We start from the raw sequence: 286694 nt of genomic DNA on the forward strand, positions 1-286694 counted from the left end.
TGTAAACTACAATTACGACCTTATTGTAAGAAAAAAAAGAAATAAATTCTTTTTTGAAATAATAAACTTGGCGAATCTTACAAATGGTGGCAGCGGTGCGGGATAATTAGTGCGAAATAGTGAAGTATAAAAGCACTTTTACTTCGAGGACGATATACTAGTTGTGCTAGTTACCTTCCAGAAGGGCTCGAAGATTATCCTGCTCTACCGAACTCAACAGAAGCAGACTGGCGTGGACAAATTATAGAGGGGTAAGAGACATTATCACCTCCGAAACATCTACCGAAAGTACGGATAGTAACATTTTAGAGTCGAGAATTTTTGTCACTGCTCCGATGTCGCGTGCACAAAGTCCCAGTCGCGAGCAGGCGCTCACTCTAAATTTATTAGCAGATAAAATTATTCAATTGTCCGACGCAATAAAAGATATGAGGAACCAAATGATGGAATTAAAAATCAACGGACAAGCAAATCAAGTCCATTTTCAACCAATAAATGAAGAAATTTCTGAAAACGAAGGCCTCGGAACGCCTATAAAAAACTATAATAAAGTAATGCAGCTAATCCCGGAATTCGATGGCTCTAACGTTGAAACGTTTATAAATCATATCCAAACGGCAGCGAAACGATTAGCCGTGGATCAACACGAGTTACTTCTTTGCGGAATAGTGGCACAGAAACTTACAGGAAGAGCAAAAAATTCAATAAGAACGGATACCACTCCAAATTTCCCGCAATTTTACGAGAAATTAAGATACCTTTACGGAAAAGCTCAGAATATTTCGGCTCTAGAAGTCCAGAGAGACACCTGCATTCAACGGCAGAACGAGTCCATCGATGAGTTTATAAACCGCTTTCTTCGCATCCACGATGAGATCATCCATGCAGTAAATTCGCAAGGTACTGGCATTGCAACTATTTGTGTACAAGAACAGCTATATCAACAGAAGGCAGTGGAAGTATTTCGCCGAAATGTAAAACCTGAAATTGGCGATCATCTTTATTCGTTCGAATTTAATCTACTCAACGAGGCATTCTCCAAGGCAAGAGCCTTTGAAGCAGAGCTCCAGTTAAGAAAATTGAGAATGCAACGCTATGAATCTAAGAGACCGTTTCAACAAAATTCGCGGTTTCAACCAAAGGAGTGCAACTACTGCAAAAAACGCGGACACGAAGAAAAGGAGTGCAGAACGAAAGCCTTCCATCAACAACGAGGACAACAAAATTTTCGAGAACGTCAGCCCATCGTCAAACCGCCGGACCGAGCATCGCATCATTTACGTGCAACCGATCAGGAGCCGGACCAGTACGACAACGAGAGATACACCGAGGACCCGGAGGAACGTACGTCAGAGCTCCCAGAATTAAACTGAAGATACCAGGTTTTAAAGACACTATATTTTTAATAGATACGGGCTCAGATATATCACTAATTCATGAAATGTTTATCGAAAATCTTAAGTTACCGAGAATAGATCCGATAATTATATCTGGCGTAACAACGCATTCAATAAAGACTAAATACGGGGTTATAGTAGAAATGTTCGGAAAAAAACAAACATTTCATGTGTTAGATGATCATTCACCGGTACAACATCAGGGAATATTAGGGATCGATTTTCTTACGAAAAATAATTTCGTTTTCTCGAACGAGCATCTAGTTTTAAACGGAAAAGAATTTAAGCGATGCGATAAACCTCACCCTAACGACGTCAATATAAAGAAAGATGTATTAGTTATATTTAAAGATGATACTGGAGCAGTCACAAAAATGAACGATTCTAATAAACCGATATTACCGAAGCATTTATATTCCGAAATAAAAAGCATTGAAGATTTTCACGAAACATCGATCTACTCGACTTCAAAATTGACACTAGATAACGCGCGTTTAAATTTATTGAAAGAAAATACCCGCCTTTCACATATCTCAGAACACTCTAACGATATCTGGGATATAATATTAGAATTTCATGACATTTTTACCCTACCAGGAGATCCTCTCCCTCTCACCAATTTAATCCAACACGAAATTAAAACAACGGACGAAAATCCCATAAATGTAAAACAATATCGCTATCCTCCAATACATCAGGAAGAAATTAAAAATCAAATTAGAGACATGCTCGCAAAAGGAATTATACAAGAATCAGATTCACCTTATAATTCCCCTCTCTGGATAGTGCCTAAAAAGCAGGATGCTTCAGGCAAACTTAAATGGAGATTAGTGATCGACTATAGAAAATTAAACGAAAAGACCATCCAAGATGCCTATCCTCTTCCAAATACTAACGAAATCTTCGACCAGCTGGGCAATGCCCGTTACTTTTCCGCTTTCGATTTAGCATCGGGTTTCCATCAGATCGGCATGAGTCAGAAAGATATTCAAAAAACTGCATTTTCCACTCCGGACGGGCACTATGAGTATACTCGCATGCCCTTCGGTTTAAAGAACGCACCTCCGACATTCCAACGGATGATGAACAAAGGTTTAAAGGGGCTGATCGGAAATAACTGCTTTGTTTATATTGACGACATTATAGTATATGGTAAAACTATCGAAGAGCACAATAAGAATTTAAGAATATTATTCGAGAGACTAAGACAAGTCGGATTGAAATTGCAACCGGACAAATGCGAATATCTCAGACCGGAATTAGAATATTTAGGACATGTTATATCGGAACGCGGAATACAGCCTAATCCTAACAGAATAGAAAAGGTTAAGAATTATCCAGTGCCAAGAAATCCGAAAGAAATTAAGCAGTTTCTCGGACTAGTCGGTTATTATCGCAAATTCATTAAAGACTTCTCAAGAATAGCCAAGTCTTTAACATATTTACTCCAAAAATCCACTAATTTTCAATGGACAAACGAACAGCAGCACTCTTTTGAAACTCTCAAATCTAAATTATTGTCGCAACCGGTACTTACTTATCCCGATTGGAATAAACCTTTTATCTTGACCACAGACGCGTCAAACGAAGCGATAGGAGCCATTCTTTCACAGGGAATAATAGGCAAAGATAAGCCATTGGCTTTTGCCTCTCGTACTTTAAATAAAGCCGAAACACGATATAGTACAACAGAAAAGGAACTGCTTGCGATTGTATGGGCGACCAAACATTTTAGACAATATTTGTATGGAAAAAAATTCACAATTATAACAGATCATAAACCTTTAGTCTGGTTAATGAATGTAAAAGATCCAAATTCGAGATTAATGAGATGGAGGTTAAAACTAGAAGAATTTGACTATGAAATAATCTATAAATCAGGAAAAACGAACACTAACGCCGATGCTTTATCCCGAATTCCCGTAAACGCAATTGACTCTTTCATGACAGATAAAGAAATCGAACAAGTATTTTCAGAGATAATAAAGAAACGTGAAATTAAAATTGCTTTTAACAAAAACACAGTCCCAGGATGGTCAAACATTGATCCGAAAACCATCTCCATAGAAAACCTTTTAGACATAATCCAACCAATCTTACAAGATTCACATGCCGACCCTGATAACTGGACTTTACATTTTGTCGGACCGATCGATACAAAAATTCAAAATATAATCGACACCTTAATCGAGACCTATAATCTGCAATCTAAAACGAAAGTTATAATAGAGGGACAACCATCTGAAAAATCTGAAAAAGATATTCCTAAACCATCATCCTCTAAACCAAACATTAATAAACAAATAATAACAAAGAATCAAGTTGGGAGACAAAGTAACAAAACAATACTTTTCATTGAAAATCCTCCTGAGATCACTAGAGAGAACGAAATTTACGTCTCACCTCACGCTACACATAGACAATTAAGTATTAAACTACATGATTTTCTAAATGAAAACGATCATCACATCAATATAATACATGACCAAAAAGAAATCAATAAATTAATTTCCGTTATTGATGAATACTATCTTGGAGATAAACTATATATATACATTTCTAAATATTTGTCGGAAATTACAAATAAGAATGAAATAATATCAGATGCTCATTCGGGTATATTAGGTGGTCATTATTCAGTAGAAAAAACATTACAAAAAATTAGACAAAAATATAATTGGCCTAATATAACTGTAGACGTTAAAGAATTTATCAGCAAATGCGAGACATGTCAATTTAATAAGCCAGGTACCCAAAAACCTTACATTTATTCCACACCAGATATCCCTCAAGCTCCTAACGAGAAGATATCCATTGACATTATGGGTCCATTTGAAATAACGAGCAGAGGAAACCGATACATCCTTGTCACCCAAGATTATCTAACTCGATATATTCTAGTAGAACCCTTGATAGATAAATCGACAGCCGCGATTATCAGGGCATTATGGTATTCATGGCTCCGATATTTCGGTAAGCCAAAAGAACTTCTCTCCGACAACGCTCAAGAATTTATCTCAAATGAATTTAACACTTTATGCGATAAATTGCACATTAAACACGTACTTACGTCGGTTTATCACCCGCAATCGAACGGGAAAAACGAGAGATCGCACTTAATACTAACGGAATATATAAGACATTACATTAACGAAGATGAGCAATGGGATATGATACTACCCCAAGCGATGCTCACGTATAATTACACGATTAATAAAAATACAGGTTACACACCCTACGAATTACAGTTTGGTAGAGAGCCTAATCACATCTTCAGTGAAGAAGATGAAAGATTGACTCTCCAACAACAAATTGAAAATTTACGTACTCAACACGAAAATAAATTAGAGGAAGCGCGTAGGAGCATACGCGAATATCAAGACGATAATCTTCCTGCAAAAACTTACGCACCAATTGAAAACAATGATTTGGTGCTAGTGAAAAACTTCAATGCTAAGTCGTTCGAACCACAATGGAAAGGTCCATTTCCTGTTGTTCGACACGACAAATTCATAACTTATCACATTAGAGAAAAGGGAGAAATTAAACAATATCATAGAAGTGATATCAAACCCTTTATTTCAGGCGATCGAAATGGATCTGATACGGATCATTCCGATCTTTCTCCTCCTGACTCTCCAGGGTCATCATGTTAGCAGCACAGAAAAATACTCGATCAAACAATTAAACAACGACGAAGTCATATATCTCGAAACGCTAGGCAAAGTTAAATTATATCACGAACAATGGAAAATTGTAATAGGATACAACTTATTTGAACTAGAGCAAAACTACCAAATGCTCAAAAATACATATATAGAATTATCCAACAAATGTCTTTATAAACAGAGTTGGACTTGCTCCTCCAAAAGCCGTATTAATAAAAGATTAGACTATTTAAAAGAAATTGCGAATGATCTAGAAAACGTCTTTTATCTCGCAGGACTTCGAACGATGTCGAGAACTAAACGCGGATTATTTGATTTTGTAGGAGAAATAAGCAAAACATTATTCGGAACTTTATCCGATGCTGACGCAAGTTATTATAATAAAGAATTAGATAGTTTATATAAGGATCAGAAAAACATTATACAATATGTAAGAAATCAAACTAGCATAATACTTAAGTCCCTAGATAGCAATGAAAAAATTATTGACGTTACATCACAGTCAATAGGTCGAATAAATGAACGATTTAATCATCTTAGGAATTTGACTTTAATTAATGAAATGAATATTTGGATAGATGAGTCGCTATTAGACGTAGACGAAGAGTTAAGAAAATTTGCTAACGAACTAAGAAAAGCCGAAGAATTAATTGTGGACGGAAGACATGGAACGATTAAACCGTACATTTTATCACCCAAGGAATTATTTAACATTTTAAGGCAACATAAACATGTAGATAATTTTCCAGTGCCTTTGGAAGAAATACATTATACAACCCTTATTGATATAAGCGAAATATCGATAGCACTAACAGAGAAACGACTAATTATTCAACTGGTAATCCCGCTAATAGAAGACAAGATCTTAGATTTAACTAAAGTAATATCTCTTCCTAGACACGGTTGGTTAAGACAATCAATAATAGATACAACCCAGAGACTTATTCTATTAGATCCATTTAGAACTACCTTTATGCCAATTAACGAATTAGAATTAAGTTTAGCAAAGAAACTCGGAAAGTATCAGTTACTAAAACGAACGTATCCGGATTACAAATTAGGAATAAAGGATAATTGTCTAACAGAAATAATCACTAAGCGTGAAACAGAAAAATGTACAACAAAGTACATGCAAATTCAAAACACGTTATGGATCCAACTTCATACAAATCAGGATTGGATAGGAATTGCACCTAGAGAAGAAAATTTGCATATACTTTGCTCCGATAAAATCCCTCGTAACGTGCGAGTATATCAAAATTTTATAATTCATCTAGAACCAGACTGTACAGCAATTTCCGACACAGCAACTTTAAAACCAGAAAACTTAATAAAAGACAAAATTGAGGTTCATAAAACAATTCATGTAATTAATCTAAAATCAATTAATGAAACCTTAATGAAATACAACTTGACTGACATACCAATGGATCTAATAAAAGAGATTCACGTTAACCCAGAACATTTGCAAACTCTAGGTAAAACCTTAGACGAACTGGACAATATAGCAGAACGAATATCGGAACATAAAAGAACTGTTACTTGGAAAGAAACATTTATGTACTATTTGCATTTAACAGGATATATAGCCCTTGGCTCTGTCCTCTTTGTATTTCTCTATAAAATTGGACTATTTTCCAGTATTATCAATCTATTCAAACAACTGCTTGGAAATTGCTATAATCAATGCAGCTTCGGGAATCGTGCACCTACACAACACGCCCATTTCACCGCTTACGCCCAAAATGAAGGAATAAATTCAGAAGTATTAAGACGACTGCTTACCAATAAAATTTGACTATACGCCAAATTTTTCCATAAGGGCGGAGGTGTGGGCAGCGGCCACGTATCCCTTTTTGGAATGTACATTACTAATGATTAGATACCATTTTCCTTTTTCGATTAGATAGATACTAAGAGCATTCTTCGTTATATGACTAATGATCGGATTTTCCATTACTAAGGAAACTTCCATTTAGATAATCGAACCTTTCAGTTTCAAAGTTTTGTTTTTGATAAAAGATGATATCATTCGAAAGAATGCAACGAAAGAGGGAAATGCGTATTAGCTTCACCATATAAATATAGGCATCAGGAACCGCAGCGGCAGTTCCTCGTTATTCGTCAAAGTGAAAACTCTGTATCTTTAATTGTAAACTACAATTACGACCTTATTGTAAAAAAAAAAAGAAATAAATTCTTTTTTGAAATAATAAACTTGGCGAATCTTACAAGATAAAGCTAAAATTAAAAAATTTAAAACTTGCATACTTTAAATGAAAGAGATAATAATGTTAGTAGAGCTGCAATTAAACGTTGTCCATTCTATGATGAAATGGAAATATTATATGGCTGCAGACCAAATACAGCAGCAAGCTCATGTCATTCAGGAATCGATAATTGCATTCCATAATTGCATTCTTTCCATCATTGCCATCCAATGAGATGGCCTACTTTTCATCTTTTCCATCATTGTCATTATTGCCATCGTTGCCATCATTGTCATCCCATTTTCATCATTGCCATTATTATTACGCCATTGCCGCCACTGCCGACATTGCCACCATTTTTATTATTGCCATCATCGCCATCTTTTTGATAACATTTCCATCATTGCATTCATTCCATTATGCGATTCTATTTCCATATTGCCATTCCATTGCCATCATTAACATCGAGAACATTGTCATAATTGCCATCCTTTCCACCATTGCCGTCATTGCCGTCGGGCTATATATATTGTCATTGTCATTATTTCCAAATTGTCATTATTGCCATTCCATTAACATCATTGCATTCATTCCAATATTTCCATCCCATTGCCATCCCATTTCCATCATTTCCACAATTGCCATCGATTAATATCGAGAATAATTTGATTAAAATCCGTTACTTTACTGATTAACACTTTAATATCTTATATCATATATTATTATATAATTCTTTGTTAATTTTTTTTTGTAAAGTTTTGATTAATCTTTACGTAATATTTCGTAAAAGCTGTTGAAAGGTTGTATTAAAATCAGATCAATAATCTTCACGTTTGTAAGTTAGAGAATAAAAATAATACTCAAGTATCCATATATTTCATTGATTTTTATTACATTATTATTATTATTATTATTATTATTATTATTATTTATTGTGCCATATTAATCGCGCGTATTGTCATTTGTAAATCATGCGTATGCATGTATATGCCATTGTAACATAATAAAAAAAGAGTGGGCGCTTTCTAGTCTCTCTACGTCCCTGCGCAGAAATCGTCCGAAATCCTCTTTCTAAATTTTACAGCCTAAACGTAGCACGGAAAACGTAACGGGTCGAGAGGGGAGTGAAGAGGAGGGTATCCATAGAGATAACATCGCCGCTTGCTCCATGTCTATCACCGCGATGCTTTCTCTCTCTAACTGAAGGCCTAAACAATTAAAGGACAATCACGTTAAAAGAGAAAGAGAGAAAGAGTGAGAGAGAGAGAGAGAGTTGCGTCAAGATTTAAAAAAATTAAAAAAGCTAATTTTTTCAAAAGCATAATTTGAAGACATTTAAATAATAAAGAATTATGTAAAAATAAAAAGATGGTATATTTATTTGTGGAAAGACATTTATTTCTTCTTCATCATATGATGCGATGTTAATTACAATTATTTTTTAAGTACTGCGTAAAATGAATGTTTCTTTATTAAAGAACCAAATTCTCTGTTACTATTAAACATCTTTTTTAAGTAAAAATATGAATGTGCAAAATATGGGCATAAACGTATTGATATGTATTAATATCAATGTTAATGTAAATTATTCAGACTATAATAAATAAAAAATTACACGAAAGTAGACGTAATTAATCATTTGTGCACATTCTCGACCCCTGTTCTGGACGCAACACACGCGATACGCGTCATATTTTATTTACAGCAAAATGGATGTTAGCACGGACAACAACCTACATCCATTTCTCGAGAGATGGATGTGGGTTGTTGTGCGTGCTAACATCCACACTGTTTTTAACGGCGGGTTGCAAAATAGATGTGACACGTAGCAAGGTCCGTGGATTGGCGTTGGAGGGGAAGGAAGGTCGTTGCATAGCCGCCATTTTCGAGACAGCGAGTCAGTGTTAGTGTATGTACGTAGATAGTAAGGTACTACAGCTATTAGTTGTGTGAGTGAGCGAGTGTGCAGTAAAAGTATGGCCGCCGCCATTTTCGTTCCACATCGTTGAAGTGGATGCAACGACCTTCCTTCCCCTCCAACGCTAATCCACGGACCTTGACACGTAGTTCCCATTCTGGCCAGAATAGATGTGCGTCACTAGTACGGGAGTTTCGAAGCGTTATAGGAAAAAGGCCGCTGTGGCCGCTCTCAGGGTGTTTACGATAACTAATCGGATCTCGGATTGGATTGAACAATGGTACTCAACGTAAGTATAGAAAATTTCCCTAGGCTAATCGGATTGACGATTGCTGTCTCAAATGTAATCCGATTGATGACGAAAGCGTGGAGACCGAGAAGCATGCTTGAAAAGTAAGTCTCTTTATTTTTTTAAATAATAACACAAAAAATCAAAGATTAAGTTAAAAAGAATGATTTGAATTTAGATTTATTGTAATTTTTTTTGTCTAAACACTGGATTTCGTTTAAATTTCTGTTTGTAAAAATTAATTAATCTATTCTAAAGTTTGTGGTTATATCGGAAACAAATCAAAATTAATAAAACAATTATTAATTATTAGGTACATATTAAAGCATATAATATTTCAAGCATATCATATAGAATTCCTGTTTATTATAAACTTAGTAAACATAACTTTGAAATTATTCAACTACATTATACATTAATCAATATTAATTTATATGTTAAAAATCAATAATGTTTCTAAAAATGTTCTTTTTATTCTTTTCCAGATCGTAAATAAACTTCAATTCTATGAATAAATAAAAATTACTGGAAAATGGATTTATATGAAGAGGGCATTATTGAACAATATACAATTTGTGCTAACTTAAAATTTGTAAAATCTACTTTTCTTTATTAGTTGTTTATTAGAGAGTAATAATATAAAAATGTAATATACGCATCATATATGCATACAATTATTTTAATTTTATTTATGTATATTCCGTTCTTATATTATTACTCTCTAATGAACAACTAACAAAGAATAGCAGATTTTACAAATTTTAAGTTAGCACAAATTGATAATGTTCAATAATGCCCTTTCAATCCATTTTCCAGTAATTTTTATTTATTCTTGGAGTTGAAGTTTATTTACGATCTGGAAAAGAATAAAAAAAACATTTTCAGATACATTATTGATTTTTAACATATAAATTAATATTGATTAATGTATAATGTAATTGAATAATTTCAAAGTTATTTTTACTGAGTTTATAATAAACAGGAATTCTATATGATATGCTTGAAATATTATATGCTTTAATATGTACCTAATAATTAATAATTGTTTTATTAATTTTGATTTGTTTCCGATATAACCACAAACTTTAGAATAGATTAATTAATTTTTATAAACAGAAATTTAAACGAAATCCAGTGTTTAGACAAAAAAATTACAATAAATCTAAATTCAAATCATTCTTTTTAACTTTATCTTTGATTTTTTGTGTTATTATTTAAAAAAATAAAGAGACTTTTCAAGCATGCTTCTCGGTCTTCACGCTTTCGTCATCAATCGGATTACATTTGAGACAGCAATCGTCAATCCGATTAGCCTAGGGAAATTTTCTATACCTACGTTGAGTACCATTGTTCAATCCAATCCGAGATCCGATTAGTTATCGTAAACACCCATCGTTACGTCGAATCCAATTTCCTGCGTAAGAAACGCTGTGTATACATGCATTGGTAACCAACGACATACAGAATGGACTGCTGATGACCGTGGTGGGGGTAGAAAGACACATAGAGTGAGAAGCAGACGATACGAAGAACGTTCGTTCTCTGTCTACTAAGTTTGATTGGTTGTTGTGGCCCCAGCAACCAATCAGACTTAGTAGAGAACAAACGTTCTTCGTATTGTCTGCCTCTCACTCTATGTGTCTTTCTACCCCCACCACGGTCATCAGCAGTCCATTCTGTATGTCGATGTTGGTAACACATGTATTACTTAAATAAGCAGAACAAAATTGAAAGATAGATAATGATATCAGCGTAAATTAAGAAACAGTTTTATATCAAATTTATTATTTATAATAACTATTCTGTAATAATATTCTATCATACTCAACTTTCTTGCGATATGTTGATACAAAATTTTAAGGTTATACCATAGTTGTACATTAATAGATATGTCCGTGTTGCTTGAATTTCTTGCATGTAAAATGCTTTTTTTTTCTTAAATGCCTAACATTTATTTTGTTTTAAATATATAAATTTTTGAAAATTACAAGAAACAGGAATACATGCCCGCACAGGTTAGATTCGCACATAGATGATTCACACATACTAGTGTGCAGAGTATCAGTTCCACGTGAGGCGTATTTTCCGAGTCGCGTAAATTACAAAAACCAATCGTAAATTTGTTTAGCATTTTTGTTAGAGAGTACAAGAGAAACCCTAATCAGCAATTGGTTGCATTAGATACGCATTTCTTGAAAATCCGCGAAATACGCTTCATGTAAAAGAAGGCTTTTAAATGGCGTAACATATTTTAGTGAGTTACTAGAATATGCAAATTACGCTACGCAAGTTACGCCCCATGTGACGGCACCCTCAAAATTATTATATCTGATATGCTCAATGCACACAACACGCGTCAACGCGTTACGCGTGGCGATGTAGCCAATCATTTTTTCGCTTTTATGGAAAAAAAATAAGAAAGCAAAAGAATGATTGGCTATCCGCCACGCGTAACGCGTTGACGCGTCCTGTGTGCATTGACCCTTAGGCCGGTATTCATAGGGCCGTATTCATAGTCCAAGCTCAAGGCAGCGCTTAAGATCGTCTTGGCCAAGACCATCTTATTCAATCAAGATCGTCTTAAGTCATAAGAATTCATAGTCGCCAAATAAGGTGACCTTCGCGAAGAAGATTTTGCTCAAGTAATTCTTATTTGATTTGACATCGACTTGACGAAGACGATCTTAAGATTGTACTTATTTGCCGTTTGGCTATTTTCGTAATATTCCCTAGGACTCCTCCAATAGAAACGTTGCATTTAAGTAATTTGTATATTGTAATACTATCTTATATATTATTAAGCTATGATTTTAATTTCATTTGAACTGAAGAGTTAACGGAATCGGCAGGTAATTGTTAAGTATTATTAATTAATATTAAATATTGCAAATATACCAGGGATGGCCTAGAGTATTTCGCTCGAGCACAAAGAAATCCTTATGATAAGCATATTTACATTCGTCTTTCACCGTGATGTCTCTCAGTTTTTACGAGTGATCCACATTTTACACTGCCTGATAAAATTGCCAATAAAATAGCCTCCAGCACAATTCGTTTCTAGTTAGCCGATATTATTTTTGCATGAGTAGGCGCTCAAGATAAACCAAGGTGATGATGACAATTCAGCGACTAGCTGACTAGCTGAGCTGTATAAATATATATATATATCTGCTTATGTTCACACCGTCCTTCTGAAAAATAAATTTATTGTTGTAATGCAATGTACCACATGCAGAACAGTTTTTTCTGATTTGTGTCATTATTGATATTAATAGTTTAAAATTTAATACTACACTTAAGGTTTATAATAGCCGTAACCGTAAGAAATTGGTTAATCGTCGATTATTTTCTTATAAATTAACTATGATTGGTCAATTTCTTACGGTTACGGCTATTATAAACCCACTTTAAGTAATTATAAACCAGCCTTAAGAATGCAGAACTTTTTTATTATCACTACAGATTTTACTTCAGATCAATTAAAAGTATGACCTTGGCCTAGTTTACACCGAGTACTTGATACACGTACTAACTAGTAATTTTCTATTAAATTGTTTTGATTTCGGCAATAAATTTAAAAAATAGTATATTAAGTTGGTATGATATGAATCAAGATAATTAAATATATGTATTATGTATACACGTATTGTCGACAGTAAGATAAATTAATAGAAAGTTACGAGTTAGTACGCGTATCAAGTGCTCGATGTAAACTAGGCCTATGACCGGAGCACGCGAACCACTTAACCTTCAAAAGCCTTGCTTAATACGTCCTCGGACACGTCTTCGCGAAGATCGTCTTATTTATAAATGTGTGCGTGAAATAAGACAGTCTTAAATGACTATGAATTAATGACTAACAAGGTAGCCTTAAGAACATGCTTAGATGTGTTTATGAATCACATTAAGACATTCTCAAATAAAATCATCTTGAACAAGGCAAGCCTTGAGCATTTGCTTAAATCCTACCTTGTTTTTCGACTATGAATCTAGAGGGCACCTTAAGATTAAACTTAAGGTGATCTTAAGAATAAGTTCCGACTATGAATACGGGCCATAGTCGATTCTTATTTCAAGATCGTCTTAAGTAACGTCTTAAGATGCTAATACGGTTCTTTGATTTGTTGATGACATCTTAAGGTGATACTTAAGATGATCTTAAATATCTGAATCGACTATGAATACCGGCCTTAGTCCGACAGCTGGCGGCAGGCGGCGCGGAGGTCAGAAACACACTCACGAGTGGTGTTTTCGAACGCAGCCCAGCAGTGCCGTGTAGTGATGGACAGGTGGAGTCGTGGTGTCGACGTATTCAAGATGGCGAACACGGTGAACGAAGTTATGGCACAGGCGAACGAAAACTTAACGGAATACCAAAATGTAAATGCAACGAGAACGCCGTCGACGCCCGAAGGAATGGCGATTGCGTACGGTAGCCTCATTATTATGGCGATTCTGCCAATTTTCCTTGGTAGCTATCGTGCAGTCAAACACCATAAGGAACAGCAGGTTAGCCACGCGTTTTGACATATGTTGTTCCGCGTACGTTCTTACGAAATCTTTTCGATTCCTATATATCGCTTTGACGATAAGTAGCATTTTTTGCGCGACTACCAAATAATTCTCGCGACGTAGTCTTCGATGTTCATTTTTTTCTATGTGCATTGGTGCTCGTAAAATTCAAATCACTGTAACGCAACGAGTCAGAGCTGTATAGAAACAGCGGCGATAATTTCAAAGTTATGTATTTAAATACCTTTTTGTCGAATTTTTTTTGTTTGACTATTTTACCTTCTATTTTGTAGCAATTGTATAAAACTAGTGGCGAGCAACCTGACACGATGTCTCGCAGAGAAGCTGCCATGTTTCCTCTCATCTCCAGTATTACTTTAGTTGGATTGTATATACTATATAAGGTAATCGAATGTTTTTACATATACATACGTAAAATACTTAGCGAAATATTATTTGAAATGGTTTTTAACAGGTATTTGCGAAAGAGTACGTTAATCTGATATTGGCTGGATATTTCTTCTTTCTCGGTATTCTAGCTTTGTGTCATCTTACGAGGTAATTTAGCTTTTCGTACGATTGTAAATATATCGTTAAAACTCTAACATTTTCAATGAAATATTTATTTTGATTATCGACTAGTCTTTGTTTATTTCCGACTACGAGTAAATTCTCGCGTTATCGAATTTTAGCCCATTGATTTCGTCGTTGGTACCTGCTGCGATTCCAAAAACGCAGTATCATATTTTATTTACGCAAGGAAAGGACGATAAAGAGGAACATATAATTAACTACAAGTTTAATCTTCATGACATTGTGTGTCTCGTGTGCTGCTCGCTCGTGGGTGCCTGGTATCTTCTGAAAAAAGTAAATGAAAGTTCCGTGCAAATTTATATGTAGACTATTTGAGATTTTTCAGATTTTTGTTGTATCTTTACATTTTTGTTCTTTTTTTCAGCACTGGATAGCCAACAATCTGTTTGGCATAGCGTTTGCTATTAACGGAGTCGAATTGTTACATCTCACCAATGTTGTGACTGGATGCATATTACTTTGCGGTCTTCTGTTTTATGATGCATTTTGGGTGTTTGGAACGGATGTAATGGTGACGGTCGCAAAGTCTTTCGAAGTACCCATTAAGCTCGTATTTCCACAAGATCTTTTGGAAAAGGGCTTGAACGCTGGTAATTTTGCCATGTTGGGATTAGGTGACATCGTATTGCCTGGTATCTTTATCGCGTTGCTTTTGCGATTCGACAATAGTTTGAGCAGGAAAACCAACGTCTACTTCTATTCGACATTTTTTGCATACTTTATGGGATTACTCGCCACCATAACGATCATGCACTTATTTAATCACGCACAACCTGCTCTGCTATATTTAGTACCTGCGTGTATAGGTACGCCATTGCTCTTGGCGTTAGTCAAGGGAGACCTCAAAGCACTGTTTTCGTAAGTATTTTCTAAATTTTCATCGTCACATCTGTTTCTTCGCGTTTTCGATATATACGCAGGTGCGTAAAAAGCTGTTTTTTTTTTTAATTATATTTCAGGTACGAGGATCATCCGTCACCACCTGCGAATGTGGCGCAACATTCGGAACAAACGCAAGTAGAAGCGAAAAAAGAAAAATAATATCTTGATTTACTATAAAGAGCATACCGATTTGCGAAATTATCTTGTAATTATCTTTCGAATTTATTGTGCGTATGTGGTAAAAGAAAAACGAGTAATAGTCGATGGTTCGAGCTCAAAACATACAATCGTGCATTGTCAAGTATAATATCTTGTAATTATATGTTGCATATACGTGAATCGCAAGATATATCGGGGTATGAAACGATTCGCAATGAACAACGTTCGCGAATATCGCTTCGATCTGAACGGGAAGAATCCAGAACGTAAGATTTAGGAATGTGATAACCAAGAGCGCCGTTTCATTTGCATGCGAAAGAAACGGTCTTTGTATCACTCGTGTATGATATCGACGATCGACGTTTCGGGATAGTGTTGGAAAAAAAGCACTGTTGTCCGGAAAAATGTTAAATGATGAAACAGAATTTCATTGTGTCGTTACTTCACAGGCTTGAGACGGAAAGAGAGTATGAAAAAGAGAAAATGGAATAAAAATACTTCCAATTGCTGATTTATATTTCGTACGCAGTACGTATGAGACTGCTTTAAGACGAGTTTACCTAAGTTTTGCGATATGTTACAATTTGCGGTGCGTTGTATAATTCTAAAATTTAATTTGATACAAGTTTCAATTCCAGTTCCAGTTATCTATAAGTTTTTATAAATATTCCAGAATTTTTGACAACTTTTTTACCATGTGTGAATGGTAATCGTGAATTATGAATGTAAAAGTAATTTTGTTTCCTTGTGACGCATTAAACGAATTAATATTAAGTATATTAGTAAGAAATTATTTCCTATGATAAAATTATTATAACGAGATATTAAACATGTACCTTTGTAGTACACAAACACTATATATGTATATCCGATAATTATCCATTTCTCACAAAAATTTTATATATATGTATATAGTATAATATATATGTATAAAATTTGTGAGATGGATATTTATCGAATTTATTAAAATGAATATAAATGTTTTGTCCAGAGAAATATAATGTATATACAAATTAAAAATCTGTTAAAGTTGCACAATTCTTTTTTATTCGCGAAAAAATTTGAAGGAAAATTGTAACTCTAATAAGAATAAAAGAGGTATTCTCGCTTTTTATTCACTGTTAGAAATTGCTTATAAACAATATTATTACAATGTTCTAAAATTTTTGTATTCCGACATTCTCCTGTTTGACACAATTTTTCCTGTTTGTATAAATGTTTCACTATTAAAATCCTAGGCAAAAAATGAAGATAAAAAATATATATATACATATATATATATATATATATACACACACACACACACACATATATCAACATATATATATATATATATATATATATATATATATATATATATACATATATATATATATATATATATATAACTTTTTTTTCTCTCCCATTCTTGCTTTTATTCTTAAGTGTCGTACACATGTACGTGCGTATAATAGGAAAGAAGCGTTAAAACACATCGATGTGTTTTCATAACTGGATGAAAAAATGTAAATGGTTACAGACATTGATAATTTTATCATCAAATTACATTTACGTCTTTTATTTTTAATAATGGAAATATTTTTCCTACAAAATAAAATATAAAATAATCGTTTCTTTTATGCTTTAGCAGCACTTTCCACAGCCAAGTTTTCAGCAGTTATTGGTTGCATATCTTTAATTCCATCCTTGGATATCTTTTGAACTTTGAAATTTGGCAAATTAACGATTAACCGTTTCTGAATTTCTCGAACACATTTCTTCAATAACACATATGCTTCTTCTTCGGTACAATCTGCAAAAAAATATTTCTATTCGTTGATACCTTTCGAAATTTATACTTCTAGCAATAAAATGTAGTCGTGCGCTGTGTAACACAGTTACGCAATGTCTTGTAGGCAAAACGCTCCTTAACTTTTCTATTATAATTTTTTAATTTCAACGGTACATCTCACTGCCAAAATATAATGTTGGTATCCATGGACACCAACATTATATTTTGGCAGTGATAGAACACAAAAGTCATAATAATATAAGGATATCGTGTGTCATACTTGATGATATTGTATCATAAGAGAATCTAATATGTACTTGTATGTGACGAAATGAAGTCCTTGTGATTATGACTATTCTGCCGCGGGAATAAAACGTAATTCATGTCACAGCATTTTAGCTATCTACAATCGTATCAACTTGTATCATAGTTGGAAAACGCAGGTCTCGCGTCGTGTTACACAGTATCGTCTGTGTACATTGCTAGAAAGCATCCATTAATTTGTCCGCCGTTTTATAGCGAATTCAGTTAAACGCAATGTATCAGTACACTACTGATACATAGGTTAAAGCCATGATACAGATTGATGTGCGTAACGTGTGTTCGGTATATATGTATAGATACATAATTGGATTAAACTGCAAAATTATTCGTATACTTAACCGTGTTTAGCAAAATATATTTTGAACAATGTATTTTTATCGCTCGAGATATTTGCATTTCGTTTTTACATTCATCGTCAGATTAGATCGATGTACGATGACTTTAATGCGCGTTGGCGTACGTTAGTACGTCCAATTACAAGTTTGCTACTATTTCTCGATGCGTCTTACCATATTTATAATATCTGTCTAAAACAGACATAGAAAACATTCCACCATATCCATGAGTGGCGTAAGGGACTCGTACGCAGGATGCCAAATAATCGATAAAATATAATTCTGGTCCCGAATCGTCGTCGTATCCAGCCAAAAGCATATTGACAAAGTATGGAGTCCTGCTTCTAAGATAATCGGCTAGATTTCTTCTTGTGAAACAAGCTGCAGCTTTGGGGGATAGTTCGTACCCATTTCGCATCTTGTACAGCTGAATATTCTTCCCAATGTATTCCGAAAACTGTGTAGTGTCGCCCGATTCTCCAGATATCGCCATAACAAGCTTGTCGGAGATCTTGTGAATTTTGTGTTCATCTGTAAAATATTTATTAATAGATGTAATAATTTATAACATAGCGATAAATAATTTCAAATCTGTATAATTTACAACATTTTTTGCAACAATAATTGTTAGCGTAACAATGCGACGTACATACAGCTAATTTCATCAAAATCGGAGGTGAAAAGTTAATCTGAACAATTATCGATTTTTATTATGATTTACATACGCGCATCATCAATGAGACGAGAATTACATAGGAATATAAAAACATCTTACCGCTTTTCATAACTATAATAGACTGTGCGGTTGTCATATCCGCGGCAACTAACACGAAATCTTTGCACTGAATACCGATTAAGCATTCCATTTTCGTGCGCACGCTTTTGTATCCGCTATCTTGATAGTAAGCGTTAAGTTAAACGTTAAACGACACAACAAAACTGCCTGTCACGACCGAACCAGCAAACGACGAGTTAACCTCTCGATATTACGGAATGACTCTCGCACCACAGTGCTCGTGCACATGAAAATGCATGAAAATGCATGTCAGCGATGCTAACCAATCAACGCTTCCCATGACTCGCGTTGTCCACATTTGCCGTATCGAATTTGAACACATTTGAGCTGCGGTCAATCGGGCGCTACAAGTCGCTATCTTTCTACATACTTACAGTTTGTGATTAACGTAACAACGACTAGCGCCATGGATAAAGAAACTTTCGTGATTGCCAATTCGCGATTGTTATTAACACAAATATTTGAGTAATACATGTTATTAAAATCTTCATTTTTTATTATACAAACACTTGATCATAAACAAGTACGCATATTTATAATGCAGTAACATTATATATGATATATTGCTTTAAAATTTCAATCTGTTTGATTATTTGACATCTCTGTAAATAATCAAACTTAAATGCAGAGATAACATTAAAATTGCAGTTTATAATAAAAATAAAAAAATTTTGAGTTATAAATACATAAACATATCTACGAAACATCGATGATGATAGATGTGTTTATTAGAATAATAAAATAAATCATAAAATCAATACTTAACAGCAAACGAGAACAGCAGCGGCGGTTTATCGAAATAAAAGTTTTTGAATAATATATTTGTCAAAAGTTAGATCGAAATTTGAAATATAAATATTTTACAATTATTTCAAAAACCGTTTGATTAATTCTTTATTTAAAACGTTACCATGCTGAATACGTGATAATATTTCATACTTTAGAAATAATTGTTCATTTTTGTAAGCATCATATTATGTGTACTTGAATTAAATTTCTAAATATTTAACACTTAACGTGCAGCTACAAATGCTTTTCTTAATTATTGAACAATTTCTTTCCAAATTATTAATTTTATTTGAAAGACTAGTAGCAGAATGAAATGAATAAACAGATAACGTTCTATTCTATTCCAACAGAATCCGTCGAGATCTGCTGCAAAGAGATTTATAGCAATCTTGCGGCAGATTTCTGCGTAATCATGTACTTATTATTTAATTATATCTTGTATGAATGAGGGCAATAAAAAATGACAAATTAAGATATTTTCGTGAAAAATGTATCTCGTAAAATATCGTAAAATTATACCTAAAATTGACTTTACTGTGTGTGTGTGTGTATGTGTGTGTGTATGTGTGTATTTGATTTTTAATGCAAAAGTTTGTCAGCTTTTTGACATTTAAAACTCTCAACAATAGTTTCAACATTACTGTAATTTGAAACCTATTGTATCCTTGACGATTTTCATTTATCTTACAAAATCTTTACAAATTTACAAGTTTGAAATATTATTTATTTAAAAATAATATTCGATAATTGTACCATCATATATTCATAATAGCGCCGCGTAGCAACGTTATTGAATATCCGAAAGATACACGTATATTGATGATTATACACGTAATCCTTGCATTCCTTGTATTCCGAAGCGAGCAAGATATTTAATTCCCTCGCATACCAAAGCACGTCGTCGAAGATAGACGATAAATAGACTCTCGCGACGGAGAGTCGTGGTTATCTGCGAACGTATACATACGTGCATGCGAATATTTACGTGAGCGTGAATCCGCCCGCCACGTGCCGTGATACCGCTACATAGCTAAGGTTATCTGTGTCGAATAGCTGTAGTGGCCGCATCGGCCGCTGCTGTTCACGTCTACTCTGCTGCTCTTTACCGCGCGCGCGGAAACGCCTACAGAAAATCATTATTTATTATATATATACACACACACACACACACACACACACACACATATATATGCGGACTCTATCAACCTCCGATTCTTATTACACCTAGCTATCATCGATCGATCGATCTGTCGGTCTATTTTCTGCCTATTTTTACGAATGCTTTATATATACGTAGGTACTGAAAATCTATATAGTATGAACATAGACGTGGAAAATCTTTATTGACGCGACCATAATTGAAATCCCAATATAAGTTTTCAGTACTTTGGCAGTAAATTTAGGAAGGCAAGGTGAAAGATAAAAAGAGATAGAAAGACCTTTATTTCTTAAAAAAAAAAAAAAAAAAAAAAAGTTTGCAAAGCGGTGCCTTTAGAATAAGAAAAAAAAAATTAAGATTACTCAAATATTATACACAATATTTTATTGATTTACGTACGTAAATCAATTGAGAGTCTGATGCACTCGTCGTCAGTAACTCTCTATTAATAGCTGGGATTGCTTTATGGAAAAATTGTTCAATGAAAAGATTTAACCACAATAAAGTACGTTGTATACGTACAACGTGAAAGATTGATTCGTTATGAGCGTTCGTTGTATCGTACGTAGAACCGTGTTGCCCATCTGAATTTTCCGAATTCAGACGGTAGTCAAAGAATGCGATATCGCGCGCGTGCGCGCATGACACATCGCGTGACGCATTCAACCGCGAAGACGGATACGCGTTTTCGGAAAGTAGTAAGGCGCTTAACCTGGAAACCATACTCGAGAAGTCAAAACGAGGATAGCCCATGGCACCGCGCATGTAAACAGAGCGTGTTGAGCGACGCGATCGTCGATAAAGGATCGCTATGTGGACACGCGTGCTCTTTCGTCTCTGTGATTCCCCGCTCCCAATTATGCCCTCGCGCATATAACGACACGTCGCGCCGTCGCGCCACATTTTCAAACGCTAGTGATTCCACGATGAGGTTCCAATCGCCGATTGGTGCCACGCGCCAACGTGATGCACGCGCAATTTATTTCCAAGAAAGAAACAATCGACGTATCGACTACTTAAATTAATTAAACGAACAAAATAACTGAGAGCTGATTCTACAAGTCGAATATTAGGTATCTACAGAGACACAAATGCACACGTTTAAGAGAGTGAGAAATCGAGGTGAGAGAATGAGGAAGAAGCGAATAAATCCAACAATTTAGTGACATTGAGTGACACCTCTTTTCTGATGGCAGCGTAATTGTAAGCGCCTGTAATCTGTAATACTTTAGGACTTGTGGACTCGCTCAAAGGTGAGTCACGCATGTAAAAGCTGTTAGGCTGATTTAATTAAAAATTATATTTGATCGCATCAAAGCGCACTCTGATGCAGAAACTCGGCGGTCGAACTGGGAAACTCGCCGCGAAACTTGTCGCGCATCCGCGAAGGTCGTTCGACGCCGCGTCGGGCGTCGAGCGCCGTTCCGTTACGCTCAGCTTGAATACATTCGCGACTCGTAATACGTTCACTGAACTCGCCACGATCAACCATGCCAACGAGTGCCCCAGAGGGAGGAGGTATTCCGTCGCCGCCCGATCGATCCGCGGACTGCGATTAGCGAGATCCTCCTAATAAGAAGATCCAACGCAGCATCCCGCTACTGAAACAGTTATGATGGATCGCCAATTCTTTTTCCGTCAACATTAGCCGTCGATATGCACCCGTTTACATTACATTATATTATACGGCATACGCTGCAGCGTTCCCGATTATGAACGAAAAGAAAACGCACGTTACAATGAATGCGCAAAAGTTATTAGAGCTGAAAAGAAAGAATAGAGCACGATTATGCTTGATAATGAAATCGAAAAATTGACAAGACGCTTCTCGTTTCACTATGCGCATCATCATCACCATCCATCGCACCTATTAAGAGACGCGATCGCGACGAATTTGGACACTCGGAACACTCGGAGCGAGCGATTTATAAGGGAGAGAAAGAATCTTTGTTTAATTTGAGATTGCATATGTACCAATTGCACATGCCTACGTAAACGCGTTTAAACCAAATTTAAAGGAGTTTTAAGAAATAATTTGAAATTGTAAAAAAGTTATATACAGAGTTATACATAGAATTTTTTTTAAGAAAACTGCTCTGCGCGCGCGTATATGCACGCACATTTTTCTTTTTCAGCTAATTGCACATCTAATTGCACTTATTTATTTAATAAACATCTACAAATTTTAGTACGGTTAAATTTTTTTATTTTTATTTTTTTATGTAAATTAAAAGAAAAAAGAAATTTTTTCACAGGTCGACTGACACACGATTTCGTAGAAACAATTCTGACAATAGCCAGTACTATAATACGAATGAAAAATATTGCAAATTATTCAGATAGAGTAGTTTAAAAAAAATATCATTTTTTTTACAAACGCGACAAAATTTATCGACTCATTTAACATATGCAAAGAAAAAAAAAAATAATTGTCTCGCGTCCGAAAGAGAATTCTTTCGATACATACACATGTAACGCGTTGCTCTACACATCTTATTCTTGAAATATTAAAAGTTGAGCCATGAAATGTGTTTTAATCAACCGAGGCACTAGCGTCAACTCGTCAATTTTGGTCATCCTCTAATAAATGTATAAGTATCATTTTTGCGACTCTTGCATTTTTAATCGACCATGGGCGAAATAATTAGGAGAGAGGCAAGACTCGAGGCAAGCATTGAATAGGCGACGTGACACGATTCGCTACGATTCGCTATGCAACCATGTTCCATAATGGATATACCGTTGTAAAGAAAGAAAGAAAGAAAGAAAGAACTCGCGAGATAAAACGTGTGAAAAGCTGCTGAAACGCGAGTTAGAGCGATTTTGGATACACGTGTTAATCCAAAGGCGCAGCGATCGAACTCGTCGAGAAACGTTTCTTCTCTTCGTTGCAAAGCGAAAATGACTGTGAAAAATGCTCTTGATCCTGCGAGTAGTCGACCTTTCAGAATTTTCAAGTCAATTGCTTCGGTGCGATTGGATAGTTCCATTGAAAATGGCAACAAAGATGAGTGGTCATTGGCCGAACGGTTTACCCCCACGTGTGTGTACTCGCAGGCTATATAGAAGACCCCGCGAGGAATTTCATCTTCAGAACTGAGAGTCAGTGTCACGGATCACGGAAATCCACCGGGAAGTAACTACACAAGTGAGTAACATAGTTTTTCATTACTCTCTCGCGGGTCCGACCGAATCGCTCTCGTGTACGAATATACATTCGTATTTGCTTTCATTTACTTGGTTCTCTTCGTTTTCGCTGCAACGAGGAGCAGTATTACATTACAAGAGACTACTTTTTTTTCAATCTCCTAAAATTTGCCATTTTTATTTATTATTGATGAAAAAGTATACAGCGGATGAGAACCAAATGCTCTTACCAAATACTTTGTTAAATTTCATATAACAAATTAAAAAAGACAATTAATTGCATTGTATTGTTTGACATATTGATCACTCGATACATATATTCACATTTTAGTTATTTATTATAAATTTTTTACAAAGAAAGATAAAATTTATGAAAACACTTTTATTATATAATTCAAAGCCTACTCGGAACTCGATTGATTCAGTCGGTTCGATCGAGATACGTAAATATACAAGTGCTCGCGACTCACCGACTCGTGGTCGTTCTCACGACGCTTTCCGTTTATAAGCGTATTCGCGGTCGGCAGCAATAATACGTTTATCTTAGTACGTTTATTAAACTTGTCACGAGACTTGTCACAATTTGACTTTGTCATCTGCTTTGAATTAAATTTAATTTGCTGCTAATTTGCCGCAACATTTTCAGAGTATCTATACATCTTATGTATATATATATATATATATATATATATATATATGTGTGTGTGTGTGTGTGTGTGTGTGTGTGTGTGTGTCTTGTCACTGCTTTGTTGAGTATAATCTAATTGTCGTCATTTAATATGGGTCATTTATTATAGGTTTACTTGTGCGTTTTTACTTATTATATAGAGTTGTAGAGGATAATTATTAAGTTTTGCGCTTTGGCCGTTGTCGAGAGACAGAGTTCTGAAAAAGTTAAAAGATAATTCTGTCGGCGTTGCGCACACAAACGTAAAATATAAGTATTTATGTAAAATATTTAATAACGTGAATGTTTTTCATCATACACTAATCTTTTAAAATAATTTTTATTCGTCACTCACGATGACCCGGTGACAAGTTCTTTACTACGTCGCGTCGGATCTATCGCGCGCAGCCAAGTAGAAAATGTTTGTCGTCAGGTGTAAGGATACAGTTAGAAACTCGTTTTATAATTTTTTCGTCGTGACGTGTACCGTTTTCCAAAGGCGCGCCGCGCTGCTCGTTTCTCGTTGTTGTTAGCGAGAGCAATCTCTCTCGTTGCTTTCACGAACGACGAATGTCATTTCTCCTCGTTACCAATATTAACATTATTTAATTCTGATTACGTCATTTTGTTGACGAATTAAATTTGCAAAAAAGTTATCACAAGAGAGAGTCCTATGAGAGAGACTTATTAAGACTCGATAAGCCGCGGCGACGATAAGACAGAAACAAGAGACATTTTGCGCAAAAGAGGAGGCAAAATGTTTAAAAATTGTAAGCAAACACTTACAATTAGTAAAAAAAAGAGGGGGGGGGGTTTAATAAAACGCGAAAATAGTACGCATTAGAAATCGATCATTACGAAAATACATCATTTTATTTTCCATACGAGTACATCTTTAATACTTTTCTGTTAGTTTCAAGTTGACACGCGAAGCGTAATTGAGCTGAAGCTTTCGAAAAAAGTAGTCGTATAACAATAATATAAATTCAATAATAATTCAATAATGCCACAGTAACACAGGACAAATTTTTGCTATACAATGTAATACAATATAAAATTTTATATAGATACGTTAGATAATTTTTTAATAATGTTATTATTTATATAGAGTGAAAATTGTGCGAGAGAGATTTCGTTTCCAAAGACAGACGCTGTCGATTTTATAAACTTTTACCAATTTTCCTCGATCTCTCCTAGCTCTCGCATCATCACGCGTGGCTTCCTTTCTTCCATTTTTTTATTTTCTATTTTTATTTATTTATATTTCTTTTACGACTAACACAAAAACCGGTCGTCGCTGCGATCAGCAGTAGGTCGTGACCGCCTTTTGGAGTAACGGTACCTGTCGAGTTCAACAAACCAGCGGCGCGCCATCGGGAAGTGGGCTAACGAGCGATCGGCATGCTTGCCATCGAGGCGACCTTAACCACCGTGGCATACTTTCAGCAACATCGCGCACAGACATTCTCGGCTTACGCTTTGTCCGCGATATGTATTTGCGATATGTGATCTTGTTCGCTTTCGTTTCTTATTCTTAATTAAAATAATTCAAATCACGATGAAAATCATGCTCATTTATCCTATAAATCCCATTTTTGGCCATCTATATTCTATATTCTTAGGCAATTAAATTCGAGATTTAATCATGTATTAAACTGTAAATATTATTACGTATCCGTTATCACGCAACTCACATATATACATATATATAATGTAAGAGGTCGAATATTAATTAAATTAGATACGTTGGCAATAATTTTTAGTAATCGTTCGTTTCCAACTTGATCCACATCAATTTTTAATTATATAAAAAATATAATTATTTTTACTATTGGAATATTATTTCTATTTACTTCTAGTTACGTATGTGTTAATATAATATTACTATTCTTCGTATTCTTTCTTTTCTTTTTTTTTAAAGGAAAACGCCGCGCCGCGGTCATTTTTCTTCTTCTTTTTTTTATTTTAAATTTGCACATTTATATTATTTAGAAGAAAGTAATAAGTACAATTAATAATGATATCAATATTACAAAACATTCGTTATATTAAATATCACAGTTGCAAATTGTATCGACCGCATAAGTAGGAGGCAATATTGGAACTCTGTTGTCTCGAGATATACGATATAGATCCGTAGTAAATGGTAATGGTTTTCGTGGTACAAAAATGATTTTTTAATTTCTATCTCTTATTTATTAATAAGAGATTTTTCTATAAATATCGACAAGTTAGTTGTGTCAACTGATAGCCCGCAAATGGGGAACTTACTATGTTATTGCCAATTCTGTTAACATCAATATGCAATAATCAATGTGCAATTAACTCTGTCTCGCAAAAATGCAACGGCATTTGATAATAAAAATCCAATTTTTTGTTCTCACTGTATATTATACGTATAATTCAGGATGTAAATCAAATACGTTAAAAGTTGATTGAAAAAGTTTACTTAAATTCTTCTAAATGATATACGCGTTGACGATATAAGATATAAATAAGAGATAAAATGGTTTCTTTTTACAGTTTTTACAGAATGCAGTACAATCAGTACGCAGCGCTGTGCTTGATCGCGCTTGTCTTGGGACAAGTCGCGGCATTACCACAGCATTCTCAGTACACACAGCAATACCCGCAGTTATATCAATCACAGCAGGTCAGAGAGGAGAGAAAATTTGCCGAGAAACCGAACGCGATGAAGAAAGTAGCGATCGATGACCTCGAGGATATTAGCACTAATCAGATTCAGGTATGTTGCGCGGTCACACGCATATATTACAATATTAATGTTGCGTTAGTTAATGTTGCGTCTCGGGAAGAGCGCCAACGCCAGCGTCTCAACGCCAGCGAAGAATCATTATTATGTTATCCGATCGTCCGTTATACTCGTGTATCCTTTGAAGAAAAATGTTTGCGTAGGAGGGTGGCAGTAGCGGTTTCTCATGGTCCAATATGCTAGGAATGCTGATGCAAATACTGCTTCCTCAAACCGGAGGTGCAACCGGACCAAGTAAAAACGAAGTGGACGAAGGCGCGACCGTGAGCCCCTGGACTAACTTGCTTTCCATGGGTCTGAGGATCCTCACCGCCCTGCTGGGCGGATCCCAACAACCGGTGGACGGTATTGATAAGGTGGACAATCAAAGTAGTCCCATGCAGGTAAGTGGAAATGAATTGTGATCGAACCTAAATGTCGTGTGTCATACGGCATATCCAAGCTTGATACGGGGATTGTGTACATACGTACATCGAGTCAATTGCTCCCGTTAAACGCGCGCGTCCACTCATCTGGACGAGAGAATTATAGTCTGCTAATAGCACGCGTAGACGCGTGGATCTTTCCTCTTGGAAATCTCGTTACCGAGTGTGTAACGCGTGTGTGAAACGCGTCGAATGCCTCTATCGCGCCTTCGTCCTTGCAGAATTTTGTGCTTGTACTCTTGTGACGAGAGAAACCAACTAGGACTAGATACACGTGTGCACACGTGTAATGGCTCATGTTGGATTGTATTGTAAACGCCATTCGGTATTTTACGTTGCATAAAAAGATGTTTTGCGCGATACGAATGATTAATTTCCCCTACGATTAAAGTGTGTTACGTACATATACAAGTATACTATAGTGTATAACACAATGGTTGATGATACTTTTAGTCTCTTACACTCGTGTATTCTATTTTATATGCTTCTTAACTCTTCGCAGATCCACCTTTTGTTTTATTTACTTTATTCACCGCTTATAAGGCCTCTGCAACTCGGAAAAATTGAAAAGATTATAAAACTTGGACAATATTATACCTAGAGGATATCCTGGCATGTAACAAAAAATTTCTTTTGCCCAAATTCACCCCAAAATTAGCCCATTGGTCGAAAAAAGATACACATTTTGCATTTATGTTAAAACTGGCCGCATTGTTCATTTTATTTTATTAAAAGAATGTTGTCATAACGTGAATGAATTACATTCGCTGGATTAACATTTTATACACATAAACAAAATATCGAAATAGGAATGAAGAATAAACCTCTGTACAATGTATTGTAACATTTACAGAAGGTGGTAACAATAGCTTCTCGCTTGAAGTAAGCTACATTCCAATTTTTAATATACAGGGTGTCCGGGAACTAGGGAACTTACCGCTTTGACAATATAGAGAAGATAATATAGAGAAAAGGGACAAAAAATCTCATACCATTTTACGATATTTGCTATAATTATCGAATTATAAAATAAAACGTATGAGCCAATGTGCGGTGACGGCGCGCCATCGCGCCTAGCTTGTAGGCAAGAGCGCGCGGCGGGTGACGCGTCGTTGTTTGAATTTGCACTGCGCGATGGTCTGAATTCGCCTCACCGCATGTACATACACTGCAAAAATCAAACGTGTTATTTTAGCTAAAGCGTCTTCTTACACATTTGATAAATAACACATTTGACTTTTGCATCGTATGTACACGCGCTGCGGCGAATTCAGATCGTCGCGCCGTGCAAATTCAAACAACGACGCTTTACCTGTCCCACCGCGCGCCGTTGCCTACGAGCTAGGCGCGATGGCGCGGTGTCATCGCATATTGGCTTAGACGTTTTATTTTATAACTCGGTAATTATTGCGAATATCGCAAAATGGTATAAGACTTTTTTGTTCCTTTCCATCTCCTTTATATTCTCAAAGCGGTAGGTTTCCTAGTTCCCGGACACCCTGTATATAACGTATTTTATATTGTATATAGAATATCAGAAGCAGCCAACTTGAATTATAATTGTAAATAAGATTAAGTAAAACACATATTAATTATAAAAAAAGTTAAGAATTAATTATATAACATTATAAAGAAGTAGAAAAAATAGTATAATAAGTAGAAAGAAACCTCTTGATTGTATCAGAATATTAAGATATTGCTTTTGTTTTTATTAATATATTTTTTATAATTTTTTAAATTAACATGTTTCTTAAGAGATAAATTCTCTCTCTCTCTTCTCTCTCTCTCTCTCTCTCTCTCTCTCTCTCTCTCTCTCTCTCTCTCATTCCATCTCTTTTTGTAAATTGGTAAATAACAAAAAATAACAATTAAAAATAGCCTAAAAAATTAAAAAAGCCCTTCAGAGATTAATTTTATTTCTTCAGAGTAATTAAATCTGGGCAGCAAAACAATTGTTTATTACGTATCAGGCTACCCTCCAAGTACTACCGACTTTCATAATTTTTTGAATTTCCGAATTGGTGAACACTTTCCTCGTGTAATATAATTACACCAAAACTGGATCACTGATAAACGGTTGTATTTTTCAAAGAATTTTTGCAAATAGAATCTACGCGATCTAAAAGATCTGAAAAAATTCTAGTATACTCTTTTAACATTTAAGAATACGATTGTACAATCGTATGACAATTGAAGCAACAGTAACGCTGCTGGTGCCTTATCTCTCGTGTATTTGCGTAACTGTAAATATTCTTACCATACGGTGTTTGGTAACTCAGCTGTATTTCGCAATACACATAAAATGAAATGAAATTAAATAAAGTTAAATGTCCGAAGGTGACACAATCGGCAAAATTGGAAAATTGTCTGGGGGAAAATGGGTTTCACGATTTCAGTCAGTTGATCTGCGGAAGGTTAATAATGAAATTTTAATGTGAAAAGATAGGGCAATGCCGTTTACGTTACAGTCACAATTTAAATCCGATCGCACGGCTGCTTATTAGTCACGAGCCACAAAACGAGCGACAAGCATGTGGCGCGACCACTGTAGGAAAGGCTGCGTCAACTAATTGTCCTAATTACGACGAACAATACCATTATTTTCGCGACTTGCGTCACACACTATCTTTACGTTTTCTACACAATTTAATTTGTCTCACGGCCGGAAATTCAACAGCGTTTCACTTGGTTTCGATCTTTGTGCGTTGACGATCATCATCACGTAGCGTGAAAAAATAATCGAAATAGAGATGGTAGTTTGCTACTTTGGTAGGTGAAAACTTAATATTGGCATAGCTAATGGTCTTGTAGTTATCTTTCCGTCGATTAAATGTATAAAGTAGTTAGTGGATATATATATATATATATATTTTTTTTTTGTGTATATATACAGGGTGACCCAATATAAGTGGCCACCCCCTTTATCTCGTAAACTAGCAGAGACAGACCCAATAAATATAATATTAAATTAAATGGCTTAAACTAAACTTTATTTTAAGCACAGTGGTTACTTAAAGAAATTATGCATGTTAAAGAACAAAGAGACATGCATAACTTTTGCATGCTAAAAAGTGAATATTTTTCTATGATAAAAGTCGTAGCGTTTTTTTCTAATGAATACAATGAGGTATAATTTATCAAAATTATATTTTACAAATTATACGAGTTATGTCGGTTTAAAATTTTGCGGGCGACTAATACGATTTCAGTTTCGCCCCTACGGTGTAGCTAGCTTCCGACTCCCGCTTTGGCGATTGACTTGTAACATGTTGATATGTATGTACATACATACATACATACACTCAGAGGAAGGTTTCTTTGAATTAAAAAATATTTATTGTTGACGTGACCTGGCAATGCCTGCCAATCAATTGTAACATTGCCTTTGGTATGTAGATTGTCAACACACTTTCCTTTTCCTTCTCAGAGTCAAAAATAACGTTCTTGCTTATGCAATTTGCTTAATTCTCCTCTAATTGTCCTCCTCTGTACAGCCGCGCGTCAATATAGAGAGTAAAAAAGAAAAGTAAACAACCACCCGTGCGTATATTTGCATCAACGTGACGAAAGATGAAAACGGACGAACACTTTCGATTCTTTCAATTCTTTCTTTGTAAATAATTGTCAAACTTGAAACTTAGCTAAGCACACATGGCTGGTGTCGGTTGTTTAGGCAATTTTGGCTACGGTGCTGGCCGCGTTTCTAGGACAGGGCAGAGTCTCCGATGAACGGGTTGCTGTAATAGCGACAAATGCTTCTGAGGTTAGTACGAGTCTGTAACTAAATAGATTGGACAATTAGACTAAATCAAAATCGAAAGCGACACCGCAACACCGATGAGGCGGTGTGCAATGAAGGGAGCGGGGCTCGTTAGCGAATTGACATTATCTTCCGTTTATATACTAGTATTTTATGGAGAAAGTAACAATGGAAAATACATTTCTTTATAGCATGAAAGATTCTCCTCGTGGGAATCAATCGTTCGGAAGGTTCTTGACATTCGTACCGAAAAGAAAATTGTATCGAAATTATAGCCCGCACGCTGCCGCGCCGCAGCGCGCTATGCAATTTTATCATATTAATACAATTTAATCACAATAATTAATCAAAATTAATGTCAAAAACGTTAAATGCCAAAATTGTAAAAACTATGCCAACGAGTCCCGGTTTCCCCTGCTTTTACATATGCCTGTTGGTACATACTATATATTATATGTACATATTATAACCTTCTCCGATGTTCTCGTTGCAACACGCTAATCAACTTGCACAATTAATAATTAATATTTAAATTGTTTTAACACACACACACACACACACACATATTTTTCTCGTACATACGAAATACAAATACAATGGGATTTTTTTTTTATGTCTGTGCAGATTTTAGATGCGAGATTTGAGATTTAAGCAATTTTTTACGAAAAATAACACATGGCTATGATTTAACGAAGAAAAGTAATTTTTATTGCAGTCGTAATCTCAATCGAGAATCGTTTGCGCTTTAATAATAATTTCATTAACCCCAACTATAATTGTATAATATAATATGGTGAGGCTATACTACTGTACATACTAGTGTGCAGACATTAATTTCCTTGTACTACTGTGCGTGCTACACTGCGTGCGGAATATATACTTTTTTCAAACTCTCTTTCTCTCTCTTTCTCTAAATAAATAAATAAATAAATTCGCTTATATCTTTGTTTCTCCGTGTTATTAAGCAGTTCATCAGTATAGTCATCAACCTGCTGGATGCTCTAAAAACATCCTTTTCTCATCGTTCGAATGAGGCCCGCACGCTCGGAAGACGCGACACCGTTTCCGAAGCTGCGATAGCATCGATTTCTATGCTGAAGGTAAATTTAATAAATATAATTATCAAGTAATAATATTCATATTGTTTATCAGAACGACGATTGAAATGATATCCATACCGTGATAACGACATAATAATTATTAAAAGTAATTTTTTGATCAATCACAATTTATTTTTCTGTCAAATCTGTTTTTTCACATCATTTGTTCCATTTAAGTATACGTATAGCTTGTCATAATACAATGAAAAAAATATTTTTTTAAAATTTCTTTTAAAATAACTTTTCGATAATACTTGAGAAAGGTTGTCCGACTTTTTTCAGTCGGACCTTTCTATAATAATGTTAATCTTTTCTATAAGATTTCCAGATACAAGAATCGTAAAATGTTGCACTTTTATCAAAATATTTCTTAGATATCTCCGTTCGAGATTGATAAACATCATAAATACCGTGTAGAAAATGGCCAGTCGCGTGTATAAATCACAATAATAAAAATAATTGTTAAATGCAACGCTCGTAAAATACAATAAAATACAATATCGTAACTCTAGTTGTGACACAATTACTCGATCCGCTAGGGCTACATGAGATCCGTCAAGTCCTTCAGCTACGTAGGTCGCGCGGAGGAGGAGGGACAGCGTGGATGCGCCGAGAGGGCTCTTTGCGAGGCCAGCGCGGAGTGTATCGCTGATACGAAAGGTCCATCGTCGATCTTCTGCCAACTTGGCTCGTACGTATCCATTTTCCAGATTTTAATTATTCGAGTAAATTCAGCGTACTTGTACCGCGTGTGGCGCTAATTAAAATTATCTTTTTACGACGATTCGAGCACGCTACGAATAGCGAATAATTTCATCGAGTTACGAGTTTCGGTCCATAGTAGGAAACGAGTAGTCAATCCATATAGTGAATCCAAAGATAAAATTCCTTCCTTCCTTCCTTCCTCAGGTACGCGACGAGCTATCTCCTGCAGAGGCAGAGCGGCGTTGGCTTCGAGGCCTTGTACGAGGCGGGACGACGCGGTCGTACGGGAGGACTGCAAGACTGCAGGACTCTCTTTATGGATTGCAACGCTGTATGAGCAAATTCGCCCTTTACAGCTGTTCCGTCGAACGTGACTTGGATTCCGCGGGATTTCGGAATCGTACGTTTTACTGATCTCTTTACCAAAGCCTTTACCATCCTACGAGACATACCGTATCTTTGTAACAGAGGTCTAACTCGTATAAATTACCGGCAATTCGATAACATAAAGACTCAACGTTTTTCAAGTTAAATTTTATAGACTTTTCCAACGTTTCAACGTTATTAATCGTCATATGGTGACGTTCAAGGTTCAATACAATTTCCGATGTCCCACAGTCTAGGTCATGTTTTAAAACAAAAATATAGTTTTAATCGATGTATCCACGACACGAGCGTGCATCGAGCCGAGATTCGCATCGAATCTCGTTAGCTCACCGATTTGGCTCCAACTTATGATTGATCGTTCTTCCAACGGAGAATTCGATACATGTGTGTGTGTGTGTGTGTGTGTGTGTGTGTGTGTGCTCATTAAATAATACATGAAATAATCATTTTGATATCAATCCACGATTCCAATCGTGTCACGAATAAACAATCGCAATTCTAATCCTACTTGTCTCGCGAAAAAAATTAGTTTTTAAGCTGTGAATCAGACAAGTTTTTATGATTAATCCCTCTTTATCAATTGATTTCTAACAATACACTTTGATGAAATTTCATCTAATAAAGTTTACATTTTTATTCATCCCGTTGAGAAATATATATGTATGTTTTTGTATCGATTAACTGAATTTCGCCACGTCGATTACATAATTACACAATAATATTTATTTCTATTTATTGAACGTGTTAAATGTAGATGTAGTATTTTGTAGTTGGGACTCGGCGCGAGTTCTGGTGTTTTTCATCTTTCGACAATGGTGATTGTTATGTGCAACAAGCAGGCAACGAAGGTTTGTTGATGGGGCAACACTTGCTCCCAACGAATGAAAATAAATTCAAGTGGATAAAAATAAATTTATTTTGACATTTTCAAATTCGCGCTTCGGGATTTTGCGAATCCATTCGAATCCATTTGAAGCTTTGGCTATTTCTGAATATTCAAAGACTTTAGAACGCAAACTCGGATAAATAAAAAGAAATTGCAATTTTTAATTTATTTGCATTTATTTTCGTTTGCTGGGATATTTCATGTTTATGATAAATAAAATTTTTTCAACTCTCAAAAGCATTGAAAAGCAGTGGCATTCACATCGATAAAAAGTCATCATTATTGTTATATAAACTCGATCCTGCAATCGTAACTTATATTTTAATGGATTAAAATTCTTCTAATTTTGTCCAATTCAATTTTCAATATTTCATTTCCGTACATACAATGAAACATACGAAAAATGATATTTATTTAATTACAATTTTCACATATTTACTGCAACATAGAGGAGTGAATTTTTTAATTATACATATAACAATCGCTACACTTAACGCCCGAGTTATTTATGTATACGCATCGCGCATTAATCATTAAATGTACGGTATGTATACGGAATATTAGCGATAATACTACATTCGTAGGGAGGAAGATGCGCTTAGAGCTGTTGGAGAAAGAGGATCGGCAAATTTTGATGTGTTCGATGAACTACGTTCAAGTATCGCTATTGTCCTTTTAAGAACATAAATTGTAATTTAATTAATCATAAATTCACTTTCTACATGGCAAATTTAATTTGTATTTTAATTTTGCAACTGTAAATTCTAACTCTACGATTTAATATTAACATTGCAAAAATTACGTGTGTAATTTTCGAAAAATTCAATAGGAACCTTTCAATTTCGATAATTCAATTTCACGATGATAGTAATTGAACGAGTTTCATTGCCGAATGACCTTCCCTGTTTAATATTTGCGTTAATGTCTCAGGATATAATATGTTCTTTCTTTAGTTACTGTTCTTTTTCTAGCTACTGTATATAAGTATTTTAAATATATTTACAGTATATTGTAGGTATATAGACGTACTTATACATATACAGATATATCGTATATCCACACGTGCGTACGCGCGCACGCGCGCACCTCAACACGTGTGCTATACCGTATATGTATATGTATATTGACATATGCATATGGGTGGAGTTAACTTTCCGTTGTTTCTTCTTTTTGTAATATTGTAGTTCAATAATCTATATTCACGTAAATTGTATATGTATATGCGATTATTATATCTTAATAAACGTAATCGATAAAAATGGTCTTATTAATTTACAAATATTTCTAATAAGGAAAATTCGCCAAATTCGCCTCCTTTTTTGCATTATATATGTATTTTTTAAACAAAAACTAAAAATAAAACTTTGCAACATACAATATAAATACAAACTAATAAATGTCTCCTATCAGAGAAAGATGTGAATAATTTTTACAATATCGTTTTGAATTTAGCAATAATTAAGTATTTCGTAAGATAAGCAAAAATAAACATCTAACAAAATCGTCATACAAAAACCTTATGCCATTTCTCACAAGATGCACATATTGCGTGACAACTTTAAAGATTAATAGAAAGATAACAGAAAGATCTCAGCGTACTTTGTACCTTTTCTTTATCATATCTCATATGATTTTTTAATTTATCTAATGTTTACACTGTTGTACCGATTTTTACGCTGCACCGCTAATTTTATGTTTAAAACTGCATTGTAAAAAAAACATAAGAAAGAGAAAAATCTAAATAAAACGGTTTTAGTAAAATCATCTAATATTACCAATAATACGCTAATTATACTCACTATTGTTTCACCTATGCAATTTACAAAAGAATATCGTGCAAATTTTAATCTCACTTTTTAAGAATTTATTCGTCATTAGCAGATCTTGTTTTCTCTCCTTCTATTTAAAAAGTGCATTGCTCGATCGTGTTCGATAAGTACTCAAATTCTCAAAGTTTATTAAATTGTCGTTTTTCCGATGTGCTGATTGGTTGTCATTCGGTGCTTGCTTCGCGAACGACTATCATGGCGGAGATCGCGTATCTTGACTATTGAAAGGACTTGGATATTGAGAGGTTAACAGTGTAATATTACTAATATTAATTTGTAATTTGTATAAAATTATGTAATATCAAAAATTTTGTAGCTCGCACTTGTTTTGTCTAGTATAGAAAAAAACCATGTTACAAGAATTACAAGTTTTTTCAATTTTCAATTAAAATCTAAACAAATCATGTTTTTAATTAAGTGCATGTTTAGTTTCCGAGAAATAAAACGATGTCAGTTTAAGAGATCTAACATATATAATATTTGTGATTTTTCTCTTATATTTTCCACTTGTTCACCAAAAAATTTGCTTGCTCTAAACTCTCTCTCTCTCTCTCTCTCTCTCTCTCTCTCTCTCTCTCTCTTTCTCTCTCTCTTCTTGTTTTACAATAGCATTTGTAAAAATATATGGTACTACCTGTATGTTTGAAAAGACCAAGTTCAGCATTACCGTTTAACGAGCGTGAAGACTCGAAAAACCGTGACCGTATCTTCCTGTCGAGTGACAAGATTTGTTTCTTATGACGGAACAGTTTCGTGCCACATCTCCTTGAAGAAAGAAGGTTTGAACTGTGTTTGAATTGTTTTAGTGTTGCGCAATTTAGCAATCTCTTTTATTGTCGCATATTTTCTGTCAAAGTTGTGTCAAAGGTAAAAGTAGCAATAGAAAGTATAATTTGTCAATTTGTATAAACTCATTAACACTGTTTTTATATAATTATTAATATAAGAATTTATATATAAATGTAAAAAAAATTACAAAAGGAAAAAGTACATTAATTTTATATTTATTCTAAAAAAATATATATTGTTTATACGATTTAATATATTTTAACTGAAAGTTAGTTGTTTTGTTCACGCAACTTTCAACGTAAATAAATTAATTTTACATTAACTTTGACTTAACTTATTGGGAACTTTTCGGCAAGATCGACATACTTGTGTCTTTATCTTTCACTGAATATCAAAGACAGAAGTAATGAATCATCCTGTGTCAATTTGTATAGCTTACTCACTTACTGGAACCTCACTTACCCCCTTAGTTTAGGAAAAATATTGCACTCACGATCAAACTTGCATTCAAAATTTTGAGATAATAGAGAATACATGCTTTTGTTTATCAAATAGATGACGTTCACGTCTCTAATAAATTTTGGTGGCTTTGGGAAAAATCCTTGGGATACATCTATCGAACGTTATAACGATGGAAGTTATCATCACGGATACCGCGGGTATGATAGATGAATTACAGCATACCTTATAAAGTTCATTAGCGTTAAAATTTGCATATTTTGCAAGAAAGTTTATTTTTTTTTTCTTTTAATACTTTTCCGAGTTTCAGAAGCTCGAAGGGAAAAGGTGGAAGTAATGCTGCACTGAGTGCGTTGACCTTGCTTGCTTTTCTGTTTCTCTTGAACGTCATGCAGGTAATTATAATACGTTATTACGTTGTGTATTTTTTAAGTTTGTTTACTTCCAAAAATGTTTCCTAATCAATTTTGCTGTATTTGCTAAATATTTACATTTATAACATTAACGATTAACAATTAACTATACTGCTTTATACAGAATCACTGAATCATTAAACGCATAAAACTCAATTTTACTTCTATACAAAAATATATAATACATATGTATAATTGAAATTTGTTGTTTTTTTCGTGATCAAGTATTTTAATCTTTTCAAAGTAACATTTCTACACTTTTTCTACGAAACTAATTAAAATTAATTTTAAGAACGTCAAAAAGATCTTGTTGAAATGTATTAAAGAAAATCACACACACGTATATACATATATACATAATATATATATATATATATATATATATATATATATATATATATATATATGTATATATATGTATATATATATATATATATATATATATATATACGGCATACACTTTACAAGAATATTGAGAAATAACGTGTCACTTGTTTTTCTGTGTTTATCTACTGTTACCTAACGATAACAGTAATAATAATTTAGTCGTTATATAAAAAAGTAATTATACTGTCATTACTTTTATCGTAACTAATGTAATACTAACGCACAATCCATGTTGCAATTATATAACCAAACCCACTATTGATAGTTTTCGGCTGCCACTCTAAAAAAGGCTCATCAAAGTTTCGTGTTAAAAATAACTTAATTTCACGAATCCTCATTTTTTAAGTAAAACTTTTAAGTAAAATAATAATTTATTAAGTAACATTCCTAAATCTAATATATAAATTATTCATATAACAATGCTATTTTATATCTTCGCGCAATAATTACATTGATTCGCATTATGATCTATAAGACGTATCATAAAAAATTTAAGAACAAGGGTTTAAAAATGCTGAAAATGCAAATAAACTTTTGTTTTCATTAAATGTATACAGCGAAATTTATACTTTTTGCATCTTTAATTTCATATGTTTACAAACTTTTAACACAATAATTTTCAACTCAAAATTGTTCTCAAAATGTATGGGGCGATACAATTGGTTTGTAAACTTTACAACATCTTGTGTTTAAAACAATCTATACTTAATTACGATGGTTAAATTAACACAGTTATTACAAAAAGTTTTGAAATGTAAAAAGTAACTGTTGTATATTTTGTCAGCGTTACGATTATAAAAAAAGAAAAAAAGAAACGTAATGTTGTTATCAAACCATTACTAAAAAAAAGTATCTTTAACGATAACGACGTTACACAAAAGTCACTTACCTGATAATTATTCTCACTTCTAGCAATCCTTACAAGAAAACAACTCGACGCTTGTTCCTACGACGACCACGCTATTGTTGCGAGAGACCGAATTACCAATCGTGTTGGACAATGGAGAAGAAAAAAAGGCTGAAACCAAAAACAACTTTGCACATACAGCAAGCCCATATGCCTCAAAAGCAACAGCAAAGGATTATACGTCACACAAAGACTAATTATCGTCAGATGACAGCTTTACATTTTTTGCAAAACTTTTGTTTAACGTCACAAATTATATTTGAAAATATTTATCCTCAGGTCCATAGTAAATTTTCCTTTTGTAATTTTTAATATTAAATTTAAATATTTTTTTTATACAGATATGCAATAAATTTATCAAACAAAATTCATTATCCCTTTCTTTTTTTTTTATATATTATAATATTCAATAGCAAGAGAGACGTAATCAGTAACTTACATTAATCAAGGATTCGAGAAGCTAAATAATAAATAAATGTAGTAATAGTTAAAATAATATAGTCATTCATCGAAACACACACGTATAAACAGTTTATTTTAATTTATTTTCTTTCTTTCTGAACATGAGATCTTCAAACGTATCGTTATCGTAGTCATGATCGTTCAAACATTATTTACTAGTATTTAAAAATGTATTTCCGTTCCTATAATGCTATTTACATAACATTAGAAACATTTAAATATCTATTTTTATTTCATTTTTGCTGCAATCTTCTTATACATTGCATAAAAAATAATAACGAACAGTCATGTATTGCTAGAATAAATGGGCAATGCATATTCTCTTTCCCCTCCCTCTCTTCCTCCTCTTCTCTCATTATCTATCTATCTAGATAAAAATTCAACAATTTCTCAAAATTTACCAAAGTGTAATACGTTTTTTATACATTTCTTTTTTTCAACAAATTATCTATTCGAAATACAATTGTATTCCAAAAAAAAATCTTGCAAACTACTATTTTGGATTTATAAATTCACTTTTAGGTGAAAAAAAGTTAAATTTTTTTCAAATCAAAATGATTCGAAATTTTGTAAAAATTCTAAATAAAATTTTTTTATGATAGAGAGTCGGTGAATACTTTTAGTAACAAAAAATATTCTAAATAAAAGATATTGATTTATATTATACATGTGTTTATGCGCGCGCGCAAATACATGCATACACACGCGCGCGCGCGCGCGCGCACGCACACACACACACACACACACACACACACACACACACACACACACACACACGTAAATATATAGATAGATAGATAATCCTATCACATATTTAAAGTTTAGATATAACTTTTCAGTGGTACTAACCAGCAAAAAATATTGAAATAATTTGAATAGAATAAATAAAATTAAAAAATAATAAAGCATAAAAATTGAAACGACAAATAAAACATTTTCATAATAACTTTTCACAAAAAGTTTCATAAATAATTAAAACAAAAATTTTAAGAAAGATAACGTTATATAGCATTACATATTTATATAATTTTAAATATCAGAAAATTCTTTTTTAATTATGTGTAATTTTTACAGTTAGCTTCTCGGAAGTTTGCGATCTGATTCTGATTTGATTTTTTACTTTTGTGTTATTCGTGAAAAATATATATTTACACTATCTGGCATGTTTATACGATCATGCCGTGTAAATAATCTCTATCTGTTCATAATGTATGTATATAACGTAAATTATACAAAGAGAAAAGAAAAAATAATTTCAAGTTAAAGATTCGAATTAACGCAAAAATACATCCATTTAAAACGTAAAATGTGATTCTTGCTATCAGTCGCAAAATTATTATATTTTTTTTGTCGCGCATAAACGCAACTGATCGATCGCTGTGCGGGAAGTCTTGTTCTACAAGAATCGAACCCGATATAATTTCAATCGATCTCACATTCCAATGCTTTGATACGCGAAAATGGTTTTTGTTCGTGATGATAAAAATGCTGTCATCATTGTGCGATAATTATAATTGAAATAATTCCCAATATATTTTCTAAAATAATAATTGCAATTTTGTACAACTTTACAATGCTGAACAAATTATCAACATGCACTTTGTATGTTTAACTTGATAATTATTACTACGTTTAATTACTGTTCGGCGGTTATTTTGTTGAAAAAATGTTTTATTATCGCAAACATACGTCGTAATTGTCTCGATTATATTCATTTCCATTTTCCCGTATTTTCAGCATAGAAATTGAACTTGTTCAATTTACATTACAATCTCTGCTTAATTATATGTAAATATACGTGTATATTTATAAATATGCGCGCGCGCGCGCACGCACGCAAGCACGCACGCACACACACACGCACGCACGCACACACGCGCGCACGCACACACACACACACACACACACACACACAATATGCACGCACGAACGTACACGCGCGTGAGGGCATTTATATATAATTCTGAAAATTCGTTTAGCTAAACATCAAAATCTAAAAAAAGAGGAAATCATCTTGCACAAAATATCTTGACCCAACATCGGTCAAAAAATCGGCGCCGTCTAACTTCGTCCACTGTACGGATTTACTCGTTCTTTTTCTTTTGCTGATAAAAGAAGAAAAGAAGGAAAAAGAAACGAGTACATCCGATCAATGCGCCAATTATTATTTAATCGCTTACAAATCTATTAATTAATTAATTTCTCGACTTAGTTGCTACACGTCCAGGTGGAGGTGAAAAAGGAGGATAAAGGACGGAGAGGAATAAAGAATGAAATGGAAGCGGAATGGAAAGTCGATTTAATTTCAACATACGCGATATCAGTATCTGCCATGTCTAACATGTAACTTAATGTAAATGACAGAGAAGCATTTTACAAGAAATTGTCAATCGCTATATATATTTTTTTTTAATATATCCGATTATGAGAAACGCAAGCATAAATTGATCAAGGTCTTCCCTATTAAAATTTTGATAAATAAAAGAAATGCATAGTTTCAAAGAAAAAAAACTTTAGTCATTCGGTAGCTGTCGAATGCTAATTACAACGTTGTCGCTCGGCGTGACAGACGAGTTGTCAAATTATTTCTGTTGCTTAAAAATTCTCATCTTTTCATTGCGAACACGGCACGTAATTTTCTGTCTCATCTTTTTTCGTATCACTAGAAGGATAACAACGCAAAAAAATCTAATCATTGAGCAGAACTCATGCAAGTACTCAAGTATCCGTCAGATAAATTAAAAGAAAAAAAAACAAAAGAAACGATACTACAAGGTATAAGGAAAAAATACCAGTTTAATCATAAACATTAATTTTAGTTTGACCCCTTGTAGAGCTTACCGTCTCGCTACACGCACAAATAAAGCAATGGCACAGCTAGTTATATGATGAAACTTTCGGTGACAAATAAAATACGATTATTGTTGTTCAATTAGAGAGAGTGACAATCGTCAACGTAACTATTATATTAGATTCAATATCGATTTTCCTCGATAATGCCAATTAATTTGCAATGTCGTTAATTTAGTTTCATTTATTTACATAGTTTTTGTCGTCAGGTTAGGTACACACGTGTAAATAGAAAAAACGAGATATTTTTTAACCACTGTTGAATTTGCTCCTTTTTTTCAAGTAATCTTTAAATTGTATGTAAAACGTTTTTTTCATACCTATATACATGTACATTGTTATATGCATTGTTATGCTCTTATACATCCGCACACGACGGTGTCGGCTAGATTTTGGCCCGGAAAAGGACGGTAAGAAGAGAAGATCGATGCAACATTGTTATTGTTGTTGTTATTGTTGTTGTTGTTGTTGTTGTTGTTGTTGTTGTTGTTGTTGTTGTTGTTGTTGTTGTTGTTGTTGTTGTTGTTGTTGTTGTGATAATGGTAGTGGTGGTGGTGGTGGTGGTGGTGGTGGTGGTGGTGGTGGTGGTGGTGGTGGTGGTGGTGGTGAACATTTCTCAAGAATTGACTGCGCTCGTGTTTGACAAGAGAAATTCTTCTGTATTTTCTTGAGAATAAATAGTCATGTTACTTTTTCAAAAGCGAAAGTGTCTTTCAATGTCTTTTCTTTTCCTCTGTGCACATTCCGGAGAACATCCGCCGATATACGCGTGCGAGTGTATTAATATACATAAATATAATATGTAAAAATATTTTTTTCATAAATTATAAATTAATCAGTTGCAATGATCGAATGTAAAATATAGAATATAATATGATAAAACAATAATCTTTTACAGCACATGCCCTTTTTTAAAATACAGATCTAGCTAATCTAATAAGAACTTATTCCGAGCGTCTTTATTAATATAATATATACAGTACAAAAAATAAAAAAGAAAGAAGATTGAGAAATTAAACAATTAAGATTAATTTTTTTCAAATCTTGACTCTTAAAAATAAATTTACGCTTTCTGTCCTTCGATGCACCGTTTGCTCAAACTCGACGTCGTTTCAACATATCGAAAAATTTGGAAAATGCACAAATATATTGTTTAACTGACTTTGCCTGACGTACATACACATAACTATACTTAAAAATTATTACAGATGTAAACAAGTTGTATCTTGTGAATTCGTGTAAATGTTAATCCATTAATGTTAATGTATTAATGAGACAATGAGACCTAATCCACAGACAAATATTAAACGATATACTATTAAAAAGTTAACACTTTCAAATTTTACTTTATCATGTGAATTTTCGACAGCCCATTGGCCTATTGAGAAATATGGTTGCGTTTTTTTTTTCTTTTTTTACCAATATCACAATTATTCTGTTATAATCTATATACATTCTAATATTTATTTGATAAAACTTGTATAATACTAGACGTACGCCATTTTCTTTCCATTCTTCTCCGAAAAATGGCACTTATTGCGAGAAAAGGGGTCAAACCGAGATGATCGTGTTGATCTCGAGCTAATTTTCTGATGACGCGGATGAAACAAATCCTCCACAGACATTCGATTATCTTTGGTACATTTTTTTCAGTTTTTCATTTTTTTTTTTTTTCAAGGAGGTAGATAATATAGAATTGTCTTTTTCTCTCTATCGTACGAGAACTCGATTTATGGAACGATTACGCGCGCACGATTACAATATTGAGTGCATTTCGTCTCGGCATTCTGAAATTCCCAATCAGGGAAGAATGACAAAGAATCGCTCCATTTGAAATTACATGTTCGCACGATTGATGGCTCGCCACGCCAGATCTAAAAACGAAGATGCAAAAAGAGATCACGCTGAGTAGAAAAGTTGCTGGCAATGAAGAGCGTTCTACAAGATAGAGCAATAGAGTTTGAAAAATTCGTGCGTGTGAGTGCCGCATTTACCCTTTCGCTCCGAAAGGTCACTATAGTGGCCACTCGCGATTTTACCAATGTAATATAAGAAATATTGTACATTTATAATAAAATGTCAATACTATTATATTCCCATTTATATTGAAAATATTTTATCTTGTTTCTTTTTTTTTGTGACGACACCCCCCTTTTTCCCGCCCCCTTTTTCCCGCCCCCCCTCTCTCTCTCTCTCTCTCTCTCTCTCTCTCGTAGCCGATTGCGAATCGTGTCTTACGCGTTGTGTAATGCGCGGACCCACCTAAAACCACGTACCACAACGATAGTACAACGTAGTGGCAGTCAATGCTATTGAGCTCTATTACTATACTGGAATGAGCTTTCCTATATTAAACTATAGAAAATTACGCAGATGGAGAAAAGGACATAAAAAATGTGTCTCTCTGTCTCCTTTGTACAAGTACTATCTCATCACGTCGAATCCAATCAAATACCGATCGGTAAATCCTTGAAAAGGATAGCAGTACCATTGCATGACTATACTTGTTTAGAATATCCTTGGGATACCCCCATTACTCGAAAGCTCACTCCAAGTATATCATTAAGCTCGATGGTCGCAATGCTGCCATCGCGAAAGGATCAATTTGCGCGCGATAGTGTAACGTTAGATCGATTCGATCGCGTGCATTCCAACGAATATTCTGATAATTATATTAATCACCAGAAACTATAAACAGCGGCGGCGGTGGTGGTGGCGGAGGCGGTGGTGGTGGTGGTGGTGGCGATGGCGATGGCGATGGCGGCGGCGGCGGCGGCAGCGACGCTGGCGACGACAGCGAGAACTTGCCTAACGTTACGGTCACCACAGGATTATTTATGTAAATATTATCGTACAAGTTTGAAAAACAATTGATCAATATATGATCGTACCGGTTCCTCCGGCTCAACATTGAATAAACTTCTTAACTTTGGTACAAGATCAACGTGCCCACGGAAATATACGTGTCTATAAATCTACGCTTATCTACATGATATGAAGCTTCGAAAGCTCGCTCGAACACCGCGAGTTCTCGTTTCATCGTCCGTGTGTATATAATAGTAATAATTGGTTGATAAAATAATGTGTGTATGCGTGTATTGTACAACTTTTACAACTTTCTTAGTTCCAGGACTTGGTCACGGGAAGAGAGCGCGAGATACGAGCGACGCCCGAGCGTTTCACCGCGACAGATCTCGCGCGGCGGTGCGATTCTCCGTAGTCTGAAAAGAACTAGAGACTAATTTGTAGAGATTAGTAGAAACATTAGCGAATCGCCGGGGCGAGGGCGGTGTCCTTTTGTAGAGTTATGCTCCGAAAATTCACTGTGACTATTGAAAATCTATAGTTTACGTTACATATGTATATGTAATATAGATTTTCAGTACTCTTTGTGAGTGAATAACGTGCAATGTACCTTAGGTCTGACAACGCTTTCTGATAATGTATGCGTGTGAGAGAAATTTTTAAATTCGGTACGAAAAACGCTTTTTGCTGTCGCGTTTAAAAACTGAAATTTATATTTGGAATAAAGTTCGTTACGCAACACTTAATTTCTTTCTCTCACATACGGATAAATAAAAATTAAGTAATAAGCTCTTCGATTAGAAAGTCGCGCATTTAATGAGCCAAGGAAAGGTGAATCACACAGCCCGACGAAGAAAAAAAAGAATCACAGCGATATATAACAATGCTAACGCAAACTTTGTATACTTGTAAAATGCGAAAGTGTATAAATCCGACGCGCGATGCGATTATGCGAAAATGGTTCGATAGAGAGTGTAGAGCATCGTGTCGATGAAAGGTATCTCAAAATCCGATTTTGCGCGATGTGCTTTCGCCTACCGGAAGTTCCGTGCGCGTTACGACTTGCGCACGACCTACCGAAAAGCGCGCTGCGTAGAACCGAGATTCCGTCATCTTGAATCCATTCGAGATGATCCTTCTGGAAACTCCTTTTCTTGTAGAAAAAAAAGGACCTTCTCCTCTTATATCTTTCGTGGAATCAAGTCGCTCGCCATTGTATCTCTCGACTTGTGTCTCTCGGATTCATCTTTCCGCTCGAAGAAAAGGAAAGTTCAAAGATCCTAAGGCGTGGGTGCGCTACGCGGGTATTATTATTACGATTATTATTATTGGTGCTGATTCTCGTCGTTTTCGTCCTGCGATATGATGCTCGACCTGTTGGAATGCACGTCGAGATCCATTGCGAAGGGTTTCGTCGAATTGCCGAGAAGCACCTGCGTGCTCTGGCCGTCGTCGATACTTAGCGAACACTCCAACGAGCTGTCACTGAAAGTACAGAAACAAATTTCTACTCGTCACTAGCGCCTTCGCGGATCGTCCCGGGTTGGACACGTGGTTAACTCGCTTTGACAATCGGTAGCCGATTGGTTTACCTGACGATACTGGCGCGGTCGACCGAGTTACCGCTGCCGCCGCCGCCGCCGCCGCCTCCGGTCGTCGACGCCGTACAATTTTCGCCGTTGCACGCTCGTTCGCCATTGCTGCTGCAAGAGGAGGTTCTGGTACTGGTGCCAGTTGTGGCGGCAGTGACAGTGGTAGTGGCAGTGGCAGTAGCAGTGGCGGCGACAGCCGCTGCCATCGCCGCTGCCGCCGCTGCCTCCCGCATGGACGCCCGTCTAGACTCCTCGTGGCACTCGCACTTGCACTCTTCCGGTTGCACGTAATTGTAACCGCCGCTGATAGTCTTCGCGATCTCCTCCTCTGGCCGCGGTATCGTCTGTATCCGTTTTGGTGCTTTTCGCTTTTCAGGTATCTCTTCAAAGTTGATCCAGTTGCTTGGTCTTGTTGCTGATGTTGCTGATGCTGCCGCTGCTGTTGCTGTTGCTGTCACTGCTGCTGATATTGACGATGACGATGACGATGAAGCTGTTGCTGCTGCTGTTGCTGCTGCTGCTGCTGCTGCTGCTGATGCTCTCGGTGGCAGTGGAGGTGGACTAGGTGATTTTCCTTGATTAACGGTTTTGCGGCCACCGTCCGGCGGCACCTTGCCCGCAAATTCTGTGAATGTATTCGCTGTACTGGCGTGTTGCCGACGCGGGCTTTTGAGCTTGAAACTATCCTCTCGCGGCAGAGAAATCTTCATCCGTTCCACGCGCCGCTCATCTAACGATGTCTGCATCACAAATTCATCCAGCAGAGTCGGGTTTATCGGCGTGGTTGAACGCGGTCTCTCAATAGGGATCGTTCTGTTAATTAAAATATTAATCACAAATTATTAAATACCCTTAAATAGTTCCATGTGCAATTTTTTACATTACTATAACTTTTTACACTATATAATGTAATTATAATTACAATAATTTTATAATATAATTTGAAGATTTGGACTGACATTTAAAAAAAAAGAGGATGCTATACTGACAGGAATTACCAACACATTACGGTGTTCATTAATTTTCAAATTAGCTCTACAGGTCACAAAACCCTTTTGCAGAATAAAAGTACGTACCAAAACAAAGTGCGGGCTGATAAATTTTACGAGAAAATCGAACAAAAAGTTTAAAATTTAGTTAATTTCGACTCATGAATCTGTCAACCAAGGTTAACTTTTGTCATTTACTAACATTTTATAGCTCGTATGTATGAAATGAGATCAGGCCGCGAACAACACTGACTGTGTGTCCTTCCAGTCAGAAGCCTACCAAAAAAAATTTAACAAATGTAAACAATTGTACGTGTACAAATTTCGCTTAGCGCACGTAAACAACGACAAGCAGAGCAGTAACTGTAGTTGATAGGTCTTTTCACAGATGGCGAAATAATCGAAAAATACACGTCTATGCGTTGGACAAAGAGCGATAACCTGATCTTCCTCGAAAAATAATCTGCAGTGCCAACGTCGAGGAACTTCTTCGGTCACTATAACATCCTCTTAACTATCCATGTAGATACGATTTACAGGTTTACAGAGATATTCTTTTTTGCATTATTCTCAACATGAGAGTGCACGAAAGTTTTGAAAGAGTACCTGCTACCCATGGGTCGTAAATTTTCAACGTCCCGAATATCTTTATACTTTTAATTAAATTACTTAAAGTATCGAAAATCGACATTTTGGAAAAAATCAGCAAATCATGATTTTACAACTGATTTGCTGATTTTTCAAAAATGTTGATTTTCGATATTTTAAGTTATTCAACTTTTTAAAGCGATTTATATCGTACTTTTTTCCGTTCGTCTTTGGACTCTTTAGAGTCAACTAAAAGACTCTTCTGGTTTTTGTTTTAAGTTAAAATTAAAAATTTTGAAATTTTTTAATTCAAAGTACTCATTTTTTGCACATTTTTATAACACAATTTCTTTAAACAATTTTATAATTACTTGAGAATGAAATATTTTTTATTCGGGTCTCGTTTTATATCGTCTTTCAGTGTGACAAAGTTACAGAGTTCCATAGACTCGTGAGTAGCGAGGAAGGTAACCAAAAACAAGGGTAGCAAGCTAGAGTTAATATCGTGTATCGTGACATGAAAGGTTTCATTTGAATTACCTTACTTCCTGAAGTCGCTGTTTAACCGGTAGAATAGGTACAGCGACACTTTTTTCCATTGGCAGCGTCGTCGGTACGTAGGGAAGATCTTCCTCAAAGCTCTCCTCATAGAAGAGACCCTTTCGTTCGTCCGGCAGCTCTTCAGCCAGTTTTTCGACCTTATTGCGAATAAACTCAATCTCCGAATCTCTCTCGGATTCAGAGCTGTTGTGATCCAAATCGGATATAACACTAGGCGTTTTTACCAAATTTTCCTGTTCCAGCTTGCTGATCTTGTCATCGAGAAGATCAAGTCTTTTAGTTTCTTGGACAAGTCGGCAAGATTCTCCCGAGCTTATCTTTTTCTGCTGCATCACTACATCGTCGGATAATTCTGATAGCTGTTGTTGTTGCTGCTGCTGCTGCTGCTGCTGCTGCTGCTGCTGCTGCTGCTGCTGCTGCTGCTGCTGCTGCTGCTGCTGCTGCTGCTGCTGCTGCTGCTGCTGCTGCTGATGATGATGATGATGAGTCTCTTTGCTTTTTCTTTTCGGCTTCGTTATGTCCGGCCTTTTGCCATCAGATTCTTTCGATGAGCCACCGGATGACGTTCGCGAGTCTGTCGATTTAATTTCTACTTTAATATCTGGTTTTGTCGTAGTCGATGACTTGACCGGTGGCGGCGGAGTTTCCATTTTGTTAGCTTGCGCGCTAATCTTCGAGTCCCTCGTTGAACTTTTTAGTACATGCGAATCTTTCGACACGCTCTGCGGAAGCTGATTATCCTTGGTTGAGCTTCCGAACGCAGTCTGCGTCGCCATAATTGTCTCTATCTGCGCTTCGGCCCTAATTTTAGCGACGTTTATCGAAGACGATGGTGTCGGATGGTGCTCGATCGAAACCTCTGTGATTATGCTGCCGGTATGCGGCCCCTCGGAATCGTACTCGTCCAACAGTTTCGTTGGCGTTTCCAATGGTATCGAAACGCTCTCCGACGGCAATGCTTCCTCGTAATTTCTGTCATCGGCGTGCAAACTAATAAAGATGGAATCTTCTTGACGATTCCTCTCTTTCTCCGTGTTGAATGTAAATTCTACATGACCGATGCTCTCCAGAGATGGCTGTTCGTCCCCACTGGCAACTTCGAAGTCGCACGAGGCTGCAATCGCCTCATCGTAGCTCTTCTTCCTCTCACGTTTTTTAAACAAGCTCAACGTAGATGAAAACATTCCCTTAGCTTTCGAGTCCTTCTTCATCGAACCCTTGTCGACGGAAACCCTCTCGCGTGACTTTGAACGACTTCTCAGGCTTTCCGTAGTGTCCTTCAATTTCGATGTTAAACTCCGTCGTGGCTTTGTGCTGGGCGATGGTGATTCCGGACTTAATACGCTGCCATCGGTTCTAGCCTATTTAATCGCAAATTAACGATATAATCATCAACGTAAGATTATAGTTTTTCCATCAAATTTTCTTAAATAATCTTAATTTTCTGAAACTTCTTACAAACAATTACAAAAATTACCTCTGAAAATAAAAAATATATACTGCATACTGAACAAATTAATCATATACTTTTCAACAAATTCAACTTGTTAGTGTATTATTTTTTAACAAGCAAACAGATTGTTAGATATAGAAAGATCAAAGCATTTTAAATCAAGAAAAAAAAAGCATTTTTAAGGAGGGAACCTAGTGTAAATAATGGTTTTTCTCGATTAAAAAAAAATATAGTAAAATTTATCGAATGTAGACAAACTATACAATAATATTCAATATTTAAACTAATTAAAAAAATTTTTTTGTTGTTGAAAAATTTCAAAATGGCGGCAAAGCAATTGCTTGAAGTTGGCTTCTTGAATTTGCGTCAGCCTACCTACGCCGAAGTCACAAAATTAATGTGAAACAAAAATTTCAAGAAAATTTTGTTAATTTATGTAAAAACGCACAGCATATACTTATATATAATTTTAAAAAATTCATAAAATTGCAAAAACGGCGATATAAACAAAAAAAGCACTTTGAACAATTGTTCATAATTATTGTTTAAAGCAAAATATTAATAATCTAATAGGTATATGCTAAGGCCAGATAGTTGAAAAATAAGCATGTAAAATTTGAAGATAATCGGTCAAGTAGTTTTTGAGTTACATAGGCCGGCGCGCAAAATTTAGCGTTTTAAGAAAAAGGCAATTAAAAGTTGTACTATATACCTACGTGCTCTGGCCGCTAAGACCAATTCACCTTTCTTTGAAATTAACACAAAAGAAAGTTTCTTATAACTTTCTAATGTTTTTTTTTGTATTTTTTAGATAATTTCCTAACAATTTCAGCAAAAAACAGAAAAAGTGAAAAAAATCGAATTTACACTAGGTTCTCCTCTTAAAAAAAAAAATTATAAAATTATACTCTAATGTTTTGAAAAATTTATTCAATATTATTCAATATCGTTACATTTTACACTGGACAAAATAAATCAGATACTTTTAAAAGTAATAGCACAGGTCTACGAAACAGATCCTGACATGTCAAAGCTGTTACAATTAGTCCATGTGAGATTTTTTTCAATAAGGAACAATTAAAATTCCCAACAACCATAATTATGGTAGATAAACGTAATATTATTATAATACCGAGCGCGCAGTGTCCCCTTTTTTCTCGCTGTCGAAAACGAAAAATCAAATCGAAATGAAACACTATACATGTATTACAACGTCCTGAAAAACCTAGAAATCATTGTGTTTGACCTTAATAAATTTATTTTTCTTAAAATTGTGATATGATACTGTGATAGCCAACTGAACGACAAATTCGTCTTCGTTCACGCAAAAATACATTAGAAACGACTCATAGTCACACTCTGATAACAAACCTGTTCGTAAACCTGTGCTGTTACTTCTAATAATGTATTATCTTTAGAACAACAAATTCTAATACAAAATGTAACAATGTCGAGTAATTTTTACAAAGAACCTTAGCACTTTTTTTATTATTTCTTGTTTTCTTTAATTAAATACTTTGTAATGCTGTGATTTTCTTGTATCTAATAACCTGTTTGCTTGTTAAAAAAATATTCACACCAATAAATTTATCTATTGAAAGGTGTATAATTTATTATATATCCGTGTTTCGCATTCAACTGAATATAAACTCTTTAACTAATGTAAAAAGAAATAATTAGATTAGACTTCTTGTAACTCCCACAAAATAGAACTTGTGAATTTCTTACGATCGCGCAATTGCCATGAGAGTAGTAGTCTCAACGAATACGAAACAAGGAATTAAATAAAAGCGAATGAAATAATTATGTATACCGAGGGATTAAATTTCGTTGAAGATGGCCTGAAAGAGGCTCAAACGTACAAAAATGTAATTCAATCAAATCAATGTAATAATTAAAAGATTAATTGAATTGTTAAAGATTTACGCAAAAATAACAGCGTTTGCCATTGAATTTAATTAATGTTTATAATTTATTTTATCCCCTAGTACACTGTATGTATTGAGGATTACGCTATTTTCACATAATTAATAAGAATTGTCAAAATTATCTAATATATCTCAAATTTTTTTTTAGACTAACGAATATAATTAATCTTTCTTCTTTTCTTTTTTAAAAACCGCAAAATTTTTCGTAGCTTAAATTGTTATTATTCATATACCTTAAACAACGAAGTAAAGCTACTTTTTCTAGAGACAGACGACGGACTGGGCGTTCGCGAACCTTCAAGATCACGAACTTTTTGATGTCTCGGTAACTTGGGACTTCCGGTGAGACTACTCGTCGTAGGTGTTGTCTGTACAATTTCCTTAAAGTTTTGAGATTTCTTCCTTTTGTCATTAAAATCAAGTGTCGCGGGTTTCTGAACTTCCTGGTTTTGAATCTTTGTTGATTGGCATTGCTGCTGCTGTTGCTTACGTTGTTGATGCTGTTGTGCTTGCAACGTTGATCCTTGTTGTTCACCGAATTTTTTGATAATTGGTACCTGTATCCGGAATACAATAAGATAAATGATACAATATATTTATCCTGCATTAATCTCATACCATAGTCTCACATTTGAAAGCAAATATTCACATGCACCTCTTATTAAAAAAATTTTAACGATATTTTAACGATAATTAAATGCCTCGCATGATGCACTTGAGAAAAAACGTCATTTTATTTAAATTTGTAATATGTTGTAATTCTCTTATCTCTGATAAAAAGATTCTTCATCAATCTTAATTTACAAAACATTTCTTTGTCTAATTTCTGAGTTAAATGCATTGAATGCGATGTGTTTTATGAGATCCATTTGTATACAAATACGTACCTACATGAATTTGCACTCGTGTGCCTACTTATGCGTGTACAGATGCATACACGCACGCACGTGGGTGAGATTGAGTGTGGTGGGGGGAGAGGGAGGAGGTGGAGAAGAGGGTGGAGGTAAATGCGAGTGCGAGCGCGAGCGCAAGTGTGTGTGTGTGTGTGTGTGTGTGTGTGTGTGTGTGTGTGTGTGTGTGTGTGTGTGTGTGTGTGTGTGTGAGTGGGTGGGTGAATGAGTTGGTGGATGAGTGTAGATTTGAGAGAGAAAAGGTGGAAGAGAAGAAACATGTATATGTATATGGAGTAAATAGAAAGCTTCACAAAAAGAAGTAGAAAACTGGTCACATGTTTGGTTTCTCGTCTCATTGAGTCCAACAATAGTTTCATATAGTCTATATCGATATGCATCTGTAACAGGCTCTATTCTCCATGGAGCTTTGGTCCCAAAAACCAATTGGAAGAGTGAGTCATGTGACCAGTTTGCCACTCTTTTCGAGTATTGAACGATATTAAATTTAAAATCCAGTTGTATTGAATTTATCTGAGAGAGATATCTGATATGAAAAATAATATTATGTTATACATGTATAACAAAAATACAAACTTAACAAGCAAAACCAACCTCTATGTTAACTTTTTCCAAAAATCTTTTAGTGATTTCCACTTCTCGTTTAAAGATTTCTTTCCTTTCCTCACGACCGCGTCTTCTAGGCTTGTCCAACGGATCCGGCTTGAGATTACCACCTACTATAGGCACTTTAATACTCTCAGGAATCAATGCTTTTGTGGTATCGGCTTCCCGCTTCAGGAGTATCTTCTCGAGATCGTCAGTCTCCGGCTTCGACGGCTCTATCAGATTGTCAACTAGCGTCGGCTTGCTTCCGCAGAACGACGTCTCTAGTAAACACTTGTGAGGACTGGGGGATCTAAAAAAATCACAATGCACACGATCTTTCGTCAACAATTAAATCGTACATACGTACATTTGAGTTACTCTTTTTCATATACATATGTATGTATATCAAAATATACTTTTTCATATACATATGTATGTATATATATATATATATATATATATATATATATATAAAATTCTAGTTGTATAATTTTCCTCAAAGTCCTTCTCCTTTTTTATTAACAAACCTTTAAGGAAATTCAAAGAAAATAATCAGAAAATTAAGCATCATGACGCTAGTTTTATTTGTTGATTAATTTGTAACGTCGATGTAACAATTATAACACTTGAATTTGTGTCATATGACTTGTGCGTAGGCAGAATCACGGGCGGAAACATAACGCTTGCGACGCGGTACAGTCAATCAAAGTTGGATCGAGTTTAACTTTTTCAGCGCGGTAAAATGCGACAAAGATTTGTATTGGGTTTAGCGCCAATTTCCACCGCGCGCACGCGCGACGAAAGCGTTATGCCTGTATACGGCTGTATCAGACTAAAGATCGAGATTAAGATTAGATTGAAATTTAGCCAATTTGAAGAAAGAAAATCAATCTCAAGTTTAGCGAAGTATGCTTTAATTAATGAAATTCCAATCCAATCTTAATCTAGTCTAATACAAGGAAGGAAATTTTTCAAGGTGTTAAATAATGCGTATATTAGCGTCAATATTAGCTTAATATTTTGCATTTTGCATTCCTTGCCTGGAAGAAGTCGCTGACATGACCGAGAGCTTTCCAGAGACGCCAGAGCCTTGACTACCGACCGACGACAGCCTAGACGTTCTACCGCTGATGTTGAGCAAACATATCTCCGAGCAATTACTGTCCTTGCGTTCACGATCCTGTCCCGGCTGCTTGCCGCTGTAATCCGATTGGGATCCGTCGACCTCCTTCCGTTTCCGTCTTTTGGACTCTCGTTTGCGGTCCTGTTCGTGAACTGGATCCTGTAAATCTAGCTCCTCCGTAGAAGATCTGAGATCTTGGGCATCCTCCTTGTAGCCCAACGTCAGCTTGCAACCGGCCGGAGGTTCCGTACCTAAAAATTTACATCACCATTTTTAGATTTTTCCTTTCTTCAAAGTGTATAGCATACCCTCCACTTTTTAAATTTACCTACATGTAAAATAATAAAAAGGTAACGAAACATTTCTCTTTTTTCGTACATTTGACTTTTGTCCAAATACTTAACGTCCGCGCGTAATAACCATCTCTAACGTTCGAACAATTTCACAAATCTATTATGCGTCGCGTCCTCTCGCGCTTTTTATCAAATGTGTAACAAATTCAACTATATTGCAATTATCAATAAAAATAATAGAATGACAGAACTATCTAAGACTACTATCAATTGACAAATTCGAATAAAAAATATTTATAACGCTCGTTTATCTAAGTTAGCTCATTAATTACAAAAAAAATACATAATTATCTAATGTTATCTAAACCTATTACACTAATTAAAAATCGTGTATTCAAAAATTAAAATATAATTACACATAGAGTTGATATTAAATTTGTTCATCTGGCATATTTGCTCTCTCTCTCTCTCTCTCTCTCTCTCTCTCTCTCTCTCTCTCTCTCATGCTTAACAAACAACTATGAAAATGCTAAGTAGCTATGTAAATAAAATGCGAATATTCTTCTAAATTACTTAGTAACCCAATTTACCTGGAAAAAATTTGAGTCGATTCCTATGTTTTCTTTGAGAAATTATTATGTCTTATTAATCCAATCTATATATATATAATAAACATGCCGTTACTGGCAGGACGGCAAGACTCACGTTTTGTCAGTAATTATACAGACATTAACTAAATCATTATTAACTCTGAAATCGGTGATTATTTCCCAACTTGATTTATATCCAAAAATATGTATACTCTCAGATAGCACAAGACATCCTATGGACATCCGTTTTAGGTCCACACGTCCATGGACATAAAATGGACATTTATCGTATGTCCAATTTTGGACGTCTGTTAATGGCCAATTTTTGGACGTCCATAGAATATTCGTATTTGGATGTCAATCGGGAAGCGCACTATTACCGCGCAGGTATAATGTTTCATGCGTCTTTTGTCGCAAATACAAAATATGTTTACATTTGGACATTTTTTAAATGTCCATCTTATTTAAAAAATTTTCTAAGTCTGCTCGCGATGTGTTGATTTCGCTGCAAACTTAACAATTTTTTTACGAAAAATTTATTGATAAATTTTTTGATAAATATTTATTTTAATATTGTAAAAAAGCGTTTTCATAACGTTAAATAAAATAACAATGTTTTCTAAAGTGATAAAAATCGAGAATTTTTCTTAAGAATTTTTTCCGGAAAATTCCAAGCAGTCATCCATCCAAGTCGTAATTGTAAAAAAAATATAATTTTATATGTCCTTATATAAATAATATGCTTTAATTATATATGTTTCATTTTTTCAATAACATATATTCACTCGATATACATGTGTTAACACAAAGTGTTCACAGATCACCATCAGGCATCAGTTCATAGCGGACTTACAGGTCAAGCAACGTTCAGCGAGATTACGACTTGGATAAGTGGCTGCTTGAAAATTTTTGAAAAAAAATTCTTGAGAAAAATTTCAAACTTTTTTTTACTTTAAGTAACATTTTTATTTTAGTTAACATTAAGAAAACGGTTTTTTACAATATTAAAATAAATTTTTATAAATACATTTTTTTTGGAAGGGTACTAAAAATTATATCCATTTTAGGTCCTTTTGAATGTCTAATGGACGTCCCGCTGAACGTTCTATGGACGTCCAACAGATTTACAAACGTTCCTTGAATGGACGTCCATCGGGCCATTAATTGAGCATCCATTGGACGTCCCAATGTCCACGGACGGGCGTTCGATGGATGTTCGATGGACGTCCATGTGCTATCTGGGCTGTATACATTAACTCATTTGATACTATCAATTTTAATTCTGTGCTTCAATTTTCTACCGTTATATTATCAATATGACCCAAAAAGACGGAATCGATCTAAAGTTAAATATCTTTTAGAAATATATTCAGTTGTTTTTTTCGAAGGTTGATATTTCTATAATTTTGAAGATTAAGCAATTTACTTGACAGATTTGAGTGTGTTAAGATAATCTGTTCGTTTCGTACATATAAAGAATAACGTTAATCAGCAAATAATTTTTAAATAATAATGATCAAAAGTTCGAGAAGTGTGTCGTTAGGTTTTTTTTTTTACATGACTGTGGCATATTTTTTCTTTAAATTAAAATTTTCTAATTCTCAGTATGTTATTTAAGAAGCTTATTTTATCTCAATTTTTCCAACAAATACATATATTTTTTTTTTAATGATGTTCCTAAATTTTTTTTCTTTTTTTTAAGTATCTCTTTTATTGGTACAAGGATATATATATATATATATATATATATATATATATATACATATATGTAGGTACATTTATTTGTTACCATTGTATTTCTTAACGTGAGTAATTCCTTAATGTCGTTTCGATTGACAAAAAATTGCTACAATATGTTCAGTTGAATGAGTTTAACTGAATAATTACAAGCAATTAAAGTTGGATTCCATAACAAAATGGAGTAGTATAATATTCTAGAGATAATACTTCTCAAAAGAATTACCGTTTGATCATCTTTACCGTAAATATCACAATTGTAATTATCGCGCATAGCGCTTGATCATTTCATTCCGATTAAAGTTGTCAAACTAACATGATAGAAAGTTACGTGAATATCGCATTACTTAAATTTTACACGATATAATACAATCGGTGTCTATTGAGCAAAATACAAAGAGAATTGAAATGGAAATGGAAAAACAATCGTTGAATAATTAACAAAAAAGAAAAACAAAGTAATCACCTGCGAGAAGCTCTCGTTCGGGCGATGAATCTCTGGAATTGCTGTCCTCATGATGAGACGAACTGCTGGCCCTACTGATATCAATTCGCGGCGTGCTAGGCGTCTTGAGCGAACTACCAGGCGTTGCCGGTGTGGTGACTTCGACGATACCCGGCATTCGCCCTGTCGTTACCGCCGCCGCTGTCGCCGCCGCCGCAGCTGCCGCCGCTGATTCTCCCTGCATTCAAATTCGTTTCCTGGTTTGTCGTAGATCGTAGCACACTCACACGGGGTTGATTGGTTGATTGGTGGGCTCGAGTCGTGGGCCGGCTTCTCGTAGTGACTCGCAAAACTCACGGACGATCGAGAAAATTAATCCTCAAGATCGGGACACGTACATGATCGGGATTCAAGAGGATCAAGAGAGAGAGAGAGAGAGAGAGAGAGAAAACCGATTTCGAATTAGAGTATTTAGAGGGAGAGCCGAGGGTAGGACTCACGTTTTCCACATCCTCGGATAAGTCTTCAAAGGATGCTATCGGCGCTGGTCCAAGCTTCTTTTGATGAACATTCGGTAATCCTGACGCCATTTTTGAGCGCTCAGACCACGGTGATACTGAAAAAATATATAAAAAGAAATTAATAAACTCGGACGATACTCGTAATAGCACGAAACTTTTAGCAAAGCGTCATCTTGCCCCGCACGCGAGCGATCTTGATTGATTGGTATATGGAAAAAAGGGAAAAAAGGAAAAAAAGAAAAAAGCACGTGTCGTAATCGTCGCCTTGGTTGTTATATGTACATGCTCTCATTCTTGCCATCGTGATAACGGATACGAACGGTTCTCTCAAGTCTTTACGTAATAATACTAACAGGTGTATATCGCGTGACCCTTCTCGCCGCAATTTTTCGCTTGAAACTTGAAATTATTCAAAATAGTTACTTAAAATGATGTTTAATTAAAAAATAATAATAATAATAACAAAAGCATTTGTTATGTTTTTGCCGCTATCTTTAGCTTAATTTTATTTTAAAAAATGAAATTTGTCATAAATACATGCAAATGTTTATTTCTTCTCTTGCTTCACCATTAACAGATATTTCACACTAACATATAATCACACACATATACATGTATTTTATTAAAAATTCTATTAAAAATTATTTATTATACAAGTTATAAAAAAACAAGACAACATCATATACCATACTTGTTTCATTGACTAATTAAAACGCGAGATACATTTTCTTATTTTTATGAAATCTATCGATTCTTCTTTAACACTTATAATTACGTTACATTATCATCATATCATAAAATGAACAAATCCATATTTAAGCGAAGCATTTTAATACATTGATTAAAACATGTACTATTCCCGATATATTCCCGTGCTCTATCTTTATAGTATACATTCATCTTTCATCTAAATAGTATACATTACACTCGCCGGTTTTAAGTATCTAGTCGACTGAAGCGCGCTATCTAAAAGGTATCATCATCGTGTAGAATCACGCAGAATCGTGTAGAAACAAAGTATAAACGTAAATAATTGCAATTGTTAAATATATCAATCTAAAATATAAATGAAAAGTTTAAGCGGCAATCGCATTTTCGCACAATTTATCCGATATTCTCCCTCCACAATGTAATTTTTATTATACAACGTAAAATTTAAAACGTAAGAAAATTGACCGAACCTTACTAACGGTAGAAAAAAAAATTAGATTGAGACATTCTTTAATTTCGTAATGGACAATAATGAAAGCTTAAGTCAAGTTCCTTCGAGTCAATGCTCAACCTAATATCAAACAACTTATTTTATCCATTTGTAGCATAGGCTGACTTTTTCTATCCAGGTTAAGTCAAATACATTCTTCTCTGCCAAAGCACGTTCGAACTTGAGATTAACGCTATTTGCGTTAGCAAACTTGTCAAATTCGAATTAAATGGTTCACATTTATCTTACGCATCCTAGTTACATAAGAAGGAAAATCATTTATAAAATTACTTAAATAAATCTCATAATAATGAATATTTACAATATTTGTAAAAAAATGTTAAAAATGTATTTGTTTAAAACTCAAAGATGCATAATAAAGAGTAAATGCACGACAAACACAAATAAATAAAAATAAATTGATCTAAACTTTTATATATACTTTTGAAAGCTTTGAAGCTTTTTAGAAAGACATGTCAAAAGGTCACCAATACCGACGTACTATTATTTTTTTTATTATATATTTTTTTAGTATAATATCTAAAACTATTATAAAAGCAAAACTTTAGAAACATACGTATTTATACAAACTAGAAAGTTTTCCATAAGATGATACAACACAGTTTTATATCATTTTAAATTTTGTAATTAATCATCAACGAAGAAATGTGATTCGATAAGCGATTTCCTTAAAGCATTAAGTTCTATAAATCGATCAACTGGCTGAAAAACTCGACAAACACAACCTGTCGTTAAAAAGGTCGATCGTTACAACTTGCCGAATTGTCGTACACGTTGACGTATACGTGCACGTGCATGATCGTTGACTGACTGACTGACTGTCCCGAAATCAAACCAAGGGCGAAATTGCACAACCAATCGGGTGAACAACGAGATTTACGCGTCGCATATTTAATACAAATGACAATACTGACAATGAGTACGAGTAGTAGGATAGTCGATACTAGTTATCGTTTGTTCATTCGTTCTAAAACCATTTAAAATTAAAGTGTGTCTATTCAGAGAGAATATACCGGTAACATCGAGAGCCGTCGTGGAGAATCGGATGATTATATCTACTAATCGCTCGATTATCGTACACACTCACTAATAATATATATTATTAAAAGGTTGAGATTAAGTCTAGGGCCGGTATTCATAGACGATTCTTATTTGAAGACCGTCTTAAATAACGTCTTAAAATGCCAACACAACTCTCTGATTGATTGATGACATCTTAAGATGATACTTGAGACAATCATTTTAAATATAAGAATCGACTATAAGTATCGTGTGTAAGCGGACACGTTGTTTCGCTGCAACTGTTAACGAGATTATTCTTCAACATTTGTTAATCTTTGAAAACGGAGATTTACACAAAAAGAAGAAATACAAGCATATATATATATATATATATATATATATATATATATATATATATATATATACACAGAGTGATTATTAATGAATGTCCCTACTTTTTACCATAGGAGCATGATTTACCGATGGATTCGTATTTCTAACATATTATTATATTAGAAATTACAAATGCATGCTTCTATGATAAAAAGTGGGGACATTCATTAATAATCTCCCTGTGTGTGTGTGTGTGTGTGTGTAGGAGAAGAGAGATATAAATGGCACCCACATATTTTTATTTTATTGAATAACTTTGTTTATAATTAATATTTTCTATTAAAACTTGAATGATTACATTCGTCAGAGTGTTATATGACAGATTCTAGACTCAAAGTAATGAAATATTTATTATTTAGGACGTAATTTATAAAAATTTAATGCACTGCATAATCGGTGAAAAAAAAAAGTGGTTGTAATTGTAGTGGTGGCTATCGATAAAAATAATTTTAAAAAATTAGTTTAGTTTAAAAGAAACACAGTACTTTGTTAGAAAATTATATATTTTTAATTTTCCATTGTTTAGAATTTTCCTGATTTAGAATTTTCCTGCGTTCAAAAACTTTAGAAATATCATTAAAAACATTAGAAATTTCATTAAAAATCTTATTTTATCTCTGTTTAACATTAAACAACAAGCAAGCAAAATGATGTCTCTAATGTTTCTAAACATCGCTCTTTAGAATGACAATCGATTTATCGAAGAAATATTTCGAAATAAAAAATTCGCTTACAAAACCATATTAACAAAATTCTATGTTATTGTTTCAACTTTGTATAACTCGAAATGTATATGGCCGAATAAAAAGTTAAATAAGAAAAAAACACTCGAGTGTATGTACCTTCGTGTGATAATACACTCAAGTTTAAGAATAATGAGAAAGTGTATGTAATTAAAGGTTAAAAGTGTAGTTTGAAAAAGTTTACGAGTGCTCAAAAGTAAAAATGCCTTGTAACAATAGTCAGTGATTACGTATTAACATATTAGCACTAAAAAACAGCGGGTTACTAACGAATAACTCTATAAGCAATTGTTAGATTACGTCACCTAATAACGGAAATAATAGGGGTAGCCATATTGTCGACAATAGCCATAATACCCCCCCTCTCCTCTCTCTCTCTCTCTCTCTCTCTGTGTGTGTGTGTGTGTGTGTGTGTGTGTGTGTGTGTGTGTGTGTGTGTGTGTGTGTGTGTGTGTGTGTGTGCGCGCGCGCGCGCGCGCGCGTGTGTGTGTAAAACAATGTAAGCAATTTGTTTTGTTGCAATAATGTCAAAATTTTGTCAATTTTAAAATAAAGCACAAGATTATGTAAAAAAGAGGTCGCGGTTAAATGCGGGCGAATCCGCGCGGTGAATCCAAACAGCTCACGAATATATATATGCATATACACATATGTATATGTATATATTTGCAAATCGAATAATATCTTATAATGTGACGTAGCTGTTATACCTGATGCATCTGGTACAGCGGAACAGGTCGCGTACGTTGTGCAGCCGCTAACAAGGCTCTTCTATTTATAGCGCATCACCTTCAAAGCGCAAATGCGAGTCTACGCATCAAGACGTCTTTCCTCAGGACATCTTCCCGAGAAAGATGTATCATGTCACACGAATCACAAAGTTGTAGACTGTGCATCCAAAATATTAATACAATAATTACCACTTTCCATGATATTTATGTAACATGTAAATTGTTACATCCTACATAATCGAGCTTGAGATATTACGCGTTTATGATTTTTATTTTATTTTGTGGAAAAAATAAAATACCAATAAAATCTAATAAAAGAGAATAATAATCTCAAAATATAATAAAAAGTAATCCTACAACTCGTCAAGTATTCTGTGGACCTCGATTAATAATTATTGTCAATGTATTATTGGTCGCGTCACGTAAGCACAGACAAGATTTATCGCAATATCTAAATAAGGTAAAGATATATTGCGAGAGATTAATTTTTTCCTCGTGTATCGGTATATCGTACAGCGAATTTGGCACAAGAAAAAAATCGTATATGATACGATAAACGCAGAGAAGAAAAGTACATAATTTCCAAAACTTAATTATCCAATGTTGTATAGTCTGCGAGCAACGATATGAATCTCTATCTAGGATGTATCCACGCGATTATAAAAGAATAGAGAAGGTAGAAACGCAACGTGGCAAAATTACCACAAGATTTATCTTTTCGTGGCAGAGACTGATTAGTAAGTAAATTATTATTACGCGAATATGCCAGGTTCAATTCATCAGTAAATGCTGTGAAAAACGACGCTCCTTACGCGATCACGCCTATGTCTCGCTGATGATCGATTGTACGAAGTGGTTCGATGTTAGAATGCTTCAAGATATATCTTTCCGAATGAAGGAAGAGAAATAGAGCGTATTCATGTATGTACATCGTCATTGTGAGCGTGTATGTGAGCAGCGATCATAGAATTGTTGCGTTAGAGCACTTCCTGTGGGAATTGCTTTAATTCTCATTGACTCACATTGACTTGTCATTATTCGTTCCATCAACTTGACCCATCTACATATAAATTATTTAGCGTTCCGGCAACCGCTAAATAATTATTCTACTCTCTTTCCTTGCTTTCGCATAAAATTTTTTCATATTCAAATATAATTAATCTTTTAGAGAGGAGGAATTGACGAAACGATCGCCTCGTCTCGCTGCCGTTTGAGAGCCAAGGCTTTGCGCCTTTGTATAATATAAAAGAGAAATGGAAGAATCACGCGTACGTGTCACAGGATTTCGAATAGTACGCGAGAGATGTCGATTTAGCGAGAAACTTGCCCTATTGTTCCAATGAATAATTCCTTGATGAAAAATCAAGCCTTGACCGCGAGCCTTGACCGAGTCGCGAGAATGGCGAGTATTCCACCCCAGTAGAAAACGATCGAAATCACTGTACATATCGAGTCTAATTTTGGTAAGGTCAAATGCCGCGGACAAACGCGAAAATGATTTTTGCGTTTATCGCGAAAGTGACAAGAGGCTGCGAAAAAGAGAAGGGAGAGAGAGAGAGAGAGAGAGAGAGAGAGAGAGACTTGTAAAATCGTTTATCGCGTGGCGGCAGCAACGACAACGTAGTAATTAATATCGCCAACAGCTAATCGACTTGTCAAAATTCACTTTGGTTTCTCACGAGAGAGAACGATATAAATCACACTCACTGAAAAAAGCTTATGAGGGTATGCGTACAGATGTCATCTCATCGTCATCACTAGCGACTTATCGAATTAAGCATCAGTCCCAGTACCAGCACCCCCGTATCAGCATCAGTACTAGCACCAACACCAGCACTAACACTGTAAACACCAGCACCAGCACCAGAATCTCCGCAGCCGCAGCCCCAGCTCCAGAACTCGTGACAGATCTTCACCGCCTGTTTCCACGTCCTCTTCGTCTATCTTTCGCTACATCACTCGCCGACACGCGTGCCACGCTGTCGAGATCGAGCTCTCGTCGAGCCATCGCCGAATCGTTCTCGCCCCCGTCTCTTCGCACAAAGAAAAAAAGCTCGTACTCCTCTCGCGTAGACGGCGTGGACGGCGAGATCGAGACGGCGAAAAAGCGAGACACCCCACGATTCGTGCGCGCGCGCGCGCGCGCACGCTCCAACCAACCACCCCTGACGCCCTACTTTCCTCTCCCAGACTCGACTTGAGCGAGCGCGCTCGCCCTCCTCTTCCTCCTCCTCCTCCACCCTCCTCTTTCTCTTCAAACGTGCACACGCACTATACGTAAGTAACGTACGTACTCGATCGTCCGCGGCGACTCTCGACAAAACCGGAAACGATACGGTACTTACCCTAGTCTGATGTCCTTCATTGTCGCATCTATCGGCCAACCGATCGATCCCCTTTTTCTAGGAGCTACTCCATTTCTGTATTCTACCCTCATGTGTGCCAGGCCCGATCCTCGTTCCGTTTCCTCTCTCACTCTCGCTTTTACTTTTGTCCGTTTGTTCTCTCCACCTACTTACCTTCACACGAACACACACTCCCTCTGTATATATATATATATATATATATATATATATATATATATTTTTTTATATATATTTTTTTTTTTATATATATATATATGTGTGTGTGTGTGTATATATATTAGTGTACATATATGTTATCTTTCCTGTTCTATCTATTCTGTTCCTCTCTTTGTGCCTTTACTCCCGGTCTTGCGCTCTCGCTCTCGCTCTCTCTCTCTCTCTCTCTCTCTCTCTCTCTCTCTCTCTCTCTCTCTCTCTCTCTCTCTCTCTCTCTCTCTCTCGGCCTGGGCCCGCTCTGCTCTAGCGCGACATCCCCGCGCTTCAACAGCTCACATCTTGACCCGTGATCCGCGCCAGCTGTGCTCCTGTAAGGAGACGCGCCTCTCCGTCTACGGCAAGCACCACGACGCCGCGACGCGACGACTCGCGACTCGCCGTGCTCGCGTCCTACTTGTGCTCGAGCAACGTGCAACGTGTCGCGCACGCTCCCTGCAGGGGTGTACTTAGGGGTCGGTCTCTCCAACTCCGATTAAATTTAACAGTAGCCAACTGCGAAACTTAAAACCGATATATAATATCTCCATTCTAATTTTTTTATGATTTCAATTAAAAAATTACTTACTAAATTATTATACTTACCATATACGTACATCAGCGTAAAATTCACGAAAATTCGAGAACTGCAGGATTCTATATGCGGAGAATCAAAAAGATTCTCACGTGATTTCTCGCGTCTCTATATATGTATATTTCTTATATATTTTCTCTACTCAGATTGATCGATATAATTCGTTCGATAAACTCGAAAAAGTTACAATTAAATATGTAAGACGCATGGTCTACCATATATAGTTCGGACGTATTTTATCCTTAATAAACTTTTTAAAAATTGCCAATGCAATAACATATCTAATTTCATTTTCACACGTATCGTACATACATAAAATCGATTTTGTTTTTGCAAATTTTATTTTTTTTATATATTTTTTTTTATTCCTATAATCGAATCAAAACAAGGCCAGTAGAAGCCATAATTTTAAGAAGAATGGAAAAAATTGTGTCGCGTCGCGTCGCGTCGCGCGCCTTTATTCGTTATCGCTTAATTCGATGATAAAAACGATTATTTTGTTAAAAATATGACGATTCAATTTATTTTCATGTTATGTCAAGATAATATAATGTACATAGCGCCCGTCTATATAATATGATGAGAGAATATGCCTTAAATTAGAATTTCATTAAAACGAGACATATATCTCTTTTCTTTTCTCGCTTCCTGTTGCTTCCATCAGCACTGTGTTCGCGCACCGCTCACCGCTCGCTTCTCTAGGGTGCGTAATCTAGAGCTCTAGAGTGCTTCTACGCCTTCTACCTTCCTTCTGCTTCCTTCTACCCACTTTTACCAGTTGTATCGAAATGAAGATAGTTGCGCTCTCTGGTAGGACCGACCCGTACCCCGTACCCCCCGTCGATGACAGTAGTAGGTAGTAGGTAGTAGATAGTAGGTAGTAGTACCAAGTAGTACAACCAGTACAACGACACGTACACGTTTCTCCTTCCTATCGATCGGTCCTGACGATTTGTCGATCGATAGCGCGCCGCGCGTGATAGATTTCTGGATTTCTAAATACCGTCAAGTTGTTAATACGTTGATGAAGAAGAAATACTCATCGCCCCGTGTATTGTACGTACACGGCACAGGGTGTACATACATGTACGGTTGTGTGTAAATGTTTCCCGTTGATCCGCTGCCGCCAGCAGCTCGCAGCAGCTACCGTGCCACCTGCCACGCTGCTAATGTGCTAAACTCAATCTCGATCTCGACCTATCGAGATCGAGAGTTCGCGGGTTCGACGATTCCGCGCGGCGCGGCCGGAGTCGGGGGACCGGCGACCTGCGGCGGCTGCGGCGACGATCCGCGGCGACCGCCCGCGCCCACGTCCGCGCCACGCGCTCCCGTCGCTCCCGTCGCTCCCGTCGCTCCCGAGAGAAATAGCTGAGAGCGCCTAATGTCGTATGCCTAATTTTTTCTAATACTCCAAGATGCAGTGGCCCTCGCTCAGTGTTATTCTCTCCGAGGTATTTCTCGGATACATCGTATATTCGATATACACGCTGTCGCAGCTGTTCGTGTCGCCAGTCTGCGAGGATGGCAATCCGTGCCTCGAGTCATACCTGATCGAACGGCCACGGTTGGATCTGTACATGTACAGCTCCGTTAGGCGAAATCCCGCCAATAGAGATGCCGATCTCGTCCACTCGGCGCAAAGCTTCGATTACTATCGAACGCAAACCATGTGAGCATCTCTACACAGTCGAATTTCACTCAGATTTCCCTTTAGTTACTTTAGTCTAGCAAACTCCGTCAACTCTCTTCAACCTTGTCCCTTGCCACTTTTTACCTATATGTATTCTCTGCTCACTCGCTTTTTCCACTTGTCTTCCCTGTGGAGTGGGACGCCACTCCAAAGAGAAAATGATTTGATTTATTATGTAAATCCAAGTCTAATTTATACATTTATACACAATAATCCACGCGAGACTTTTGCTCTTGCAAATATGTAACGAATATGTACTTTCTTTCTTGCAGTCCAATGATACTGACGGTACCACGCGAGACACGACGGAATGGAACATTATTTTTACATATATTATTAACGCCTCCTTCTGTAAAACAGGACAGGACGTTTGTTGATTTGCAAAAAGTAATGTGATGTATAATGTTACATATATATATATATATATATTTATAAATGCTTACTTTTTCATATTTCCAACATTCTTCAGACTATAAAGCATTGTATCTTTACAGGACAGGTTTACTTCGTATACAGCTATTAAAATGACACAATACATAGTACCTGAAGCAGAAGCATTCAAGTTATTGGGTGATAAAAATCATAAGGCAAAGAAAGCTGACAACCAGATTGTTATACATCCAGTCTCGCACATAAAAAGTCGTGTGACTTTTACAATAATGACAGACAACGTTACGCTTCCTGTATACGGCATGCCTGCCGAGCTTGTAAATCATATTAAGTATATCAATTTTTTCCAAAGTTTAACCATCCTCTAATAGCGTTGAGTAACAGGCTTAAAAGACACGTGCTCGTTTGTTGCAGCATAATTGGTAAACGGGCATTCTTGCCGATTGTAAACTATGATTTCTTACAAACGCGCCATCGGGATCTTAAGAGGATTACTCCACAAAATAATACAATCAACGTCACGATAGAGTATTCTCCTGTGTCTCTAGGAAAATTAAGATTAGTGCTACACGTGCAGGCAACTGTGGAGAATTTGAAGAATCTTGGCTTCTCCGACAAAGACGTTGATGAAGTAAAGGGCATCTTTGCCGATACTAACGTCTATTTACTAGGTGGTACATTCTTCATCGCAGCCGTACACGTAAGTTCGATAAGTATAGATATGTACATAAAAAAAAAGGAAAGGAAAAGAAAGGAGAAAGGACTGTGCTAATCTTCTATGTTACAGTTGTTATTTGATTTCCTCGCTATTAAAAATGATGTAAGCTTTTGGCGGAAGAAGAGTAATCTCATAGGCCTCAGCAAATGGACTGTGATATGGCGTGCGTTCAGTCAAACTGTCATTTTCCTTTACCTTTGTGATGAAGGTTCTTCCTTGCTCATTCTTGTTCCGACTGGTATCAGCACTTTAATTGAGGTATGTATCGAGAAGTGTAGGTGACACGTTCGTTCGGTTTGTATCAACATGATATCAACATTATCGCAGCAATACTGTTGATCACATTGTTAATTCTACATCATAGTTGATGCAATGTAGTTTATTTGTAATCCTCCATTTGAATACACGAGGATCTGTAGCATCCAACACAAAGTAATATACGCTCATGATTGTAAAACCGGCAAACTTGTTTGCCTGGCTAGTCATCTTAAAAAAAAAAAAGAAAAGAAAAAGAAAGAAAGAAAAGTTGTAGAGGGAACTCCCAGAGAGGCCTCAGAGCCATTATAAAAGATTAAGTTAGCACTGAATAATGCATGTAAAATTTCGTATGGACATGTCAGATCATATATATGACTTTCTAAAAGTACCAATTTTGCTAATTATTTGTGAAAAATGTTGTTTGTCAAAGCGTCTCTTTAAAAGATTTTGACAAATCGACACTTCCCTATTAAATTATTGCCGGGCGATGGACCAAGCTCGTTGTTTGCTTCCAAGTTTATTAGATTAAAATATTCAGTAGAATGTTTATCAACATCTTCAACTACAATGTTGGCAGATGTTGACAGACGTTTCATGTATGTTTTCATTTTTTTTTTTTTTTTTTTTTTTTTTTTTAAATACTTTAAAGCTCCCGATTAATCGACCGAGAATTTCGCATTGACGGTGGCGATGTAGTGTCGCGGGAAAAATTGCAACTAATAAGCGTGAAATGTGACACGTTGACCATGAAATTTTATCTTGCACGTCATTTCATTGTTATGTATTTTATTGTGAAAATATGACTTGTCTTATATTTGCTAAATTCATAAAAATGGACCGCAAGTAAAGTTATCTTTGAATTTTATACGTAAGAGCATATTTTTCACTCTTTTCAACAGCTAGCTGTCCGTTCTACCTGTCTGTTTTCCTATTTGAACAGGCTTCTCGTAGCTTTTACGACTACTTACCGACTGCAGGGGAGAAAAGGATAGTCGAGACCCATTTTTTTTTTTTACAAATGTTTTAAGGACATCTCATTAGTCTGTTTTATTCTCTTTATTTACAAATGCCACAGATCAAACTTTTACAGGTAATTTCTAATCGTTTACATCGCCGACGTCACTATTTCAATATCACCGTCGCGGTCGCGACTACTCAGGACTCTCAGGAGCCTTAAAAATTCTAGTATAACAGATTTTTTTTGCGTTTTTCCGATCGCAATAAAGTCAAAATCGTCGAAACCTTTACGTTTTGAAAGAGCCTACTCTAAAAATACAACCTTCCAAAGATCCAAAATGGTTACACGAATCTTTGTCGCGAAATATGCCTACCGAGACAATTGTACATACTATTGTGCACATCGTCCTTTCCGTTCGGCGAACGCGCCGTAAATCTATCTCCCTTTCAGCCTTTCATCTAAATCTATAAACTCTACAAGTTTTACGAATGTGGGAGTAAATTCTTTTTCATACATATTTTTCGTTATATATGTTAATTATATCTACAGAAAATGCAAAACAAATTGGATTTTTTTGAAGCGTTACACTAAAATATCCCTTTATAAAGAAAGTAGAAAAAAAGGAGTATCAGATACAACAGATTCTCCAAATTTCTCCAACGAAAAAAACGTATTTAGTCGGAAGATTAATATATTATGTATGTACACATATTTATATGTTTCGTAGCTGTGGAAATTAAAAAAAATGTCGAGAGTAGAATTGATCAAGAGCGGAAGCATTTTACCAAGAATACGATTAAAAACTGATGGCATTGATGCAGCAGAGGTGAAAACTAGAGAATTCGATGCCGAGAGTATGCGTTATCTTAGTTATTTGTTATATCCATTAGTTATCATTGGTGCAATCTACTCGTTACTTTATCAGCCGCATAAAAGGTAAACGATCCGACATGTATCTTTTAGAGACAAATGTGACATATGTGCGAAATAATTGTCTTGTATGTCTTATTAAATAATTAAATTGTTTTGAATTACAGCTGGTATTCTTGGAGTATAAATTCCTTAGTGAATGGAGTTTACGCATTTGGATTTCTCTTTATGCTGCCGCAATTGTTCGTTAACTATAAATTGAAATCCGTGGCACACTTGCCGTGGAGATCGTTCATGTACAAAGCATTCAACACGTTCATCGACGATGTGTTCGCTTTCATAATAACAATGCCGACAGCTCACAGAATAGCGTGTTTCAGAGACGACGCCGTCTTTCTCATTTATTTATATCAAAGATGGTAAGAAAGTTTGTTCGACTCAAAATTCTCAAAATTCAGTTGAGTACCACTGAACTTTGCGACTTACGTTGCTACGACGCAGCACGGAGAGAGTAGATTGCAAATAGATTGTAATGGAGCAATATTTTTATTTCCACTAGTATGTCCTTTTCGACCGATGCGCGATGCTTTGATCGTTTGTTTTGCTTCGGCAACAAAATATAAACAATTTTCATGAATTCATGTTCAATTGCAAATATTTACGTAATTTTATTCAAAATTAATTTAAAAATAGATTTCACAAACTCTCTCTCTCTCTCTCTCTCTCTCTCTCTCTCTCTCTCTCTCTCAAACGATTTCTTCTAACGAAATTTTATCTGAAGGAACTAGTCGAAATTAAAAATATGTTTTACTACTGTGTCCAAAAAGTAAGGCGAAACGGTGTCCCCGGAGCGGCCGCTTGAGTTTGCTGAATAGCCAGAAGTCGCATGGAGCCAAATCAGGTGAATACGGTGGTTGTGGAACGATATTAGTCGAGTTTTTGGTTAAAAAATCACGAATCATCGTTTCGAGTCGATAGAAGAGATTCAAGCCGCTGCGAAGAAGGAGCTAAAGGCCATTCCTGAAATCGATTATTACAACTGTTTCGAAGATTGGAAAGTCCGTTGGAATAAGTGTATTATATCAGGGGGGGATTACTTTGAAGGGGACGAAATTGATTTGCAAGAATAAATAAAGAATTTTCGAAATAAATGCAATGTCACCTTACTTTTTGGACACAGTAGTATATCTCTTTCGAGTTTTTATTTCTTTTTATCTGACTGTTGTGGCTTAAACCAGAAATGGTTACGTCATCAATTCTTGAAAGGAACTACCTGCGCTTGCGAGAAACTGTTTTACTATTCGCAAAGCTGCTACCTGTTCTTGTTCAGTGGTATTCAGCGCGAACAGTACATCGCGTTACTGTCTTTCCATCGAAAGCGTCCGTCGCGTATCCATCAATATTTTATAACGCAAAAAAAAAACGTTTGATAACACTGCCCGCAGGTTATACCCGGTGGATAAATCACGTAAGGATACTGACACGATTACAGAGGAAGCTATTGATTTCGACAACAAAAAAACAAATTAACGATTTCTATTGTTTACTGTTATGGCTTTTGTCTTCGTTACTTAGAACTCGAAACTTTCGTAATATCATGTTGAAGCGTTATTATGTGCTGACAAACAGTATTTATATCGCTAATGTAAAAATTTAACTAATATACGCACAATTGTTACAAAAAACATATTTATACAAGTTTCTTTTCATTCTCCTCTCCCTCACACTGTCATAATTTTTCACTTTCTTTTGTTTTAATAAATAATCTAATCTTACAATCAACTTAAAATTAATATGATAATATTATCTGTAACCGTTCTTGGCGCTACGCGTTCAGTGATCAGTGTGACAAAGGACTCGTAGAAGGAAATTACACAGTAACAACGTCATACACGGCAAGAAAAAGTGAATAACGGCACATTCATAGTTCGGACGAGTCACTTAGCAAGTGTTCACACGTCATCAAACTACTTCCAAGTATGATTATATTTGATACGTATGTAAGAAAATACTTTGTTTAGCCCGATAACGAGGGACCTTGAATCATTTCAATCTAACGCGATAACGTCGTCAATGTTACGATAGTCACTGATATATAATAGGAGAGAGAAAGAGTCTGAGAAGTCTTCTCTCTGCTAGATGGTAGCATTCACATACGTACATATATGTTCTGTGTATGTTACATGCATGCTTGCTTTTGTTATAGGAGTGTATGTGTGTATGTGTATTTTATATTTATATTTATATATTATGTATATATGTAACTGTGTGTGCGTATGTGTATGTCATATATACATATTTATGTATTCTTTATAGCGTAAGCGGACATTCATTGCAAACTATAAATTTGTGCCACGTTAGAAAATAAATAAATGGTATGCATTATGTGTGCCATACAAATAATGATTCTAATCATTTGTTCCATATGGATTTATCTTTGGTTCTTGAAAAAGCAGCTCTCGCATTATCTGGGTTTAGGTAAGATACTCCAGGCAAATAAGTTACATAACTTAATCTTTCTTTGTATATAAAAATGATACATGAATAAAACTATCAGGCTCTTGCTCTGTTAGTTTTGTGATGAAATAATGATAATCGATTGAATGAAATAATGTGTTTACATAGAAATTAATTCGAATATGTCTGCTAGATATACAATTTATCCTAAAACGATGGTGGGCTCTTTGGTGCATCTCAAAGGGAACAAAGAAAACAAAGAGAAGCAAGCTTAAAAACAGCGATGTGATATCCAATATAAAGAAGATGTTGAAAGCATCCTTTGACGATCCAAAAATTATTATGGATGAAAACGTAAATAATATCCATAATATTCCTCAATACATTGGTCGTATGCGAAATAAATGTCCAAACTCATTTGTATTGCAGAGTTGCGATAGTATATCCTTTTATGGTGCCGATCAAAAGGGCAATTGGTTATTTGTTAAAATGATTCATAAAGGATATCATACAACAGAATTGATGTTGCAAGTCACCCTATCGGATGGTCGAGTCTACGTGCTACCTGGTAAAATTCATTTGACACAATCGAAAATACAACATGCAACATACTCTAACGTAAAAATATAAAACTCGTTTTAAATGAGGCAGATTATCCCGATACAACGACGATAGAAGGCACAGGCCAAAAATGGTCGGCGCCAGATCTAAAGATCGAGTCGTTAGAACCACGACAACGTTGGAGAATTACGTACAATGGTTTCCTCCGAAACCAATGTCGAGGAGACATATCCAATAACGACAATGTAGAATATATTCGTCTAAATTTTATGTGCGTATAAAGGCAGAATTGTAAAAGATATTAAAAAAAAAAAAAAAAAACACCGAACAATAAACATTCACATTCGCGAATCGGTCGAATAAACATTCTCTGTTTTATACAAGTTTCTTTTTTCTAGATTTATTGGCAAGCCGCGATCGTTAGAGTGGCCAGGTGACTGGAGTACTTATTTGCACGCGGACGCTTTAGCACGTGAACCATGGAAGAGTCCCGATTGGATGCACAAAATGTAAAACTTAATAACATTAGAGTAGATGTCTCATGTCGGTATAACGGTACAGATACCTAAACGCTTTTTTTTTTTTTTTGATGTTGCAGTAAATTAATAGATTATACCGGTTTCGACCTATGGGGATCCATTATCGGACAAGTAACGTTCAAAGATTCAAATGCGAGTGCGTTTTATTTACGAGGACTCTGCCAACGACGCTGGGGTAAACGTGAATCTTATCAATTTCGTCGAACCGTCACATTTTTTGGCGTGACGCGACATGGAGCGATGTATTATCTTGGCGTGAGCAAAACCAAACGTAGCTTTTCACAGTAAGACATCAATCTCAATAATGCATCGTGACGAGATATCATCAAAGTGTTGCTATGTTGTAAAGAAAATTTATTTTTATTTTATTTCATTGTAACATTAAAATATTATCACTTTTACGATTATGTACCTCACATGGGGAGTTTTAAACAATTAATAATGAATAATTTTCAAACAATTTTTAAATTGAAATACATTAATTACATTTGTGAAATGAAAATGAAAGGAAATTCATTGCAGTATGCAATTTGGACATCTCGTGGAGGCCGGAGGAACGATAATCAAAATTGATTGGACTGATCTAAAACTGAGCGATTTTGAAAAAGAAGATACAATTCCCATGAATTACAAGATTGCATTTACAGGTTTTTATTCCGATTTATCTAATTGTACCGTTAGAAACGCTAGTCATCGCATATCCCGTACAAGATGTACAAAAACGCGTTGAGACGTAACGTTGCATCGACACTGACGCACCATTCTCTTTTCTCTTTTCTCTTTTCCAGCGGCTGGGAAACGATACAGCTCCGTTATCAATTATTCGGTGGGCAACGCGATAACCTGCTATAACGGCCAGCCATGGTGTTGGACTTGTACAACTCGAAATTTGCGCGTACAACTAAACGGCAGTACAGGTAGTAATTCGTAATAATAAAATGCACAAGAAGCCATTTTCAAATCTTTCAAGATCGATTACTTTATGTCGACCGCGATATTAATGATGCGAATTGAATGTATTGTATTTAATTTTTTAAATATCAATAACATGCAGGTGTCGGACTGATGATTACATGCTACCCATACGCTGGACCGATGAGACAAGCCAAAACTTGGATCGCGAAAATTCAATATAGGATATCGCGGCCCGACGCGTTTACGCAAAAAGATAAATACATTCTACATTTTAGCGATAAACAATGTCAGAATGAAAATGTCGTTGGAGGGAAGGGATATTCTCTCGCGGTTCTGACATCTGTGGCTGCGGATGACCATGTATGTACATTATACTACACTTCGGGATATTAGCGAGCTCGATACTCGTCAATCGTCAAGATTGTCTTCTTGTTCTTAATATTCTTGAGGAAAACTCATTTCCGTTTGTTTTACAGTTGACAGCGTTCACGGTACCTCGGGGCTTTTGCGTAACGAACATCGCTCTGGAACGGCAATTGCAACATTACGAACAACTGCAAAACTTAATCGCTGATATAGTAGATATTAGTCGTTGCAAAAGAGAAGAGGACCTCGAAAGTTACTGTCAAAAGTACAAGTGTCGTAAACATTTCGTAAAAATAGCTTCGTGAGCTATCGTAGCTGTGGCTTTGACCCTACATTACCCCCCTACATTATACCTGTGACTGTAAAGCGTAGCTATCTATTTTTCAGGGCGGTGTCCATTATTCAGAGTACTCCTGTCGAAGAAGAAATTGCAAAAGCGATATTACAAGGTTTGAGGGAATTGGAATCGTCCGCGAGTAAAGAACACACACACAGCGTGTGTGTCCGGCGTAGGATCGAGTGCTACGCCGTAAGATCGAGCGCGATTGGAGAAGACAGCGAGGAAACTTCGGCCGCTGGTCAAAACTCGACGTATTTAGGAGTGAAAGATGCGAATGACGTTGTGAGACACGTCGCTAGATGTTGGGCAAGCCTGTTCTCGTATCAAAGCGTCAAGTACAGGTAATTATTACAAAATATTACAATGTTGCCTCGTTGCAACGTTGCCTATACCTAATCATTATTATAGGCATGATATTCCTCGAATTCCGCTTCATCGCTCATATATTCATCGCTCAATATGTTTCTTTGAATCGATCGCAGGCAACAGAACGGACTATCGATAAAAGCATCTATGGGTGTTTGCGTTCAGAGAATGGTCGACGCGGAAGCGGCTGGCGTCATGTTTACCAGACATCCTACGACCGGAGATCCGTCCAACATTATTATTACAGCCAATTACGGCTTAGGAGAGGTCATGATCAATTAATTACCATTTCAAATAAATATCGTCATTTCACATTATTATTGCACGGTTCACCTTTGCAGAAAAATATTTCATTCGCGTCGATACGCGATATTATAAATTAATGAATAATATATTTAGTCGCTTAATGCTTCATAATCGTCGCAATCGTCACTTGGCAATCAAATTGGCCTTTCACTAAATACCTTTCACTAAATATTGTAGTACAAGTAACATAAGTGTAATAACGTTTTTGTTTCACAGTCGGTGGTGTCGGGAAAATTCGAGACTGATACTTTGACGATTCATAGAAAGTGGGACGACACTCTGACTATGGGTACCTCGGTGCTGGGAAATAAGGAGCGGAAGATCTCGCTCCTTACTAACGATGACGAGCACTCTGGTGTAACTACGAGCGCTCTAAGTGAAGAGGAAATTAATAAAATCTCGATATCCGATAGAATCGCTCTGCGATTAGCTGAAATAGGATTGCGCTTAGAATCACTTTTTGGATCTGCTCGAGATGTGGAATGGGCGATTGTCGACGAGCGGATCTATCTGTTGCAAGCGCGACCTGTCACAACTGTTAACGCATGGACGGATTTCGAGATAATGCACGAGTTAGACTCGGGAGTACCTTGCGACGTCGATCTCATGACTTTTGCCAATGTAGAGGAAGTGCTTCCTTATCCCGTTGCCCCTCTCACGATTTCGACAGTTATAAAAGTTTTGAATCTGTCGCTTTGCGAGAAATTCAACAAGTTTGATTCCACTTATCTTCATATGATTGGTATGAGGTGCACGATAAATTACTCGGAAGTAAGTTTACGGAATGAATACTCATCTACAGAATTACTTTTTCTATCATTTATGTTTTATGTCATCTTTCTAATCTTTCGATGAAAGATTTGAAATTGATCTCTCTCTCTCTCTCTCTCTCTCTCTCTCTTTCAGTCAACTTTACAAAATGTTAGTAAGGAAATAACGATGATGAACAAAATGATAGACTTGGCCGTATGCGGACGTGTAATAACGACACCCGAAGTGCACGAGGCAGCGATAGAGAAATACGGTATCGCGAGCACATGGCGTGGCGTGTATGCGTTATACGATTTGTTTAAAGCAACATGGACGAATAATACGACGGTAAAAAGAACGATCGATACGTTTCACAAGTATGCTCTAGACGCTAATGAATTCGATACACCTCACGATTTGTACAATATGCTAAATGAGAAATACGGGGAAATCTTTCTAGTAAGTTTTTCTACACGCTATCATCAACGTAGACTGAATCAACATAGGCATCTTAAATTCTATTTCTTAATATGTCTAACTCCAATTCACATCCTGTATATTTCAGATAGGAAGAGGTCATAATATGGCGTCCCTAGTGAGCGTATCTTACCAAATGATAGCAATGTCACTTTTAACAAGGGGAAACGATTTTACATCCGATCATCTTGCGGACATTGCCGTTCTGTTAAGTTCGTGCACCAATGTTATCAGTACCGAAGTACCAATAGCCCTCGGTAAAATAGCAGCGTGTATCAGAAAGAGCGGTAAAGCGGATGAATTTAGCAAGATTGAGATTGCGAAAGTTATGGACTGGTTGGAATTAAATTGCCCCCCGGCCTTGGAAAAATTACTAACTTTTTTCGAAATGCACGGTCACAGATGTGTTCACGAATTAGATTTAGAAACGAAACCTTGGGTACTTGAACCCGACGCTATCATCAATACGATTCAGGTATGACGATTTTAATTATTTACAAAGAGAATTAAAGGCTGAGATCGGAACGGTAACGACGAGTGCGTGCATATACGTGCGTGTATTGCGTACTATTCTCAGATACTGACAACGTCCATCGAGGATAACTATGTGAGTAAAACGCTTAGCGTGCAGGAAACCATCGCATCTTTGAAGACGCCTATGTCACCGTTCGTCAAGTTTATTCTACGGAAACTGATACCCTTCTGTCGAAAAGCTGTCACGCTTAGAGAAATGACAAAGAACGTGATTGTATCTGCTGTGCACACGTTAAGATTAGCCTACAGACGACTTGGTGCTTTGATGGTTGCGAAGAATTATATACCCGATGAAGATCTGATATTTTTCTTAACGCATCAAGAGATCGGCCATCTTTTGAATAACCATAATCCATTACTCGTGCGAAAGTAAATCTGAATTTATCCTGCTTTCTTTTGTTATTATATTGTTATTATATTGCATTATTTTTTATTCACTGCTTTTTTTAATCGTAATATTTGCTACGTCTATAATCTTATTTGAAATCTCTTTCAGAGCACTACATAGAAAAAAGATTCATCGACAAGTAGCAAAACTTGAGTATCCGGAATTTAGTACCGGCATGCCTGTACCGATACAGGTTCGTAAATATAGGGAGTCAAGTCAAACCAAGTCACTTGTATCGTACTATCCAGAAAACTTTTTTTTGCCATTTTTTTCGTCATATGTCGTCAAGATTTTATTGTGTATTAACAGAAGACCCTCGACGTCTCGACGGCCTACGAAGGATGCGTAAAAATCGAAGGTACTTCAGTTTACGGCGGCTCTGCGCTAGGCAGAGCCTGCGTGATAACTGATCTATCCGAAGCAAAAAATATACATCATGGAGATATTTTGATCACACACTGCACCGATGTCGGTTGGAGTCCATATTTTCCGTTATTAGCTGGAATCGTAACAGAGTTGGGCGGTCTTATAAGTCATGGCGCTGTTATAGCAAGAGAGTATCGTCTTCCTTGCATTGTTGGTGCTAAAAGAGCGACCCAAGTTTTCCAAACCGGTAAAGTTTGTTACATCGCGATGTATAAAAACAATCTACGTATTATAAAAAAAAAATTCTTTTTATTAATGCTTTATTTCGTTCATATGTGTATATATTTCTGTTTCAGGTGACACTGTATTATTAGCTGGAAACAATGGAATATTACAACTGATTGAAAAAGCCTAGTTACTCAACTTGTTGTATATTGAAATATAGATGGTGAAAACAGATTTCCATCTATTTATTACTTTACACTTGCGCAATTATATTGAAAAAAAAAAAAAAAAAAATACAAAGTTTTATATGAATGTCACTTGATGAATGGTAAATATATTCTTTGAAAATTATTAAATTTGTATTTTAAAAATATAAGAAATAGAAAATAAAACAGTTTACATTAGGTTGTTTTCCAACAAGGTACACAGATAACACAATGTAACTGTGTCCAACGCAATGCGTTCCAACTGTGACACAATGTTACACCGTTCGACGCTGTAAAAATAGATCAGTGTCATCAATTTTCTTAAGTGTTTTAAGTATGACGTGCATTAATTATGTTCATTTATAATATGAACATAATCCAAGAATAGAGGAAGTAAATATAGAAGAAGTAAATTGTTTAGTCATTAGTGTTATCAGAAATTAAGTCTAGAGTTCTAATTGTGTTCCAACAAAAACCTTACACAGAGAAACGTAGTGTAACATCAGTGTGTAGTATCTCAGCTGAAAAACAGCCACAGTGAATGAAAGGCATTTTACAGTGGCCGTGATTAAACACGAATCGAAAGTTTTTATCGCGATTTATTCGCTATTCCACCTACTGTATAATACACTGCATTTAATAGGGACTTTACACGGTTAATAATTCTGGATATGTTGGTGTGTTATGGAATTGTTTAAAATACATTCCGATAGGAAAATTAAAAATTAAAATATCTTTGTTTTTCTTGGAAGATACACTTACAATAGAAATGTAGGAAATAATTGAATAATTCCGATCGAAATCCATTCCGAATAATTTTCATAATACATACCCAAATCGGTAATATATTGAATCTGCACAGTAATACTGTGTGCAATATGCTGTCAATATTTTTACAATCTAAAATTTCTGGGACTTTTGCATCATCCACAATTGTGGAACTATATTGACCCTCTTTACATAAATTTCATTATCACTGTTAATATCCCTATCACGCACAGTGATGCTGGAGAATAAAAAAATGTATTATTGACACCGTCAATACTTCAATCCACACGATCAATAATATTGTCATATGTTGATACAGTATTGTTGACTGTGTCAAGTCCCTACAATATGCACGCACAAATACAATATAATAGAATTTTTAATAATTTAATAATTACAACACCCCTGGAGAGTGAATTACATACTGCTATGATCATTATAAATTACACAGTGGTAACGCGTTCGGGGTCCGCCATTAAATAACGAACATCCGTTACCTCACTGGCAAGACACGATAGTTGTAATCGCATGCATGTTACGACTTTTGACAAAAGAGCATCTATTCTCATGCGATCTTCCTTGTTCGCGGGCTGAGGTATCGCCTCCAGAGCTTCCTCGAAAAAGCTTCTATTTACAAAAAAAAAAAAGAGATGGACTTAAATTTTAACAGGTTCAACGTACACAAGGCAATATTCAATAGTCAATTTTTACCTCGCTCTGCTTGTGCTATAAGTTTGCAAAGCGTTTCTCAAGAGTATTATATCCGTTCGAGCTTGAATGATTCCGGCCGGACGAAATTGCGTCACACACGACATGAGTCGCGCGAGTTCCTCCGCTATGGTTTCTATAATATGGGACAAGATCCGTTGTAACAGAGCCGGTGCAACTCTACGCACCTGCGAGAAAATATGACAAATATAGATATGACAAATAATATCCCTAATTTACTCGATCGCCTCAATTACCTCCGCGTGTACTGCGATTAGATTCGCCAATATTTCTTGAGCATATGGCTTCAGATGAGTCGGTTCTGTATCAAAATCCCATTCCAAACCTCCTAGATACATGCTAGGTTCTATCGTACCGACGAGAGGATCACAACGACGTTCGAGATACGCATCCAGAACGGCGCTATCCAATGTCTCCAATTGCGTCCAATCCGAGTTCCATCCAACCGCGGTAGATAATTCCGGATAGCCTTGCGCTTTCAGGGCATCTCCAATTCTTGGTAAAACGATATTAAGGGTGTACCGTATATTGCTCAACGAAATTAAGAGGCACTGCTCCCACGTCTGATAAGAAATTTTTAGATATTTTGTAATATATAAAAGTAAAAAGACTATTATTACTATTAGAGTGTTTCTGTATCCTATTATGCTACGTCTGTGTGAGTCAGTCGGTAAGTAAAGTGATGTGATCTGTGAACAAAACGAATTACTTTGAGGATTGGACAGTAATTGAGTAATCAAATAAATATTTATGCCCTATTTACGAGGAAAATCCAATCGAGGAAAAATCCAATCACGATTCATTGCGGCTAACACCGTCGTCGAAATGTTTGAAAATAAATGGAAAAAATATATATCTGTCCGCTCAGTCTTTGAACAATAAAATCGGTTTCTACACATTCCGATGATATCATTCTCAATAAATCCTATGGATTTTTGTCCGATTTAAATAATCGTAAAAAAGTTCGTTTGTTACGCTTTTGAAAGGACAATCTCAATCGGACATTTTTCTCAGTGTATTTATATCTTGTCTATTTATTGAGAAAAGGTACAATTTATTTATCTAATCCTCAAAGTACAATAATCAGCTGGTTCGCAGATTATACCACTTTTGCGGCAACTTACTTGACTGATTTATGTACAAGCGCCAAGTGTTAAATATATTGCTTACCGGTCCTTGATGCTTATTGGTTTTGTGCTTATAACCAGAAGGCGAACCGATTAATTGCGAAACCGACGTTTCATCGTTATCCATAGCTTCCTCGCAGCCACTAAATGCCAATTGTTGTAAGCATCGCGCGAATGATACGAATAATGTCTTAATAGTATTGTGATAGAGGATCTGATGAGCCGGATTATTGAATAGTGGCCCTTCTCTTGGACCGCAAGCAACTACCGTTTCTCGCGCGTATCTCGATATTGTCAAAACTATTTCTTCAAACAGATACGGCTGTTTGCACGAAATGACAATATGCATAATTAACATGTGTTAAATTCGCAATAAAAACAACAAATTCAGTAAAATATTTTAAAAAATCAAAACTTTTATGTACCAGTCTTGTAACACCACCGTCCTCGTTCAAGTATTCTATCTGCCACGTTTCTCTTTGACTCAGAGCTGTTATATTGTCCGTTCCTTGCTTGAAGAGAGCACCCAAACATTGTATCCTATAATATACAAAAACTGCCTGGTATATATATATATATATATATATATATATATATATATATATATATATATATATATATATACATACATACACATACATACACACACACGCGCGCGCGCGTACGCAGATATAATATATTTAATTGATTAATTATGAAGCTCAAATGTACCTTAAATCCAGTATAAACGATCCAAAAATATCGAGAGCTTCGCTAGGCAAATCCAGGTGTATTAAAGATGCGTACATTTGTCTAACGCAACGTAAGATATGCAAAAGCCATCTTGCCTCTATATCGTGACTGCACATATTCTTCATAGCTCCCATAGCATGTTGCATATTCGATAAAACTAAATTCTATCATGAATATATCATAAATATGTATATATGTGTGTGTGTATGTGTGTGTGTATGCGTAGACATGCATATGTATCTTAGATAAAAGAATATTATCATTTATAAAATAAAAATCGAGCGATATTCATTTGTATAATTAATCATTCTTTTTTTCTATTTATCCTATTATAGTAAAAAAAAAAAAAACAAGTGTAAAACGCGTAAAGTACACACTTTAAAGTGACTTTGCTTTTCCACGTCTACTGCTACATGTAACTGCCCAGTGAAATAACTCTGTCCCAATCTCCACAGATCAGGTAACTGTTCGACCACGATATCGCAAATAGCTTCAACACACGAGATTTGCGGAGGTGAATTATCTCCGTTATTCTTCTGTGAGCGCAAATGCTTAATACTTATCGGCGTGGACTTGGACATTTTGCTTGTGTCTTCGCAATTAATTTTAATTCCGTCTAAATTCTCGTATACAGCATTGGCAACGCTTTTTTCTAAATAATTTGCTTGTGAAACTGAAATATAAGATTTGAAATTATCTTTTCTAAAACGCAATGTGTAAATAAATAATGCGTGATCATAATAAACATACAAGTGATTTCCATTCAAAATGTACAACATTCACTTTGAATAATATAAGAGTGAAAAAACAAAGCTTTATATTCGTTTAGATAAATATACACACGCACACACATACCTATCGCATCCCATGCTGGATCTCCTTCGGCATCAAGATTGACAAGATTTCTAATAATCTTTTTACGCTCCTCTAAACTAAATGGCATCTCTTGTAATTTCGTTCGCAACAACATTTTAAAATTACAGATTCTACTGTCAATTTCCTCCAATACCTTTTTAAAAACATCTATCTCTGTATTTTTAAACAGATTCTTAACTCTGGCATAATCGTTAATTACGAGATCATAATTGCCACGTTTGATGTTTCTCTCGATGTTTATTGGCATACAAAAGAGAAATTTGTAACGTTGCATAACAGCCAACGCATTACGAGTGGCATCAGCCCTGTCTCTCCTTGCTAATACATCATCGAACAATTTATTGGCCTCGGACATGGACTGCTTAATGGCTGTTTCCAATTTCTCTGTGGGATCGCTTCCGTAACTCTTCACGTCTGCTTCAAATTGATCCTTCAACGACATTATTGTGTCAAGTTGTTCCATTACCGCTCCTACATTGGCCTGTTTTATAATTGAGAATAAATTTTAATTTGATTTTGCACGCAACGACATGATTCTAGTAAAATTGTACGAGTATATATGTATAGAAAAGTCCCTTAATTCTAAGTAAATCAATGTAACTTGTTCACCTTTAAAAATGACAGTTGCCCCTCCTTTTGGGAGTTGACTTTTCTTCGAAGGTAAGCTAAACCAGCCTTTAAATCTTCCAAAGTTGTGGCATGATGATGCTGCAATAAAAACCATCCTGGATGAAATTTTTCGCTCGTAAGATCTCCACTTCCATCTCCAAAAAGTTCAATCAGCTCATCCTCGGGAAACTTTTTGCTTTAAAACACGAGATGAAATTAATTGTTGAAAGTAAAATATTACTTTCTATATAGAGCTTTGTATGGTGAAAACTGAGAGATTTACTCATTGCCTTCCACACTGAGTCCTAAAGGATCTTCCTGTTGATAATTTGTAGGTGACAATGCCCTTCTACCCCAGCCTAAACTCTGCATAGGTGCTTCCTCTACCCACACTGCCGATTCCTTCATAGGGCCTATAGTTTCGTGGTAACCGCGAAATTGTACCGTCGAGGTCCCCTGTCCTCCACTTCGAGTCGTCACTATTATATCTCCGCGACCTTTGCAAGGTCCCGATCTCGCTATAATTTTGTTCGACGACTTCCATTCGGCCGAAAGCAAACAGTCGCATCCACATATTGTCAGCCCTGTGAAGCGACAGACATGTAAGAAATTAGAGTAATGATACATAAAATCATTTTGCGCGCACGCACACGCACACACACACGTATGTATGTGCATCCGTACAGTACGCGAACGAGTGACACTAACCTACGAGATCCTGAGCTTTAGTTCCTAAAAATTCGCCACGCACTATTACCCGAGTGCCAGGTGGGCCTTCCTTGGGCGAAATTCCGGTAACTACGGGTGGAGGTCCCATTCCATCAACGATACCGCCGAAATTAGAGATCTGTTTACTAGGGTCTTACAGCTCAACCAGCTCAACCAGCTCAACCAGCTCAACCAGCTCAACTAGGATCAACCGTGACACAACTTGAACTGTAGTATATGCGTACATACACACTCATCTGTCATTTGGTCACTATCGATATTATCGCTAATGTGCCACTCAGCAGTCGAGATCGGAGGGACCAGAGTGCTCACTTGTTCAGTAGCATCAGCCAACCATCAGCAGTGCGCTCAGCTCCACTCAGCTCAGTCAGCTGAATGTGACGTGACGCGTCAGTCGCGTGGCGTCTGATGGCGTCGTCGCTGGTCGTCGCGTCGTTGTGGCGTCGCGCTTGGTCGCGCTGCGCCGTCGCAGCTGAGCCCACGAGCCGCCGTGCCGGTCATCGTTGCAACGATCGCATGCCAAAGCTCTGTATCATCGGTTTCTTCTCTATTCGACGTAATCTAGCCTCGGTTTATTAATCTAATCATTTTATAGTCTCTGTTTGACGTTTGACCACCGTTTGACTAGTAATCGACGAGTGCCAACAAGTGCCAATTAAAAGTTTTCTTCTATCCTGATGTATTATACTCTGTTTAATGTCGATGTAGAAGATTTATTATATATGATATACGATTGAAAAGAAGAGATTCCTCGATAATGTAATAAGAAATGACGATCGGCTTATTAGATGTCGAGATATTGTTACGTATGTACATGAGCGTACGATAACAAAACTTACCTTATTCCTTCCCTTCCTATATACATGTGTGTGTGTGTATACATATATAATATGATAATATTCCGGTAATAAATATCTTGCGTAAAACAGCAGTCGCTCTAAAGGGAGAGGTCGATTATTAATTGGTATGTGCATTTTGCACAATTCTACAACTCTCTAAAACTACTGTAATCTCTAATAAAAATGAAAACGTAAATTGCAACAGAATTTTTATTTACAGATGAACGTGCAGTGAACCGCTTGAATAAAAAATGCCAAGCTCGTATCTGTATGCCATTAACAATGAAGGGCGGGTGTTTGGATTGTCGACGTCGGGAAATATGTGGCGTGAATTTATGTATTTAGGACTTGAATTTAAACAATTGTCAGCTGTACCACATTTTATGTGGGCCATTGGTGGCGATCGCCAAGTTTATGTTCATGTTCACGGTTTGGATGTACCAATAAGGATCAAGGAAGAGACTTATGAAAATGAAGTATGTATCTGTACATTTGTACCATCCTGACTATTAAATTAAAATATTTTCTCTTCTCTCTTTCTTTTAAGAACAACAGTTTAGCAAATAAATCATAACCAATTGAATAATAATTACCAATAATATATTGTAGCGATGGTTGCCTTTGGAAGGTTTTTCCGGAAGACTGCTTCCAACCGACAGATATAATTTTTCTAATCAAGATGGAACGGTTGATCGCAGTAGAGACAAAGTAAAACTACCATCAATGGCATGGCAATGGGAGGGTGACTGGCAAATAGAAACGACATTGGATGGTCAACCGTTAGATCATGATGTAAATATAATTTTCCTAAAGGGTATACGCCATCGTGTATACCCTCTATTGTTGTATTGTATGTTTTTCCACATTTTTCATCTTATTCTAGAATTCTACGCGTTTAAATATTTTCTTATCACTTTCAAAAGAGAGGTAACTTTGGACTACCCCTACTTGAACTTGAGTAAAATTTCCAAAATATTTTTAATAGTTGCGCGACAACTTAATTTTTTCTCTTTTACTTTTACATGAATTTATATAAAATTATATACTAAATAAATTGTGCTTTCCGTAAGTGTTATATTTTTCATAAGATTTTGTTTATGTATAGATTTGTTATCGGTTGTGCCCATGACCAAAGAGAATCTTATGATCACAGAGAATCTGATATTTTGATAGGGATGGACATACGCAATTGATTTTCCAGCTACGTACACTACAAAAAAGCAGTGGAAGTCTTGTGTAAGAAGACGCAAATGGGTTCGTTATCGGAGATATAGCGCTATGAATTCTTGGTGCGCTATTGCCCCTCTACATAAAGATCCAACCAAGGTAACGTAATGCTATAGCGTCTTTTTATACATTTTTGATAACGCGATTAATCCGCACATATGTTTTCACTCAGGAACCTTTTATTGACGTAGCAGTGGGTGGAAATCAAATGCCCGGAAGTAGTTCTGGTAGTTTAGTAGTCTGGGCGGTGACGGCTCACGGAAGGGTACTATAACTTTTACCACAGTTTTCTTAAAAATTTCATAATTTTTTATATTAAAATGTGTTGAAAAAAGAAACAAAAAATTAAATTATCAACTTAGGTCATGTTCCGCGTTGGAACAAGCACAACTTGTCCCGAAGGACAAAGATGGAGCTCCATCAAGTTGGCAAACGGTTACGAAGTATGTCAAATTAATATTGGAGTAACTGGTCTTGTTTGGGCTGTACTTACGATAGGCAAAGCATTAGTTCGTACGGGCGTGACGAGAGACAATCCAATGGGTAAGTCAATAAGAGACGCGTGTATTGTATTTCAATTACGAGTTAGAAATATTCTAGCACTTTGATAATTGTATATAAATTGTATGTTAAAGGTGAAGATTGGTCAGAAGTGGAACCGCCGCAGAAAGACTTGAGATTGGTACAAGTTAGCGTCGGTACTGATGCTGTATGGGCTATAACGCACGACGGCGGAGTGTGGTTTCGAAAGGGTATTCAAGGTGAAATAAGCGGTGTTTGTGAACAATTGGCCACTGGAACCGGTTGGGTTGAAATGTTAAGCAAAATGGCATTAGTATCCGTTGCTCCGAATGATCAAGTAATGATGTCTAATTTAATTCTTAATTTATTTTTAACCTTAATTTACATCCCAAAGAGACTAAAGAATTATCTATCGAACATGACTCGACATGACACTTTTATCGCTAACTTGTTATACGTGTGTTATAAAGGTTTGGGCTATTGGCTATGACGATCGGTGTTTGCATTATCGTACTGGTATCACGCGTTCCGAATTGACGGGGAAACGGTGGAAATTAATAAACGCGCCCTTGCAACTAAGTAGAGCAAGTAGCAACGCTAGTTTGTCATCCAGCAACAGACACAGTACTTGCGGCACACCGCAACAACAACGTCATCAGAGTTGGAGTTCCTTGGTAGGAATATATATTAATGATCCGCCCATCATTTGATATCCATCGGTTCTTACTCGTGGAGCCAAACAATCGTGTTCAATTCGAACTCGGCGGCCCAATGACAGGTGCATCCAGATCGCTCACTGAGCGGCTAAATAGCAATTAAAGATGATTGATACTTATCTTTGGATCCAATCAATCATCGTCAATTGCTACTCTGTGAGTAGTTGCGCGTCTGAATGCACCAAATATCCTCATTCGCATAATAAAATAATTAAGTCTCATAAATTTAATGATTCGTTAATTTATTTGAATTTCAAATCTGCCTTTTGTCTCGTTGTTGTTTGTAGAATCGCCCTCATAGTACAGGTGAAGGTACAATGTTGATTAGAGAATGGGAAGAGCAATCACGTTCAGCGCCAACACCCACATCTTTAAAATTATGGCAACGTACTAATGATGGCGCATCTGCAAAAAATATTCAAACATCTTTTCAAGATATGTATCTAAATGAAGAGAGAAAGAGGTATAATAGTTGACGTTTACATTTACAAAAATTATGTTAACAAAGTGATACACGATAACAACAATGTAAATGTAATTGTTTTGTATTACAGATCTACAAATTCTGTAGACACGAGTGATTTAAACGAAGCGAGTGTTGCTAGTATAACTATATCTAATGAATCTTTGGCAAAAAGTGGAGAATCGATAGTCGTCTCGGGTAAAGGAATGGGCAGTACTGTTAAGGTTAAAACATTTTTATATTTAGACTTAAGATTAAAAGAGAAAAAGAAATTAATTAATGTAAAATGTTACGATAATTGTGATAAATGATTTAATCCTACTAGATTAATCCTGCTGCTTGGAGTCCCGTCCATTCTGTCGGTTCCATGGTAGGTGTCGAAGCACATCCAGAAACAGATGGAAGTATATTTGATCCAGATTTAACTGGAGACTCTGGTGTATACGGTGAAGATGAAAGTACAGGGATAATATATTGGGCCGAGTGTGATGTGTTGTGGTATAAAGTAGAAGCTGGAGCATGCTTTGTCGATCCAACAAATCCACCCAAATGGTAAAATGTCGAATTCTATTTAAACAATATAGTTGTTCACAACAGGGTTGTATAATTAAGGGTGGGAATCTCATGTAAATGGCTGTTTTTCTCGATTTAAAAAAGAATGACAAAATTTATTGAATCTAGACAAAATACATGATGATATTCACTATTTAAGCTAATTAAAAAAATTTTTTTGGTTTTGAACAATTTTAAAATGGTGGCACAGCAGCTACTTGAAGTTGGTTCCTTGAATTTACGCCGGGCAACGCCGAGATCCCAAAATTAATGTGAAACAAAAATTTCAAGAAATTTTCATTAGTTTATATAAAAACGTACAACATATACCTACATAATTAATAAAATTTATAAAATTGCAAAAACGACGACATAAACAAAAAAACTACTATTTTTTTTACAATTATTGTTTAAAGCAAAATATTAATGATCGAATAGATATGTGCTAGGGCCAGATAGTTGAAGAATGAGCATGTAAAATTTGAAAATGATCGGTCAAGTAGTTTTTGAGTTACATTGTCCAGCGCGCGAAATTTAGGGCGCGTTTTGAGGAAAAGACGTTTTAAAGTTTTTGTAAAGAAAAAATCGTGAACAATTGTAATTGATTTAAAACCTCGATTTTTGATCAATCAGTAATTCCAGAGTCGTATAGCGGGTTTTCCTCTTCCTGAAATTTCTGGAATTGTGCTATTTTTTCTTATTTACGAACAGTACGGGCTTCTTTTGTCGACAGATGTTTGTATAAGTATCTACGCGCTCCGGCCGCTGAGGCCGACTCACCTTCCTTAGAAATTAACACAAAAGGAAATCTCTTATAACTTTCTAATATTCTTTTTCATATTTTTGAGATAATTTCCTAACAATTTAAGCAAGAAATAGAAAACGTGAAAAAAATTAATTTTACATAAGGTTTCCCCCTTAACATTGAAATTTAACAAATTTAGAATTATATTAAAACTATAAATTTGTAATGCTATTGATTGGACAGGATTGCTGATGGCAATGGTACCACCCAAGGAGAAATTGGAGAATTATGGAGAATAAACATTTTAGATGAATTAAAAGCAAGATTAAAGAAAATGTCATTTGATTCTTCAATAGTGTATGAAAAAGCAGTTGAAAAGTAAGTAAAAGAATATTGATAAGGTACAAAATTTTGAAACCTGCTTTCTCCCCTCCCTTCTCTCTTTCTGTCTATCTATCATCTGTCTCTGTTTCTTATAGGTCATCTTGGGTGAAGAGTGGTGATGCTAAATGTAAAATAAAAAATGGCAGCCTTTACGAAGATTGCAAGATTGAATTGGAATGGATAAGCAGCGATACTGGATCATTAGATTCTGGAACCTTAATAATATTAAATTCAGATGGTGTAACAAGCATAGTACGTTGATTATAGAAATTAAAAATATTTTTAAATTTGTAATTTAACGTAACACGATTCTAACACAATAATAATAATAATGCAGATACAATTTCCTGTCTCGGAAATTACGTGTGTCGTTTGCTGTAGTGAACCAGGTAATCCAAGAATAGCAGTTCACACTCCCAAATTAAATCGTTCAAAAGTAATTAGATTACAATTTGCAAGTGATACGGAAATGGAAGACTGGTTGGCGCACTTAACTTCAGGTAATGACGTTCGTAAGGACATAGGGATACATATCAAAGTCATATACGAAAAGGCAATGTTTAAAGGTACCCTTTTATTTTTAAGTATCTTGCCAGATGAATAATATATATGGTAGACCTGGTCCAAATTCTATTTGGACCACAACTGTGTTAGGTGATGTATATGTGTTTGATCCTGCAATTGCAGAGGTAAAATAAACAAGCTTATATTATATGTGTGCGTGCGTGCGTGCGTGTGCGTGTATGTGTGTGTGTGTGTGTGTGTGTGTGTGTATTAATCACACAAAGAATCCTATGTTACTTTAGTTTTACTATGCGTAGGAATGTCAATTATCTGAAGAGGGATATATACAAGAAATGGATATTGCTGGTAAAGATTTGCCGTTTGAAAGTATATTACAAAATGGTTTTGGATACGGCAGTACTCTAAAAATTACAGTATGCGTTCATGATGATGCTGACAGGTGAATTAAAACAAATTTAATAGCTGTATATTTTGTCCAATTTCAAGAGAAAGGGAGATAGAAAGAGAGAGAGAGAGGCACTCATTCAAACTGTGAGTTAACTACAGTTGTCTATTTCAGGTTATCTTTTAATCTGGTTTGTTATACTACAACATTCGTAAAACAAAAGACTGTGACAGAAAGCCATGATATTGCTTTGCATTTTAATCCGAGACTCAAAGAAAATATCATTGTACGGAATACATATCAAAATAGTCAATGGGGAGATGAGGAAAGAAATGGAGATAGTCCATTGAAAGCAGGCTGTGACTTCACATTGTATATCGTTTGCGAAGAACGTGGTTATAAAATTTATATTAACGATAGCGAATATACTTTTTATAGCCACCGAATACCTCCGACCAGTATTACTCATTTACGCATCAAAGGATTGCTGACTTTATGTAGTATTACGTATAAGTCTACATCTGTAAGTGAAACATTGTATTATTTGAGTGGCATTTCAGCTTCTTATATGCGATATTAATTATTTTCACATATTATTTCTATTTATATTTATTATATCTATTTATTATAATACATACCTCATTTTTATATTTTGTACAGGTGATTATTGAACCCAGCACAATGTTTTGGAGACAAATTGGTGGACATTTAAAAAAGGTTGAGACATGTTCCGTGGATGTTACTTGGGGCATCGGCTACGATAGTACTGCTTGGGTATACACAGGTGGTTGGGGAGGCACATTTCTCAAAGGTGTTTAACATAATTTTTATAAGAATATAAATCTATAATGTCCGCACAAAACAAAAGAAAAATAAAAGAGAGAAGGAAGAAGAGAGAATTATTATATTTATTACAAGATTTTTGGCATAATATTTAAATCGAATTAATTTATTTCTGATACATAGGCTTGGGAACTAGTAATACTGGAATAAATACGATGGTAGACACTCATAATTATTACGTATACGAAAATCAACGTTGGAATCCAGTAACTGGATATACCGCGCATGGACTTCCAACGGACCGATACATGTGGAGCGATGCAACTGGACGGCACAAACGTACGCGAGAACATTCGAAATTATTGTCGATGCATTGGCATTGGGTAAGTGGAAGCAAAAAGGACTTTTTTTTAACTTGAAACTCACTTGAATTTTCTGATAGAAAATTATTAAAAAATAATGTTTATTATTACAACGTATATTCTTTGGGTTGAGATAAAAATATTTTAATATTTTGAAGGTGTCAGATTGGATCGTCGATTTTCACACACCCGGTGGCGTTGATAGAGATGGATGGCAATATGCCACTGATTTTCCATCGCAATATCATGGCAAGAAACAATTTACCGATTATGTTCGAAGAAGACGATGGTTTAGAAGATGTCAACTAACGACCAGCGGACCTTGGCAAGAATTGGGAAATACAAAACTCGTTGATGTCTCTTTATATGTATGTTTTTTTTACCGTTATCTTTAAACATTTCAGAAGGAATATATAATAAATTTGACATCTCTTTTATTAATTGTAATAGGTGACAGGAAAACCTGGCACAGATAGTCCTGTTCATGTCTGGGCGGTTGCTGCAAACGGTGAGGCTTTATTCAGACGAGGTGTTTCGGAATCTTGTCCAATGGTACGTCTGTTTAAATTGTATTTGCATTTTTTTATGTATAACACAATATAGACGTGCGCGCATATTAATGAAAAGATACGTGCGTACATATATTAATTTTCAATGAGCAAAGTAGCTGTTATGATACTTGTAGCGATATTTTGCACACAAACGACTTAATATTTTAATATATTTTATACATTAAACAGGGAGTGTCATGGGAACATATACCAAGTGATCAGCCTTTAATTAGCATATCGTGCGGTCCATGTGGACAAGTCTGGGCTATTGGAAAGAACGGTTCCTCCTGTTGGAGGCTAGGCATCAGTGCTACAAAACCAACTGGTATAAAATTTACAAAATTTATCATGAAAATAAATAACAACAATTACCCAGTTTTAACTAATAATTTAATAAATTCAGCAAAAATTAATATAATACTGTTTTATAATTTACGATAATATGTATTTGATTAATAATTCATAGGTATACAATGGCAAAATGTCGAGCCACCTTCAGGTGCTCAGTTGAAGCAAATTTCAGTAGGACACGATGTAATATGGGCTTTAGATACAATGGGTCGACTGTCAGTACGCCGAGAAGTACAATCCAATGTTTTTCCTGAGGGAACTCATTGGCAAACATTACCCGCTATGCCAAATGATCCTATTCATATAGGTATCAGAGTCTGCCCCCCCCCCTCTCTCTCTCTCTCTCTCTCTCTCTCTCTCTCTCTCTCTCTCTCTCTCTCTCTCTCATTTCCCTCCCTCTCTCTCTTTCCTCCCGTTTTTCTTCCTTTTCTCCATTATTTCATATTAAAACACCTTGTTAACATTTGTAGACATGTCAGTGACAAACGCTAAGCAAGGATTCCGACATGTATCCGTTTCGAGAGAGCAAGGACAAGTTTGGTCAATTTCAGGAGCAGGCATTATTTGTCGAAGAATTGGTGTTACTCACGAAAATCCAGCTGGAACCGGATGGGTAACTGGCATAGGGGTAAGTAACGAAAATAAATTCTAATAAATTGAAGATTGGTAAAACTTTATCAATGGCAACTTTGGTAACTAAGATATAGTAAAACTTTGGAACAACCATTAAGTCCACAACTCATCCTGTGTACACACACACGCGCACGCGCACACACACACACACACACACACACACACACATACACGAGTAAATGTGTAAAAGCCCAACAAATATATGCAATAGTTTCCTTTAAAAAAAAAATTTTCAAAACTAGACAATTCTTTTCGCACTCTGGACTAGAATACCATAAAATAATCGCACAAATTCAACACAATTACGTTACTTTAAAAAATAATACAGAATTGTCTTATTCTCTTTCATATGTATTATGTAGTCTCATAAGTCACAATGTAATACAAAATATTTGAAATTCAATAGCAATGCTAAAAGGATTAACGAGCGCAAGATGGTTGTTGCTGATATAAACAAACGAAATTTTAATTTGCAAAAACAAAGTTATAATTTTTAAATCTACTGAGCCTACATATCTGTAATTGTGTGATATTGCTAATATTTAATATTTAATAATTAATAAAATTTTGATTTTTATTCCTAACAGGCAAACTGGCAAAATGTAAGTCTTGGAGGACTTGTAAATAAAACGAAATAATCTTTATTGCAATCGTATTAAAATACAAGTTTTAGTAATATGAAATAATTAACAATTTTGTGATTTCCTTGTAAAGTGTAACATTACGTGTATACATACATGTGTGAACACAGAGACATCTATACTAATACAACATTGGTAATTTGTAGTCAATAATCATACGTATAAAGCAAATTACTTAGCACTATTATATTGTAAATTATTCTTCGGTATAATGGGTATACATATGTTAAACAAATTGAGATGGTACAATTAACTCTCCGCAGACGACTCGAACAATTTTTCGATCTTGTATCATTCAGCAAATTCTGTCTCAAATTCGGACATTTGGACAAAAAAATAAAATGCATTTTGGGTCAATGTTACACAATTATGTCGTAATTCATTAATATTGAAAGAGTATATTAGAATTTTTTTACATTTTTTTAGAGCCTTAAAAAATCCTTAGAAAAAAACAACCGTCTTTTAGCGACCTAGATGGTCTTTCATAGCGGAGGGTTAAGTATAGTATTCATTAAATAAGATATACATAAAAATACATATATATCATTTAAATTATTTCCTGAATTACTTAAGATTTGGATCAATTTATTATATTTACACAATAAAATAATAATATCATTGTGTAAACGTTTTGTTATTTTTCTAGTACATTTAAAATATATGGCAAATAATAGATAAATATAATAGCATTTATGACTAGCTAAAAAGCACAAAATGCTTACAAATATATGATAAAATTATAAGTACTGTTCTGTGATTGTGTAAACATTCCAATGAGCGTAACACAATGTTTATTGGGTAATGCTTGATAATACTTAAAATTAGCTACTTTCGCTAATTTGTGTGAACGAAAATATATAAAATATATAAAAACATAAATTCTTATTATAATCCATGCGCTCGATGTTATTAATAAAATCTCTGTGACAATAGTTGTAACTTTTTTCTTACATATAATTAATGTTTAATTAAATTGTAAAGATAAAAAGCATGTAGTAAAACGATTTTAGTAAGTCAAGACTGTAGGAGAGCCATTAACTATGTACATTACCAATATATTAAAAATATCATTGTATACCTTAAAATACTTTGTTTATTTATTTATCGATGTAAAGAGCGCAAGTTATTTGTATTTTATAAGCAAATAACTATCACAATAAACTTTGCTTTTGTTTCGTAATCTACCGCTGTTGCTATTATTATTATTATTATTATTATTATTATTATTATTATTATTATTGCTATTACACTATATTATATTATCATTATTGTCACGATTATTGATACGTACAAGTGTACTAAAAATGTAACTGAAAAATTGTAAAAGAGTAATATTCAATTACACTCTTGTTAAAAAAGAATTATAACTAGAAATTCATAAAAAAAAAATAACTAAAATAAAAAAGTTGAATTGTCTCCCTATATTGATATGTAATATTAAAGCATTCGTGCGCGCGCGCGCGCGCGCGTGTGCGTATGTGTGTACACACGTACATATTATGTTCTTATAAAATGATGAAAAGTTTATGATGGAAAAACATTTTTCAATTATATATTAATTAGATAATATTAATTACCGTCAGACGGTTATACGATTTATCATTCTTGCTGCTCTTACGTTACGAATATAGTAAAATGAATTTTACGGAAAACTTGTCTTTTTTCACAAAAGAAAAAGGATTTTATCAAAACGATGTCACTATCCTAAATTTCTCTACATATTTTTGTTGTAGCTCTTCATTTTTTGCTTTATTTCTCTTCCCTTGTTCACTGTGAACAATTCCGTAAAATCCATAAATGCAGAAACCTATAGAAATATAAAAAATTGACATGTACAATAATATTTGATCCAAGTGTTTAGAGATTAGTTTTATCTTTATATTAATTAATTATATGGTTTTGCACGCCTCTTTCACTCTTACTTTGACAGACTTGACTTACCGATCAGCAACCAAGTGGCGAATCTGATCCATGTAAAGATGTCTAATTGGAACATTAAGTATACATTCATAAAAATACTGAGACACGGAATGAGCGGAACGAAAGGTACCTATAGCAGAGCATTAGAGAAATATTGTATATTAAATAGATAGCAACCTTTCTGCGATATCATTGTATCATAAATACAATATGGAACAGTCTCTTGGTGCATTTGCATATTTACGCGCATCATCGCTTACCTTAAAAGACAATTTAGTGCTCCGTACTGGTTGTCTACCAATTGCTGCTAAATTCAAGAAAAGAACAATCGTGAGTACAAGTAGTATCACGAGTATCACCACATTCCCTGCGACTAAGTGCGCGCCCATGTTACTAATCAAAAACGTGATAACACATATAACGATACCTGAAACGAGATTGAGCAATTAACAATTGGAATAATTCTGAATATGAATCACTAGTACTGGTGCATATCTATAATATCATGTATAAACATATTTATCACCTGAATGCAATATTTTATTTTAATATTAATTTGTGCAGACTTACAAAGTAAGACAATGCCGACATTTGCAATCCTGCTAGAAAGCTTCGTTGGTTCCTTTCGATTGTGCAAATTGAATATATCCTTGAATATATTTACAAGTGTAAATTGGTAATTGTTCGTTGGTAATATCGTAGAAACGTCGCTAGATGAGTTTTCTTCCTTTTGATATCTACAGTAAAAATGTATACGCATAGAAAAAGCATCGGCATAGAAAAATTGTATTAACTTGATCAACACGACGCGTTTATAAACGAATCGCATTACCTTAATATCAAAACGCATATCGCTACAATCGTGTACGCGAGTAGAGTCCCAATAGACATCATGTCGATCAATTGTTGCAGATTGAAGACGAGTGTCATGAGACCTAGAAGAGAGCGCATTGCAGGGTTTATTAAAGTAATCGAATGTTGCTCGAAATCGCTACCCCCCCCCCTCTCTCCCTCTCAAGACCGCCAAGTTGAGCGATAAATATAAATACCGATAAGTAAACCAGAGAGCACCGTGCCGTAAAGAGGCGTCATAGTTTTGGGATGCACCGTGGAGAGAGTCTTGAATATCACACCATCGCTAGCCATGGCGTATAGGACGCGCGGCAAAGGGAACATGGCGCCCAAGAGACTAGTGCAGAGAGCGAATATCGCACCTACGTTGACGATCCATTTGACGATGGGCCAGCCGATCTTGTCAAAGACGTGTGGAAAGGGCGCGTCCGCGCTCTAAAAAGACGCGATTTTATAGTTAAGTATGGTTAAAGAGCCTTAATTTGATCTGTGTAGAGGTCACCTCTCTCTCTCTCTCTCTCTCTCTCTCTCTCTCTCTCTCTCTCTCTCACCTGAGCGTAATAAGGCAGCATCATCGTTAGGACCGTGGAAACACCAAAGTACGCTATGAATATGATAACGAGGGACAAGATGATCGCCAGAGGAATGTGACGTTGAGGATTTTTCGCTTCCTCGCCGGTGGTAGCGACCGTGTCGAATCCCACGAATCCGTAAAAACACTTGGCCGCTCCAGCCATCACTCCGCTCACGCCGAACGGCATGAATCCACCGACGCCGGCGACGTTTTTCACGGAATTTGGAATATCCTCGGATGCGATCGACCAGTTTGACGGATCCGCTAGAATGACACGGCTTCTCGAGCTCTACTCGCAAGCATATAGATTTCGAATCGTATTATCGTCTTATTAATCACTTACCTCTCATCGAGCCCGCAACAATGACGATCGTGATAGTTAGCAAGTTTATCACGGTAAAAACGTTATTTAGGATGGTCGATTCTCTCACTCCCACGCAAAGTAGCACCATTAGCAACATGACCATCGCGAAAGCGAAGAAATCAGGATATTCGGACAAAAAAGAAATGTCGATGGGCATAAGGGAGCGTAGAGCGTTACCCATAACGTTTCCTATCAATGCGTCGATATAATTGCTGAGACCTCGAGCAACGCTCGCTGTACCTAGAAAACACAATTATAATATATGTATATGTATATGTATATATACATAAGGCAAATCTTCCTCTCCCTCTGCATTTCTCATTTTATTGTTCGCTTGCCGTGCAGCTGCTCACCGATCACATATTCCAGAATCAAGTTCCATCCTATGACAAAGGCGATAAACTCTCCTACCGTTACGTAACTATAAACGTACGCTGATCCGGCTTTCGGCACTCTTGACGCGAATTCCGCGTAGCACATGCCTACGAATATATAAATGCAGAGATTCAAATATATGTACATATAATTTTACATAATAAATATTAAAAATACAGACGCGGATAGACGCGCGACGACTCTCCGTGTCTCGCGACAATACATGTATAAATCTCGAATCGTAACGATCGAGTTACGAATTGTTTAATACTAACAATAAGTATTTAAATACTCACGTAAAGGACATCGCGGCGACTCTTCGCGTCGCATCGTGCGCGCAGTGATAATAATTTCGAAAACTCGACACTTGACAATTGACCGCAAGTGTACAAACGATTGCAATTTCATTGGCTATATTTATGACAAATGACAAACTGGATTTGATTTTACCCGCGAAAGCAGACGCGACAGCGGCTATGAGGAAAGAGATGGAAACGGCGGGTCCAGCCGTCTCTTTGGCCACGCTTCCAGCAAGGACGTAGACGCCTAAGCCGAGAGTCGCACCCACGCCGAGTGCAGTCAGATCGAACAGACCGAGGACCCGCGCCAATCGTTCGTCCTTCGCGACATCGTCTTTATTCTCTTCCTCTACGCGCCTTCGCGACAACGCTTTCCACAAACGGCTATATTTGCTCGCCATATCGTCGTCGCCGCACGCCACGCCACGCCGCGCCGCGCCACGCCACGCCACGCCGCGCCACGCCGCCGCCGCCGCCTCGATAATGCGCAGTGATCCTCTTCAAAACTAAAATCAAACTTGTGTAAATTAAATTGTCATTCATTTTACAGATCTCGCGTGTATTAATCGACAATTTACCTTTGTAGCTCTCTTTAGGAAAGAATTAAGAGTATTCGCCATCGCGCGCGCGCGCGCGCGCGTTATAAAATATTGCAGCTACATTTATATAATATAATTAATCAAATCGCCATCACGCGACTAGCGATCCAGATGCAGCAATTGTTTGTCGACGGCAATTTAAACTCTCTGAGAATCGTGAGAATACTTTATTCGCACCTCGAGATAACTTAATTGCACGTATATATAATTCAAGGAAACTTACTTAATTAATTCTCTAGCGGGAATTGTTATAGCGCAAAAACGCGTTCGCGCCATGTCGAGGTAAAATGGCGCGATTGTGCAACGGTACCAAACTCTGACTAAAAGGATAAGAATCGAGATAATAGGTAATAAAGATAAATATACCAAGTTTACAAGAAAAAAAAAAAAAAACGTTTGTTTCTCGCATTCGTTTTTAATATCCATCCGTCAGGATGAATCTCGAAGCTCGAATCCATTTATTCGAGCGAGCCTTCGATTACCATTGCTAATAAAATACGTGGTCTCTATAATACATGTGTATATATATATATATATATATATATATATATATATATATACATATATGTATTATACAAACCCCTCGTTTTTCCGATCATAATTTCCGTCCAGGCGGAATTTTATCGTAAAGGCAGAAACGGCAATTAAATTTCTAGTCGATTTTTATATACAATAGAAACAGGGCAAAACCCCGTACAAATGGAACGTTAGCGCGACGCGATGCGGTAAGTATCGAGTATGTATGTCAATGTGCAATGTACGATTATTGTATGTACGGCAACTAGCGATGTATACGCGTACTGCGCGGCTCGCGACCTTGATGGCGCACACTTTCTCTCCGTTCACTTATTTTCCCCCGGGTTTACGTACGTTATTCGCGATCTTATTCAATTTGTAAAATTTCGTAGGTTGCACATTAGTATAAAACTTAATTAATTATGGCATGCGCGTAAGGAACATACGTGTGTGCTGCATAGCTAGCGACGAAGCGACGATTGAAATTCGCAGGCATTCCAATTTGCTCGCTAGTAATGGCTAGTTGGAGCTACTAACGATAACAGCGATATGCATAAACATTATTAGTATAAACAGACAATACACATACATGACCTCTACCTCTCAAGGAATATGACTTAGACGACTTGAACCAATATACAATATACAATAAACAATATACAATATACAATATTATGCGACGCGAGCGCGGAACGCCTGAAAACTCGTCCTTTCAGCTTTCAGCGCGCGCGCGCGCGCGCACACGCGCGCGACGCCTGATGAGAATTAATTAAGGGTCTTATCTTTCAATAAAGCCTGTACGAATGATGCAAAATGTAGTCTCAGTCGTTATACGACCTAGTCATTATCAGATTTTAGATTGTAAAAACGCTGGGTAAAAGATTGTAAATGTTTATTAAGAATAAACGCGCTCTTAATTCTACGTTATAAAACGTACGTAACGCGTATACGCATTTATACAAGCGACTTAGACAAGCGAGTAAAGCTGTATATACGCAATAAGTATTGATGTAATGATAAAAAATCGGATAATAGTCGGAATGACTGGCAACCACATTCTTACGCGTTATTTCTTCATACATCGTAAAGAATTAAGTCAAACCGCGAATCCAAAGTCATCCAGATATACTCGTGTATTCAAATGATCATTTTCAGAGGCATATATATATATATATATATATATATATATATATATATATATATATATATATAGTATATCACAGGCGCGAGATACGCATGTATCATAGATAGAATATATCTATATTTTCAATTAAAGCCCGACCCAATAAATCTTACCGCCAATTATCATATATGTATATACTATATAATCAAGGTACGTTTTCGCTTTTACTCCCCGTTACTCCCGTTACTCGCTTGCCGCGTACATACGTAAAACGCATTCGCCTTGAAATCAAAGGCGTTTAAGTTAAGAGAGCAAATATTTACGGACCGTCTCTTACACTTGACTTCACATCAGGAATCGCATGTGCTCGTATTACTCTATTCAACTTAAAGACTACTAGATTGCACTTAAATACCCTCATCTTATACTGCAGTTATTTGTCATTAAAATGTTACGTATAAATTTTATTTAGATTTTTCCAAGCAGATGTCGTATGAAACAAAATTTATTTCGTTAGAAAATTAAACACTGATTCGTCGAAATAGATTGTATACTCATATATATATATATTAAAATTATAATGACAAAAAATTAATCATTTTTATTATTTTTGTATACAAATTAATTTGGCGTTTTTTTTCTTTTTCACAAGATTTTAAGTTTCACAAAATCTCAGAGACAGAGATTTTATGCGTTTGAAATATTTTTTCCATTGTTTTCTATGACTTTGTTCCATCTATCGAGCAGCTAAGGAATATCTTGCAAAAAAATTGGCAATTTTGAATTTTAATTAAGTTTTCAAGACTTTTTTATTATCTTAAAACGTATAAGTGTGTACGCTGAGCTGATATGATACTGAAGAGATCGGAACGAGTGGTAATCCAACAGGATTGGGAGAAAAATCTGCATAAAGGAGAATTTTCCAGACACATATCTTTCATTTCCGTTGGGAATGTGTCGTGCTGCAAAATAAAATCTCCTTGGAAAGTTTTGATATCACTTTTTGCACGTTTTAAAAGTCATCGCATCAGCATCACCTTCATCCAGAGCAGAACGAATCATTCCCGTGCAGGCTTGGTGGCAACATCATTTATTTTATAATAAAATGTATCTCAAAAATACATCTCAAGTGCTGCGCTTCTCGTGTCTGCAGACGCTCATCGTGTGTTCACTGTTATTTTGCACGTTACATCACCAAGATATATTGCATTGTACATTGAAAACATAAACATCTACACTTGCAAACGGCAAAAGGGTGAAAGATATTTAATTGTGAAATGTCATATCGAAAGACATCGAATTAATGTAATATATTACGCATTATTTACATTTTACCTTTACCAGGTTTTTAAAATATCTACCGAGACATATTAGCCCCTACAAGAAGGACCCGGACATTTTTCTTAGCTTTTCTTCGACGATATATTTACTTGGAATTATCATTTGCTATCTATAATTTTTAATACACTCGTGTATGATATAACCTCTTGATTAAACTAATAGAAACCTTGACGAAATAAATTCCGCGAGATTTTTTATTATACTGCAATTATATATAAGCTTTTCAAAGAAAAATAATGTAAATCATTCAGATTTACTTAATCAAATTCAAATATTTTCTCCAAGTCATTAATCCGAGTTTGTGTATATAGCTTTCCTATGAATTAAATGGAGTCGTCTAACATCACCGATGATAAATACTAATAATAATAATTACGTTCCTACGTTCGTAAAGATGCTATTAGTTTTGCTATTATATTTAAAATACTAAAACGTATCTTATAAATTTTCAAAATTACATATCAAATTATTTCTATGTATAATATAATTAACACGTATAATTACTTATACCCTTTTACTCACTTGACTTGTTAATGTGAAAAAGCAGCGAGTTTAAATGCAACTTTAGATTCCTGTGCACCAGCTCGACACTCTTGTCATATGTAATGGCATTTTACATTTTCATATTTATTAAATATTATATTGTTCCTTCAATATAAGAAAAAGAAAAGAAAAAGCTTAAATACATTCACGTGTTATCAATTTGGATTGAATTTAACATAAAGCATTTGTTATTTTGTTAATATTAGACAACTTTTTATGTGAAATGCAACATTTCATATAATATAAAAGATGTTAATAAAATATAAGCAATGAATATGAAATTAGCAAAATCGGCAATTTTGATAAAAAATTTCATATACAATAAAGTATAACTACTTATTATCGGTTGCTAACTTTTGGCGATAAAACTTTAATACATTTACTGTTATTTGGATCCGATATAAAAATGGGAGTTGATGGTATAAATTAAATAAATTCTAAAAGCCTTTAAAAAAAAGGCTTTCTTATCTCATAGGCGACTTTACCCTATACAATACATAATACGGTACATATAGAGGAGAAGAGGCCGGGTAATATGGCACCTATTTTCATTTTATTAAATAACTTTGTTTATAATTAATATTTTCTATTAAAACTTGAACGATTACATTCGTCAGCGTGTTGTATGACAGATTCTAGACTCAAAGTAATGAAATATTTATTATTTAAGACATAATTTATAAAAATCTTATGCACTGCATAATCGGTGGAAGAAAAAAAGTGGTTGTAATTGTAGTGGTGGCTATCGATAAAAATAATTTTAAAAAATTAGTTTAGTTTAAAAGAAACACAGAACCTTGTTAGAAAATTATATATTTTTAATTTTCCATTGTTTAGAATTTTCCTGATTAAGAATTTCCCTGCGTTCAAAAGCTTTAGAAATACCATTAAAAATTTCGTTAAAAATATCATTTTATCTCTGTTTAACATTAAACAACAAGCAAGCAAAATGATGTCTCTAATGTTTCTAATCACCGCTCTTTAGAATGACAATCGATTTATCGAAGAAATATTTCGAAATAAAAATTTCGCTTAAAAAACCATATTAACAAAATTGCATGTTATTGTTTCAACTTTGTATAACTCGAAATGTATACGGCCGAATAAAAAGTTAAATAAAAAAAAAACACTCGAGTGTATGTACCTTCGTGTGATAATACACTCAAGTTTAAGAATAATGAGGAAGTATATGTAATTAAAGGTTAAAAGTGTAGCTTGAAAAAGTTTACGAGTGCTCAAAAGTAAAAATGCCTTGTATTAACAATTGTCAGTCATCATTATGTATTGGCATAATAGCGTCACTAAAAAACGGCGGGCTACTAAACGAATAACTCCATAAGCAATTGTTAGAATATACGTTACCTAATAACGGAAATAATAGAGCCATATTGTCGACAGTAGCCCCACAATATCCTCTTCTCCTCTACTCGTACATCTACTCCTCCTATCATAAGGTTTGACGCATTGCTCGCATTTTTTCTATTCAGCATCTTTGTTTTCTACTTCTCCAACGCCCAAATATTTTAAGTGTAAAATTTTTTAAAATTTCAAGCAACACGAACAAACCAATAGTTTATCTGTTATAGAACATATTTTATGCAACTGTGTTTTGATAATCCCAGGATGGCTTTTAAACCGAAACTTTATTCCTATATTTAGAGCATTTGAACAGCAAGAATTCCGTATGTACGTTTAACTTTGTATGACTTTAATCTACATCCAATTGAAAAGAAACCTATAACTATCGTGCACTTGTTATTTTACAAAAGACACATTTGATCTTGTGTAGTTATGTCGACACATTCTGTTCTTCAACAGATACACAATTATCCTCCATTACTGCTATACACATGTATGTATGTATGTATGTATGTATGTATGTATGTATGTATGTATGTATGTATGTATGTATGTATGTATGTATGTATGTATGTATGTATGTATGTATGTATACATGACATGTACTATATATATATATATATATACACATTCATGCATAGAATGCGTGACATGTGTTCATATTCTATTGAAATTCTCTTCCCAATTACAAAGATTTCCACGACACACAACACATTTTCACACGTATAATAACAAATAATTAATAATAAAACAGATTTGCTCTCCGATATTAAACTAATTAAATATTTGTCACGATGTGACTAACTGAAGCACCTTACCTTAGTTTGAAGATATGTATCAAAAGGGAACATTAATATGTGCACGACACTAAATTTGATCGACGTAAAATGAATAATTTGAATGAAATTGTTGGAGCGTCAATCATGTTCGAGCAGAACCGATCGCTTCAACAGGCGACCGCAAATTAATAACGTACTGTAATTTCACTCGTGCTCACCTGTCTATGTAACAATAAGCTTCAATGTTCCCCCACTATACTGTTGAAGTAGGACATTTGCGTTGCGTTAGGAGTCGCCGCGCTATACTTGTCGCGAACTTCCAGTCACACGTCGGACCTCGGACATTTTGCATTCTTGGATATAATGTCAATTACATATGTATACGATACGCTGAAATAATTTTCTCAAATGATATTTTTCATCATTTTTACAAGATATATATTTTAATGTCGTTATCCCCGTCCCTTTTTTTTACTAAAATTGTTTTACCTGAAATCTTTAAAACATTGGCAATTCTTGCTATCCTTTTTATTATGTATGTTATACATACGTCACATGCATAAATCTAATAATCGGCCATTAGTATCGTGTACTCTGCGATTGTAAACGTAGGCCTGAAAAGACCTACGTCTAACATAAATTAAATAACATGGCTTTTTCTTTCATTCATGTTCAAAGTTCTCTCTCTCATTAAAACGAAAAAAAAAACATAAATGTATTTAATATATGTATATATATATATATATATATATATATATATATATTGTAATGTATTTTTTTTTAATATTGCTTGTCTAGAAATCCGTGCGGATTGCTCAATAATGGCGTTCAAGAGCAAATTCAAGCAAGTTATTTCAATGCAATGTGTCAGATGCGTATGTATTTTAATAAGTGACATTTCAGCGCATATTCAGTGATATTAGTTATCACAATCAAATAAAGACATTCCTCTTGGCATCAATTTGAAGATAGAAGGAAATAACGTGTTTTATCGGTGCGTTATACTTTTTTATTTTCGTAAAGGCAAAAATGAGACACAAACTCGAAAAAAAGATGTGTCGTATACTGTGAGCAAACGCATGTACCAGAAGCAGTTTGCTAAATTTCGTTTAGAAAAAATAAATATTGAAGATGGTCCTAGTATAAAAAAAAAAAAAAAGTAACAAAGGTAACAAGGTCGTGGAGCAAGCGAGGTAAACTGGCATTAACCACTTCGAAACCCGGTTTACATCCGAAGAAAGTTATGCTCTATACATTTGGTGGCATTGGAAGGGAATCGTAAACTACCAGACAATCAAACGAACAATTTGAAAAAGTACGGTTTGCAGTTGGATCAATTAAAGATAGAAACCGGCAAAAAGTGTCCGGAATTAATCAATAGAAAGAGCGTCGTTTTCCATCGTGATAACATTAGACCTCATACAAATTTCCAAACTCGGCAAAAATTATTGGAGTTTGAGATGTTTTGTCTCATCCACCGTATTCTCCCGATATTGCACCCTCCGATTGTCATTTATTTCGGTCGCTGCAAAACTCTTTTAATGATTTGAACTTTGCTTTTTTGGAACGCTTCATAAACCACTTGGACAGCTTCTTCGCCAAAAAAAGTCAGGACTTTTACGAGAGAGGAATTAAAAAAGTATTGTAAAAAATAATAGTGCATATATTACAGATTAAAATTATTTTTAACTAAAAAAATTTTTCATACAAATTTTGTTTGAAAATCCGCACGGACTTACCGCGGACACAATCCAATATATTTGATAAACAATCGTCATCAAAATAACTATGAAATCATCGACTACAAAATTGACAGATGTTCCGTATATTTTTTCAGATTTGTATAAATACTTCAAAGTAGAAAAAATAGCGTGCGATACGACAGATCCATATGTACAGACTATGAATGTCAAAAAAACGAATATAGATGGAAAATTAAAATTACAGGTCGCCCGTGCAAAGAAAAAAAATATGTTTCTCTTTTTCTACGAGTTCTTAAAAAATATTCTTAATGTTTTTGATATATAATAGAATACATATTCCCCCCCCCCTCCCACACATACACACACACACACACATACAAACCTGTTATTTGATACAGATGTTTATATAAATATATATTTATTACAATTTTCTTGTGCAGGATGTTCGATAGTATACAATAAACATCAATAGTAAGAGATCTATGTGTGGGAGGGCGATATGTGTAGATAATACACAATCTCTCGTATATAGATAGAGCAGATTAAACTAACAAGGGGAGTCGCATCGCAACCAGTGCATCACCGATTATTTTAATAAAATTTTATGGGTTTGTAGTATGCACTCACACATTTGCTACAGTAAAGCCGTAAGGTGCCAAAATTAGGCATTCTCGAGAAAATGACGATTAAATATTTCCAGCATCTATATAATACCGTTACAGAAAAACCTTATAGACCTTATAAAAAAACTAAAAGTTGTAACAAAAAAAGAGTGCATACATACCCTTAAAATTTTATTAAAATAATCGATGATGCACTGGTCGCGGCTTTTTCTTGTGAACGAAAAGGTCCTCTGCCATTTTATAAACTTCAAAAGAATCAAGAGATATTAAATAATTAAATAATAAAAATCTGCAAAACATATGCCCGCCACTTATCATTACTGGCAGAAAGATGTCCGATGGTGTGCTCTACGGACGACACAATTATTACGCGTTGCTTCTGTATGGTCAATGCAGAAGCAGCGCGTAATTTATAAACAATCAGATAGCCAAGCGTGCAGAATCAAACTTCGCGCACGGCGTACTATCAACTTTTAACGACAGAGTGACAACAAATTGCATACAATGTCTGTATTACCCGGTGTTGTCGACAAACTACCGTCAAAAATAAAACAAAGCCTGTTGGCCATGCTTTGTCGGCAGATTGGCCGCAGAAATCGAGCACGAAATGCAACTCATACTTGTTTTTTGCCATTAGTCTGCCGTCACATTGCCCGCACGCCTGTATACATCAGTGCAGATCCTGCTCGATTTTTGCCACCAATCTGCTGACATAACGTGTCAACACACGCTTTGCCGACAGATGCCAAGCTTATTGCGGACACGATGACTATGAATCTGCTGCCACCGTGGGCGCATTTTGCTATCGAGGAATTCTCGATCGTATCTCGCCCGCGATGCTTGCTTGCGTATCTGTGAGCCGAGACCTTTGAGCGAACTATTTGATATTTTTTAATATCTCATTCAATATTTCAAAGTTTGCAAAGTAGCAGACAACTTTTCTACTCATTGTCAGTTTAACCCGCTCTATTTATGAGAGATAGTATGGTTACCGAACATATCCTGTATATATAAGTGTGTACTTGTGCACACTTTAATATATTATAATTTTATTATAATTTTTATTTATCCAATAAACAGGTTGGTATCAATTATCGTAATCTCTTTTTTTAACTTGAGTTAATTACTTGAAATTATTCTTTTATGAAAAATAATGTTTCTAGTTTGTCTATTCTGTTCCAATTGTGTATAAATAATTTAATAATTATTATATTCTTATTGTTTGTATTTATGGAAAATGTCAGTATTACAACAGCAATTCACTACGGTGAATCTTCCATGCAAAATTCTTTGGAAATGATTATAAAGAAGAAGATTGAAATTGTAATAGCTTTACGCCAGTAAAAAATATAGCACAGAAAGAGAAAGAGAGAGAGAGAGATTCATCCAATATTCGCAAATTTGCTTCAAAAACATTCTATCTTAGAATTTGTTTGAAAATTCTAATATCAAATAGTAGGGTTGCTGAATTGTCCGTCTGTAAACAAATGATGAATGCAGTTTGCAAACTTGCAACTAAATTAACACTTTACGATCCGCTATCGGCATAATACTGTCGCGATATAAGAATATTAATCTTATTTAAAAACAAAATATTTTAACTTTCATAATAATAGTGCTTTTATAACGCCAAGTGTTTACGATAAAAAGTCGGATCAATTCGTATCATAGCGGTATCATAATTTGTATCAGTCAGATAATGCAACGATTATTAATATATACGTGGACTGTAAAATGTTAATTATGTTAATACAAAACCAATAAAATTATCATAAAATTAATTTAATTATTATAATATATTATGTAACACAATTTTGGTTGCTCTATAACAGTTTTTGATTTATGGCAGAATTTACTCTAAATAGATTATTTTAAGATCTATCTGTAGACTTTTTGTATGTTTCAGGATTTATCGCACAACCAGGACACGTATGCAATATCTCGTGAATAAATATTTCACAGTCTAAACAAAATGTTTGATTACACTTTCCGCATGTATATACCTAGAAAAAAATACACATGATATTCTTGACGTAATATCTAAAATGTTCAAACATTAGCTAAATTGATCTCTTCTGTGATTGGAAACTGCCCAATATTATTTATTTCAATTGTATTATATCATGTTATATGTTGGAAAATTTAAAACATGTTATTCTTTGCTAAACATTTGTCCAATTTTTCACAAGCTTTGATACAAATTTTCTATAAATTTTATAATAGTGTATAGAAGGAATTACATTACCTTTTTATCTTTTTGAGCAAGAGCTTTTTGACAGCCAAAGCAAAAAGAATGATCGCTCTCAGATGCAATTTCTTTAAAAGGATCAACAGGAAATAGATAATGATACGATCGTGCTAAATGTGGAGCAGATACCAAAGTAAGACCACAAGCTCTACATTCCACGGGAAGCTCACAATGTTTACTGAGACATTGAGGACAAAGATAGCCAGTAGTCATAAGTTTAACCGGCTCATCGGAATTTTGTGCATGGCTGTAAAAAAAATAGAAAATACATGCAAACATAGTAAAAATAAAATAATCAAAATACCAGTCAAACATGAATCTGATAAAACATGTTATTCTGATTCGTACACTTACCACATACACACTGTCATAGATGTATCTGGTGCACTAGAATGTAAAGCATGATGAGGAAACCCCATTTTTACAAGCGCTGCATCTAATCGTGTTGCAGCAGGCGGAGGATCTATATGTGCATTCAATTGCTCCTTGTAATGCTTATCATCGAGCGCAACGCTGTGTTCGCCACCGGTGAGATTCGCCATTCGTTTACAGATGTACAATTCAGCGGCCAATCCTATTACGCTACACCTAATACCATCCAATTTCATATTCTAAAACAAACGCAAAATATTGAGAAAGATATATATATTTTCTACATTACCACACACGCACACAGTTTACTGAGTGAATGAGTGAGTGAGTGAATGAGTGAGTGAGTGAATGAGTGAGTGAGTGAGTGAGTGTGAGTGTGAGTGTGTGTGTGTGTGTGTGTGTGTGTGTGTGTGTGTGTGTGTGTGTGTGTGTGTGTGTGTGTGAGAGAGAGAGAGAGGGGGGCATACTCGAATCGTTTCATTAATGTCTCCAGGATCACATGTAGTCAAGGCTCCTATGATTACCAATATTTCTTTACTAGCGTGAGACGGTAATAATTTTAATAACTTTGTAGCTAATTCTAAAGAATTTTGCAAAGAAGGTTCGCCGCCTACTGTAGTTTGTTGTAACACTTGCAATTCCTATAAAATAGATGGTAAGATTAAGATATAAAGGGATGCAAAATATTCAGGATATGGGAATAAAGTAACAAAATTAATTACCTTAATATGCTTCTTTGAGTTACCAGCCAAATCACTAACTTTCTCAGCTCTTTTGTTTCTAGTTATAATTACACCTAATTGACTTATGGGATTTTGATAGAAAAATTCTTCGATAAAGTCTTCCAAAAGCTTAAGAGAAATATAATAATTAAATATTAATTATTTAATAATTAAATAATTTATAATTTAATAATTAAATATTAATTATTTAATAAATATATACTCTAGTTAAGATTATATAAATTATATACTTAATGCATCACACCTACAGGAAAATCATTATGGTGTTGTACATGTATTCTTTAGCCATACCTTTAGAGAGCATAGAAAGCGGGTTGGCTTCAAATCTTGACTGGACATGGATTCGGAAGCATCTAAGATAACATAGAGATGCCTCATCATTCCTAGCCTGGCACCTTGTTTTCTTTCCAACTGACGTTTTCTCTTAGCATTGTGAATAATATCTGCGACGGAAGCTTCCAACAAGCCATGGTCATCTTCCTTGATCGCTTCCCTACAAATCCCAAACAATAAGTAATACAATTGTATTACGGATCGTTACGTTACATCGATAAAAGAGAGATATAAAAGTTTTATTTAGATATTTTAATTTGCTATTAAATGTGTACAGATATGTAAGGGATAAAAAAATACATACCACGTCTTTTCATAACCAGTCTCCCAACGGTACTCTTTTTCCTCGGACTCTTCCTCCGCCATTTATTTTTCGAGACGAACTATTTAACATACGAGTGAAAGAGGAAACGATCATTACAAGGATAAAAAATAAAAAATGAGTATACGAATTAATTTTATGCGCGTCTGCGTACACGTAATTGCGTGACTTGTTGCAAAAGAATATTTGTTTATACCGCGATAAATGTTAACATTTTAAAGCGAATCTTCGAAGATTATCGCTGAATCTTGGATGATAAAAAAAAGAAGACGATAAGATTCATGTGGTTTGTAAGTCGTAACCGCACGCGCTACGTTACAACGGCCGATCCAGCATTCCTGTAGCGGAAGCATCGTAGAATGGATCGAAGAAGAGTTAAAAGATTAAAGCTTGATGACTGGTTCTCGCGTCAGAGGTTGAAAGCAAAGAGATTTGTAAAAACTCGATTCAATTGCGAATAGAAGGTAAGCTCAGGCACGAAATAAAATTCAGTATATCGCAACCAATCGATATATCGAATAGTTTTTGCAAATATTTCCGCGTTTCGCGGTATATCGCGTGGATTTTAATAAGTTACCCGCGAAAATCCGTGCTCCGGATAGGTTGACGCGAGAGTCGTGGCAAGCGGCGGGAAAATGCTCTCCGATGCTCTCCACCGCGGAGAGCAGAGAGACAGCAGCGTCGTTCTCACCTGACGAGACTCTCTTGTGCACAGTGCGAGCCCGAATGTCCCGAAGTAGTTGCCGAATGTCGGAGTGTTCCTGGTGGCCTGGGTGGCGGGTGGCCTGGTGCCACACCACGGAGCGAGTCTGATCGAACTATCGGAGTCGAAACTATCGGAACACGTCGAAACATAGCATACCGGTGCATACCGGAACCGGGCACTGATGCACTGAGGCAGCCGGGAGCCGGGAGCCGGGAGTCAGGGTGGCAAGGCAAGATTGCATGCCGGGCACGGGTAGAGGGCAGCCAGTGTATGTGACCGGGGGCAGAGACGTGAGACGGCGGTGGACGGCGGGCCTGGGACGGGTGATCTGGGGAGACCGGGGAGACGGGAGCAGACGGGAGGCCGCCGCTACCTACTACCGCCGCCGCCGCCGCCGCCGCCATGGCGCCACTGTCGGCCGACGCGATCGCTCACGGTCGCTGTGCTGTTTTCGTTCCGTCTTGCGCGACGACCAGCAATTTTCCAGGCTGAGAACAATCTAGCCGTTCGCCAGTTTCGTTGCATGTAAGTCAATATCGCCGATTCGCTTTCGCGACCGTAACGTTAATCGCGTTCACGCGTGCTCCCACGAGGTGTTCAGAAAGCGTTCACGTAAAGACAGGAAGTGAGTAGCTCGTAGAGAAGTCGCTCGGCGACGAGAGCCATCTTTGACGAGCATCGGCTTGCTCGCGAGAGACAGAGGAGTCGTCGAGCTTACCTCGACGACAGCACCGCGCGCGCGGTACCGCTGGTGACGACGATGACGATGACTACTACGACTACGACCACGACCACCGCTACCACGACAGCGACGACACTAATAATGATAACGATAATTATAATTACGACTTCTATAGTAACGATGATAAAGAGAACGGCGCCAGTGCAGCCGGCAACCGGATACCGGTCTTGAATCTTTCGATTGAAAAATATTCTCGCTCGTTAGTAACGTGAGATTTGAGAAGATGCCGCCGCTCGATGGGACGATGGCGGGAACAAGTGCGCGCGAGTGTTGACTCTTCGTCGTCCATAACTCACGCGTCTTCGCCTGACTCTCTTTCTCTCTCTCTCTCTCTCTCTCTCTCTCTGGTCCCGTTTACAATCGCGCATCGTGTCGTACGTCCTACGCCCAGTCGTCTCGACACTCTCGACTTATGCTTTGCCACTGTGCGGGAATACGTTTAATTTAAATGTTATTAACGACGGACAATCTTGAACGTAACTCTGGTTAGACTACACTTCTATCGCGCGTGATACGCGAGAGCGAGGTGCGTGTACGAATCGCCGTGTTTGCCCTGGTAGAAGCAAATACCTCTTTCTTAGAAAGAAAAAAAAGGGGGAGAAAATGCATCGCCTTGCGCTTTAGAGTGCGCTTCGCTTTTCTCGTCACGGAGCGCGAAATTTGGCTCTTTTGGCCACTTCCCGCGTGACAGATTTATTTTTTTTTTTAATTTTTTCGTTTTTTTCTGCCTTCTCTCGCTTTATCTATCTATCTATCTCATACCTCTCCTTCTTGTTCTTTTTGTCATTGATAGTACGTGCATTCCATGCAGAAGCTTCTTATTTCTTGAAATTGTCTATTAACGATGCTGTTATTTAATTTTTAGAAGAGAGATTGTTAAACAAGTTTATACAAAATGGAAGGAGACGATGGCCCTTCAGCCATCGGTAACAAACCCACTGTCATTAAAGGTAATTGTTATTCAAATCGTTACATTTTCAGATTTTACATTATTCAGACATCAATTTAAAGATTTTTGTTTGATGAAAGACCATATACAAAAGATGAAATAATAAATATTTTATCCTCTTTTATATTTTGTTAAAATCTTGAATCGTTCCCATGTCATTTTCAATTTCTTTTCTGCTTTATCAGCGGCACAAGAGGAGATGGGACGGTTAGATGTACTGGTATGTGGACAGTGTCATTCTGTCTTTCATTTTATGGAAGAGTTTCAAGAGCATCGTACAAAGGAAGGAGTCTGCTCCAAAGCATCACATTTTCGTGAACTTAATGACGTTTGTATCTATATCTTGAATTTTTCAACTCTTTACACAAACAACATCTGTAACATGGTAAATGATTACTGTCAGTGTGCTATAAAGTTTGATTTATTTGTAGAATGGACAAAAAGCACAGGTATGGGCATTTTTGTTATGGAAAAATACACAAGTTCAACAAGAAGGTTCGGACAAGGATACGCCTAGTCCATGGAAATTATATCAGAAGTGGTGCGAGATGGATACTCATGTGAAGGAAACGTGGGTCACTGCAGGGAAAACTATACAAACTTTTACAAAAATTAGTAACGCAAAGATGCAGGATACTCCGATACAAATTCAATCGAGTACCAACGCCGAAGGTAAGATTGAGAAATAAGAATTCTGCACATGGAGAAAGAAAAAAAGGATGCGTATGTATTTATAAATAAGAATAAACTTTGCATCATCTATACTTTTTCCCCATTACTTTGCAGGTACCAAACCGATAATAGTTCGTAAAGTCATCAGAAATGGGCAACCAGAGGAAACGAGAGAAACTAAAAAGGATACTGTGAAATCACCGGAAATAAAAATAAACAAGAGTGAATCGATGGAAATTGAAGTGGATAAGAAAGAAAAACCGAAACCACGACTGAAGCCATCGATCAAGCCCAAAGTATTACATGTTATTTTATGTTATCTGTTTGTAAAGTTTGGCAAAATATAATTTTAATATTGTTGTTTCATTTACTTAAATATTTTTGCAGAGTAAAACTGGCAAGGCAGCTACTGAGGAAGACGCAGATTTGAGCACCGAAGAATATGTCGTCGAAAAAATTTTAGCCAAACGTTTTAATCCAAAAAAGAGGTGTTCGGAATATTTAATTAAATGGGATGGCTATTCGCAGTGGGTATATTTTCCATTGATCGCACGTACCTTTCTTTTTCAAGAGTTTGAAAAAAACGTCTTATTAAATATATATAATTTGTAGGGAAAACAATACATGGGAGTCTGCAGAGGCTGTAGCAACTTGCAAAAATATGTTGGAAGAATTTGAGCGGAATCTCGCTAAGCAAAAGGAGCTTAAAGCAGCGCAACAGCAGTCTAACACGAGAGTCGTCGGGCGTGCTAGTTTGCCGGCGCAAAAATCAGTGATAAAAGTCGAGGCTAGTAAGCCTGGACCAAGCACGGCGGCTCAAGCGGGGTGAGCGATTTTACATGTTTCAATCAGCCATTTTACAAATGTCATTACGAATGCAGTCAATTTGATGTTGCAAGATTTGTTCGTGTCACATGCTCCAACATGCTCCTCACTCCAACGCGCTTCGATACGTTTGCGGCAAACGTATTAGAGTGCTCTAGACTGAGATAAGAATATTTGAGCATTGGAGCATGCAAACGAACCTACAAATGCTTTCGACATTTGCCTAACCAATTAAAACAAAAAGTTTTTACAAATCGGTCGACGAAAAAGCATTTCTGTAGCGTCAGCTGTGCCTTGATCGCACTCTACATAATATAATTTTATTCACCATCTATAATTTATTGCAAATTATACTCAATGCAACTCAATTATGTTGCATATACGCAGACGTCCGATGCGGTCTAGTAAATCAAAAGCGATGGATCAAGTGAAGCAATGGTGTGGCTCAATGAAAGACGAGGATAACGAACGTATGTATTAATCCATTTAAACAATGTACATATTTAATACACCACAATGACATATCGCAATCGACATTAATTAATATTTCTGCAACTAATTGATGTATCTCAATTAATACTCTTGTGTGGAAATGTAGTATTGGGTAAAAGGAGAATCGACGATTCGGAAAGTGATTCGGAAGAAGGTGGAAGCAGCGCAGCGAAGAGAACGAAAGGTGACACGGGTAGCGACGACGAATGGACTGGGGAATCTGAAGATGAGAGACTGATCGGCCGTAGCGACATGATTCAACGTGCATTCAATCGCGCTAACGCGCAATCCAATGGATCCAACAGAGCCTCGATTTCATCCAGCGATCTGGCAACGTCATTGGGCTTACAATCTCCAGATGGAACGAAATCTAGCCAGCCGCCCGTTTTAGTGGCTAGCGCTAAGGGAGTTGTTAAAGTCGATCCCAAACAAATGCCGAATTTGGCTTCCGGTTTGTACGTTATGTCACGAAAAGATGGTATCATCAAATTGAACTCGTCCCCCAGTGGAAAACTAGCGGTCAAAGGATCTCCGACGACGCAAAATGTTGTAATGGTTCCAAATCGAGATAATTCCAACGTAATAAGGAAACAAGTAATCTCGACGTCGCAATCCAATTCGATGACCCCTGTAAAAGTCGTCTCGAAGATAGACGGGAGTCAAGTGGTAACGCAAATGAAAGTGGTCACCTCTAAGGCCGTTACACCAAAGGTGGGGGGCAGCGTGCAAAAGAACGAACCTATAAAGATACAACCGAAACCGGATCCGTCGCAATTGCAACAGATACATGTCGTGACTGCAGTGCCGACACCGATAACCTTGCAGCCGCGAATAACTACGGGCACGAGACCTGCTTCTGTCACGCCTCAGCGAACGGTAGACGGTCGTCCCTTGCTACCTAGACCGACATTGCGCCCGACGACGGCAACTAGCGTTCTTGGTACGATTCGCTCACCCGTCAGGGCACCGGCACCGAGACAGATTCAGACGCAAGTGACGACGCGTCCGATGTTGCAGAAGCGTACAACGACGGTTGTCGCTGGCACGCAGCACCAGCAGCAGGCTGTTTCGCCGGTTGCCGCTGGCACGGTAACGCAAATTAGGCCAAAATTTACAATGCTAGCGACATCTCCGCAATCGAAACAAGTGATCAAAACTGGTACTAGCCCAGTGCAGCAACAACAATCGCAACAGCAACAAACAAAACCGTCTCCGAAGACGTCAGTGGCTAAGACACAGTCGTTGTTATCTCCACAGCAAAAGTTATTAATGGCAAAGAGAAAAGCTCAAGAGGCAGCAGGCATAATTAAACCGGGTGGTCGTGGACTTTTGGCAGGTGCTCGTGCCGTTGCGGGACGAGGCAAGGCGAAAGTAGGTACCGAGACACCTTCGACGATAGCTCAGGCAGGAACCAAACCTCCTAAGGAAAGCAAATTAGCGGAAGGTGATGGACTTCACATGGAATTCCACGAAGTTGGCTCGGAGGAGAGCAGTAGCGAAGGCGAGCCGGATCTTCCCCCTCCTTCCGAGGCAGATGTTATCACTGCTCCAGAGCCCGACAGCCCACCGCGTCCGTTTACGTTATGCCCTCTGACGGGACGCATAATTGGGCCGGACGGTGAACCGATCGAGCAACCAGGCGAATCTGAAACACCTGGTGAAGCAACGGCAACAGCAAACTCGAGTGTGGCCAAAACAGCTACTAACGCGTCCGAAACTGTGACAGCGGACGCTACGGCTACGACTGTCGTCGCGGCCAACGCCCATACCGGTACTATTACTACCACCACCACCGCCGCCGCCGCCGCCACCGCCACCGCCACCGCTGCCGCCGCCGTCGTCGTCGTCACCGCCACCGCCGCAAACAGCACCATTACTACAGCTGCGACTACCACGATCGCTACGACTGCTGCTGCCGAATTGGTTTTACCCTCCCTTGACTCGCTCACCGAAAGCGGTGGAATTATGAGAGTCGAGATGAGTCCCGGCGGAACAACCGGCACTATCGTCCAAGCCAGCGAAACGGCACAGATTAATCTGTCGAATGTAACGATACCTGCACCCGATTTACCTTGTTTGGACGATACCGCTTCTACAGTAGCGGCGACCGTATCCACAGCAACACCTTTGACAGAAACCGTTGCTCCTAGCTCTGCTGAAACATCGATTACTACGGCATTGTCGACAGTTCCGACAACGTCTACCGTTACTATGTCTGTGACATCGACAGACGTTAAAAACGATGAAAAGATCTCGGAAGAGAGAAAAGCAACGACGGACGACGCGTCCAATCTGGTTACTATAGCCGACCACGCCGGCGTCGTCTATCAAGTCGCGGGCCAAGGCGAGGATGGACAGACTCTCCTCGTGACACATGCCGATGGTGAGCAACAATGTGTATACGTCACCACCGAGCAGCAAGGAGACGATGGCTCGGTCTTAACGTTGGACCATGCAGTCGCCGAAGCTGTAGCACAACTGATCCCTGATCAAGTTAATCTCACGCCCCAGTTTTACGTAAAGGAGGATGGAACAGAACCGACTGAAAATTCAATGGTCATGTCTATAATGGATAACGCGAATGCGACCGATGTAACTGGGACTCAAGAGGATAACGATGGACAGGCACAAGTTATAGCTCAAGTTGTACAAGCCGAAGAACCCACTCCAGGTAACAATCTCTCTCTCTCTCTCTCTCTCTCTCTCTCTCTCTTGCATTTAAGATAAATCAAATTTATCTTGTAGATCGATTAAATTTTACAATTCTTATTTCACGCAGCACTTTTAACATTTACGAAAACGACTTTTTTTTAATATGAAATTAATGCATGTGCGACTATAGAGTACTGATTTTTATTGATCAGAATATATCGATAAATCGAATAACAATACCGAATTATTTGTTTCGATATAATAATGATTACTTCAACCGGACGAACTGTTTCCGTGTAACGATTATACTTGAACCGATTTCCAAATCGAATACTTTCACGCACAGCCCTAATATTTAATATATCCTATTCCAATTGCCATCTGATATCTCTCCTTTTTATAGGTGGAACCAGGAGGGTAGTTCTCCTCTTACCAGATGGAAATTTAATGATGACCGAAGTGGATGAAGAGCAATACGCTGCTCTGGAACTTGATAAGTGAACACAGATATCATTTTGCGCATATGCTAATAAAATCCAATGGCAATGCATCGAATTGCATGTTACGCGCATATTGTACGTTTAAAATGTGATCGTAAATTGTATATATGTAAGAACGTTCACTTCGTACAATTGCACATTGATAACATCTTAATATTCAGTGACTAAAATAGATATTGTAAGGCGAAGAGATAGCTGATATAATGTAAAAAAAGATCAGCACCAAGAAAAATCTAAATTTTAGATTAAATAAAAAAAAAGAAATGTGTTTATACATACATACGTTTATACATATATATGTGTATGTACATATGTATGTATGTATGTGTGCGTGTTTTGTGTGGAGGGGAGGGGAGAGTGCATGTGTATATGTACACACATACATATATATGTATAAATGTCTTACTGTAAAACAATTTGCAGACATCTCCATTTTTGTGTTGAACTCTTATAACATCGGATAGCACAGCGAAACACAAAGATATAAAATCAATACTTTTAATGCAGTGATATCATTATAGTATGTGCGGCAACGTAAGCATTGTATTTGTAGAATAGTAAAGTATAATATGGGATTTTATATTTTCCAATCAATAATAAGCTTTGGTAAACAAAAATTTTATTCCATACATACAAAGTCCAAGGTGATGATACGATACGGTCATGTCAGATGCACCTGTGACATAAATTGGATTCATTCAATTAATATAAATATAAAGCAAATATAAAGAATACTGCATTACTATTTATCAAAACGCAAATTTCTTTTTCTTCATTTTATCTCAAAGGTGCACGAGTATGACTAAAATGATGTATTTTCTATATGAATTATGCTGTCTGATAGTTTATGTATGCCATATTTGTTTCGTGATCGTAACGTATGGTTTTATAACAAATTTGATTGGATGCATTAATGTGCGTTGCAAAGGTTTGAAAGTGGCATAACGTTAAATCATTTGAAAATATAATATAAGCATTTTTATTGACGACGAAAAATTTGAAGGAACGGAGTTGCAATGTATAAAATCTATTAAATGCAATAAATGATTTTGATAATGAGCATCTCTCGCGCAGATCGAATGCACTCTGCGTAATGTATATAAATTTATGTTGGGACACCCTTAAATATTAGCTAGGTCTCTCTCACACACACACATACATACACACACTAATGCATCCAGCCAATTTTGCTATTGCATTACATGGACTGTGTGTGCTTATCTATAGAATAAATAAGTGCACTCTAATGAAATACACTTATAATTTCTGAACCTATAAAGCTTATAAAATACAATGTTGTTGAACGGAGTATCTCGATTTGCGTTCCATCATTAAACCCGTTCTTATTTGAGTAGTTGCAGGTAATCCTGTAAGATATGCAAAATAGTTATGACGCTGTCACGCACGGAATAACTGATAATAAAAATTTAATCCCGACATACTATTTATATGATATATATTGTACGAAATAAATAATTGTAATTCTCTCATGCGAAATCTATTTGCGATTCCTGCAATGAAAATGAACGTGGTTCTAATATTTTCCTTCTATTCCTTTCTCTTTTCTGGTTTTTTTTTGTTTTTTTTTTTTTTTTTTTTTTTGTTTTATAAACAATTTTAACCAAAAAAGATGGGAAATGACGTCCTACATGCCGACAATGTTTTATTTTTACTTCGTGTGTTTAGAATATTTAGAATACGCTGGAATATGTCATATGTTTAATTATCAAGTCCATCACGCGTATAATCCCATTGATATCGTTTTTAACATGTAATAAACGTAAAATTGTAACTTTTTAAAAAATTAGTCTATTTTCAAAACGTTACCCTACAACAAACCCTATTATCAAAAACCTCTACCTTATCTATAATCCTCATGACATGACAAATTTTCATGCCAGGTATATTAAAAAATTTCTATTTTTTTGTTATATTTCTCTCAATGACTTTTGAATATTAATAGCTCAAACTAATTATATGTTACGTATCACATTTATTATCTTTATCGTCCTCAGAAAAGTCGACTCGCACACAATTCCGTCGTCAGTTAGACGACCAAAGAAAAGTAGAAGCTCAAAAACAAAATTACAAAAAACGGTCTTAATTGCAATCCCTAACTCCGTGGAATTTCGCAACTATGAGTCGAATAAATTATACCAGGTATGCATTATGGAAAGTAATTTTTTAAATAATGTTCGATTCCTCCCTTCCCCCTCTTTCTCTCTTCCCTTTCCCGATCTCCCATTATAGAAAGTTGTGATGCTACAAAACGCGAGCAATTCTTCAACCAGATTCCAATTGACGGCAAGACCCAATTATTCTCAATTTACTATCATGGTTGACCCTAAAACACAAACGGGGAGTATCATTCCAGGGATGTACGTAAAATTAATTATTTTCTTTCGTTGCAATATCTTGGATGAACCCGAAGAAACCTTAGTAATAAATGTACAACAAGGACGTCCGGTAATTATTAAATTACGTGGATATCGAGATCCGCCATTATTCAGAGGTAATTAAATTTAATTTTATTACGATAAACTCTTTGGAACACGTACATGTTGCCTATACGAAAAGTATGCTATACATATAAATATACATGTAAAGTATAGAGGATAAAATTAATACGATATCGTAAAAAAAAAATATTGTTACATTTTCACAGTGATTAATATCCCCTATTTCCAACATCCACCAAAAGAATTGCCAACAGTTGTGAGAAACACCAAATGGATTATAGAAATTCCACATCGACAAACGAATTCTTGTGAGGAAGTACAGCCCAATTTTCTAATTTTTAATTTAACATTCTTGAAATAATATTTGTGTGATAACACAAATGCTTCTTTTAATTAAAAAGGTAATTGAAGAAAGCTTACAGTCTAGCGATACATATAGGAGCGCATTAAACACATCTACAGAAAGTATGACGCGATATAGGAAGTCGAAGAGCCTTGATTGTGGTGAGTGTCTCGTAGGCGAACAAGTTACTTTACTCTTGATGATTAAAAATGTCGGTGGTGAGGGAAGATTCTTCATTATGAGCGAAATAGATTGGTGTTCGATGCACATCGAGGTAAAATTACTTTGTTACTATAGTACAAGAATAGTAGCCATCGTCAATAATAATTAAATAAAAATATGTTTCTATTTCACATTAGGACGTTACTAAAAATAATATGCTGATTTTACCATCTTTCGCCATATGGCCAGTGTATTTTACACTCAAACCACAAGAGCACATATATTTGTATCTCTACTTCTTTCCTGATGCTCACGGAATGCATGTAAATTTATAATCTTGATGAAAAAGGAAAAAAACTTGATAACTTTATCTTTATCAGATAACTCCCCCTGCTTTTCTTTTATACCTCTTTTCTTTTTTTCTCTAAAATTAGATAGAAACATTGTATGCGATTTGCAACAATTGTTCCGTGGTAACGACAGAGATCATTGGAGATGGAGTTATGTATAAATGAATAGAAATAGAATGAGAGATGTACTCATTCGCTGCGCTTACAGAAATACCGTCAAGTACCATTAAATACCACTAATTATCGTTTTACTGTATCTATATGTAATTAGAAACAAAAAGAGTTAGAAACACGATGTTAGAAATACAAAAAAAGGGCACGTAGAAAAGTTCGATTTCCAAAAAAAGAAATTTCTCGCGAGAAGGCTTTTTTCTCTTTTTCTTCAATCACGTTCGTTTTTTTTTTTCCTTTTTACAACTCCATATACTACTTTCAAACTTCTTTTCTTTACTATTGAATTACTTGCGAAGAAAATGACAATAATTGGTTTTAGATTTCAGATCTCAACCCAGAATATTATAGAAATTTGTCGTCTTTCTCAATGAAGACACTTTATTAAAGTAAAGTATAATACAGGAATGGTATACAGTCTCTTGATGAATTGCATTACCTCAGGAATATTTTTTCAAGCATGCAATAAAAAATCCAACAAAATCACTTTCAGGACCAAATCTACATACTTTCTTTGCATCCTCATTCGTTAAACCATCTATGACATATCCCTGAATGCCATATTTGTCTGTTTTTATTTCATCTTTAACAGATTCTAATTTCAACTTTGGAAATTGCTTCAATGCCCAAGCGATAATTCCTTCGTTCTCTGCTATTGTGACAGTACAGGTACTATACACCAATGTCCCCCCTGGTTTCAAAAGACGAACGGCCTGTAGAAAAATATGTACTTGAAACTTGTAATAATATACGTACATGTATAGGGGAAGGTAGGACGAGACGGGATAATTAAGGTTTAATGATGAATAAAAGCCCAATTTTCATAATCAACAAATCATTTTGTTAATTTCTTTGGATATCAATCTTTCAATATAACTCTATAATCATTAAATTAAATCTTCCAAGATTATAAACTTTATTTTAAAAAAATAAAAAAATAAAAAAAAGCATTTCTCCCCATCTTGTCCCACAGGTGAGGTAAGACGGGGTATCTCCATGGGATACACTTTAAAAGTGAAAAAATAAGATAAAATCATAAGAAAATTGTATAAAAAAAAAGAATATTATAAATTATGATCTAACTCAATAACGCAGCTGTCTACTCTTCGCTCGTGGGTAACTTTCAACGATCAAAGGATCACATCTAACGCGTATATGCTCGATCGTGTTAATTCCTGCATTCCTGGAATCGCACGATCCCCAAGGAATTCCCATTAGGGATATAGGCGATGCAGCGGCGCGTATCGATACTTTTACCGTACCGCCAATCTCTGCGAGATGCGGAAGAAACGCCGTCGAATCAGGAAGTACGTGAAAGTATCGATGCTTTCCGCTGTATCGTCCATTCTTTTGTACCCCGTCTTGCCCCCCATCTTTTCCTAATATATCGCAAATGCTTTTATATGACAATTTGTTTACTTACAACAGAAAAGAGACTTCGCTGCAGGGGAATATAAGAACGAAGTTGCGCCGATGTGATTGTATTGTACAATTGCGGTCTTTGACCTAACGCGCTGCATGGGGTATCTAAGAGAATACGATCGAAATAATTTTCTTCGAATGGAGGTCCGTCATCGGTATGGACGAAACTGTGCTCGCGTGCAATGACAGCCTTTGTAGCATCGTAACAAAATATTTTTATGTTTCTATCATTGCATTTTTCCTTAAATCGTCTTACTTTACCTGGATTTTTCTCCAGAGCTATTATTGTACCCTGGAAATTATATCACACAACGATAATTAAAAATCAATGAATAAATTATCTATTATGTTTTTTTACATACATTCATTGGTTTTTTTTTCTCCAATCATTCCATGAAACATACGAGAGTATGGACGCGCTTACTCCCCAATATTTAAATCGAAAAGTTAATATAATAGTAGAGTGACGTTATACGCGAATTGTCGCGCATAATTGTGTAACAAAGACCCCCCTTTTTTCTTTTTTAAACCACTTACCTGTCCTTTCATAAGTAGGGAAATATGCGTGGTTTTGTTACCAGGTGCAGCACACATGTCCAAAACCGTTTCATCAGGTTGAGGATTTAAAACTAGGCTACATATAATAGATGGCAAATTTTGCAACAGTGCATGTGGTCGCAAAGATTCATCATTTATATTAAATTGCGGAATTCGTGAGATTACATCAGTCATAATTATTGCAACACCACTGAAAGATAAAATTTAAAATGTAAAAGGTTTAGCTTAAAGTTTTAACTTTTACGAGATATCTACAAATTAGACGTAAGAGTTTTTTCAACGATCGTGATGTAAATAATTAAGCCAGCCTCCAAATTCGTGCATACTGGAAATTATTGCGTACCATGGATTTCTTGATACTTTGCAAAATAACTCTTTTCTTGTTTGTCGAAGAATGCCATTACCTAAATATGCCTTGTTGCTATTTGCATATGGTTTGATCAAACCTTTCTTACATTGCCCAGTGACATCAGCGAAAACGCTGACTTTAGTATTAATGATTAAACCTATAAATAATTTAACAAATTTAATTTAATACGAGATACTCTCATGGATAATTATAGAAAGAATTCTACGTGTAGAAAGACCATTTTACCATTTGGCATTCCAATAATGCCAGGAGCATAAACGTGAGATCCTCTTAGCACAGCTGCACCACAAATAGCGTCAACGATAATTTCATCTGGATATCTCCTCAAATCAAGAGATACCAATGAATCCCAACTGTCGACTGCAACTATTCCATTTGGAAGATCAGGTAAGACGTGAATAGATGGATCTGGTTTGTCATCCTAACATAATACGTCGTATATGTAAGATTCTCTTGTAAAAAAAATACCCACCTAAATTAATAGAAATGTTCAAGTATACCCAGGACGAAAGGGGCAAATCACGCGTTTCTTTTGAAATTAAAAAGTTTGGAGAATAATTAGCAATATGTTTTGAAATTACAAGAAATATTATATTTAAGTACCTAGACTGTGATTTAACTAAAAAGAAAAAAAAACAAATAACTAATGGATCGATAACTTAATTTTTATTAGAGCAAAAGAATAAATATTGAAAATATTTAAATTATTAAAATATCATCATTATTGTTATAGTATATAAGAAATTTTGTCTCTTCAATGTACCTGCTTCAATGCTTTGCGTAAATTATCCAAATCGTTCGTATAATAATCCGTAAAACGATCTAATCTATAAATGCTTTTCTTAGGTGCTGTGCACATCCATTTACAAAGAGCGTCGATTTTTTCCTACAATTTTTTTTCATTTTCTTAATAGAAAAATATTTGATTTCGTATGATAATCAATGATAGCAAAATCAAATTTCTATTGATTATCAAATACCTGAATTTCAGACTGTTGTAAATATTCACCGTGAGTCGTCGCTTTTTTCAAGTCTGCTATCAATTCATCACGTATTGCAGATTTATGTTTAAAGGGTGTTTCCGGAAAACCATGTGATAACTCCTGTAATGACATGACCTCTTTTCTTTTCCTTTTCTTTATTTGGCTTAAAGCAAAATCTTAATAAATCTTGGTAATTTCTTTGTCCTCTGTTACCGAGCAGTAGTTGAGCATCCAATAGGGTATAATCGTCACAGTATGTATGTCGCTACCTACAATTTATTTAATATAGCGTGTATTCTTTAGATCCAATACATGGAGAATTCTGAATTCTAAACATGTTCTTAATCTTTGTATCATTTGTCTTTAACATATAGTATAGGAATATGTAATTAACTAGGAACTTTCTATTTGGTTATTATGTTTGAAAGAAACGAAGAATTTGAAGACTAATTAGATTATATATGTAAACGGTTGACATTTGTAAAATTTTACAAATGTCAACCGCTTACGTATATATAAATGTTATAAAAGTTCAAATACCTATACAGCAACTAAGTCAGTTACTTATAATTGAGAAACAAAGACTCACAGTTCATACACACGTTTGTATAGGTAGAATATGACATCATCCTTTGTGAGTAACTTCCAACTAAATAAAAGTTCGTATAAACTACTTGCTTTTCACATATTTGTCATTGAATGGTGCTTTAAAATTAAAAGAAACTACTTTTACAATTATCAAAGGTATATAATTAAATTTATTCCAACACAAGTCACTACATTATAATTTATTACAGTTGTTCTTTGTACTCCATACTCGATAATGATATACTCGTTTTCAATAGTTTTGACTAATGTGCCACAAATGAAATGCCTATCTTTGCAAAAGTATCGACAACTTTGTTTAGATTTAGATCGAGTTCGCCGAGAAACTGCAAATCTCCATTAGAAATTATGTCATGCCAGAAGAAATTTGGAGGAAGAAAAACGCAAACGTCGAACGATTGAGTATCATAAAAATTTATTGGTACGTTAATGTCCCTTAATTTTTTATACACTTGTAGAAAAATGAGTGAGAAAAAAAATGTGTGTGTGTGTGTGTGTGTGTGTGTGTGTGTGTGTGTGTGTGTGTGTGTGTGTGTAGACGAATAAAACGTAGGTCAGTCAGTTATGAATCCAGTGTTTGTGTTTAAAAGGAAAGGCAAATTAATATGGTTAGAGAGGTGTTGTTTCGTGATGAAGAAACAAACATGAATGAAGATATGAAAGAAAAACTACAATTTCTTAATAAACCCAAAATCAAATTTAAATATGATCTAAACGTTCGAGCAAACAGTAAGTATAAATTCAGCATGTAAAATATTCAGTTAACATTCAGTAATTTAACTAATAAATTTTGTAGTCTGACTACAATAGTGGAAACAGATTCTACAGGTTATCACAAAATTAAGTGATTTAAATTGTTTATCCAAATCAGAAGATAATTTGGATACCGACGCTATTGTAAAAACTCAAAGAGAAAAAATGGAAAGAGTATAGACCTGGTGGCAAATATTTTATGAATAAGCAGTATATCATGTTAAATAAAATTACAGAATTTAACTTGTCCAATGAGGTAACGGGAATAATTAAGCTGAAAGACAAGGTACATTCTGAACATGTTGATAAAATCCAAATTGCATCTGATAAAAAAAATGATTCCAAATTGTCAAATGTTGAAACGTCTGTGAAACAGCTTTATATCAAAGATAGTAATTAAATTGGAAACATGTACTCCATGTGGCAAGAGGTAATAATAAATTGTTGAAATAACAAATCGATATATTGATAAAGGTAAACAAATGATATTATATCATTTTCCTTCCATTTGATCCATCAGAATCTGATTTGGAAAGATAGCAATGAAACGTAGAGATTGTCCAATGACATGTTACACAGAATGCAGGATTCAAGTTAATTCCATATGTACAAAGAAAAGAAAGCAATACAAATGATAAGTCTGCATTATTACCACATAAAATAATAACATAACTTTTTATATAACTGTCTCTAGTATTTCAGGTTATCATAAAGTAAAAAAGGACTAATTTGGAAATATAGTAGCAATCTCAAACTTAATTAAATCTTTCAAGATTACTTTGTTATTTTATAAGCATAAGGATATTGAAACATTTGTTAATATATATACTAATTATTTGTGATATACCGTTATGTTAGAGATATCAAATTTATAGCATGGTCGTACATAGTTGTTACTTTCTCTCTCTTTACGCTCTATACAGTTACGTGAGATCGACCAAAAAGAATTTAATAACAAAACTCTACTTCACTTTGTATACACACATAACTCGCACAATTCTTTATCTATTGTTCTACTGCGAAAAAAATTAAAAAGAGTAGAAGATTCTATTTGCGAGGTGCTAAAGATATTATCTTCTAGCTCCACACACACACACACACACACACACACACACACACACACACACACACACAAGAGCCTAGCTGACTAGCTGTTAAACCAGGATGACCAGGATACGTTACAGAAGACGCTTATAAACACGTGTGCACGCCGGTGAGACTATGAGAATGTGAGAGAAACTGAAAGAAACTCGATCTAATCTATCGAATCAAGTGTCTAATGTAAAAAAAGGCGCGACAACTGCTAATTTCGAATTAAATTCCAAAGTATCGAGACGTCTCGACCAGTCTCGACAAGGACGATTGCCGAGTTGCTGATGACAGTTGATGACAGTGACGGCTGCTCTGGGCTGCTCTTTCATTTTCCCTGATATGTTCTTCTTCTCAACGTTAATGGTACCCGTCCCCAGTGTAACAACGTGGCGGGGACGATTTGACCATAGTAACCAAGGTATTTCTTATCTTGCTTTCAATAGTTATATGGGAAACAAAAAGACTTAAATAGGAATACAGGATATGCTTGCACAAGGAATAAGGAGGATTGCATCAGCAATCCTGACCGCGCTTTTTCACTCTATTACAAACACGCTTACTGGTACACGGCCAACCAGCGACTCACTTCCCTGATATGTAAATGTAATCGGTATCTCGCGGAGCTCACGGACTACACGAAGAATAGGTGGACTGGACAAAAAAAAACATATGCACCTCTGAAATGAGAGCCTGGAGCGGCTGAGCATCGAATCGAGAACGTGGGTCCGTTCCGTGGATCAGTGTGGCATGGTGGCAGCACTGACAGCGCATCCAAATGACGTTTAACAACGGCGTCAACTGTTTCCGTTTGTTTTCTGTTCTCCTGGGGGTCGATCATGAAACTTTTTCTCTAGGGCGGAAACATGAAAAGTGAAAAATTTCTCCATTAACTTCAATGGTAAAGATTTTCACTTTTCACGTTTCCGCCCTAGAGAAAAAGTTTCATGATCGACCCTCAGGAGGTCGATCATGAAACTTTATCCCTAAGGCGGAAACGTGAAAAGTGAAAAATTTCTCCATTAACTTCAATGGTAAAGATTTTCACTTTTCACGTTTCCGCACTAGGGAAAAAGTTTCATGATCGACTCCCTGAACTCCCTGAATTAGAGTGTGCGCACTTAAAATGAAATAGATATATATTTGAAAGTAGAGTCCTATACAGGGTGATTCAGAACGACCCATGTGTCCCGATAAAGACATATTCTTGAATAAATTCTGAGACGATTTTTCCTGTACGAAAATTTTGTCCGACGCTTACTTTTTGAATAATAAAAGGATAAAGTTAGCGAATCACGGGCCGTGTACACATGGTAGACAAAGGCGCCGCAACTCACCGTCCGACGCGGGCGCTTACTCGTGTCGGACGGTGAGTTGCGGCGCCTTTGTCTACCATGTGTACACGGCCCGTGATTCGCTAACTTTATCCTTTTATTATTCAAAAAGTAAGCGTCGGACAAAATTTTCGTACAGGAAAAATCATCTCAGAATTTATTCAAGAATATGTCTTTACCGGGACACATGGGTCGTTCTGAATCACCCTGTATAAAGAGAGAAGCGACATTGAACCCCCACCACAACCTTCAGTATCCAATTGAGTCCTCCACCGCCATTTTGGGACCGCTCTAACGTCATCAAACACCATTCGTATCATTCTACAAACAGCTGTGGTCACAATACGGCTGCTCGCATAGCCAATCAAGTATCAATCAGATTACCAATCAGAGCTTTGGACATCAATGTCGCTTCTCTCTTTATATAGGACTCTATTTGAAAGTTAAGCCAGGGGGTCGATCATGAAACTTTTTCCCTAAGGCGGAAACGTGAAAAGTGAAAAATTTCTTCATTAACTTTAATGCTAAAGATTTTCACTTTTCACGTTTCCGCCCTAGGGAAAAAGTTTCATGATCGACCCCCTGACGATACGTTTTTTTCTTACTGGATTTCTAACTGGATTTTCTTACTTGCTACCGTACGGGCAAGTATTACATGGTGTGTGCAAAATCCGCAAACCACGCCCCTTTTTCGCTTCGGATACCGCTCAGACCCCAGGTGTACCAACTTCGAAAAATTAAATGTTTAATAATATCAGGTTACTACAACTGTTATGATTGCATCTTTATCGCACTCTGCTATATGTTTGTTGTGTCCTTTTCTCTGAAAGAATTGCAGTTTGTACAGTTTGTAGCACGCGTGATTTCGAGAGAAGTACGTAATTCGAGAGATTTTATGTGAAATTTAGTGAAGATGGTGCGTCGGTGTATCGTAAAATCTTGTGCAAATGGAGAAAAATGCGGTAAAACCGATGTAAGTTTCTTTAGTTTACCGAAGAACAAAATCATGCGTGAGGGCTGGCTTCGGAAAATGGGAGAGGTTACATTACCTTCAAACATAGAATATGGTAAGTAATTGTAGTAAGTAAATAATTAATTTCTAAAATATTTAAAGTATTTAAAATTTAATGAATAAGTGTAATTGTTGCTCTCTTAAGTCCCGGTTTACAATAGATGTAGTAAACATTAAGAAATTGACCAATCATAGTCAATTATCCTTCTCACATTTGTCTGTGATTGGTCAATTTTTTAGCGTAAGGCTTACTACACCTATTGCAAACTGGGACTAATTTGAATCGGTGAATACAATGAATACTCAGTATCTCAATTTTCAACTGCGATTTGAATATTTTTCAGCAAGGGTATGTTCAGACCATTTTACTGAAGAGTCATTTCACGTAGGAAGGAGGCAGAAGTCGGGAAAATGTATAAATTCAAGACGCCTGCTTTTGCCAAATGCATTTCCCACCTTAAAGTTACTTCCAACACAGAATAAGTAAATATATTAATAAGTAATGTAAAATATTAGACCTGTTCTTTTCCACATTTCAGAACTGAACTTCTTGCACGGCTAATCTTTATTTTTTTTCATGTAAAAGAAAAAAAATTTGTTGTAAATTCAGTCCTGAGATGTGGAAAAAAGTAGACTATGTTTATTTTATTGCTTGCATTTTTGTCACATTTTCAAGATAATAAAACTTAATTATTATTTTATTTTTCAGAACTGTTAATATGGACTTTAAAGTTATTCGTAGAGAATTCTTACTTCCTACGAACACTCATAGAAGTACAGATGGACCGAGCAATAATGAGGAAGCTGCCAGCACTTCCCAAATTGTTCAAGTTGATAGCTCGCCAGCATTAGGCAAGTAATAAATCGAAGTCAACCGAAATTAACAAATATATAGGATGTATAGACAAATGTGGAATTATTGCAGATTCATTAGATGCCACTCGTGATCCATTAATATCGGAGAGTGTTATCGAAACACCGAAGAGTCATATTCAAAAGTAAAAACCGCTAACTGATGCTAATATTTGAAAATCATATTAATTAATGCAAATGACAGATATAAGTAATATCTTTTTATGTATTTGTAGAAAATCACGGTTGGATAGGAAAAGAATGTTTGGAACGCCACAACACACATCTGATATTTTTGATGGTGTATGCACCAAAACTTTTCCAAGAAGGTATGCTTATATTTTGTACAATTTCAATTCTTTGTTATATTGCATTGAATACAGTTATTCGAAATTACTAATACCTTTAATATTTGTTAACAGATCGCAAAGAATTAAATATTCTGTATCAGGCAATTTCAAAATACGAGCAAGAAATTTACTGAGGGAATACCACAGCGAGGAAAACACTCCTTCATGCATTCGCAAACAACGGTACTTATATTAATTCTTTACGTATATTTTATCATAAAAATGTATGATAATTATTCTATATTTTTTTGTTAATCTTACATCATTTTTTTAAAGCCACTGAAAAATAACAAAAGAACAAAAATTAGTGCATTTTGTCAATAAAAATTAAAATATTTTAACAATTATAATTGTTAAAATATTTTAATTTTTAGTGACAGAACAGTTATTTCACAAATTTTACAATTATACTTACACATGCAGTATGCGAGTACAGATACAGTGACAAGACATGTTTTAGTATTTGAAAGAAAATATGTTCTTTCAGATTTGTAATGGAGAATTACAACATTAGCGAAACTACCCATATATCGAAACAAAAAGAGGACACGTACCATCAGTCAATGGAGTTACTGAAAGTTCAATTGGAACATTATAGATCACTAAACGATTTTCATTTACAATCTAGATGCAATAAATGGGATGAAATGGAAAATATTGAAAAAGAATGCCAAGCATTGCGAATGCAGTTAAAACAAAGCAATGAAGAAAATCAAAGATTAAGAGAAAAAGAAAAGAAAATGGAAGTTTTGATCAAAAATCTTCAGGCGAAACTGGCGACAAGTAATCTCGACAAAGTGAACTTTGATCAAGCAGTTGAGAACGAAATGACACAAATATTGAAGCGTTACTTTACAGAAGGACAAATTAGATGCATCCTACAAAATCAAAAATATGTTCACTGGTCGATAGAAGATTATGCTTGGGCAATATCATTTCGTAGTATTAGCCCAAAAGCATACAGATATTTCCAGTTGAAACTCAATTACCCATTACCGTCGCTTTCTTCATTGAGAAGATGGGCTTTGAAGACCTTTGATATTCGAGAAGGATTTTTATCAGATGTCCTTGCAATAATGCGAGAAAAAGGGAAAACCTTCACATTGTTCCAAAAAATAACAGTTATCACTTTTGATGAAATGGCTGTAAGTTCCGAGGTTCAGTTCGACTCAAAACTTGAAAAATTGGTTGGTCCTTGTGGAAAAGTTCAAGTAATTATGGCACGTGGTTTATTCGAGAAATGGAAACAGCCAATTTACTACAAATTCGATCAACAAATGACGAAAGATATTTTAATGGAAGCTGTTTCTCGTTTGTATAATGCTGGATATGAAGTGGTAGCGACTACCTGTGACATGGGGAATAAAGGAGTGTGGACAGAGTTAAAAATCACTCCGGACAATCATTATTTCGAACATCCTGTACTGAAAAATGGCAAAATATTTGTTTTTGCTGATATTCCGCATCTACTAAAACTACTGCGAAATTGGTTTATTGACGATGGTTTTGTACTTCAACAATGCAGTAAACCATTCAAAGCTGAGGTTATGCAAGCCATTATTGACATTGGTAAATCAGGCGATCTTCGTGTTGCACACCGTTTAACACAGCGGATATTGGATGCTCGTCATACATTGAGGCAGGCTGTTAAACCAGCGGCGCAAATTTGGTCTCATACAGTGGCAAAGGCGATTAAATGGGCCGGTGATAATGGACTTATAAATGTGCCTGATTACAAAAAATTTTCAGATTTCGTATCGATTGTTAATAAGTGGTTTGATGTGCACAATTCGCACCAGAAATATGGTGCACATCCAGGAGTGAACGGCTATGGAGTGAGCATCGATAATCAAGAAATGGTTTTACAATTAATGAATTCATATATTCAAAACCTGAGAGTTGGTTCCAGAAAATCTCTAATGCCTTTTCAAAAAGGCATTTTAATTAGTAATGCTTCGCTTCGAACATTGTACGATTACCTCCAAAGTAAATTTCCACAGGAGTTCCAATATATTTTGACAAGACGTCTTCAGCAGGATGTACTAGAAAATTTTTTTGCCTACATAAGAGCCATGGGTTCTTGCAAAGATAATCCGTCAGGATATGATTTCAGATATCGTCTAAGATGGTATATTCTAGGCAAACACAGTCATGCAGTGTTTTCCGTAAATCGCAATGCTGAAGAAGATGTTGAAACAAGCTGTATTTCATCCATCAGTTGCGAAACACCCTCAACTTCAGAAACTCCGACAACAGCAGTGACTTCGACCCCATTAGCATTTTCTCCAGTTGCATCTACGTCATCTGTCAAATCATCACAGCAAATATCAACATCTCCAAACATTTCGGAAGTTGATCATTTACAGGACGAAATAATTCTAACAAAAGAATTATTTTCTAATATTATAAATATTTCACCGGAAGAGCTACAAGAGGATTCTGCACATAATTTGGAAGAGAACATGGATGACATGGATTATCATGATAATGATCTGTTTCTATTTAATGAAACATCAGATACAACGGATTTATGCAGATTATATTCTGAAAGCACGACAAGTGATATTGTGCAAGGAGCAGGATTGGAATATGTCGCTGGATACGTGGCTCATCGATATAAAACAAAATATCCCAATTTACAAAAATCGACCACAAATGATGACAGCGGAAATTGGATTCAAAGTGTCTCCAAAGGCTACCTCAGTCATCCGTCGGAGGAACTCATAAATATAAGTAAAATTGCTGAAAAGTGCTTTAATAATTTTCACGGAGAATATTTTAGTAAAGAAGATTATGTCATTCAAAAAGTCATAAATCTTATTAAAAAAGATAACGAATATTTAGATTGCATCCCAGAAGAAGTATTGCAGTGTTTAGTGCGGACTCGTACTTACATACGAGTTCGCGAAATAAATAAGAAGCAATACTTACAAAATGATGAAAGGAGAAAAAATAAAAAAATGAAAAAAATTATTTCCGCAACAAAACAATAATTTCCGCAATAAAAAATCAATATGGACCAACTTTTGGCGACTTAGTCAACGAATTGCGGAAACTTTTAAAGAAACTAATGTTGCTATGCTTCTCTTAGAATGTCATTATCTTAACAAGACTGCATCGACTTCTGTGGTAGGTTACCACGTACCAGTCAACCCATGCCAGTCTAACTGTCACATAAATTAATCAGACCCTGTGAAATAATAATTTTTCATTAACTCGCGGCACTTTGTGCCGATCGAATACAAAGATCGCGGCTTTCGAGCGGAACGATCTTAAAGATTTTATACATTTACTCGCGGCATTTTCTGCCGAACGAGTGCAAAGATCGCGGCTTTCGAGCGGAACGATCTTAAAGATTTTATACAATTACTCGCGGCATTTTCTGCCGAACGAGTGCAAAGATCGCGGCTTTCGAGCGGAACGATCTTAAAGATTTTATACATTTACTCGCGGCATTTTCTGCCGAACGAGTGCAAAGATCGCGGCTTTCGAGCGGAACGATCTTAAAGATTTTATACATTTACTCGCGGCATTTTCTGCCGAACGAGTGCAAAGATCGCGGCTTTCGAGCGGAACGATCTTAAAGATTTTATACATTTACTCGCGGCATTTTCTGCCGAACGAGTGCAAAGATCGCGGCTTTCGAGCGGAACGGTCTTAAAAATGTTATATATTTACTCTCTCAAATTAATCTCTAATTTAATTTTTGTTTAATCACAGATCTGTCCCCTCTTAGCTAAAAGATAATATGATACTGTGTGAATAAAATGTAGACAAATATAAATATATATATATATTTTTAATTTAATAATAATAATTGTAATAGTTATTAACTGGATTTCCTCGTCTTATCTCCCCCCCTCTTCCTCTTCCTTCTTTTCCTCCTCTCCCTCCTCTCCATCCTCTTCCTCCTCTCCATCCTCTCCCTCCTCTCCATCCTCTTCCTCCTCTCCATCCTCTTCCTCTTCTTCCTCCTTCGTCTCTGCGAGAAATAAGCTTTCTCCTTGCCGACCACTTATATCTATAAGACAAAATAAATCATACATACATAACTAAATTTATCTTAATATTTGGAAAAACATTGTCTCCTGATTGGGGTATAATATAATATATTACATATGATACACACACACACACACACACACACACACACACACACACACACACACACATACAAAGTTACAAAGTATACTCATAAAATATGTATATATTCTTACTTCTCGTCTCGTTCGGCACGCTTTACGCCACCCCTGGTGCGTTCTATTTCTATCTTCTTCTCTTCTTCATTTGATCTAAAACAGTTGTAACTAAGAATTAAGAAAAGATGTGGAAGATTTGCAAAATAATCAGGAGGCATATTTTTGAAAAAAAAGCGTTTACGAAATTACTAGGGAACTCTATAATATGTGTAATGTGTACTATAGTATTATCGTACATTTTCGTATGCGCTTTTTTTCAAAAATACGGCCCCTGATGTTTTATAATTAATGTGTGCGTGCGTACACTTATGCACATTATAACATACAATATATACAATACCTTTCTACGGTATTACAATCAATCTCCTGCTCCTTATTTTCTTTTTCTTCATTTGATCTGAAAAAGTTAAGAATTTAAAAAAGTTATTTAATAATTGCAAAATAATTATATATTTTGGAATGTGCGTGCGCGCACTTAATATGTACATTACTGCATACAATATATTGTATATATATACAATACCTTTCTTCGGCGTTCGGCAATTCCTCCTCAGCTTTTATTATATTATTTTCTTGTGATTCCTCCACAGATTCCTTCTTTATTTGTCGGTTACCCATTCTGCAAAAAATAATTTTTGTTATACATTTTCTCTCTGTTTCTATCCCCCCCCCCCCTTTGTTTCTTTGCTAACTTCTGCGAGAGAAAGAAAGAGAAAATGAGAGAAGGGGGAGAGCAGCTGAAGAAAATAAAATAGAAAGTGTGTAAATCAAGTATTTAAAGAATATCAGGGCCTCTTTCATCAATTTAACCGATCGGTTAGTCCATTGGAATTGACCATTCGTATTTGTTATTTCACACAACACGTAATGCAATTGGTCTATTCCAATGCTCTAACCTCTCGGTTAGCCTTAACCGAGATTGGTGAAAGAGACCCTCAGAAAATCATTTTATTGAATTTCATGTAACTTTATTTGCTTGTGTTATTGTTCAGCTTTTTAATTTAATATTTAATGTTAATATACTTGTTTCATTGTTATAAAATATTAAAAAATATCACTTACATGCAAATCACACTCTTTCTTCTGCTTGAGGCTCTCATACGATATTCACGTATGCGATAAAAAAAGACCGAGAGAATACAACATGATGTGCGTGCAACGAAGACAACTACATTCAGTTGTAACAACTTCGTGGAGTTAAATAAGATTGGTACACCTGGGGTCTGAACGGTCAGAAAACAAGCGAGAGGGCAAAGAATTCGAGAGAGATGCTTGCAAACTGCACACACCATGTTACTTCCATCATGCTGCTTGCTTGCTACCGTACGGGCAATGGTACTGGCAGTGCTACTGGCCGTGGCTTCACACGGTGTGAGTTTTCGTACGGGCTGAGCAACTGAAATTTGTTTCATAGAAGCGGCACGCTTAAATATGGATGAGATAGATGAGATGGATGAAATTATTGCAACAGTTGTACATTGTCGTAAAATTGCTATTGCATTATTTTTAATTATTGAAAAATTGCGACAACAAAATAAATATCGCCGACGTTTATGGAGTCGACAGTCAATACATTCTTTAATGCCTTACTTTTACTGTGCTTATTATGGTAATTTGGTGTGTTTATCGCATATAAACATGGTTCCTATTAGTAGGCCTCTATTAAACATAAAATACTTTTTTTGGACTATTTTGAAGTCTTTTCATTTTTGCACGACGTCATGTTTGCGAAGTGAATTCACGTTTGAACTTTGACAACACTTCGACAGTATAATCTGGTATAACCCAGTATAACCTATACAGACTGCGTCCTGATTGGCTTTCACAATAAACCAGTACAGAATCACGTAAGAAAAATAGGACATGATCTATTACGAAAATCCAGGGGGTCAATCATGAAACTTTTCCCCTAAGGCGGAAACGTAAAAAGTGAAAAATTTCTCCATTAACTTCAATGGTAAAGATTTTCACTTTTCACGTTTCTGCCCTAGGGAAAAAGTTTCATGATCGACCCCCTGTACGCGAGCCAGTAGTGTAGCCCGTAAGCTACCCATTTCCAGTACGGGAGCACGTAAGACTGCCAGTATAGGAGCACGTAAGCAATCCCGTAAGAAGAAACGTATCGTCTGCGGCAGGCTTTAGTGAAAGCAAGAAGAAACGTTCCAGTGCAGTCTAGTGCAGGAATAGAAAACAAGTCTATAATAATGATATAACTCTCTTGCAACTCTTCTCTTCTTCCATTTTTAATTACTATGAGTGTTTCGCAAGTTTTTCTATTTAAAAAAATTTATTTTCTTTTATTATTTTAATTTAATTATCAAAAAATATATATTTTATCGATAAAGAAAAATGCAGCAATTGTTTGAAAGCCTATGATGTTTTTTTTCCCTCCTAGATATTTCTGGTACGTACAGTCGTGAGCTGAAAGGTTGCAACACATTTTCTTCGATGGTTTTTGGAATGTAGACTTGCTCATTGATCGGCAAACGTAATTGGTTGGATCTACAGGTAAGAACCAATTATGTTCGCCGTTCAATGAGCAAGTCTACATTCCAAAAAGCATTAAAGAAAATAGGTTGCAACCTTTCAGCTCACGACTGTATATACATACGTAGGCTGTGTTCCGATATTAACTGCCAGTACTGAAAATGTATAGTATATGTGACGTGAACTATAAATTTTCAGTACTGCCAGTAAAAACGGAACACAGCCGTAGATTGGTGCCATTGGCAACATTGGCACAGTAATCGCGCCAATGAAAGGAGCCTCTCTCCTTCTCTCTCTCTCTCTCTCTCTCTCTCTCTCTCTCTCTCTCTCTCGGGATCAGGACTGTGGCAAGAGAGGAAATTGTAGAAAGTCAGCGTTGTTGAAAAACGCCAGCTCGCGGAATAGTCGCGCGTAGCGCTGTTAATTTTCCACGTCACGTGACTGGTGGCGGACCAATGGCGGCGGGCCGGTGACCCTATACGTGGCATGGCAAGGTACGAATCCTTTCCACGTCCGCCATTTTGACATACGGTACTTTTCGAGAGTGTTGGTTTTATGTTTTCTCGTTTCTCGTGAAAATAATCTTTTTTACTGAAACGTAAGTAACGCAAGTGGCGTACATGTGCAACGTGGCGTCAGCAGAGAACTCGATAGTAAGAACGAGCCTCTGGCTGATGGATCTTTGAGCGGCGAACCTTTGACGATTCGCTGGGGAGTAGGTCGAAGGTGACAGGCAACCGGTGTACGCGGTGTACGCAGTGGCTTCGCACGAACCGCACGATATCCTCCACCTCGTTCGCGCTCCATCACGCTCCACTGGCCTTTTAAATAGTACCAACACCCTTTAAAACCGCATAGATCGTCGGCAAAGCAGTAGCTGTAGCGATCCCCGAGGGTATGCTGCTCCGATAATCATAGCGATTTTATTGAGAATGAGAATCGATAGAGCGTGAGCGTCTCGTGCATCTCTCGCGTGTGCATCCAACACCTTTTTTTCCCCTCTGTCTTGCCGAAAGGTATCTCGAGCTATCGAACCTACGATCGACGACGATCTCCCGCCGTCTTGACATTCTTTCGCTCGATTCTTTCGTCTCGCGGCCGTCGCGACTGCTTTTTAACGCGATCAGGTTAGTTCGCGAGACTTTGCGGAGACGTAGCACCATCGATCACCTCGCTGGGATGTATACGTGCTATTGTATACGCGAAGATCCCGCCGCGACAGAAGACCGAATTCCGAAAAAGGACTTGAGAAAAATTGTATCTTGAACCCTCTGAGCGAGTCTCTTCCTCCCCTCTCCTTTCCCCCTCCTTCCCCTCCGCCCACATGCGAGTCGCTCTTCTATCGTTCACAATGTTTCCCCGTTAATTAGATTCGCTTCTTCCTCGATTTTATGCACGAGAGATGAATCAACATCTTTACGTGTGACATGTGTTTCATAATCGCAAATGTTGGATGAATAACATCTTGTGCTACTCGTGCATTTGGCAATCAAATAATCTTACGTTTGTTCAAACATATAAATCCATTTTCTTACTTTGTGAAATATTTCATTCTGCACTTTAAGCCTTGCACATACATCGTATCATACGTTGCAAAATGTAACACATAGAGAGATGTTATATACTTTTTACTGTATTTTATATCGCCTAATCTTAAATGTGTCAACATATAATAATTTGAGTACCAAATTATAAGAGACACAGGAGTGATACTTTGTCTTTGTCACATAAGTTGACAATGTGTTTCTAAAAGACAAAATCCACTTACATGTATTTTTCAAGAATATTACATTTTTGTATTATATTGCAATGATAATGATTATATAATAATGTACACATGTATGTTACACACACGCACACACACATATACATATATATATATATATGTATGTATGTATGTATGTATGTATGTATGTTTGTATATATATGTGTGTGTGTATATGGGTATGTTCAGGTCCTAACATATAAGTACCAACCATGGGGAATATGTTTGCAACGTTATTCAAGGGTCTCTTTGGTAAAAAGGAAATGAGGATTTTGATGGTGGGTCTTGATGCAGCGGGTAAAACCACAATTCTGTACAAATTAAAATTAGGGGAAATTGTTACCACAATTCCCACTATAGGTAAGTATGTGTCTGTTTCTTTTTCAAGTACATATAATTTAAGAAAGCTAATATAAAATATTAAATTTTATTATATTTTATTCATATAAACAATTACAATTGTATCAATTTATTCAACTATAAGGAATATATTTTGATACATAGCCAATTTATACAAACATTGTCATAATTTATAAATATGTCAGAGATAGTAATGTTAACACACATATAAATATAATTTTTAGGTTTCAATGTAGAAACAGTCGAGTATAAAAATATAAGTTTCACTGTATGGGATGTGGGTGGCCAAGACAAAATAAGACCTCTATGGCGGCATTATTTTCAGAATACACAAGTATGTATTTTATTATTAATAAATGGTATTTTGTTATAAAATTTTAATTATATATATAATAAATAAAGACACGTCTGTGTCTATTTCCTTGACACACAACAGATGGTAAAGTTATCAAAGTGGGATACCATGGTTCTCTTTTTTTAAGCACTTTTATTGAATAATTTAGTTACACTTGGATATTATGTTTCCATTGTTACATCTATATTTTGTTTACAGGGATTGATATTCGTCGTCGATAGTAATGATAGGGAACGTATCGGTGAAGCACGCGAAGAGTTGATGAGAATGCTAGCGGAAGATGAACTCAGAGATGCGGTACTTCTCATATTTGCAAACAAGCAAGTAAGTGAAATCTTTCGTCATCGTTCGTGATTGAAGCAAGGGACGATATTAAGAACGAGTACGTTTCAGGATCTGCCAAATGCAATGAACGCAGCAGAGATCACTGACAAGTTGGGATTACATTCTCTACGTAATCGCAATTGGTATATACAGGCGACGTGTGCCACGAGTGGAGACGGACTTTACGAGGGCCTCGATTGGCTTTCCAATCAGCTGAAAAATGCCAACCGCTAATTGGAAGAATTACTCTGTCAACATTCAGTTGCTATTAACATCATACAACAAAAACAGCTGCACACCTCCTCCCCCCCTTTGCTGCGAACATAAGAAACAAACGATACAAACGTCGCAAGGTCTCTGATCTTGAGTGAAAAATATAGAAGAGGAATTATTCCTGGGAGTTGTCTCTGTGTCGGTAGGTTTTTTTTTCGAGGGGGGGAGAGGAGCGAGAGAGCGGCCGCAGGCACACGATCGAACGGCCACATCGGACTATTGCCTTGCGCAACTTATTATTATAATTATTATTATTATATTAGCATTATATAGTTACACTTTTTACACAGAGAGATGCCACGGGAACGTGGAAAACTTGGAAGTAATTATATTAAAGTACCTAACTCTGAAACATACGATACACATTGAGTAATTTAAACGATACCTCTTCGATGAGAAAATTTGAGAACACACACGAGAAAAGAAAAGAAGGTCGAGTACCCATGATGTTGCCAGTTTTGAATGCGTTGGACATAATGCGATTATCATAATGTAGCTGCATATTGTACATTACATTATATAAATATGATAAAAATGTGATCAATAGACGAGAGAATGTTGCTCTGTCCACTACATTTTCAAAAATTGCTCTCGCTTCGGCCCAGCGCGATTTACACGAAAATGCAAACGGTGATTGCAGCAGACGGTGCAATGACTTATCATTTCCTAGTTACTAAAGTTTCTACTTTTTTTTTTTTTTTTTTTTAAGTTCTCGGCGCGATAGAAAACTTGGGAAAAAAACGGAAGCTATGAAAAATTATCTCGCTAGCTGGTGTTGCGAGCAGATGCGCGCGTACCTTCTTCCCTCATCTGCCCGCTCGCCCGCCTTCAAACTTACAGTTATCCAAACACACGTATGTCTCGCTATAAAGGAGAAGCGATTTATTTATTACACCTCGATAAGGTACAGTAGAATTATATCCTTGACATTCCGAAATTGTGCAGAGAACGTGATGGAAAATTCAAAGATTCAAGAAAGAAATTTATATAAGAGTTCAGACCTCGCGTAGCTGTTAAATTGGTCAACTTTTGCTACTGTGGCGTTATATACGTCAGCGGTTTTGCGACCGTTTTTTGACGTCCCAACGTTTTTCCTGTCTTTGAAATACATTGTTTTTATGATATACTCCTTCCCTTAACTTTTCATTCAATCGCCTTTTCGTCATATGCGAAAATTCGTATAATTATGTATGAATGTTTAAACAATTTGTGAAATATATTGTAATTGTGCTTTATATACGTAGTCTATACATTATTCGCCATCGGGACATAAATCTTTTTATCTTTATTTATCGTGATTGGTCGATAGATTCGTTTTCAACATCTTTCGTGTGTTTATCGTGTTAAAAAGATAAATCGCGTGTAACGTAGAAAAACAAGCTTTAGTACATGACGAAAATAACGGCAATTGATATTTTTACGATAAGCGATTCTTCATCATCGATTACTCTCGTTTTATTCTAAAGTGCGGACATATGTGCCATTCAGATGATGCGCGCGCGCGCGCGCGTGTGTGTGTGTGTGTGTGTGTGTGCGCGTGCGTGCGTGTGCGCGCGCGCGTGAAATGAATACATCCACTTGATCTTAAATATTTATTATTTCTTCTTTATCTCTGATTGTAGCTTAATCGGAAAAAATATTCTCAACATGCGTTTGTTCGATATAAAATTAGATGAATATTTTAAATCGATAATTACAATTTTCGTGATCGATAGATTTCTTTCTTGAAAGAAAATCAAAAATCTTAAAGAATTAAAGAATTTATTTATTACACATACATATTATATACATATTCGCCAAGAAGCTTAAGAGGATACGAGGCATTTAACATTTCGAAAGGATAATAAAACGTTTTAACTTACGCTAGCTTACATTCAATAATCATCTCTTTTTTGCTTGGTATACAGAATGTTTCAAAAGTGAAGAACTTATTACTCGGGACGTGAATGGAATCCATAAACAAGAAAATAATTATGGATTTAAATGGGTTTAGAAACATTGTTTCGGAGTTATCGTCATTTTTACGTTAAAATTTGAAATGTTTGACTTTTGAATTTTTTGTCAAAATTGCAAAAAAAACATTTAAAATTTCAACATAAAAATGGCGATAATTAAAAAATAATGCATTTCTTACTTACATCATACCAACTTTTTTTTTTTCATGTGAAATACAAGGATTATTTTAATTTGTCGCATCAATATCGCATTTTACTTTTTAATATTAATCTTCGCACGCGTGAGCGTATGTTACATACCCTAGATATAAATAATTAGCGTCTGAAATCTGTTGATATATTCTTGACATTTAGACATTACCGATCAACTTAGAATTGAGAATTTGACAAATTGACAAGTGAATGAAAAACAAAGCACAAGCTTAAAAGGTATACACAACAGTATTGAATTAGTTTTTGTACAAATACATTTAAATAAGACATATTTCTTTTAAACATAAGATTAGCAGATCGACGAGTTCCAGATGATAGAGCGCGGTTCTAGTGCTGAATAATAATATTTATTTTTATATAATCTCCAGATTACAAGTTCTGTTCCAAAAGTATCCGACTCGCTATATCATATAAGAATCAAAAAGAGCTACTCCGGAGCGAGTGATACGAATGATAGATCGCCTTGAAAGTAGTCTCTCCTTTCGAAGTAAAATGACCTTTCAGTTTTCACAAAGCAAAGTTGCATCTGTGCGTAATACGATTGATCTATTGATGAATTAAAAACTTGCCCTACCGATCTGCTTCGACGATAGCGTCGTAAGCGATGGCAATTTGAACTGGAAGCGAAACGTTACGCGACGTAAGCAGTAAGCTGAGCGCTGAAATACTTTGAAGCGCTTGATTAATCGCACTCGAAATGCTTCACAGCATTTATAGTGAGACCGTAATTATAATATGATGAAAAAGGCAATATATTAATGCTTGAGAAGAATTAATAAAATTCTCCCTCCCTGGAAGAATTAGAAATGCTTTTGAAACATTAATATTATAGCGAATTCAGCAGAATTCAGCTATTTCATAAATGTGCACCATATTTCATAAGTGCGCACTGATGCGCCACACATATTAAAGCCGCTGTATACTCGTCTAATCTTGTTTAAAAATAAATATCTTAAATGATCAAATGTATATTTTACTAAATAGTATAATAAAATATCGATTGAGGCTTTTCACAATTTAATCTATTTATATATTTATATTAAATACATATCTTTACATATCTTTGTGTACGCGTCGACGCCGACGCAACGGTTTTAACGTGCGCACCAGTGCGCACTAGTACATCCAATCAAATTTGCTATTACATATTCCGATTGTATTTCAAGTCCGACAAATATGTGGCGCGCAAGTCCAATTATGCTGATGGAGATTGTAAAAATTAAAAATTACTATTCAGTACGTTATATAAATGTAAGAAGCGCTATGACTGACAAAAGCCTGCTAGCCTTGTATAATTGACATTGAAATTTCGTCAATTGGAATTTAACTTATTATATTTTTTAATATAAATAATTTTTACCAACAGTCATGACGACGAAATATGTATATCTAGATTGACGACAATGCATATCCGATTCGAAAATATCTAACAATAAGCTAAAATATGTAAGCTATAAAAGAGTGAAAAACGGAAATTAATAACACGCGTCTTGTTTATTGTGCGTTTGTTTGTTGTGGCTGTAACACACAAGCCCGCGCGTGCATTTAAGGATTAAGAAATATAATATATCGTACGCATATTATAAATAATTAATTTTGTAACAAAATTTCTTATATCGTACATATCTTGACAAAAATATATTAAAAATTCCCAGGCAGTATATATGAAACATTGCACAGGAACGTTGTTGCAATATTGTTGCAATTAATGTTTCATGCGCTATGTATAATATATCTGGGTTGCTTTAGTTTTCTGCCAATATTTTCGCACACGAGCTGCACACTCAAATAAAAGTATATATTTTTTTTCCAAATAAATATATGTATATCGACATTCATAATCGCGGCATTAAGCAAGTCTGTAATAAAAAGATGAAAATCGATCAACTGCGATAAAACTGTATTTCCAAAGAAAATTACGTTAGTCGTATGAATTGAGCGCATGCCGTGCGCTATATTGTTGAACGTGTATCACAGAGTTGCCGCAGTCTAAAATCTCAAGTTGTCTCATCGTGAACGAATGTGCAGAAAAACGAGAAGAAGGAAAAGAGAGAAGACTGTTGAAAAAAATGTGATCGTTTGGCAAGTTATCTCGAATCAAGGTCATTTGGTTCGCTGCTCTTTCACACTCGTTCGCGCCGCGCGCCGCGCGCCGTCTTGTCGACGAATCGCAGCGAATTGCCCGAATGGCCGAACGCGCGACTTCTTGCACCGGATATCGGAGCTAAATGGCCCAGATGGGCCGGAAGCCGGAAGAAGGCCGCCTGGACTGCCTTCAGTGGCCTGGAGTCGCCTTGCTTGGTCGCCTTGGCCTTGATCTCGACTCTCAGGATGCAGGAGTCTCAGGTGCTTTCGGGTCGCTGAAAGGTCGCCATACGATTTAGAATTTGCATCAAGTCTTGTTTGTATATGTACATGCTTAATTGACACAAGACTGCTAATGCCGCTGCTTAAATATGTGTCGCGAGGCATCGAATAAACAAAAGGTGACGCGCACGCGTCCTGGGTGACACCCGACATCCACGCTTTTTGCCACCAGCCAGCCACCCCAACCACCAGCTGTATGCGACCTGATGCGACCATACGCGACACTGCGCGACACACGGCACACAGCCATCTCTTTTATCTTCGGTATTTGTCTACCCGGTGAGCGCCGCCAAGCGCCGCACCTGGGCCGGGCCTGCCACAGCCCACGGCCACTGGGCCACAGACAGCCTGTGTGTGTGCGGGGTGTGCCACGCGGCGCAGATGACCAGTTAGATGGAAAAAAAGGTTATCTCTGTCAATATCGTCGTGGAAGAAATAACTTGATTTCGCGACAACTCGGCAACTCGTTGTATAAACTGTCGCGAGATATGGTGGCAAAGAATGCAAGGAAGATTATACGCGCGAAGAAGGTAGGTCGAGCGGGAGGGGTCGATAAGAGAAATCGAGCCGGTAGCGGCGGCGGCGGCGGCGGCGACGGCGGACGTGCTACGTGGAATCGTGAAAGTGAAGGTGAAGGTATGCTGCCGCTGCTACTATCTCTGCCGCTACTACCTGCGGGAGAGACCGATCGAATCCGATGAATACCTGTTGGCTGCTTATGTGTGCGCTGCCTGTTATTCCCGTTCCTTCTCTCGCGTTCGCGTTCCTTCATGTGTCTCTCTCTCGAGTCGCTGGCTAAGCGATCACCGAGACGAACGCGTGTGTGACGATATCGCGACACGCGATAAGGAAATACCAATACCAAACCAGAGTGTTTGCAAGTGTCAAACGCTGATTGTTGACAAGTATGGAGCGCCTGAGAGACAAGTTGAGCGCGTACGATCAGGAACATCTGCTAAGATTTTGGGAGGAGCTGATGGACGAGGACAAGAACCAGTTGGAGAATGACATAGCGGAGCTTGATTTCCACGAAATTATAGGATATTTTAAAAGAGCTGTGGAATCTTCCCAGTATGTTGGCCAGAATATGCTGGATGACAAGATACAGCCGATTGACGAGAGCAAGATTGCTTCTGCCAAGACGTCTACAGAGGAAGAATTGAATATGTACGAGGAACGTGGTTTGAAGGAAATAGCGGAAGGTTGCGTCGCTGTATTATTGATGGCGGGTGGTCAAGGCACGCGTCTGGGAGTTACCTATCCTAAAGGAATGTACGACGTTGCGTTGCCTTCGCGTAAAACTCTCTTCCAATTGCAGGCGGAAAGAATAATCTCTCTACAAAATATGGCACAACAACGGTATGAAAAACATGGAGAAATAACTTGGTATGTAATTAACAATTGTTGGTGTACGAGTATAACGCGTGATAAGATTAAGAGATATCCAATTGAATAATTTTATTTTCCAGGTATATTCTTACTAGCGAAGCTACTCACGATGCCACTGTCGAATATCTAAGCAAGCGCAACTATTTTGGTTTAAAAGAGAAAAATGTGAAAACTTTCAAACAGGGTATGCTACCATGTTTTACCTTTGATGGAAAAATTATTTTGGATGCAAAGCATCGTATTTCCAAAGCTCCCGATGGTAATGGAGGATTGTATCGTGCTTTGAAAAATCAAGGAATATTGGACGATATGGCAAAACGCGGTATTCGGAGCATTCATGCACATTCCGTGGATAACATCTTGGTGAAAGTAGCGGATCCTATATTTATAGGATATTGTTTACTGTCTGATACTGACTGTGGAGTTAAAGTTATCGAAAAGTCATCTCCCTCTGAACCAGTTGGCATAGTTTGCAAGGCATGTCTTTTTATATAATATATAAATTTATATTTATGAATTTATGATTTTTATATTATACTCTAAAAATATGTTTTCTGTAATCTTTCTCGCACGCGACAAGCACACGCGTACACACACACACGCACGCACGCACTCACCAATCATTAATTATTTTGGTATTTAATATAGATGTATATTTAATATAGGTAGAGAATCACTATCAAGTGGTTGAATACAGCGAAATGACGAAAAAGACTGCGGAACTTCGACACGCCAATGGACAACTGATGTATAATGCTGCCAATATATGCAATCATTATTTCACTCTTAACTTTTTAAAGGACGTCGGATATTTTTACGAAAAAAATTTGCTTTTACATGTAGCGAAAAAAAAAATTCCATACGTTAATAACGATGGAGAAAGAATCATTCCAAAAATTCCTAATGGCATCAAGATAGAGAAGTTTGTGTTTGACGTGTTTCCCTTTGCAAAAAATTTCGCAGTATGGCAAGGAACACGTGAGGAGGAATTCAGCCCGGTGAAAAATTCAAGTTCCGCTGGTGAAGATTGTCCAAGCACCGCTCGCACCGATTTGCTCAATTTACATAAAAAATGGTTACTGAAGGCAGGTGCAAAAGATGTCGAGGACAATGTCGAGATCTCTCCTTTGCTTTCGTACGCGGGAGAAAATTTGTGTCAAATCGCAAGCAACCAATCTTTTGTGGGACCACAAGTTCTCGAATAACAAGAATATACCATTTTTTTATTAATCTATAATAATGAGATATCTTGAATGACATATGTTTCTAAATGATTAAGTATGCATTTTTTTAATATTGTTTAATAACGCGATTTTCAATATTATAATATCCATCAATATTATAATATCCATTTTAATTAAAATTCCATGATAAAATTAAAGCTGTCCTCAAATGAAAAAAATTGAGAACAATGTAATTAATTATATAGATTCAAGTGTAATTTGGTAATATTATTGTTTAATCCATAAGTAATGTGGTCATTATATTTTTATATACTGTTATACGAAATATATATATATATATATATATATATATATATATATATATATATATGTATATATATATATATATATAAAATAAAAAGTAATGAGTATGCAAAGATTTTTATTATATATTATAAAATTAATCGTCTTTTATTATTAACACGCACGTTCAAGTTTATAAAAACATCTAAAATTATTTGTGACTAAATTTATTTTTAATTGTAGATAATTGTATAAAACTATTTTTAAATTTAGCGCTCTTTTTTAATCACGAGTAAAGTTGATGAAAAAAAATGGGTGCATTTAGGAATACCTATATCTTTAGTGCTCTAATCTAGAGTCCTATATAAAGAGAGAAGCGACATTGATGTCCGAAGCTCTGATTGGTAATCTGATTGATACTTGATTGGCTAAGCGAGCAGCCATATTGTGACCACAGCTGTTTGTAGAATGATACGAATGGTGTTTGATGACGTTAAAGCGGTCTTATGACTCTGGCAGACCAGTGCGATTTGCGACACGCGACGCGCGATTATCCAATAGGCGTTTACAATTTTTTGAAAAGACGTACGCCTGTTGGATAATCGCGTGTCGCAAATCGCGCTGGCTGCCAGAGCCATTAAAATGACGGTGGAGGACTCAATTGGATACTGAAGGTTGTGGTGGGTAGAGTCCTATATAAAGAGAGAAGCGACATCAAACCCCCACCACAACCTTCAGTATCCAATTGAGTCCTCCACCACCATTTTGGGACCGCTTTAACGTCATCAAACACCATTCGTATCATTCTGAAAACAGCTGTGGTCACAATATGGCTGCTCGCTTAGCCAATCAAGTATCAATTAGATTACCAATCAGAACTTCGGACATCAATGTCGCTTCTCTCTTTAGATAGGACTCTAGTGGTGGGGGTTCGATGTCGCTTCTCTCTTTATATAGGATTCTACTCTAATCACGTGTGATATCGAGAGACTGCAGCCGATAATTGCCGCTAGATGTCACTAGCAAATTTACGCATGTGTCGTAACGTAACTGCTGATTTTAACTCAAAATTGAAATTTACAAAGTTTATACAAAAATCTCGTAATTAATTGAAGATATCTTATTTATATTAATTTAAAACATTGTTTAACATAATATCAAACTACAGAGTGTATATATAATGGAATTTGATATAGTTAAGTAGAACTATTTAAGGCCACTGCAGAATTGCAAAAGTGATCGTTACGAGTACTTCGTAATTGTTTATCTCACAAAAAAACAAACACATGAATTTCATGATATACATCTTCGTTTTTTTTGTGAATTTTTCTCTGGTCAGTGCTCTCTCTGTCTCTCTCTCCCTCTATTTCATCCAATAATGATAAATTTATTATTGTCATTGTAAACAAAGTCTTCTCTATATACGTGAGAGTAAAGTAATAACCATGGCTCATATTACTGATAAAATTATGCGAATCCTGCACGAATGTCACCCTAATAAAGATGATTTTAAGGATAAGACAAAAGGCTCGAGTGACTCAAAAGAGAGAGAAAAAGCAAGAAAGAACATTGAGAGAGCAAATTTAGAGAAAATCAAGTGTAATACGGAGAAATTATTCGCAGATGCACAATGTAACTATGTAGGAAGTATTGAATATGCTAGTTTGAATAAAATGCTAGCTCTTTGTAATTTAGAGGTATCATTTAATCTTTAATCTGTAGTTTAAGGAATAGAAATTCAACTAGAGATGTGCATGTACATTGCGACAACTGCTAAAAGATGCATGAAATAATTTATTCTGATATTAAAGATTAATAAAATAATATTTGTATATATATATATATTTTTTTTTTTTTCTTAGATTGGCAATGATATCACAGCTATTCATCATTTGGTTGAAGCTCATGCAGTAATACTTCGACAGCACATCTTGCATAGATATCAAAAGACTCAAATGCGCGAATCTATATGGAATGAACCTCAAACATATGGACTGAAGCCATCATATGTTAAATTTGAAACAAAATTTACAGATAATGAATCGTTAAAAACAAAATTGTTAGACTTACCAAAAGGTAAATCACATATCTTTTGTCTTTTTATATAAATTCATCAAGTTTTAATTATGTTTACAGAATGGTACACAATTCAAGTTACTGCTCAATATGAATCTCCAACTATATTAAGGTACGAAAAACAAATATCTAGTGTAATGCATGCTGTACATATTGCGATACTTCCTACGGGTACATCTGACATGGAACCGTTATGTATAACTGTGCCAAAACCTATGACACAAGTTTCCTATGATATCTGCAAAGAGATTCAGAAATTATTGGATGGTTACACATCTGCGCTAAAGACCACTTACACGAAACATAAGCAATATTGGATGATGCGTGCAAATGAAAACCATAAAATGAAGGTATGAAAAGGTTTGAAATGGATCAATGTAGATTATAATAAAGAAAAACTGATTAATTATAGATGGCTATAAAAGGATTGGAGAATATATGGTTGAGAGAATGGAGAGTATTATTTATGGCTGATCCTATTGAAAACTTGGAAATGGTAGATGAGATTCATCAAATGATCGACAAATTAATATCAGATTTCGAGTCTCCGTGAGTGATATTTATCAAAATTTGTGATTGTTATGTTATTTATGCATATTAAATTTTTATATTACACTTTTAGCAATGACATATCGAAAAGGTGTACATGGCTTTTAAAAAAGGTATCTACAGGTGCATGTTTCCTTACCCGTGAAGAAATAGCGCGTGCAATCAAATTTCTACTTCCCAAACATGAAAAACTTGCAAACAACATCATTTTATCTATTTATGGAATGTTATCATATATAAGGAAACTAAAGAACACAAAACGAAAAACGTTAGTTTTAATTATTGATGAGGTAAATACAAAATATATAAAAACGTATAAAATTATATACAAGTGCAAATTTGTATAAATTTGTTTTATATTTTTTCTTTTAAGCATATGGATTACATAGCATTTGAAGCCATGGAAGTTATTAAGAACCATCCCGTTACCCGTTTCCCATCTCTACATATAGCATATGCATTATTCAAAGAACACGAAGCAACTATAGTGGATGGTTGTAAAGTAATTAAAACCATAGAAGATATGGGAATTTGCGTAGTCAATCCTTCCGGTGATCTTGAACAAATGGAAAAACGTATGAAGCTTTTTATGGACTTCTGGTTACCACAGTGGAAAAGTTGTTATAATGTGAAACCCACCGAAGAAATGTTTGAAGACGCGTTAATAAATCATGATATTTTAATGTAAAAAGAAATTTATTTCTCTATTAATATTTAATTGATTTACATGTCGTTAGACTGATTGCAAATGTTTTTTCTCTTCTTCTCTTTTATAGGTATAATGGTCATGGAAATGGCATAGAATATTTATCTGGAGAGAATATTGAAAGAATGAGAGTAAAATCTACCGTTTTATTATTTGGATGTAGCAGTGTAAAACTACTTACGATAGGTGGAAGATATCCACCTTATGGCCTTTCAAATCAATATTTAATAGCGTGCAGGTAAGAAGAATATATTACATTTATGTTGATGCCATATACACACACACACACACACACACACACACACACACACACACACACACACACACACATATAAGAATTTCTTTCCGAAAAAATTAAAGATCTACAAGAGAAATCACCCGCGAAATACTCATTTTCTTTCACCTTTTCCCAATCCCGATCTATACATACATAAATATATAAAAAACATATATATTCACATTAATTTATAATTCTCAGTCCTTGCCTCTTGGGTATGCTATGGACGGTAACGGATGCCGATATCGATAAAATGACCGCAAACTTTATGAGTAATTGGATTCCTTCTTCTTCAGAGAAATCGTGGGCTGAGGTAGATGTGGATAGTTGGAGTTCTGGTACTCTAAGTTAGTATTATATTTATTATTAGCATATGTTGCTATTATAGTGATATTATAGAAATATTTTTGCTTTCTCATTGTTATATATTGTACTTGCGATAGCTCTCTTTACAACGAATTTTTTTCAGAATTTACGAAAAACGGAGCAAAGGCCAAAACAAAAAGGGAATCAGAAATGTTAAGAGCGGTAGCACAATCTAAGAATAGTTGTTCGCATTACATGACAGCAGCTGCGATAGTAGTACGAGGTTTACCAATAAAAATAGTTTAAATGATATTATTGATTGTATTTTTGCAACGTTAAATTTTGAAGTCTTATATAAAGCAATTGTTTGTCGAAAGACAAGACTACAGTAATCATTTATGGAGCAAAATTATTATCTTTTAATTTTAATATTTTAATACAAAGATATCTCGAAGATGCATTTTATATAAAAACAATAAAGATGAGTAAAAAAAAATATATATATTGTTTCAGTCGATTGTCGTCGATTCACTAACTCAGATTATGATTTTTGGTCACATAATAATCTGTGGTTCCGGTACAGAAGTGGAGATGCTCTTGTGTGGCAAAACCTGTCCGCCATTGATATATAATTCATCTTTGACGATAACGTCTTCTCCTAATACAGTTGTACCTTCCATTCGCACCCATCGTCCTACAACGCTTCTCCATCCAACGATACATCTGTTTACATATTCAATTGTCTTGATATAGAACATGACATATTCCAAGACTTTACATATTTGCGATACAACTAGTACTTGCCCATCTAACCAAGCATGTTCCTTTATCACAGCTGCCTTAAGAATAGTGCTTCGTTTAATACAACATCCATCAGCTAAAGTGGCACCAGGACCAATTGTGACATTGGGTCCGATTCTACAATCCTTGCCAATTGTAGCCGTTGGATCTATTAAGACGTTGCCCACTATACCAGGCCCAGAATGAAGCTGCTCAGGATGTTTTTGCCTTAATGAGGCAAGATACATAGACATTCCTGCATAAAATTATGAAGGATATACCAAGTATGAATGAACAATCAATGAGTACTAGTACATGTTGCAGTTTGAAAAAAGAAGAAACTAGTATATATAAAATGTACTTGCCTGTAAGAAAATCTTTAGGTTGTCCCACATCCATCCAGAAACCTGGCAATTCCATAGCGTACAATTCTCCATCTTGAGCCATATTTGGAAAAACTTCTTTTTCGATACTCGTAGGTTTCAATTCTATTCTGTTTAATACACTTGGATTAAGAATGTACATACCTATATTTTGCAAAAAAATATACATATATCTATTTTGTGTGTGTATGTGTGCATGTGTGTGTGTGTGTGTGTATTAATGAAGTATTTCAAAGCAGTATTTCTAAAGTAGTTTGTGTTTCTGTTTTCTAATCATACCTGCATTAATTTTATTAGATATAAATTCTTGTGGTTTTTCAACAAAGCTCTCAATCTTTCCATCTTCTTTATATACAACCACACCATATTTTGAAGGCTCTTCTACTTTAGTGACAACTATAGTTCCTTCTTTACCATGATTCTCATGGAATTCGAGGAGTTGTTTAAAAGGAAAATCGCAAATGATATCAGAGTTCAAAACAAAGAATGGATCATCACTGGCACATAGATATTCACGCGCGAGCGCAAGTGGTCCAGCAGTACCCAATGGTTCTGGTTCATGAGAAAAGATAAGTTGTACTCCCAGTTTCTTTGCTTCATGAACCAACTCTTCTTCCATCTGTTGCGCCCGATAAGAAACAGCCAATATAACTTGAGTTACATTTGTCTGTACCTAAAAAAATAAAAAATAAAAATAAAAAACAGTTTTGAAAGTATATTTAGAAATGTAAAGAAAGTTATATGAAACTTTGGTAAATTTATATCATATGTATATATGCAAATACCAATGCTTCGATCTGATGTAGGAGCATTGGTTTATTTGCAAATTCGACAAGTGGCTTAGGCCGACTTAAAGTAAGAGGTCGCAATCTTGTTCCATAACCACCCACAAGTATTAAAGCACGCATGGTTTGTAATTTCTTTTTTTTTTCGTGCATTCCTATAAGTTCTGTAAAAAAAAGGTATTCTCTATTATTAAAAATTGACTAATTAATTTGTAAATTAATTTACAGTACAAATAGATAAGTATTAATTTTACACGTTCACATTATTAAATCACAATTTACAATTGGCAAAATAAACTCAATCCAATTCGCAAAAAAACAATTACATTTTACTTGATACTCTGACTTCACCTTCTTTACTTGAATGATTTTATTTATAATTAAATTTATTTTTAGTGTATTGTGTTATTCGAGTCCCCTAAACATTAATCTAATTGATAATAATTGCTATTATACAGGAGAGGAGACAACATATGAAGTATTCCTTGACTGAAATACGTGATATTACTTACGTTAACTACTTATCATCTTGTTGACCACGACAATTGAATATCTCGGTGACAATTATTGCCACGTAAGTGACGAGTGCTACGTGTTCACTGACATATTCGTATCTATGATAAGAATAATTCTTCCTCGCAAGATGACACGATCGATGCGGGTCAGTGGATAAGTGCAAACTAAATTGTATTTTTTTTGTGTGTTTTTTTACGTGGTACTCATTCAGTTTTTGTTTCACTGTGATTCTTTTTCTCTCGCAGATGATTAATATTTGCCAGCAGTATCACTGGGCGCCATACTACTTGTCAATGGGTGCGTTCAGCATGCAGCAGACTCAATAATTGAGTGAGCGCTCGCTGTTATTGGTGTATTCTTCTAGATTCTAAGATCTGATTGGATGATCTAAAAGAAGAATACCTCCTCAACGTGTTAAGTACGCCGAACGTGCCCAATACATCTACTATCTACTTGTCTACTAGTGTCTGTTCTGCTGCCTTTGATATATAATCACACCCAGTCAAACGTCAAACCCGGTCAAACCGTTTGGGGTCGTTACTTATATTTTTGTATCTGTTGATTGCATCACGATCGGCCGCCGGGCCGACTATCGTCGTTCTGAGCCCGAAAAGCTCGAATAATTGCTTAGGTTTAATGACCAAATCGTCCCCGCCTTGACTAGTTCCAAGGGACGCGTACTAAATCAAAGGAAGAAGATATATATATATAGTCAGAGGTGTCTGCCACTTGCCAGTATTGCCAGTAGCGGCAGTCAGCGGCAGTAATAGACCTCTGTGAAGTTGGCACCCGACTTTTACGAAATCAGATTTCAAAGTGTGTTTCTGGTAGGATTTTGTCTGCAGATGATTGTAGTAAACATTATTTTGTTTGTAGTTGAAAAATAAATATGTTATCGTTTTTTTAAAAAACAGTAAGGAATTATTTAATAGTTATCAAATGGCATTAGATTTCAATCTGAAATCGTTTGTAATTTAAAAATTTTTGTTTATAGTTTAAAAATAAGTATGTTATCGATTAAAAAAATAGTTAGGAATTATTTTATAACTGTAACACAAATGGCGTCACACTTCTATCTAAAATTGTTTGCAATACCAAAATTTTTGTTTGTAGTTAAAAAATGTGCTTATTATTGACTTTTAAATAACAACTAGACATTAATTTATAATAAAAATAAAAAAATTACATCATATTCTCATTAAAAATCATTTGTAGTTGTTGGTAATTTACGAGTTTTGTTCGTAGCTGTTTGCAGTTTAAGAATTTTTGCTTATAGTTTAAAGAAAGTATGCTATCAATTTTTAAAAGACAGGAATTATTTTATATCTACAACTCAAATGACATCATACTTTTTTATAAAATCGTTTGTGGTCGTTTGCAGTTTAAGAATTTTTGTTTGTAGTTAAGAAATATGTTCATAATCTATTTTTAAAACGATTTTATATAGAAGTGTAATGCTACTTGAGTTATAGTTATAAAATAAATCTTAAAAGTTTTTTAAAAATTGGTAATATTTATTTGTAAACAACAAAAATTCTTTAACTACAAACAATTTTATAAAGAAACATGACGCCATTTGAATCGTAGATATAAAATGGTTCCTGTCTTTAAAAATTGATTTAGCATACTTTCTTTAAACCGCAAACAAAGATTCATAAACTGTGAACAACTACAAACGATTTCAGATTGAAATCTAATGCCATTTCACTGGTGATCATTGTAGGATTATGTGGGGTTGCATCCAGAGACATCACCGAGTGCCTTCATATCTCATTTTATCTTTAACATTCGATGAACAATAAGAATAAAATGATTCACGAGAGCACTCGCAGATTGAAAAAAATGTACGATATAATACGTACATATATGTAAAAGACTTTATTGTACATTGCACGAGAGCAAAATGTGTTAATTAACCAAGTAAGATACAAGAAAGTTGCGTAAAGCAGTATTTGATGAAAATTACACAATCATTTCGAGTTCTCGGGCATAGTCTATCGCGAGCGTTGCCAATTCGGAACTCGGGATAGGCTCCTCAGATTTTTTCTCGCTAGTCGTGGTAAAATAAAAATAGCCGTCTTTGGAAAGATTCCAATTCTTCTTGGTAGCAAACATTTTTATGTCTTTCTCCGTGCTCAAATTGAGCATCCTTGCGGCATCTTGAATGGAAATCTTATCGTATGCACTTTCCATGCATGCACCGATCTCATCACGAACAGTATTTAATAAAATGTCTATGAAGAAATTATAGGATGCGGCAGGTACATTACCCTTTGCTAGGAAAATCTTATTGTACGAACCCTCCATCAAATACTGCTCCAAGCTTAAAGGATGCCTTATGTAAACATTTGACTGTATCTGATCAGATGGCAAAAGTTCCAGTTCTGTGTGAAACTCAGCGACTCGATTTTGCGACAGCAGAAACAAGAGATTGAGACCGAGAAGTTGATACTTGTAAGCCGACTCCATCAAACCGGATTTATAATCGAAATAGTAACACTTTAGTTGCGCCATATATCTCTCGAATGAAGGTATATCCTCGCTGGCAATGCTCCATTGTGCTCCAATTTCCAATATATCTCCTGCAATTGAAAAGAAGAAAATGTTTATTGTGGTCGCGTGACATTCGACATATTATTATTTACGTACTAGCAATTAATAATTCATTTTGACTGGCCGTGCTATTTGACGTTGGAAGGAACATGAGGTGAGTGAGACTGATCTGCGTATAATAATAATAATATTATTATTTACAATTGTTGATATTTCACATTATAACATTGCTACCCAAGGGCTACATATCTAAACATTTACGTGAAAGCTGAAAGAAAAATGATTAAATTCGAAAATAAAATCGATAGCAAATGATGACAATCCATTTCGACAAGTCACTTAAACGCTACGAGGTTATGATATCTTTTATCAGCGATTAATTCGCTTGGCACTGCGAATAAAATATATAAATTACCTTCAATTGGTTGAGCAATTCACCACATTTCTTCAAATTACACGGCGTTTTTGTCCATTCGCGTTTTAAATTCTGATACAGAGCAACAACATCCTCGAGGGCTGCCATTTTTTTATCTCACCACCACGAAACAACGAAATATCTCAGATGCGAGATGCGATCCACTAGTTCCACTAAGGTACTATATTAAGAGGGAATGTGCATTCGCCATTTTGGCTCCTAGCAGCTGGCGCGCCTTTCAAAGCCAATGATGTTGAATACGTAATGCTGCCAATTCAAAAATATATTATATGACATAACAATTTAAATGTATCAAAGTTTTATTTGCAAGTGAATAAAACAACTTAAAAAAAATATATATAATACGTATATAAAAATGTTTTTTTCGCAATACATTATAAAATTAAATATTGTGATACCGACAAATTTTAAGCCTCCCATATTCGAATAGTCTGAAAAGCAACGAAGTTCATCAGGAATTCCAGTTGTATCTTGACATGTTAAAAATTGTTTGCAGATATCACAAATCTTAAGTTTCAAGATTGCATTTATGGTACTTCCGGCAATGTAGTATAATATGGCTGCATCGAGATTGGTATATTGATTAAAATTGACCAAATCTACAGATTCTACTGAAGTGTTACTAATTTGCGAAACATTGTTGATACTTTCAGTGTAACTATCTATAAGATTATCGAGTAAAATATAATCTGAATCTTCCGTATAATTCGAGTTATTCACACTGCCAATATATTGCGAAACTATAATATTTTGTAGAGCTCTGCGTACTCCAAGTGCGTTTGGCATAGCACTAGCCCTTCTTCGAATCTGAGAAAATAAATTTTCTAAGGCATCTTGTGTGGTACGACTTGTTAAAAAAAAGTCATATTTTTGCTGAAAAACATATTTCGTTAAATTTATTATTGAAATTGAAGTTAATATTAAACCTGTATTGAGAGGTTTCCAGCCACTTTTTTCAATTTGCATGTCCTGAACTATATCAATAAAATCATTTAAAAACTGTATTTTTTTATTTTGTTTCTTTTTGTTATAGATGTTTTCCTAACGCGTGATGTGCACATTTTAATCCAGTTACAAATTAGTCGTACAAACCAAGCAGTAGTTAATGCTTCAGATGGTAATAATTTTAACTGTACTGCTGTTTCTAAGCTTGCAACTGTTCTAATATCAAAATATCTAATAGCAGACCCTACATGCATTTTGGAAAAATTAGTTGGAAAGATGTCTATATAATTTAGATGTTGTAACAATCTCAGACTTACTGCAGATTCTACTTCTTTTTTCCATAAAAAAGTAATATAATTTCCGTTAACAACATTAGTTGGTAATTGCTGAGCTTTTTGAATATTTTCTGATAAAAAAATACAATGTGTTTGTGTTGCTTGTTTCAAATTTTTCACTAAATGACACGCGTCTGCAAGAACGTGAATAACTTGATCATGAAAAGAAAATGATGTCACACGATTATTTCTTGAAGCCTCTATTCCTAAACACGTCCACATCGCGCGATTATTAGAGCCCATATCAGAAACGATGCCTTTAACGTTAAGACCTGCATTACTGAGAGATTCTATGACGTTTAGAACGAATTCACGCATATCAGAGCCTTCCGTTCTTGACCCTGTTATTTCAGCAGCTACAGCTTGTTTCCAAGTTGCAGAAAGTTCTCTTGCTAAAACAAGTGTTACATGATTACTTTCACCGCTTGCAGTTGAAGGTAATGTGATTTTACCGTACATTTTTTTTCACATTTGTCATAACTTAATTTTCCACTTATTTTTAGTTCGTCTATTGAAACTATACAATCTTTAGCATTAGGATGTAACCCATCAATTTTAGATTTCAAAGGATCTAACAAATCATAAAAAATTCCGAAGTCGATCTTAATATTTGCAATTCTTCGCGTCACAGTAGAATAATGAGGAAGTGGATATTTGCAATTTAATCTTAAATAATTATATCCATGAAGTCCGAGAGCAAAACGCATTCTTAAAGCTTGTGATATAGCCTCATTACTCCATTTTATTTTTGTACCGCTTTGCAGTGCTTTAACTTGTTCTTCAGAGAAACATATTTTTTAAATTTCTTTGGCCTTATTTAGTTCCTGTTTTAATTGCATATTTTCTTGCTGAAACATATTGCAATTACAGTTGAACTGTGGCTTAACTGATGTTTTAACATTTTCTTTTTCAGGTACTCCAATAGTATGTGAATTTGATGAACTACTCACTTCAAGAAGAGTGGATCTAAAAAATAAAAAATAAATTTAATAAAATTCATATTTTATAGAACAAAATTATTTAAAGTATTAAATTAGTACTACCGATGAAAACGATAAAAAATACAAAAGTAGATATGAACTTTTAGAAGTAACTAATAAAAATAGAAATTTAAGAGATGGTATCAAAAGTCTTCAACAACATTCGTACCTTGATTTATACTTTATTCCGTAATTTTTTCTAGAATGAATTTATATTTATTATTATTATTATTAATTTACGAATAAAGATACGGACTGCAAATGAATTTTGTTTGATGCTTATAATTCTTAAAAAAGAAAAAAGGAATATTTCTTACGAGATATTAGGACCATTTGAATTATTTGTAGAAATAGAATTGGAGTGAGCACCATTTTCGTCAGAGCAAGAAATACTTGAATTGTATTGTAGTATCAAAGGAAATTTCATGCAAATAGGATCGGCACTCCTGAAAGAATAGAAAAAATTTATTAATTATTTTTATTTTTATTTAACTATTACATAATTAAATTATTTTTTAAATTTAAATTTATAACCATATGTTTTAGTGTTAATTAACAATGTTAACAAACTTTAATAACCTATTTTAAATATATATTATATATACGTGTGTAAACTTATTACAGTAATTATTATATAATTAATTTTATGCAAATCAATTAAAAAAATTTTAATTTAAAAGACAAAAATAAAGAAAACCTTTTTTGTTTTATATTGTTAATCATTTTTGGCGGATTTGGTACATTAAATAATATTGGTATAGCATTCGGTTTTAATTTTTTTATCCCATCTTGCCTATTCTGTTCAAATTGAAAGCTTTCAAAGTGAATCTGCAAAAGAAATAAAATTAGAACTTAGAAGAAACAATTAAACAATATCTTATAAATGTTTGTTCAGTATTCATAGAAAGCAAATATTTGCTTTCTATGTTTAGTATTCATACAGCAAAAATATTTCATAAAGAATTCACAATCATAAATAATTATAAAAATTTCAGAAAAATTTTAATTTTTCAGAAAAGCTCTGAAACGTCATCTTTAAAACAATTGTGCCTATTTCCACCAACGCAGATTAACTTTGACCTCAGTTCAATTTACTTCTTATCTTTCCAATTCTTAGAATTAAAAAATTAAAGAAAGAAAAAGTTAATCTATATAGCTAGATATTGGTAGAAATGGGCATTACTGAAGAATGAAAAAGTTTCTAACTTCAACTTTCATTTCTTATGTATTTTAAATGATTGAAGTAAATAAACATTTATTGATAAATATAAGTGTTAAATATTTAGTGATAAATAAATACAACATATACCTCGCATAATCTTGAATTTGAGGAAGGTATCCATTTGTTACGCCGACAGTTTATAAGCCATTTCTTTCTTCTTTCGCCTTCTTTTGGAAAGCGAAACGTTTGATACCCGGCTTCACTCCTATTTTTACAATTTATTGCACTGCAACCGCCCATTTTATTTACTTAAGTCTATGTAAAACACAAAATTTTATGTAAAACAAAATTAGATGCCTTTACTTTGCTTGAATTCCCGGCACTGACTAGGAGCCAATATGGCGGATGCATATTCCTTCTTAATATAGTACCCTAGTTCCACTGATTCCACTGGTTCTACTTTCCACTTAAGCCCGTATCAGACTACGCATTGAAGATTGAGATTGAAGATTAAAGATTGAAATTTGACCAATCAAAACAAGGAAATTTTAACTTTTTTTATTTTGATTGGCCAAAGCTCAATTTTTAATCTTCAATCTTCATTTTTCAATGCGTAGTCTGATACGGGCTTTAGAGTCCTATGATATACGAATATATAGATGCGCATACGACACATTTGATCTAAAAGTGGCCAACTTCAGGCATGAGGGCGTAACCACTTGCTACGCACTTCGCGATGCGCGTTTGTTCAAGTAGGGCGATCTTTACCGGCCTTTTACTTCCTCTTCTCGTGACTTGATACAATGGCGTCTGGAGTAAGTAGCTTTCACGCGGTTTTTCACCGATCGGCATCCACGCCGTGGCGCGCCAACGCCGGCGTCGGATTGTCGGAAAGCGAAGTCTACATAAAGCCTCACTCGCCATTCTGTGAATTTCTTTTAGATCCTTTACACGTACCCGGAAAATTTCCGAGCCTACAAGGCCTTGATAGCGGCTCAGTTCTCCGGAACTCAGATCAAAGTTGCCGATGACTTTGTCTTTGGCGAGAGTAACAAAAGCGCAACGTTTTTGAAGAAATTTCCATTGGGGAAGGTAAGTTCACTTATTCTCAAACTATTACTTTTGCTCGAGGTACTTCCGCACGAATCTTTTTTTTTTTTCCCTTCCTATATACAGTGTAATTTACCCTGCCTTTACTCTCGTCATATGATGACAAAGGCTATAAAGATGCTCTGTCACTGATACTTTTTATTCACTATATACTATTGTAAAACATACAAACAACGTTCTTTTATTATATTTCCGTTGTTTTTCAAAATTTTAAATAATTTATATATTTTTAGTATTCTGAAGTACAAAAATATAACTGTTCATATGGTATCGTTAGAACAAAAATGTTTGCTAATATTCTTTAAGAATTTTTTTATTAAATTATATATAATAGATTGTGTAATATATCGAGTAGCAAAAAATATAGATAATTAATATTTTATATTGGAAATGTGAACAAGAAAGAATAAAAAAACAAGAAAAGGTGGAAGATGGAAGATGGTGAGAAAGGAGGGAGGGAGGGAGAGAGAGAAAGAGTTGTATAAAATATTTATGTCAAAGTAATATAGAGTACAAGTATTTTTCTCAGTTGCTATATTTATACATGTTACAGTAAATGTTGTAATAATAAAAAATATTTCAATATGTAAAATTTTTAAGGTACCAGCTTTTGAAACGTGCGATGGAAAATATATCACGGAAAGCAATGCAATTGCTTATTATGGTAAGACTTTTCTTAAAAAAAATTATTTTTCCCTTATCTATTTATTTAAACATGTAAGTATATGTATCATTTTTATAGTGGCTAATGAACAACTGAGAGGAAAAACTGACATTGAACGTGCATTGATTATTCAATGGCTAGGCTTTGCCGATTCTGAAATTCTTCCTGCCAGCTGTGCTTGGGTATTTCCTTTACTGGGACTAATGGCATATCATAAACAGGTGTGATTGTACATTTTTTTCATATATATTAATTGCATCCTGCATATATGATTACACGTATCCTCCCTCAAAGGCAAAATTGGCACCTTACATAGCCATCTTTGTAACTCGGAGAGGTAGATCAAACTTGTATGCACGTATTATATTTACGTGCATATGCGTGGTTAATGCATATGTGCTTTTATGTAATACTACATGTACATTTATTTTTGTACAATTATACTAATTATACATTAGCACTGGTTAATACAATTTTTTTCCAGACTGTGGAGAATGCTAAGGAGGACATAAATAAAGCACTCGCTGCTTTGAATTCTCATTTGCTTACACGGACTTATTTGGTAGGAGAACGATTGACTCTAGCAGATATCTGTGTAGCTATGACATTGCTGCACTTGTATCAATATATTCTTGAACCGGAACTACGTAAGCCTTACCAGAATGTAAATCGATGGTTCCAAACGGTCATCTATCAACCCGAATCCATTGCTGTAATTGGTGCCTTTAAACTGGCGGATAAAACTATTGAGTATGATCCTAAGAAATTTGCAGAAACTCAGGGAAAGGTTAATATATCAGTAAAAATGTAAATATGTTAAGAAAAAAAGAGGTAGTATAAATTATTATTATCTCATGTAGAGTTCGAAAAAGGAAAAGAAAGAGAAGGAGTCTAAGAAGGAGGCTAAGGAGCCAAAAGAAGCGAAGGAGTCGAAGAAAGAATCCAAAGTTGCAGTAGAGAAGATCCCAGCGGTAGAAGATGAAACTGACGCGACGGAGGAAGCTTTAGCTGCCGAGCCGAAGAAAAAGAATCCCTTTGCTTCAATGCCTAAAAGCTCCTTTGACCTTGATGATTTTAAACGGTTTTACTCCAATGAGGATGAATCTAAATCGATTCCTTACTTCTGGCAAAAGTTTGACCCAGAAAATTATAGTATTTGGCTTAGCGAATACAAATACAATAATGAATTAACTAAGGTATATGAATGCTTGTTTGAGAAATATTGAAAAAATTGATAAGTATTGTATATTTGATCTCGTAACACACATGCTCTTTGTGGTTTTGGATAGGTTTTCATGTCCTGCAATTTAATCAGTGGTATGTACCAACGATTAGATTCGTTGAGAAAAGGTGCATTTGCCAGTGCCTGTATATTCGGGGAAGATAACAACAATACGATCAGTGGCATTTGGGTCTGGCGAGGACAAGATCTTGTTTTTACAGTAAGTTTTATATGCAACCACAGTTTGCATGGATACATACATATACAATATATGTATTTGTGAATAAAATATAAATACATATGTTTCTTTTTCTGTAGCTAAGTCCAGATTGGCAAGTGGATTACGAATCTTACAGTTGGACAAAACTTGATTCATCTAAGGAAGAAACGAAGGAATTGGTCAAGCAATATTTTAGTTGGACTGGCACGGACAAAGAGGGACGTAAATTTAATCAAGGAAAAGTTTTCAAGTAAACTTTGCATCAAATTACAAAATAAAATAAAAACTCTATTCAAATGAAATAAATCTAAAGAAATGATGAAATATCTGAAAAATTTGCATACCTTCAAAAATCCTATATGTTTTTAAGAGGATAAGAATCAGCATCTGGGATCTCTTTCGATCTTTATTCGATATAAAATCTTTCGTAGATATCTACATTACTTTATTGCTTTATGATGTATATTTTTAGTTTTCAAGGCTCAATAATTCTATCATACATATGTAGTGCACACACGCATGCATACGATATGTATATATAATTATATTAAAATATATATTTTAACATATATATTGAATATATAAAGATAAATGTTTAGAATTCATATCATTCGCGCAAAGTTATTTTTAATTATTTATTTTCCTTACAATTTTATTTATTTTTTTTTTTTTTTTTAACATTCTCGATTGTCATTCTTTATCGTCAGTCAGTATAAATTGTCAATTCAAGTTGAATTCAAAAATAAATCTCCAATAGAAAAAGATATATGTATGAGTAGAGAAAGAAATTGATGTTTTGCGCTCTATGTTCGGTTTATGAGAAGTGTAACGATTTTACTACAAAAAAAAAGTTTTATATATTTGTTGAAATCAACGATTACTTGAATTGACATTTGCATGAAAATATTTTTATTATATCTATATCTATAAAATATTTACATCATAAATTAAGAATCGTTATAGACATATATATGTACTTAACACATGTTTGAAACTACATTAAAAAAAAATGTATGGATAAATTTTTTTGATGTCGATATAGACGTATATTTTTCCAGAAATAAATTGAATATTGTTAAAGCCCCGAGAAACGCCTTTTATCTTCTCAACAGACAAAATTTTAAATTTCATGTAGTCAAAGAGTATGAAGAATTAACTTTTTATTTAAACAAGAGCTGTAAATCATTTTATGCGACTTATTAGAATAATTTTGCAAGTCTATTAAATACATGTTTTGTAACAAAGATTCAATGTTTATTGTATATTTATAATGTACAGCTTATTATGAAGACATTTTTAAATTTTTAGAAACCTTTCATGTCCATCCACTCTTTAACACGATTAACACAGTCACCTTTAAATTTAATTACACCTGCAAATTCATGTATTTGACTAGCAATTTTCTTTTTCATACATTCCTCTACATATTGTTTCATATCACGTTCCAATGCCCATATATCTCCTTGAATTTTAGCAATTTTTGTAATCTTTTTGTATCCCCTAGGATTTCTAGTCAAATATACAGGTTGCATGTAATTTTTTGTACGTTCTATGAAATAGGGATAATTTGTAGGAGCAGCTGTTAAATGAAAAAAACAAGAAAATACATTACTTTGAGATAAAAACTTAAATACATGTATATTTTGTTGTAAAATATGAAAACATATGAATGAATGAGATATATTCAATAGTCATTTACCAGATGCTAATTTATAGCCAGATGGGAGTTTGACATTTCCAGTGGGAGGTTTGGGTATAATTTTGTATCCAAGTACACGCTCTACATATTTCCATTCGTTTGGATCTTTTGTAATGTCGTAATCTGTATAATCTTCCGGCGTTGTATATTTGGAGGAGGATTTGTAGCTACTCCATCTCTGTTGAATCTGAAAGATGAAAATAATTTTGTAAGAAGTTTCACATTACAGTAATTTTAACAATTAACTTAGTCGTCAAGTTAACACAACTTATTCCTATTAAGTGATAAAAAATTTGATTTTTATTTGTAAAATTAAAATTTTTGTATATATGTGTGTAAAAGAAAGCAAACTAGGATATAATATAGCACGGTTGTGATCATTTTAAGATTCACACATACACACACACACACACATATGTATATATATATATATATATGACTCATATAATTGTAACATACAGTAAGTTTGATTTTTCATTACACAAACCATCAAAGGACTCCACATCCGTAGACATTGACAGTTTGGTGCATAAGTAATAATTGATTTTAATATTTATATCAATGGAATATCGATACGATTTGTTTGCCTATTGTCTTAAAATTTGCAAATTCAACTAAACGGAACGCATGGTTCGAACACTAACCAAGTCACGTTCCGATATCTTTTGTCACAATCGCATTCGATCGTTGACGAATATTTTATTTGACGTGTTTTTAGTTCAGTGGAATCAATGAACATTCGTTAACCGGCACAGAAACCGAAGAGTGGATACCGAGAGAAAGACCCTTCGTCCACCGCAAAGTAACGATCAAGATCCGTTACGAGTCGCATTGCGAAAAGTCATTGTGCAAAATGTGAAAAAATCTAGGGACACGTACCTGAGGGATCAAGGGTGCTAAACGATTCAGTGGTCGTCGGGCTACGGGAATCGAGAGCGCGGCGAGGTTACCGCGTGCGAAAATCTGACGAAGGGCGGCCATTTTGGGGACTTTGGTAAACAAGGGTCGGCACAGCCGCCATTGATGCGCACCGTTCGACGACAGGCGACGGGCGCGTCCTCCCTCTCGGCGCTCTCTCCTGCTCTCTCCTCGCAACCGCGTGTGCCAATTCGCGTCGCTATCGCGACACTCGTTTTTCTCGCCCGGGTATCGGGTTCCCGTGGCCACCGTTGCTGCTGTCGTCGTCGACGACGACAATGACGGCGACGACGACGTCAACGCAACGACGACGCAGACAACGAGGCCGATTCCGATAGGTAGATAAACGTGCGCGAGTTATGCTAATTGTAAAGATCAGTTAGCACGCACGTACCGTAGGGTGTTTCGAGAGTGTGCGTGCGTACGTGCGCGCGGTGCGCGAGCGACGGACCACGACGGACCGAGCTCGAGGCGGGGCGCGGTAGTAGGAGTAGTAGTAGTAGTAGTGGTAGTGGTGGTGGCAGCGGCGGCGGCGGTGCCGGCGACGGCGGTGGCGGCGGCGTCGGATTGCGGAGGAGGAATTAAGTCAAGTCGAGTGTAGCGAGGAGGTAAAGTGCGAACGTTATCGTTCGCTATTCTCCCAATAGCCGCTGGAGTGTTTCGTGCCTTTTGAAATTCGCACCGATTCGCGGGAGCCAGTGCGGCGGCGGCGGCGGCGCCGCCGAATGCCGAGTGCCGAGTGCCGAGTTCAGTGAGCGGGGGTGCAATCGGCGACCGCGAGGCGCAGGCAACGCGCCGAACGCGCGTTGCGCACCTTGTTATCGCGAACGGACTATGCTCCTGACGGACGAGTCGCCTCCGCGGCCGCTAGGTGGCGGTAGCCGAGAACCAGTGGGACGGCGCATAGACACCCTGCAACGGGACTGTCCTTTCCACGGGGGATCGTCGTCCGCATTTTCTCGCCATCATCACGGACCTACGGCAGGATTTTCGGTCCCCGAGGTGAGTACCGTCGACGAGGTCGCGAGAGAAGCCGCGGTCGGTCGCCGCCGCCGGCCCGTCGCCTCGCGCTACCATCTCCAAAGTCCGAGTCGAGCTCCGACCTTTTGTTTATTCGTGGCGATTTTTTCGTCAACATTTGTCGCGACGATTTCGTGGCTTTCCCGGAGTATCTCGAACCGATTTCTCAACTAGGTAGTTAACGTGTGCCACCCGCTTTCTCACGAGCGTGAAATTGTCGCGATCGGCTTGACGCGAGCGGAGATATCGCGCGAAATATTTCAGCCGCAACGACCGAGTGTGCGGAGTGTCGAGAGCGCAGCGAGCGAGGCGCAGCGAGGCGCTCCGTGCGACCCATCCGTGTGTTAACGTAAAGTTTGTCACGTAATTTTTCTGCTCGCCAGGGCCGCATTTATCGAATCACCCCGCCGTCGCCGCCGCCGTCGTCGTCGTCGTCGTCGTCGTCGTCGTCGTCGACGTCGTCGTCGTCGTCGTCGTCGACGTCGTCGTCGACGTCGTCGTCGTCGTCGTCGTCGTCGTCGTCGTCGTCGTCGTCGTCGTCGTCGTCGTTCGTCGTTGTCGTCGTCGTCTTCGTCGTCGTCGACGTTGTCGTCGTCGTCTTCTTCGTCGTCGACGTTGTCGTCGTCGTTTTCTGTCGTCGTCGACGTTGTCGTCGTCGTCGTTCGCTCTCCCCGCTGCCGCCACCGCCGCCGCTACCACCACTGCCGCAGCCGCAGCCGCAGCCGCAGCAACGGCGGCGGCAAATGTGCGATGGCCAACGTGCCGCAAACTTTCCTCGCTCACTCGCTCCCTCTCGCCCTCTCGCCCTCTCGCCCTTCCGCGCTCGTTCGTTCGTTCGTTCATTCGCTCGCTCGTTCGTTCATTCGCTCGCTCGCTCGCTCGCTCGCTCGCTCGCGATGCCTCGCTAAATCTCGTGCGTTTCACACCGCAAAATGGTATCGCGCGCGCAGGCGAACGCGCGCGCGCTCGCGTGCTACTACTACTTGCTGTTGCAAAACGTGCATTTTGACTCGCCATTTTACTTTTGCACGCTAGTCCAAAATCTTTTCATCAATATTTATATACTTGTTTCTTTTTGTAATTCGTCCGTTATGCGCGTTGTCGAGTTTTTTTTTTTCTTCTCGAGTTGTTTACTCCAAAATTTTTCAATCAAATTTGCGTTTCCGAGATTGATGTCGTTTCCTTTCCTACGCAATAATTGCAGTTAGCGACACTCACACGTGTAATTTTGTACAAGAGCGGTTGTAACATTTTGCAAATTTGTTTCATCAAATGAGTTTCGAGGACTAGTTGTTGAGAAAAATATATAATATAAATGTAAATGATATTACAGGAGCCCAATGTGGGTGGAAGTGAGATGGCATCCAGGGAAAAGAAACCCTTAGCGCCTTCCAAATCGAAACAGAAGGCGAGTAACGATTCCGTCTTGCCATCCAATGAGGTCAGGAATAAGAAAGGCAAGTCATTGCCGAATATAAAGCAGCAGCAACTTGCGCAAGAGATTTTTGATACGGTAGCGACAGGTAGTCAACTTTCTGTTAAACTAGAGGCGAGCTTGCCACGTAGGAATGCCCTTAAAAATCTGAAACGCAAACAGAACCTAAGAGCAGCCAAGGCAAATCTCGTCAAGTCCAAGGTTACCAAAAAAGTGACCAGCAAGGACATTCACAGGATAACTCCTGACGTTAAAAAGGGGGTTGCCAAGGGGGGTGCGAAGAGAGTTAGACAGACGGAGGAATCGACAGCCGACGTCACAGCCCTGAAATTTTCCGAAAATCAGGCTAACAACGGTGGAGAGGACGAAGGTAAAGGAACTGAAACACCAAGTAAAAGTGCCAAGAGTAATCTCAGGACCAAAAAAACCAAATCTGACGTTCAAAATAAGGAAGAGGCCGGTCTGGTTATTACGTCTGCTGCTGCTGCTGCTGCTGCTGCTGCTGCTGCTGCTGCTGCTGCTGCTACTACTACTACTGCTATTGCTACCGTTACTACTGCTACTGCTACTGCTACTAAAGTCAGCCCAAAACTTGGTAGAAAAGGAAAAACGACGGAAAGTCCCGACTCTCTGTCCAAGAGTGCCAAAACAACCAAATTAACAGGAAACTTGAAAAAGAGCGGTACCAGTCCTGTAAAGATTACAGAGGCTGCTGATAACAAGAGTGGGAAAAACCGAAAGAGCACTGGCAAGGAAGTAGATTGCGGCGGTACCACGATTGGTGCGAGAAGCACGACGAACGTTGACAAATTTTCAAGAGCCCTTTTAGATAACAAGAATTCTATCGATCTTACTATAGACGAAGTCATTGCATCTTCAATGTTGAGCGATTGCGAAGTCGAAGGCCAACAAAGCGTTACGGACAAGACTGAAGGCAAAGTGACGAGGAGTAAGAAAATGTTGGTCGATGAAAGTATCGTTTTCGACGTTGAGACTACGATAAAGAAAGAGCCCGATGGAACCGTCGACGATTCCAAAGTTACGTCGGACGCAGAGTCCGTAGAGACGGATCAAGGATTCCACTTTCAGAATCCTATTCAATTGAGAAAGAGAGCTGTATCGAAAGTTGGCTATAACGATCAAACGTCTCAAAGAAGTTTGCGAAATGGAAAGCAGCGTCAATTGTCGGAAAGTCATTTGGGAAATTCCACGGATTTGACCAACGAGCCGAAGAAACGGCACAGATTAAATTCGGATGGAACCGTCGTCTCGGACAATTCGATGGAACATATCTCGGATTGTAACGTAAATGTCGACTCTTGCTTTTCAGATTTTACTTGTAACGAATCTCCAAGTATCGTAGCATCGAGCAAAGAAGAGATTTGCTCCAAGAACGAAGCGACGTCGAATTTTGACGAGAACGTTGAGATTGGATCGGAAATAGAGAATAACAATAACAGCGATCGCGCAGATAGGACAGCCGGCGATTCTGGGCCGACCCTGCGTTCGAAAACTAAAGCTAAAACTACGGAGAGCGAAGCAACGAGAGACGACGATTCGTCGGTTAAAACCGAAGACGCACGAATCACTGCACCCAGGTGCGCCGAAATACAAGAGGATTCCAAAAAACTCAATAATCTCGAACAAGCGAAGAAAGACATTTTAGCTAAGCTGACAGACAAATCTAAAGGTCGCAGAAGTAGTTTAAACATAGACATGAAGAAACACGTCTATTACACCTCGGATAAATCGGACGGTAACTCGAAACAGCTAGACGAAATGATTGAAACCATTAAATTGAGTATTGTAAAATCCATTGAAAGCAAGATCTTTGGTCAAGAAAAAAGTCTTGGATTAAGTAAAAACTTTGAGATACCCAAGACCGAAGAGATTGTCGCCCCACTTAGCACAGAGTCTCAAATGGGACTGGAGGACAATGCCGATGAGGATAAGTCCACCATTACGAGGAACGAAATCACGTCGGATAATTCAGAAAATTCAGTACCAAAAGTGGCCGATACTGCCAAAGAGATCGAGGAGAAACTAGTCAAGTTTGATATTGGGGAAGCAGAGACACATTCGCAGAACGTCCAAGAGAACAAGGCCTCCGATAACGACAGAGTTAGTGATGTACATAGCACTTGCGAACCTTCGTGTAATATAAATAATAATAATAATAGTAATAGTAATAATAATAATAATAATAATGCTGGGCAACAGGCTTACAAGAACGTGGATCAATCTGAAGACGAGAGCGTTGGTTGTAGTACAGCCAACGATTGTAATACAGCCTCCTCAGTCAATGTCGGTGGTAACGAGTCCAAGATTACATTGGATGAAAATAAGAAGATTACGAGGAAGTCATTGAGAATCAGCGATAAAAGTTCGGACAGCGTCAGCAGTAACGAAATGAGAAAATCGAATAGGACACCAAATAAAATGGTCCCGAGATCGAATAGCGTGGAGAATGTTTTAGCGGATGTACAGGCGCAAAAATCTACGGACGAGGAAATTTCTACAATTTCGGAGGAACAGCGTTTGGATGATAAAGAAGCTCCGTCAGTATCCGCATCGATCTCGTCTGAGCAAGCGGAGGAGAGACTCGCGGAAGAACATACACAAGCGAAATGTCAAACAGATGAGTCAGACATTGAAATCTCTTTGAACGTAACGGACAATTCGGAGGAGTCGGAAACCTTGGAAAGTATATCGCGCGAGGTAGAAAGATTAGTCTGCCAAACGGAAGATCAATCTGCCAAATCATTAGCAAGTACTATAAACGACGTGCGAAGCAAAGATACAATTTCTGATACAAAGCAGGAAATTGAAAGCGTAAATAATCAGGAGGCGTCCACCTGCTGCAACGACAGTTCTACGACATCATCGGGATCAGCTGTCGATGACACGAACGAGACACCGTCGATCAAAAGTTGCGAGGACGAAAAGTCTACCGACACAATCGACGTGTTACGGGAAAACGATGCGTCTTGTAAGCCAGCGCAAAGCGCGAGACGTTCAAGGGTTAACAGTAACTTAATGAATGTACCAACCACCGCAAACTGTGATTCAAATAGTGAACGTAGCCCTGTAACGTCTCCTTCTGTACGTTGCACCTTCGATCGACTGAACGATCACGAAATCAAAGAACTCGATCACTGTAGCAATAGTAAAGAATTAAACAAATCGAGCTCGGACGAGAATGATTCGACGGAGCAAATTCAAGGGAAAGTAAATTCAGGACAGCACAACGAGGTTGCTCTAACGGCGGATCAAAGCGACAGATCCTCCTCGGATGATAGAGGCATCGACGAGCGGAAACTTCTTAACGAGGAAAATAAAAGAGTATTACGAACTCGTGACAAGCAGAAGAAAATGGAAAACAGACAGATCGCATCTCGCAATCGAGAACACGCCGACAATATAAAAATCAAGATAGGGGAAACTGGAGCGATTCAAAAAATGCAAATTTCCAGTCTACAAAGCCTCAAAGAAGCCTCCGATGAAGCAGCGATACAGGGCTCGGTGGATGGTACCTCCGCTAGCGAAAGCAACGCCTCTCGGAAGACGGACGATGGTAATGACTCGGTAAACAGCAACGAATTGGACGTCGGGTTGGAACTCGAGCCCCAAGCTCGTAGAGAGCGACGCGGTAGAGAGATGAAAAAGCGCAAAGAGGAGTCGCCGCAATTGTTCAACAGCGCCAAGACGAAGCGCGTCAAGCGAGATCGGCGAAACGATAAGTCCGATCAGCAAAACAAAGAAGAGACCCTGTTGGACAACGAGGTTGCGAAAATCAACGAGAACAATCGATCGTTCTTGAGTAAATACGGCAGCGCCAGCTCCGTCCGCACGGACAGCTTTCGTGGATTCTTCGAGCAGGGCGGGCAAGGATTGGACAAGGATCCTAATTTGCGCAGCAAATCGGAAAACGATATAACGATCGTCGGCGCGAAGGCTGGCAAGGCTGGCGAGGAACGACATCTCTCACGTAATCTCTCCGAGAATCATGTGTCGCAACAGGCAGCTGACAATAGAGATATGCTAGAGAACGAACGCAAGACTCTCAAGACACCGGAACTCACTCACAAGGATTCCGACGAGACTTCCACGTCCGGCGAATCGTTCAACAGCGGCACACCCAAGATTCTCGAAACGCCTGAAGACAAGGAGAGGAAAGAATCGATTTTGCGATTATTGGGCCTCGAGTCGCTGGAGGAGGCCGCGAAGAGACAAAATCAGCAAAAAACAAAGAAGGAGCAGTCATCGTCGACAGGTACTTTGAAGACAATTATCAGAGTTTCTCAAAAGGATAAGGACAAAGACAAGGATAAAAGAGGATCGCGATCTCCGTTAAAAATGGTTCTTAAGCAGCAGGGTCGTGGGGACGGAGAGGGTGATTCACCCGAATTCTACACCATTCAAAAGGAGGTAAGAGAGAGAGAGAGAGAGAGATTCAAAATTCGAAATTATCGTTCGCTCGATAAAAAATGTAACTCATTCGCTTACCACACCAATTTTTCTTACACTATTCTATATTTATTTTCCTTCTCTTTCTTTCCTTTTCCTTTAGCAATTTTTGTTTCCTCGTTTGGTTTTCATTTCAATCGTGATATCGCGATCACATTTAATTATCGATCTAGTGACAAAACATTCCTTTATGCGATTTATTTACTATCGCTTTTTTAGAGATTTATCCTTGATTTTCGTGCGCGCTTCATAACATGTCACAGTCGCTGAATTTCAAATTTTTTCCTTCATTTTAATCTTGCGTACATGAAAAACAAGGATCCAAAAGAAAAGTCAAAGATATTATGGGCGAAGATATTAAGTAGTAAGCTAATGAGTGAATTTCATACGCTTATATGAAATTTTTTTTTACCAATTCAATTATATTTTGTTTCTTTTTTTTCAGTTTGGAACCAGTGGTTTAGGAGATAGCAGCTCTGGTGCGAACCGAAAGTTCACTACTAACCACAGACATTCTTGCGGTAATCCTGGTTGCGGGAATAACTAAATTGATCATCTCACTTATTTTTCCTTAGTTATCTCTTTCCAAAAAATCTTACGCTCTTTTATTCAAAGTTGATAATCATTTAGACTAGTGCAATGTAGCGTCTGATTGTTCACATTTCCACATTTCAAATTTATTTTACAGAATATGATCGATAATCGTTAATGTTCTATTCTCATTTGTTTTCTATCGTTATCTTTAAACTTATTTGCTCAAGACAATTAAAAAAATGTAATGTGCAATACTAGAAAAAAATTTTTAATGTACTCATCACTACAATCTAAATATGGAATATTGTGCAACATTGGTTTTACAGACCACTAGTTCCAAAAACAACACTTGTATTCCAGCTTGATATTTTTTATAACAGTGCATGCCAGTTCTTTTACGCTATTTGCTTTTCAAATTAAAAGTCATCCGCTAACTTTCGCATTCTTACTAATATCACCGTGTTCTTATCCAAATCAGATGAAAAGTTTCACGCCGAGACGCAACATTCGTTATTTAACAAAACGTTGTTTAACTCGTCAATTTTATGACCGTAGATGACGATAATGAGGAAGCTACGCCTAAGGATCGTCAGTCGCTTGTTATTCCAGAGAAATCGTCTTCTTTTTCTATACATCCCGGGCGCGTGTGTGCCGATGTATGTTGCTATTGTTTTGGAAAATTTGGTTCTTTGGACACGCCGATGCATCTAGCTCAAATAAAATCTGATGAGAGGCGCAAAAAGATTTTGAACATAGAGAGACATCTTACGAAAGATTCGTGCCTGTGCGACGCGTGCTATCGTCATGTTGATAGAAAGGTTCGTTGTTTCTCGATAATTATGCTAATGATGATTTCAGCAATTTACGGGTCATTATTTAGTTTTATTTATTTATTTATTTACATTTTGCATTGTTTACAAATTAATTAGATGTATGGTCAACTCTTTGCCAGTATACGTTCTCTTCGGGATCTATAGTCTTTGTATATGGGTCTGTCACATCGAACACTAATTTTCCCTATCTTAAAGTATTCAGAAAAAATCTGAAAAAAATTCATGAAACGTCTAACATTGTAATTGACGAATTTATAGTTTGATGAGGATTGTTTATTAAATTATATATATATGTATATATATATATATATTTTATTTATTTATTTATTTATTTATTTTTTTTTTAATGAACTTTAAACATGAATGAAGGAATAAACTATGAGTTATCTTACGTCGGACTCACGTTTACAGGCGAAGAATTACTGTTGTTCATACTCTTAACTGAATGACTTATCTAAAATCTTGGTTTTTCAGGCAAACACTAGTCCAGCGAACATGCAGCAAAAGCCGCAGAAACAACATAGACAATTGATGATGTCCAAGTGTTCAGCTCGCGAATGTCGAGATCCCGCGCGGCATCACGTTAAACGCCGTTGGTTGCTCAAGATAAAAACTGGCCTTCAGAATCAGGTTAATATTTGTAACTCGATTGCTTGCGTATTTAGCGATGTTTGTACATGTACATGGAGAAATATTATTATTGTAGGTCGACATAGACTGGGACTCGAGTCAACACACCACGATGTCGTTCTGCGTTAATCATTACGAAAAGATCGGACGCTTCTTGACATGCGCGCTCTGCAAGCGCCGACTCGTTCGACAACACACTCATCAGTTGACTAACGCAGAGATGAACGAATTGAACCACCTGCTCAGTCAACAAGGAATCCCCGTCTTACTAGCGGTTGGCACGTTCGTCTGCAAGCTATGTCGTTACTTTGCGCAGCTGCAACTCAAGTACAAGGAGATCGAAAATATGAATATGAATCACAGGAGTTTCTGCAAGAGTTATCGAAAGCGGTGAGTATGCAAAGCAAGTTTGTGACCTCTGATTAGATTAAGTATAAAAGTATGAAAGTTAAAGAAACTTGATCTCGAAGAAACTGAAGGAGGTATATGAAATACTACCATTGCAGGATCCTACATAATCTTGGAATCGACGTAGTCGAAGACGAGGATGACGATTTATCACAGCAGATGAATCAGACCAAGGACAAAAAGAACAAGAAGAGCATCAAGAATTTACAGACGAAAGGTGGAGGTTCGAAATCTCCGGAACGCATGACGAGCGGTACATCGGATAAGTCGACGCCGGAACCAAACAAGAATGAGAGTACAATGGAATGCAGCTCCGCAATGATTAACGAGAGTCGCGCCCCCAAGTCGGACAACGACGAGAACGTTGGTATGGACACTCAATATCTCGAGAACACTGTGGAGAACCTAAAAAAGCGCAAATTGCTCGATATGCATGCGTATACGCCGGGTACGTCCATCTCCTCTCTATGCGACGGTATGATAGCGAATGGCATGACACTCGGAATGGATGAGGTTACCTTGACGCGATTACCAAAGAGATCGAGGCTTAATAACAGCAGCAGCAGCAACAACAACAACAATAATAACAATAACAACGACATAACACCTGTAGTGCAAAGACTCGGGGCAAATCCCTCGATAAGCGTACGCACGCTCTTCCCGGGCGAGGAGGAAATGAATCTTCATGTTAACATCGAGTTTCAGAATGTGCGCGAAGTCACACCGCAAGGATGGGAGAAGTGCGCGACGATGATCCAGTACGATCGCGAGACCAAACATCTCTGGCAGCAATTGCAACGACCATACGGTAATCAAAGCTCCTTCCTGCGACATTTAATTCTCCTAGAAAAGTATTACAGAGCTGGCGATCTGATATTGGCTCCAAATGCCTCGCGGAATGCGATCAACTACTCTACATCGGTGCAAAATAGACTGATATCGTACGAAGGCCCGGAGAAAATGGATGAACCTATAATGGAGCCAATTGCGACGGAGTACAGTAATCCGCGCCGTTTGAGTGGCGGCTACATGCTGGAAAAAGACAACAGATTGTCCGTGACTGGCACAAGTTTAATATCTAGACCATCGACTAGCGGCGGCGGTGGGAATGCAACATTATCGTCACATTCGGTCAAACTGAACTCGTCGCGAATGCTCAAACTCAATTCGGGGATATCAATCATAAAAAAGTCGCCTCCAAATTTGCAACGATTGAATTTGTCGTCTATTAGCGGCGGTAATAACGGCGGCAGTAGTAGCGGCGCTAGTGTCAGCGGTAACGGTGGCGGTAGCGGTAGCGGTAGTGGTAGCGGCAACGGCAGCGGCAGCGGTAACGGCGGTGGCAATAGCAATGGCAGTGTCGGCGTCGGCGTCGGCGTCGGCGGTATCGCGAACGGTGGCGGCGGCGGCGTCAAACGAAGAGACAGCCAGGGTTTAACCTCCGTCTACAGCAGCGGCAGTAAGATGTTTACATTGAGCGAGTCTGACGTGAAGCGAATGCAAACGTTAAAACGACAGAAATTTAACGACAGATCTGTTGCCGGCACAAACAACGGGTCGTCGGCTAGCGGAAGTTTCAGATCCCAATATCAAAAGGCACAGATTACCGTTCCCGGTCACAATCAGCAATTTCAGAGACACTTGCGAATGCAACAAGAGATGTTGAGTCGTCAAAGCCGCGGTGACTTTGAGCCACTGATATGCGACATTACGCGTACCGCTATTCGCGCGAATGAAAACAGCCCGACAATCGGACAAAGCATCCTTCACAACCTCAATCTACCCAAATCGATCCAGGTGACGACCAAGCCGACGTCATCGACGAGCAATCCTATTCCGATTTTGCCGAAAATCCCGAAATCTTTGACGGTAATACCGCAAACCGTCACGAGATCCACTGAAAAATGAGAGAATGAGAATGAGATTGAGAGACGTAAGTAGACGTTGTGAACGCAGTCTCTTCTTTTTTTTTCTATTTTTCTTTCGTTTCGTTTCATTTTGTTTCCTCTTAAAGGAGGAAATACAGAGTGCGGTGAGGATGGAAGATCGATTGTACAAAATGTATTTGCATACGCCTTTTTACGCGTTTGATATCGATCAAATCTCGAAATTGCCGCCAAAGCAAAGCAAGATGATAATGATGTTTACGGTCAGTGCTTTGAGAGCAATTTTTGCCTTATGTGAGCGCATCGCATATGCACTTACCGAGCCTGAACGCTCAAAAAACATACATTGATTTTACGTTACGATTAAGACGAGACTATAGCGATTTATATATTCTTGTTGTATCGATCGTGATCACAAACTTGTAGATAGATTAGGATAGGAGTAGGATAATTCGAAGAAATTAAGACACTTGGATTCTAACGATATTATACATATATATTAACAACCAAAGTTTCGCTATAAAATGCATTAACGAAAAACGTATTGAACAAAGCTGTTTTCACGGAAAGTGCCTAAAATGACAAGAGGTTGGCGGAAAATCGTTACTTTACGATCGTTACATTACGTAATTATACATATGAGATTCGGACTCTCGATGTGGTACACCTGCACCTCGAGTCTTTACTAAAATACTGGTACAATTTGCAGAGGAAAGAGTGATCTTTCGTGAAGAAAGATCAATAGTGGCTGAATTTCAACAGTGACAATATGCAAGCGGAATAAAATTTACTTATTTCTAGAATAGGTCCTGTATTGTAGAAAGGTATAGGGGACCATAATTGAAAAAATGATTCCCCAAGCAGAAGCATCTCGTTCAGGCGCTGTGCTTGTAACTATCTTCAAATACGATCAAATAAACGCGTGTATTTTCATTTATTGAAAATTCGTTCTCTTTAACGTTAATTGAAGATTTTTTGCACAAACAAAATGTTATGTCTACATGGTTTTTTTCTCACGAGGGATCACTTCCTTACCACCGGCTGTACCATCGATGTATCGGATGTCCTACACATACGTAAGAAATTCATTACTTTAACAGCATTGCGTTGATTTTAATTTAAATACATATACAGCTTACGTCTTTTTTTTCTTTGTGTTTAGTTAATTAGAGGCGCGTAATAGAAAATGTGTGCATTAGATAAATATGAGTAGACTCCTTCATAATTTATCACACGAGAATTTAAATTATAAAAAAAGAGACCTCTTTACTAAACTTACTTCTATCTTAATTCCTTCTTACTTTTATTTCGACCGATACGTTGAACATATCTACTTTTTGAAAAGGGAAATGGATGGTAGTGAGCGGCGGGGGGGGAGGGGAGGAAGAGTGCAAGGAAAAAATATATATCGAATCTTGTCCGGTTGAATGATTGTTATCGGTAGTTCGTTCCTCTTACCGCGTCTAAAGAGAGAATTGGACATAGGCGGCAATCGCGTATCAGCGGTACTTGCATTCTGCAAACCACTATATTTTATCTACGTAAAAATCTTTGCGCGTTCGCGAGAACGACTCGACAAATGTATATTATATATATATATATATATATATATATATATATATATATATATATATATATATATATATATAATTGGCCTGCTCGATCTTAAGAGCGTAATGACAAGATCGTAAGTAATTAACAGTTAATTTGGAAGAAATGCTTAATTCAAGGTGTTAAGCTGTTAAGGGAGTCGAATATATATGCAAAGTGAGTGTAGATTTAACATTCTAATTGAGCTTATTTATTATGTCACTATCATTAATACGCATTGTACATATAGACCGATAGTACATTATTTTAGTTTTAATCGATCTATGAAAAATAATTATAATAGAGTTGAAGCGTTACTCGAAGCCAACTCGTTTGTAGAATTGCGGACGATCGGACGGTAAAAATCGACGATCAAGATGTGCGTGAGATTTTCTCTTTGTGCGTTTCTTGTTGCGTACATCTATCATTCGACATTTGATATTCAACGCGTATCATCGCCACTCCACTCCATTCCACTCCACTCCACTCCACTCCACTCCACTCTACTCCACTCCACTCCACTCCACTCTACTCCACTTTATTTCAATCCAATCCTCTCCTCTCCTCTCCTCTCCTCTCCTCTCCTCTCCTCTCCTCTCCTCTCCTCTCCTCTCATCTCTCCATTCCTTTTGAACACATGCGAGATTTTCTCTGCACTATTGTATCAAATTGTTCCATAGAGAAATTTTTTATTCACATTATACAAAAACAGTAAAATGAACTTAGCATCATCAAGAACAACGTGTTGCTATATTTTTTGTTATTATAAGAAATATTTATTATTATTATTAGTTTGAATTATTTCAATTATTATTGTCTGTCATTATTGTCGCAATTGTCCTGTGATTTTTTCCATTATTCATATACTTATTTATCTAAATAGAAATATTAGAAAGTCCGAAAATTCGCTTATTAAATTTGACGCGTTTTTACTTGCGCTTGAATTCCATAACAAAGTTTATTTGTATGTATATTTTCTCATGGGATTTTTATCTTGCATGCATTGTTGAATCAATCGTATACAATACTCGTATACAATAATTATAATCATTACTGTTATGGATTAGCGTAGTATTCAACTACTTGCAAATTTAGTAAATATGAGATAACTATTTTATCATGGTTTCAATTATTTACCATCAAGATTTATAATTTTATACAACACTTGTAGACGAATATGTCTCTGATATATTATTTTTGAATATATATTTGTATTATTTTATTGTTCTTCTATGATGTCACTTAATTAGTTAGGTTACTTAATCGAACGGTAATACAACGTGCAATTGTTACATTTTCATAAAATCGTTTCATGTGAAAACAATTCTGTGCGAGAAAATCTTGCATCGGTGAAGAAACTAATTTTTCCTGATTCAATGTGTGTATACACATGTAGATATTCTTTTAAAAATCGAGAAACTATAGAGATGTACCTACCCGAGTATAAAAACGCGAAATAGAATATCTATTTTATCATAAAAGCATTCAATGTGCGTAATTAATGCATATACATATATATTTCGCGTACACTCGTGTATTCACACTTACATATAAAACCCAAACACATTTGATAAATACACGCGTAAACGCGTGTGAATATACTAATAAAAACTTAGATATATTATATGTATATTAATTACATATGACACTGCGTTATAAATAAACAAATTCTTTATAAATATGACAGAAAAAAACATACAGACGCACACACATGTATACATACATACATACATACACACACACACATACATACATAGAGGGTATCTGATGTTATGTATAATATTGGTCATAGATAAAAACATAGGAAATTCAACTAAATAGAAAAGTTTTTTAGCGTTTTATTATTTTTGCAATATAACTATTGAAAAATTAAATAATAAAGATATCCGCAAATTAGCATACGTTTGCGTGATTTAACAACAAGAGACAGCCTAGTGTTTATGCGGTTGTGAGTTGCGAATGTACATTATTTCACAAATCCGTATTGAGTTTTCATTTTTACGAAAATCGTAAAACGATAGGATTTTTCTATTCAGTTTAACTCCTTCTATCTATTCGTGGTTAGAATTACCTCATATCGAATATCCTCTGTGTGTATGTGTGTGTACATACACATACTCACATACATATATAATACACTATAATATAAAGAAAAGTACGTGACGATACGTTATATATATACATAAATATATATATATATATATAAATATTTTATTTTACTAAGGATATTTTTGATATACCTATATATATAAATATATGTATATCGAACAAAAGGAAAAAAGCAAATCACAATATAGTGATGATGAATATGTAAAGTATTGTTATCGTCATGTGTGGACATCTCCGAAATCGTAAATAGCCGTGATGGAGTGTGTCATAAAAAAAAATATGAATATAACAAATTTATATAATTGTGAAACGAGATGAATCAATTGCGACACATATCGATATCATTTTACTTTTAAGTATATTTGTTTAAATTTTTTCATCGTTCTCATGATTAATGAAATTTTAATGGCCAAGCTTGTAATTTGCTATCAATGAAAAATTATAAATCATGAATCGCAGTGATTTTGCATTGCATTTAACAGTTGTCAATATCCTTTTTTATTTTATATAAAATTGCTCCTTGATTATTGTAATTGTTTCCAATCTGTTTGATATTTCGATAAATTTTTTCGAGATGAAAAATACCATGTGTTAATACTTGAGATTTATTGTTATAAATAATATAAATAATTCCAATTTAAATTATCGATTAAAAGATTTATTGTAGACAGCACATACAACTCTGTATATATTTTAACGTAGGAAAAGTCTATTTACAGCATTAATTTCTAATATTTATGTACATGTATATAATTTTTCTTTGAATGTAGCGCATTATCTCTATACTTATTTTGCAAAATATTAACAAAATACTGTAAACGCGATTCTTAACAATTTTTATCCATTCGCTTTTCGTTTCACGAAAGCGAATGGATATAGAAAAAAAATGTTTACTGTTGTTTGCTATATGTCAAATCAAATTGGTTTCAAGAAATATGAAACTTTTCTATACTTTATTGCACATGTATGCGCGTCCGATTTTTTTTTTAATATTTTTAAAATCGTCGTTTATCGATTCATCTATCAAGAAGAAATTGTTGAAAGCATGCCATCTCGAAAAAAATATCGTTATAACGACTATTTGAAATCGCGATAATTGTAAACTCTCGTTATGTAAGCTCTTGGGAGCCTACGCTCAAGATTAGCGTTACGAATTTGTATGCATTACACACTTGGCACACTCCACGCACACACACACACACATACACACACGCGCGCACACACGCACACGAACGACAAAGGAGAAAGAATTTGCAAATTGCGAACGAACAAGAACTGAGTTTAAGTTTAAGAGTTCTATTTTTCTGGCGGCATAAAATGTAATTATTGTAAATGCATGTCGAACGGACGATTTTGACTCTTGGCTGCCCTGATTACCTTGGCATTATCAGTTTACAGATAATGGTCATTTATTTATATTATCTAGTTGTAATTGTAACATCCACATTAAGAGATGAATTGTCAAAATCACTCGCGGAACTTGTCGATGGGAGAGAGATAGAGAGAGAGAGAGAGAGAGAGAGTGGCAAAGGAATGAGGGGCGAGTTTCCTATCGTTCTCTAACGTAATTTGCTGATAGAAAATGACACTATTGTTAAGTCTTTGATGAAAAATCTCTGGTGCGAAAATAATTTGCTGGAAGAAAGAACTCTCTCGATTGATGGCGTATAATGGACGGTTAAATGAATTTTCTTTCTCTCTATTTAAGCAAAGTTGTAAGAAAGCGGTAGTTGTGCCTATCTGTTCGATCTTGATTGCTCAAATATCCAATTTATTGAAATATCTGGTGTATACCCGATCGGCATCGCGCGTCAACGATGGACGTCCAAGAGTCAACGAACGTTCCAAGAATGTCGGAGGTCTCGATCTTGTCCTCGCGACGTAAAGTAAAAATTGTTGTAAAAGTACGAATGGATGAAGATGATGCTAGGACATTTTGGATTACTTTGATTGTTAATTGCGAGATACGCGATTGCGTCGATGCGACACAACACATCGTGACACATTTTCAGGAATCATATCAGAAGGGAATAAAAGGGGAATATTTGAAGGATAAAGAGGAGCCGTTGTATATTACTGACGAACGATGAGTGAGATAAACAATTGTGCATGTACTATAGAGTAGTCCTACTTTGTAGGATTAGGGGCGTGTGTGAAATTATTTTATAATAACATATTATTTGTATATTCCAGTTAGTTTTGTCTGCGAAAGAAATAATTTGCAATATATCGCAAAGATACAACGAGTTTGCTCAAATATGCGACTGACGCGTGATTCGTCACGCTGAATTGACGTTGATGCGAGAGTGTCGCGCTCGTGATAGCTCATGATAGCAACAGCTTCATCCACTCGTCGATCGACCATTTCGCTTTTTTGGTGACGAGAAATATCGGCCGTGCTGAACGATTGGATGTGAAAGCTAGTCGATTTGCAAGCTGCGCGATCGACAACGCGGCGCGGCACGCCGCGCGCCTAGACGATCCGAGTCGAGATTCGCATACGGCGAATAAAAGAGAGGGAGAGATATTTCGAGTCTCTTGTCTCGCTCTGCTTTTCGTCACGAAAAAAAAGTGAAACGAAAAAAATATCGCGGCCTTGATAATGAGAGCGGATCTCGAGGGGTGGGAGGGGAAAAAAAATGCGATTGCAAAAGCAAATGTGATGTGTGTGATGGAGGACGGAAAAGACGTCGCGGCACGCAACGTGTTTCAATGTTTTTTGCGTGTACGCTAACGAGAATATTTTTCAGAAAGGTGATATTTTATTAGTGCGTAAAACCTAATAATTCGAGATAATTGCTCGGCGCGCGCGATACAGCGGTACGAGCGTAAGCGCTTAGATCTTTTAAATGACCTTTTAGACGTCGGAGACACGCGCGTTTCTCACTCTCTTCGTCTCTCTTCCTTCAGCCCCGTGTTCGGAGAAAACGAGAAAGAAGGAAAGAGTCGAGCCGATGATCGAAGCGAAAACCCCCTCACTTTCGCCCCTCCCCCCCTCCTCTCTCTCTCTCTCTCTCTCTCTCTCAAGTGTCAAAGATTCAGTTGAAACTCGAATCACGCTCGATTCGTTCCAAGTTAAGCAAGTAAAGCAACGATCCGATCCATCCCTCTTAGTAAATGCGAGGATTAATTTTTAATTTATTTGAACTTAGCCGAGACTCAATTTGAGAGACATTTATTTTTTTTAGCTTGTTGAAAAAGAGAGGAGTTGAACCCTTTCATCGACTATCTGGCACGAATGTAGGCTGACTTTGACGAAATTTTTCTCTTACGCTCTTTCACTCTTCACTTCGTGTATTAATATTTAAAAAGCATCGAACGCACGGTCTCGACTCGTAGATTCTGTCATTTCAGTGTAAAGGAGGTGACGTGGAGTACGAGTGATTTAATATTGGGAGGACAGACTTACATTTGCGTCAGGTACATCTCGATGAATGAATTTATATGGTGCGCAAAATATACCGGAAATTAATAGTTGATTAATGCTTGACGTAATCGAAAAAAAACATGCATCATTTTTGGTTCACATAATATAATGTTTACGTTATTCCTAATTACTAATTTTAGTGGAAAATTGTATCTAAAGATAGAAATGAACAGTGTTCGCTATGTAGATGTAACGAAACGCACAACGCTTGAACGGGATTTGAGGGTGTTTTTGCGCGACCATGATGTGCCTCGTTTCGATCGTTCGCTCTTTTCGCGAATCTGATCGAGACCTCTTTTAAATCATTGTTTAAAAGATTAGGAGCTACCGCTCTTCGACGTAAGAATGCGCAAGCACATTTGTATGCGGCGACAATTTTCACGATTAGGATCGAGATCGGGATCGGGATCAAGATCGATTCCAACTCGCTAAGGTATAATTTGCTAATCAAGATCTATCATTGTTAAGATAGAAGAGATTTTGCACTAGTAGCGCGATTAACATCTATCGTATATTATTTTTAATAATGAAAAATACTATCGTGTGCGATTAGTCTCACAGCGACGATTAACTTTACGCGTAGATTCTTCTTTTATATAATCTAAATCGTTTCCAACTCTAAACCTATATAAATTTACACTTTGAATTATTATGAGTGTGATGAAGAGCGAATTATACATTTTTCGTAAATGTATCATTGTTGAGCGATCTAAATCGCGTTGCCGACCACAGTCGATGTAAGAGCTGCCCTATCGTTTCCCGGTCCATTAAATTAAAAAAAAAAATCATTTTAAATGACAAGAATGTCCAAGTGATAAAGTAATGGCGAGCGAATGATTTCTATGAGAGAATTTTAAATAATGCTTTTTATTTTAAATAAAATGCTGATCCAGAGAGAAGCAAAACGGAAATTAATCAAAGAAATCGAGAAATATGATGAGAGGCGCACCGAGTGTCGAGATAAAACTGAACGAAAGAAGAAGCAGGAGACTGTGTATCTGAGTTTTAATCTTTACGCGTTCATGCTCATACACACGTACACACACGTGTGTGCGCACGCACGCACGCACACACACACACATACACACGGTGTTATTATTACGTTATTTAAATTAACACGTTAACGCTAGCATGATAATCTTTTGTTTATTTCGTTTTTAAGAGTAATAGTTATTATATCATTAGTTCTTCATTCTTTGTGTATGTGTATATGTATATATACATACATGTATGTATGTATGTATATGTATTCGCAAATCTCAATAAAAAAATAATAAAAAGAACAAAAAAGCCATGAAAATGTGCAGCCTCCCATTTCATTGCCACTGCCATTGCGATTTACATAATCTACATGATGATAATTATATAACGACAAATAAACAATGTATAATATATATATGTGTGTGTGTGTGTGTGTGTGCGCGCGCGTGCGCGCGCGCGCGCGTTTGTGTGTGAATATGATCTTGTCTCATTGCTTTAATGCGCATGTCTTGATTGCAGAATGGGGAGTGAGAAGGAAATTAAAAAGACAACGGTTATTTTTGCAGTTTATTTGCAATTTGTTCATATAATTGGTAACTGATTTCAAATATAACTAATGCTAGAAACCTAAACAACGTATGAAACTTTATACATATCTAATTATCTTAGTAGTGCTAAGGCAATTATTTACAAGTAAACGCATTGAGCCGTTTTTCGCAATGTGTATGTAGCATACTGCACAGTTCTCTCTCGAGACCTGTACACGTGGATTCCATTATTTATTTGCACATCGTACACTTTTTTTTTTTTTTTTTTCCTGGAAACCTGGCTCAGGCGTTCGAAGGAAGTTTGGATGTGTCTGTGTGCGTCTGCGTTCAGACTTGCCACGGAATTGTCTCTACCCACATAGTGTTTCCTCTGCTTTCTCTAAAATATCTTCTTTTTCTCAATTGTTGCAAATATGAAATTGTCGAAAATAACGTATGATAACGATGACGCTTCAGTATTTTACATACATCGATATGTACCTCCCTCATCTACCAAAAAACGGTCATCTTTTTACATATAAGAGAAAATCTAGATTACATTATTGGACAACAACTTTTGCGCTAGAAAAACTTGTTGCTTGAATTTGATCACAGACACTTCTCGTGACAAAAATAAAAATTTATATACGCGAGAAAAGACTTGGAACTTGAAACGTAATGCTTGCGAGTCGATGGCAGAAGCGACATATATATGGGAGACAAATTATTCCGAAACATTATCCAATTCCTTTTAGCACTTTTGTGAGGGAAAAATAAATTAGAAAAAGAAGATTGCATGTTTGCCGACGAACCAACGAAATGTGGTTGCGGCTACGACATATGCTAATCGATAACCGTAATAAATCAGCAGCTTTTTTTCGTACCTTACTTGAAACAATAATACAATCGTTGCAATTTGTGTCGCGTGTAGAAGAAGCACGTGTTCATCGCCTCGAGATGTCGTTTCGTGACATTAAATAATTTTGTGACGCAAACATGTATATATGTATAAACAAAAATTAGTATGCGAGGCACGAATAGGTTGAACGAACATTAAAACGCGATAGTATAACGTAAAAAATCGTCAATAAAAATTTTCATAAAAATAATCGATTGGCAAATACATAAAAAAAATGGAGACGTAGCAAATTCATTAAGCGCTCCCGAAAGATTCTTAAAGATACTTGGCCGCTCGACATGATAATCCAACTGTCTTCAAATAACTGTACGGTATGTATATAATCGGCAGCTTTAACGTCGTCCGATGCGTTCATGTACTCTCAAAGAGACTTTATACATATATGCATACACACACATACACACACACGCGCGCGCGCGCGCGCGCGTATAAACTGATTCATTACGCAAAAAATGGAAGGAATAGTGAATCATATATCGTGCGTGCGTTTATATGGGTCTGTGTGTGTGTGTGTGTGTGTGTGTAAAATTTCGTTAATGGTGTGTGTGTGTGTGTGTATAAAAACAAAATTTGAAAAGATGTTTCTTGAATATGTTAAGGCGCATTGAACGGCATTAATGCTCTGTATGTACACCGTTTGTGGATACAGTGTTTACAAATAATAGAGACGCATCCTTAATATAAAACTAAATCAAAGTTTAATTTCGATAAAAAGAAATAAAAATTTTTAGGCGCACAGAATCGGAAAAGATTAACAATAATTGAATGCAAGATGCTTCATTTGGCATGTCAATAATAAAATAACAAAACATTTTTACGCGATAAAATTTTTATCTAATAAAATTGATCGCTTCTCGATGAACTTTTTTGTGTTGATCGCCAGTTGATTCTTCTTCGCTAAACATTATTGCACCAAGCGCATCGTTCTAAGCTAAGGAAAGAAAAAGTACGCGATAGATGATGATGAAATAATATCGAAAATTAACGCGCTCGTTACAACAGCAATCCAGGACATAAATCATAAATGGAAAGTAGAAAATCGAAATCTTTCTGCCATGCCATATATATTTTTGTCACACTGATTCTACTGAAGTTTAGCAGAAAGCAAATTCTGTGATATCTCCTGTATGTATATACCTACATACAAGATGATTTTCTCCATGGAAGAAAGAGAGAGAGAGAGAGAGAGAGAGGAAAGCACCAGTAGAAGAGTATAGCGCTATTGCTTGCTAAGGCAATCTGTCTCCTCAAATATAAAGAAATCTAATAAAAGATCGACGAAAGTGATGCAATAATGTACAACAACTAAGGCTCGTTGTGGCATTACGCGATAAATCAGCGCCTTTCGTCGCGCTTACAAGACGGTCTACGGAGAATATGCTCCGGAATGAATTGCACCGCATTAGAACCGCCGGCACCGGCACCGCGCCGTTTAAAAACAGTCGTTCACTGTCGGCCGATGCGCGACGTGCCGAAATTTATATCGACAACAATACTAAATTTCAAATTTTTCCACAGAGAAAACTGCATTGCGAAGATGCAAGTTTCCCATATGGCTAGTCGGAGAGAATTCGCTGTAGAGCAATGCTCTCGAACGCAACGCGGAGAAGAAATCGTGCGGAAAACGCGCTTAACGCCATTCGATGCACATCGAAGATGAACGTTCGCGACATTATTTCGTGTCTCATCTTTCACTAAAAAAACGGCGAAAGAAAATATAACATACGTTTGTTCTCACTTTTCCTACTGAATGTTCTCATCGAATTTCATATCTTACTGGCGCTAAGCTGCTTTCCATGCGCCTTCTATCTCACACACAATTCTATCTCGATGTGTGCTATCTCTCTCGATATAATTTATCCTATAATCTTAACATGTTATTAAAAATCTATCTGTGTATATACAAACAATGTGTGCATACTCGCGCACTTTGCGTGTGTCATGCCGAAGATCGCTTGCCTCACCGCGCCTTACCGTCGATACCGAAAGAGAGTTTTTGACGGTGGAGAATAGTATGTAGGCGCATATCTCCATGACGCTCCGGCACTGCGAGGTGCTTCGATGTGCGATTCAGGCCGCGGGCAAGGTTGGGCGGATGTCCTCCAAGACGTGGAGGACAAGAAACGGACGAGGACGTCAGTACTTGACTCGTGCTCGCGTGTATAAGATCGCTAAGCGTTGATAATAATAAATTCCAAAAATTCCATTTTTTTATTACATATCTTTAACTAGATTTATAACGACTTACCAAGATGAACTTACTTACAAGTAAAATGAAAAATTTCAATTTATTAAAATAATTATAAAAGTATCCCCCCTCCCCGAGAAAAGTCATAAAGGAAAAGAATTTAAACGAATGCGTGTACGTAATGATGATTGAGGTTGATTAAGGCTGAAATCTGTCATCTATTGGCTATCGATTTAAATAAATCAAGCGCGCCATTTAAAAAGCAAAGCCAATAATTGTGCATGCCAACTCACGCTACAAAGACTCTGCGAGTTTCTAGAGAGACTATAAGAAAAGTGAAGCGGATAGTGTTCTCTACTGATTGATACCGTCATTTTTAGGATACTACCACAATGTGCATATGTATATCTACAGTATAGATGTTTGTACGTGTATAAACGTAATGTAACATGTATAGATATATACATATCACTATGTACTATATATTATGTACACTTATATATGTTACATTACAATTATATCTGTACATCTATATTAAGGTGATATATAAACGTAAAAAATGTCGTAAAAATGGCAGACTTGTGGCAAATTCGCGCTTCACTCTTTTCTTATAAATCTCTCTACGATCCTCGATTTTGTTCAATGTTAAAAGGACAAATGACTTAAAAAGGCAAGATTTTACAAGAATAATTTACAAGTTATTGATATTTCTTTCACAAAAAATTTGTTTTTTTTTATGGACAAGCTTCTAATTGCTGTTCTCATCTTTACATAGCTTATATGTATTTGACAATAAACTATTGAAAATTGAAATTATACTCATAATTGTATGTATGTAAATGCAAGACATTGAACCAATGAAAAATATTTCGAAATTATTAAACAAAAGGCCAATGCGCGTTTCATCGTGTTATTAGATATCTCGCATAAAACATTGCGCGTTGAATATTGAGTCAGTGCCGTAAGTAGATTATTACCAGCATGAATCAGACTCGCAAGCGATATATGATACGACCAAAATACCGTACATACATATTGTGCCGTTATTTAACATCGTCTCTCCCCCTCCTCCCTCATGCAATTGAATTGAATTTAAATCATAATAAAATTCTAACCCACACAAAAATTTAGATAAATTTTTCAGTTACATTTGGACCGTTAAGAATGGAATATATCTAAATTGTTGTTGCAAGTTGCTTTTGAAAATTGCCGTTGCGGGTCTAATGTTAAAAAAATGGCACGTATCCAAGATAGAATTTGTTATTAGCCCATCCGTTTGCCCACGGTAAGAAATCATTCGAATAATCGTTGATACATCGACATTGTTCGATCACGCGTTTTCCCACGCAGGGAGATACGAGCGCACGAGGATAAAATACGACGACGAACGTTGGATTGGTTGACGCTCTCTTCGTCAGGCGACTCTGGAAACACCGCAAAATCGGGTTACAACACCTCGTTGACTGCTTGGTCTCGAGCCAGTGCTACCGTCTAGGTCTCCAGGCCTGGCACCAGACTGTGGAAGGTCTGTATGTCATGGAAGGCGCGGCCGCAACTCTGATTGTTGTTGCGTTCGAACTTGGTGAGATCGAAATGCTCGTCCAAAGATTGTAGCTCGGCTAGTCGTTCCTCGAGCGTCTTTGTCGAGTCGGCGAATCTGGAAAAGTCGCAAAGCCGATCGGGATCGACTACATCGACCACCTCCATCATATCGGTTCCCTGTCTCGAGAGTTGCACACTCGCGTCGTCGAGATGTCCGACGACGACGGGGAAGAGCACGGAATGACAGTTTGTCGCGTTGTCAACGCCGTTAGTCGTTGTGGAGGTGCTACTTGTGCAGTTCAATCGCACGTCAGCCACGCCGTTGCCACTGTCGCTACCGCCGCTACCACTGCCACCGCCGCCGCCGCCGCCGCCGTCGCTGCTGCTGCTACTGCTACCGCCGCCGCCGCCGCCGCCACTGCCACCGCCACCGCCACCGCCACCGCCACCATCACCACCGCCGCCGCCGCCACCGTCGTCGCTCAGACGATCCTCCGGGAAGCCCAGATGGTGATTGCCGTTGTGATGCGACGCTACTACGTCTGACTGAATCTCGTCGATATGCGAGAGTAAACGTGGCGTTGGTGGTAAGATGTAAAAGTCACTGAATACGTCGTCTTGCAAGTCCAAGTCATCGTGCCTATGCCGCTTGGAACTGAGTCCGTCCCTCGAATCGTCGGCCAACCTACGTTTCATCGCAAACAATGTCGAGAATGAGAATTACTACTAGAGATAAAAATATAACACTAAAAACAAATGAAAATTCTCTCTATCCAAATAGAAGAATAGAGAATAGAATAAAATAATCCTATGCATACCTCTTCCTAGAGGAGGTTTCCTCATCCGTTATGTGATCGGTGATGAGGCTGCCGGTGATGTTATTTTCCTTGCTGGCGTCGTCCATGTACGATGCCACTGATACTGCGAGTGTACTGTAACTACGTGTCTTCTCGTCCCGATTTTCACGCTGCAGCCGTCGTACCGCGTTGTTTATCAGAACCGATCGGCATAGGCTCGCTTCCGGATCCTCGATCCTTCTCAGCTTACCGGCGGAAATCTTGAGTAGACGGCGACGTTCCTCGCGAGCGCGATATTTGGCGGAGATCATCGTGGGTCGGCTCCTGCGGATCACTAGATCCTCCTCCAATCTCATTTTAGAATCTGTGCGAATCAGAAAAAACACATATATTATTACACTGTATTTTTTAAGCGTCCTTATATGATTATGAAGCTAACTATAGCTTTAATAATCATTAAAGCCTCGAGTTTTTCTCTACACTTTCCAATATCTTAATATGGATATGATTGTGAGGTCTTTCTAATGCAATTAAGAATATCAAGCTTTTTTATCTATACAGATAAAACGCACATTTCTGCCGTATTATAATTTAACATATTATACAAATTATCATTAATCAGTTAACAAACACACTTTGTTTTTATTAAAATTTGTTTGGTGATTCAACGTCTGGTGAGTCTCACTCGTCATCATTATTTGATTATATCATATATCTATCTATATAAATAAAAATGTAAATGTTCGTTTGTTCAAAATCTTAAATCTTCAAAAGTTCTTCGACGAATGTTTTGAAATTTTGACACAACGTTGCATTCGAATACGCGCGTGTTTTTATATGAAAATTGTCTACCGCGCTTTCTCTTTTCTTACTTTTCCATTTAACCAGACTAAGCCACAGTAACGCGCGGCGGGGCACAGCTAGTAATAAATAAAATCAATAATTTTTATATCATAAATAAATTTTATTTTTTGCTACTAGGTGGCAAAAATATTCGATGAACCAAAGAGTTTTTCGTGATATGGAGGATGTTCGATGATTGCCAATTTATTTTTTATACAGTAAATTTCAACGCGTGCGATAATTCATCACATCATTTAATGAAACAAATGTATTTCGCAAACTTATCAAGTATCTCCACACGATAGAAAGACGTGTTTTATCGAATGACCGGATAAACAATTTTTGTATTACAATTAACATTTGTATTGTTATATTAATCCAACAGAAACTTTTTACACGCAATGTCTATACATTTTTATGTTTATTACAAAGAAGAAGAGGGAGGAAGAGAGAGAGAGAGAGAGAGAGAGACTCTACATCGCTAACGGTACGTGAAGACGGTAAAACGCGCAAGAACGCGCAAGCGGTTAGCGGTACGTAAATACGCGTTTACGCACTTACGTGTAGCGCGCGTTCACGCACTACGCCAATAATGGACGAAAGGTCTCTTTTTTTTCTTTTCCCCTATCACCATCGTCGTCCGCGACTGACCTAGTTACACGGCGATGCTTCCGTCTTTCTTCCATCGCTTCATATCGGAAGGGGGAGAAATATGCGTACCGTTATCACAGCGTTTTATAATCGTCGTCGTCGACGATGATGACGACAATGTCAATGCATCGAATCATTACGCGACTCGGTAAAATGAAAGCGCTGCTAACGGTTAAATTTTTTCCGTTTCATTTCTTCAAAGTTCAAGTTCTTCCCAACTTTTGGCATGTATTTTTTGTAATATTAACTTATATTATCTCTGTAATAAATTCGTTTCCGATATGCGCTTAATGTTTAGAAACGGGTTTTTGTGGACAATTACTCGAGCGTCATTTATTTATTTCCTATAGTAATCGTAAAATTATTTCCGGTTTTCGATGAGAATGCACCGTAGAAACAGCGCGTGGAATTCTCAATCTCGGATCGATCCTACACTTTCGCATGAAAATTGTTAATCTGCAGTTCCACCGATTGTAAGAGATCAGCCGATAGCCACGGTCATCTATTTTCTTGTAGAAAGTCTTTCGCTTAATAGATTGCGCACACGCCACGCGTCACGCGTGTGTTTGAAGAAAGCCGCGATTGGAAGGCGTGACAAGGCGCGACAAGGCTGGAGGATCGATTTTCATTTCATTAGCACCAATTAGATATTGCATCGTTAATTAATCTCTAACACATTTAATTTAAATGCTTTAGCTTTCACCGCGGGTTTTCCGCTCTGTGTCACGCACAGAATCGGGACTAACTCACTGACTGTTTCTAGGAATGACCGCGTTTGATTGTGAGTTTTGAGTCACTTCATATCCGGAAAGCTAAGATTCGCCATGCTCCCGGAAGATGTCGCGTCGAGTACCTTCCCGCGCGCGCTTTCCAAGATGGCCAACATCGCGCCAATCTGGTCGCGTCCGAGAAATTTAGCAGCCGCCACACTTGTTGCTAATCGCTGATCATTTGTGACGACACGGTTCATGGCGACTCGCGAAAACGCAATTACGCTCGTTCCTCCCTCGATAAAGTCGCTCACTTTTCTTGACCGATTTCATTATACGTGAAATGGCAAACGAGAATCATTGAAATAAGTAACAATAATAAAATGCTTAAAAGAAAATACTCAAATTTGAAAATTGTATTAAAGCAAAACACAAATTAGATACACGCGTGTAAAGATTTACTATTTTATTAGATATGTCTCTTTAGGCGAGAATCCAAATGCAAGATTCTAAAAGGTCGAATAAATCTCACGCGTTTCAATAATCGCGCCCGAGAGACGTGACGCCTCATCAAATTCAAATCTTTCACGTTTCGATAGCCGTCGTAGTAGCCAATTTGAACGACGGAAAGAAAACACGATCGAAAGTCGTAAAGATATATTCTCGAGTATTGCGCGATCTTCGTCATTGGGAAATAGAATTACTCGCTTCATTCTTGTACAACATGGCGCGACAGTGAGAGAAAGTAAAGAAAAATTCTTCTACTCTCTTTTGAGATAATATCGCTAGAATAATCTTAGTCTGAATCTTAGTGAATCAAGATGATACACTACGATACGATCGCGTCGAGTACGGAGAATGAAAAAGTGGTCAATTTTTGTAATGTTTATTTCACGGTACGGAATGTGTGTGCGCGTGTATAAATTTATAACAAAGATACTTGAAAATGTAATGAAACGAACGAAAGCTATAAACCTGTCATAAATTTGCGTTTTGATGTGCGGAAGAGATGCCATGCGAAACGACTTGTATAAGAAAACATGGATTAAATTCAGATTTTGTAATCTCTCATACGATATAGAGCAACAATGCGCAAGTAGGAATAATTTTTGGTTGGACATCGGTACGTTGAGAGAGAGAGAGAGAGAGAGAGAGAGAGAGAGAGAGAGAGAGAGAGAGAGAGAGAGGGGGAGAGAGAGAGGGGGAAGGGGGACGCTGTCGAGGCCGAGAAGCGATTTTACGGTCGAAGTGCGCCTAGACCAACTTTCTCCGCGCGAGGGGGGGGGGACCGTCATGGATACGCGTTACCTAACCTGACGCGCGCCAAGTCCGCCGTCCGCCTCGCAGGCGTTGACTCTTCCCTCCCGAGATGCCTCCTCACCCTTTCCCTTTGCGACCATCGCCCTCCCAACTTCCCCTCTCTCCGTCATTTATTTACATACGCTACCACATTGTCGTCGTCCTGCCTGCCGACTTCATGTGCATTCCTCTTCCTCCTTAATCTCGCTTTAATTCTACATATCGTCTTAAGACGATGAATGAATATTGTATTCAAAATTTAACACAAATTAAATTTTCAACATTTTCTCATGAAACATACTAACGTATGAAAAAGAAAAAAAAAAGAAAAATTTTGATTCGAAAACGACGAAAAACTTTTATTTACTTACGAATACCAGGAGAAAATTGATTGAAAATTCTCTCTTTAGGCGTTTTACGATTAAATTCAACGCTTAGAGATGATATACATTTTGTATAATTGCGACAAAATCCGAGTAAAGTCATTTCAAATGACGAATGATTAAGCGAGACTTTCTCTTGAAATTTTTATCAAATTACGTTAAATACATTCCGATTGTAAAGATTTTGTATCATATCAGTATATTTTCTTTTATAACACTTATCACTCGCGTTTAACGGATCGCGTTTAACATTGTATGAAACAGAAATAAGTAAGAAAATAAAAAAAATATCAAAACTTACTCTTGAATATTCGTATGTTACAAATAAAGCCGTAGCGTTAATTCGTACAATTATAATGCGATATATAATAATGATATCGCGCCGTTAAACTCGTCGACTGGCCAAAGAGCGCGACAATGTGAAAAAATGCAATTCTCCGATCATGTTTCATCGAGGAAAAAGCGCGCTGTGCCACGCACTAGATATTATGTCATCGTCGCAGAGTCTCTGGCAATTAAGCGCGACGCTCGGAACTCGACTAAATTTAGATTCTCTTGTACCCGCACCATCTTAATATTGGGCCATCAAAAGAGACAAACGATATCGTTCTTTCGAACAATGAATTGGAGCATATATAGAAATATCTCACCGTCGCATTATTATTTGGAAATTTATTATTACGAAACGATAGAATAGAAAAGATACAAAGATGCGTACGTGTGATCAAATGATTTTTCTCCGTTGCACGCACGCACGCACGCACGCACGCACGCACGCACGAACGCTTAATGAATGAAGTAAAGCCTAAACGAAATGTGACATATCGACCTTTCTCCAACTATGGTTTGTGTATTGTGCAATCAAATTGTTTTAAGTAATATCTCTACGTACTCATAATATAAATAACTCTCCGATCGTTCCACTTGCCAAAAGTTAATGGCGATTTAGTAGCAATGTCGATTTAGTCACGACTATTTGAAAGCGGCAACAATGGGGTGAACTACCCTCCTAAAACCACAATACGAGCTTCGATCGTTGCACAACCGTAAACGATGTTTCTCACTGCGAACATGTTTGCGCCACTGTACGCTACCGGCTGTTTTCATTGCATCTTAACGCGTTTGAAAGACTTGTACATATTTCAAAAAATATAATTGCAAAAACATTAATTTTGAGAAACGAGACTTTTGGGAAGTCTTTGTTACAATTTCATAGAAAAATCTTGCTTCTTGCGATCAATATTTTTCAAGTAACTTGAGTTTGTTTAAGTTGCGAGTTAGTAAGCTTTCATAAAATCTGATATTTATATCGAGAGATTTTGAATGACTAATTATGACTAATTTCTAATTTACAATATTTCATATGAATAATGTGAGACTGAGGTGTATAGATTTGGATTCTCATAAAAATCGCGCGTGTACGTTTATATAATATTTAACAATTCTTTTTGCACTTTCCAGGAGAAAGCTCGATAGTAATAAAATTAATGTAGTAAAAGCGCGATGCAACGAGAACGAAATGTCCCGCGTTCGCTGCACTTTTGCGTTCATGGAACGCGCCAGTCAATAGCCATATTACATATGCTCCGGATAACTCGGATAATCACATAACGCACATAGTAGTGTAGGGCGGCAGCTCATAATTCGTGAGCGTTATTCGAGCATACCCCGTCGTTCGGTCGACGTACGCTATCGATATTCCGCCGAAACGAGAGACGTCCGGCGTCGGCAGCATCGGCGGTGGAGGTAGTGGTGGTAGTGATGGTGATGGTGATGGTGGTGGTGGGTTGGTGGTGGTGGTGGTGGTGGTGGTGGTGGTGGTGGTGGTGGTGGTGGTGGTGGTGGTGGTGGTGGTGGTGGTAGTAGTGGTGGTGATGATGATGTAGTGGTTGTGGCGGTGGTGGTAGCGGCGGCAGCAGCAGCGGGCGGTGCCATATTGAACGAACGAACGAGCGAGTGAGAGAGCAGGCAGAAAAGAGAAAAGAGAGAGAGAGAGAGAGAATGAAAGAGATAGAAAGCGATCTCGCGCGGGAACGAACAAACGGCCATGACGACGACCCGTTGCCCGATCCGTTCTCCGTTCTCGGGGCCTTGAAAGGAATGCAATAGATAAAAAGAAATCGTGGTCGACCGCGAACTTATAAATAAATCTCGCGAACGGTGATCCGCAAGAGTACTGTTGACGTGACGTTGGCGTCGCATCGCCCATTTCAAGAGAAACCCCCCGCCCCTCACACACACACACACACACACACACACGCGCGCGCGCGCGCGCGCGCACGCACACACGAATCTCATCAAAAGCCATATTAACCTTGCAAAGATTTTATTAGTAAATTTTAGTAAACGTTAAATACAGTAAAATTTTAACTGATAATTGCAAAGTTATACTTATGTAATTAATAAATATTATATGGCGCATGGAAATTTATATAAAAAATAAATGCTCAACGTGCATTGAAAAATTAATAGCCGCACGAGCAATACTCAAATATTTTAAATCAATACCCATGATAAGATAGATAATAAAAAAATAATTTCATCTATTTGTTTACACCACTAAAAGTGAATAAGTTTCAAATTTTTTTTCAAAATATCTATACAAACGAATGATTAGAAATCGCTTCTAAAAATGTCGGACAATTATGGCATCTCCTCAATTTCTAATTTCTAATATTTTTAGAATTTACTTTAGGATTGAGAAAATTATATGGTAGCAAATGGCCATAATTTCTATACATTCCATACAGAATAAACATTCGCTCGAACATTGGCTCGTGAATTTATTAACCACCGATTTCAAATGCGTCGTAAAGCTATTGACGCGCGCGTTCTCGACAGAGTTGAGGGTCATCGCGGATCTTCATAAAACTTTATCTGTTATCATAAAGATCGATATGCCGGTTATCCCTTTAAAATACATGTACGTACCAATCATTTTGTTTTCGAAGAGAAATGTAAAGAAAAATTACACTAAATTTCCATGATTAGCAGAGCTATTATAAGGATATTATATTTTTTTTTTTTCATGTGTATCTCTCCCTCGAAATGTCAACAGAGTCCTAATTTTACTATAGTGTAAAAATGTTTACGTTTCCTCTTTAAGGATTTTTATAAAGTTTATCATTTAGGATAATCTGGTTAAATTGCGAAAAATGTTTTTCGTATTTATCATATCTAAAAATCACAAAACATTACGTGCTCTTCGTAAATAGGCTACGTTATTAAATGCAGATGTTACAGAGAAAAAACGGATCTTTGATATTGAGCAGACATATTCGTACAATTAAGTAAGGAATCTATTCGTTCGAAACGTTACTTAATTAAAAAACGAACAGTAGTCGTATCTCTCTATTTACAATTGTGCATCTTATTTACTTCATATACATGCACGCTAATCTTTTGGATAATTGCAGTTATGTTTAAAAAATGTTTTGTTTCAATCAAAATCGACTTTCGATGATTTTACTCTAATAACACCAACGTTTAATTCTTTTGATTTATGAGGACATTTACATCGTTATTATTATTTACATCGTTATTACATTTACAATTAACGAGATATTTGTACTTGTTTAGTTTGATTGGAAGTGTGTTGTAATTTTGAGAGAAAATTTTTAATGACTGATAAAATAATTGCATTTCAAAATAAATAGAAAACTATAAACCTGTGAATTTAGTAGAGATTTAAAAAGTGATTTATCCGGTTTTGACAATAATGACAATAGATAAGGATTCCAACAAGTTAGCTTTCACTCGTGGTCAAACGTGATAAAGAAATAAATCTTTTCTGTGACGCGATGCATCGTATGCATCGGTGCAATACTTTTATAATTGTAATATTTCGCAAAGTATGCAAGGCGATCTGCATATAAATAAGAGTTAACTCAAGAGTGCAGTCAACTCAATAAAGCGTATCGTCGCGACCACCTCGTTAGAGATGGCGTTTACTTAAGATATTCCTCCTAGTGTCGCGCGCCGTGTACCAAGTCTTCCTTTCGCGGGAATGCGAGTAATCGATATATCGGCTCCATCGCGATAAGAATTTCGTCGTCTCGCGCGCGCGGGTAACGAAGCTTCCACGGAATAGAATGGCGCGGCGTGTCTCGCGAAGAAGAGTAAAGACTAGAGTCGGGAAAGGAACGGAAAATCGTAGCAGCTCGCGAAACGAACGGTACCGCGTCCTACATGAAAACGAGTCTGCTTACGACGCGGCGACGGTACGGAACAAGTTTTACATCGTTTCTCGCAATTTTCCAAGTCCTAGCTAAAATCGTCTCTGACTACTACATAGTTGACTGGATCAACGACATGCGATCGACGACATCTTCTAAATCGATTGAATTTACACACTTTTCCTCTATTCGCAGACTCGATCCAAAATTGATTTTATTTCATTAAAACTTGTAAAAAAAACTTATAAATTCATTTTTTCTTAATTAGATCTTTTTTCTGTGCGAAAAAAATAATGCTTAGCATATAGAATAGTCATTGTATTCCGTTATTCCATCGATTTAGAGAGCGTACATATGTTCTCGTCGAGATAGAGCTGTGCGAAATTAAATAGGTCGTGACTATTCGGACGACTTTCTCTCGCAGTTGCAACGAGCAAAGACATCGATGCGTCAGAAAAAAAAGGATGGAAACGTATTTGGAACAAGGATGTAGAAGAATCGACTTTAGACAGTTTAACAAAGGAAAAAACACTTGAAAGTTTGTCAAAACCGCCATGTTAAGTGTAATGGTTTCATAACAAATCTGCTATCGTATCGAGACGATATACATGTCAATAATTATTGCGAATGTTTTCATGTGATAAATATTATAAAAAGCAGAAGAATTTTGATATAGAGCGAGCGTTTTACGCACGATTGTATATAGGATTTCCTTTCTCGCGATTCGTTATGATATTATATACGAGTCTTTCGAGTAAACGCGAGCATCTCTCTTTCCTACTTGTGCGTATTACAACTTTTCCCTGTTTTCTCAAGCTTTCTTTAGCATCCATCATTTTCGGACAATTTGTCACGCAGTAGCCAATGATTAAAGGCACTGAAGAGGAAAACGCGAGAGTCATCGATGAAAAGTATCAAAGAGCTCGCGCCTCATGACAGTTTGTCACTTTAATTTTGCGAAACATCGAAATTGAGTTGATAAGAGCGATTACGAAATTTCACCCTGTGTAGTATATTCGGTGATCAAGTATTTCAATTGACATAGATTGCGGCTATTGTGATCTTTTGTTACGATATTTTGTGATGCACCTTTATATCGGGGAGAGGGGGGGAGGGGGGACACGTTGAGTATCATTATCGCGATAGTAGGAAATACGATAATATAGGAAAAAGTTGAGTTTTCGCAAGTAAAGAAAAAAATTTATACAATTATAAATTTAGCAAAAGAAAATTAACATCTGTTTATTATCTACTGTCTTTGCCATTGTAAATATTATCAACATGGAACAGTAGATATATGTAGACGTTATCATATTGCGATATTCCGACCTCGAGTCACAGTTTAGACACGCGCGTATCGATCGCTTATCAGACATCGCTTGGACACGTCCAAAAACGAAAGTATGGATTCGTGGAGCTTTATTCTCTCGTAACATCAACAGCTTTGTGAGAACAAAGAGAAATCTAAGAACAACGAAGATCGCGCAACAGGTTAAAGAATTTAACGAAAGCGGAAATCCGTTCGAATTCACTACTGCGCGTGTGGTATTGCGTTGTCGCGAACAGGTTTGGTAACATTGAGAAAAAAGCAGCGTGAAACGTGAAGCGTGGAGCGTCGATCGTTGGTCGTCGTCCGTCGACGTTAACGTCGATGTTGACGTCGATATTATGCTCGCGACACTTTCTCCGAATCACTCATTTCACACATCGCACCTCATATCGCATTATCCGTACATCATTTACGACGAAGACGGTCACGTATTAGCGCAAATGATTTGCCAAGTGTGGCATCGCCAGTTGGCAATCAAATTATCGATTCACCAAAAATAATTCCGGCAAGCGTATACTATAAAGAGTAATCAATTCTTTGTGTTGCAGATTCAAATTAAAAGCATTATACAATTACATATAAAACGTTATGCCTTCTTTACCATGCATTCCAACTTTTACTTTCTCCCTCCCTTTCTTTCTTCTTTCTCTTTTTCTTTCGCTTAAAAAAAAATAAATAAAAAAAATTCTATTAAACATATCTATGGAGAAATAAGGTGAAACATGTCGTACAGCTACTTACGCTTTCTTTAATACCAAGTGCGAAACGTCAACGAAACAAAAACGTTAACGAAACAAAAAGTATTTTAAAGCTAACGAGGAAGAAAGAAGAAAGAAAACACGATGTAATTTTTATTATATATAAAATTTTCAATTAAATAATAGCCGCCAACACGCTTATGAATCAAATCAATGAGATATTACATTTCAATGTTTGAATGGTGTGCCATGGAACCGCGATGCATGAATATGCAGTATCAGAAAAATGCAGAATCATCCATATTTATTTGAAAGAGAGATGAGAGCAACGGATGGATGGAGAATCACTGGTGTTTTTAAGCTCTTAATTGATTAATTGCGAGTGATACGTCGTGCAATTATCTAGCGCATATTAATAAAATGTATTCCTTTTAAAAGAGAAATTGATACAATAGAGAGAGTGTTTACTCTCCAAAATGCTAATAAAGTATTTTTTACTCATGACATATTCAGTTTTTTATTAAAAGTTACACAACCAATGGGAGAATGCTCCGCACATACATATTTATATAACACTCTTGTAAATTATGTGTACTACTAATCACAGTAAAATCTCTCATATAGTAGGATACATTAGAAAGGCTCGATATGACATAATCATTCTTTCGGCTGGAATTTGCGAGCACGCATCGTGCCTGACAGAGGTGCCTGATAAATATGGACATACACACACGTTGGTCGATTCTTGAGCAATCGAAACTCTGGCTATCCGGAACAGAGAGCCTTAGCTCAGAACAGCCTCTCTCGTGACCTTCCGGCTGTTGGTGGCTGATGGCTAGCGGCTAGCGGCTAGCGGCTAGCGGCTAGCGCTGGCGTTGGCGCGCGTGCTACGCAGCGGCCTCGAATTTCGCGGCGGTACATTAAGGATCATACGTTTACTTTGTTGTCCGTAGCTCGCCGCGCGCGCGCGCGCCGTAAAGCCACATCGATATACGGCAATCACGCTAAGAGCAGATGTTATCCCCACCCGATCAACATCTTGCTCTGTCGAGATTAGAGCAACACGAGAACGGATCGGCAGCTCTCGGCTCGTGTCGTCGATACTCGCCGACACTCCCACCGCTCAACCGGCTCAACTGGACGACGCGACGCTTCGCGGCACGCCAGCGCGCTTCAGCGCGATGGCACTGATTGTTATATGCCGGTGAGCTCGTGAGCTCGTGAGCCGTCGGATGACGTTGTCTCACTCACAACCGTCTGAGCCAACGCTTGTTCGCTGTCGCGTCGAGCGTCGAGGTTGAACGAGTCGGCGGCGGCGGCGGCGGCGGCGGCTGGTACGCGTGCACCCGCCGTTTCTCTCTTTCTCTCTCAAATTTTTATGTGTAGATACATGATTTTTATTCCATATCACGCGTTCCAAGATTCATCATCGTTGCAATATTTGAAATTTTATTCCCACATTCCCAACATTCTTTCAATTCCTGATATTAATCATGTCTGATAAAAATTTTATTCTTTTTATTTCTATAAAAATAGCAAAATATATCGTAATATGTAACATCTCGACTACCTATTTGTACGTCACTGTGACATTTGTCATAATACATACGAGCATGCGAATCGTCAGCGTAGTGACGCTCGCTATGGCAGCTCGTTGGTAGTAGGTAGGTGAAACAACGTCGCACGGGATTACACGTCTGAAACATTTGTAGTAGCAACCGCGTTAATGATTATATCTGAAATTCCAGCGGCACTAAAGCGTGGCGTTTCGGCTATCGCTCGCACAAAGGTAATCGCGCCTCCATCGCTTGCTCAAGCTCAGGTCTCGTGCCACACGCTCTCCTGTAGTCTCCTGTAGGCGTGCGCGCTGCCGCAGAGAGACTCGAGTCGCGCCGCGCGCGAGTGTTGAGATGAAGGAGGAGACAAAGAGCACCGGTGCAACAAGAGCGACCGTGCATCGACGATAAAGGGTGAGATGTGTTTGTGGCACATTAGTGTAGGTAGGTAGTAGACTCGTGACGTCACGCATTCCACCAGCTGGTCGAGAGAGAGAGAGAGAGAGAGAGAGAGAGAGAGAGAGAGACGCCGGCGTCGCTTGTCGTTCGCCTTTGTTGCTATGCCCGTCTTTCTTCGACGATGTAAAGCACCGTAAAGAAACGCAAACAGGGGAAAGTCACGAATTTTCAGGAGACACTTTAGGATCAGCTCTCAAGATCCTTGTATACAGATTCTTCGTCAACGATATCATAAGATATATTAAGACCATAATAGAGACAGAGAGAGTTGTGAGATTAAGTAAACTTATATAATAATTAGTACATATCTGTACATATTAAACATGAAAAATTTTTTTGAACACGAAGCTTATCTAAAAATGCTTTAAATTTTTTTTATAAAAAAAATATTTATCATCTTTTGATTAGTTAAAGCTAATTTATGCTTATAGATTTTTTAAATTAGCAAACGATTAGCTCTTGGAGAATTTACATTGGAAACATCATATTGTATGTATAATATATCGGTATCAGGGTACCAATCTAATTAATGTAGCCAATTAAAGAAAGTCTGAGACCTTTAGAAAGAAATGAATCAATAATATGTAAAGAATATAAAAAAGGAAAATGTAGCCGCGTATGAAATGTAATTCAGCCTAGAAGATATTCATATTCCATATTTCGAAGCTGTAATTCTGCCTGCCTGGCGCTCACAATCAGTGAGTAAAAGAGAGAAGTTGCGGAAGTCCATGAGTAGTTTCTTATCGATCTGTTTTAACTTTTACGGAGTTAACTAACTCTGGTTAGCGACTACCTGACTTTTTCTAGGTCATAGTCCAACAGCTATAGATAATGTAGGTCGAGAGACACAAAGATCGGTTAATTCATTGGCAATTGAGTTCTGCAGTTGGACATCGTTGGAATCGTTTACATGACATTTATTCAAGTTCATCGAAGCTCTAACTCTTAAATTGTCTTAAAATGCCCTTTATACTAGATGACATATTGAAAAATGGTATCTTAAGGTTTGCATTCCCAATGTCGAATCTTTCGGACTTGAGCAATGGAATAGCTCGTTTTGAAGAATGGAGCTAGTAAGGATTCAAAGGAGGCGAGAAATCCTTGGATCGAAGAATCCGGGAAAAACCTAGGTCTCTCTCGTTTGTCCAACGACACGTTAGATAGACTACAGATTAATATCTTGTCGCTTACCACTGTTACAAGTTCTTTTATTTTTAAATTATCATAATTGGATATTTGTCTATTTGATGACTTTTTTAAATATATAAACATAATTTTTTCTATTGTATTTTATGCATTTAAATATAAAATACGGAATCTGTAATAAAATTAAAGAAAAATAAAATAATACCTCGGTGCTAGAGAATTATTTCTCGCTTTTTGTGAAATCACGTTTGGAATTTGGATCAACATCTTTCCCAAAACTGATCTCGACATTGATAAGTTCGAGGCGATTGAAAACAACCGAAATCAAATCCATCATCCTCTATTTTCGGCCAAGTGTTAAACGGGTTCTTTGTCTCGCGTAGCAATAGCATAACTATGAACGTTTTATTCGATTCCATTGACTGGTGGCGCGTGTCATTGCATTTCTACGAACGCACGATAGTCATACAGTCGAATATCGGGGCCAGGCTATCTCGTCGCACAATCAGACCCATATCGATAGTCAGAGAGGAGGGCGGCGCGGCGCGGCGCGGCGCGGCGCGGAGGGCGGCGCGGCGCGGCACATGCTCCATTCGCGTATTATCCTTGTGTGCGTGCGCTTTTTCGTCTGCCCATCGGCATTCAAATCGATCGTACGGCAAATTACACGGGACTCGTATCTCTCCAGCTATTGTTGTCAGCATTGTCAGTGAATCTCGACAGATCTTCGAATTAATGATTGCCAATTATGGCATTTGCGGCCAATTACGTCGGTAATTGGCCGTAATGCTGATAACGCGTGTGCACAATTCTTTCACGCGTTTACGCTCGTAAGATAACCACCAGCGACGAGAGAAGAAAATCGGATAAACCGTATCTCGCTAATACACGTTGTATGTACGCTCGTAGTATATTAATCCCTTTCATGTTAAATAGATTGCCGTGCGATGCATGACATATTGCACATTATTGTTATCTACAATTATGTATAGTTTAACTTGATCGGAAATTATTATATACATTCCAAAATAATTTAATATTGTTATTGGAATTATTAAAGTTTTTATCGTTTTGTCGTATAAATGCTGAAAGGATTAAAGATCATCGAGGCCAAACGTGGATTAACGTTACGTGTGCGAATGCTGCGGAGAAAAAGTCTCTCACACGTAAACCCTTTTACACGATTCTATGTGTACGAATCCTTGGAATCCGTGTGGACTTTAAACGCGATATCGCGTGATTAAGCAAAGTTTGATAATACCGAAACACACAAATTAAGTCAAATCGATTCTATATATATATAAAATTAGACAACGGCAAAAGATATACGTATTTCCAAATACTGTAGTGTAAAATTATGTACTCACAACTCGCGCGATAAATATTGAAGTATCGCTAAAGACATTTGAATTCATGTTACAAGTTTCTTGAAACCACCACTTTTTTAATTGCAAAATATACAATTCCCAAGTGGAAAGATTGGAAATAATAATCAAGTGGTCATAAATCAAATATCATAATCATTGTAAACAATAATAAGATCAATTTTAAGCTTTATTTTAAAAGATTAAAGAATCTTTTAAAACTACAAGTTCGATCTATTAATTTTAACATTTGTACGTATATATACACAGCAAACTTGGTATAAATGTAGTAAGCCTGGCCCTAGATTTTTCTTAAGAGACGATTTTTCCACAGATCTTTTTTCCCAAATAATTTCAATATGCTATGTAATTTCAGTTGGTAATTTCTACTGCTTCCATTGAGTTACTCGCGAGACAAGTTGAAATTTTATGTAGGCAAGCTCTAAGTGGGATATAAACTCTTGGCCAGCTAGTATTTCGTTCAGGCTCGTGCTCAAACTCATTGCTTCGAACCCTCGTACCATATATTTTTAAAATTGCCGTTATATTATTATCGCATAAGTTTACTATTATTTATTAAATACTTAATTAAAAACCTTATTTTCATTATCGTCTCCACTGATACAAATTATAAAATAATCTATGAAAATGCTAGTGATTGTGAGTGATAAAAGTGTATTAGTATCTTTATTTGAAAATTTCTTAAAAAATTTCTATTATCTTTATCAAGATTGTGAAACATATCGTGACAAAAGCGTGAAGGTAGTTGGCGCGCGTTACGACTAATTAAATCATGCATTCATTAAATTATAGTCACACGCCAACGTGCGCGCGCGTGCGTCCTTCGTTGACCTCCTTTATGGCTTGGTAGTGCTTATAATTCAGCAAAATGATCCTATACTCTCACAATCATTTCTACAGGGAACAATATGATGTTATAGACGTATTTTTAACAAATGTCCAATTAATATCAATTATTAGTAACATTTATCTTTTGAGACGGAATCAAGAACCTTTTTGCCTTCAATCTCTAGTCAACTACAAACATAGATTGACAAAAAGTGATCAATCTTTAAAAATTAACTTAATTAATTTTGTTTAATTAATTTTGACTTAGCGCGCGCGCTAAGTCGGAGTTGTCATTTTTTTTCTCAATTTAATCAGCAATTTCATAAAAGGAAAATTCGATCGGTTTAAAGCGTGTCATAGTCATAAACGACATTGAGCGCATGTTGGGAAATCACGCCAATGTTGGGAAACCAAGAAACATGGACCAGGCGCCAGTGATGACGTTAACGAACAGCGAATTTCCGCGAAGATGCGTGCCATCGCGGAACGCGTGCGCAGCAAACGTTGACGTAATCATCGTATAAGGTGTTAATAATTATTCCGGAATGCTTAGGTATACCTACTCACGTCAATCTAGTCGCGTTTTTCGACTCTGATACGTACTCTGCAGCTCGTAAAACCGAATAGCGTACTTGGAATATACTTGGCGCTTCATGGGATTGCCTTTGGATTTGTGCCACGCAGCGTAAGAGTGCCTTTATGTTCGCTTGACTTGTCACGCGACTCGATGACGAGTGCCTCCAATTATTGTCTTTAAGCGTTTCATTTTTTAACAGCTCCTTTATATTCGCTTATATGCAATTTAATTTAAGAACCCGAAATTTTTTATCTGCAATATGATATTAAAAAAAAGAAAACAACGTCAACTCTATTACAATAATATCTTTTGCACCGATGTTATTTTTTCTGAGAAGAAAAAAATGGAGAGGTATTACGTACGTTTAACAAAAATCTATTTTTCTTATAAACAAATATGTTTAATGTTCAATATTTACATATATCAAATCAACAGCAATCAAATTCTCAAAAAATATAAGGATATCGCGTTTTCTCTAGTTACTTTTGAACAAATAAGATATTGAAAAGTTGTCTCGATAGGAGGCGAATGCTGTCGTCATCGTTATTTGTGACACTGACGATTCGAAAACGAAAAATACGCTACAAGTGAGTTGAAAGTGCACAAAGAACGCCATATTTATTTATACATCTCCTTCATATCGGATGCGATGCAAGAATGATGGTACGTCGCTGCTCGAGAAGAAAAGGAGAGGAGAGGTTAAGACGCGCTAATCTCTGATGTCGCGGCTAACGGGACATTGCTATAGACAGAGCGAGCGAGCCAACGTGCACGCCGCAGCTCTAGCGCAGACAGACAGGCAGGCAGGCAAACAGGCAAACAGGCAAGCAAACAGGTAAGCAGACAGGCAGGCAGGTAAGCGAGAATCGTCGTATCGTCGCGTGCCGCGCGCGGCTCTACTCGCGGAAGGTCAGTGACAGAAACGGGCGTCGCGTCGCGGGGTTCTCCCAAAACAAAGAGTCATCGGCCTTTATGCAGCATCTCTCCGCACCGCGCCCCGCGCCCCGCGCCTCCGCCCACGCGCGCGCCCGCGCCTCCGCCCACGGAATATTCGTACGGGTCGGCCTTCCGGCGCCGCGGGGTGGTTCGCCCCTTCCGACACAGTCGCGCATTCCAGGGGTAAATGCGCCGAGGCGCGTGCGCCTCGCGAGCGACGACGCGACGACGCGACGCTGCTGCGACGTGCGGCGGCCGACGCGGCCAGCGGCTGCTCCAAGTCCGCGGACGACGCGACGCATCGTAGTCGTGGCTGCTATTTTCGTCGACGGATTCACCCGCGGAATGAGATCAGTGCGCTAAATTTATGACGCGCGCGAGTGAGCGAGCGAATATCCTCCACTCTATGCAACATGTCCTAAAGCGCCGCTACGTTAGCTGCGTTAGCTGCGTTAGCTGCGTTAGCGCGCTCACTGCATGAGCCCGCCACAGCCCGCGCCGCGCTTTAGTACGTCGTTAAATAATTCCCCTGCGCGTTTGCTTCTGCCAAGTAGTGGCTCAGGACTGTGCTATTAATTGGCGTCTCCCCAGACCCTCCTCAGATTCGTCGAAAGATGATGTTCGCGATATTTTTCTAAGAATAGTATCTTTGACGGAAAGTAGATATACGCGTCTCTGTATAGGGCTGACGTGACACGGTCCCGCTTGGCGCGAAATTTTACGTTTCTACGAGGCTCTTACGTCTCTCTCGTTCTATTCAGGCAAGTTCGAGAAAAGACTCGATTCCGCCTATACGGAAACTCGACTTTGGGCTTTTTGAAAATTTCCATAATTTCAAGGTGATTACATGCAGCGCGCAATTCAAGTGCGCAAGCTTACTACCTCGTCGTCTTTCTTGACGAAATGTGCTTGATAATTTACGTCTCAATATATCAGCATGTTTTTCAAACACGCATCGCGCGATGCAAAGGCCGCGCGCGATAACTACGCGTCATTACTCGTTACGCACGAATATATGATGCTAGGCTCCAAGGTAGCACTCTGAAATAAACATACAAACGTAACAACGTACTTATTACTCGTTCTATGCCACTATTGTAATAGTTGCAATGCATCAGAATTTATTATTATTATAAACAAATTAATTATATTTATTATTTATATTATTCTAATTTTAAATTTACATACACCCACATATTCTAGAAATATCAATAAAATACATTTTTCCATTTACTCTAGTAATTACTCGATATCTACATCTTGATTCGCGAATTTAAGTGTGCGTTGAAAAGAATAGATATTTATCTAAAGACTCTCGATTACGATAACTGCCATTGAAGAAATAATTGAAAATGTGCAAACGCGCATCAAATCTCTCTCTCTCTCTCTCTCTCCCCCTCCCCATGCACCGCCAAGGGCAAGCAGGTTTGAAAAAAGGCGACAGGTATCGCGGCGCTTTAAATAAGTATGCGCACGTGCGCGCGCTATAACGAGTTGTAAGATGTGTGGCCGGGTATGTATGGGCGTGTGCGTAAACCGTGAATGTCGTGCGCGCCCATCCTACCACCCTCGCAGTTAAGATTAGTGCTAAGCGAACTTCCCCCCTCCCCCCCCGACTCGCGACTCTCGGTTCAATATGAAGATGTCTTTCCTGCGGTTAAATGCTGAGACTAGAATACGCCATTTTATGCTTCTGCGAATGCGTATAAGTAGTCAACGGAACACAGCTGCACGTCATTGTAAAAATATGAAGAAATTAAGTTGCGTATATTAACACAAAATTATTCGAGTCTTGTAAACGTGTGCGTGTGTTACGTTAATTTTATAAAAGGCTACTATAAAAAATTCGCCAAGATTCAAGAATCGATTTGTTAGTTGAGATAATATTGTCAATATTGTCAATATTGCCAATATTGCCAATAGTTTAAGATTGAAAAAAGGCATCCTCGTATTTTTAAAGCAATTTTTTACAAATCGAGTTATCGCTTTAAAAGGTTCATAGTCAAGAGCGTCATTATCGTAATCTTATCAGCAAAACAGCATTCGCGCCACCGTGCAGTGCATATTCCTCGGTCGTGCGTCCGAGATATCGTATACGTCGTATACGTCATACGCAAGCACGAATCCTTCGTACGTGCAGTAGTCGTTCGCGTCACGCGACTGGCGCGACTGACGCACCAAGAGCCTATGTATTCGCGAGATAAAGGCCACGGTTTTGCATAAAGACACAAACACCCGGTATATAGTACAAGACGCCGTACACATGGATCTGATGATGATGATGATGATGATGATGATGATGATGATGATGATGATGATGATGATGATTGGGAATAGTTGAGATAACAATTAGAAATGATCGACAGACGAAAGATATCCATCCAAGAATAAATTACGTTTAACAGTCAATGTTTGCGTTCGCAATAACACGCGCGAGATTTCACTTTCACAGAGATGATACACCTCTGGATATAAAGCTCTATGTTGCAGAATGTTTCTCAGCATTTTCAACGTAACGTCGTTCTCAACTCTCTACTTACTCGGTCTTGGTCTTAGCTTACTAGAGAAATGGAGCACCACTGGCTTACATCGACTCTGTGTTGGAGAGTGTGTCGGAACAAGTCACGTCTGTGTCAGTAAATTCGCACTGCTCGGCAAATATTGTTACACGAGCCCCACTTGTTATAATATCCGCTACGTGTGCGAGTCGAAACCTTCGGCGCTATCGTATTTCGCTCAAACTTATAAACGATCGAAATAAAGATTTAAAGAAAAAGAAAATTAGTTGGGCTTTAGTAATTTTGTCAATTGAAATTTTTCTTCTCTGCATCTCGCTCAATTCGATTTTACTTTGTGAGTTACGGTATGAAAAAATGCCTTTCTCAGAAGGCACATTTGTGCGAAGGCAATAAATAACGGGAGTTACGGAAATACTCTCTACGATAAAACAAATTACGGAACACCCTTTTATCGATCGCGATGGAGTCTCCTCTCTCTCTGGGCATGGGCATGGGCATGGGCACTCTCTCGTCTCTCGTCTCTCGTCTCTCGTCTCTCGCCTCTCGCCAAGCTATACCGATCAGCTCTACCGCGCGAGACACCACTGATCTTCCTTCTTCTCGCGCGCCTATTGTCTCGTTCGTTAGCACTTTATGCACTTGTCTCAATGGACGAATGTGCTTTTTAATCAGTCGCTACGCAACTCCGATGCCAGCCCGCATGTAACTTTGTGAAAGCGCCTAACTTTGTAGCTGCACTTCTCTCTTCTTCCGCTGCACTGTGCAACTTCTCTCGTAGGGTGATAATTTAAAAAGTAATTTAAAAAGTTACGCGAAATACAAAAGCTCATAAGCGCGCTTGCGAAACCAAGTTTTATGAAATTGAACTAGTGGTCGCGAAAAACCAAAAACGTTTCGCGTTCAAATCATTTTCACATCACCGTGCTGCTTTCTACTATATCGTCGACATGATGAATAAAATATTGTCCTTATATATTTCAATGAGCAATCATTTACTAACAACATATATACCTCGATAGGTTTCAGTAAATAACCAAGGATTACAACGTATATACAATTGTTAAATAAAAATCTTTTTTCGATTCTCGAATATTCTTAAGCAGTGCTACATGCATATATTTAATGAAAAACGATTACTCGAAGATTACTCGAACTAATCATTGAAGCGTGACGAAATTTTGACTTTAATACTACTGATGACGTACACGATATGCAAAAGATGTTGAAGGAAAATGAGAAAACAGCTTCTTCAAGTTAGTATCAATAAGCGAACGTGATGATGTCATCGTAAAAACGATCACTGTTATTAATATCTTGCACATAGTTTTATCGTATGCACTTGTAAAATCGTTCAACAAAACAAATAATTTGTACTTTTTCCAATTTTAATACAATGAGAGGCTGAAGATTGGTAAGTCAAGCCGAAGTTGTTCGATGGATTCTTGCCAGATAATCCAATCCTGACGATAGTAGCTTGAGTGAGTGGACGAGGGAGGAGAGAGAAAGTGTGTGTGTGTGTGTGTGTGTGTGTGTGTGTGTGTGTGTGTGTGTGTGTATCCAAACAATGACTGCCAAATATTTTATGATCGTGTTACGTGATCATCGGTAAAAGTAATGTTTTCGTCGCTTATGTCGTTGAAATACCGTACCGACATAAATATCGCTCTAGTTTTGATCTACATTGTCAAGATAAAGCAACGATTATCAATTAATAAAATTAATTAATATTCGTTTTTACAGTAAATACATGAGATGATATAGTTGTATCTATAAGAAAGGAATGCGCGCGCACGAGAGAGAGAGAGAGAGAGAGAGAGAGAGAGAGAAAGAGAGAGGCTAGATTATTTGCTCTGTCCGTTGTTCGTTCATTAAAATGCACTATCCGCGATCGAGTGTACGTATATCGATCACACAAGTCAACGGGGCTCATAAAAATTCATTCGATTCCAGAATAAAAATGCGTCTCGCGAGTTTCGCTAAAGTTTAAATGGGGCGCGCTTCTCTCCATTTCGATGCCTAGGGTACAAACTATTAAGCTGCGAATTTATTATTTCACACTTGACGATACAAAATACAAAAGTCTTTACACGACACACGTAATATTTATAATAAAATGAAAACGTTGATACGTTTACTTGGATTAGTGTTGAAGAAAGAAAATATGCAAATGTAAATTGCGATCGTGATTAATCAGTAGATTACCGCGAGATAATTGATTTGTGAAAAAAGTTTTAATTCTAATTTTTATAAGGCGTTATAAGTTTTTGGAAAGAATTCGTTTATCAACGTGTAATCGAATTGTGCGTGATTGTCGACTTGGACTAGTTTAGTGGGCGCACGCAACATTGATATTGGCCGTGTTCCAAACTTGGTAAGAATCGCCTTGACGACAAGACTTTCTAGAACTTGCGATGGCCGACGATTAATTTGCATTCGGGCATTACGCGAATATCGGTATGCTGCCGGTTGCTCCAGGCAAAAGTGACACTTGCGCGATCAGCGGAGAAGCGAGCGAGCGATGCGAAATTCCGTCGCATCGCGGCATCGCGGCATCGCGGCATCGGCGCGCCGCGCGCCGCGCGCCAGCCTATAAATAATTCCTAATCCAGTGATCGATCGTCTTTTCCTCTCGCGTAGCCCCCTTCGCAGTTCGCTTTTATCGTACCAACGGAATCGGAGGATTAAGCCGCCGTATGCGTGTCTTTTACGCTTTTTCACCCTTCGATGCGTAATGCGCCGCGCGTCCCGCATGAGGGCACGATTTAAACGCTTTTAATTACACGCAAACGCTTTGCCAGCCCTTCGGCTTCGAGAAACCGCCTTTGTTAAACTACAACATCGATTTAATTACAAACGTAGTACAAATGACAAATTTACAAATAAAGAAAATTACAAACATACGGATAAAGCATCTACTACGTATCGTTAGTTTTTTTTCCTCCCCCCCCCCCGCCTCTCAGAACTGCCTGTCAATAGACTCTTGTGTGTAAATAGATATAGATGGAATAAAATTGCAATTGAGTCCTATACACTTAAACTTGATGATGATGTAAGAGAAAAATGCAACGAGATTAGAAAATGACGTTACGCGATAAATTTTGTTACGTTGCGAGATGAAGGCAATCGAGGCATTATCTGATTATAATCTGGTCTAGTAGAAACGTAAAATCGTCGTCGTGTCGCGTAGATTTACGAATTATTTCGACGAGCGACATTGAGCGGAAAGAGCAGAACCGCGACGCTTCTAGGTTGAAGACTACTTCGAGCGGCCCACTTTCTTTACTTTCACGCTGCCGTCTCGTTCTTCTTTCATAGCGTTTGCCGGCCGGAGGCTTCGGATAACTCGACGACACGAAAACTGTGAGAGGCTGCTGCTTTACGTCGCTTTACGCGCTCGCGCATATACGGACTGTTAATAACGTATTTGCCAACTAATTCAGAATTCATGTATCCTTTGATGAAAAATGTCCAAGTGAGACAATTATTCGATGTAAGAAGGCTAAAGTTGCATCGAGTCAATCGTTTTTCGTAAATTTACGAAAAAACTCTCTTGTTTCATGGGTGCAGTAAATAAATAAATGGAAAATCTATATTATGTCTATCTATATTATCTAATTGATTTTACGTATCTTTTTTTTACAATTTAAGAGAGAAGACGAAAGAGCTTAGAATACGAATATACGAAAGATGCGTAAATGACGAATAGTCTTATCGAAACTTTTATCAAGGTAATATCGATCGAAGAATATATTTGGAAAGAAACGCTGGTAAAAAGAGGAACGGAATACAGTTGGTGATACACTGGCGGTCGTTCTTTGACATGCAAGCGCGGCGAACAATTTCTAACGGGTCTTGATTTCCACGGCCGCGTCGAAGAAGAAGAAGAAGAAGAAGAGAATACAGCCTGAAGGTTAACGAAGCCACGTCGTTGGCGAAGCAACGCGCGCGCGGCGCGAGCAGTGCCCTTCGACGACGCGCGACGCCGAGGATCGTCGTGTCCGGTACTCCACAAATGAGAACGGATGCATATGTTTCGCATTAATCAGGGAACACGCATACGTTCTTTTAACGTGAACGCATGACGTTCCTCCTCTTTTCTCGTTTTTTCGCCATTTTTCCATTCACGAAAAAATACAATATTAGTATCTATTAAATATTGAGTCACGCAAGCGGCCGTTTATCGTAAAGTTTATCGATTTTTAAATTGTACATATTATTTACATATCACATAATGATTAGATAATAACTGAAAAGACAATCGTCACTTACGAAGCAATAATATTATACATACGTATTTTTCAGTTAAATTGATGAATTATTCATGACATTTAGATATCGAAAGCACTATAGTCGCGATTGTATACAGATATATAGGACTGTTTAAAAAGTAGATAAAAAAAAAATGATGCTTATTAGGGCGTTTCATCAACGTTTCTCTATATTGCGAAAAGTTGAAATGTGTCCGCAAAGAGCAGTACTTGGCATAATCTCGCTTCAAGATGGCTACGCCCGCGTCCTGACCAAGTTGCCTCAACTTTCGGGCGATAGTGTACATCGGCCGCCGCGCGCGGCGGCGGCGGCGGCGGCGGCGGCGGCGGCGGCGGCGGCGGCGGCGGCGATCGATGCCGGATGCCATTTTCGAATTCGAATTCCGGCCGCGGACGAATATCGGAGAAATACGCTCGAACCTCGAATTATCCCAAGTTGACGTTGCTGGTCGACGTTGTTGGACGACGCGATGCGACGCAACGCGGCGACGCGCGACGTTCCAGTTCCGCAAGTTATATTATGCGCGCGAGTACGCAAATAACTGTGCGAGGTGGGATTTTAAAAGGGAGGCCAACGTGCGTTCGCCGATGCGTATAAAGCCGATATCTCACGCGCGCCGCGCGCCGCGCGCCGCCCGCGATCACCGGAAGTGTCTTTACACGCGGCTGTTCGTTCCATCGTAATACGCGTGCAGCGAAATAGGCTATAATGGAACAAAGTCATGCGATTTTGCTTGAAAAAAATTTATTCGATCATTTAACGTCGAAAGAGAGTAATCGAGCAATCACGTGTGCATTGTAACGTAAAGTTTGATTACGGAAAGTTGTATTACTTTGTAAATTAAACGATCCTAAAAAAGTTTCTTTAATGTAGCGCGCATAGTTACTCCCTTCCCCTCTCGGCGCAATCTGACCCCGTTTTACGATATCGAAAAAAAGTTTTTCATCTAGGGGATTCCTGCATTATTCGCGCGCGCGAAAGAGAGACAGAGAGAGATTAGCAACCCTCTCATCGAACCATGTAATTAACATACAACTGTACATAAGCGTACAAGTAAAAAACATTGGAATACAAAACGTGTGATGTGTGTTATTTTTGACGGCGTTTACCATCGACCGTTTTATTGGACCAAGTAATGAATTTCCATCGGAAAAAATATCGGAAGTGACTATATGCATCGCGTCGTGAAACGTTAACATTGTTGTTTTATATCTCGAGATAAATTTTCTGAAATGTAATGGAAATTCACCATCAAGATATAACAACCGCCGACAGAAAAGTTTGGAAATCAATGATTGATATGTAGCACGACTTTTATCTGTGACAATTTCTTGCTTATATATCGATAACAGGAAACGTTATATCGCATTCGCATCGAACAAAGGGTTGCTGCATAAAAAGCTTATCGTATGATATATTCTCACTCTCACTGATATTTCTCCCTTTTCCCCCCTCTTTTTCTTTTTCTCGTAAAATTGTCTTTGTTTACATTTACAATAATTAAAAATTAATATATTTATATTATCCAAAGTAAGATATCTAAATAAGGGACTTCTTTGGGGGAAAAAAAACCCATTTCCAAGTTTCAATAAAAAATTCGACATTTCCGACATTCGTGCACAAAGCATCTCTCGCGCATTCCAAGAATTAATATTACGAGTATCGGGAATTGATAACGAAATGTGATGTCTTCTCTCTCGACATCGATCGCAATACAACCTGTAATAGTGATACAAGTTCTTAATATGATGTCAAAATTAAAATATACACGTTTCGCTGCATATTGGATATAACAAGACAAGTTAAAGAAAATATTCGTATAACGCTAGTTTCCAATAATAGAAACAAAATATATTTCGCAATACACAAAAAAATACCTTAAACTGTTGTTCTCATAAACTATTTTTTAATTTCCATCCAGGAATTTTTTTGTTCACTGGCTGAATCCTTTTCATATATATTTTTTTTCTCATGATTATAAAATGTCTTAACAAATAAAAATATTAATGTAAAAAACTTATAAATTTAGTAAAGGTAATTCTATCGATAATAATTTCTATAACTTTCCAAAGAAGGAATTAGTCAATATCGAGCTATTAGTTGCGAACGAAAGATATCGAGACGCAATTACGTTCACATTGTCCTTGGATGTAAGCGGACATACACCACGTAGCACCGAGAAGAATGCGGTACTCTCCAACGACCCATTTTCTATGAAGGTAAAAAATATCCGTAACCGCCTTTGGCTAAAATTCAAAGCAACACCCTAAAGGTAGTAATTTCTTAAAAAAATTCTGCTTTTTTACATTGTTATATAAATAATGGAAAGTTTTGAGCATTTTAATTCATAAATATTTTCTTACTATATTTTATATAAAAAGTTTGTACAATATATCAACTATTTGGCATTCTCTCTATATATCTTGATTCAATGAATGTATTTTATATGCATAAAATTTCACGAGAAGAATGATTTTGAAAGTAAAGCATTTTTGGGCCTTCCAATACTCACACTAGGGAAAGAAACAAAAAACAATAAATATTGTATTAATTTCCAATATTAAATCAAGTCTGGAACCGAAAAGTCAAATTTTTCTCATGAAGATAAATTACCCGATTGTATAGAACCTGTCTACATTGTCCGACACTGAAAATGTGACTTGGCCATAGAGGAATATGGCCATAAATTATCGTCATTGTTCTTGTACCAAGGTAACGACTATTCGTGTAATCAATACCTAGGCGATATCCCACACACATTTGAAAAAAATCTCTTTCCAAAAGATTTACAAATTCAAATATCTGTGAAAATATCTGACGCGCTGAAGAAAAAGTGTCCTGCGCAGTGTATTCGCGCGTTTCGCATCCCGATCGACCTTATTATGCTGGCTAGTTGGCTCATCGGCGTCGAGAGTAAGAGAAGAAGAAGAAGAAGAAGAAGAAGAAGAAGAAGAAGAAGAAGAAGAAGAAGAAGAGGAACGTATGGATTAACGAAAGATGGTGTGGTTCGCGGGGTACGGGCATAACGGGCGATATAAGCTCGGAAATCGATACCGGGCTGTGCAATTCACTTAATGGCATCCCTTAAGCAGCAGACCCACTGGACGCGTGATAAATCGCGAAGGTTGTGCCAGACTATTTAGATACGCCGAGCCGAGCCGAACCGAGCCGCGCCGCGCTGTGTTACGTGCGTGTAGAGATGGGGTGCGGACCGTGCGGGAAATACCATTTCAACTGACGATATCCGATGCCGAACAAACAGATACAGATGTAATAAACTTCGCGGCTATATGTTAATAAATTCGCGCGAGTGGAAAAAAAACGTAAAATTTTTCACGCGAAATATTTGTCTAAGCTGTCGCTTCTTTTACTTTTTTTTCTCTAGCTGATTTGATAATTCGTATTCTTTAACTTTGTCTGATTTCTCTGCTACTCGAGGTGTCTGTGCTCGAGTTTCCTTAAACAAAGAAACAGTCATGCAGTAATATATTTTGAAAATTAGTTAAAATAAAATTGATGTTGGTAAAAACTCATCTCTAAATTTCGCATATTTAAATAAACTTGAATTAGTAGCGACGCTTAAAATCTTTTTCAACGAGACTCGTATTATATATTTTTAAGTCATTTAAATGATCTCGACATGTAATATGTAAATCAATAGAGAGAAAGACATTTCGTACGTCAAACACGCGAGTAATCAACCCGTATTCGTGCACGTCAAATATTGGTTAAATTTACCAAAAGAACGAACGTTGCGTTGAGTCCGCGGGGAGCGTTTTCGGATTTATATCGTACAGTCCATCGAGACAGAGACAGACAGACAGAGAGAGAGAGAAAGGGAGCGAGTTTCCTGCGAATGCAGGAACGCTATGCGACAAAATAAATAGCTGCGCGGATCGAGGTTTCTCGAGCGACTGTCAAAGAACCTGACCAGCCGCGCCCTTATTCGAGTTACGCTCGTTGCCACGCAAAAACCGCGCGTTTCGCTGCTGCGCCACGCCGCAGCGTTTAAATATCGAGAGAGACGATATCTTGTCTAGCGTTTCGCGCTCGGCGGGTCAAAGGCGACGCGCGCAAAAGTGAAGCTGATATTCTCTTTCTCTCTCTCTCCCCCCGAATTAAATTCCACCAAATCACTCGTCGTCGTGAAGCTTAACTTGGCCTTTCTCTGTATCCTAAAATTAAAGCAAGTTAGTTCGTTGAATCGATTTCTTTTCATCGGCAAGACGAAGAGTGAATATTGGGCACAAGTAACATTTCACAAAACACACACACACACACACACTCTCTCTCTCCCTGTCAACATCCTTGATAGAATGTAGATCGTTTCTAACGATCGTTGTTCAACCTTGCAAGATTATCTTGAAAAATGGTAAGATTATTAGCAACTATCTATCGCATCTTCTTCAAAGCCTCCTTTCCATCTGGTTGAAGATACGTTATTAGATTTCCTTGACACGCGTCATCATCGACGTTTATAGCGATATTTGTGTAATTGTCGCATTGACATGCGAAATTGATGTGCGAAAGCGTCGGCTATCCTTTTCTCGTTGATACGAAAACTCGGGCAGACATTATTTCCGGGATTACGTTGTTGATTGGCGAATCGCGCAATCGATCTCGTCAGATTGCGGATCGCGACACAAAGCTGTCATCGAGAGAGAGAGAGAGCACGCGATACGTATCGACCGACGTACACGTTTGACGTACACGTTTAGCATTGATTCGCATCGGTAATTCCCAACATTATTTTATGTTGATGAATATTAATCTTCCGTCTGTAATTTGGAAGCTTTTTTGTTTTATTATTGCCTAAGTTTTCTACCATTCTAGATTTTCAAAAAATATTCTGAAAAGTTTAAGGTTACTTTTCAACATTTCTATTTAACATTACTAAATAGTTTTTTTTCCAACTGAAATGTTAAATCGGAATCGGACTTGGCCTTTTTCCTTCCTTTATTTTGAAGAAATTTGAGAGCAAAATTTCGCTTATGCTAAAAAAGAGTCTAGATGGCGGACGAAAAATTAATAGACAATTCGAGACAAGTGTAACTTTTATGCATTTTTACTTTGTTCGTCGATAATTCGTCAAAACTGTTTTTTTATCACGATTGAAGATTGAAAAAAAGTGAGAGACCGCTCACAATGCTGCATTCTCTCAACGCTATATGCTTACAGAAGAATGGGCCTTGCGCCAATCGTCAGAGAACTAAATACGTCCATCGCAGTATCGGAATTTGGATTTCTATCCGATGCAAGTTTTTTGATATCTATCCCCGCGAGAAAATTGCAAGGAAAAGAGAGTCTCGTGCGAAGGAATCTCCGTCGCGATAAAAAAAAAACTGCGGGTGCTGGTGTTCGAAGAAGATCGACGGACGGAATTCCCCGATCGCGTCGTCGCGGTGATGTCATCACGAGCGATCAGATGGCAGCTTGGCAGCTCGTGGATGATTCGTCAACGATTCGTCGAATACGCGCGTCGAAAGTTAGACAATTGCTTCTCGCACCGCGATACCCACTACGATTATATGACGTTGATATGATAAATAAGAAAACTTGAAAATGATCCCTCTATTTTGTTGGCGGCGAAACAGCCATTTATAATGCGATAAACCCGTAATATCTCGCGGTTGATCGTTAGCGAGGATGTCCCCCCTGGCGCGCGCGAGCAAACGGGAGTAACGGAGAGCAAGAGCAGCCCCCTTTTCCCCCGCCACCCCTCCACCCCCGGGCAATGCTCGTTGGTGGACGTGCGGCGGACGGAGGTTGCTCAACTTGACATCGCTTGTCGTCGTCATGTCGTGTGACGTCATTGAAAATCACTTTACCTTAAGCACCGAAACGAGTCGCTCCTCCGTTGTTGCCGTTGTCGTCGTTCGCACGTAAGTCGCAGTGCGCGGTGAGAGCGAGCGCGTCAGCGAGAGAGATTAAGTTATCGGGGGGGGGAGGGGGGGAGGGGAGAGCGAGAGCCCCCCGCGCGCGCTGCTACCAGTGGCACGTTGTCGTTCTTTGTTCTTCCTTCCTGCTCGCGCGCGACTTTGCTCTCGCGCTTCTCTCCTTTTGCTCCTTCTCGCTGCCCCCCTTAACCCCACGCGCACGTTACAACTAACGGAATTAATTCGGAGCACCCTGTTTTACACTATTTGCTACACACACACCACATACACACATATATACGTATTATCTTTGTTATGTGTCACTAGGTATATTATACGATATACCCTCTATATCGGCAGGACGACGCGACGTGTAAGATCAGCGCGCGTTAACCGTTAACTAGTAGCGTTACCGCTACACGTGAACCACGCGGGCACACGTACACACCCCCGCGCGCGCGCGCACGCACACTCGCGATTACGAACGTTTATATACATTTACTTGCACTCACATACATATGTACGTGTTGATGAAAAATCTCTCTCGATGTACTCTCGTACGAGAGAGTGAGAGACCGTCCGATCTATCTCCGTTATAGGTACGCACACGTATACCAAACGTGATTTTGCTCAGCTCGATTGACGAAACATCCGTACGCAAACGAGACCCGAGCACGACTAACAAGCGGAGCGAGCGTATGCGAGCCGACACCGGCCGAGCGTGTGGCCCACGACGCGCGGAGATACCCGACCGAGCGTCGTACCGCTACGACACGAGTTCCGAGTTCCGAGTCGTTTTCCCCTCCGTTCTGATCCCTCCTCCTCCTCCTCCCCCTCCTCCTCCTCCTCCTTCTCTACTACTCTCCTTCCTCTCGTACTCACTCGTACTCGTACTCGCGCGTACGGAGCCGTCTGTCTGTACGCTTCGGCTTCGGTCTCCTCTGCTGCTACCTCGCTGCATACGTATATACCAACACACGTCTCTCCCTCTCCTCCTCCTCCTCCTCCTCCTCCTCCTCCTCCTTCTCCTTCTCCTTCTCTCATCCTCATCCTCTTTCTCCTCTTCCTCCCATCGGCTTTTAAAGCCGTACGCGTCCTTCGGTACGCGAGAGATATAACGCGATTTTTCCTCGAAGCACATTGCGACAAGTGAACGATTTCAAGGAAAATAACTCTTATTTCGTTAAATTAGTTTTTGTATTAAAACTTTTACGTTAATATGATTGTTGCAAGGTATGTTGTTGAATCGTCTCGCGCGCGGGCTGATTCGATTCTTTTCGACATCGTGCGACAAATGTACAATACTGCACGATGGTCAACTAAAGGAGGTCTATTTTAGAATGAAATAAGATGTCACGGCCTTATTACGACCTTATTGCTAGCCAGATCCACCTTCGAATGCAACAGCTCGATAAATCGCACGATAAAAATTTTTTCGTGATAACGTTTGTGTTGCAGGACCAACTGACTCGCCTGAAGATTATTGATATTCTTATTCTCATTTTTCAGGAAATGCAAAAATATTCGATACGAAAATATATTTTATTATATTTTATTATGTCAAACAAATGTCAAAGTGAAAATAAATTTATGAAAATAAATTATTGATATTTTCGAAATCAATTTGTCTTTAAATTGATTCTAAACTTAACTATTCAAATTATTTTGATAAATAAAATTTTATTATTGAAATTAAATTTGAAAGCTTTGCTTTCTCAAATTTAGATTAGTTGTGAATCACAACTAATAATTTGGATATCGCCATGATAAAGACAATGCATAAAATTGGAAGCACAGTCCAAGACTTTTATTTCAAAGAGAATTCTGGAAATTAGGAGAGAGAGTGGGAGAAGGGAAGAGAAAGAGGGGAAAGCGTATCTAGTGCGCTTTCGGCCACCACGCGGTCGACGCTCTAGCTGTTCGGAGTTTCAGTATCCGATTGTTGCTTCAGAGTGGCGAGCATTCAAAATGTATTCCACATGTTTTGGAAGCTCAAAGAGGTTCCTGCAAATTTTCATGAAAATTACTTGTCGATACCCCTCTCCATAGCTACTTTACATTGTACGAATTATCTTTAATATATTTACGAGTATCATGTTTGCTAGCTGACACGAAATTATTTATTGTTAAGTGACAACAGCATTAAATACTTTAACTCAATAGCTTATTTATTTACAAGACGTTAAACATGTTAAATTTTAACTTGAAAAAATTTAGAAAATATATCTTTGTTATTGGCAAATAAAAAAGTTAATAATGAGTAAATATAATATTTGCCCTACGTGTCATAAAAAATAAATAATGGTATTAATAAGTTCATTAAATAGTCAGAGTAAAATAGTATTATATTTTTTATGTACAAAACAGATATTTAATTTTTCAACAAAATTGCATCATACAGTATAATAAGCTATTCGCATCATTAATGCAAGTTACGAATTTTCCTTTATTTAATTCCGAGCGAAATTTATTCTTTTAAATTTATTTTCAGATAAATTCAATTCTATCATATTATAAGAATACAAATATTATAGAAATACATCTTAATAATGACCAGTATTAGTAAAATCAAAATATATATTTATCACATAATTAGATATCATATTTAAGAAATATACACACACACACACACACACACACACACACATATATATATATATATATATATATATATATAAAATAAGTAATATTTTTAATGTGAAATTGTGATAAAATTAAAATGATCTGGAAGTGACATTCGCTTATCGCTATTCGTTATAAAAAAAAAGAGTTTCGAGCGACGATGTGTGGGTGGATAGGCCAGAGGTGTATTTCACGCCCAAGGGTGAGTGAGAAGGGTCGGGTTAAAATGAAGCGTCAAGGAGCGTGGGGGTGGTTTGGCGTTTCGCTTAATGGGCAAGACGGCGAACTATGTTACGCGATACGTATTGCGTTTGCGTAAAGGTTACATCCACGGATCGACGAAGACACCCACGTGACGCAACACGCTTACATACGTGGGCGTAAAAAATCGCGAGGGTGTACTTTGTTAACCAACACCTGTGCCTCCTACTGTTGAACTTTTTGGTGCGCAGGAAATGTCGTCGTTGTCGCGTTATCGCTACGTACGCTGCTCTTTTGATTAAAACTAAAAATTCACTCGCAACGGGATACGCTGTAAATTACATGTCGACATCATCGCATACGTGTTTAGGAGTGTGCTTAATATCGCCATCATCATGGAACATTAGATAGAAAAGCTGGCTTACACTCTTAAAGTTTTGAAATAAATAGAGAGAGAGAGAGAGAGAGAGAGAGAGAGAGAGATGCTATTTTCAAATTTAAAAGTCTTCTCGTGAGGTATATTTTTCTGAATATGATTATTCGTAATAACAAATCACATTTATATGACCTATTTATAATAATCATTGCAACAATTACTAATACGTGAAAAAGTACAAGAGATATTTTTTCTATATATTATACATGTTTTATTTTTATAAATTTTTATAGATAGTCATTCTTAACAGACGCAATAAATACTCGTTAACTTTTTACTGGTCTTGCTTCGTTATCACGATTTGCATCCTCGTTAGTATATTCGTATTCGCATCTTGAACGAAATATTCTGCTTGATAGATGATTTGTCATGTAGATATATCATTTCTCGTAATTATCCGATTCTTCGAATCGTTAATGCACGAGGTATCTACCGATCATTACGTGGATTACTACCAATGTCCCGAATTAATTTCGGTACGCTTATTATTAAATTGCTATCCACGGCACAATTTATTTGAAACTCGTTCGTGCTGTATAACATTAAGCGATTCACATTTCATATTGGATTATTTATTTCAGAGTTTCTAGAACCGTTACTTTTCAATTAAAGAGATTGATTCCTGAAATCAATATATAGTAAAATCAATTTGAAATTCTTCGATTTCAAGGAAATTTAAAAAGTCATTCCTTTAATATTTATTAGTGTTCAATATTAAATATTGTTATTCATGAAATTAAAATTCTCAATTCAAAATTTGCATAAAATCAAATAAAGTATGTTATTTATTATATATACTAATATTGTGATGATTCTTGAAAATGTGCTTAAATTTCCGTGAAATCGCTCATTACTTAAAATTTAAAATAAATGCTTTCTTAGATTTCCAATATATGATTTTTAATACTAGGTTCAGAATTCTGTATAATGTATAATAGAAAGATTACATAATAGATTTTTTAAATACTCAGGATTAACGATAGAGGGAGAGGAAGAAGGGAAGGATCCTCAGAGAGAAATTTCATCGTTACACATATTAATAGATATTTAGTTTGCGTTTCGATATTTTGCACAATTGTACGTCAAATGGATATCATATAATCAATCCTATGGGCGCGAATACCACCATGCAACGGAGTTAATTTTTATTTTACACGCTTGCAAAGCGCATTATTTTCTTTCTTCTATACCCTCCATCTCTCGCTAAGGGGAGAATTTGTCCCACCTTTCAGCCTCCGTTAGTAGTCTCGTGCACGTTTGGTGCTTCCTTGCTTGTCCTTCTGAAATATACGCTTTCTCTAATAGCTTGTCTCCCTTAAACATTTCTAAAATGCTTAACTCTATAGCAGAACAAAAACAAAAATGACACGAAACTTATTTCTAGCTTCTAGGTAACAAACCCACATAGTTTTAATCCCACATAGTTTCTTTTCAAAACAATTATTTTAGGATTTGGAAATGTTTGAATGTTCCATTGTTCTTTACCTCGAGATGCGAGAAGAAAAAATTCGAAAGAAAGAACTCTATTATAAACTCAAATGAATTATACTGAAATAATAAACTTCATAGAAAGTTATAGTTCTCAATAATCTTTCAATTTTCTGTTGAATATTTGGAAAAGACATAACTCTAAAAAAATACATGTATATGTGTGTGTGTGTGTGTGTGTGTATGTGTGTTTTCAAATGTTCAATAAAAAATTTCAAGTATTATGAACCGTAACTTTCTACAAGATTTGTTATTTCAGTAGGATTTATGCGAGTTTATATATAAATATATAAAACTTTTATATAGTTTAATCAGTTATATATGTAGATATTACAGTAATTGTGTTTACTTTGGCATTTATATTCAATAATGTCTACTTTTAGAATTTTGTTCTGATACGATCTAAAATAGCTTCTAGGTAAACGCGTTTGTAAATTGCTGCGCAAACTGCTGTTAGAAACTCGTGTATCGAATTATGCAGACACGTTTTGTCTCTACAAATGAAACATTTCCATGAAACGGAATCTTGCACAATTCGGAGTAAGATTTCCTAGGACGGGATTAAACAAGATCCATCCGAGACAACGAGACTCACACACGCACACGATATATATTGAATCTTTATGTGCTATTCATCGTAAATTCAACATTAAATTTGATATTTCTGTATCAATTATAGAAACGAGATTTATATAAAGCAGCGAGAGTCGATGTGCGGAAAAAAAAGAACTGACTCGAGGTAGGAAAGTTGAAGAAAAGAGAGCGAAACGTAGTTGAGGATTTCTCACAGCGTGATTCGGATGTCGGCCTCGGAGCTACGCGAGTTAGCCACCTCCTGTTAACCGAGAAAAATTGCAATGTACTCACGAAGGATGGTCGAGGAAGTGGAAGCTATAGCTGTGGCAGGAGAAGCGGTGCGCGGTGCGCGGTGCCGCGATGGCACAAACGGCAGTCGCCGCCGCCACTGTGGGGATAGGGCCTCCAACCTCCAACAACGCGGGACGAAAAGAGTGAAGGGGAAAACGACTCGGAACTCTCGTGTCGTAGCGGTACTCGTTTTCTTCTCGGCCGCGTTCGCGTATCTTGCCGCGGAATTGAATAACCGCGATATCGTCTCGCGGGCGCGCGCGCGACAGCAGCAAAAAAAAGAGAGTTTAGTAAACGCAAAATCGAGCTTCGAATTTCGCGATTGCAAAGGTACCATCCGTTAACACGAGTCATCGGCCCTAGCCTCGAAAAGGCATAATTGATGCTTCTGATAGCGCGCGAGATCACTATATTCGAGAATTGTCGTTCCAGAAAACCAACCGCAGATTGATAGAACGTTGACTTTTTTTCGCAAACAAAAATGTTTTCAACAAGTATTACGGCGGTATTTGAATAAAGCATTGCTTTTTTTTATTAGAATGTTATTAAAATTTAATAGAACTCATTTTACATGGAATAAACTTTTTTCTAAAATTGTTGAAAATTTATTTTATGTAAAATTAGTTCTATTTAATTATATTTTAATAAAAAAAGTTATGTATAAATATAGATGTATATAAATTACTTCAACTATTTACAATATATATAGCAGTATATAAATACATAATAATAAGCTTTAAATTAAGCTTGTTTTTAATTAAAAAATCTGTTAGAAAGGGGGGGGGGGAAGAAATTTGATAAAATAAATATATTACAGTTATAGAGACGTTTGATAACAATCGATTCGACTTTGATGAAACGCATAGTCTTTCCATTTTAGTCGATCTTTGGTTGGTAGCAATTGGTCAATCGTAAAAATAGAAAGTGAAAAAAATGCATGTTACGCAAATGTTAAATGCGTTATTGTATATTATATTGTATATAAAAGTATTTTTTTCCATTCAAATGCTTAATAAAACCGAAGTCTTGTCTCCATTTACATATTCCACCTGCCACGAGGGTTATAGACTTTTACCCTACTTTCTCCTAATCGTATCAATTATTACAAACTCTCAGCTCTCGCGTATGAAATCATCCGTAATATTTAATTGACGAGATATTATTCCATGTTTCCCTGAGGAAAGAGAAGACTCATAAATCTGGATTTACGAAAATCGACGACGAGGAGGTATCGAAACTTTACCTCTAGTCCTCGGCTCGCCTGTGTTTGTAACATAGAGTCACGCGAGTTATTGACCCAAAGCGAGATGTTCCTGTCTCTGCACCGGGCGGCAGAGAGAGAGAGAGAGAGAGAGAGAGGGGGGGGGGGGGAGCGAGCGATCCGCTTGAAAAGCAACAAGCCTATATATCGTATACTCTCTCAGTGGCATCACGGTACTCGCAAAGATCGAACCCATCTTGGCTTTTGAAAAGGATCTCGCCGGACCTCTTCGGTAACGTGAGATAGGTATACTTGGTTATGAAGTGAAGGTTGCGCCGCGGCCGCAACTTTCGAGCTGTTTTCTACGGTAAACTTCCTTTCTCCTGTACCGCGTGCAATAGCCACGGTGTATGCGTCGCCGCGCCGCGGCCGTCCTTCGTGAGATGTTACATCTTGATGTTTTCAGCAAAATATATTAAGTATCGCGCGTCACAAGTAATTTGATTCATGTTCCAATTTTATTCTATCAATTTATAATTTCGCATTTACAAATACAGCACAAGTTTAGATTGTTTATAGTTTTGAGGAAAAGTTGAAACATGCAACCGAATAAAGATTCAGAGCACTGTGAATAACAATTATTATCATTATTACATCATTTATTTTTATGTAATTTTAATGAAAATATAGTATCGTTTTCTTTTTTATAAAATTCCAACAACGTATATATCTATTAAGAGTTGTAAACTCTTACTCGAAATAATTTCCGAAATGTAGAATCTGTTCTACAGTAGCGCTATGTACGATGATTCACGCGTAATATAGTCAGGGCGTTATAAGGGGGTATAGGAATGCATAAATTATTTACACCAATCACATATTTGGACATCGACATCGAGTAAGTGGAAGTTGGGCGAACTTGGTCGTCCCGCTCTGCGAATTTGCCCCGAACAAGGCCGACCGCGTTCGACCCTCCCTAACTCGCACAGTCTCGACTGCTTAACCCTTTTAACCCTTCGGCAATCCCACCGGATCCCACGGAGATGTAGTCAAAGCATGGACTTTAGAGCCGCGCGCGCCATTTATTCTTAGAAAATCGTAGTTGCCGCGATTATTAAATATAACTTTACCTTCACGAGAGGCTTTTTCAGGAGGATTTCTTATCAAATTAGAGTATGCGTACTGTGAGATCGAGAACCGCTCGAGGCTGATGCCTTATTTCCGAGCTTCTATTATCTCAACCAAGGAAGAGCTATTAAAAGTTTCTCGAATCAAGTTGCACGCTTCACGCGAGAAAATAATCATTATAAGCAAATATTATTAATTAATATTAATAGTTTACCCGCGACGGAGTAAGTGAAAAAAATCAAGAAAATTTTACAGAATCAGAAAATATTTAATATGACACAAACCAAATTTCTACCATTAACTCTAAGGAATGGAAGGAATTATGAAAGTAAATATCTGATCGATACAAGTTGCACACAACTTCATAAATTACTATCGATAAGCTTTCCGTGTGAGCAATGCAATGTCATTTGCAACTATAAATCTTGTCGAGAAGACGTAATCTAAAATTCATATTTTCGATCTATCTATTTCTCCGCGACGAGCGGAGCAATCATTCTTTGTGATGTAAAAGCAAAAAAATTTACATCTTTAGATTGAATAGTCGCATCTTTAATCTTAAACTTTGAACATGTAAAACAAACGTATTTATTATAAGCTTTCTGTTATGATATTCATATTATATATTATATCTTTACTATAATATTAATATACATGTACACAATTCTAAATTAAATGATTTTTATTAAAATTACAATATACAATATAAAAATGTATAATTGACAAAAGATAGAAAATTTTTTGTCTGCTTATTAAATATAAGTCCGAAAATTAAATCCGCTAACATAATTTTCGAAATTTTATTTTATTCTATATGAATAAAAATATTTCCAATGACGTATCTCGTTTTATCGAAATAACAGATTTAATTAATAATTTCCTAATATCAATTGAATTTGTCAAATTTAAATTTATAAAAATGACATTGCCACAATATTTTCAATATATAGACTTAAGGGACTGATTCACAAAAATTAATTCAGAACGAGAATTATTAATTATATAGGATAATGTGAAGCGCCCATTCGATGACCAAATAAACAACACGAAGACTATGTAAAATCGACTCTGCAATATACCAGAAATAGGGATAATTCTCCGAGTGGAATAGACTATCCTTCTCCTTTCCCTCGGATGGCTCGTGTCTGCTCAATTACGAGATACCCAGTGTGTAAAGCGCCTCGAGAAGGGAAGACCACTCTCCCTACAGCTAAACTCTCTCTTTCTTTCTCTCTCGCACGCGTTTTTCTTTACCCCCCGTATATTTTCTGGCCGTTTTCTCTCCCGCGCCTCTCTACACTCCGCACCCTCTTTCATCTCGTTGTCCTTCCATCTTCGATGCAAACGTTTATACATATACACTTATATATATATATGTGTGTGTGTGTGTGTGTGTGTGTGTGTGTGTGTGTGTGTGTGTGTGTGTGTGTGTGTGTGTGTGTGTGTACACGGAGAAAAGGGTCGCGGACTATCGTCGAAAAAAACTAGAATATTCTTCTCAGGGACAAATAAGAGTATCGTTTCATGATAAACTCTGCACCTACGTATTATAGATATTAGTTGCGAGAATTTTCTTCTTTTTAGATTAGGTAACATCACGGATGTCAAGAAAAGTGCTAAGAATAATGCCAAAAAGAGGTGCGAGATTGCAAAATGTAAATACATTTGACAATGAAACACCCTTTCATAAATCATATCTTAATGTGATAAACTATACTAGAATACCTAAACTGAATATTATTTATAACAATAATAACAGATAAAAATCAAAAACACTTATAAACTTTTATAAGACATGTGTCAATACAAATTGAAATTTCTTAACAAACTAGAATGAAAAAGTATCAAGGAGTAAAACAATAGATATATGTTACAAAATGTCTGACTAATACTAACAAGAAACACCAAACTTTCTTTCAAAAGATTAGCACGTGTTTTTACATTTTCATTTTAAAAAGATTAAATGAATTTTAAGATGGAATTAATTTCATATTAAAATTGATCGATTCTCTGCTTTGAATATTGTTGGAAAAATTTATTGTGCTGAAACACAAGCGAGACATATTTTAAGTGAAAAGCCGCATGTATCCCTATTTCAAAAGCTTGCGAAAGAGGGTTTGGTGGTTTTATTGCAATTCCCGTTGACCGATCAAACGCGGTTACCCTCGTTGACCAAATAAATAAATCCAATCTGAATTTACTAGAGACATCACAGTGAGATGGCAAAAGAACATGTACGATAAGGTATTTGCTTCTCGCTGGATATGTGCATACAGAATTTTGAGACTCGATGAAAATCGATCGGGCCGCCTTTCTTTTCATCCTGGCGTGGCGCGGCGCGGCGAAACCGTGTGGACACAGATTGCCGGTGCGCACCATATACAAACACGCGCCAGCGCGTGTGCGCATATATACCAATTGCATTGTATATTCGTTCACACGTATAAGTGTATGTAAAAGAGACGAGAGGTGACTATATGACGATCGTTGCGTGTGGAGAATGGTAGACGAGCCAGAACAAAAGACCTCTCTTTATTTCTCTTTCGCTGCTGATAGTATAGGACGAGGGTAGCGAGAATGAAAGAGAGCGAAAGCAACATAAACAGACAGGCAGACAGACAGATAGATAGATAGATAAATAGATATAGATAAATACACAGAGAGAGAGAGAGAGAGAGAGAGAGACAGAGAGAGAGACAGAGAGAGAGAGGACATGGTGCATGATGAGTACGACGCGATTCACAAAACATTTCTACCCGTTTTTATATCTGACGTTTTATAATATCTATCCGTCTATTACATGTGATTTTTCCTGAAAGATAGAAAAGAAAATAATATTTTATTAAATAAATTTTTAGTTTTTATATAAAAATTTCAAAATATCAAACCTGATCCCCAACGGTTATTAAAAATGTACATTATTTTTTTGTGTATTTTTGCTCTCCTAGTTTCTTTTTCTTTCATTCTTCATTTTAAACTCTTTGATTCCTTTGTTTTTCCTTCCTTTAAAATTTTTTCTTTTGTAACCTTGTTTTATACAAATAAATTGTTAACTTTGGTAAAAAGTTAATAAATTAAAGTTTATGTGTTTCGAAAATAACTAATTAAAGTTAAAAATTAAATAATTTAAAATTAACTAAGTTAAGTTGAAAGTTATTAGCTTTATTATTTAACTTTTAATTTTTTAATTACTCAACCCTGCAAATAAGTTACGAGAGCTTGTAACGTGGTGCGATGCAAGATCTCCCTAAAAGTCGTTGCGGTAGTCTCGCGCAGCGAGAGAGATTTCGCTTGCTCAAGGCGCGCGTGAATGCCGTTTCTGTTAAAGTCCCATTATTCGGGTCGTTGACCGCACACGGTCTCGTGTCTCGTCAAACAGGTGCACGTGCACGGTGTCTGAGCCGCCTCCCCACTCTCCTCGACCGACGGAGAGTGGGGAGGCGGCCTAGACGGTGCGCACGTGCGCTTGTTTGACGAGACACGAGACCGTGTGCGGTCAACGACCCGAATGAGAGGGGGGGGGAGGGGTTTAAACCGGCGTACACGCGCGCGCCTTGAGTTATGCAAAGTCTCTCTCGCCGCGCGAGACTACCACAGCAGCTTCTTGCATCTCACCGCGTCATAAATTCTTGTAACTCATTTGCAGGATTGACTAATTAAAAAATTAAAAGTTCAATAATAAAGTTAATAACTTTTAACTTAACTTAAATTAATTTTAAATAATTTAATTTTTAACTTTAACTAGTTATTTTTGAAACACATAAATGCATGAAAAGATTAAAGAAACATTGCATAAACCTTACATTGAAACATTATAATATTAAATAGAAGCTACAAAAGATTTCTGCAATGTTACTGCAAGCTTGCGATAACGTTGAAATGTCCGCAATTTTAAACCTGAAAATCGTTATGACGTTTCGGACTAATTGGGATCGTTTACTGGTTTTACTGGTGGAAGAACGAAACACAACGCCGGTATTATAATTTTTACTTCTGCCAACTGCATTATGCTTTCTAGTAATAACCAAACCGATTTTTGAACAAACTATCAATGATTGAAATAAGTGAGGATAGTTTTGTAAGTAAAATATTATATTCACAGAGCATGCTTCCAAAATGTGATTCAAACTTTCAAAGATAAGTAAAATGTTCAGCTCGTCCTACCTAATCTATGTCCACAATTAACAGACAGCCGACTTTGTCACAGCGATAGAGAAACGCCGGTTGCCTGTACATACACACAGGCGGATTTGCCGCGATGGATCTGCTGCCCACAAGCAACATGAGTGAAATACGCAATGAATCCGTCGCAACAGACTCGCAACAGGCTTGCGTTGAAGAAAATATAATCATAATATAAGCATATTTAATGTTAAACGGGCGCAATTTTATTCTTTAAATAAAATGAAATTTGTTTTCAATTAAGAATATCTTTTAGCTTTGTTTTAAGAATAACTTATTCTTAATCGAAGATTATGTTGACGTTATTCCAAGCATAAAATATTCTTATATTAAAGCATTTATGCATTTCTTTAAGAATTCATTTTTTTATGTGTTCTTATATTTTACATTTTTTTCTCTTTTTTATCTATACAGTTTACTTATAACTATTACTAGTATTACTACACCGCACTACAAGCACGTTAAATGTTAAATAACATCGTCAAAATCCTGAATTGCATACAGTTCATATTAACCATACCATCAAATTACTTCACTATTGATAATCGCGGTACTTTATCTAAATTCAATCCTCAAAAGCTGCATGTACGCTATTACATATGCTCTCAATTACACTCTTGTTCGCGTAATTTCGATTCCACTCTTTGGTATTTTGTTCTCTTTCTCTCATACAACTATCAAAATCGCCCAACTGCAGTTCTGGGTTCGAGATGTTCAATATTTTAATTCCTACCAATCGACCATCTATATCTTCTCCTTCTCTCTCTCTCTCTCTCTCTCTCTCTCTCTCTCTCTCTCTCTCTCTTTCTTTCCTTTCTTCGCCAAAAGAAAGTAACAAATATTTCAATCACTATACGTTGAATATCGGCACTGACGCTTGTCGAAAATTGATTTTTCTTTTGACGAAGGAGACTCAGTTCTTTTCAGTGATGATTCTAACGAAAAAAATCAAGTGACGCCGAACGAACAAGTCTATATTATGTGTGTGTGTGTGTGTGTGTGTGTGTGTGTGTGTGTGTGTGTGTGTGTGTGCGTGCGTATGTGTGTAGTGATCCGATGGATTAAACGTTGGACGGGAGAAAATGTCATTGTCCAATATCGTTCGAAACTGTTTCCAAAATGCAAGGAAAGATCTCTCAAGTAAAAATTATATATTTTCACATTTTTAAATAATTTTTACTAATAATTTACACTAAGAAAAAAAATTAGTAATAGTTACCAAATGTTTGAGTGAAATGATGCCATTTTTTTATCACGGTTCATATTTTTTGTACTCCTTTGTTCAGTAGAGTTTAATCAACATAATTTCTAGAGCTGTATTATGTATATTTGATATTTATATATGTATAAATACAAATTTTCATTATATTTACATAGATAATTCGCGATAGATATTTTTCTACTCATTAGTTCCGATAAGCGACTTGCGGTCTTTCGCATCGCGAAAACTCTTAAACTTCTATTTATCCAATTTGTCTACTCGTCCGCAAAGCATTTTAACGCGACTTGTGGTACACTCCTTTCAATGCTATACTCTCCCAGGATTCTATCCGCACGCCAATTAAGCTACGTTGCCTCTGCGCGAAAGTGCCAAGTTCCTCGGAACACAATGTAGACGGAAGCGACGCAGGAAACACGAGATGCAGAAATTTTCTACTTTCTACCGGACTAGTGCTATACAGATGTATCTACAACTCTATAACTTGTAACCCTTCCCCTCTTGCAGCGCAGTAAAATATATCGTCATATTTTTCATATTTTAAAAAATAATTAAGACAACATGTCAGGCCTTTTCGGGAACGTAAGACGTATATGTTTAACACTGTACTTTTTTATTTACTCTGTTTTCAATTTGTTAGAAAACATTTTACAGTAATAAAAAATATAATTAAATTTAAACTCAAACAGCGAGCTTTTCCATACGTCGTATATGTTATAAAGTTTTTTGCGCGTTTATAATTACAAATAAATATAATAAAATATAACGCATATAATATGTACATATATACTGTCAAATGCTAAATTATTGCCTTGTAATTAATAAAATAAAAAAACGCTCTCGTTAAATTTAAGTATATCTTCCTTTCTGATTTACGCGCGCGCGTGTGTGCATGCGCACGTACCATATGTACATACATACATACATACATACATACTATACATACGTATATATATTGTACAAGGTGTCCTACCACTACCGCATTTTCTTTTAAAGACAAATTCCTAAAGTAATTTAAAGACAAAAAATATAATATACAAAAATCTCAAAACATTTGAAATTATAAACGATTACAGTTTACCAATCGTAATGGCTAAAAAACCCCACAATGGTACAGATGAAAAAAGAGCCTTTTTGCAATAATTAGAATTACATACATGACAGCGATAACATTCTACTTTTCGGATAAATACTTTCTGGGGAATAACGATTTCGTAAAAATATTATTGCTAGAATACAAATATCACGCAATATTTATTACATTTACTTATATTTATAAAAAAACCAGATGTTATATTTGACATTTCGTTTAAAAATTTACATTGCTACTTTCGTGTTGTACATACATTCTCACGACACTTATTATCTTAAAATTTCTGTTATTAACAATGTGAAGCAATCTTTTTGAGTTTCAAATTTAATATCATCGTTAAACATATTTTTTTATAGATCAAATCAAATGTCAATCTTAGGAAATTATTGTTAAAACGTTTTTCCGATATAATATACAAAATAAATGAAAACTACTCTCGTACACAAACGCCAAAGTACATATCGAGTATACGTTTAACGGTTGTAAACGCCGCGCCGCGGAACATTTACGAGCCCCGCCGCCGCGCCGCCGCGCCGCCGCAATGGCGATTATCACGGAACCAAAGTTACTCCGAAGAGCATAATGTTGTGTCCGGTGCGTATGAAAAATTATTCATCGTGTGCGAATGATGAGCGACCGCCGCGCCGGCCGATATGTTTATCGCGCGATATAGTACGTTGCATCTCACTTACACTTTACTGGCGCTCATTGCGCGACATGATCGTTTTTTTACGTTTGAGAAGAGGGTGATGAGAGGGACAAAATAGTGTCAACTGATAATTTACGTATGGATGCAATTTTACCGAAGAATAAAACGGTTTCTAATTATATATACATGTATAGAAATAATTATTATACAAATAATAAACCATATGCATTTCAAGTTAGAAGGGGACCAACACATAAAAATTCATAAAAAATAATATAATAAAATAATAATAATAAAAAAAAACAAGTTGCAAAGAATTTATAAAAAAATTTTAATTCGTTTCTTAACTTGAATCAAGATTTGTATTCTTGTATTCTGAAAGAATTGGCTTATTGTATTACAAGCAGAAAAGAATAATAAATAGGCATCTGTGTGGTAATGTAGAGATAACTCGTGAAAAATTTCAATTTCTCTCTTAACAAATAAAATATAGACAGCGAAAGGATGAATACGATCCTTCGCTCTCGTTATCCGCTCCTCTCGCTGATACTTCCGCGGTTAATCGGTCTCGGTTATTCGTAAATATTGAAAAGCCCGTTTATATAGAGGACTTGACGAGCAGCAGCCGTTGCGTTCCGAGTTCCGATCGGCGCGGCGCCTGTTCCTGTCGGCCCTTCGGGCGACGACCCTTCCCACCATGGATCCCCTCCGCCCTTCCGGCTCCTCGCGCACATTCACGAGGGGCAGCCCCGAAGGTTCTCAATGGAACCCGGATTTCGACATTATCGTCTTGCTGCGCGAGAGTAAACTTCTTCTAACCTCAGAAGGACTTTCGAGGATACTACGCTTAACCTTCTGATTTCTACTCTGATGACCAAAATAATCGTGTGTGTTACAATACCTAATAATTTTCGACTTTAGAAATATTGCAAAAATATCTTTAAATAGAGGACAAGATATTCTCTTTATCAAAAACATATTTCTTATTTATATAATAAAATGTATCAATCAATGGAAAGAAAATTTATTAAAAAAATAACTTTTCTCTAATTAATTCTTTAAACAAAAACCATTTACAATAATTATGGAAATATTACAATAACTATAGATAAGTAAAGCAAAAAATAAAACGCTATAAATTATCTGAAAATAATTAAATTCAATAGAATTATCGACTTTTAAAGAGGAGGGAGAGAAACGGGAGCGAATGATGGGACGAGTGACAAGAGAGAGGAGAAAACAGAGGTTTTATTTAGTCAATATTAGTTAATGTTTTCATTAATATTAATGCACACATAGAAATTAAATTTCAACATATCGTTTATTTGCTACAACAATGATGCATAACTCGAAAAACTTAAAAATTTTCTAGCTTAAATATTTTAAAGCATTAAAATTTTGTAACGACATGTGAAATGAGATTTTGGTGTAACGATTTGGTCTATTGTGATTGTAGAAAAAAAAAGTATCTTTAGTTCTTCACTTACTGTAGTGAATTCAAAATGTTTTATTTTTTTTTTGCAGAAAAGTAAAAAAATGACAATTTGTTAGTTGCGTCGTTGTTGTAGCAAATAAGAAATATGTAGCATTTACCTCAAGAACTTTCAAGACTATTTTTAATTTTCTCTCTCTCTCTCTCTCTCTCTCTCTCTCTCTCTCCTTTTTCTCTTTCAATATTATCTGCATAAGAACGTAGATACAGTAAACAACTGCATCTCGTCTGACATCTACGTGCCGTTACTGCCGATAAGATAGCTGAATGTACATACATGCATATATTTGTACAACCAACTAAACCGATTCTATTCCGATTGTTTTGACTAAACCAAGTGACACGCTAGTGCAATGATCGTAATGAATTGGGATCATTTCAAGGTTATAAAACGGAAATCACAAAATAACTCAAATAAAAATTGAAAGAAATGATAAAATAAGTTGAGATATTATTTCAATTTTTTTCTAATAATCACATAATTATAAAAATTTTTTTAATTTAAATTAATACAACTTAATATTTAAAAAAAAAAATAAATAACATCTTGTTTTTTTCATGAGTTTTGCAATTGCGATCATTAGCTCTGCATTCGTAATCTAAAAGTTGTCGAATAAATCCTGAATTTACGACGTAACCATTATATAATAAAACTTAAATAAACATTTCGACCCGTGCGATCGTGATAACAATCCCCATCATTTCATGGCGCGAGGTTCGATCTTTAGAAATCCGATCTCTGTCGGTAGAAATGCATGAACCGAGCTTGAGAACACGAGTAGTGTACAGCATCTCCAAGTAAATCGATAAAGTGGCGTCTCATTTCGAAGATATCATTATTACGCTGTCCATCTATTTTTCTCTCACTGGCACATCTGCTGCACCAAAGTGCTCAAAAGCAGTAGTCCGCGTACGTCATCTTTTTCGATTATCTTACATGTTACATTACACACAACGTGCGAAAAGTAGTACTATATATATGTATAAAATTTTCAAAACACTTATCGTTCATCTTATTATTAGTAAAAAACATCGTCTTGGAAGATGTATACGCTACACATAGGAAAAAATAATTTCGTAAAAAAGTTTTACTATTCCAAACTATTACAAAAGAAAATCAATCTACTGGATAACAAAAACTCAAAAAAAAAAAAGAAATTAGGGTAGACTTTTATATTTCTCTCTACGACGATCTTTATCACTGATAGGACGTTTATAAAAATTCACTCGTAAAAAAGAGAAACAATCGACACATTAGGACAGAGCAATTTATGTGAAATGATAAGTTTGAACCAGGAGAAATATTCTCACATTTAACTGTAATAATAGTTTATCTAGCTTCATTTAGATAATATTTGTAAAATTATTTACGCTTATCATCGTAGAGTACATATTCAGTATTTTATTACATTTTACTAGAAACCTATACTATTGAAAAAAATTATTAATAGAAATTTGTGTTAGCCATCCAAGAAATAAAAGAAACGTTTTATTATTAATTAATATAACGTAGAAATGCAATTATGTCTTTAAATATCTAAAAATTGTAAAAATAATTATTTAATATTAAATTAACAAGGGGTACTTGCAGTTTAGTGACAAGCCGATATGTCATTCTATCTTTATTGTTTATCGAATTAAAATACACACACACACACACACACACACACACACACACACACACACACACACACACACACACACACAGAATATAATAATTATTAAAGTTTCTTATAACTAAAATTATAAGAAAATCCGAAATTATATAAAAAAAAGAACATATTGATATACACAAGATAGTCTCGACAGGGCAATTTAGACAATACAGATTTAATAGTGTATCGAGACTCGATAACCCGAGGTTATCCATGTTGATCGATCTTCCGGTGTAGCGCGACTCTAATTGCGCGAAAACCTATCGGCGCTGTTACCGCCATGATGTCATATGATAACGAGCATGTTTTACGTACAACACCAAAATAATCTGTTTATCAAACTATTTCAATAGCAGGTGAAAGGCATACTGTTGCATCTTAAAAAAAAAAAAAAAAAATTTTAATACTCGAAATTTTAATCCTCTGCGAATCAAAAACTGCGCTTAGTTCTGAGGTCACGTTTTAATGTGATTGTTACATTTCTGTTAATAATGACTCGAGATTTTATCACTAGAATAAGAAAAATTACAACTTTTTTTTTACTTTAATGAATTTTATCTGTTAAAAATATTTTGATAAATATTATACTACACATTTATCAACCCTATATTACTCTCTCTTTGTTCTGTAAATTATATTTTTTTGTTTTACCAAATTCTGTGCCAATAATAATAATGTAATTATGCAACAATTCAGTTTCGTATTAATAGTAATTTTTGCAAAGTTACCAAAGGTGTGGATATAAATATAATAAATTGTGCTACTGACATATGTACGTATGGAAACTAGTCAGTTATGTAAACGTAAACGTACACATATATATATAATACCAACGAGATCGATTAGCATGGATGGCTTGACGGGTTGATGCACTATCGAGCTTACATTATATGAATCTACAGCTGCTATCGAGTATACCTTTGTTCTACCGCACTCAATATTTATTTACATTGTGAATCGTAATATATTTGCGTTTTAAGCGATAGTGGAATCGAGTGTGCTCTCATAAAATATTTCATACGTAATATTATATGTACATGTATTCTCAAATCGTAAATATTTCACGAAACGTCATTTGAATATCGTAACAACATAAAAGTACTAATTTTAAATGCCATAAAAATACATTTTATTTTGTGCATATTCTCTCTCTCTCTCTCTCTCTCTGCGTGCATGTGGGTGTGTGAGTCAAAGTTATTACTTGTCTTTCATTGCATTAGCGTAATCATAATAATAGCATCCATGAAATGTATACAGCATTTATAACGTAGGTAGGTATATGAATTTACACGCTTGTGTATACATACAAACAAGCGAAGCAAGGAGATCGATCACAGCACGGCTAGTCTCATCGATGATATGCTATGGCATTTGTATCCAGGAATTCTATCCAGGATATCACTGCAGTTACATTCCACGCATGTTTGAATAAAGATGGATATTCGAACGAAACGCTGAATATTCTGTCATATATTCGACTTGCTATTTGATTAATTGTTGTAATTTTATTTAACATAATAATAATATTCAATTATATTTATTTTTAAAATCAAAATGTAAAATTATAATATTAAAATATTTTTCTATGTATAAAAATATATATCTAAAAAAAAACAAAATATGTAAAAGAATTTAACAGATACGTACATAATTTGATTGTTATAGGACACGTTAAAGCTTCCGTGCTTCTCCGTGCATAATTTCTTTAAAGAGAGAGAGAGAGAGAGAAGAGTGTAAAATTGATGCTTGGTTATTTAACATGAGAAAATTAAAGATTTAAAAATGATTTATAATTATATTCCACTATTTCGCATCGTGGCACGTTTACTTACGTAATCGATATCGATTACGGTTTATTAACAACCGACAACTTCTCTAATACCATTATATTTTATCGAGTAATGTCGCGTGAATGTTAACAAAGTACCGTTACAAAACATATCGTAAATTGTGCAAAACGTTTCCGTATTATCTGCTTATCCGTACGCTTGTACAAGATAGTGCCGTGATTATCGCCAGCTGTAATATCTCCCGTATTTCCCCAGATACGACAAAATATTGAGGCAAGTTGCTTGGATGATACGCGATAATAAACAAGGTAATTACGGTATACGTAATAACGTCCATTATATCGGTAAGGATTTTGATGATTTTAACTTTTAACGAATAATTTTATTTAATAAGTCAATTGTACAAGTGTACAGTGGTTACGATACTGATTATCGCGACAAATTTTTTTTTCTTTTTTCTTTGAAAGACGTATGAAGCTAACGTAGTGATATTTCGATCCAGCGCACATGCACACGCACCATGCACCACGTACACACAAAACTAATTAATAAATACGTGGCATCGTTCGATTATACATATTATTACGCTCAATCATCGCATAAAACATTTTTGCCAAAATATCCATGATTCATGATACGAGCTATTTATTTTGCAAACACACCCCCGGTATTCGAGCGTCAACCGTGCGAATCTCAAAGTCTAAATTCATTGCGCTTTTGCAAAATATGCGGCTTAAATAAACGGATTATATATCCAAAGCAGCCTTTTAGAGATTCCAACATGTTTCAAAAGCAAAATCCGCAACATAGCTAAATGCGGCGAAAGAGTCTCTCTCTCTCTCTCTCTCTCTCTCTCTCTCTCCCCATCTCTCTATAGGGATGGAATTCGATTTACTACAGTCAATGGCTCAATGCGCGGCGCTTATAATTGTTACTATAAAATCAAAACGTGAGTAAACGCTCGCAAAACAGGCGCGCGCACGCTCTGATAACTTGACGATTGGCGTTTTCCAATAGGTTAGGTCATGGACTAGGTGGTATAGAACAGCAACACAACCTTCCAAATTGCTATAGGTGCGTTAGCTAGATTTTGCGTTCGTTCGTTCGTTCGTTCGTTCGTTCGTTCGTTCGTTCGTTCGTTCGTTCGTTCGTTCGTTCGACATGAAACACCGTCGAAATTCCAGACTGTTAATTGTTGCTTCGCGAGAATCAATCAATTTGGAATAGATTGCTTTGATGTTTGATGCTCCCGACAGAAATTGCATGCGATTCTTTGCACCTATTATTAATTCATTCACGAATATCATTCTTGCGGATGGATTTAACTCGCGAAATATACATATTTCAAGTAAGTATCCTTTCAATAGTATAAATGCAATGTGCGAGTTTTTCTGTCGCAAATTATAGATTGTGTAAAGTAGACTTAAAAATGTGTTTAAATGGTTAATGCTCGATAGTTGAAAGAGTTACTTTTCGCGCAGACCAATCGATTTTTCCATTGCAAATCTTTTTCAGAGATCTCGTTCGAGTATTTTGCTGCGCGAAACGTATACGAAAAATATCTCTAATGAAAATAGTGACTTGCAACTAGGGAAGTCGGGACCCTTCTCAGCCTTTCGTTCGCTCTTCTTTAATTTAACTCTGTTTTTCCCTCGTCTCTCCGCTTTTCCCTCGACTTTTCCGTCCCTTTCCATCAGTTTTCTTTTAGCAACTTTGTACAACACTCACCCTCTTTCTGAACCATCGCGTATGACCAAGAACTTACAACAACACCTAATACGTATCAATTTTAACATTCATAAACAATTATGTACCCTACACTCGATTATATCATATTATAGATGTACATGGTATATGTATACCATCACTACTGGTAATAATTTTACATAAGAATCGTGCAAGAATTACCTAGTATATTCCGTGTCACACAAGAGTTATCGCACGCGAGATGTGTGGGTGTGTGTGTGTGTGTTATCTCTGCTATAATTCTTTAACGTATGCCTGGAAGGAAAGCAAGCGCATGAGATGAATTCGGTGGTGATGATTCCGATCGTTTTATCTTTGTACAATCGCACGGTCATGAAACGATGATAATTATTTTACCGTGAAGAATACAGTGAACTAAATCTGTTTATGCATCGATCGAGTTAAACTCAGATTGTATTTCGTTGTCATACATCAAACCCTGAAGAGCTACTTTATGACTGCAAGTCTGCTATTGAATGTTACAGCTCAATTAGTTTTTGCTATGTAATAGTTGATATTGTGCGGTGACAAATTGTTCAGGAAACCCATTCATACTCTTTGTTAACTCACTGCTATAACAACTGGCAATTTCTATATGTATTATTGTCGAATCAAAATTCCAGACGGATAATTCTGTCCCATGTTAAGATTTGTAAATATTATATATTAAATTGATATGATGTACACAATTTTTAACATAAAATTATCTGAATTATTGTTTTTGCAATATTTTTCCAAATTTTAGCAGTTTTTCTTCTGTGTTTATTAGATGTAAGCTTATAATATTAAGCAAGATTCATCGTAAAAATTGTGTCAATGACACGACGATATCAAAGATCGGAGCGCTTGTGCGCATTAAAGTGACAACATGGAGTGATTCCACGTGATTCCAACTGCGCGGTAAGCTTAAACTGGATCGAGTCGGTCGATTATACCGTGACGACGCAATGGAGCGAAATATTATATTCGCGCGTACCGTTCAACTCATTGTTATCGATACTTATACAATTGATACCTTGACGGTCTTTATGCAAAAAATTTAAGAAACGTTAATCTAAGAAAAATCATTATAAAATGATCTCAATAAGATATCAACAGTATTAGAAAATATGTATTAAGAAATAACTGTGTATTAAATTGTGTATTAAGTGAAAATTTGGTCAAAAATTTCTTAATATTTATTTAATCAAACAAAAAAAAGAATATTTAATGACAGGTATGCTTTACGATGTGTGTGTGTGTGTGTGTGTGTGTGTGTGTGTGCGTGCGCGCGCACACACACACACACACACGGGAATAAAAAAAACTGTTGTATAACAATGTCTATATACATATACATACATACATACATGTATATGTATATTGTAGATACTATACGAAACAATTAATTAAATTAAGGAATAAATACCCAATATTAAGATAATAAGTCCCTCTATCTTTATGAGCGAAAAATTTCAATATTATAATTAGTTGAAGATAGAGAGACAAACAAATATGCAAATAAGAGGAAAGAGAGAGTAAGAGTGAGAGAGAGAGAGAGAGAGAGAGAGAGAGAGAGAGAGGGAGAGGGGAGAGAGAGTATAGAGTGATATAAAGATAAATATATTTGTTAGATCCTACGCATAATGGAAGAATGTTAGATATATAAAATTAGAGTTTTTTAGAATTCGTTTCCTCACTAAACACTTTAGATAAATATCAAGTTCTGTTGTGTGTTTTGTATGACACATTTGTTCTTAAATTATATTTTAATTGTATTCATTATGCGTTACGTTTAATTTGTAACCCTAATTTTTATTTCAACTATTTAATATTTCTTTCTGTTTAAAATATTTTTTCCATTGTGCGTAAAACCGTACATACTTCTGTTGTGGATTTGGTTATCAGTAGCAGGATTAAATATTGTTTGGTTATAATGTGAAACTACGTCTTTTTCTGGTACTCTCTTTACATAAGCATTGACGCAATTGACAAAAAAACATCGATGTAATGTTTGGTATACTTGCTTTTGCGTTTTATTGAATCTGCTTGAGTTCAAAGAAGGATAATCGAACGATTAAAGCACACACGCATCGAAATAACGAAAAATGAAAAGTTTTTAAATCGAATATTATATTACAATTACAACTTATAATGTACTTGAAATATTATGACATAAAATAATGTAAATGTAATATTACGTATTCAAACAATACGTATGAAGCTTTAAACATGTGTTGTGATAAATTTCACAACACGTTGCAAAGTACAACTGATTGCTAATTTTATTTCTTATACAAGAGAGAGTCCATTAATCATATTAATTATATCTCACTTTGTCATGTAATACTGGCTTAATTTTTGCATCGATTTTTTATTTTTACTACTCGTAGTTAGCTCTACATTGCTCTCTCAATATTTTAATGAAAATTTCTTTCTACAAAATATAGTAATATCTATTTTTTTATTTTCTATTTCTATAAAAAAAAATATATATATATACTGTATAATCCATTTCAATCTGAATAAATTGTTTTATATGACGATTATATATTAAAGATAGACACATTAATAAAAAAAAGTAATTTAGAAGATCATGACAATGTTTTATTCATGACGATCGGATAATGTCGTGGCAAAAGAGTTAACTCAAGATTTTGTTCCCTTTTAACGTGAGCGGAAAGGAGTGAAAGTTAATCTTTAACGCGTTGTTACAAAAGCATAATTGCACAGTTAGCCAATCGAGCGATCATTGTTTTGAAGCGAAATGATAGATCGCATCGAACTATCATTAAAGCTTTTACGCAATCGGATCGCACTGTTCCTTGCTTCTTTACATACTTAGCTATTGGACACAGGTATCAATATGTAAACGGAGTAATTGGTAATCACGCTGCTGATTTTTATTACAAAGACTGCAACGTTTAATATATTAGCTAAATTAACTTGCTTATTACGTAAAAAATATTATACAGAAAACTATAAAACGTATATAATATTTAACAATAAAAATGAATTTTCTAATGTTTAGCTTTTAATAACATTTTTTAACTAAATTATTAGTTTTTTTTTAACTCTCATTGAAGAATATATTTTTTGTTTATAAAAAGAAACTTTAAACTTTGAATGTACAGTAATGGGAGGTGGAATTCAATTGATCTTCGTTATTACTACGATATTTTAAAATTTATTTTCCTAGCTATTTTTCGTATTGATATTTATTACGTTAAAAAATTTTTGTTTTCTCTTTTCTTCATAAAAAAGAGCATAATTAAAATTTTTGAATTTACATAATACTTTCGATCAATATTCTCATATTTCCACTTGACAATGAAGATGACCTATTATTGTTAAACCTTTTAAAAATATGCCTCATGATTCAACATTTTCCCTAATAGATTACTTTCGAAGAGTGAGAGCTAAGACGGTTGTCGGTAAAAGATTGTAACGCGTCGAGATTGAGTGAGTGAGTGAGTGAGAGAGAGAGAGAGAGAGGTGACGGAGAAAGAAGAGACAAAGAGGAAAGAAAGAGGGGAAAACATCCACGAGAGATGCGTAAAACCCATCGCGTGCGTCTCATGTGCGATCGTTTGTCGAATGAGAGTGGTACTCGTCTTTATTTTCAGCAGCTACGCGGTCTATTTTTAAGCGACTTTGATCATCTTCGAACGCTCCTCTTTCTCTCGAGCATTATTCGATATATCGACGCAAAGAAGTTCTCTCTTTTGATGCAAACTACAAACGTTATACTCTATCAAATAAAATCTAACGTTTTACGACGCTTAAACAATGAGAATAAACTATGATGTTGATGCTATTTTTATTTTTCGTCCTGCAACTAACGTAAGACTCAAGACTTGAAAATATGAGTTTTCATAAAAATTATGGTGGATATGATCTATTATATTATGCAAACATATTCATTATGAATACACGACTTGAAAAAAACTTGGCTGCAGAATTGCAAGTAGGTTTTTATTGTGTGTACAAATATTATATTTTACAATTGTTTTGTTAAAATCTTGTTTAATAGGAAATAAAATAAACGCTCTGGCAATGCTTTCTTGTGATCTATTTATGTCTAAAAAAAAAGAAACAAAAATAAAACGTTGTAATAGTTGGTTTTTTTTTACAAAAGTTGTATAACGTAAAAGAAAAATCTTTTAAAAATCTATTTTAGTGTTAAAATAATTGAATTAACTACCGATAGTTAACACAGAGAAAACGTGATAATGTTAAAGCTTTGCATTATCGATTCTATTCTACTCCAATTCCCATCCATTGTAGAGGATAAAGTATATAAAATAATTTTTTTTACGAAAAAGAGAAGAGAAGGAGAAGAGAAAAGAAAAGAGTTTGCCAGCGTAGAAGAAGGCATATTGCATCTCTCAGCATTGTTTAGTCTCACGGTGAGGAGAAAAATCGTAATTACGATCTGGCGATCATGAGCGTAACGGCAAGGTGTAAACGCGAATCTCGTAACGTCGTAACCTATCGCGCGCGACTATAATGCAGGCTCGGAGGTACTCGGCTCATACGCTGATAACAGTGTTTACAGAATCTGACCCGGCGTTATCTTCGCTAGCTTCCGCAATGTCCACGATTCTTCGTAGGCTGAAATTTATTGAACGGTTTCTCAACGCCGACGACCCCGCTTCGTTACGTCGCCGCGTTGCGCCGCGCTGCGCCGCGCTGCGCCTCGTACATACGTATGTATTATACATGTGTGCGCATCGTGCAATGAAAATTATGTCTCTCTGTTTGATTGAAAGTCGCGATTATCTCTTGTTTAATTTGATTAACAACATCGCAAGATACAAGATACACATTGTCTTTGTCGTCATTTATTTACAATATTTACATATTACAAGTACCGAAAAATATTGTAAAGATCTTAAAAGAAAAATCTTGTCAATTATCTAAAAGATTCTTCACAATTTCTATTTGCATTGAGTTATTTTTTATTTCATAAAAATAAAAATCTCACTATAATTTTTAACACGAGTCTTCACTTACATTATTTATTTAATAATTATACACAATGCTTTCGAATGGATCTTGCGAGAGCGAAATGTCCACGTAAAGGATTACAGGAGATTCCTGAAGCAGCGGTCCGAAAGCGGTAGGTAGTCGCGGTCGTTTCGCCGTGAAATGCCGTTATTCTCGGGTAGAGAATCGCATCGAGCGGTCCGGTATGTACCGATCCTCTAGCTAGCCGTTACCGACCGACGCCGCGACGCCGCGACGCGTTCACGGCGGCACAGCGTTGATTCTACTGATAACACTAGGTCTCATCTACAAGTACTCATTGTCAGCTTTGAATTTCCTAAATAGGCAAGTATGCGTATGACTAACAATGTATTACTAAATAGACGGATCACCCACCGTCCGCGCTATCCTTGTTCTTCCTACGCTCTTCGACATATTTGCTTTTCGCCTTCACTCCTTTTCTTACTTTTCTTCCATATTCTCCTCTCTCTCTCTTTCTCTAGTATCTCGCAATTAGCTTAAAGATATTCAAAGGAAAATTACTCTCGTCCAAGTACATTGTTTGCATTGTACATCTATAGAGACTTGTAGTGCATTAGCAAACTTAAAGAGAAAAATGATAGATAAATAAAGGGATAAGAAAGAGAAGTTTAGTGGGGAAAAAACGTTAAAGTTTTTAACAAAATCTATTCCGTCATGACGCGCCTGCCTATCGTTTGCGCTTGTTAAATCGAGATTAAGAGCTCGGTGCATTCATATTTATTCGAGTGGCGCACTGTCCTGGTTGTAATGCATTTCGCAGACTATGTCTCATTTTCCGAATTAGACTTGATACTGAAGTGCAAAACATAGCGCGAAAGCTATTCAAGTAAATTGAAATTAATTTGCTAATCTTTCAATCTTTCATGTTTTAGTTTTCCAAAGTGTAACAAAATTAATTTATTCCATTTCTTTCCCATTTATTTAAAATCCGAATTTTTATACATTTAATTTTTAAATGTTTCGATTATAAAATAATCGTTTTTTTCTCCATTTCTTTAAGTATCCTAAAACTATTATTATATTTCTCGTTCTAAAGAGAAATAAGAATCACCATCGTTTAACTTTATCCATCAGATTTGCCGTGACGATTGCGTGACGTGATTTTGTATAATTCGCCAAAGAACGTTACTTGAACATTGATTAAAATATTGTATTTAAAAAAAGAATGTGATTCAATCGCGCGTTTGTCCTATAGAAAAACCAACAATGACGTGGGAACGATAGGAGCATTCAACTCATGATAAGATAATGTTCGTGATTAATCATCGTCGACCAATCTGTGACCTTCTTCGAAGACACAGCTTTCGCTCGACACAGCATACCGTGCACGTTTCTTTGTACAACTATTATCGAGGACGTAACAACGCATGACAATATCGATCATTTGTTTTGTTCATTATTATCTCTGAAAAAAAATAAAGTGTAAAAATGAAACTTTATATCAGTGAAGAAAAAATACGAAGAAATAATAGAAAATTATCCATATAAACTTAACTTTTGAGCATGTCTTGTAAATATGTGTTGTATATTATAAGAGTATTAGCAGAAATCTAGCAACAGTCGAGCACAATCTATTGTTTCTCTAATATACTATTAGAAATGTATCAGAAAATGAGCAGGCGATATCACGATGACAGTGTGCTGTATTTCCACTGCGTTGTTATATCATGGCTGGTAAATTGTAACAACAAAAAGTAAGCTTAAAGAGGACTCTGTGAATAGAAATCTGGTCTACAGTCACGATCGAATTTGTTGGCATCCTGTTATCTAAATAGATATATAAAATGTGTGTGTGTGTATTATAATACAGAAAAATACCTATACTGTGTCAGTGAAAATTAGTATGTTACAGTCGTGTCAGAGAGAGAGAGAGAGAGAGAGAGAGAGAGAGAGAGAGAGAGAGAGAGAGAGAGAGAGAGAGAGAGACGAAACTTGATACCCTATCTGCATCGCAAAAATGTCCTCGAATGACGTCTGTATTTAATTAGGTGCTTCTTTTTCAGTATCTTTGAGATGTAAGCGCTAGGCTAAACGAAAACTCTTAAGAAAGATGTGCCAAAGATGTCAGCGAGGAACGGCATGCACACGTAACGCAACACGCGACGACGTTCACGGGGGTTATTGGTCCGATTAAGCGAGGAAAGACGGCGGTGCACGTGTATGTGTATATTACGTGTGTGTGTGAGTGCGGGTGTAACGTTTATTGTGTGCATGTGTATGATTCTTAATCCTGAGGGAAAACGCATGGAGAGACACAATGAGTCGACATCGGCCCTTCCAATGACTACACGCATGCGTATTATGGACGCGTACGTACACCCAAGGCATGCGATATACGAAATATACGAAATACACACACGGACGCACGCGTTATATATGTGTATCGTGTATGTTCCGAGGGAGAATCGACCGAGAAGCAAAGCGTGTCCGTGGTACATCGAGCCAGCCACGATATCGGACAATCTGTTTAGAAAACAATAGCGACGCATGCCGCACCGCGAGTGGATGAATATTCAAGGATTAAGTAACGATTGAGTAAGCCAGAAATCCGGATTATTACCTAGTCGCGATTCTTCCCTGCGGACCCGTGATGGGATGCAAATTTAATTGATACACGAGACGGCTAATAGAGTTTATTCTATCGCCGGAAGATCAAAGAGCAAACGCGTGTTTGCGACAAATGTTCCAACTTGAACCTTTCATTCTTAATCTTTCAATGTTAGTGACGGATATCTTATATATCCATCGATCGTTTGCGCGATGAATAATGGAACAAATGTATGAAAGTTACTACATAAAAGAAATATATGATTTTTCACATTTTTTATAATAAATTTTTTTAATCAAATATAAAACAAATCATAATTATCAAAATCATAAACCTTGTAACATATCCTAAGAGGAAAGGTGACAGTATTCTGGAAAGTTGTAGTGCTGATCATTTAAAAAAAAAAAGTATATATAAACGCGTGCGCACGTATGTCGTGTACTAATATAAACGGTTTCCGAAATGAAGCTATTCAAATGTTGGAAAATTATTATAAGATATTACTCATATTACATAGTATGTTTTTAATTTTATTATTTTCAAATGATAAAAATTTTATACACTTTATAATAAACTTGCAAAAATTCCATCTCGTCAACGTCAATATACATCAATACTCTTTTCAGTTCGTACGAGAACATCATGGCGGATTGTTCATCGGAGACCATCTCGACGTTCCTTTATACAAATAACAGCAGTTCGTCTCGTATATCCATTTTTCTTTTGCACATTTTTCTTATTTCTTTCATTCTCTTTATCGTGAAGATTAAATGTATGATTATTACTTGATTAGCCATGTATTTAGGTAAAAGAGTTTAATTTAAAAAATTGTAATTTTTTATAATAAATGCATTATATATAAAAATAACCTCTAAACCCAGCTAAATATTAGTTTTGCATCAAAATGTGTAAAAAAAAATACCTTTCTTTGCGATATTTGATTCTTCATATTTGCCCCCTATCGGGAAATCATTCATTTTCATTGTGAACGATTATACTTTTCATCAATCCTCAGTTAAAAATGCAAAAGGTCGAACAACTCTAAGAGCTACGATGCCTAAAGTGCATATAAGATAAGCCATAGCTTATGTTGGATCACAATGAGCATCTAGCATAAAGTCGTATTGATCTACATAAGATGATTCAGCGCTCTTGTGCTATGCTTATGCTATACTAGCATTTTGTGTATTTAATAATACACAAAACTACTATGGTACTTAAATAGTCACGGTCCGGAGAGAGAAAACGTCAAGGACTGCTCGTGCGACACACAAACGTTTGACGACACATATAAATTTATCCGAATATGCGTGATATGACGAGAGAGAGAGAGAGAGAGAGAGAAATTTAGCTGCCCACGAAATGCCGAGAGAACAGGATCGAGACATGATCACGAGCGCTAAGAACATTGTCCACCAGCCGCTTTAGTTCCCCCTGCAGACACCTGCGTGACGTCACGCAAGGAAACAGCTGGTCGCTCTTCTCTTACCTGGTTTGTAGTCCGGCCACTTTTGCATTTTGTAAGAGGGGGAAACCTCTCTCACTTGCCTCCTTCGTGATTTCTCCCCTCTTCTCTTATAATTCTTTTCCCCCTTCGCTTCTATTTCTCGTTACACTTATCGTGCATCCTGAACCACTTTCCAATATTTTTTACCTTCTAATTATTATTTCTTACTAAACACAAATACGGAATGTAGATTTTCACGGAATATTGGATTATTTAATAAACGTGCGTTTACTGGTTTGTGAATTTACAATTCTTTCAGTTGTAAGTATAGCAGGTACGTCCGAGCTTAAACCAAGGCTTATTAACAATTGAAATGACATATTTCAATTATATCTATTTACGCACAAGATTACGCGAAAAAATATACAAAAATATAATAAACAAAAGCAATATATATATATATATATATATACATAGGTTTACATTGTAGTTTATAACTGCTTAGAATATAAAGATTTAAGACTCTTATCGTCGTTTTCGTATGTCACAGGGTGCTTTTGTCTACTTTCATTCATTTATCCCATTTAATTGTTCATTTTCTATTTTTCGTATTTTGAGTAAGGCACTTAAAAATATATCGTCAGTATTAAACTCGACCGTATTCGTTGGCGATCAAAGGAATCCTTAAACGGCATGGTGACGAACGAACGTGAAGCATATCTGTTCTTTTTCTTTCCTTCCCTTCCCCCTCTCTCCGCTTTATTCTTGCCTGAAAGGCTTCCCTTTCGTCGCTATTCCATATCTTTTCGTCCAAAGTCGTAGCTTCTTTAAACCTCTGCGTCCGCTGACGCTCAGCTGAGGAACGGCTCGCGAACGGTCTTTAAACCGGTCGCATGCCTCAAGAAGCAGAAGAAGCGGTGGTTTTATGTTGTTACGCTATCCTCGCGCGTTTGCTCGCTCGCTTGCTCGCTTACACCCGGTGACCCTTACACTTGGCGAAAGAAGCGATCCTTTTGCGATCTCGTGAGCATAAGATTTTTATTTCTTCATTCGCGGATAATTGTAATTATTGTTATCGTCGACAATCAAATTTGCATAACTTGACTTTCTCTCTAGAGTAATGAAAAGTTTGGACGTAGCTACGATTCAGCGAGAACCGTTCAGGCCGAATCTTCTTAATAACCAGTTGAAACGCAATATATTAATTTTGAAGCAAAGCTTTGTCATTTTGATTTCAAAGATGACAATTATTCTTCCGATAGATATTGTACGCAAGACTGTTAGATTTGCTTCTAACAAGCAGCAAAGGCAAATGTGTTGTATAAAAAGTAAATGAATAAATATATGATAAAGTGTAATTCCTTTGTATATAAGCAAAATAATAAAACATATATTAACAAAAAGTAATAAAAGAATTTTCTTTTGTTATAAAGATGACATATTTAATTGGGATAAAAAATAATAGATAATGATGGATAATTTGGAAAAAATTCAAGTTTTGATAATACATAAAGTTTCCTTTTTTCAATTAAATCATTTACTTTTGTTATTTCGTCTTTTCTATTTTGTTACTGGAGTTTGTTGTTTGAGTACTTGTGAGTATAAAATCAATGTTCATATCTTTCATTTTATCATTACTATTATCATTAGTTAGCACTCAATAATTGACTGGTATCTTTCGACTGAGAATTCGATAATATCACACACCTGGGCACTTTTGTGTAAACTCAGGCCTGCGATAGCTACGCATTGTCCGGTTCGTTTCGACACGTGCACAAGAATGCCCGTGTTTCGTGCAGACAAACACGCATCTTTCTCGTAAATAAAAATGAGCAAGTAAAAGCGCAAGGGGAGGAAAGAGGAGAAGAAGAAGAAGAAGAAGAAGAAGAAGGAGGAGGAGGAAGAAGAAAGGACTGAGAAAGATGCAGTCTACAGGACCTGTATCGAGCAGGTTTTTAAGCCACCTTCGAAATGTATGCGACGCGACGCTACGATTCCTTCGAATTTTAAGCGCATATGACACATAATTTTCTTTGTTCTACAACTTTACACATTTCATCTAAATTGCATTTTCTTTCAACGTAAAGAGATTTTTCTCACATTCGGAAGATTTAATTATATTAAAAAATCTTAAATCATCTATTTTTGCATGTAAAATCTAGAATTACACGAATAAATGCCAAGTAGCGTTCTACGATAAACGTTATTAATCGTCAGAAATTTTGCGAAAATGATTTCGCGTTCTACGTACGAAAAGGTAATTTTCTCGCGATATTACTCGCAAATAATCAATTGTTATATCACAATTTCTATTTCCCCGTGGAAAAGTGTGATTTCTTCAAACATCTCTATATATTTTTACAATAAAACGAATTTAAAATAAACTTCATGGAGAACAATCTGCAAAGTAAACAACAAATAATATAAAATAGTTGTTGCGTCGTGTAACGCACGCAATGCGAAAAGCGATTTAGCGATAAATCGCCGTCATAAACAGGTTGGAAACTTTGACATTTTGCTTTTCCTAAACATAAAATTTGCAACGCGAAAGTATTAAAGTTGAGTTGTTTTCTATTCAGGATGTCACATTTCTATTAAGACTATTATGAGAATTTCTAATTAAATTAATTGAAATTTATCCAAGGCTGAAGATATTATTCATATTAGAGCTCTTATGCTCTTTCAGATTACTATAGAGAGAGAGATTTAATTAGCAACGTAAAACGTGTACACTATTTTATGAAAATGAGAGAATAATAATTTTCAAAAAGAGCATCGGAGTACAAGAAATTTTTCGTGAAATAAAAAATCGTAAAAACATTAATTATTATTACATTTTTAAGTGCATCACAATTTTTTGATGAGATTGAAGAAAAATTGGATTTGTGTATGTACACGTATATATGGAAGAAAGATATTCACGACGTCTCACGAGTGCTACGTTACACGAAAATTCCCCTCGCTTGCTGTATCGAAAGCAGCGACAAGCGGAGTAGTCAAGGAACGGCGCGCGGGGCACAGCGCGGGGCACAGCGCGGGGCACAGCGCGGTGCAAAGGGAGGGACACAATGGAAGTGGCTCAATAAAAAGGATTTCGGTGCAAAGAATTTCCCACTGCATGATTACCCCGCCTGGTCGAGCACGTAGCTCTCGTCGTGGACTCCTATTGTAAAGACCATCGTACATACACACCGCGCTTTTTCTTCTCATTGAGATCTTCTCGTTCGATCCACCGCGAAAAAAAGTACAACGCTTTTACGATAATTGCACGGCAGATTCACTGTTATTTATTATGCGTAAACGCAAACTCGCTTCTTAAATGTCTTTAGAATTCATTCATTACTTAATCATTACTTGGTCAATTTTCGTAGTCATTTCCAAAATCCATTTTTCTAATATGATGAAGAATGATATAAAATTTAAAACATAACATTAAAATATAACATTAAAATATTCCTGCTTTCAAGAAATTTCAAGATTTATCAATTATTGATTTTTCGATGAAAATCAACGCCATTCTCTAACGCCGTTACTACAATAGAGAGAAATTAATTTTTCACTTCTGTCCCCAGAGAAGGGCATAGTAACAATTCCTCTGCGTATTTGATAAAGCTATAAAAAGTAGGAGCAGAGCGCGTTTATCTTAGAAATATGCCATATGTTAGTCTCTCCGGTCATCATTTTCCTTCTTTTTTTTCTCCTCTCTTTATTTCTCTTTCATATTCATCTGTTTCGTTGGTCAAAAAACTGACTTTTTTTTTCTTCAATTTCTTCTTTCTTTTAGAACTTATTTCTATTAGAACCTATTTTGCTGCAGTTTCCCTACTATACAATCACGTTACAATCTTCCATTCTCCATTCTTTCTCTCTGGCTCATCAGCCACTGTTTCTTCACGCTGTCATTCTTTCCTCATCATTCCCTTATTCTTTCGCTCACTAAATCGTTTTGTGTCTCTTTTACTTGTGCTACCTCGTTGGTCTTTTTCTCCGGTCCGTTGGTGCGCCGCGCCGCGCCGCGCCGCGCCGCTCCACCTTAAAAGTTTCGCCTTCTCATTTACGCGCGCGCGCGCGCGCGCGCTCTCCTTCGCTTTTCTCTTTCGGTGTTCTCTTGTTTTCCTCTTTGTCCATATGTTCTACTGCGGTGAGACTCTTCAGTTTATTGTATCTTCTTCTTCTCTTTCTTATTCTTCAATTCTTTTCTTCTGCGCGCACATTTCGACCATGCCGAACGGTATTTCCCTTCTTTTCCTTCCTTCGTCCGACCATCTTTTTCTTTTACGTGGCTCGAAGCTTTATTTCCTCGACCGGTTAAAAACCTTACAGGCCTTAAATGTCTTTCGAACGCTTCGACAAGATATACAGGAATATATCAGTAAAATTACTTATTGGATCTTTTAGTATTTTATATTTATATTTCGAATATAAATAAATGTCATATTATAATTGTATATAATAATTGGTAGTGATTTTAAGTGATATTTAAATAATATACTGAAAAAATGTTACGTCTTTTTCGTTTTGTTTAAGCCATACTGCTTCATTATTTTACTCCCTACTGTACCGTAGTTTAATCAAAAACACATACATGGCATGGCGTTTGCACGTTTCACATAAACGTGTGTCGCATTCGCCGACCTTTCGCTATCTTCTGATAATCGGCCTTCGTTCTGGCCGATAATACTAAAGCATCAAAGTGAATCAGTGTAAGATAATGACAAGGTCGACGATATATTTGACTAAACAAATGCTAAATTTCATAAAATTAATTTTATGATAAAAGCGATCAAACTTGTACGAATCTTGTAAAATTAATAATAATTTATTCTAGACAAAATTAAAACTAAACTGAGTTTGCATTGATTGTTCATCAAGTTCATTTCATGGTGAACAATATGACACAGTGACTTAGATGCATATAAATGTGAAAATTATAAAATATATAATAAATAATATGTATATTCGGTATATATTATTTAGAAAAGTAGAAATTATTAAAAAGTTATAAAATAATGTGAAATGTAAGAAAATATTTTAATAAGCCAAAATATTATACATAAATTATAAATTTTTCGTTAAATCCGTAAAAATTGGAAAGTTGTTTTAAATATTTAAATAAATGTAATTATATTCTATATTGATTTTTAATACAGCATTTCTTATTGATGTCAATCAAATTTTACTTTAACGTTTCAAAATAAAGTGAAATAATACAAATGTATAAAAGAAATTGTTTAGATTAATAAATTTTGATAAGTATCTGTTCAGAGAGTAAGTTTAAGAAAATATTATTTATATATTAAAAATTTCAACTACATTTATATGTATATTCGATAGTTAAGTATGACAACCTATGGGAAAGTATGTTGAATGTACGTCTGCACCCATACTGTTAACACGATGCACTATGTACTAGCGGAACACAAGATATACGTGTGTATGCGAGCGCGAGTGTATAAAAGTTACTAACACAGATAATAAGCGCGCAGCAATATAGCGTTGCTCGCGCAAGTGACTTCATCCTCGTCGAGAGACAAAGCGTGTGGCGTTTTCTCGAAGAAAGCAGCTTTTGTTAAAACTACAATATAAATATGCCCTTGGAATCACGATCTGTATGCCGAAAATTTCGTTAAATCAATAAGAAAAATTTTGCCAACCTTTTTATATTAAATTATGAAATAATATTATTTTCTTTAAATAATTATGTTTATATGTGAAAGTATCACTAGTATCAGATATCACAGAGAATTGAAACTAAATAATTAAGACTGCAGGACACTATTGGTAGTTTAGATCTTATGAATAAATTGACGTATAAATTGGAAATATTGCATTTATATGTTAAACAATGCATTTTATTAAAATAGTATTACAAAGGTTCAAATAAATTGCAAGATACATTCTTTTTCAATATTTTTTCAATATAAAATTTCATCGATATAAAAAAAAATTGGTTAAAAATAAAGAAAAAATAAAAATTTACAGGCATAATAAAGTAGTTATTCCATACATGATGAGGCCACTCATATCCCAAAATGTCTTACTCGAATTGAAATCGACATCAGGCCTGTTCAGTTCCCTAAATGCCAAACTTTTTTTTAGGAAGGGGATAGAAAAAACTATTTTTGTCCCGATATTCGTAGTTATATTTCAAAGAAAAGAAATGCGGTGGGGGGGGGGCGGTGGATCACGCACGTCGATATGTATAGACAGAAAGTTAATTGCATCGTATCACACAACTATGCGATATCTGTCAAAAAAACCTATGGATAAAAATTCCACTCAATCGTCGCAAATGCAAAAGAGAAAATCGCATTGTTTCCGGAACGCTTTATCAATTCATGACTATTGAAGTTATGACGACAATACCACGGATATAGTGATGTTGTACACACGCTTGTTGATAGGAAAGGAAAGGAAAAAGAAGCACCACGTTTGACAGAAGCAAAGGACGAGCTCAAGTTTAAGAGAGATTAAAACTGGCTCCTACGTCAATGAAATATATAAAGAAGCATTGTCGTTGCGAAATATATTTATTGTCGCTTGCGTAGAGCTGGCATTGCTCTACCTACTCACCATAAAGTATTAGTGATTAAATACTAGCGATAGGCTTCCATAATCTACATCTATCTTTCTATTTAGGTTGAACCAAATAAAACTCTGAATTGTTTTACCGCAGCTTTTACTCTAGCTTCCCCACGAACAATCGTTGTGATAGGATAAAATTGATTTTTGAATTTTTAACGCGGTAAATAGAATCGATGAATAATTTGTACAACTGATGATCGATTGCATTAATAGAGTATGATGAGTTGATGAACACAAATAGATGGCCAATGATAAGCGTTCGTATTTATTATATCAATTTTACAATATCTAAACTTAAACTTTTACAAAAAGTATAAATTTTATACTACTATTTTTAAAGAGATTTCAAAAACAGTTAAATATTATCCGTACATTTTTATTTGTACACATATATATATATATATATATATATATATATATATATATATATATATATATATATATATATATATATATATACATGTAATCTAATTGTTCAAAATTTGGATTGTGTTGAGATAAAGTTTACGTAATTTTTTTCAAATTTTCCTTTTTTTCCTTTAAACATTGTCTTACAATAGATATACCTTGATAGAATAGTTTCATAAGAAAACTTACTTGATCTACAATAACTTCGTTGTGTTTTTATTCTTTGATTCTCAATAATTGAAACGTACATAGCTGTACATGTAGAAAAAAGCAATTTCTTTTCGCGAAGAATCGAGTACACAACAGTCATAAATCTATTACCTCTTCGTAACGACACATGTTCAAAAGAGTACAAATGTGTACGTATACATATACATATTGACAATGTTTTGTTACGCACAATCGCACGTTGCAAAAACTCGGTTCATCGTGCATCTATATGCGACATGACGCTCCAATTGTTCTCTAGTATTTTTGCTTCAAAATTTTTTGATGTGAAGAATATAAAGTTGCGTATGAAAAAGAAATATGTTATCAATATTTTAATTTTATCTATACGTTTAAATTGAGAAAAACATTTAACAACTGGACGAAAGAGGATCTTAGTGCTCAATAATAATTTTCTAGATAAATTTATATACATTTAAAAGTTTCCTCGAATTAGCGGCATGAGCAGAATTAATTCAAACAAATTTTTTTATTTGTTGCTCATTTGTTGCTAAAAAGTTGCCAAAGAAAAAAATTTGTTGCTCTATTAATTTTTTTTTAAAATAATGTTCCGCTAACGGAAGTTTAAGTTAGCGTGACAATACCCTTATATCGCAAAAATCATACGCAAAAGCAACGTTAAAATATGTTGCTAATTTGTTGCTCACAAAATATGCTACTCTCGATATTGTTACTTGCAAAATAAGCACCAATAACAATAAACAATCACCATACAGAGAGTTACAAGAGATTTATACAGAGAGTTACAAGAGTAAACTAGAAGAAATAAATTTGTTACTCGCATAACTATGATTCCAAAATAATCCTCAGCCATCGTACTATTAAAAATTTAAAATTATTGCTAACCATAAAACACTAAAGATAATTAATTTACCAAGGAAATGCGCGCGTCGCGCGCGGTAGGCACGTTAACGAATGTCAAAAAATGTGTACGCTGGTATAATTGTAATATCAAAATAACCCCCAGATATTGTACTATCAAAATATATAAAAATCTCAATTTGTTGCTAACTATAATACACTGCAAATAATTAATTTATGCAGTAAACACATGCTGCGCGCTATAGGAAAGGTATTGCCTATCAAATAATGTGTACGCAGATAAATTCCTAGATAAATTAATTATTTTTAATGTGTTATGGTTAGCAAAAAATTGAAACTTTACATATTTTGATAGTGCGACATCCGCGGATTAATTTGATACCATGATTACGCCAGCGTACACATTATTTGATAAGTAATACTCTGGCTATAGCGCGCGGCGCGCGCGTTTACTGCATAAATTAATTATTTGCAGTGTCTTATGGTTAGCAACAAATTGAAACTTTACATATTTTGATAGTACGACATCCGCGGATTAATTTGATACCATAATTTCGCCAGCGTACACATTATTTGATAAGTAATACCTCTGGCTATAGCGCGCGGCGCGCGCGTTTACTGCATAAATTAATTATTTACATTGTCTTACGGTTAGCAAAAAATTGAAACTTTACATATTTTGAGAGTACGACATCCGCGGATTAATTTGATATCATAATTTCGCCAGCGTACACATTATTTGATACCTTCTCTATAGCGCGCCTATAGCGAAACACGTAAATATCTGAATTTGTTGCTAACCATAAGACACTGCAAATAATTAATTTATGCAGTAAACGCGCGCGCCGCGCGCTATAGTCAGAGTATTACTTATCAAATAATGTGTACGCTGGCGAAATTATGGTATCAAATTAATCCGCGGATGTCGTACTCTCAAAATATGTAAAGTTTCAATTTTTTGCTAACCGTAAGACAATGGAAATAATTAATTTATGCAGTAAACGCGCGCGCCGCGCGCTATAGCCAGAGTATTACTTATCAAATAATGTGTACGCTGGCGAAATTATGGTATCAAATTATTCCGCGGATGTTGTACTATCAAAATATGTAAAGTTTCAATTTGTTGCTAACCATAAGACACTGCAAATAATTAATTTATGCAGTAAACGCGCGCGCCGCGCGCTATAGTCAGAGTATTACTTATCAAATAATGTGTACGCTGGCGAAATTATGGTATCAAATTAATCCGCGGATGTTGTACTATCAAAATATGTAAAGTTTCAATTTGTTGCTAACCATAAGACACTGCAAATAATTAATTTATGCAGTAAACGCGCGCGCCGCGCGCTATAGCCAGAGTATTACTTATCAAATAATGTGTACGCTGGCGTAATCATGGTATCAAATTAATCCGCGGATGTCGCACTATCAAAATATGTAAAGTTTCAATTTTTTGCTAACCATAAGGCAATGCAAATAATTAACTTACGCAGTAAACGCGCGCGCCGCGCGCTATAGCCGAGGTATTGCTTATCAAATAATGTGTACGCTGGCGTAATCATGGTATCAAATTAATCCGCGGATGTCGTACTCTCAAAATATGTAAAGTTTCAATTTGTTGCTAACCATAACACATTAAAAATAATTAATTTATCTAGGAATTTATCTGCGTACACATTATTTGATAGGCAATACCTTTCCTATAGCGCGCAGCATGTGTTTACTGCATAAATTAATTATTTGCAGTGTCTTATAGTTAGCAACAAATTGAGATTTTTATATATTTTGATAGTACAATATCTGGGGGTTATTTTGATATTACAATTATACCAGCGTACACATTTTTTGACATTCGTTAACGTGCCTACCGCGCGCGACGCGCGCATTTCCTTGGTAAATTAATTATCTTTAGTGTTTTATGGTTAGCAATAATTTTAAATTTTTAATAGTACGATGGCTGAGGATTATAGTTATGCTCGGAATCATAGTTATGCGAGTAACAAATTTATTTCTTCTAGTTTATTCTTGTAACTCTCTGTATAAACCTCTTGTAACTCTCTGTATAGGTGATTGTTTATTGTTATAGGTGCTTATTTTGCAAGTAACAATATCGAGAGTAGCATATTTTGTGAGCAACAAATTAGCAACATCTTTTAACATTGCTTTTGCGTATGATTTTTGCGATATAAGGGTATTGTCCCGCTAACTTAAACTTCCGTTAGCGGAACATTATTTTTAAAAAAAATTAATAGAGCAACAAATTTTTTTCTTTGGCAACTTTTTAGCAACAAATGAGCAACAAATAAAAAAATTTGTTTAATTTTATCTATACGTTTAAATTGAGAAAAACATTTAACAACTGGACGAAAGAGGATCTTAGTGCTCAATAATAATTTTCTAGATAAATTTATATACATTTAAAAGTTTCCTCGAATTACGCGCCGCATGTTTGCCAGACCTATTAAAACCTATTAAGTAGAACCAAAAATGTAATATTACAAATGAAAATTGCTAGTCAATTTAATAATTTTAATACCTACTGGCATCTCTACAATTCCCTCTATCCCGAAAACTGTAAAGAATTTATTGCGAAACATGTTACTTCGACCAGGGGTTGAACTTGGATCCTCTTATATTCCGCACGGGTGTCTAACTGGTCTCTTGCGACCACCGAGGCACTTAATACGCTTTTAATGTTAATATTAATATGGTTTGTACGAAGATAAGTATCGATATGGTATCTTAATGACATTTAGGCCTGGTTGTTCCACCTTTTGGTAAGTGTCAAATGAATTTAACTGTTAGGTAAACCCTCGCGATCCGCAAAGGTTTACCTAACAGTTAAATTTACTTGATACCAAAAGGTGAAACAACCAGACCTTAAAATATCAATAATTGAATTTTTCAATCGAAAATGCGATTTTCTCGTTTTAATATGTCAAGATAATTAGCGATTCTGTTCCAGTAACACTATAAGGGTGGAATAAACATCAGTTTGAAAAAAAAAATTACTCCCAAAAATTACTGCCAAAATGCATATTAGCAATGCTGACTTTACGAGCGATGCACAATTTGAGATACAAAAATAAAAAATACAACAGCAATTGCTTAGTCGTTCGTTTAATTGATACCGTTATTCACGCGTATTAATATTATTCGGTGGACAGTAGATAGCATCGTTTCTTGTCTTAAACGCTGTAAATAGCTGTATGCTTATTTAAGAAAGGTTTATCATGAGAAAAGGTCGTAGCAGACCGAAAAGCAGGGAGATGAAGGAGACGAGATGTAAGCGACGAGAGAGAAGCGAATCGTTAATAATTGTAATTTTCGCTGTAAATTGGACGGTGTATCTGATTCATCAGTTTTAGTTGTGTGGCGAGAGAGATAACGTTTAAGTAACCAATTATTAATTGCAATTCAGAGAGCCTGAGTATATTACGCTGCAGTTCAAGTTATGAGGTTATCAATACTATTCTTTGCTTAAAATAAATCCACTGTTTAGACAAAATAACCAAGTTATTTATATTATCATCGTACTTACTCGTATTTGCACGAGAAATAAAAAAAAAACGTATCTTCTTGTTCGAACAAAAATACGAAATTTATTCAACAATTGAAATACTGGACTTGCTATGTGCTCTGTAGCAAGTTTTAGCATATAAAATTTTTGACAAAATTTTATTAACAATATATTGATAGTTGTAATATATCGAAAGTTATATGATAAATATCCTTGATATATTTTCTGTGTATTTTATCAATCGATGTATCCTTGAACTACAATTAATTTAATGGTTATAGTTGTTTAAGTATTTACAATCTGTTTTTTAAAATTAGACTATTTTCACAGTGACTTTCAATTTTAATCATAGTTTTCTTTGAGCTTCTAATTTTACCAAATATCACAAATAAAGAAAGTCGTTTTGTTCCCGTTTGTGCCGAATAATCAAGTTTATATTGCGTCGTCAACGTCAACCGTCAACCGAGTAATTATTTCGAGCAAGATCCAATTTGAAGTTTGTGTTTTATTGTTGCTGTATTTTTAACAAATTGATTCATGAGAGAGAGAAAGAGAGCAAGAAGATCCCGAGGCACATTAAATACATTGTAAAACGCATCGGCATCATTCTTAAATATTCCTGTAAATAAACATTATTCGACCGATTCAGGATAGTGACAAATTTCACAGTTTATCGCAATTATGAAGTAACGAAAGAAAAAATTCAATATTCGAATAATACTACAATCACTGTAAACAAAATTAATTGGATTAATGTTCATTTACGTTGATAAAAATCAGCGATAGAACGAGACCTTGAATAAACTTGATCGTAAACAATCGCTGCTAAGTCAGCGCTTCTTACTACGCATCGTGTCAGTTTTAAAATCTTAATTTACTATTGCCGTTTTTTAACAAGTTTGTTCAATAAAAATATAATATGGAATAATGAGTATTCTAATTCTAAAATCTATTTTTATTAAATTATGTTGAAATATATACACACAACGAGAGAGAGAGAGAGAGAGAGAGAGAGAGAGAGAGAGAGAGAGAGAGAAAGAGAGAGATTTTTGGAATCAAGTACATACATATAAAAAACGAAAAAGCTTTGTCGATTATGTGCACATACATTAAATGATGCATATGATAATAAAATTTAGCAAGTAACATTTAGGTCATTGCATTTTAAATAAAAATTATCAATACAGCTGTTTGCAGCGATGAAAACATGATATATTTTTGCAAAAAGATAATGGAATTTCCCTTTACTATTTAATTATTAACTTTTGTGACTACAATCAAGAAAATAATTGTCGTTTAACCAACAAAGTCAGTAAATTTCATCTATCAACACTAAATTAATATATAATGATTATTTTATTACTTTATGACAGTAATATATTATAACCAAGGGGGAATTCACAACCCAAAATTTTGTACACCAATGCCGATTTTTGGCATTGCTGTAAAACACTGCCGACATTTTTGTACACTGCCGACAATGCTTATTGTTAGTCAATGCCTACAATGCCGTCAATCCTATATTAAAATTAAGGCAATGCCATGCAATTATGAACACTACCGCGTGCCCATTATCATACGCCAATGCCTGCACAAGAATTCTAAAGCTTTCCCGAAGTATTCTACACAATTATACAAAAAACTTCCAAAAATTTTATTTACGAACTGTATCTATACATTTTAATGTAATTGCACATTATTATGTGCTGTCTTATGCATATAACTTCAAACAATGGAACACTAAAAATAATAATAAAAATAATCAAAATAATGACCTTGATATTGTATTTGTTTGTAATCAAAATAAATTTTAAACATTCTTCTTTAAAAATTCTATACATTTTACTGTAATTGCACATTATTATGTGATGTCTTATGCATAGGTATACCTAACTTCAAACAATAGAATACTAAAAATAACAATGTCTGTTAAGTTAGCACCCCCACCACAAAAAATCGAAACGCCACTTATGCCAAAATTAAGTGCTTTTTATGTGCTAATTATGTACCCTATTTGAAATTTTTGTGCTCGAGCGGTTTAGCAGGAAAATGAGATTGAAGGTGGGGTGCCAGCTTAACGTTAAGCCAGCACCAACTCATATAAATAATTAATAAAATAAAAAAATAAATACATTAGAATTAAGTGCTTTTTATGTGCTTTCCAACGATATATAAATAAATGTTCGTACTCAATCTCTTCGACCAGAAAATCGTCCCGAAAGTACGAATACACATTAACGGTACAAGAGTAAAGTACCAGAAAGAAAGCAATTCTGAAACTGATTATAGGCTTAAAATATTCTTCTATTTATGTGCTTTCGAAATATGCAAGACCAGATTTTTGTGCTCAACCACGTGATCGAAAAACCGACCCTGAAGTGAGCACCCCACCGTTCAGGTACAAGAGTAAACTACCAGAAAGAAAGCAATTATGAAATTGATTATAGGCTTAAAATATTCTTTTATTTATGTACTTTCGGAATATGCAAGAAAAAATTTTTGTGCTCAACCCCATGATCGAAAAACCGACTCTGAAGTGAGCTCACCACTCCCCAACCACTGACGACAATGCCGTCAATATTATAGGTCACTGCTTACTTTTTTCGGCAGTCCACTGCCGAAATTTTGTACACCAATGCCGGCTGTGAATTTCCCCTCGCAAATAACTCATTTAAGACACTTTTCTCACAATGACTTGAGATTTATCTAAAAATTTACAAGATCTACGTCATGAAATCTCGTCTTATAAAAGAAAAAGTAATTACGAATAAAAAATATATTTTGTTAGCTTTTTCATATAAGATATACTCTTAATACGTATAATTTTAATTCTTTTTATAGATATGAGATTTGTAGAGTACTAAATAAAAGATCCTTTAATGACATTTTCCTAACTGCAACGAAATGGCGATGTCGAATGCACTCGGATAATCGCAAATCACAATAGCGTTAGCACGGGATTATCCTAGGAGTCGCAAACTCCCTTGGCTACCTGCAATTTACCAGACCACTTGGTCAAGAGTTCTCTCCTAGCTGTTTGATGTCGTTTATTGTTGCTTTGAGCAATGGCAATTGGACGAAACAATGGATTATGTATTCAAGGACAAGCCTTTAATACATAAATTCTACGCGTCAAATTTTTTCCGTTTTTATACAATACGTCATCATGTTAAAATAATAGCCACTTTCAAAACGAACAGCACACATTGTTGTGTTTAGAGGTAAGAAGCATTACGCGACTGATTCTAACGATTACAACATTGACCTAAAAGTATTTACCATAAACTGCAACTTAACAAAAGAACGTATATTTCTCTCTATAATTGCTTCTATCTTCATTCTGACGTGGCCGCGTGGGCGCATTTATTAACGCACATTTTTTTTGTCTTTATAATTTAAATTTATAACGAAGGATAATGTGAAAAAAAATTACAATAATTCAATTTATATATTCAAATTATACTAGAGCTACTTTGTCTTATTTCTATCACGTTAATAATAAAATAAATAATAATTCAAGTATGATATTTATTGTTAGATCGATATCATCCTTGATCTTAATAGTTGATTAACAATCTTAAAAATATTATTGTAAGAAAATATTAAATAGCAATCAATTAATTAAGAAATTATTTTTTCCTGCTATCTTGTATATAAATTGTTGGCTGTAAGATTCAATGGATGATCGCAAATTAAAATCATAATGACACTCGCAAGAAAACGTGCGTCGCTCGTGCGAGAGAATCGGCCTTCTCTCCCGGCGATTCTCCTTGAAAAATCTACGCAGAACGAAATCGTCATGAGAGATATGATGCAAACGCATTGTCGTAGGCTTTTCACCTGTCACAGCTTGATAGCTGTACCGCTACTGTCGTCGTTGTCGTCATCATCACCGTCACCGTCACACCACCGTTGCCGCTATCATCATTGCCGTTACCACCGCCCGGCCGTGGCTTGGCGGCCGTCTCTCTATGTGAAATTGGGCCGTGTGAGAAATTGGAGAACGCTGTGCGTATGTCTCTCTCTCTCTCTCCTTTCCTCAATGCCAGGCTGCGTCACAATTCATTTCCCAACCGATGGCGCGCGGCGCGCGGCGCGGTACAGTACGCTCGCGCCGCCCGACATTCTTATCCTACCGTCAGCCTTTCTCTCCTTGCTGCTTCTCCCCGTTTGTGAACGTCCGCTTATACATACAATTAGAGTCTCCTTCCTCCTCTCTCCTCTCTCCTCTCTCCACTCTCCGTTCACTCTACGCTATTTTTTTCTCTTTCGATTGTTCGCAACTTTTTAACCCACAACACCACACAACGTAAATCATGAATGATTGGGTAAAGCATTCTTTCTTAACATGAAAATTTTTGTAAACAAAATTTGAGAATTCTTACGAAAAATAAAAAGTGAATGTTTGAATAATAAACGACGACGAGTAAAAATTTTCGCGATTTATGTTTCAGGATATATGTAAATAATTAGATTTTTGCTAATAGAAACTTGAGAAATATAAAATTAAGATTTACGAGCGGCCTTTAGGCGCTCAATATTATTACATGTTTGAATATTGCACAATATTATATTGATCATCTAAGAATCATTTTAAAACAAACTTACAAATTCAACAGTGCAAAATTAACGCTGACTATAAAACACGCGCGAATAGCTGTATATAAAATATTAAAAACATCGTGGGGATTTTCTGATTTAAACACATTACTTTCTTCAGACGTTACGTAGATTGATTTCAACGTGAAACTACTTTCATATTGGACGATGGCAATATTCTGGTGTGCGCGTGTGCGAATGAAGGTTTTTTATGAAATATTTTTATAGTAAAATATTTCTTCGATTTTTGATATAATCGTGTAATGTCTCTATTATATTGTACCACGTGAAAAAGCATAATTTATTTGAAATATATTTTTTTTTAAATAAAGAGAAATAAAAAAATAAATACAGATTTTCAATCACTGACGAAAACTACTGTACTGCGCTTTATTTTTTTCGTTACTGAGATATAAAAAACACCTCAGACGATTAACTATCGGAAATTAATCACAAATTAGATAACGAGTTATTTGACTCAAGAAATTATAACTTAATAATAAATATAAAAAATAACTCTAAGGTTTTCTAGTTTAGATATGAAGCTTTGAAAAAATATAGGGACTCCAAATTCGTCAAAAATATATATGTAATTATTCAGACAAATAGGAAAAATCGAGTATCGCAAAAAATAAACATTTTTTAATGTTTTGGTGAAAAATATCTTCCTCAAAGGTTCAACGTCTGCTCGCACAATGCAAATCGAAACCTCAATTCTGCTTTCGAAATAAATTTTTTTTTTTTTTTTTAATAAGTGAATTTGTTTTAAGGAAAATAATTTTTAAATAAAAACAGGAGTTAATTTAGAATGAAACTAGGATGCTTATTGTTAGTTAAATGATTAAAAAAAGCGCAAATTTCAAATATTATTTAAATTCTTATTAATTTGAAGCAATCATCTGTAATCATTAACGACATTCTTGGCGTTTCTACGATTGGAGGCATCATAACCTGATGTTCTTGGTGAAGGTGGAGCGCAGACGCTTTTGCTGAAAGTGAAAGTCGTATGTTTCGATGGGGCCATGTTAACTTTTACATTCTCTATCTAGGAATGCGCACGTCGCGCGTCGGCCGACTTACGGCCGGTTTTGAAATTTATATAAGATGCCAAGTGTTTATAAAAAAAATAACGTTTAATATAAGAGCGAACAATAAATTATAAAACTTTAGTCAATGAGAGTAGATCATTATTATATCGACTTGAAGAAAATGCTGAATTAGATCATATTTACATGTTTTACAAATTTCGGAATCGTAATATTATTATTTCCTTTTAATTTATACTTTAGCACATTGTATTTAATCGTTTAGAAATAAAAGAGAAACTGTAAAATCTTGTAATAAAATGCATGTACATGTGCATACGCATGCGTGCGTGCGTGCGTGCGTGCGCATGTGTATATGGCGAAAATAATAAATATGCTGGTGAATGTTGTATGAAAACCTACATACAAGGCACACGATATATTGCTACGTTTTATGTCCTAGCATGTAAAAGATGAAAATCGAAAGTCTAACATAAAGTTCACGTTGACACGCTTTATTTGAAACGTTTAACGATAAAAATGGTAAAATATCAAATATTAGAATTACAACTAATTTTAGTACTGCTAAAGATGCAATATATATATTTGGGTACATAACATTTTATAGCTGTTCATATTTACACGAATACGTACACTTGAATTAAAAATTAATAAAGTTTTAGAAATATTTTATACTAGTGTTTAAAAAGTTTAATTTTCTAAATGTATAGCAAAATTTAATATATTATACTTATTTTTATCTTTATTAATTTAAGTTAACATACGCGCGTTATTTATTCAATGCACACGTATGTACAATTGCGGAATATTAAGTTCAACAAATTGTTGTGAATCTAATTGTTAAATACTAATATGCTTGATAATAAAGACAGATATTTTCGAGAGAATTCTTACAGCTTTATCGAATCAGAGAGACATACTAGTTGTGTCTACACAACGTATCGTACACAACTGTGCTCTGACCTAAATACCTACTTTCATGTCGAATTAAAAGTAAAATTACGAAGCGAATAGAAACAGATTTGGAGTACGTAAGAGCAGATAATATTTACGTCATATACACTGCCTGGCCATGATGTGCCATGTTTTGTTTAAAAATCAAATATGAAAAAAAAAATGATTTATTTTGATTATATCATTTCTTTAAATTACACTAGATGTTTAGACATTTAGTTAAAAAAACAAAAATGACTTTTTAATACTACTAAGACCTGATAATATTTTAAAATAAAATTCTATTTTATTTCTATGTATAGTACCAGAAGAAGTATATTATTACCAGAAAAGATATTATTGTTTATTGAGGAATAATGTTATAACTCTCGAAGCCATGTACATCCAGTTGCGTAGTAATTATGACAAACTTGCAGTTCTGCTAAGCAACTTGTTCCAATTAATTGAAACTTTATTTTCATGGCTATGATGTTACTTCATAAACAGATAGCGGTGCTTCGTGGAAATTTTCTATCGAGCAGAAAACTGTGTAGGAAGATTCGTGGAAATTGACTAATTGTTTATGACGGACGAAAGCGCGATATTCGCGGAATTAATTTTAATAATTACAGGAAAACCTAATGAAAGAAAGAGAGAGAGAGGGGGGGGGAGGACAGGGGACGGAAGAAGAGGCGGACAAGAGGTCAGAAGATCCTGTAGGTAATTTTATCAAAGTCTAAATTATACAAGCAAGCTCTGTTAACGAATAAAACGAAAATAACGAATAAACGTAAAAGTAGAAAAAAACTATTTGCGAGTACATTTTTGTGCAATGAAGAAATATTTATCTTATTTTACTACTAACATGTGAGATTTTAAGTTTCATTAACGAAATATATCAGATGATTAAGAGATCGGATATCATTTGCAGTATTCTTATTTTTCATTACATCTGTTATTAGTTATTTATTTTTCCCCCATAAAAAATTATTTTTCTATATAGAAAGTTATTAAAATAAGCGCCATAAACTTGTTAACTTATCAGGCGTTCGCTGTTTCAACAAGAATACTTGAGAGACGCAATATCATCACCATACAGACACGGCAGAATCAAGTTTTCTGTATATGCCACAGAGTTTCCCCTTTCGGGATAGAGACTCATTGTCAGTTCCGTTCGCTATTACAGGAATTTAGGAGAACCACGCGCGCGATGAACGCGATCATTCGTCGACGTGCCAACGCAGTGCGATGGGGAATTGTGATTGTGTGACGTAGTTTGGCGTGCGAAGCGGAGAGAAAAAGAGAAGGAAATGTAGCGAGAGAAGAAAGTGGGGGATCGAAAAGCATCGAAACCCACCGACGGCGAGGGCAACGGCGACGCTGACGCCGACGCCGACGCTGACGCCGACGCCGACGCCGACGCCGACGCGACGGCGTACGACGTACGATGTACGACACGCGCCGCACGGAGGTCAGACGCATGGAGGGCGGCGCGAAAACGACCGAGACGACAACCTTGACTCCTTTCGTCTATTGTTCTTCTTAGGATCTCTCTGCCCGGGGCGACGGCCCATCCAAGAGAGGGTGAGAACCCGGGAGAGGTGAACGAGGGTAGCGTGATGGTGATACCGCGTGATACGACAAGATGGATAGCTATTACGTACATTCGCACTCGACCAAATAATTGTTACGTTTTTAGCTGCAACCTCGACCAACTGTTTAATCCGATAAGCGGAGAAGGCAACATGTTTTGTTTCAGAGAAAAAGTATTATATATTTTTATTTTTTATTTTTATACACACGTAGAGAATACGTATTTTTTCTAACAAGTTTATCGAAATGTATCGAGAAGCAAATGTCTAAACAAGATATTCCTCTCGATTATGTTAATAAAGACCGAAAAGTATCGATAAAATGCCGAAGCAAAGAATTTACGAGAGATTATAAAAAAAATTTCTTAACCGATATTACTTGCAATACTTTTCTGTATTTCGAGTTGTAAAGCTGTTCTCATTTAAATGAAACTTGATAATTAGCAGCGTATAAATATCTAACTTGATTATAAACTCGAGATAATATGACGATTGCGCTGCAGTCGAATGAGTCGAGCAAATCTATCGCTTCGGCTATAGTAATAGTTACAGTCAAATGTGTGTTGAATTTAATTCGATTACAAGGACGAGCGCCAGAGTATGTATCCACGTGCATTTGCAGGACCTTCGTGGGTGAGCAGCGTGTCTCGAGCAACGAGAGAATGAAGATGCGATACCTTTATCGACCAAGGAAACCACCGGTGACGGATAACTCAAAGTAGAGCCCGTCCAGTTCTAATTACGTGCACGCTTTTATAACGTTCTTACGATCGTGTGTTGTAGACTCGTGTAAAATAACCGTTCTCTCGCGTGAGAAGTAGGTTAAAAGAAGAGATTAGCGATTGTGACGCAGTCTAGGCACTCGCGAAATTCCGTTTGCAATATTTGTCGAGAGAATTTTATCGATATCCCGGCACTTGTATGTAATATTGTCGTCGTCGCAGAGCCGTTAAATCTCCCAGCAGTTGGCAGAAAGCGTGACACTTAGCAACGCGCCGTTTCCGGTTCGAAGCTGATGCTTTTCTATTTGAAATGATGAAATTCCAAATCCCGGGATGAGCTAATTGTTGGTAAAACGCATATGCACGAACGAGACGACGACGACGACGACGAAACCCTAACAATAATGGCCAACTCGATGTACTCGTAATTATAACGGAAGCCTTCGGAGCTCGCGCGCTCGGTGAAAGGCGTATAACTGTGACTAAAAATCCGCAATGCGCAGCGCTGTCATGCTAAATAAGTCAGGCCACGAGGACTCGGTTATTGCTTAACTTATCATCGCAAATGCAAGAGAGAAATTTTAGTAAAACTAAACGCTCGCGCGCGCGCGCGCGGAAATTTGATTCTTTGTACGACTCGAATTACCAAATGTCACTTGTAAGTATGTGTGACGGTAGAGCTATTTGTCAGAAAAATGTTTACACACACAACCGATTCTCGCGCATAATTACTTGGACGCGATATAAAATTTTATTATCATCGTAAAATAACCGTTCGAACAACATCAATATTTAAAAGACGTCATAAATCTGTGAGACATCCTTCAGAAATATTTTATCATAGATATCTAAAACATACAATATTATATTGAGTATTTTCACGAGTACTTGCTTCTCAAAATGAAAAGAACGTTAATCACGCTATCCGAGTATTAGACCGAATCGATTAATTGTAACAAATTCAAGTACCCACGATCTCAATTGGCGGATCGTTAGATTCAAAGGAATCTTATCCGCGAATTATATCGAAACCAGTGAGCTTTCCCTTTGACCCTATTTCACGTATCTGCCACAAGGAACAAAACTGACTATCCCCGAAGTTTTACGACGTTTCACGAAAGAGCATAATCGATGGGATACTAAAAGCTCGGGCGAGTAACGGGCGAGTAAAGCCTCGAAGTTTCGATGCCTACCGTGCTCCGAAAATAAACAGGCTCATGTTCCTTATATTACTATTAAATATAGTATATGTTAATCTCTACTATTTGTAATATTTTTGCAGTAGGTCATTTATTTTTGTTTTTAACGATTAAAAAGTGATTATTATTTATATATCGAAATGTGCTAGAATAAATACAATATTTAAAATAAGCAGCAAATATGTACGTAATGTATTTTTCCTTTCCTATCATTTATTATCCAAGATTGTTATAAAACAACAAAAAAGAATTATAGTACCTCTATATAAAGAAGCTCTATCGACAATTAGTTACAAAAAAAAAAACAACAATATAACATACAAAATTTAAAGGGTTTTCTTCATTTTTTTACGTGATAATTTAATGTAATCAAAATTATTCAGGGGTGAATAAAAACATTGTTCGATTGACATTCAAAGAAAGATCACTTGGTTATATCGCCTAAAGAGAAATGAAACAAAGAAGCATACACGTCAATAGAAAGTACGAGAGGATTTCAGGATTCAAATCATCCCGAAACTATGTTTTCGATCATCAGACGCATTTAAGTCGGTCTATGTATATACGACACTTTGCCGATTTTTTGCTCGGAGCTACGCGATGACGTGTGACGACGCGTGTATGGGTGTGCGCGTGTGCGCGTGTGCGCGTGTGTTTACGAGCAAAACTTTTGTCCTTCGTTGAGGGGTTAAAGGCCGAGCGAGAGCAGAGAGACGCGGGGAGAGATGCGCTCCGGGGCCGCTTCTCTCCGATCGATCAGTCGAGCCTGTTAAACAGCCGGCGGAACGGCGACGGTTTAACCACTTTACCTGGAATAACGTCTCCGACTGCCCAAGCTTATCACGCGTCGTAAGTATCTTTCACGCGCCGCAATACATGTTCACGTTTAAGTAGATAATTATGAAAAATAATCTCTAATAAAATAATGTCTAGCCAGACAATTGGAATAATCCGTGTGTACGTGTTGCGCTCGATCCATTTCTGTTTAAAGACGAAATTTTTTTTTTAAACATAATGCCTATTGTAGCAAAATGGCGAAAGATTATATTGACAACTTTATATTGACGAAAAATTATCTCGGATTATATCTCTGATTTCGTGCAATTCAAATCGGAACTTGTTTCGGTTTTCATTCATTTTAGGTTTATACATTTCAGATTGTAAACTATAATGTATGTTAATATACACAAACAAGATAATTCATTAAATATATAACAAATAAGTTGTGTTGTGTAACTGAGAGAATTGATAATTGACTCTCTGTAAAATTTTAAAATTAATTTGAAAGAGAGAGAGAGACCATTTTTTTAGCATCGTAAAAAAATATGATACGATAAATGTATAGATAATTATTCCATTATGCACACGTTCATTATTTCATTATGCATATGAGATCATGTTTCAGAAAAAGAATAACATTAATGTCCGTTCTGTTAAGTTTCCGATAGACAAATGTATGGGCATGCATCACTCGCGTCGATTAAATTCCAAGCCAAGTAGTTAACGCTCGATGTGGATTTCATCTGCAAGAATGAATGTGATAAGAGAGACTCTCTTTAGAGTCGCCAGGCGCGATCGAGAGAAGCGAGCGTTTCGTTTGTTCGAAACGACGCGCGACGCGACGCTTACGCGCGGCGTATGAGCGAGGCGTTCGCACGACGTAATCGACGTAAATAATCGAGGGGCTCTTTATCGAGAGAGCGATGTGTGTACGTACATGTGTGTGCATCACACACATGAGAATATATCGACTCGAGCGATGGCTCTTAAATCAATATCTACTTGCAATTTTCACGCGCATCGAATACATGTGTATATAAAAATGTGTATCGATAAGCATTTTAAGCATTATACAAACTATATGAAACTAAATCAATGAATCGCGATGTTGAACTTAATTTAATCAAACAAGCCAAAAATAGTTGTATTAGATTTTGAGAATAATATTAAAACCACACGCGAATTTCTTATTCTATATCTCTCTCTCAAACAATTTCGACGTACTTGGTTCTCGAGATAAGATTAACATCTTCTTCGAAATAATTGATAACTCGCTCGATCCTCTTGTCATGGCTCATAATAGAAAAGATGAATACATATACTAAAGATATTCAATAAGCACAAGAAGAATATACCATCGACGTCGACTATTCGTAGAAAAAATGATATCGGAATATCGGAAGCAAACGCTTTAGTAAGGTTAAGATATTAATTTAAATTTAAATAATAAATACGTTAAATTCATTAAGGAAATAATGAAATAAACTAATACTAAGTTGATTTTAATTAAGCTTACTTAAATTTAAATAAAAAGATTATGTTGAATTTAGTTAATTTTTTTTGTCGAGTAAACGATAGAAACATTTGTTTCGTAACTCGCGTAAACATATACATATAATCGTGATCTGTGGAATGTAATTAACAGTTGCCTAAAAGAGCGACATATCTTTGGACGAGATCTCCAAACCGTTTAGTACGATGAAACGTGCTATTAGGTCCGTAGTACTATACTAGGCCTGGTCGTGAAGCGGTAGCGCCTTCGCAGTTTTCTTAACTTAATCACCGCGTCACTAGCACGATAAGAATATGTTTACACTTGATCGCTCGTACGTGGCAATAAAATCCGATGAAACTCGTGCGGCCCGGTGCACCGCTGACAGGGATCGCTTTACCACCGGTATGACGCGCCGATCAATATGTATACCTGCGCGTTCCATTCTTCAGTTGGAACAGTAGTATAATAATGGTAATTAGAAATTAAACGCTAACGATACACCGCGCGCGATGCTATTACATGAGCTATCGATAGGTATAGGCGAAACTTTCGTTTTCACATCCCGGATACAGAGTATCGTCTGCATCAATGGTATTTAATATTTCATATTTAAAATGTACTTACAATTCTTTCCCCATATCGTGATATTATATTGATCACTCATTTTCGCCGTATAAATATATCAATTACCGGCGCCAGTATTACATGCAATCTATTCTTTTATATTGAGGATAAAATATTAATTTTTTTTTTTCTATCTGTCAGTTGTGCTTATAGCAATATTTATTTTCAAGTTGATATAATTGAATTATTATTACTTTCCACAATCTATATCCAGTATATCGATATTTAATAGAGCCATAATTATTTTTTCACATTTATATTTCGTACAACATCATTATCTTCTTTTAATATGTCAATATATGTAGATGTCTTTATTGCCAACATATATGATAATAATTTTACTATTCACGATGATCGCGCGCGATCAATTGTATACAATATAATAATTATACGGACTAGTTACGCATTTTCGACGTCGATCATATAGTTATTTATAAGAAGAAATTTATTGCGTTAATTCGAACGGATGATAGGGATATTATTGATAGACACGTAACGTTGCTGTTTCTGATTCCATTTGTATATCCCCTTTCCATTTATTCAATATCCAGGAGAAGTAATACGTTCTCCAGAGTAGATGAATTAACCGCGCGAATCCCATTTTTTTCCATAAAAATCACTGTTTTCTACCGCATACGCGAGGACAATACTCTTTTTCAATGTTCTACAAATGTCGCGTCGTTATCGAGATTATAGCCAATGCAGTGTTGCAGTAACGGGATTATGAGTAATACAATGTAGATATTTGCCGTGCCGTGCTGTGTCCGCGATATACGAATGAAAATATCCGATGCGCAAAATGGATTAGATTGGCTGTTATTCTATTAGTGTGTCTCCTTATTAAACATTACGTTTTCGTACAATACTTTTTCGTATAATTCATAATTGAAAGTTTATCGCTTCTAGATGGTACGGCTGGTATCGATCTCGTATAAATATTAAGATAATTACTTTTCTGAAACAATCTCGAAAAAATACTTTTCTAGACCTGTTTATTCTAGACAGTTTTATAATCTCTATGATCTTTTACGGTATGTAAAGCAAGCACGATGCAAACGCGCGCTCGCTTTACTTTGACGTTGCGGAAAGTCGCCTGACGAGAGAGAGAGAGAGAGAGAGAGAGAGAGAGAGAGAGAGAGAGAGAGAGGAGATTCTGCGCTTTCCAGATTCAAAGATACTTAATACGGAGACCTGCAGCCGTTCGACATGTCAAATTGTCAATGCGGCGACGATTAAACGCGATGACACCAAACACATTTTTTTTTCCTGATAGATACATATTAATCAAAGACTTTTATTTAAAAACATAAATTATATATGAAATTCGAATATAAGCGAGTCACATCCAGAAATGAGAAATAAAAAGTTAATATCGTTAAAATGAAATTGTAAAATACGCCATACGGTCGTACGACAAGGATCGTCCTTTGCATCGCGTCCTTTTACGATGGTAACGTTGTAACATTCGTGCATTCGTAATTTGCGCAAACAAGTATTTGCGGAGTTCAGTTTTGCAATATTATATCTAAATTACACGCATCGTTTGTCGGAATTATATCGAAATTCGTATAATTTTAATAGCCGTTGTCGAAACGCGCTGTTTTTCCCATTGTGGTTGAAAGGTTCGATAATTGTCGGACTCTTTTATTTTCGGATAGAGAGTGGAGTAAATCTGCATTAAAAGGATAGCGGCGCGGCGGATTCGGAGAGCGGAGAGCGGAGAGCGGAGAGCGGAGAGCGGGGATCGTCGATGTGTATCTACGTCGTTGAATCTCGACAGAGTTACACGCCCCCGGGGTTGACGCCATTGACCCAACTTCGGGAACCCTCCTTTTCATTAGTCCTTTCTCGACGACAACGACCACGTTCCCATCTCATCCACTTTTCTCTCTCTCTCTCTCCCTCTCCCTCTCTCTCCAAGACCACCTTATAGATAGCCTATTTACCGATCGATTTCATATCAAGTAACACACAAATATAACTGCTTTTGTGATATACAAAAGCGCTTTGTGCTTTTTACCTTACAAAGATATTAATAACTAAATTCGCATTCGATAACACACGCTTGCGTTTAATTAAACATATTACAAAATATCGTTTCGTACACGTAATAATAACGAAACATCATTACATTGTACGATGATGTAAACTAATTACAACGTGATTAAATAATGAACGAATCAAACTATTTCAAGTACTTTTCTTATCGTCTTCGAGACTTGGGATCATTTGAGATCCAATGACATTTTCTACCTACTTCACAAGTGCGAAATCAGCGAAATCAGCGAAATCAGCGAAATCAGCGAAATACCGTCAAGTACACACGCTTGGCCGACGAAATATTTCTAACGGCGTTTTCTTTTGTTCGACAGCCATTGAATTGAGGTGAACGGGCGAAAACAGCGACGCGCGACGGAAGCGCGCCATGAAAAAGAATTTTTCGATCGAGTCTCGCTGATGAAAGTGCCATCTTCCCTCCCTTATTAAGGTCTCCTCCTGTGCACTCGTTAGTCTTGGCAAAGTTGGACTACACTACGCATACGCGAAAATACTCTTGTTCGCGATTGACTGTGCGCGTCGCGAGGCAAAAAAATTTTACCTTGAACGCGGAATATCGCTTAGATTTTATTGTACTAAATGCATGTATGTATATTTGTGCGCATAGAAAAAAAGAGCTCCGTTTTGCTTGAAATTTAAATTTTAAAATCTTTGATAAACACCTCTCTCTCTCTCTCTCTCTCTCTTTCTGTTATGCATTCATCAATTCGAACATAGTCCTCAGCGGTTTCCCTCGCGCTGCTATCTTCCTCTCACATAAGCATCTGCGTGCAACGTACGTACGTGCGTGCGTACGCGCGTGTAATCGTGATTTCATCGAGTCACGTCGCGTTACGTAATTTCGTCGGCCACGGATATCTCCGTTCTGTGTGGTGGCGGCGCGGAAGAACTCGTCGAGAGATCCGAATAAAGGCCGATTCGCATTCACGTTAAGTCGACGTCGCGCTGACGCGCGGAAGCGAAACATGCCAGCTCGTATTTATTTTTACGAGAGTCACGAGTGATCTCATCACATCACCCCTTTTGAACACGTATCTATTTATTATATCCATTTCACAGCTCTCTACGCAACTGTCTTATAATTAATAATGACCAAATTATAATGAATCGATTAAAAACATCGTTTCGCATCACGGTACATAATTTAGCCTTTTTAGCCATAATTCAGAGCGAAGAATTACATATTTGTGCGATAAACTATTTGAGAGGTTCTTTTTCTTTTTCTTTTTCATTCTCCCTCTCTCTGTAGAGCTACAGAGCTCTATAGAGATTTAATTTCGTTGCACATGCTCGCACACGCTCACGCGTTACTCGTGCAAACGTATACGTGCACGAGTTGGTGCGTCTTTATGCGCGGCGGGATAAAAGCAACACTTTTTCGTCCATCCCCATCTAAATCATCGAGCGTCCAAAAAGCGACTTGTCGGTTGTTCGTCGCACGCGTCCTCCGCGTGTAATCATAATTTTCATCGTGTCATGTTGCAACATTACATCAGCAGCCGCGCCGCCCCGCGCCGCCCCGCACCGCATTTACATCGTCATCGTCTTCGGACACCTTCGGCCCGCATAACCGGTGTACATAATCGATATCGCCATACCGAAATGCCTTATAACACGAGTTATTGATTCGCAACTCCGCCTCTGCATGCCGCCGTGTACGCGCATAACGCGGCCATAATAAACTACCGTCTACGTATGTGCATGCGTGCCATCGTCGTCACGTTGTTCCGCCCGTTCGGAAGAAAAGATTCAATCGAAAGTCATCCGTCGAAAGACAAACGGACGACCTATCTTCGCTTCGTATGGTCAAGACCTTGAGTCTTGAACTCGTGGACAACTCGGAACTCACTCTTGTATCGACTTGCAGTCGATTTGCGTCAAATGTACGACGCAAAATCTCCACCTCACAGCATCATGCGATTCTCATCCGTATATTCTTTTCCGTAACGCGACGTAATTATCTAATTGTAAGTAAACTAGTTTCGCGAAACAACGCAGGCGCGCGCGCGCGCACACACGGTCTCGATTCTATCATTTCATAACCTAACCTTTCGCTGTGAAAAGTGCGGAAATTGTGAAAACATGATCGAGATTGGGTGCTGCAAATTAGGATGAATACTTAATGATTTCACGATCATGTGAAATAGAATCCTTCGATGATACAGTGAATCGATCGTTTACTTAACGTTTGCGTATCTACTATTTGAATGTAGATGTACAAATAATAAGATGAATAATAATAACAATCTACTTAATTTACCAAGCGACCTACGCGTACGTCGAATTGCTGTAAACAATTTTCGGAAACGATTGTTTGCGCGCATTTGTCACTTTTTTTGTAGTATTCTCAAAAGCGCAGATGTATGTATTTGCTTCTGATTATCATAAATATTATGATGCAAATTGCGTAACAAAGATGTCATCGAGTGCAGATGTATGCGATTAAGATATATGGAATATATATTTGCAATATTCCACGTAACGAGTATATGTTGCGAACGATTACAGATATAACATTGCCAATCGAGACATTGCGAGAAATGAGTAAAAATTTGCATGCATTCCGATAAATGTCATACCTTACGACACGCTTTCGTCACGCGTGCGCGTATGTCTGCAAATAGAAAAAGATATAATACACTATCGTTGAAGGTAATTTTGAATAATATGCGTCGAGACAAGTACAATTATAATATTAGTTTTGCATAAAACTATTAAATTTTACGTGTCATAAAATTTTAGCATCGATTCTAACTAGTAGATAGTATAAAAACAAACGACTGCAAAAACGTGAAGGCATTATCGCTAAAATACTTTCTACAAATCATTTCGTCAATTTGAAAGTGAATCTTTGCGAAAATATCTCATTGTCAGCCTGTATTCACATTTCATTTTTATCGATAATAAATGCGTATATTTATTTCTGACATTTTATTGTAACGTAAACTAGATATTTAAAAGCGTATGTGGATCCTTATTGTTAACTTGTTATTAGCGACGAGCTTTTTTTCAAATATAAACGATTAAAAATGGAATCCTTTTTCTCTTTAAAGTTGGAAAAGCAAAATTAAAATGTCGGAGCTTTTTTTTATTGGGAAAATAATTTATCATTTTTTTTTTCTAAATGTCTTTATTATTTTTTTAACATGTTTAAGATGAGGTCGCATTAAGCGATTCAGATAATTGTATGTCAATATCGCGAGATACACTGGTTTAACATGATCTAATAGAACGGTGGATATAGCATATCCACCGTTCATATAGCGCTTGTAACGATTGTTGCGTACTCCTTACGCGAAATACGAGCGACAGTGGAAATAGCCTTGTGACTCTACTTTCTATTGCGTCACAGAGAAGGATGAGGCCTTCGCATGCCGGCATATTTTGACGTTTCGTTTCTGCGCGTTATTTTTCAGGTTTCAGGCGGCGACACGAGGCAAGGCAAAATATTCGTTTTGAGAAATCCTGCAGTGAAAGGTCTCCAACGGAATCGTCGAGATTAACTCTCTTAGAGACACCCGACGACCGACGACCGACGCGACGTGTCGACATATGTATAACACAGTGGTTAATTTTTTAAGGTAACGCACAAAATGAAATTGCATTTTAAATAGCTTTTACTCCTCGTAGTTATAGCGACTTCCTCGCTTTTAAGCGTATTCGTGTTGTTCCACATTAAATAAATGTGCGATTCTTATATGGGTGCATTATTTATATAAACACTGTTAAAGTTTATTCATTGTGAGAAAGAAACATCAAATCGGATATATCACGATTTAATCTTCTGTACGAGTATGTAATACAAGAAGAAATCTATAACATACATAACATAAATGCAATTTTCTTTTATATATCTGCTGCCTTATATTTTTCTATATTGTTTTCTCTAAATTTATTCAAATTCTGTAAACATTTTTTTTGTAACCTGACACTTTCAGTAGCGAAATTCAGTAATAAAGAAAGATCGTTACAATCCAACGATCTTTCTTTCATAAATTTTATCAGAAATTTAGAAAAAACCGATATATGCAATCTGTCAACAGCAAAATATTGGTATTATTATCATTTTACGACATACTTGGTTTTTTGTATTATGCGTCATGCGAACCAACTTCAATCGATTATATAATTAAATTTATTATCTATAACTATAAAGCATTATGTAATACGGAAAAGAGATACGAGCTGAATAATTGTTGGATCATGAGAAATCTCTATTCTCAAATATCTGAATGAAAATCGCATTCTATAAAAATATCGTGCTCTTGCACCTGAATCTGTTTTACCCGCCGCATCGTCGATACGCTTCTCTCGCCTCATTCCCTCATCTCCAACTCATCGTTCGCTTTTGCATTTTTTTTCTCATCAAAAACGTTTTCACCGAATAGCGCCGCGCGCCGCGCGCCGGAGAGCGTGCGCACAGCTTTTACGCAGAACACTCGGCGCATTTTACATCCCTGCGGCAACGATGGAAATTCATCGCATAGACTTACATAAATATTTCCATTACAGTTCTTTTCACTCTTTTATCTTTGTTTCTCTCTCTTTCTCATTTCTTTTCCTCTTTTACTCTTTTCAACATGCTGTGGTAGATACTCTTCGACTATCGGATACGTCACTTTTAATTAACGTTGTCGCGCGTCATTCGGAGCGATTTATTCCAAGTTGAAATTAACGATTGGACAATCGTGCTTTCGTGCCGCGAGAAAATGAGAAGAGAGAGAGAGAGAGAGAGAGAGAGACGAAGAGGAAGGAGAAGAAGAAGAAAGGCAGAGAGCGAACAAAAAAGTTATACAAGACGATTGTAAAACTATATTATTGATGTAAATAATTATTTATTTATGACACAATAAATATGTAATTTATAGTTGTTACACGCGTGCTGCAATATCACGTATCTCTTGGCGAATACGAATTAATTTATTACATTTTCTGCTAGTATGTATTCTGTGTCACCAAAATATACGATGAAAAACGACAGCAGTAATAATAATGGCAAAAAACGTGAATAGATTGTAATGATACTTGCGCATTTTAGCGAATTATTTGTTTGTTTAGTGACAAGTATATTTTTACAAACTAACATAATATAAATTGACACAACATAAATTGACACGACTCAAACGAAAATCAGTAAAAAATTGAACGTTGCATCGTTGAAACTAAACTAATATAAGTATACATATTAGTCAAATTATATCACACAATGATACAATTAAAATTCAATTTTAATTAAGAATTATTTTTCTCTCCGTTAAAGGATATCGCTATTCTGCGGACCGTAAAATGTACAAGAAGAAGAAAAATGATTTTTTTTTATATTCACAACTAATTTCATCAAATATTTAAAATCAAAACATGTCAAATATGACGGATAGTTCGCTTAAGCAAGAGTATCGATATTGTCATTGTGATGTGATGTGATGTGCGATTTCTATGCAAAACCAATGTGAATGAATTCCCGAGAGTCCTTGGGACAAGAACGAGTCGGAATTGAAACAATATCATATTATAGAACCAGTGGCACGTCCTTGATTCGTTTCAATTAGGCCAATGTTTCATAGCCTATTAACGCATTCATGATCGAGGTATGAGGAATCGCTCTGTTTTTCTAATAAATATTCAATTAACTTTATCCGCGATTGCATAACTCTTCATCGATCGCAGAATACTAAACTCGGCCGCAGAATGATTTAATCATTTAAATTAAACTCTTATTTCTGTTGTTTCTTTTACCTATTTTGCACATTGAAATAAAAAATTAAAAAAATAGATCCAACCCATCTTTTCAGATACTAAAAGTTTACCTCATCACATTAGAAGGTTAAAAGAGAGCTTTAAATTAAATATCTACCCAAGATATAAAATTCACTTAAAATTAACAAAAAACAAGTGAATATTTTAATTTTTAAATTTATTCAGTCTGAGAAGGCGTTTTATTTTCATGTAATAATTGTTCATTATTCGAAAATGAGTAGCTGAAAGAAAATTGAATTTTCAAAGAATTTATGAAAAAGGAATATAGAGATTTGTGAGATTTGTACAATTTTTACTGGAGTGGCATGTACAAACGGACATCTTTTTCGCTCGTGTAATACTATCATCCGGCGCTTGGTCCTGTTCGTCGCGTCGCGTCGCGTCGCGTCGCGTAGCGTCACGTCGTTAAAATCATGAAGAAAATATCATTTTTCGCAGGAGGAGGTAACCTGGCGCGT

General features: G+C 36.3%; 26 protein-coding genes and 4 long non-coding RNA genes across 69 annotated transcripts in view; 16 read left to right on the forward strand and 14 right to left on the reverse strand.

Annotated features, from left to right (window-relative positions):
- Positions 1-6037: 6037 nt before the first annotated feature.
- On the forward strand, positions 6038-7247 carry LOC120358235 (the record flags this gene model as incomplete). The annotated part of the gene is given in 1 exon segment (XM_039451775.1): positions 6038-7247. A coding segment is annotated over 1 exon segment (825 nt). The 3' UTR covers positions 6864-7247.
- A 6482-nt stretch (positions 7248-13729) lies between these two features.
- On the forward strand, positions 13730-16753 carry LOC105202060 (minor histocompatibility antigen H13). Its single transcript, XM_011170438.3, has 6 exons — positions 13730-13991; positions 14288-14398; positions 14470-14552; positions 14687-14861; positions 14953-15446; positions 15548-16753. The coding sequence occupies exons 1-6, from the start codon at positions 13764-13766 to the stop codon at positions 15627-15629; spliced, it is 1173 nt and encodes a 390-aa protein (XP_011168740.1). The 5' UTR covers positions 13730-13763; the 3' UTR covers positions 15630-16753.
- Positions 16754-17166: 413 nt separating this feature from the next.
- On the reverse strand, positions 17167-19100 carry LOC105202053 (proteasome subunit beta type-2). Its single transcript, XM_011170426.3, has 3 exons — positions 18835-19100; positions 18234-18590; positions 17167-17421 (listed from the first exon to the last, which is right to left on the reverse strand). Exons 1-3 carry the CDS (start codon positions 18923-18925, stop codon positions 17246-17248), a joined length of 624 nt encoding a protein of 207 aa, XP_011168728.1. The 5' UTR covers positions 18926-19100; the 3' UTR covers positions 17167-17245.
- A 4709-nt stretch (positions 19101-23809) lies between these two features.
- LOC105202075 lies at positions 23810-35246 on the forward strand. Of its 4 annotated transcripts, none has more exons than XM_039451976.1 (7): positions 23810-23951; positions 27141-27363; positions 27534-27773; positions 31489-31578; positions 32541-32675; positions 33215-33366; positions 33585-35246. In XM_039451976.1, exons 2-7 carry the CDS (start codon positions 27151-27153, stop codon positions 33715-33717), a joined length of 963 nt encoding a protein of 320 aa, XP_039307910.1. In that variant the 5' UTR covers positions 23810-23951; positions 27141-27150; the 3' UTR covers positions 33718-35246. The 4 variants fall into 4 exon arrangements, with proteins under 4 accessions (XP_039307910.1, XP_025997382.1, XP_039307911.1 ...); XM_026141597.2 differs by having other exon boundaries at positions 32544-32675; XM_039451977.1 differs by lacking the exon at positions 31489-31578.
- Positions 35247-36099: 853 nt separating this feature from the next.
- LOC113005730 lies at positions 36100-39939 on the forward strand. 4 transcript variants are annotated; one of them, XM_039451984.1, is made up of 4 exons: positions 36100-37261; positions 37827-37930; positions 38044-38125; positions 39443-39939. In XM_039451984.1, exons 2-4 carry the CDS (start codon positions 37827-37829, stop codon positions 39632-39634), a joined length of 378 nt encoding a protein of 125 aa, XP_039307918.1. In that variant the 5' UTR covers positions 36100-37261; the 3' UTR covers positions 39635-39939. The 4 variants fall into 4 exon arrangements, with proteins under 4 accessions (XP_039307918.1, XP_039307917.1, XP_039307916.1 ...); XM_039451983.1 differs by having other exon boundaries at positions 36102-37349; positions 39443-39938; XM_039451982.1 differs by having other exon boundaries at positions 36109-37261; positions 38041-38125; positions 39443-39937.
- A 5668-nt stretch (positions 39940-45607) lies between these two features.
- On the reverse strand, positions 45608-65975 carry LOC105202070 (formin-J). Of its 7 annotated transcripts, none has more exons than XM_039451960.1 (10): positions 65310-65975; positions 62944-63121; positions 58853-58968; positions 58374-58590; positions 55205-55538; positions 54171-54474; positions 52899-53222; positions 49264-50645; positions 47147-47959; positions 45608-47039 (listed from the first exon to the last, which is right to left on the reverse strand). In XM_039451960.1, exons 3-10 carry the CDS (start codon positions 58940-58942, stop codon positions 46880-46882), a joined length of 3624 nt encoding a protein of 1207 aa, XP_039307894.1. In that variant the 5' UTR covers positions 58943-58968; positions 62944-63121; positions 65310-65975; the 3' UTR covers positions 45608-46879. The 7 variants fall into 7 exon arrangements, with proteins under 7 accessions (XP_039307894.1, XP_039307893.1, XP_039307892.1 ...); XM_039451959.1 differs by lacking the exon at positions 65310-65975 and adding an exon at positions 64672-64810; XM_039451958.1 differs by lacking the exon at positions 62944-63121.
- Positions 65976-66774: 799 nt separating this feature from the next.
- On the forward strand, positions 66775-72680 carry LOC105202045 (cleft lip and palate transmembrane protein 1-like protein). Of its 2 annotated transcripts, none has more exons than XM_039451970.1 (8): positions 66775-67786; positions 68080-68194; positions 68302-68528; positions 68612-68897; positions 68985-69173; positions 70859-71067; positions 71169-71420; positions 71829-72018. In XM_039451970.1, exons 1-8 carry the CDS (start codon positions 67533-67535, stop codon positions 71977-71979), a joined length of 1683 nt encoding a protein of 560 aa, XP_039307904.1. In that variant the 5' UTR covers positions 66775-67532; the 3' UTR covers positions 71980-72018. The 2 variants fall into 2 exon arrangements, with proteins under 2 accessions (XP_039307904.1, XP_025996672.1); XM_026140887.2 differs by lacking the exon at positions 71829-72018 and adding an exon at positions 72447-72680 and having other exon boundaries at positions 66803-67786.
- A 1-nt stretch (position 72681) lies between these two features.
- Positions 72682-79903, forward strand: LOC105202034 (putative phosphoenolpyruvate synthase). Of its 2 annotated transcripts, none has more exons than XM_011170400.3 (20): positions 72682-73219; positions 73318-73479; positions 73652-73812; positions 73888-74026; positions 74110-74290; positions 74418-74528; positions 74618-74842; positions 75081-75205; positions 75347-75475; positions 75613-75833; positions 75950-76104; positions 76227-76520; positions 76662-76812; positions 77068-77622; positions 77758-78060; positions 78167-78553; positions 78656-78981; positions 79109-79193; positions 79310-79613; positions 79723-79903. In XM_011170400.3, the coding sequence occupies exons 2-20, from the start codon at positions 73374-73376 to the stop codon at positions 79779-79781; spliced, it is 4017 nt and encodes a 1338-aa protein (XP_011168702.1). In that variant the 5' UTR covers positions 72682-73219; positions 73318-73373; the 3' UTR covers positions 79782-79903. The 2 variants fall into 2 exon arrangements, with proteins under 2 accessions (XP_011168702.1, XP_011168693.1); XM_011170391.3 differs by having other exon boundaries at positions 72682-72978.
- Positions 79904-80926: 1023 nt separating this feature from the next.
- LOC105201992 (exocyst complex component 2) lies at positions 80927-85733 on the reverse strand. The gene is made up of 11 exons (XM_011170322.3): positions 85347-85733; positions 84922-85222; positions 84639-84834; positions 84009-84510; positions 83531-83826; positions 83133-83317; positions 82847-82961; positions 82465-82743; positions 81531-81857; positions 81277-81461; positions 80927-81192 (listed from the first exon to the last, which is right to left on the reverse strand). Exons 1-11 carry the CDS (start codon positions 85453-85455, stop codon positions 81009-81011), a joined length of 2679 nt encoding a protein of 892 aa, XP_011168624.1. The 5' UTR covers positions 85456-85733; the 3' UTR covers positions 80927-81008.
- A 52-nt stretch (positions 85734-85785) lies between these two features.
- Positions 85786-97189, forward strand: LOC105201999 (tectonin beta-propeller repeat-containing protein). Of its 5 annotated transcripts, none has more exons than XM_011170350.3 (25): positions 85786-85923; positions 86427-86682; positions 86816-86998; positions 87380-87532; positions 87606-87698; positions 87796-87976; positions 88069-88292; positions 88426-88629; positions 88959-89134; positions 89226-89358; positions 89460-89686; positions 90675-90809; positions 90911-91067; positions 91153-91315; positions 91401-91504; positions 91637-91779; positions 91900-92248; positions 92386-92536; positions 92692-92891; positions 93029-93238; positions 93321-93422; positions 93611-93746; positions 93888-94079; positions 94243-94400; positions 94993-96222. In XM_011170350.3, exons 2-25 carry the CDS (start codon positions 86458-86460, stop codon positions 95041-95043), a joined length of 4050 nt encoding a protein of 1349 aa, XP_011168652.1. In that variant the 5' UTR covers positions 85786-85923; positions 86427-86457; the 3' UTR covers positions 95044-96222. The 5 variants fall into 5 exon arrangements, with proteins under 5 accessions (XP_011168652.1, XP_025996670.1, XP_011168634.1 ...); XM_026140885.2 differs by lacking the exon at positions 94993-96222 and adding an exon at positions 96977-97189 and having other exon boundaries at positions 85858-86331; XM_011170332.3 differs by having other exon boundaries at positions 85859-86331.
- LOC105202021 (cationic amino acid transporter 3) lies at positions 95024-106391 on the reverse strand. Of its 6 annotated transcripts, XM_039451967.1 has the most exons (13): positions 105730-106391; positions 100253-100349; positions 100009-100176; positions 99582-99936; positions 99110-99238; positions 98736-98996; positions 98370-98656; positions 98016-98253; positions 97799-97901; positions 97537-97703; positions 97227-97393; positions 96988-97096; positions 96636-96853 (listed from the first exon to the last, which is right to left on the reverse strand). In XM_039451967.1, exons 4-13 carry the CDS (start codon positions 99829-99831, stop codon positions 96732-96734), a joined length of 1833 nt encoding a protein of 610 aa, XP_039307901.1. In that variant the 5' UTR covers positions 99832-99936; positions 100009-100176; positions 100253-100349; positions 105730-106391; the 3' UTR covers positions 96636-96731. The 6 variants fall into 6 exon arrangements, with proteins under 6 accessions (XP_039307903.1, XP_039307901.1, XP_039307900.1 ...); XM_039451966.1 differs by lacking the exon at positions 105730-106391 and having other exon boundaries at positions 100253-101697; XM_039451969.1 differs by lacking the exon at positions 105730-106391 and having other exon boundaries at positions 95024-96853; positions 100009-101697.
- Positions 106392-109223: 2832 nt separating this feature from the next.
- LOC105207825 (general transcription factor IIH subunit 2) lies at positions 109224-113012 on the reverse strand. 3 transcript variants are annotated; one of them, XM_039451975.1, is made up of 8 exons: positions 112612-112635; positions 112017-112095; positions 111671-111872; positions 111359-111487; positions 111104-111277; positions 110619-110875; positions 110262-110511; positions 109224-110019 (listed from the first exon to the last, which is right to left on the reverse strand). In XM_039451975.1, the coding sequence occupies exons 2-8, from the start codon at positions 112076-112078 to the stop codon at positions 109888-109890; spliced, it is 1206 nt and encodes a 401-aa protein (XP_039307909.1). In that variant the 5' UTR covers positions 112079-112095; positions 112612-112635; the 3' UTR covers positions 109224-109887. The 3 variants fall into 3 exon arrangements, with proteins under 3 accessions (XP_039307909.1, XP_039307908.1, XP_025996689.1); XM_039451974.1 differs by lacking the exon at positions 112612-112635 and adding an exon at positions 112189-112514; XM_026140904.2 differs by lacking the exon at positions 112612-112635 and adding an exon at positions 112726-113012 and having other exon boundaries at positions 109783-110019.
- A 117-nt stretch (positions 113013-113129) lies between these two features.
- LOC105201953 (pneumococcal serine-rich repeat protein) lies at positions 113130-121069 on the forward strand. Of its 3 annotated transcripts, none has more exons than XM_026140888.2 (10): positions 113130-113265; positions 114348-114432; positions 114617-114759; positions 114863-115103; positions 115218-115399; positions 115491-115630; positions 115716-115928; positions 116316-116398; positions 116527-119091; positions 119476-121069. In XM_026140888.2, exons 2-10 carry the CDS (start codon positions 114378-114380, stop codon positions 119571-119573), a joined length of 3720 nt encoding a protein of 1239 aa, XP_025996673.2. In that variant the 5' UTR covers positions 113130-113265; positions 114348-114377; the 3' UTR covers positions 119574-121069. The 3 variants fall into 3 exon arrangements, with proteins under 3 accessions (XP_025996673.2, XP_039307890.1, XP_025996674.2); XM_039451956.1 differs by lacking the exon at positions 113130-113265 and adding an exon at positions 113721-113739; XM_026140889.2 differs by lacking the exon at positions 113130-113265 and adding an exon at positions 113782-114008.
- Positions 120180-129711, reverse strand: LOC105201970 (tRNA (cytosine(72)-C(5))-methyltransferase NSUN6). 8 transcript variants are annotated; one of them, XM_039451971.1, is made up of 11 exons: positions 129517-129711; positions 126980-127039; positions 126604-126659; positions 126388-126510; positions 126171-126293; positions 125633-125828; positions 125381-125543; positions 125017-125227; positions 124481-124771; positions 123567-123770; positions 120180-120939 (listed from the first exon to the last, which is right to left on the reverse strand). In XM_039451971.1, the coding sequence occupies exons 1-11, from the start codon at positions 129677-129679 to the stop codon at positions 120916-120918; spliced, it is 1614 nt and encodes a 537-aa protein (XP_039307905.1). In that variant the 5' UTR covers positions 129680-129711; the 3' UTR covers positions 120180-120915. The 8 variants fall into 8 exon arrangements, with proteins under 8 accessions (XP_039307905.1, XP_039307906.1, XP_025996680.2 ...); XM_039451972.1 differs by lacking the exon at positions 120180-120939 and adding an exon at positions 121152-121916; XM_026140895.2 differs by lacking the exon at positions 120180-120939 and having other exon boundaries at positions 123401-123770.
- LOC105201961 lies at positions 121811-122971 on the forward strand. The gene is made up of 4 exons (XM_039451980.1): positions 121811-122084; positions 122238-122347; positions 122433-122648; positions 122734-122971. The coding sequence occupies exons 1-4, from the start codon at positions 121832-121834 to the stop codon at positions 122869-122871; spliced, it is 717 nt and encodes a 238-aa protein (XP_039307914.1). The 5' UTR covers positions 121811-121831; the 3' UTR covers positions 122872-122971.
- A 5850-nt stretch (positions 129712-135561) lies between the features above and the next one.
- On the reverse strand, positions 135562-137809 carry LOC105194071 (bromodomain and WD repeat-containing protein 3). Its single transcript, XM_039451789.1, has 5 exons — positions 137648-137809; positions 137109-137204; positions 136926-136982; positions 136604-136678; positions 135562-136407 (listed from the first exon to the last, which is right to left on the reverse strand). The coding sequence occupies exons 1-5, from the start codon at positions 137683-137685 to the stop codon at positions 136191-136193; spliced, it is 483 nt and encodes a 160-aa protein (XP_039307723.1). The 5' UTR covers positions 137686-137809; the 3' UTR covers positions 135562-136190.
- Positions 137810-139521: 1712 nt separating this feature from the next.
- On the forward strand, positions 139522-143273 carry LOC105201940 (ADP-ribosylation factor 1). Of its 2 annotated transcripts, none has more exons than XM_011170246.3 (5): positions 139522-139670; positions 141027-141197; positions 141422-141531; positions 141751-141876; positions 141946-143273. In XM_011170246.3, the coding sequence occupies exons 2-5, from the start codon at positions 141050-141052 to the stop codon at positions 142108-142110; spliced, it is 549 nt and encodes a 182-aa protein (XP_011168548.1). In that variant the 5' UTR covers positions 139522-139670; positions 141027-141049; the 3' UTR covers positions 142111-143273. The 2 variants fall into 2 exon arrangements, with proteins under 2 accessions (XP_011168548.1, XP_011168539.1); XM_011170237.3 differs by having other exon boundaries at positions 139573-139967.
- A 618-nt stretch (positions 143274-143891) lies between these two features.
- On the reverse strand, positions 143892-147492 carry LOC105201925. The gene is made up of 2 exons (XR_003269462.2): positions 147390-147492; positions 143892-146677 (listed from the first exon to the last, which is right to left on the reverse strand). It is a non-coding gene; the product is annotated as an uncharacterized LOC105201925 (long non-coding RNA).
- On the forward strand, positions 146677-149542 carry LOC105201933 (UDP-N-acetylhexosamine pyrophosphorylase). Its single transcript, XM_011170227.3, has 3 exons — positions 146677-148070; positions 148154-148550; positions 148739-149542. Exons 1-3 carry the CDS (start codon positions 147592-147594, stop codon positions 149276-149278), a joined length of 1416 nt encoding a protein of 471 aa, XP_011168529.1. The 5' UTR covers positions 146677-147591; the 3' UTR covers positions 149279-149542.
- Positions 149543-150529: 987 nt separating this feature from the next.
- On the forward strand, positions 150530-153949 carry LOC105201909 (separin). Of its 3 annotated transcripts, none has more exons than XM_026140908.2 (9): positions 150530-151236; positions 151402-151615; positions 151676-151965; positions 152028-152164; positions 152238-152454; positions 152538-152848; positions 152941-153108; positions 153444-153494; positions 153617-153949. In XM_026140908.2, the coding sequence occupies exons 1-8, from the start codon at positions 150985-150987 to the stop codon at positions 153457-153459; spliced, it is 1605 nt and encodes a 534-aa protein (XP_025996693.1). In that variant the 5' UTR covers positions 150530-150984; the 3' UTR covers positions 153460-153494; positions 153617-153949. The 3 variants fall into 3 exon arrangements, with proteins under 3 accessions (XP_025996693.1, XP_025996691.1, XP_025996692.1); XM_026140906.2 differs by having other exon boundaries at positions 150535-151236; positions 153349-153494; positions 153617-153939; XM_026140907.2 differs by having other exon boundaries at positions 150536-150734; positions 153349-153494; positions 153617-153939.
- On the reverse strand, positions 153755-156798 carry LOC105201918 (mannose-1-phosphate guanyltransferase beta). The gene is made up of 6 exons (XM_011170201.3): positions 155914-156798; positions 155402-155565; positions 154896-155289; positions 154599-154760; positions 154258-154489; positions 153755-154176 (listed from the first exon to the last, which is right to left on the reverse strand). The coding sequence occupies exons 2-6, from the start codon at positions 155552-155554 to the stop codon at positions 154008-154010; spliced, it is 1110 nt and encodes a 369-aa protein (XP_011168503.1). The 5' UTR covers positions 155555-155565; positions 155914-156798; the 3' UTR covers positions 153755-154007.
- A 974-nt stretch (positions 156799-157772) lies between these two features.
- Positions 157773-159044, reverse strand: LOC105194079 (26S proteasome non-ATPase regulatory subunit 8). Its single transcript, XM_011158808.3, has 3 exons — positions 158886-159044; positions 158567-158639; positions 157773-158499 (listed from the first exon to the last, which is right to left on the reverse strand). The coding sequence occupies exons 1-3, from the start codon at positions 158991-158993 to the stop codon at positions 157880-157882; spliced, it is 801 nt and encodes a 266-aa protein (XP_011157110.1). The 5' UTR covers positions 158994-159044; the 3' UTR covers positions 157773-157879.
- A 1443-nt stretch (positions 159045-160487) lies between these two features.
- LOC120358208 lies at positions 160488-161280 on the forward strand. The gene is made up of 2 exons (XR_005575174.1): positions 160488-160623; positions 161100-161280. It is a non-coding gene; the product is annotated as an uncharacterized LOC120358208 (long non-coding RNA).
- Positions 160701-162770, reverse strand: LOC120358207 (THAP domain-containing protein 5-like). 2 transcript variants are annotated; one of them, XM_039451463.1, is made up of 6 exons: positions 162476-162770; positions 161864-161994; positions 161484-161612; positions 161336-161365; positions 161137-161152; positions 160701-161034 (listed from the first exon to the last, which is right to left on the reverse strand). In XM_039451463.1, exons 1-6 carry the CDS (start codon positions 162626-162628, stop codon positions 160984-160986), a joined length of 510 nt encoding a protein of 169 aa, XP_039307397.1. In that variant the 5' UTR covers positions 162629-162770; the 3' UTR covers positions 160701-160983. The 2 variants fall into 2 exon arrangements, with proteins under 2 accessions (XP_039307397.1, XP_039307398.1); XM_039451464.1 differs by lacking the exon at positions 161336-161365.
- A 231-nt stretch (positions 162771-163001) lies between these two features.
- LOC105197966 (elongation factor 1-gamma) lies at positions 163002-165879 on the forward strand. Its single transcript, XM_011164578.3, has 8 exons — positions 163002-163143; positions 163271-163420; positions 164039-164102; positions 164181-164323; positions 164587-164889; positions 164963-165298; positions 165392-165544; positions 165643-165879. Exons 1-8 carry the CDS (start codon positions 163132-163134, stop codon positions 165796-165798), a joined length of 1317 nt encoding a protein of 438 aa, XP_011162880.2. The 5' UTR covers positions 163002-163131; the 3' UTR covers positions 165799-165879.
- A 557-nt stretch (positions 165880-166436) lies between these two features.
- Positions 166437-168545, reverse strand: LOC105197974 (probable 39S ribosomal protein L49, mitochondrial). The gene is made up of 3 exons (XM_039452052.1): positions 168123-168545; positions 167244-167430; positions 166437-167123 (listed from the first exon to the last, which is right to left on the reverse strand). The coding sequence occupies exons 1-3, from the start codon at positions 168222-168224 to the stop codon at positions 166849-166851; spliced, it is 564 nt and encodes a 187-aa protein (XP_039307986.1). The 5' UTR covers positions 168225-168545; the 3' UTR covers positions 166437-166848.
- Positions 168546-168734: 189 nt separating this feature from the next.
- On the forward strand, positions 168735-187800 carry LOC105197983. Of its 2 annotated transcripts, none has more exons than XM_039452050.1 (7): positions 168735-169163; positions 170515-175044; positions 175529-175604; positions 176173-176435; positions 176925-177080; positions 177157-177470; positions 177587-187800. In XM_039452050.1, exons 1-7 carry the CDS (start codon positions 168996-168998, stop codon positions 179394-179396), a joined length of 7317 nt encoding a protein of 2438 aa, XP_039307984.1. In that variant the 5' UTR covers positions 168735-168995; the 3' UTR covers positions 179397-187800. The 2 variants fall into 2 exon arrangements, with proteins under 2 accessions (XP_039307984.1, XP_039307985.1); XM_039452051.1 differs by having other exon boundaries at positions 175529-175562.
- Positions 187801-188279: 479 nt separating this feature from the next.
- LOC105193588 lies at positions 188280-224084 on the reverse strand. Its single transcript, XM_039452053.1, has 4 exons — positions 223977-224084; positions 193476-193818; positions 193142-193342; positions 188280-192997 (listed from the first exon to the last, which is right to left on the reverse strand). The coding sequence occupies exons 1-4, from the start codon at positions 224053-224055 to the stop codon at positions 192607-192609; spliced, it is 1014 nt and encodes a 337-aa protein (XP_039307987.1). The 5' UTR covers positions 224056-224084; the 3' UTR covers positions 188280-192606.
- Positions 224085-226649: 2565 nt separating this feature from the next.
- Positions 226650-286694, reverse strand: part of LOC120358298 — a 68037-nt gene continuing 7992 nt past the window's right edge. Inside the window, exon 2 of the long non-coding RNA XR_005575248.1 lies at positions 226650-227633. This is a non-coding gene — a long non-coding RNA (uncharacterized LOC120358298). The remainder of the gene's footprint in view (positions 227634-286694) is intronic.
- LOC113003975 overlaps positions 276166-286694 on the forward strand; it is an 11038-nt gene continuing 509 nt past the window's right edge. Inside the window, exons 1-2 of the long non-coding RNA XR_003268788.2 lie at positions 276166-276371; positions 283896-286694. The exon at positions 283896-286694 is cut by the window's right edge and continues 509 nt beyond it. This is a non-coding gene — a long non-coding RNA (uncharacterized LOC113003975). The remainder of the gene's footprint in view (positions 276372-283895) is intronic.

The sequence above is a fragment of the Solenopsis invicta genome, chromosome 7 (assembly GCF_016802725.1).
Source record: "Solenopsis invicta isolate M01_SB chromosome 7, UNIL_Sinv_3.0, whole genome shotgun sequence".
NCBI classification, from domain to species: Eukaryota; Metazoa; Arthropoda; class Insecta; order Hymenoptera; family Formicidae; genus Solenopsis; species Solenopsis invicta.

Bases quoted from the DNA above. Each gene is read 5' to 3' on its own strand.
- LOC105201909 (XM_026140906.2), top strand. From the start codon at position 150,985: ATGGCTCATATTACTGATAAAATTATGCGAATCCTGCACGAATGTCAC. The intron at 151,966-152,027 runs GTATGAAAAGGT...GATTAATTATAG, and splicing joins ATGAAAACCATAAAATGAAG to ATGGCTATAAAAGGATTGGA. The intron at 153,109-153,348 runs GTAAGAAGAATA...TATAATTCTCAG, and splicing joins CAATATTTAATAGCGTGCAG to TCCTTGCCTCTTGGGTATGC.
- LOC105202034 (XM_011170400.3), top strand. From the start codon at position 73,374: ATGGTATGCATTATGTGTGCCATACAAATAATGATTCTAATCATTTGT. The intron at 76,813-77,067 runs GTCATGATCAAT...TTTGTTTCACAG, and splicing joins CCAATTACGGCTTAGGAGAG to TCGGTGGTGTCGGGAAAATT. The intron at 77,623-77,757 runs GTAAGTTTACGG...TCTCTCTTTCAG, and splicing joins GCACGATAAATTACTCGGAA to TCAACTTTACAAAATGTTAG.
- LOC105197983 (XM_039452050.1), top strand. From the start codon at position 168,996: ATGCTCCTGACGGACGAGTCGCCTCCGCGGCCGCTAGGTGGCGGTAGC. The intron at 176,436-176,924 runs GTTCGTTGTTTC...TTGGTTTTTCAG, and splicing joins ATCGTCATGTTGATAGAAAG to GCAAACACTAGTCCAGCGAA. The intron at 177,081-177,156 runs GTTAATATTTGT...TTATTATTGTAG, and splicing joins AAACTGGCCTTCAGAATCAG to GTCGACATAGACTGGGACTC.
- LOC105193588 (XM_039452053.1), bottom strand. From the start codon at position 224,055: ATGCAGCGAGGTAGCAGCAGAGGAGACCGAAGCCGAAGCGTACAGACA. The intron at 193,819-223,976 runs GTGAGTACGAGA...TGATTCGCACAG, and splicing joins ACGCGCGAGTACGAGTACGA to ATTCTAAAATGAGATTGGAG. The intron at 192,998-193,141 runs GAGCGACGACGG...CAGTGGTAGCGG, and splicing joins GGCTTCCCGGAGGATCGTCT to CGGTAGCGACAGTGGCAACG.
- LOC105194079 (XM_011158808.3), bottom strand. From the start codon at position 158,993: ATGGCAGCCCTCGAGGATGTTGTTGCTCTGTATCAGAATTTAAAACGC. The intron at 158,640-158,885 runs GTAATTTATATA...TATTATACGCAG, and splicing joins AATTGCTCAACCAATTGAAG to ATCAGTCTCACTCACCTCAT. The intron at 158,500-158,566 runs GTACGTAAATAA...TTTCAATTGCAG, and splicing joins AAATGAATTATTAATTGCTA to GAGATATATTGGAAATTGGA.
- LOC105194071 (XM_039451789.1), bottom strand. From the start codon at position 137,685: ATGAGAGCCTCAAGCAGAAGAAAGAGTGTGATTTGCAT. The intron at 137,205-137,647 runs GTAAGTGATATT...TATTTTTTGCAG, and splicing joins AGAAAGAGTGTGATTTGCAT to AATGGGTAACCGACAAATAA. The intron at 136,679-136,925 runs GTATTGTATATA...CAACTGTTTTAG, and splicing joins GATTGTAATACCGTAGAAAG to ATCAAATGAAGAAGAGAAGA.
- LOC105201933 (XM_011170227.3), top strand. From the start codon at position 147,592: ATGGAGCGCCTGAGAGACAAGTTGAGCGCGTACGATCAGGAACATCTG. The intron at 148,071-148,153 runs GTATGTAATTAA...TTTATTTTCCAG, and splicing joins AAACATGGAGAAATAACTTG to GTATATTCTTACTAGCGAAG. The intron at 148,551-148,738 runs GCATGTCTTTTT...TATTTAATATAG, and splicing joins CAGTTGGCATAGTTTGCAAG to GTAGAGAATCACTATCAAGT.
- LOC105201940 (XM_011170246.3), top strand. From the start codon at position 141,050: ATGGGGAATATGTTTGCAACGTTATTCAAGGGTCTCTTTGGTAAAAAG. The intron at 141,198-141,421 runs GTAAGTATGTGT...TATAATTTTTAG, and splicing joins TACCACAATTCCCACTATAG to GTTTCAATGTAGAAACAGTC. The intron at 141,877-141,945 runs GTAAGTGAAATC...AGTACGTTTCAG, and splicing joins TCATATTTGCAAACAAGCAA to GATCTGCCAAATGCAATGAA.
- LOC105201970 (XM_026140895.2), bottom strand. From the start codon at position 129,679: ATGATCGACCCCCAGGAGAACAGAAAACAAACGGAAACAGTTGACGCC. The intron at 127,040-129,516 runs GTGCATATGTTT...ACTTTTATTTAG, and splicing joins TCCAGGCTCTCATTTCAGAG to TTGGAAGTTACTCACAAAGG. The intron at 126,511-126,603 runs GTAACAGAGGAC...ATGTCATTACAG, and splicing joins GGATGCTCAACTACTGCTCG to GAGTTATCACATGGTTTTCC.
- LOC105197974 (XM_039452052.1), bottom strand. From the start codon at position 168,224: ATGGCCGCCCTTCGTCAGATTTTCGCACGCGGTAACCTCGCCGCGCTC. The intron at 167,431-168,122 runs GTACGTGTCCCT...TTCATCTTTCAG, and splicing joins TAGCACCCTTGATCCCTCAG to ATTCAACAGAGATGGAGTAG. The intron at 167,124-167,243 runs GTAAATGACTAT...TTCATTTAACAG, and splicing joins TGGCTATAAATTAGCATCTG to CTGCTCCTACAAATTATCCC.
- LOC105207825 (XM_039451975.1), bottom strand. From the start codon at position 112,078: ATGGCGGAGGAAGAGTCCGAGGAAAAAGAGTACCGTTGGGAGACTGGT. The intron at 111,488-111,670 runs GTATGGCTAAAG...ATTTCTCTTAAG, and splicing joins GCTTTCTATGCTCTCTAAAG to CTTTTGGAAGACTTTATCGA. The intron at 111,278-111,358 runs GTAATTAATTTT...TCTATTTTATAG, and splicing joins ACTCAAAGAAGCATATTAAG to GAATTGCAAGTGTTACAACA.
- LOC105201992 (XM_011170322.3), bottom strand. From the start codon at position 85,455: ATGGGACCTCCACCCGTAGTTACCGGAATTTCGCCCAAGGAAGGCCCA. The intron at 82,744-82,846 runs GTACATAAAAGT...TCGTGCAAACAG, and splicing joins ACGGTGGTGTTACAAGACTG to CCGTATCTGTTTGAAGAAAT. The intron at 81,462-81,530 runs GTAATTGAGGCG...ATTTTCTCGCAG, and splicing joins TAATCGCAGTACACGCGGAG to GTGCGTAGAGTTGCACCGGC.
- LOC105201961 (XM_039451980.1), top strand. From the start codon at position 121,832: ATGCTACAAAACGCGAGCAATTCTTCAACCAGATTCCAATTGACGGCA. The intron at 122,085-122,237 runs GTAATTAAATTT...ACATTTTCACAG, and splicing joins AGATCCGCCATTATTCAGAG to TGATTAATATCCCCTATTTC. The intron at 122,348-122,432 runs GTACAGCCCAAT...TTAATTAAAAAG, and splicing joins AAACGAATTCTTGTGAGGAA to GTAATTGAAGAAAGCTTACA.
- LOC105202075 (XM_039451976.1), top strand. From the start codon at position 27,151: ATGCAGTACAATCAGTACGCAGCGCTGTGCTTGATCGCGCTTGTCTTG. The intron at 27,774-31,488 runs GTAAGTGGAAAT...TCGGTTGTTTAG, and splicing joins ATCAAAGTAGTCCCATGCAG to GCAATTTTGGCTACGGTGCT. The intron at 32,676-33,214 runs GTAAATTTAATA...TCGATCCGCTAG, and splicing joins CATCGATTTCTATGCTGAAG to GGCTACATGAGATCCGTCAA.
- LOC105202053 (XM_011170426.3), bottom strand. From the start codon at position 18,925: ATGGAATGCTTAATCGGTATTCAGTGCAAAGATTTCGTGTTAGTTGCC. The intron at 18,591-18,834 runs GTAAGATGTTTT...AATATTTTACAG, and splicing joins TATTATAGTTATGAAAAGCG to ATGAACACAAAATTCACAAG. The intron at 17,422-18,233 runs GTAAGACGCATC...ATTTTTTTGCAG, and splicing joins AGACAGATATTATAAATATG to ATTGTACCGAAGAAGAAGCA.
- LOC105201999 (XM_011170350.3), top strand. From the start codon at position 86,458: ATGCCAAGCTCGTATCTGTATGCCATTAACAATGAAGGGCGGGTGTTT. The intron at 87,977-88,068 runs GTAAGTCAATAA...TGTATGTTAAAG, and splicing joins GACGAGAGACAATCCAATGG to GTGAAGATTGGTCAGAAGTG. The intron at 94,080-94,242 runs GTATCAGAGTCT...TAACATTTGTAG, and splicing joins AAATGATCCTATTCATATAG to ACATGTCAGTGACAAACGCT.
- LOC105201918 (XM_011170201.3), bottom strand. From the start codon at position 155,554: ATGCACGAAAAAAAAAAGAAATTACAAACCATGCGTGCTTTAATACTT. The intron at 154,761-154,895 runs GTATGATTAGAA...TGCAAAATATAG, and splicing joins ATCTAATAAAATTAATGCAG to GTATGTACATTCTTAATCCA. The intron at 154,177-154,257 runs GCAAGTACTAGT...ATATGTAAACAG, and splicing joins GAACATGCTTGGTTAGATGG to ATGTATCGTTGGATGGAGAA.
- LOC120358207 (XM_039451463.1), bottom strand. From the start codon at position 162,628: ATGGGCGGTTGCAGTGCAATAAATTGTAAAAATAGGAGTGAAGCCGGG. The intron at 161,995-162,475 runs GTATATGTTGTA...TTTCTTTTGCAG, and splicing joins CAAATTCAAGATTATGCGAG to ATTCACTTTGAAAGCTTTCA. The intron at 161,366-161,483 runs GTAAGAAATATT...AATTCATTCTAG, and splicing joins TCAAATGGTCCTAATATCTC to AAAAAATTACGGAATAAAGT.
- LOC105202045 (XM_039451970.1), top strand. From the start codon at position 67,533: ATGCAGTGGCCCTCGCTCAGTGTTATTCTCTCCGAGGTATTTCTCGGA. The intron at 68,529-68,611 runs GTATATCAATTT...CGTTTGTTGCAG, and splicing joins GAGCTTGTAAATCATATTAA to CATAATTGGTAAACGGGCAT. The intron at 68,898-68,984 runs GTAAGTTCGATA...TCTATGTTACAG, and splicing joins TCTTCATCGCAGCCGTACAC to TTGTTATTTGATTTCCTCGC.
- LOC105197966 (XM_011164578.3), top strand. The intron at 163,421-164,038 runs GTAAGTTCACTT...AAAATTTTTAAG, and splicing joins AGAAATTTCCATTGGGGAAG to GTACCAGCTTTTGAAACGTG. The intron at 165,545-165,642 runs GTAAGTTTTATA...CTTTTTCTGTAG, and splicing joins GACAAGATCTTGTTTTTACA to CTAAGTCCAGATTGGCAAGT.
- LOC105201953 (XM_026140888.2), top strand. From the start codon at position 114,378: ATGGAAGGAGACGATGGCCCTTCAGCCATCGGTAACAAACCCACTGTC. The intron at 114,760-114,862 runs GTTTGTATCTAT...ATTTATTTGTAG, and splicing joins ATTTTCGTGAACTTAATGAC to AATGGACAAAAAGCACAGGT. The intron at 115,400-115,490 runs GTATTACATGTT...ATATTTTTGCAG, and splicing joins AGCCATCGATCAAGCCCAAA to AGTAAAACTGGCAAGGCAGC.
- LOC105202021 (XM_039451969.1), bottom strand. From the start codon at position 99,831: ATGGCGAGCAAATATAGCCGTTTGTGGAAAGCGTTGTCGCGAAGGCGC. The intron at 98,254-98,369 runs GTGAGAGAGAGA...GCGTCTTTTTAG, and splicing joins TGCTGCCTTATTACGCTCAG to AGCGCGGACGCGCCCTTTCC. The intron at 96,854-96,987 runs GTAAGTCAAGTC...ATATTTCTATAG, and splicing joins CGCCACTTGGTTGCTGATCG to GTTTCTGCATTTATGGATTT.
- LOC105202070 (XM_039451958.1), bottom strand. From the start codon at position 58,942: ATGGCGTCAGGATTACCGAATGTTCATCAAAAGAAGCTTGGACCAGCG. The intron at 58,591-58,852 runs GTGAGTCCTACC...ATTTGAATGCAG, and splicing joins TATCCGAGGATGTGGAAAAC to GGAGAATCAGCGGCGGCAGC. The intron at 53,223-54,170 runs GTTGGTTTTGCT...TTCCGGATACAG, and splicing joins TGGAAAAAGTTAACATAGAG to GTACCAATTATCAAAAAATT.
- LOC105202060 (XM_011170438.3), top strand. From the start codon at position 13,764: ATGGACAGGTGGAGTCGTGGTGTCGACGTATTCAAGATGGCGAACACG. The intron at 13,992-14,287 runs GTTAGCCACGCG...TCTATTTTGTAG, and splicing joins AACACCATAAGGAACAGCAG to CAATTGTATAAAACTAGTGG. The intron at 15,447-15,547 runs GTAAGTATTTTC...ATTATATTTCAG, and splicing joins GACCTCAAAGCACTGTTTTC to GTACGAGGATCATCCGTCAC.
- LOC113005730 (XM_039451982.1), top strand. From the start codon at position 37,827: ATGACGTTCACGTCTCTAATAAATTTTGGTGGCTTTGGGAAAAATCCT. The intron at 37,931-38,040 runs GTATGATAGATG...TCCGAGTTTCAG, and splicing joins TATCATCACGGATACCGCGG to AAGCTCGAAGGGAAAAGGTG. The intron at 38,126-39,442 runs GTAATTATAATA...TCTCACTTCTAG, and splicing joins TTCTCTTGAACGTCATGCAG to CAATCCTTACAAGAAAACAA.